The 288,358-nt window shown below is 35.0% G+C and overlaps 9 protein-coding genes, 2 long non-coding RNA genes and 1 pseudogene across 14 annotated transcripts; 6 read left to right on the top strand and 6 right to left on the bottom strand.

The window, feature by feature from the left end:
- Positions 1-6,999: 6,999 nt before the first annotated feature.
- LOC138331156 (cytospin-A-like) lies at positions 7,000-34,235 on the bottom strand. 2 transcript variants are annotated; one of them, XM_069278626.1, is made up of 7 exons: positions 34,139-34,235; positions 28,879-28,998; positions 9,671-12,552; positions 9,042-9,171; positions 8,159-8,275; positions 7,460-7,522; positions 7,000-7,290 (listed from the first exon to the last, which is right to left on the bottom strand). In XM_069278626.1, the coding sequence occupies exons 3-7, from the start codon at positions 12,523-12,525 to the stop codon at positions 7,189-7,191; spliced, it is 3,267 nt and encodes a 1,088-aa protein (XP_069134727.1). In that variant the 5' UTR covers positions 12,526-12,552; positions 28,879-28,998; positions 34,139-34,235; the 3' UTR covers positions 7,000-7,188. The 2 variants fall into 2 exon arrangements, with proteins under 2 accessions (XP_069134727.1, XP_069134728.1); XM_069278627.1 differs by lacking the exons at positions 28,879-28,998; positions 34,139-34,235 and adding an exon at positions 24,753-25,549.
- A 20,208-nt stretch (positions 34,236-54,443) lies between these two features.
- Positions 54,444-60,811, bottom strand: LOC138331155 (uncharacterized). The gene is made up of 6 exons (XM_069278625.1): positions 60,564-60,811; positions 58,567-59,449; positions 57,349-57,481; positions 56,025-56,448; positions 55,061-55,280; positions 54,444-54,640 (listed from the first exon to the last, which is right to left on the bottom strand). The coding sequence occupies exons 2-6, from the start codon at positions 59,279-59,281 to the stop codon at positions 54,459-54,461; spliced, it is 1,674 nt and encodes a 557-aa protein (XP_069134726.1). The 5' UTR covers positions 59,282-59,449; positions 60,564-60,811; the 3' UTR covers positions 54,444-54,458.
- A 257-nt stretch (positions 60,812-61,068) lies between these two features.
- On the top strand, positions 61,069-86,524 carry LOC138331153 (nonsense-mediated mRNA decay factor SMG9-like). Its single transcript, XM_069278624.1, has 13 exons — positions 61,069-61,207; positions 61,799-61,870; positions 62,362-62,593; positions 64,420-64,514; positions 64,953-65,065; positions 65,863-65,974; positions 66,453-66,548; positions 68,026-68,111; positions 74,323-74,420; positions 82,870-82,977; positions 83,858-83,974; positions 84,491-84,623; positions 86,128-86,524. The coding sequence occupies exons 1-13, from the start codon at positions 61,118-61,120 to the stop codon at positions 86,204-86,206; spliced, it is 1,431 nt and encodes a 476-aa protein (XP_069134725.1). The 5' UTR covers positions 61,069-61,117; the 3' UTR covers positions 86,207-86,524.
- On the bottom strand, positions 80,071-89,907 carry LOC138331154 (ELAV-like protein 2 pseudogene; annotated as a pseudogene).
- A 65,056-nt stretch (positions 89,908-154,963) lies between these two features.
- On the top strand, positions 154,964-165,550 carry LOC138331148 (matrix metalloproteinase-19-like). The gene is made up of 11 exons (XM_069278618.1): positions 154,964-155,263; positions 156,530-156,624; positions 157,459-157,610; positions 159,447-159,522; positions 159,924-160,066; positions 160,435-160,692; positions 160,882-161,076; positions 162,173-162,346; positions 162,692-162,819; positions 163,236-163,393; positions 163,669-165,550. The coding sequence occupies exons 1-11, from the start codon at positions 155,135-155,137 to the stop codon at positions 163,769-163,771; spliced, it is 1,611 nt and encodes a 536-aa protein (XP_069134719.1). The 5' UTR covers positions 154,964-155,134; the 3' UTR covers positions 163,772-165,550.
- Positions 165,035-169,780, bottom strand: LOC138331150 (histidine N-acetyltransferase-like). The gene is made up of 3 exons (XM_069278621.1): positions 169,246-169,780; positions 166,943-167,164; positions 165,035-166,271 (listed from the first exon to the last, which is right to left on the bottom strand). Exons 1-3 carry the CDS (start codon positions 169,612-169,614, stop codon positions 165,726-165,728), a joined length of 1,137 nt encoding a protein of 378 aa, XP_069134722.1. The 5' UTR covers positions 169,615-169,780; the 3' UTR covers positions 165,035-165,725.
- A 3,425-nt stretch (positions 169,781-173,205) lies between these two features.
- Positions 173,206-228,945, bottom strand: LOC138331146 (helicase domino-like). 2 transcript variants are annotated; one of them, XM_069278615.1, is made up of 50 exons: positions 228,734-228,945; positions 228,019-228,185; positions 226,891-227,106; positions 224,097-224,863; positions 223,601-223,700; positions 219,199-219,376; positions 217,660-217,813; positions 216,998-217,183; positions 215,791-215,931; positions 215,429-215,624; positions 215,136-215,209; positions 214,761-214,913; positions 212,937-213,060; positions 212,343-212,495; positions 211,931-212,043; positions 210,851-210,949; positions 210,093-210,270; positions 209,578-209,714; positions 209,100-209,210; positions 208,476-208,727; positions 208,088-208,224; positions 207,210-207,396; positions 205,363-205,554; positions 204,742-204,898; positions 203,461-203,739; positions 201,052-201,192; positions 200,338-200,520; positions 199,847-199,965; positions 199,011-199,315; positions 198,365-198,567; positions 197,684-198,050; positions 196,517-196,631; positions 196,077-196,256; positions 195,549-195,731; positions 194,757-194,834; positions 194,327-194,461; positions 189,454-189,489; positions 188,590-188,746; positions 187,772-187,992; positions 186,845-187,075; positions 186,346-186,633; positions 185,767-185,979; positions 185,407-185,589; positions 184,805-185,021; positions 184,370-184,491; positions 178,677-178,781; positions 177,979-178,143; positions 177,317-177,452; positions 176,823-176,921; positions 173,206-175,421 (listed from the first exon to the last, which is right to left on the bottom strand). In XM_069278615.1, the coding sequence occupies exons 2-50, from the start codon at positions 228,170-228,172 to the stop codon at positions 174,532-174,534; spliced, it is 9,510 nt and encodes a 3,169-aa protein (XP_069134716.1). In that variant the 5' UTR covers positions 228,173-228,185; positions 228,734-228,945; the 3' UTR covers positions 173,206-174,531. The 2 variants fall into 2 exon arrangements, with proteins under 2 accessions (XP_069134716.1, XP_069134718.1); XM_069278617.1 differs by having other exon boundaries at positions 203,461-203,736.
- Positions 228,946-229,066: 121 nt separating this feature from the next.
- On the top strand, positions 229,067-243,908 carry LOC138331149 (nucleolar complex protein 4 homolog B-like). Its single transcript, XM_069278619.1, has 14 exons — positions 229,067-229,225; positions 230,761-230,878; positions 233,767-233,870; positions 234,298-234,402; positions 236,077-236,217; positions 237,082-237,187; positions 238,311-238,396; positions 238,642-238,753; positions 239,787-239,847; positions 240,240-240,350; positions 241,461-241,624; positions 241,911-241,993; positions 242,280-242,393; positions 243,293-243,908. Exons 1-14 carry the CDS (start codon positions 229,100-229,102, stop codon positions 243,407-243,409), a joined length of 1,548 nt encoding a protein of 515 aa, XP_069134720.1. The 5' UTR covers positions 229,067-229,099; the 3' UTR covers positions 243,410-243,908.
- Positions 243,909-244,743: 835 nt separating this feature from the next.
- Positions 244,744-249,841, bottom strand: LOC138331144 (proton channel OtopLc-like). Its single transcript, XM_069278613.1, has 2 exons — positions 249,561-249,841; positions 244,744-248,778 (listed from the first exon to the last, which is right to left on the bottom strand). The coding sequence occupies exon 2, from the start codon at positions 248,763-248,765 to the stop codon at positions 247,212-247,214; it is 1,554 nt and encodes a 517-aa protein (XP_069134714.1). The 5' UTR covers positions 248,766-248,778; positions 249,561-249,841; the 3' UTR covers positions 244,744-247,211.
- A 2,709-nt stretch (positions 249,842-252,550) lies between these two features.
- Positions 252,551-263,620, top strand: LOC138331143 (uncharacterized). Its single transcript, XR_011209671.1, has 5 exons — positions 252,551-252,654; positions 254,184-254,260; positions 260,989-261,215; positions 262,589-262,682; positions 262,884-263,620. It is a non-coding gene; the product is annotated as an uncharacterized lncRNA (long non-coding RNA).
- Positions 263,621-264,074: 454 nt separating this feature from the next.
- LOC138331273 (uncharacterized) lies at positions 264,075-273,904 on the top strand. The gene is made up of 7 exons (XM_069278788.1): positions 264,075-264,299; positions 267,884-267,977; positions 268,199-268,425; positions 268,789-268,897; positions 269,389-269,615; positions 273,191-273,284; positions 273,506-273,904. Exons 1-7 carry the CDS (start codon positions 264,168-264,170, stop codon positions 273,736-273,738), a joined length of 1,116 nt encoding a protein of 371 aa, XP_069134889.1. The 5' UTR covers positions 264,075-264,167; the 3' UTR covers positions 273,739-273,904.
- An 818-nt stretch (positions 273,905-274,722) lies between these two features.
- LOC138331142 (uncharacterized) lies at positions 274,723-279,850 on the top strand. Of its 2 annotated transcripts, XR_011209669.1 has the most exons (5): positions 274,723-274,947; positions 275,253-275,361; positions 277,009-278,343; positions 278,575-278,662; positions 279,209-279,850. It is a non-coding gene; the product is annotated as an uncharacterized lncRNA (long non-coding RNA). The 2 variants fall into 2 exon arrangements; XR_011209668.1 differs by lacking the exons at positions 274,723-274,947; positions 275,253-275,361 and having other exon boundaries at positions 276,564-278,343; positions 279,209-279,834.
- The last annotated feature ends 8,508 nt before the right edge of the window (positions 279,851-288,358 follow it).

Genomic DNA, 288,358 nt, shown 5'->3' with positions numbered 1-288,358 from the left:
CTTCTCCTTTTAATATTAAGTCTCAATCTCACTGATCTTCACTTATGATAATCGATTAATCGTGAGTTTCTTTTATATGATTTCTTTTTGTCAATTGATTTATAGCTTATTTTCTGCAATGATTTTATAATAGGCTAGTCCAAATTTGATTCTATTAAGCGTCCTCTTATTTTTTCAATTTTTCAACGTCAGGGCGCTTATTGGGTCGAATATGATACCTCAATTTATTTAGGTGGTTAAGATTATATGTTACCTCTGGTGTCATCATCAAAAAGGGTTTATATCAATGGAAATTGGTAGTTATCAAGTCAATTAGGGTATATATATGTTATGTTTATGTTATGTGGACAGGGATTGGGAAAATTAAATGTGTGTATAATTCTGGAGTCAAAAAACTTATTCTCATATGAAAGTGAAATCTGCACACTTTCCAATCTGAAGTTTCAATGTTTAGACTTGTTCAGGTGTCATATAACTTCTTTAGACGTTTTGTCCTTGTTAGTATTCCTGTACCGATTTTTAGTCCTAAAGCCCTGTTTATATTGTTAATAAAAAGCTTATCAGGGAGTCACATAAACTTGAGGTTTGATGTGACAAATTAATACCATCTTTTTCTGTTTCTGTATTTGTCTGATAGGATATACGTCATAAACATTTTATATCAACCAATTTGTATGTGTTTGATCAGGGTTAAAATATTCTCTAAAATGAGCGAATACACTTGATTCATGAGTTTTGGATTTTGCTCATCAAAAATCCAATGTTTCATAATAACATATAGCCAGTTACTTTCGCAAGTCAAAATTTTCGCTATTTGAATCCAAAATTAGAAAATTAAACTTTAGCCAATCAAGATTAGGCTATTTGGCTTGAAATGGTATACATAACTCAACCAATTCTTAATATTCCACGAATCAAAGTGATGTCCTGCAAAATTGCGAAAATATACGGTATGATAAAGGCAAGTGCCGTGCACTCTTTATCATTTAATAATTTATCGTCAGAAAGCAACAAGTCAACGCTACCATATAGACCACTTTTTTGGATTCCCAAATGGACATGATCATTACAATTTGAACTGTGAGTAGTTTGTTCACTTTTTTTTTTTTTTTTTTTTTTTGGCACTTTGGTGGTCTTTAAAGTCAAGAATGTTATTGAATTTACCTAAATAAAACATGTTGTAACTCTGAAAAAGTGAATTAGTTTTTTATAAAATAATTTTGTTTTCTAGTTTGTCTTTGGGTCCATTAACTCATGATCACCCTAAAGTTATTAGTGTTTATTATAGTACCTTTTTCCATTTTCCTGACTCCAATTTCAAAGGGGCTGCGGTGGCCGAGTGGTTAAGATGTCCCGACATATTACCACAAGCCCTCCACCTCTGGGATGTAGGTTCGAAACCCATGTGGGGTAGATGTCAGGTACTGACCGCTGGTCGGTGGTTTTTCTCCAGGTACTCCGGCTTTCCTCCACCAACAAACCTGGCACGTCCTTACATGACCCTGGCTGTTAATAGCATGTTAAACTAATAAAACCAAAACCAATTTCAAAGGAAAGTTATTTTTAAAAGGAATCTCATTTGCTGTTCAAATTTAATTCCGTCTCAAATGGATTATACACAAGTTTTTCTATTGAACTCAACTGGTTAAACCATTTCTACTAAAATTAAGTCTGTATTATTGCATACCAACACTGCCAAAAATATACTGTACATGTACTTATTTTAGCACAGTCAATTTAGCGCAAGTTCAAAAATTTGTAAATTATGATTTATTAGTATTGGACATGAATTAGCGTCATTCGGTGATTTAATACAAAAAATAGCCATTTTATGATTTACAAAATTTAGTATTGGACATGAATTACCGCATTAGGACAGCACAAAAAGCGCTAAAACGAAATACCTCTAAAACAAATACATTTTAGGTTTGAAGGTCTCTGATCTCACAACTTAAATGACATGGGCAGAGAATCATGAAAATAACAAACCATGCAATATGAAGACAGATTCCTTTGAAGGTCTCTGATCTTTCAACTTAAATGACATGGACAGCGGAACATGAAAACAAATTAATCTAATCATGCAAAATGATAAAAGATTCATTTGAAGGTCTCTGATCTCACACCTTATTAGTAAACATACATCTTCACATACATTAAACAATGTATGATACTTCATAACATCAGTGATTTTTTTCTTATATTTCTCTGGTGTTTCCTGATTTCGTTTAAAACACAAAAATAACAAATAAAACCTCCGTGATATTTAGCCACAATAGTGTAAATTAAGTAACTTTTGTAACTGAATAAAAATATTAAATCGTCTGCTCCTGTTTTTGATAGTGAAAAAATACCATTTGTCAGGTGTGGAGCATCTTTAAACGTGAGAAGTCCAATATATTAATAACAAAGACATACTTTTCTTAATGTATTAATACTTTTATTATTGATTTTGTTAAGTGATTACAAGTTATACATTGACTAGAGTTTGTGATAACACTGCTGATTATCATTGTTACCTGTGCTAACAATACACTGGTTAATTACGATACACATTTTCAGTTTTACGTTACACAATAGGCTTTTGTTAAATTTCCGATATTAAAACATTTCAAAGAACCCCTTGGCACACTATTTATCATTGCACTAAAATGATGACGTGTAAAACCCACATTAAAACAAATTGCACTAGCAAATAACTCATAACCACTGCTGGGGATATTGTCTCAATAAACATCATTACAATAAACCATTGCTACGTGAAATCGTTTTCAGGATTGATCTTCATTTTGACTGTAAATATGGTAGTATGAATGCATTTGGCAATGAACATATGGTGCTCATTACTATTGTGTGGACTTTTGAATGAGAAAATATTGTTGAAAATGTTTTTGAAAATCTAATTGAAAGCCAAATCATTTAAGGTCAGGAATAACTTGTTATCCAATCTGAGAAATGCTTGATGCATAAAATTTCTCAATTTCAACAAAGCCATATCCAATGCTGACATTTTTCAGAAATCTTTTTCACTTGATTTATCTTCTCCAAGTAATCATAACAAGAGCTACCAACTCTGTCATACAAGTATTCACGTTTTACAACACAGCAGATTAATTTTGGAATTAACTGCATAGGATACGAGACATTTTATTTGATATTTGTATTAAGTTATACATTTCCTTAAATTCCTCAGCTTTATCATATATCTGATAATGAAACTAAACCGTGTAATATAGTAAATAATCTTTCCCAGTTCTTATTGGACTCTTAATATTTTGAATTCACACAAATCTGTACAGATAACTTAGTTTAACAGGACTATGATATCCAATATTTAGTTTAGTTTTTTTTCAAATTATAAGTAAATATTGTAAGCAACATAATCAAGAAAATATGAATCCACAAAATCAAAGAAATGTACAGCAGCATTCTCTCGCTCAGTCGTTCCATAACTCATCTCTCTCAAACTCTCTTTTCTTTATTAACTATTATAACAGTTAAGGGTAAATGTTGAGCAAACTGGACATTCTTCTCTCCGTCAATGAGCACAATAAAAACGGAAAGAAACAACACAAAGGATACAAAGTATGATATATATATCTTACAGATATTTGAAACTTTTGGGAAATTCAATCAAGATATATTGAGAAGAGCAACAGCACTCTCAACAGTGGTGCTTTGACAATGAAATTGTGTCAAAATGTATTTAAATAGTCAAAACAGAAACAAAGGCAGAATGAAAAATTGAAACATACAAAATTTGATGTAAGATTTGTTTAAGAAATAGTTAATAATTATTAGAAGTTTAAATATTATTACAGAATATTGTAGATTTTTATAAACATTGGTTCATGTTCGGATAATATATTTTCAATGAGTATGTATTATGCAAGATTCAATGTTAATAGCAGCATCCTTGTTATATTTTGTAAGAAAACTAAGAGCCAAATTGTTATATAGCAAACAGAAAAATCTTAATACAATCATGTAATTATGATTTTCAAAGTGAATCAATAAAATAAGTATTCTTGACTCTGTTACAATAGAATCTGTTACATAAAATACATTTAAGATCACATCTAATCTGAAGTATTTTTGGCTATGGCCAAATTCATACTTTGCATTCCAACTCTACTAAATATGAAAATTCAGACTGCTAGTTTTTTTTCCCAATGTTCCAAGTCTCAGACTATTTTTTACAACCCATCAGTAAGTAACAAAAGCTACAAATGACACACTTTTCAAATCAATGATTTTATGAATAGCAATGCAATGAAGTATGATTTTGATTTAGCATAGCGTTTGTCTTCACATCGATCACAAGCACATTCAATTAATACTGACGAGAATTTGTTTGTAAATGTTTGTGTTTTACCCTTTGTTTTCAAAATCAACAGAAAGAAACAAAACTTTCAAAGTCTTCTGCAAAAAGTTGTATAAGTCAATTTGTATATATTTTTCCGTGTTGTCTAATACCTGCATTAGATATGATGAAAATTGTTTTTGATAACACTTAAACTCTATTAATACCAATTTTTGAAATAGGAGTGTTCATGATTTAATCTCAAAGATTATCAATTCATCCCTATAATAAACTAATGAACTACCCCACCCTTAAAATTAGAACAGTCCATATTTGTATTTAGGGGGGATAGGGTAAAATATAGGTGTTTGTCAATTTCTATTGGAAAATTATGGTGAAGGAGGATGTAGAATGCTATCCAACTATAAATGTTCAGAAGCTTCTATAGTTGCAACTTCACAATCAACTGCTGGAATTAGAACGAAATAAACAAAGAAGCTTGATATTCTGTATTTATACATTACTGAGTTATCCATCTCTGTTTGTAGGTATCACATGTGACATCAACATAAGCGAATATTATGTTGATTTCTTTGAAAAATAAGATGCCTTGACAAAACATTTGATATCGACCAGTAAGGGCAGATAACTCCGTAATATGCAAATGCAGAATAATATGAATATGGTACACAGATAAAAGAAGTATATAATATGAAGGTTATTTATAAAGAAATAAGACATTTTCTGTACAGAGAAACCACACAAGATAATACTGTAACACATGTATACTAAAAAGTTTACACAATACAAAAAAAAAACAAAGATAAAAAATCTTTTGGCAAATGTGAAATATTGAAAGAGGGACTTTTTTCTATGGAAATAAATAATAATATTTAACGAGATGGAAATGAAAAAAATCGATAAAACACTTTTAAACTATAATATTATGATGTACGGTAAATAGGTTAAAGACAACTCACAAAGATTTTTAGTGAATTTTAGACCTTATTGGTCATCTAAGACTCTCCTTTCTCATTCATGAGATTAAAACACCTACATTTCTGACTTAATAGTTGAAATTTTTTATCAAAGAGCTAGATTCCAACAGCTCTGAAGCATCTTTTAAAAGACTTGGTGATTTTTGTGTAAAATGTGTTAATTAATAAAGTACATGATATTTTGAGTGAACTAAAAGTGATATAAGAGAAATAAGTATATGAACTGGACAACCATATTTTTAACAAGAGGTGCCAAAGGCCTGTATCGCTCCCTTGGTTAATTCAGTAAATATCACAAAAACTCTTACCGGTATTTCAATTGTGTATTTTTGGAATCTGCCACATTAGTATCATACAATGCACTACATATGTGTAAGAACAACCATCTGTACACTTACGAATCCTTCCATCCATAAGGACCGTCTGTTTTGTTGTAGAACTATCTACTCAAGCATGCAAGCAATTCATAGTTATGTAATGATACTAACCAAGTTATTTTTATGAGTAATATTTTGTTTGAGGAAAAGGATGTAATTTCTCACGTAACAAATGGCGCGATATAGAATATCAGTATCCAAAGGCAGATAACTGCCACAAAGACAGAATTCTATGTTAGATAAATCTGCATAATCTCAAAACTGATCCGAGAACTACAAGCAGAGAGGATTTGCTATCAAATTTAGGAATGTCGTTTGAGCAAGACGTGTTTTATAGCAAAGTAAATATCAAAATGAGACAGAGATCCTGCATCACAGAGAAGGAGAGATAACTCTCTTGTTAGGGAGCATTAGTAGTTGAGTGAATAATAGATTGTATTATGCATTTTAAACTATCTACAGGTCAAAACACAGCATAGGTAGTGCATGTTTTATCAAGAACCAAGATCTAGTCTGAAATAAAAAAAAAAAAAAAACAGAAACCTATTAAAAAATAGATTAAAGAGGTTATAAGAATAATAAAAAAAAATTGAAATGTAACCAACTTAAGTAAAATTAAACATTTTGTTTTGTTATTTATTTTTCACAATGTTTCAATACTTTTATCTACCAGAAATAACAAAGTGATAACTAAATATCTAGTTCATGCACTATAGGGGAAAATAATCTCACAAGACAAAAAAAATAAAAATACAAAATATTTGCCATTTGAAACAGATAAAGTATAAATTTGCAATTAGTTTGGCTCCTTTATATAAACATTGGTCCACTTTCTGTTGGTCCTCATTAATAATGATCCTCTTAGAGAGAGGTTATAAAACTTTGATAAAAACCAAAATCACAAAATCAAAGTCACATAGACAAAAACAAGCTGTTGTAGCATACAAACACACTTTGTGTCATTCTGTGATAAAATCCGTCAAAGAAACTACATCCAAATTGATATCTGAATGTAAGAACCACTAAACGATACAATGGGAGCAATTCATGTTCCATGTGATACATGTTAACGTTTGTGCGGGACAAGTATCTCCAGTGGTGATGGCACATAACTCTTTGTAATCTTCCCTCTGAAATGACTTTAGTGTGGGGTATCATCTTTTACCATCATTCCATCACCAATAGAAACAACAGACCTGCACAAAAGTTATCAGGTATCATGTGGTATGTGAATTAGTCCCATCACTAAATGTACAGGATAAAGATGTGGCTAATCTCCATTAATCACCAGCGACTTGCAAGTTTCTTACTTCTTTTGTCCGTTTAAGAGGCACGGTGTGTGTCACAATAACAACATAAAGAAAGCACCAAAGCAGGTCGAACAAAGTAACGAGACGACATTTTAATGAATCTTCTCCCCACAGTGCCGTCAGTTTCATCTCTCTCCGCACCTTCTCTTCCACACATTCACTCCTGGGGCTGGCCTCTGTTGCAGCCTGGTAAGCAACCCTCAGGATTTTGCGTCTACCTCAAAGTGTTTATAGATGGAAGTCACATACGCCATAACAGCTTGCCAGTCTGGTCTCTCCATCACAACCATATCATTGATATTCTGAAAGTACAGAAGTCCCAATCACATAAACAAACCACTGCACTGTATTAAATTCACATCGATAAGTTTGGGGTTACAGACTAAGAAGAAAACGGCACTATTGGCTTACAAGTAACCAGTAACAATGCAACTTTCACCCAGCAAAAAGACTAATGTTTAATATTCTTACCAGTATTGAAGAAGATATCCCGACACTTTCAGCGGCTTCAAATGCGTAATTAAAGTTTTTCCTCTGAAATTAGAGAATTGGATCCATAAAAGCATGTACAACTGACCAAACTACAGAGTCTTCCCTTACTCTGTTAGAGTGAAAACTCAATATCACTCTAGACTTTAGTTTTACATACATGTATTAAGCTATTATCATTATAATGTATTATTGGATATATAATTTGAAGACAATGACGATTTTTCAGTATTATTGGACTCTCTTATTTGAATACTGAAACTTTTCTGAACAGAATATAGATTGTTCAGTAGTTCAAGGTGCTAATACTGTAGAAATGTAGTGTCACTAAAAATGAAAACTGTAAACCAACTTTCTAAATTTCACAATTTCATTTTCAAAGCATTTTCACAGAGCTTAAATTTCACAATTTGAAGTTGAATACTTTTGAATTTAATTGTGCACGAAGATATTAATTCGGGGAGATAAAACTTTTGCGAATTTACCTTAAAGTTGGTTAACTGTATTCTAAAGTGATTTTGATAATCTTTCAATATTTTCCTCCACTTTTCCTCTTTTTATTGTTGAGTTGGTTTGAGTTGGAAGAATACATACCGGTATAGTCCATCTCGATAGATGAACATATACATGTAGTGGTGCTTTTATTACTTAAACAGGTTGACTTTGTTTAGATGATCTCACCTTGTCCTCCGACGAGAGTTCTGCGTAGGGCACCTTGTTTGGTAGATAACTGTGTAACAGGGCACAGAATGCCAGTCCATCATTCCAACTACTGCTGAAGTTAGTGATGTCCACCTTCTGTGTAACAAGTAGAGTATAACACACAGATGTATTATGGAGGTTATAGTTAAGTCAGAGGTTTAACTCATTGGGCATTTCATGATATCAGACAAATTTTTGAAAATGTCAGTATGAAATACATGTACATAAAACTTCACACTAATCTTAAATACCCGGATAATTCGTACCACAGTACTGCAAAATTAACATACTGTAGGTTTGACTGTGTCTAAATTTCATGACTTCTATGAAGACTTTGAGAGACATTTAACAGCTAAATACTTTTTGTGAGGACAAGATATTGCTTGCACAAGACCTACCCTATATTTGCATATTACAGAGTTATCTGCCCTTGTGGGTAGATATTGATTGTGACTTAATGTGTTTGCTAGCGCAACGTCATACTTTTTGGAAAAAACGACGTGAGATGCGCTCACAAAATAATGACATAACAATCGATACCTAGGAACAAGGGAGCTAACTCTGTAATATGCAAAGACAGAATACAATGTATAATAACACTTATGTCATATTACTGATGCCAATAATGGTTAATTCAGCCATAGAAAAGCGAGGCATTCAGTTCCTCAGGAACTAAACCAGGTGGACCAGATCCCTTGTAATGAGATCTCTTGTATTACTGTCAAGCAGATGTGAAATTTCAGAATATTTCACTCTTGGTTGAGCTTGATTACATATAGCCTTTACAGATACATGTAACTTTTTTTTACTATGCTACTAGTCTCAAGGTGTGTGTTCTGACTATCAGTCCTTTATAACTTACAGGGTAGTTAATGGTTTTCTGCTGACACCATTTGAGGAGTGCATTCCTCTTGGAGCCTCCCATCTGTTTGGATAACATGCTCAGTGGATCCTTGGTGCTAACCTCCTTACGATCTCCACTCTCTACCAGTCTATAGACAAAACAAAGATCACAGAACTGGATAACTTCCGTAAAAACTTGTACTTTTCTGGGCTGAAAATGTTCGGTCAAGGTCACCATCGTATCTTTAACCATGAAACACTGACTACCTCATAAGACTAACATGCTGATTAATAAATATCTCAGAAAAATACATCTTCATTTAAGTAAATTATAAGAACCCAACCACAAATAAATCAGATTTCAAATTTCATGAAAATCACATATTTTCTAGAATTCATCACAGTAAAATCTAATGATATACAAACTACATGTATTCAAATTATTTATGCACGGTATAACTTAAGATTAATCTATAGACCTCCTAAGACATACCAATGTGAATTTAAAAACAAAATTATATCAAAATTAGTGGACAATGAAGATATTTAGTGTAAAAAAAATGACATGAAAAACATATGAATGCCTCTTAGTTCTTCAGTACATATTTTTATATATATTTTGGGTTGGTTCACTAATCACTTACTTACCCAACTGTACTGCTGCGACGCTTGCTGGCTGAAGGCCTATTGGACAGTATTGATGTAATCGTCGGTGACGTTTCACTTTTGCTACTACTTGGGGGAGCTGACTTTGGTCCAGTCTCTAGCGGGGATCGTGGACTATCAAACGACAACATGCCTACTGAAAGACGTATGGGCGACGGTTTTTCTGTCTTTTTCAGAGCAGAACGAAGGGTGACATCGGGAGTGCTTGTGTTGTATAACGGTGAACCCTCAACATTTGGAGAAGATGGTGACTTGACAAGGTCCTGGAATTCACGGATTCCTGATAAAGATGTTCCGTCTGTTGTGTCGGAATTTCTCCGCGAACTACATGTACTAGAATGGAGAGATGAGCAGCCGCTCTTGACCTGCTCCTCAATGGAGCGAATCAAACTTTTAACTGACTGTGTAGCATTCTTATCCTGTCTTTTGTCACGTAGGTGTAGCAATTCGCGATCAACAGTGCACATGACCTTGCCCTTCAGTTCTGCATTTGACATTATTGACTTTGGCGTACTACTCTTTTCATCGAGACTTTTCTGTGATTTCAGTCTCTCATTTTCCTCGCGTAGCTTGTCAACATCACCTTGCAGACTTGCCACTTTCTCGGCAAGAGTGGCATTGTCTTGTTGAATTTTATCCCGATCCTCTTGCGTCTCTGCGCGGAAGTCATTAGCTACTAGTACAGCGACCTGAAGGTCTTTTTGGAACTGCTGCCACTCCTCTGCTTTCAGATCCATTTTCTCCTGGAGTTCATGTGCCTCTGCCTCTGCCTTTGCCTTGTCCTGTAGGGCAGTATCAAGTTGTTTGTGAAGCCCTTGAACTTCCATTGAAAGGCACTTCTTTTCCTCGCGCAGCTGGTCGGTGTCCTGTTCCTCTTCCGTCAAACGCTGCCGTAGGGATTCGATTTCTAACTTGTTTTCTTCACGTTCCTTGTCAAGGCGGTCTACCTTATACTCGAGTTCATGCATCTGAGTTCGGCCATTTTTCTTTGTGACCATGATCTCCTCGTCTCGAGATCGCAACATCTCTCGCAAATTGTCTACCTCATTTTGACTGTGGAGCAGCTTCTCAGTTGTGTTGGCCAATTTATCTTCAAGTTTGTCTTTCTCTTGCAGAGCATTGTGCAGAAGTTCCTCTAAGTCAGATCGCTTTGATGCGGCACAATACTGGTCGAGTTCCTGCACACGCGTCTTTTCATTCTCAAGTAGTGTCTTGTAATGGGAAATCTCAATTCTATTATTTGCAATCTGTTCTTTGAGTTCCGAGTTGTGGCGTGCATATGTGTCACGTTCCGACTTTAAGCTGGATGCAGTGTCTTCCAATAACAAGGATTTATCTCGTGTGGCATCCGCAACATCCTGCGAATCGCGCAGGTCTTGTTCACAGTTGTGAAGGGCATTTGCATACTCGTTCTGTTTACGGATCATCTCCTCTCTCTCGACCTGACCTGCCTTGAGAAGTTCCAGTAACTGAACTTCGCGGTTGGTCGCATCAGGTAACGTCCCACTGATCAGAAGACTTTTCAGTTGTTCAATCTGTATACGACAGTGCTCAAGTTTCTCTGTTTGTGTACACAGCGACTCAAGTAAAATGTTCCTCTCGTTGAACAGACGTTCATTTTCATCAGTGAGTTCATTAACACTATGCTGAAGGTCTCCAAGCTCCTGCAGAGTGGCTTGTAGTTCTTCGTTTGTACTGTAGTGACTCTCTTCCATTTGCAGTATACGCTCCGTCAGTCCTGCCACGCTCACCTCACTCAGAGCATCGCTGCTCTTGTTACTGCCTTTCTCCCAATTTGCGCTGATTTCCAAAGAACAGAGTGATGGATGTTCAGGCACTTGGCTACAAATGTCGTTCAGTGACATGCCGGGTTCAGAGGTCACTGACCGGTCAAGCGCGTCAAGTTTACCTGTATTACACCTTCCATCCGTTGACAAACTATCACAACTCATACTCTTCGGAACATTTACCTCTGAAGACTTGCTTGCTTTGGCCGCTTGACTTTTTAACCGAGACAGTTTCTCTGTATCTGTAATCTGTTCCACTGGATGTCCTAAATCCTTCAACTGGTCCATGTACAATTTATTTTCTGTTCTTAAAAATTGAATCTCATCCTTTAAATCGTGTGACGGAATTTGCTCCTTCAAATTTTTCGTTTCATATTTGAACTTTTCAATTTCAGCTTTTCTATTTTCTGCAACTTGCACTAATTCTGAGATTCTAGCCTCAAGCAATTTCTTGTCCTTTTCAAAGTTGGCAAGAAGCTCTGCATTATAAGCCATGACGTCGGCGGGAGCGGAAGTGCGTTTACGCGCCAGTTTGTCCTTGCTGACGTTCTGTTGACTATGAGCGCGTTTCATGGCCTGCATCCTACTGGTATAGGACTTATGAGGGGTGTCCCTACCCCCTCCACCATTGCCTCCATTCCCACCGCTCTTGTCAATGTTTTGGGTGCTTGACGCTTTTCGTATGGGGGCCACAATGAAAGCCTTGACAGGTTTTGGTTTAACGAAACCTTCTTTGTCTTTCTGTTGTAGGTTTTCCTTATTGCTCTGTTTACCTGCACTGTCAGCCTTCGGCAGACCCAGGCTGGACTTAGGTCTGTGATCAATGTAGGCCGAAAGCTTCTTCTTCTGGTGTAAGGACAAATTCTCATAGCTCTTGCTGAGATAGGGCTTTCCCATAGGAGAGCCAACAGTCTTGCTCTGCAGCGGAGCTTTCTGTTTCGACGACAGACTCATGTGGTCAGATTTGGATTCCTTAAAGCCACGATTAGTTTTAACAGGAGTCGTCCTGATGGGCGTTGACGTCTTCTTTACTTTCACGTCGGCCTGCATGGTGGCAGTGTGGACTGGTTAGGAAACCTGCCAAAATAGGAAACCATTCGCTATTATTAGAAACAAGAAGCAAAATATAAATCAAGTTGTTTACTTCTATACACAACTTTATACCTAATACCTAATGTTTCATATATCATAAATCATAAAACTTTTTGGGTCAGGATGATTTTTTATTCTGAGCTTTAAGAGATCCTGATATCTAAAACTTAACACTTTACACCACCATATACCTTAAGTCATTCAATTCAACAAGGAAGTTTTACTCATAGCTTAGCACTTTTATGTACAATGAGGTAACATAGAAACATGATGCAACATACTTTTTTTTTTTAAACGTAAAGCTGTATACAAATGTATTTGATCCTATTACATTTATTAACAAATTACACAAGGCAGTAACAATACAGAAAATTCTTCAACAAAAACCTGATATCTTCACAAAATGTGTTTTTCCACTTAAGATTTAAAAGGGAAACTGCAGGTAGTTTACATTACATATAAACTCCTTAAAAGAAGGTTAACATCTCTTAAAACTTGTTACCAGAATGAGATACATAATTCCTTTTATGTTTTTGTATTGACTTCTATATTATACTTATATATGTGTAGCTTTTTCTCTTTACAATCACTGGATTGATCAGAATATTTCGGTATTTCTGGAGATCTTTTCTCCTTAAACAATTACTTTTAAGGGTTTAGACGTTTTGTTTAAAGTCAGATAAACAGCCAGTTTCATTTCAAGAAAGCTGGAGTTCCTGAATAACACCACCAACCTACAGTCAGTAAAACCCACTGGCAACCTGAAAGTGAGGGGCTAGTCATTATGAATAGACAACTTAACCACTAGGCTGCGCGCTGCCATCGGAATAAATGTTTTCAAATCTATATTATAAAATCCTACACGAGCATTTTAATGATTCCAAAAAGATTACTGGCAAAATCTTTATAAAGTACTGATTTGTTCAATACCCAGTAGCTTTGAAAATCTACAGAAACATTTCTAAGTTAAAATTACCTTTAAGATGCCAAGTATATCACATTCTATAATGACATCTGGTATTTCCATTACTAAACATCCATGTGTGTTTTAAGTAATTTCAATTTAATTCCCAGGCGAGTAGTCCAGAAGTCCGAACACTCAACACTACAATATCAGTAAGCTAGTACAAATGGCAAATCCAACAGAAAAACTCCAATTATCCAAGTCCAAAAAACCCACGGTGATAATTATCCATGTCACATACAGGCCACATTTCTCTGTTTATTCCACACAATGTCCAGCTTGACCACAAGGGTTTGACCAATGTATGACCAGCTGTTGACCACTAGTCCTCACAGGAAGTATTCATCCTTTAACTCCAGCCCCCAGGGTTCTCCAGTTTTGTATTAATGTTGTCTATAAAGCCCTTCGCTTTAAATTGCTAATAAAATCCTGCTTCAAGGCACTTGTACTTGTCAGTATTACAAGGTAAGAGATCGACTGCCAGTGTGATTATACATATTATACATGTCTGCAACACCTCCGACGAATACCATACTTCAACAATCCTTATAGTACAATGTCCTTGACACCTCGGACATTCCACAAATCCAATGTACTAGGTATGTGTTATTCAATAGTGATCATGATCACTTCAATGTATGTAATGTATATATAACTCAAAACAAATTAGGGGACTTCAGTTTAGGAAGGAAACGTGTGTCAAGTCAAACTGACAAATATCATTTAAAATGACCAATTATTGCATGTGAAGTTTACATGTTGTGCACAACAGTTATACTCACATTGAAGTTTACACCTAAAGTGTATTCCAGTTACTCTACTTTCCAACTACTCTCTACTTTAATTTGTATCGTATTTGACCGCAAATAAGACCCCCCTCCCAGAGAAATGTATCGACTAAACAATTGCAAGACAATATATTTACAAGTATGCAAATATACTAGCTTGGTAACATTATATTTCAACTGTGAAACTGAATATCAAATTCAAAAATATTTTAAACCAATCTCTATAGAGCTAACAAATAAAATTTCCCTATAAGGAAAGCTCTTTATGCACTACATCCATTACATCCAATTTACAGCTATGGCCATTTATAAGGGTATCCCCTGGGTAGTGGAAATATGGTAGCTTTATTCATTTATAACAGTTTGAATAAGCTAGCAACCTGCTCCATTTATAGCTTTAGAACTGATTGGATAGCCAGGCTGTCACAGCCCTAATCTAACAACGCAGTAGAAATTTCTTTTTTACCCAATTTACCAAGATATATTACCCTTCACTCTAAGGAAATTACTTTGTTTATAACAAGTATGGCATTGCTCTTCAACAAATCGATTACAAACAAACCCCTACCAGCTAACAGGAGCAGATAACTGTGTAAAGACAAGGTGACATACCTCCTTAAGAGATTGCACTGGAGTTAAGTACAGATCAAACATTGACAGGCCCCTAACGACTTTAGATGGAGACCAGGAAAACACACACAAAAACACCAAAACACAATTACATTCGAGATAAGTGCAAACATAATTGTACGTTAGAGGCATAGGTATTATAGATAGTTGACTTTCCCTGTTACGACCTACGAAAAAAACGCAGCCGACGAGAATTACACCTGCCAGGTAACCAGGTACACACAGGTATAATGAAATAAAACACAGGTAAAACAAAAGTAAATATTGGTGTTTGGAGACTGACAGACAGGCAGCCACCTTGAGGTCGACTGAACTTTAGATCTGACTGACAGATCTTCTCAACACCTTTCAACAGACATTTCCGATAGATAAGATACATGCAGGGCTTGCTGATAAAGCAATATCACCCTGCATGAAAGCTCGACCTAGTGTAGGTATGCAGCTGCAGAGATATATCGACCAAAAGATTGAATCCGGTACAGTTAGATTAGCTGGACTTTTATTTCCATCCCAGCAACGACAACTTATCATTAACATGGCATTTCTCAAGATTTACATTTTTTTATGTCTTTTAATTGACTATTTCATGATTCACAACTCAGGAGAGTAAGGTCTTCCTTGTTCATGTCTGCAAAACAGGGATGTCTATCAGACGGTCAGGTTTTATTCTTCAGCATTTGGTTCAAACATAGAGACCACTACACTTTAGATATCTGTCAGAACGTTTCTGAATCATTCTTTTTTATCAATTTGTGTTTTACCTTCCATACACAAGTAATTTAGTACCGGTCGTTTAAGAGTTACAAGTTTTAGATAAAAAGAGGAGTATCAGCAGAAAAACCATCACCCTGCATTGGAATATATATACAGTGTACCGTATATTACCTTGATAAGTTCAAGGTCCATGCACTTGTATAAAACATCTCAAAGATGAAGACAACCTCATGCAATGCATTGTCTATGGGACAAAATAAGAGTTGAAGAAATCTCAGTCCTCAAGTACTTTTATACAAGCAGACGTATGCAAAGAGACCTTATTCTGTATTTGAATATTACAGAGTTATCTGCACTTGCAGGTAGGTATGGATTGTGACGTCATGTGTTTGCAAGCATAACGTCATTCTTTTTCTGACGTGAATTGCGCTCACAAAACAATGACGTAACAATCGATGCCTACTCACAATTGCAAGGGTACAAGAACTCTGTAATATGCAAAGACGGAATATTATAATAGCTACTTTGTCACTATGGTCGCTGTTAGCAAATTAAATTATTACAAATAAAGGTGATCATGCAGAAGTAAACAAAATTTCTTCAAACTTAAAGCACAGAATCTTTGATCTAAATGTAGGAGTCACAGTTGCCAAGTGGTTTTATTAAGTTGATGTACCAATGAAACATATAACATGCCATCTACCTCGTGGTCACAAGTTTGAATCCCATGTGGAGCAGCTGCCAGGTACTCACCGTACATATCTTTTCTACGAGTACTCTGGCTTTCCTCCACCTCAAAAACCTGGCACGTCCTTAAATGACCATGGCTATTAGTGAACATTGAACCAATCAAACCGAACGATCTTTAACTTAATACAATAGTTATTATCATAATAGAAAATAGTACATAAATTAAAATCACCATACCTGTGTTCTGTTGTATATACGGATAAAATCCACTCCAACTAAACGAGCAAAATACACCAAAATGATTCATCCAATCGATATTATGAGACTTTGTTGCTTGAGAAGTCTATGATACAACTTACTTTTTTAAGATCTGCTGCCAGATCTAGATCTAAAGCCACATATATGGGCGGTTCAAAGTATTTCAGCTACATCTATATGATAAGACTGGTGCCACTGTACATCATGGAGCATCCATGTCCAACGAAACCTTTGACCAGAAAAGCTATAATCTGAGCCAAATGTTAATTCTCAAAGCCAAAAAGTACAAAGACTATCATTCCACATAATAAATTTGAATCATAATCCAATTGAGCAGCCAATTTATATGTACCAAAAATAAACTGATTTCCATTTGTATTCTATCTAATTCTTTCCCTATGAGTAAGAGGTTAAATTTGACATAAAAACTGGCAAATAAACATGTTGGATACATAATTTAATGCATTAAACATCATGTCTCGTAATAAGATTTATCCTCTAAACAAAATAGCTTTTTTTTGTTCTTTGATGTTTGTTAAAGGCCAGAATCATGCGAATGCAGGTCACGATAAGTCACGGCAAAGAGAAAATTCATGTTAGTTCTATATAAGAAATATGAAAGCGAGACAAAAATTGTGTGAGAATAAAAGCATCAATCAGAATGGCCACCAGTTATATATGATAAAGATTTTCTCAGTCAAATTATAATACAAGATTATCTCCCCCTAGTTTTAAAACTTAAAATAAGACATGTCGCAGAGACAAAAATATTTAGCAAGAAAGTTTTTAATGATTACTTAAAATCATACTACCGTATTCGACCCAATAAATGCACCCATCCCTATAAGTGCCCCCCCCCTTTTTAAGCTTCAATTTCACTTAATTCCAATTAAATGCAGACTGAAAATACGAAAACTGTGTTGTTTTCCTTACTGATATCTTTTGCAAATTGATTTATGGCTTACTTTATAGACTGATTTTATGAAAGACTAGTCCAAATTTGTGTCTCAGCTCCCCCTTATATGCTTCAATTTTTAAACACCTTGGGCGCTTATTGGGTCAAACACGGTAATTTACATAGAGACTGATGACAATAAAAAGACATAAAGCAATGATTTAATGATTTGTAACAAAGTCATATAATTACATAACTCAAATCTTAGACACCTCATTAGAAAATTATAAGTCTATCACGAACCATTACACCAGAGCAATTTTAAACAGGGCCTGAAAATGTGCAAATATTTGTAGAATTTAACCTCATTTCACTGACGTGCATATCAGCTTTTGTATCCTGTCGATCAATCAGACATAGATAGCTATAGGGGTCCATGTAAAGACACATGTTGGTGATTTTGTGTATACATGATCTGTTATACGGAAAATAAAAAGATCCATGATAAAATCATTCATATTACAGTATTGCTATCGGATATAATTGAGTTTTATGGTCTTTTAGAGAACATTTTATTTTCTTTGCTGTAAATTATTAATTTAATCTCATCCAAGTCGCCAGAAAGTGATAAATTTCAAAAGGGAAGTCAAGTTCTGTATTATTTTTTCCCAAAATATTCTCTGAAATACCCAAGTCACTGGATCTAGAATAGAATATCAATCTGCATACAAAGAGCATACCGTGTAATCACACAATCAAGTGGGAAATAAATAGAGACTTCATTGTTTTGTCATTTCATTGGTCAATTTATTTTCTCCTTTATCATACTTTGCCATAAAATTTCCAGACTTTTTCTTAAATTTCATTTTAATTGATTTCAAGACTTTCTGCCAATGAAGGAGCTAGGCTGCTGTGTCCCAAGTGGTCAAGCTTAAGGTGTCCCGACACTTACACCCTTCACCTCTGGGTCACAAGTTTGAATTCCATGTGGGCCAGTTGTCTGGTACTGACCGTTGGTCAGTGGTTTTCCTCCACCATCTAAACCAGACAAGTCCGTAAATGAAACAGCTAGCTGTTATAATAGGGTATTAAATTTGTCAAACCAAACCAAATATCTGTCACTGAAATTCAAGGAATTTGAAGACACCATGGTATATCCAAAACTATCCATCATTGTAATTCCATGCAGACTATAAATTCTATATACTCTATCCCGAGGTAGGATCCAGAATGGTTTTATGCAAGTACAGTGTATATATACACTGTCTTTTCATATTACCTCTATGTAAAATCCAGGCAATGTATATATGTGATCAAATATTCATATGCATGTAGGACATAATGCTGTGACTGCCAATATTTAATGAATGTATAATCCTACAAAACACTGATTCTAATACATTAGCTCTCAAATTGCACATATGGTGATCACTTCAAATTGAAACTTCACAAAAATAGTAAAAGTACCTATATAGCTATAACATTATATACAGTAACCACCAAAATAAGTCACTTCCATTTATAATATATTTAGAATTCTTTTACACAATCACTTTTTACTGTGGAGGTATTCAAATATAAATATTTCCAGCAGTTACTCATCGTAGAATATAACTAATTTATTCTATATTAAGATATTTACATTTAAAGCAGAGATTTTAATTTAGGAATTATGACAGCTGGCTGCATTTAATGAAATGAATATACGTAAAGAATTTGTTTTAATTCTGCTACAAATTATTTAGTTTTGTTATTTTAGTCCCAGGTCAGTGTTGTAGAAGATACTGATTATAAGCTAATTAATATTTGCACATATTAATTGGATCTTATCACAATTAATCATATTCATCGACTTTTAAAATTATCTTAAATGATATTTTTTACCTATAATGTACTGGTAATTAGTTTTACTTGATAAAGGTGAAAATTTTCACTAATTATGCGAAGGATGTTTTAGCCCAGAACATTTTCCCTGTTTTAAGCCCAGAACAAACTTACAATTCCTTTTTCTGCTTTTCAAACTTTAAACTATCAAAATCCAAGATGGTGGTCGCAAAATGCAATAGGCAGAACTAGGGTCCTAGAGGAACCTACATATGATATTTGAGAACAATCCCTTCAATACTTTCTGATATTTAACTATCAAAATCCAAGCAAGGCATGGGGTAAGACAATGGAAAGAGGGATCTTTTCCCTGCTTTTCAAACTTTTTCAAACACACTACATATAAAATTTGAGACAGATCGCTTTAGTACTTTCTAAGAAATAGTGGTTACAAACTTCAACTATGAAATCTAAGATGGCGGCCGGTTGGCCATCTTGTTTACCGATCAGTCCCGAAAGGCATTATGCATCAGTCCTAAAAGGTACTATGCACAACTAGGGTACAAGAGGAACCTATCAATGGAATTTGAGAAAGATCCCTTACGTACTTTCTGAGAAATAGCTATAAACAAACTTAAACTATCAAAATCCAAAATGGCCGTCGGTCGGCAATCTTGTTCATTGATCGGTCCCAAAATGCAATATGCACAACTAGGGTCCTAGGGGAACCTATATATGAAATTTGAGAAAGATCCCTTCAGTACTTTTTGAGAAATAGCGGGTAACAAACTTTAACTATCAAAATCCAAGATGGCCGCCTGTCAGCCATCTTGTTCACCGATCGGTCCCAAAATGCACTATGCACAACTAGGGTTCTAGGGAAAACCTGTATATGAAATTTGAGAAAGATCCCTTCAGTACTTTTTGAGAAATAGTGGTAACAAACTTTAACTATCAAAATCCAAGATGGCCGCCTGTCGGCCATCTTGTTCACCGATCGGTCCCAAAATGCAATATGCACAACTAGGGTTCTAGGGGAACCTGTATATGAAATTTGAGAAAGATCCCTTCAGCACTTTTTTGAGAAATAGCGTGGTAACAAACTTTAACTATCAAAATCCAAGATGGCCGCTTGTCGGCCATCTTGTTCATGATCGGTCCCAAAATGCAATATTGCACAACTAGGGTCCTAGGGGAACCTATATATGAAAATTTGAGAAAGATCCCTTCAGTACTTTTTGAGAAATAGCGGTAACAAACTTTAACTATCAAAATCCAAGATGGCCGCCTGTTGGCCATCTTGTTCACCGATCGGTCCCAAAATGCAATATGCACAACTAGGGTCCTAGGGAAACCTGTATATGAAATTTGAGAAAGATCCCTTCAGTACTTTTTGAGAAATAGCGGTAACAAACTTTAACTATCAAATTCCAAGATGGCCGCCTGTCGGCCATCTTGTTCACCGATCGGTCCCAAAATGCAATATGCACAACTAGGGTCCTAGGGGAACCTGTATATGAAATTTGACAAAGATCCCCTCAGCACTTTTTGAGAAATAGCGGTAACAAACCTTAACTATCAAAATCCAAGATGGCCGCCTGTCGGCCATCTTGTTCATCGATCGGTCACAAAATGCAATATGCACAACTAGGGTCCTAGGGGAACCTATATATGAAATTTGAGAAAGATCCCTTCAGTACTTTTTGAGAAATAGCGGTAACAAACTTTAACTATCAAAATCCAAGATGGCCGCCTGTCGGCCATCTTGTTCACCGATCGATTCCAAAATGCAATATGCACAACTAGGGTCCTAGGGGAACCTATATATGAAATTTGAGAAAGATCCCTTCAGTACTTTTTGAGAAATAGCCGGTAACAAACTTTAAAACTATCAAAATCCAAGATGGCCGCCTGTCGGCCATCTTGTTCACCGATCGGGTCCCAAAATGCAATATGCACAACTAGGGTCCTAGGGGAACCTAACATATGAAATTTGAAAAAGATCCCTTTAGCACTTTCTGAGAAATAGCGGTAACAAGAATTGTTAACGGACGGACGGACGGACGGACGGAAGGACGGGAAGGACGGACGGACGACGACGGACCACGGACGAAAGGCGATTTGAATAGCCCACCATCTGATGATGGTGGGCTAAAAATGTAATGGTAATTAATTGTAATGCATTACAATTTTTCAAGTATTTGAATGTAATGTGTAATTGAAGCAAATTTCAATTACATGTAATGGTAATTTAATTAATTACATTACAAAAATGCATGTAATGCTCAATTACTTTTCAATTACATTTCAATTACATGTGATGTTTTTTAAAGGACATGAATATAAATAGATTTTTCAGATTATATATTTTCCATATTTCTGTTCTCACTAAAGTTTTTGTCTTTTCATTTTAGCTTTAATATCTTTATGATTAGTTACTATGCATGTCTACCATATAGTTTAATAACAGTTCTTTATTTAGCATTCATTATCAATAGTGAGAACAATGTCTTTCCCACCTATGCCCTTAATTGTATTAAATTAGGTAGGAAAATAAAGTTTGATTTGAAGAACAAGGAGCCTAGACCAGATATCTGGTAATTATAGATAATCACAACCTTGGGGGCAATCAGCATAAGTGAGAACAATTGATCGTTACCTTCACTACCGTTAACTAGGTATATGTTAGAATCACACCTAATGTGAAATTCTAAGTTACACTAGGTATATGGCTTAATAAAAGATTTAGTTTCCAGCACAAATTAGTAAAATTATATACATTTATATATATATAGATAAAACTATGGGGTAAACTGCATTACAATGACTTTATCACATCTATAGAATTTCAAAGGTGGCAAAGTTAAAAGATATCATGTGTAAACACAATTATTACCTAATATTTCTTTTTATTTCTATTACATCTACCAATGTAGACTATCTTAGTATCTGTACTATGTAATATTTCTGATCACACACACCAATTTTGAAAGTCTGATAATTATCAGTGTAACCTCAAAAATTAAAGGTACTTTATATTAACATTATTGTATTAACCGATGAAATGTGAAATAGAACTACATACTAATATGATTGTTCATATAAATGTAATATTTGGAAATTTAAAGTACCTTACTAATGAATGCATATCTTAAATTAGTATACAAATGTACATGGATATGTATTGTATAAAGATAGTTATTTTTTATTAATATAATGCCCAGTCCTTGGGATACAGGTTTTTTCTTTTATTAAAAACCTGAAAGTAATGTGTAATTTAATTAATTACATTGGTAAAGTAATGGTAATTTAATTAATTACATTGCAAAATACATGTAATGGTAATGGTAATGGTAATGCCATTTTAAAATGTAATGTGTAATTTAATTAATTACATTGCTATGTAATTGAACCCATCCCTGATGGCCACCGGTCGGCCATCTTGTTGACCGATCAGTCCCAAAATGCAATATGCACAAACTGGGGTCCTAGGGGAACCTACATATGAAATTTGAGAAAGATCCCTTCAGTGCTTTCTGAGAAATAGCGGTAACAAAACTTTAACTATCAAAATCCAAGATGGCTACCTGGCGGCCATCTTGTTGACCGATCAGTCCCAAAATGCAATATGCACAACTGGGGTCCTTAGGGGAACCTACATATGAAATTTGAGAAAGATCCCCTTTAGTGCTTTTTGTGAGAAATAGCGTAACAAACTTTAACTATCAAAATCCAAGATGGCTACCTGGCAGCCATCTTGTTGACTGATCAGTCCCAAAATGCAATATGCACTACTAGGGTCCAAGGGGAACCTACATATGAAATTTGAGACCAATCCCTTCAATACTTTTCTGAGAAATAGAATAGGCCGTAACAAACTTTAACTATCAAAATCCAAGATGGCTGCTTGTCGGGCCATCTTGTTGAACCGATCAGTCCCCAAAATGTAATATGCAGAACTAGGGTCCAAGAGGAACCTACATATGAAATTTGAGAACAATCCCTTCAACACTTTCTGAGAAATAGCGGTAACAAAACTTTAACTATCAAAATCCAAGATGGCCACCGGTCGGCCATCTTGTTGACCGATCAGTCCCAAAAAATGCAATATAGCACAACTGGGGTCCTAGGGGAACCTACATAATGATGAAATTTTCTGAGAAAGCGATAACCAACTTTAACTGATCAAAATCCAAGATGGCGGCTGTCGGGGGGGGGGTGGCCATCTTGTTGAACCGATCAGTCCCAAAATGCAATATGCACAACAAGGGTCCTACGGGAACCTACATATGAAATTTGAGAAAGATCCCTTCAAATACTTTAATGAGAAATAGCTTGATAGGGGTAGGGTAACAAACTTTAACTATTCAAAATCCAAGATGGCTGCCTGGTGGCCATCTTGTTGACCCGATCTAGTATCCCAAAATAATATATGCACAACAAGGGTCCTAGGGGAACCTACATAAGTGATATTTTGATGAAGATCCCTTCAATGCTTTCTGAGAAATAGCGGTAACAACACATCTTTAAACTATCAAATCCAAGATGGCGGCTGGTCGGGACCATCTTGTTGACCGATCAGTCCCAAAAATAATATGCCACAACTAGGGTCCTAGGGGAACCTACATATGAAATTTGAGAAAGATCCCTTCAGTGTTACTTTCTGTAGGAAATAGCGGTAAACAAAACTTTAACTATCTAAAATCCAAGATGGCTGGGCTGGGTCGGCCATCTTGTTGATGGTGCCGATCAGTCCCAAAATACAATATGCACAACTTAGGGTCCTAGGGGAACCTACATATGAAAATTTGAGAAAGATCCCTTCAGTAACTTTTAGAGAAATAGGCGGTAACAAGAATTGTTAACGGGACGGGTACGGACGGACGGAAACGGACGGACGGACGGACGGAACGGACGTGAAGGGAAGGACACGGTTACGACGGACCACGGACGAAAGGCGATTTGGAATAGCCCCCACCATCTGATGATGGTGGGCTAAAAAAGTTAACAGCTGTACATAATTATCGATAAAAAAAAGCTATCAATATGGCGACGTGTTGATATTTACACATGCAAATTGTGAATATATATCCATGCTTACATTACACGGGTAATAGTAGACTGGCCACCAGACCCTAAGTTGCTGATAAGACTTTCTCAGCAGAGTTCTTTACTAGATTATCTCCCCCTTGTTTAAAAACATTAGAATCAGGCATGTAGTAGAGACAAAAATAATCAATGCCAATTTTTAGTGATTTGTTTAATATTCTAGAGACTGGTAGCCAGTCTAGGGTAATAGCTGCCTGTTATTTTCAAACTAGGTTTAGACACCTGTTGAGAGAAATATCTGAATTGACATAAAAATATAAATATTTTTTAATCAGCATAAAATATTAAATAGATATATTATCATCAATCTTACTTTTGTTGACTTCCATGTCTGGCTTCAGTACTAGTACAATCCTCTTGATAAAATCCTCAAGATAAGAAATGTAGGAAGGAAAAGGGGATTGTTTATACCCACAAATAAAAGTCCAATAACATGTAACACAGATCGATGATAAGCTAGTGTCCTCGGTTGTAGGAAGTTACTCAATGTTATAGAACCTCTGGACAACAGCTCCCACAGTCGTTAAATGTGTACACGATATATAGCAATGACAGGTACACACTCCAAACAGGTCTACTAGCTAAGGAATTTGTAACTCCAATGACCAGGTAAAACACTAGAATAAAACATCCTCAATGCATTGACATTTCATTCAGTGTTGTCTGAGTACATTATTAGAAATTGTTTCTTGTTTGGCAGTTATGTAATGAGCCTATAGCTACGAGTACCAAATACACTACTGGTATATCGGTGGTTTAAAAATATTAGCTCCTGGGCTGACTGATATCAATACGAAATACACTATATATCGTAGGTAAAAATATTAGCTCCTAAATCCACAGTGAAATGGTGTTTCCAAGTCAGAAGCAGCTTATAATTATTATCAATGAACAGTGTCCAAACAGCCTTAAAAAACTAACAAATGGTCACAATACAATTGTAATCCCAATCCACTTATAGTGTTTTTGTAGACAGTTCCACTGACACAATGTTCTATATACTCCACAGACAGCATTATAACTAAATGTAGAAATATGATTTTCCATCAGAGTAGATATTGACAATAACTGATCTTCCTGGTCTTGCGTGTTATGAGCCTGACCCAAATACCTTCTACCCACCGACTATGAAAACCGGTTATGAAATTAAAACAAATGTTGTGGTCGGATGAATGTGCTGTCTGTTAACAAATGGCTCGCCACTTGAACGCTGTTGAATGGAAACACTTTAGAAGCCAGCATGCCCACAGATGGCAGTCACCAAAACTTCAATACACTTTCTTTTTTATTATCTAACTAGTGCGTGACATTTTAAAATCCATGGTGATCATGATGATAAAAAAGATTCTGATTGTGCCTCTAAGCTTCAGAATACAGAGCAGGGCCTTATTCCGAGAGCATAGAGCTAGAGGTGTACTTCTAGAATAAATCTAAATGTCAATTTAATGGCATAATTACATCATGACTTTTGGAGACTCACTGTGTAAATGTTTTCGGTGGTAGAGGGGGTCAAATAACTTGTTTGTTTTTACAGATTTGTGGAAGCATGAAGGAGTTATAAAACTGTTTGTTGAGTTTCTAAACAGTATTAGTCATGTGAATCAACAACAAAGATAGATAGAGGCATGTCACTGTCAAAGACCTACGAAAACGATTGTTCATCTATAAAATCAGTACCGCAGTGAATTCAGGGCAAGAAATATCCCAGGCCCGATGGGCTGGAGACCAGTGAAATATGCTCCCGGGCAAGTGAAAATTGGTGTAAACTTGTCGGTTTGAATTTTAGTTACCTTGTTTTGGGTTAAATTATACTGAAATCTTAAATTCTGGCAAGTGGTTTTCAAAATAAGTTTCATGCCTTAGTCAATCCAGTCTCTATTTTGTGTACCTCACATTATAAATTACAACACACATGGGAGGATGTAGTGACCAGGGGCAGCAAAATGCCACCATTAAATACTAGGGGGCACTGATTCATGATCATGAGTTGCCCGTGAGGTGCATCAACATATTACCATGGCCACGTGCACTAGTTCTCTACGTCAGGGTTTTCAAATTGCATCCCATGTGGAGCGGCAGGGTTCAATATTAAAATATCAACATTTAAAAATTAATAAAAGTTTTTCTTCAATTGTCAAACTTAATGAGTTGACCAGTACAATGTCTACTTGTTTCAGTTGGCAAACTGTTAATGTAAAACCTTGGCAGTTGCTAGGAGTGAACAAATATATAGGTCGGTGGTTTTTTGCACCAGGTACTCCAGCTTTTCATAACCTCCTAAACCTGGGGCATCCTAATAATTAAATTATACTAAGCTGACTTAATAGTAAGTAAAACAAACACAAACAAACAAGAGGCCCAGAGGGCCTGTATCTCTCACCTGGTTTGTAATGCCTAGTAAGGTTCATTGTTTCTTTTCTGAAGGAATTTGAATATTTAACCTCTAATTCCCCTATTTGGGCCCCACTCTTTCTGCTCAGTTGAAAGCCAAAAATTATAGGAATTCTTTAACCCCAAGGATGTTTCTGGGCCAAATTTGGTTAAAATCCAAGCAGAACTCTAAGACTAGTAGCGATTTATAGGATTTACCTAAATTTCCCTATTGGGCCCCCCGCCCCTTCCTGCCCCCAGGGGGTCAGATCCAAAAGTTATACAAGTTCTATTCCCCTTCCCCCAAGGATGTTTTCTGGCCAAATTTGGTTTCAATCCATGCAGAACTCTAGGACAAGTAGCGATTTAAGGATTTACCTCTATTTCCCCTATTGGGCCCGCCCCTCTTGTCCTGGGGTCAGAGCCAAAATTTTATATAAGTTCTGTTTCCTATTCCCCTAAGAAATGTTTCTGGCTAAATTTGGTTACAATCCATGCAGAATTATCTAGGACAAGTAGCGATTTATAGGATTTTACCTCTATTTCCCCTATTGGGCCCCACCCCTCCTCCCCAGGGGGTCATCTGAGAGCAAAAATTTATACAAGTTCTGTTCCCCTTCCCCCTAGGATGTTTCCCCTGGCCAAATTGGTTACAATTCCATGCAGAACACTAGGACAAGTAGTGATTTATAAGGATTTACCTCAATTTCCCTTATTGGGCCCCGCCCCTCCTGTCCCCAGGGGTCAGGGCCAAAAAAAATTTATACAAGTTCTGTTCCCCTTTCCCCCAAGGATGTTTTCTGCCAAATTTGGTTACAATCCATGCAGAACACTAGGACAAGTAAGATTTTATAGGATTTACCTCAATTTCCCCTATTGGGCCCCGCCCCTCCTGTCCCCTGGGGGGTCAGAGCCCAAAATTTATACAAGTCTCTATTCCCTTCCCCCCAAGGATGTTTTTCTGGCCAAATTTGGTTTCAATCCATGCAGAAAACTCTAGGACAAGTAGCGATTTATAGATTTACCTCAAGTTTCCCCTATTGGGCCCATTTGCCCCCCTCTTGTCCCTGGGGGGTCAAGCCAAAATTATACAAGTTCTGTTCCCCTCCCCCAAGGATGTTTCTGGCCAAATTTTTTGGTTAAAATCCATGCAGAACTCTATGACTAGTAGCGATTTAAAGGAAATGTTGACGGACAGACGGACGACGGACGGACGACGGACGACGGACGCCGCGCCATGACATAAGCTCACCGGCCCTTCGGTCCAGGTGAGCTAAAAAAGTAATAACACATGACAATCATAAATGGTGCGAAAGATCTTGAGACTTCATTCTGTTAAAATAGCATCAGGCAGCAAACTGCAGCCCACTAGGTATAATACAAGCAACTTATCTAACTTTAAATATCATTATCTACACAAACAAGTAGTATGTGGTAGGGAATTTTTAAGGAAGTGTCACTTGAAGCCTGATATTTCTATCTGAGGCCACAAAGCTAACAATATAAATGAAGTACAATTAAATGCAATTGAAACCTGGTTTACAACTCTCAACTGAGACAAACAGACAACTGTAAAATCAACTGAGATCTCAGAATCAGTATCACTATTGTAAATTAGAATAAGACCTGACTGTATCAAAGCAAAACTTTGAGCTATTAGAGCAATTGCAAAAAACCTTGTAATCAGAATAATTATCGTGAATTGACTGAATTCAAGGTAATAGATTTAGCTATTGGACCATTTGAGCTTTGCAAGTTGAATGGCTTTATGCACATATGTGAATTCAGAATAACTCAACAAATTTGAATTAAATGCGTTAGTTCCACTGTAAGTATGTAATGTTAACCACACTGTTGGAATTTCTTCTTTGCCCTATATATAACTGCAATAATATAGATATCCAAATTAATGTTGTCTGATGTTTGTTAGGTTCATAGGACTGACAATGACTTAACAAACATGTATATATATGACATGTGTCAAATGTGAGAAAAAACACTGGATGACAAAAGTGAACAGCAAAATTTATACCAATTACACACATGTATCAGAATAGATCACAACTTACAGTACAGAAATGGTTTATGCTGCAGTCATGGACCAAACAATCTTGGTCCCAGCATGGTCCCAGAGTCAGCAAGTAACTTCACAGTCTGATAACAACACCATCAAATTGGTCAGCCCATGTCTGAAATGAATAGGTTTATTATCTCATTATGTAATCAATACTTTGTTCTTCAAAGTGAAAATCTATAATCCTACACACCTGGTACCAATGACGCTGCTGATTGTTCGGCAATTCAGTCAGCTAATTTTGTGCACTAAACCAGAAATCCTGTATATATGCCATTGTCAAAAAACCATGGAACATTTGTTCATTGCCAATTGAACAAAATAATTAGTGTAATTTAAATGTCCTTAAACTAGGTAATGGGCTATATATCAATGATTGCCTTAATCATCATACAGATGTAACTGACTGACAAGAAGACACCCAAACAAGGGTTATAAACAACGACCCAGTTATATATATTTGACAGTGGCTATAAATTATTGGTGAAATCTTTCGCAACGTTTTATCAACACATTTTGTACCTTTGTCATCAAGGCAAGTAGGCCTAAGCCTGGTATGACTAACAGACTAACTTTTAAATGTAAACTTACACAATTTAGATGTAATAATATGGTAATCATATATATATTAGATAATATTTTTCGCTAGAAATCTTACCGTAGAATACATGTATCATTGAACTAATTACTTTTCTTCATGCCTTTTTGATTAGAGCAAAAATTTTTGTGAATGTGCTAATTCAACAATGTACAAACTTTTTGCACTTTTAACTGAAACCGTGAATATAGCAAAAATAATCCATATGCGAATATTCACCACTAAAGATCTCTCATAACACTGGGGGTTTGACTAGTACTATCGTGAAAGGATGTGCTTATGCTGGTGTTCAATCAAAATCAGGTAGTCATATTCTAGAACATAACTTATAAATATTAATACTTATAAAATTTAATAAGCACCCAAACTTCTGTTATTTTTCTGTTTGTAAGTTTATCACATATACACCTGAGGTCAAATTATTCAAACCTGACCACTCGCATAAAATGAGAGGTCATTGTTCAGCTGATTTATAATAGACTATCATAGGACCTTACTTTGTTGATTTGTGTTGTTGTTTTGAGACAAAATGTTTAAAAACAAGAGCTGTATTTGAGAACTGCAAAGCTTGCCTGTGGATAAAAACCTTTATTTGGTCATAATCATTTCAGCCCATTGGACCTCAGGCTCTTGAACTTCTCAAAATCCCTCATTTTCTAACTTTAACTAATTGTCCATATATATCCATAACAACAGTTTTAAACCAAAATCATTGTAGAAATCAATGTTATTTGTTACAGATAACAGTATACACATTTCAACACTTGAAATTAAATCTATTAAGCTTTACATTGTTGGTTTTTTTTGACTCGAAAAGACAAGTATTTGTTGAGAAAAATGTTTTTTTCTTATTGACGATTCATAGGGGTCTCGCGTGGTGTTTAAGAGACAGTGACAAATCCTTCTCACTTATATATCCTTGACTGCAGCACAGAGCAAGTTAATAATAAATATGACTCAATCTGTTTGACACCATCTACAACATCTACGTGAAAAATAAATAAACCACTTCAATCTTGCCATCAATCCTCTTTACTCTAAATACACTGTTTCAGGTACAGTTTATTTTTTCCATCTATCAATTAATAAACCAACTTCGAATTCTCTACCAGCCTTTTGCTGAGACCATTGGCTTGGCATATATCCTTCAAGCAGGGGTTATCTATTTTGTCCTTTCATCACACTTAACACTTTTCAATCTAAACAGGTACAGTAATATATAACTAGTAGTATAAGTCTGTCAATCTGAGCTCTGAGCCATAAGTCAGCTGGTAGAGTATAGCAGCTATAGCTACTGTTGTAGTGAATAAGATATCACCTTCTGAAAGTCAGTCAGAAGGTAATAACTTTTCCTTCAGTAGCTAGTAGTAGAGATATTATGTGATGTTTATAATCTCCAGACTTGTCTAGTTAGAAAAAGGATAGTTAAATATAATTAGCAGACACACTGATACACGCAGAACTGATACATGCGCAAAATTATTTTGTTTTCTTTAAGTCCTAAATTCGTAATTTGGGGTCACACTTAATAACGACAACAAACGACAAGAAACGACAAGAAACGACAAGAAACGACAACACGTTAAATACAAGGAAAAGTTAGTGACAACACAGGATATGTTATTCAGTACATTAAAATGAATATTTCTAACAAGTTTTTATAAAGATTGGAGCAAAATTGAAGGAATTAGAGCGATTTGAATATTCTGAAATCGGCCGCTGGTCAACGATAGATCGAGTGACAAGAGGTTTGCCGTGACGGTATACCGACAACAAATTGTAACATCGAAAATGTTTTGAAAACCTAACGACAACAGAAGATATGTTGTTTTTTGTCATACTATAATGCATCTTTGTACAAAATTTCATTAAGATTGGAATAAAAATGAAGACTTTATACCTGTTTTAATGTTACGAGATCGGCGACTGGTCCGGTTTACTACCGACAACAGATCGACGACTCACACACACACACCTGTACACGCGTGTGTACGAGTGCATAGAGTCTCGATACTATTTGTCTAAGCCATTGTTGTGTAAACATCATTATAGTCGGTGTAGAACTCAATACACGAATATGTTTCCAGACCCTATGAACGGACGTGGTTCTACTCAGGGTCCTTTATATGTTGGTGTAGCTAATCTATTTAGTTTTTTTGTGTGTGTATTTTTAGCTGCGTAAATATTTTTTTATATTAATTCACTATTTTATTTACGCGGTAACTTTTACTTTATTTAATACGTTTTATTTGAAAGATTAAGTTTTAATATCTTGAATCCTGTCCTGCGGGCACACAAGATTTCGCTTGCGTATCGTAAGTTTTAATTTCGGGAAGCTTACAAATGTTACGTTTATTTAACACTTTTTATTACTGAACTTACATATTTCATTTATTGATTGATTTTTACTGACATACATACGTGTAATTCATTTGAAAAGTATTAGAAGGTAAACGAATTTTAACTGTTACAACATCTTGAATCCCGTCCTGCGGGCACACAAGATTTCGGAAACATATCGTAAAATGTCCAACTGATTATTTCGCAAACGTATCGTTTAAAGTCTAACTGTTTAAGAGAAACACAATCCTTAAATATCTTGAATCCCGTCCTGTGGGCACACAAGATTTCGCTAAGACATTTTTTCTGTATAGACGGACCGGTCCGTGCGATTCTGTTCGATTTCCACGCACACGTTGGCTGCAGTTTTTGGAATAGTTAGAATTCCATTAGTGGAAGATATAAGTTCCTTTTACTGCTTCACAAGTTTCAAAAACTTGTGCACTTTCCGTTATCTTTTCTACAACGGGCAGTTCTCTCCAAAATACTGAACTTATTTTTAAATGTTGCGCATGCGGAGTTATTTCATACTCTCCTATTCCTGGAAGCGATCTGCGCACGTGGTTGTACTGCGTGTTTTGTATGTGCTCTAATCGTTTTATCAAATCTGGAACTTTCTAATTTTTCCTGTCACCAACAAGCTTTATGATGTCATTCATTTGATTCGCAATTGTTGTTTTTCCAGCCTTTGGGTATATGGGGGCATCGTACTCGGGCCTCAACCACCCTGCGCCGGATAGGTGGTAAAGTTTTTTCAAACCAATATGTACCAATACGTTCACCATACATATTGTTGTTTTTGCTTGATACTGAATCAAATTCTTTGATAGTATCCGAATTGATCAGTCCATCCTCGCCAAAGATAGACGACATTATCGGCGCTTTTTCTTTGTTGTTCATTCATGCTCTCGAAAATATACGCAAATATTTTATACAAAAATGTACAATAAAAAATAAAAATATAATAGTGTATTTCTTAAGATAACATATGGGAAGTATATATAAACACCATATGTTTACATAACAATAAATACAATTGCGAACTGAAATCACACTGATAATATACACACGTGTGTGCGGTGTGTGCTTCTTCTATGTATACTGTATGCAAGCCGTCGGTCTACTGAGAATTTCAATGATCATTACTCATTCAAATCTTCATCAATATACATTACACTTGGCATGAATTACTTTCTTTAGATATAGGTTACATATATTATTATTTGCAGTAACATAACTGCGTAATTTCGTAAAATATTTTGTGTTGTCGGTCGGATCTAGATCTGTACATGTAAGCTTGGCTTACACACATGTATACACTCTGCGTCTCTTCATATTTGAAATCGTCATTACTCCGGTATTTTTACTCCAATCTTAATGAAATTTTGTACAGATATGCATTATGGTATGACAAACAACATATCTTATGTTGTCGTTAGGTTTTTGTAATATTTTTAATGCTATGATGTGTTGTCGGTAATACTGAACATACACACTCACGATATAAACCTGACCAGTCGCCGATCTCGTAACATTAAAACAGGTATAAAGTCTTCATTTTTTATTCCAATCTTAATGAAATTTTGTACATAGATGCATTATAGTATGACGAAAAACATATCTTCTGTTGTCGTTAGGTTTTCAAAACATTTTCGATGTTACAATGTGTTGTCGGTATACCGTCACGGCAAACCTCTTGTCACTCGATCTATCGTTGACCAGCGGCCGATTTCAGAATATTCAAATCGCTCTAATTCCTTCATTTTTGCTCCAATCTTCATAAAACTTGGTAGAAATATTCATTTTAATGTACTGAATAACATATCCTGTGTTGTCACTAACTTTTCCTTGTATTTAACGTGTTGTCGTTTGTTGTCGTTTCTTGTCGTTTGTTGTCGTTATTAAGTGTGACCGGTAATTTGCTAGTCTACATCTTGTCACAGTGCTGTTGTCACCAAGTTGAAACAGCAGGTTCAACATGAAACAAGTGGAACTAATGAGTCTGCAGATTTTGTAAATTCAAATGTTCTATGACAGAACTGTGGCGTGTATGAGAAAATTCAAAGAAATCCGTCGCAAAAGTGAAGGTTATCGTGCAATGTTTGCAAGCTTAATGTTACTAGGATTTTGACAACAAGGAATCGAGACATCGGTCAGTGGAGTCCGAGACGGTCAGGGGAGATAATTGTCAAAACAAAATACATTGCATTCACAACAGTCTAACGTCTTAATTTGCATATTTGTTAAGATGCAGGTGTGTTCTGAAGATGCTTAGTATATCGATAGGATGCAACAGTCGTTAAAACGGGTTACTCACCAATAAACAGCATTCAAAACAGAAGATCCGTGTCTACTCATATGAAACACATTTAAATTACATTAGTTACTTCCGCAATTTATGCGCATGCTCAGAATTGGTTTATCGAAATTACCAAATCCGATTGCATGACAAACATACGGAACGATGCAGTCAGTACCCGATTGGAACAGAAGATGTGTGCAATGCATGCGCAAAATACAACTATGCAATCATCGAATTATTATTTTCGATATTAACCTTGCAAATCCCATAACTTTATATAACTTTCTGTGTTTTTTTGTTTTGTTATGTTTTTGTGTGTGTTTGTTTTTTGTTTTTTTTTTTTTTTTTTTTTTTTTGAGAGGGGGGAGGGGGGTTAAGTAGTGATATTAGTTAGCTATTTAACATAACTGTTAACTAAAAGTATTTCTTTTGCATTACACCTTATTTCGAAACGAAATGACAAGAGACTTACATACATCCTCGATACCCAAGTGGTTACTATCAAAGGAGTTATATCTACCGCTGAGTTATCGCATGGTAAAACTTAGTCCGCTAAACCTGCCTATATTATTAGCCTTTTTTCATTTTTTTTACTAATATATATTAGGCAAAAAAAAAATAGAAAAGCCTAATAAACCTGCCTATATTATTAGGCTTTTTTATTTTTTTTGACTAATATATATTAGGCAAAAAAAAAATAGAAAAGCCTAATAAACCTGCCTATATTATTAGGCTTTTTAAATTTTTTTTGGCTAATATATATTAGGCAAAAAAAAAAAAAAGCCTAATAATATAGGCAGGTTTTTAGCGGACTAGGTAAAACTAGGCCTAGAAGCAGCAAAACAGGGGCATTTGGTGTAGGCCTTTGGTGTACAATTGCATAACGATGTACACTGTGGCCTTACTGTGTTACTTTTTAAGTTGAGCGACCCGCTCTCTATAATCTTCAAAGGAAGTCTCTGTGATTGGTCAGTATTTTTCCGATGAACTGGACCAGTTTTACTAGTATAGATAGTCCAGGGGTGTATATAACGTCAGTGGTTGTAATGGCCTACATGTAAATAAATACAAATAAACGTGTTATCTATCTTTAAATTTCAAAGTCGCCTTATCTTTTAAATTGCTTATGTTCCTGTATTGGCACAAAAGATATCGATTCAAAGTCAGGCGTATGGTCCGCTAAACCAAAATTACGTGTATAATAAAATGGTGTGACATGTAGTTTTGTTTCACGGATAGCTGCAATCTCCGCACTTATATCATTTGTAGTACGGCAAAATCCATATATACAGTGTATAGATGTAAACGTTCCGAGAAGAGAGACTTTTTATAGCCGGCCAATGAGATTGCAGCGGAGGCCTCGTATAATATGCATATCGGCAACACAGACACTGGTATGAATTTTAATTAAATGATTTTCAAGAATCTAAAGTAATGTTTGTCATAATGGGCTTAAATCGTCTTAATGATGGCACTTTGTATAGATGTGTAGGTAGGAGAGTCAGAAATTTGGAGTCTAAGAGCTTGCCACCCTTCTCGTAAAAAGTACCATGTCGAGTATGATTTTTATCGTTTTTTGCTCTATACCTCTAATTACACTACTGTAAATCGTCTAAAATGGTCTTAGTGCACTCTGTTGGGTCCATGATTATATAAATTAATCTGTAACTAATTCTCAGATCCCTGTGGTGTTGGCCAGTCCCAGAACACCTGGCGGGAAAACTTCTTGTCCAGGTTCAAATTCGTCTTCCGCGATTGAGCCCTGTCAAGGATAGTAACACAAAGGTACATTTCAATGAAAATAGTCATATTTTTTTTTTGTATTTCGTGGATGGACTGATGAATATACCTAACAGTCACGTGTTAATGTTTTTTCCTCAGAAAATACGAGGTTTGAAAAGTTATTGAAAAATCGGGATATTTACTTCTCTGTTTTATTAGTAAATAATATGGAAGAGTCGCAACAACTGTCTTTTCCTTACTTCGCAATGCTTCACAAGCTGAATTGCAGACTGGTAAAGAACGCACTGTCTTCTTCCTCCGTCTTTCCGCTACAGGATGTCAGTCAACACCCCAAGTGCATTGCTATGCCCCTCTTTCTATCTCCCTTAACATATTGCTTTATTGTATTCTTACGCGATAAAAAAAAACCCATTACGTTATGGCCCTTTAGTCGCATAGTATACGGGTTGAGTTCTACGCTTTTCTGCACCGGTATATATATTTCATGACGATGACAAAGTGTCTTGTACTAGTCTTGTAATGAACCAGATGCGACAGGGTTCCATCTTGGACCACAATTCTACCCGACCTTCTACCACTGTTTGAAGTGTGAACATCTCACTCCGTGAACTCCGGCATACTAGTATGCGTTCCCAATGCTATCTTTCAGATCTATTACAACATCAAATACAGACCATTTACCCCACCTCTTGTCTCTTTCCCAGCTTCGTCGATATTCCGATTTTTAACATACAGTAGTGCCATAACTAACATGCATTTTGATACTTCGAACTCTTCAACATCTCCATGGCAGATAGCGAAGTTTGCGAAGACCTGCATGACACTGAACCACTTCCTTGAAATATTGATCTTAGATTCCGCGGTCGCCATGAGGATCATTCGGAACCATATGTGAATGTTTTGCGGATATATCCAAGCCTTGTAATGTCCTAGACGTTCTGGTTTGTTGACTCGCTCTATTCATTTCGACTGGGACCTGAATATTCTGTCTAGTGTTCATCTAAATCTTCTGAGTGATCATCTAAATCTTCTGATTGATGTATCAACGTAGAGTTGTTATACTCTCTAGGATGTCATCCGCTTTGCGAGAACAGAAAATCTTTCCCCATATGTCAAGCTGTGATCAGGTGGTCCAAAACGGGTTAGCTGTCTTTGGATTAGGACTTTTCTCCTTTGAAGTAAAGACCTCCTCCCCTCCTGCTGCTTCCTCAAGCAAGTCGTTATACTGTCCATAATTCCTCAATGTAAGACGAGTATCCGAAGTGTCCTTATAGTAGCCTGGACATTACGTGTATACCCTTGAAACTGATCCTAATCACAGCCCTGGAGGTAGGGTTTTAGAATTGCACCTGCTGTCCCTATTGCATGATCAAAAACGATGACCTAGCTTGGGATCTTTTCTTTCCTCTTCTTCCTAACTGACTTTCCACCTTTCATTTTCTGTCTTATCGACTTTCTCCTTCCTAATGTCTTCTTTGATATCACCTCACTATTGTCATAAAACAATTAGCTCATTTCTGGAAGGCTTTGGGTTTTATTCCCTGGTCGAAACACACCTGGCAACTTCTGCTTCTGCTTAGCGCTCAGAATAAAGAGAGGTGGACGACTGGTTTGTTCGTTGTCAGTATTTAAAGGGTCACTGCTTTTCATGACAGCCTTCCAGACTTTAGCTAGTCCTGTAACTAACATGCGTATATTAAGAGCAACAATCTTCAATTTTAGATTCCTTATTACCAAATATACTGCTATTGTCACACCTTAGCTTGGCAATATACGAGACTCGTACACCGCCAATTCTCAAAAAAAAAAAAAAAAAAATCCCCAGCTTGGATATACATGATAATCATCACGAGAAAGTAGTGTAAGACACGTAGCCTACACTGGGCTGTGGTCTATACACGGAGCGTAGTGGAGTTTAGACATTGTGGTTTCCGAGGGTGGCTGACCAGGGCCCAGTGTGGATTACCGGGATTAGCAATGTAAAGGCTGTGTAAGTCCAAAGATAGTGATGACAGGTGTATTGTAGATAGGGAGTTCGATATGAGGAGGGATAAACACTCTGTGGACGGATTTGAATTTAAATACCATGTGTAAGAGAATTTAATCCCCGAGATGGTGAACATCAGGTTCATATTATTGACGCTTTTCAACAGGCATGATGTCAAAAGAAAGTTAGTGCAAAACCGGAGACAAAACTGTCAAAGAGAAGGCAAGAGTACTTTACTCGTCCCTATGTGAAAATCGGCTCCGTTTTTGCCAAGCATTTGCAAAATGGGGAGTTTTTACCAGTTGTAAGCGATAAATTGGGTACGAATCTTGTACAGATTGGAGGCTTCCTATCCAATGGTGTAAAGTTAAGGCATCCGCCCCGTGTTGATTCTAGGGCAATCTTCTAGAAGTTCTGCTCCCTTGTTTGATAACTCTTTCTACGTTCTCCTTGGAATTTTCAAGACCGCCTGATCTTACAGCTTTCAGTGTTGAATGGAATGAAACAGGTCTTTCATTTAACCCATTCCTTTCTTTGTTTTGCATTTGTTGCCTTTTCTACGTCTTTCTGCATTACATATAACCGTAGTAGGGTTCCTTGGGATACCGTAGCTCAAACATCTCCTCATCAGACAGTTGCTTGATTTCAAAAATTCCTTTATAAATCTATAGCTCTCTTCATATTTCCGTAATAAGGCACCCTCTCTTGTGTTGGATGTTGAGGCTCCTGATTGGATGAAATGTTTAGTCTTTTCCATTCAAGGTAATACTCTTAATATAATACAATGAATGTACACAATGGGCCTCTACCTCTTCTCCGATGTACTATGCAGTGTCCTTCAATAGGTTACCTAAAACTGATTTGTACCTCATTTTAGCCTCTGAAGGTTCTCTAACATTCTACCCCCATTTCATGCCCTAATGTGACACGGAAGTGTGGAGGCTCTTAGTACTATGGGTCGACTCCTGATTTCCTTCATCACTGAAGACCACTGTTTTTGTTTACCTCTGCATAGATCTTATTTGATGGAATTCAGTCCTCTAATGTTCTTGCAGACAGTCTGCTCTTGCATCTGGTTTGTTCCTTCACTAAGAATGTGAACATTACTTGTAACTTGCACACAGACAAGACTAGAAGAAAGATGGACATTGATTTTGAGTTGTAGCATATTTTTAGCCAACATATTAAATGCTTGAAGAACTAACTGTAATGGTGATGAGTTGTTTTGTGGATAGACCCATTTTTCATGTTTCAATGTTTATGGGAATGTGAATTGAAATATGTAGTGGACAGACTAGTATTCAAACCTGGGACTTCCTCTTGCACTATGGATTAGGTTACCTGTTTGGTAATGTTCCACCCACTCCAGTCTTGCTACATTAAGCCTGATCGCTCACCTGGTTTTATTTCCTCAAAAAAATTCAAAAAGATCCCTGTTGTGCCCCAATCCTTCTACCCTAGGGGTGTCAGAACCGAGATTTACACAAATCTGTTCCTCTTCTCCCAATGATGTTTCTGGACAAAATTGGTTACAATCCATGTAATACTCAATGACTGGTAGCTATTTAAAGGATTAACCACTATTTACACCTACTGGGCCCTGTATCTCCTGTTCCGGCGGGTCAAAGCCAAGATTTGTACAATCTCTGTTCCTCTTTGATAAAGTACCACAAAAACAATTTTAACAATACCTGATATTTATTTATTCGTGATATCAAATGACCAAATACATGATAAAATACACATCCAGTCAACAATTACAGACTTTTACAAACCCGCACTAATTCAAAATACATGTTGTGTTATTCATAGTTATATCTCAATTATTACACCAAAATAAGCCTGAATGCTGAAGTTAAATAATGGATAAAAATAAGGTCATGCACCATCAGGGACGCACTCAGTGAAGCGTAGCGTAGTGCAATCAACCATGGGTCTCCGACGATTATCGCCATCAGGCATATGGTTAACTGACATACTGTTAGTATAAATGCTCAAGCAAAGGGGAAATTAATTTCTGATAAAATGTGAATACCATTCTGTTATATGAAACTGCTTCGGCATTAATGTTTTTGGACAAAATGTAGTATTTTTGGAACAAATGCTCGGCAAGTGTCTTACTAATAATTGATATATCGTAAATCAACTATCTTTCATGTGCGATTCATTTTCGTGATAAAGTTAAATTCGATAAAGTTAATCTCTCAAATTGATATCTTCATTAAATCTTCAACAATTTTCATTCAATTTTTCATTCACGACACTTAATCTCTGCGAAAATTCTTTCAAAACTAATATCGCAAAATTAAGTCGCCACAAAAGAAAGTTGTTTTACAATAGGTTTTGTACCAAAATATGCATAAAATAAACATTAAGTTAGAAACAAATTTAAAATATCACTACTTCATCATCACAAATTAGTCACAATAAACAATAAATAACATGTAAAAATAGTATATATAAATCAATGCAATTTCTCCAGACTAGATATAATTATTTATAACTAAAATATTTGAAATATCTAAGAACAATATGGAATGTCAAGATTACCTCCCTTATCTTTAGTACAAAAACATTCAATCTAATGAACAGGCCAATCTAACCTAGCACAGGGGCTTGGTAAATATTCATAACCACAGTATGTACATCCATACAAGTACATGTATAATCACACAAATAGATCATACAAGCTGTTCATCCCAAGCCCTTGTGCTAAATTGACCTTCACAAAAACTTTTGTTCTCTCTGTAATTGAACTTTTTGCTGATTACAAGTTTGTGACATAACTTTATTGATGGGTAGTGAAATCATATATAATTGAGCAAAAGAAAATGTAAAATTCACATCCTTTAAATTTATAAGATATTTTCATCTTTTTTAAATCTATTTATCACAATGTAAGTAAAGCTACCAGAAAGTAGAAACCTTTAACTTAATCAATGAGACAAAAAAGTTGGATTTTAATTTAATGTCATGGATTTCACAAGCAAGACAATTTGGTATGGTGCTATATATCAAAAGTTTCTTTGGACAAGGGTTGCAAGATTTAAATGAAGCAAGAAGCATAGGTTAAAAGTCAACTGAGTATACACTACATATTAGTCAACTTGAACTCTTCCCCAGGGAAATCAGGGGTCATGAGATTTATAATTTTTGCAAAGGGCCTTAAGACCTTTAGTGTTTGATTCTATCATAATAGATGAGAAGAAGATATTTGGAATTTAAGTCATTTCCACCTTGTTTTGGACAAAAAACTCAGGCCCCTGAGTCAGTCAGGGCAAATTTGGCTATATCATTTAAACTGCATTAATAATTGCTTCGATGTTTCAGACATTTAGTAAGTCTAACATATCAAATATCTGCACATTAAAACAACATAAAATGGAACAAAATATGAATAATCTATATTTTAACGAAGAAGATCAATAAACAACCATTATAACACTGATAAAAACTCGAGATCATTATGATAGTAATGTATTCACCCATGAAAACATAGGATGAACAAGTTAAGGGTGTATGCTACATTTTCAGGGATAAATCAATAGAAGTTTTGAGCTCATTAATATCTGAAAAAATGTGTTTCATAACTCTATCTTAGGTGCATTTGCATATCTAAGAGTTAGCTGCCCTTGAGGGTGTCAGTATATCTTTAATTTTTTTCATAATAGGAAACAACGTTTTATTCTCAAAATTGCAACGTCACAATCAACACCCCTCAGCAAGGGAGATAACTCTGTAATATGCAAAGATGGAATAGAGACAACCCCACCAGTGATTAATCTACCACTAGGTAATTTACTGCAAAAGCAATGTCCTGTCCTACAATGTTACTTGTTCCTCCCTGAAATTTCATAATGGACTGGTCTAGTCATTAATTTAGAAGAGCCTAAATGTGTCTTCAGGGGGTGAAAGAGCTAAAGTCCTTCTAAAATTCTACAGGACTCGCTTAGAATTATAACTGCTTTATATGTAGTAAAATGTTTTCCCATCTCACATATCTCATAAGAAATGTTTAATTATGAGACATTGTAACTATAACATCAATACGAAAATGAAATCTGTCAAGGGGAGATAAATATTTATATTTCAAGGGGAGATAAATATTCTTTCAAGGGGAAATGAATATCTATGTTTCAAGCGGAGGTAATATATATCAATATTTCAAAGGGAGGTAAATATTATAAGATCAACTCATAAAATCACAGTATTACAAACAATTATTTTCACAATAAAACAACATGTTGTCTTGGAAGTTGCTCAGACAACTTTAGATTAAAAGTCATTAAGTTTTTCATATATTCAGTTTCAATTGCAATCTTATATTGCTTTTAATAATATTTTATAAATTATGATAAAAATATCAACTTCACTTTTTCATGTACGATTAAATCATAATTCTGCAGAATTTTATTTCTACAGCAGTTGGCTAAAAGATCGCTTCTTAAAGCAGTTGGCTAAAAGATTGCTTCTTAAATTCAAGTCTATTATATAATCTTGGTACATCTCTTGGGTAAACATTTTCCTATACATGACTTTTTGATAGTATAATACATATAATTAATGTATTTGTGTATTACAGAGTTATCTCCCTTGGTATCTATTGTGACATAATTATTTTGTGAGATCACTCCTAAAATGTATACGGTGCATGCAAATACATAACATCACAATAATAACCTACCTGCAAGGGCAGATAACTCTGTACAAATACAGAATACCGGTAATAAAGATCTTTATAAGGTTTAGACATTGCTGCATGTAGAAAATTTGGTTTAGTTTTTATTTGTATTTAATATACTCTGAGCAAATGCAGTATAATGTACCAGATGTCATTCATAACTGCATGTGTGATCAATATCAGAGTAATAAATAAATCTCAACACAAGCTATAAAGAAATACAGTAAAATTGCATTTTTCAAACTTACATTTAGCAAACAACTGAACTACATATTAAAGATGCTCCACCGCTGACAAATGGTATTTTTTCACCATCAAAAACAGGAGTAGACGATTAAGTATTTTTCTTCAGTTACAAAAGTTACTTACTTTACACCATTTACACCATTGAAAAGTATGAGCTTCTTATTTTACTTTAAGTTAAAAATATAAAAAAAAATAATTAATTGCATCCCGAAAAAATTCTGTTACACTATATCCTATATGGATGGATGTAATGATTGCGCATGCACCAAAGGTGAAATAAATTATCTTATGTTATTTTTTGTGTTAATTAGGCATATATATACATGATTAAACGCCTATATTTTTCAAATGATGAATATCATTTATGGTCTGTCGGCGGTGGAGCATCTTTAAATATTATATTATAACTAACAAGCAAATAACAAGTTTCTCAAAGCTTTCAACCCATACACCAAACAATGTCCACAAATGTACTAAAATCTTGTATCTATATATGGCACATGTACAAACAATTACAACTTTAATACAATTTTATAGTATGTATATGAAAACAGAAACATTGATTATTACCTAATTAGAAATCATATACTGGGTAATAATTAATTTGAAGCGTTTGATAGGTCCAAGCCAACCTTTTTATGATCCCTAACTCAAATACTCAGGAAAGTTTATGTTCTGCACGCTAACTTTGAGTAAATGATGTTTGACTGCACACTGTATTTTTAGGCAATATATTTTGCTTCTTACATTAAATCCAATCATCCATATACAAATAATGCATCTATAGTAGGATACATAACCAGATGCAGGACTAGATTTGAAACTCTTGATTCTCCAATTTCAAGAAAAATCCTTTCCCAATCAATGCATGAAAATCTTCAGCCACCTTTGGAAACCCATGTTTGATCTCATTTTACTTACTCTACATACTCGCCAACCCTCCCTATTTTGGAGTGAGACTCCCAATTTTTAACCCGCATTTTAGGCCATTTTAACAAGTCCCAATTCTTATTTAGATTCAAAATGTCAAAAATATGACTACACCAGCAGAATGAACAGGTCAAAATATGCAAAAATCAACCTTTAATTTCTTCAGAGGGGGTTTATATTAAAGTAGACTTTCATGAGGTTAAAAGTTTAAATATGTGAATGGGAATTTCAAAAAGTATGACACTTTATCACAGGCATACATCATGCATGATAATGTGAGTAAGCAAATCAAGACAAACAGTAGGCTTTGGTCACCGGTCTTCTATTAGGGGTTAGGGGAGATAATTCAAAGAAATTTTTTTTTATCTGTCACTGGTCTTCTACTAGGGGAGATGATTCAAAGATTATTTTTTTATATGAGTTATTTGTAAAGATGTGAAGATTGTGTTGTTACACCAGGGACAATTTTATAATTATTTCTACATAAAGTATAAATTATCTAGTAGAAAATGTTAGAAACGACTCCTTGATCTGCAGTTAACTGTAAATAGTAAACAAATTATAATCTAACACCACTGTTTCATTAAACATTAAATAAAAATATATACCCGGTAAAATATCCACATCAATGTAACTGAAGCTTTTATATGACAATGATGTTCTTGTCACATCAATGTCACAAAGGCTTTTGTATGCTCTTCAAGGTTTCTCTGTCACAGAAAGAATTGATAAGACCTAGATTAACTAGTCTAATTCAGCCAGGAGCATGTTCTTAATGGACAGAAAGATCAGGTTGTAAGATTCACAATGAAATACATAAGGTATAAATTAATCACATCAAACTCCTGAGAGTTGTACAAGGTCATAACTGATTTGAATATACAGAGTTATCTGCCCTTGATGGCAGGTATCAATGGTGATCGTAACTTGCATCAATTTTTCTGATGTTGTGTTCGTAACTATACGCCCGTAATCATTACCTACCCAGATAATAACAGATAAATCGCTATTTAAAACAACTCTTGTCTATTCTGTCCAACCTGTTGTTTCACAATATTGAATAAATAAATATCGTCAAAGATTATGCTGACTATACAAATGCATAGAATTCAAGCATCTGGATGAACAAGACTACTTAAAAACATCAATGTCAGCAAGACTCTTGTACAACAATATACAGACAAATCTATATCATGCTGAGAAATGCTACAAAACACAAATATCATTTCTGTATAAAATCTGAAAAATAATATCAGAGTTTTAGGACTATAGATATACACAAATATAATGTACGAATAAAATATCTAAGATATAAAATGCTGCCACGTAATTGATACTTAAAAACTACTGGATGTTTTTCTTGTGTAGAAGCACCATACAAGCTTATTTTACCTCTGATGTCATACCGTCTCATGTGTTTATTAAGTGTGTCTATTCTATAATGCGATTTACTTCGACAACCTTTGATTTTTCGTATTGAAGCAAACAAAGTTAAAAGAAAAATTATTCTGCATTAGACATAAAATATAATAATTAGATCTCATGTTGTTAAGAAATTGGCGGGGAGCTTATTAAGAGTATCATTTGCGTATTTTTTCCTAAATAATGACAGAAAAGATAAAAAAATATTCCATCTTTGCATATTATAGAGTTATCTCCCTTTTGGGAAAGTATCGATTGTGACATCATAGTTTATTTAATTTTTATATGCATAATTCACATAGTTTTTCACTGAAAAATATGAAGTTACGCTTGCAAACAAATGACGACACAATGAAGACTAACCCGTAAGGGCAGATAACTCTAAATATGAAAAGACATAATAATAAATTGTTCCTGTTTCTGAGAAAGAACCACTTCAGAACAGCCAGACATTCACTGTCTCGACTGACTTAATTAAATGGACCTTAATTATTTTTCTCTTTACACTATCAATTTTTAGCTTTTAAGACCTTATTTTATCGACATTAACATTAAATGTGAAAACTACTGATTAACAATTGCTGAAATTCGTAAATTATTGACAAAAATTTTGCATAAATCTTATTTTTGGTGACAAAATGCCCTATTTCTGATTCTTTGTCAAAAATATTTAATATGAGAACATAACAACATATCAATACGTAGAGAGTAGATTGTAAGATCAGACCATAATACGCCATTTAGGACTTATACATATATCATATGTATATAATATACGTATAAGTATATGTAAATTATATACGTATATAATATACAAATAAGCCTTATATAAATAGTACAGACAACATAAACAAACAATTAGGAATTGATTAGATATCAAATGATATGGCCAAGATTATTCATCACAAATAAGATAATCAAAATAAATTTGCAAAAACAACGAAGATATCAATTTCATCCATGGTATGCATATTACAGATTACAGATTACATTATCTGCCTTTGTATAGAGGTATCGATAGTGACGTTATTATTCCGTAAAGAAAACTCACATTGTTTTCTCTGAATTTTTTTTAAGTTGTGATTGTAAACATATGATATCACAATCAATACCTACCCATATGGGCAGATATCTCTGTAATACGCAAACATGGAGTTCTGATATGTGTAACAAAAATGAAATCAATTAATTTTTTTTGTTCAGTTAAGAACTGTTATCTCCACAACAACACAATAAAGCCAACAAAAAGCATGGTATGTCAGATATACATGTACAGAGTTGAAAAAAAAAGCAATTTTTTTTTACAAGGCAATAAAAATAACTGAACAAAAAACCCTATCCAAACCATAACAATATTAATGGGCCTCGAACAATTCATTATCTAGACGATTCCACAGTTTGAGTGTTTCTCCTATACGGTACATATCCATATCAAAGATTATGGTAAGGGAATTTTACATGTTTAATTTATCTTTAAGTTATATTTTATAAATCTAATTCACTATGTGATAATTTTAAAGTTTATATCTCAAGTTTGCAGGCTAGGTGATATTAATAAATTGATATCCAAAAGGTTATATTGTAAGTATGACTTTCACTTTTAAAATTATTATTGTGTAATTCATATTTTTATATTTACCATGTAATGTTATTTTGTTTATGATGCAGACACATTCTTTAGCTTGGATTTGAGTTTGACATCATAGTATCCCATTTGCTCACGAAATGTATTCTGTATGTGCACATTACAAAAGTTATCTGCCCTTGCAGGAAGGTATCAATTATAACGTGTGTGTTTGTTGAAGAAAAATAACAAATTTTTTTACAAGCTGTTATATTTAGAAAAAAAATAAAGATTACTTTGCAAGACTCACACATTAACATGGAAATTAAAAAAAATATATACATTTGATAATCTTTTGACTTAGTTTACATCTGAACTTTACAAATTTAAACACTTAAAGCGCAAATTCGTGACCTTTGAACTTTAGTAGAAGGAGGTAGTTTTATGACACTGAGTATTGGTCTCAAAGGTAACTAACCCTGAAAAGCATGTTATCATTTAAATAGCCTTTCATTTTTCTAGACAAAAAATTTCTCAAAGTAAATTTAATATCTATTGTAGGAGAAAAATGGAATTTAGCATATCCAGTAGATAGGATCTCATCTCGACACAATTATGATGTATGTACTGACAATGTTACACAAAATTTGTCTAACCCATGCAAGCTGGTTAATGGGGTGAAAGATAGAATTGAGATTTCTACGGTTTATGTTTTTGAGATTTCTCTGTCAACCTCTATGGAATATCAGAAAATATATGTAAATATATCCTATTAACACAATTGGTCATTTCATGATGTGTCAACTTTGATGATGGTAAGTACTGGGCTGAATGGATTTCAAACTCAGGGCCCAAATGTGGAAGCCTAGTGGTGAAATAGGAGATACCTACATGATCTCTCTGTACTCAGTCAAGTTAGCTCAAAATGAAGCTATTTTCGGTAACACATTGATCATTCAGTCATAGTGGCAGACATTCTACTAATAATGAACACATTCTACTAATAATGAACATCTGATACATATTTACATTACAAAGTGAATGTATCTGTATGGTTTATTTTGCATAAATACTGAGGCTTCATATTTGATAGATGGAACATTTTGATACAAAGTAATGGCCAAAAGTTTTAGAGATGACACTGCCTAATTATCATCAGATATTAGCTATATGGACCAGGCCTCAGTTTCATGAATGTTCTTTAAAAACTCATTCATCCCTGAAGGCGCATTTGAACACTTCCATTTCAAAGGTTGGAACAGCTCATTATGATTTATCAGGGGTGAATGAGTTGTAAGGGATTCCTAACTTACAATTTTCCATAGAAGTACTGGACTAGCTTTACTGAAGTTTAGGAAAAACAAATAAGTTAAAGATTCTCAAGTGCCGACAGAAGCATTAAGAATAACATCATTTGGACAATAATTAATGTTTAATCATGATATATGTGTACCCGGACTAATTAACACAAATACAATGTCATGTTCATATAAAATAATTTGGTTTGCTTTTGTTGTCTGCGTAAGCAGTACCTCATTCCATAAATCTGTGGGTTTTTTCCAGGATGCAATTAATTATTTTAAATACTTTTATTCTGAATTAAAATATGAAGCCCAAACTTTTGAAAGACAGTAAAAGTGTAAAGTAAGTAACTTTTTTTACTGAAGGAAAATACTAATTTGTCTGTTCCTGTTTTTAATGGATGGAAATTACCATTTGTCGGCAGTGGAGCATCTATATGGAATTTTCCTTAAAATATGTAATGCTTTTCTATCCTAATGGAGAATTTCACGAATTCCTTAAACTATGAAATTACTTAAAGTTACAGAATTCCTTAAATTTAGGAAAGTTCATGAAATTGGAGCCTGATTAAAGTATTTTCATAAAAATCTAGATTGAGGACAGAATTATAATGAGGAACAGAGAGGATGTACCTAAGGCAAAGTTTTCAACATTGATCTGCACAGTACCAAAAATAGTCACTAGACTAGAATATATCATTATATACAATACCATGACAAATCAGTTCATGACTAATTAAAATAATCACTTTCATAATATTAAAAATAAATGTTTTCTAAACTTTCAGTAATAGAATACACAATATTATTATTAAAATTCATGTTAGTTATCCAGATAATGTTACACCTAAATCAAAACATTGCAACTGAATTCACTACCTAGTTACCTTCAGTACTGGCCATTAACTTTTGACCTTTGACACAATTTTAAACTTTGGATGATTTAAAAATTGTTATTACCAACTTTTGTTGTTTTTCTTAAAAAACCAAACCGAATCTTTTGACACATAGATTAGTTTGTTTTTGTTCGATTCTTATACTTATAAACCATTAGATCATGCATTGACATACAAGCCAGTTTTGGCGAGGGGAAAAACCCGGGTACCAGATGAAAAATACCCACCCTACAACAGTACCTGAAAACTGCCAAACACAGACCTTAGACTTGTAAATCAGCTATTTGCTATGGGCACAAAATCAGACAACTTTTCAATATTTGGCTGACATATCATTGTACCCAAACTTTAATGTTGAGGAAAATTTCAGAACAGTAGCTTCCACCAAAGAGTACCGTATTCACCTATCACCATAGCAACATATGACTCAGTCCCTTCCCATCATGGATGTTCAATAAAGTAAGTATAAGTTATTTTTGATAGAAAAGAAGACTAAACAGTGAAATCAGTTGCAACGTTAGACAATATATACAATATTTATATAAAAACCAATCAAATGATATTTAATCACAATATACCATTACCCTACTGGGTGGTCATAAATCTGCCTGCCATCAAAAGACTGGGCGGAGCTACTAAGGTCTGCTGTCAATCAATCTCCCATCGATGGATTAGGTGGAGCTACTTCTGGAGGTCAACCAATAACATTACAAGGTCAGCTGTCAATCAATCTCCCATCGATGGATTAGGTGGAGCTACTTCTGGAGGACAACCAATAACATTACAAGGTCAGCTGTCAATCAATCTCCCATCGATGGATTAGGCGGAGCTACTTCTGGAGGTCAACCAATAACACTACAAGGTCAGCTGTCAATCAATCTCCCATCGATGAATTATGCGGAGGTCAACCAATAACACTACAAGGTCAGCTGTCAATCAATCTCCCATCGATGAATTAGGCGGAGCTACTTCTGGAGGTCAACCAATAACACTACAAGGTCAGCTGTCAATCAATCTCCCATCTATGGATTATGAGGTCAACCAATAACACTGCAGGGTCTGCTGTCAATCAATCTCCCATTGATGGATTAGGCTGAGCTACTTTTGGAAGTCAACCAATCGTACCTTACGTCTTGTAATGTTACCATAGCTGTCTTCGGCGAGCACCGTAACAATCTCAGCCCCTGTGGGAAGGTTTCGTACTGCGGAGAGCTTGAGGACAAAGTTTGTTGGTGGAGTCTCTCGTAGGAACTCCCAATGGAAAAATACAATGCCCTCTGGGTCACTCCGTAATTCAACAAGGCGGAGACCTCCAACAGCCATGACCTTTGACCTGTAAAACAAATATCAAACTAAACAGAAACTGCAAAAGTATTACCTGTAGTCTCACAAGAATGAAATTCTACATCCAGCCTCTAATAAGTGTTATCATGGTAACCAGTGAATCAGAAAACTGCTACATTGTATAAAAACCAATTTTCATTGAAATCAGACAATTTTGAAATTTTGACCGCCTTTTCTTGAAGTGTGAGTATGATCAGTCCAAAGGAATTGACTTATTACATATAAACACAATTTCTATTTTTAGTAACATTGACCTTGACCTTTGAACCTGGATTTCAATACTGTAAACAAACTACTAAATTTTGCGTTGTCAATTTCAAAATAAGTTTGCAGAGATTAACTGATGCGAATTTTAAAAATAAATGCAAATATATATTAATATAAGCGAGGTTCACGTGCATTGGCGAAGATAAACATTTGCGAATTTACTGTGATCGCGAAATTTACGAATGTAAATCACAAGCGAAAAAAAAAGTTGGTTTACAGTAGATGTCTGTGAAATTTGAGTGAGATATCAGAAGAGATCTGGAGTCATTGCATGGAAACTTATTTTCTGGATGACACAGATGCCAAAATAGTGATACCTATATATTTCGCCTTTGCTTTAATAATATTGGAGGCAACACAAAAATCGGGATTGCAGAAGAAATTCTTTTCTCCCATACTTGTCAGGGTTATCCTGCAGTTACTAGGGAAAAGAAAACGGTGTTTTACCGGGGTAGGGAAAACACAGCTCACATGCGAATTTTGATGCATTGCGATGCTCCTATGATGGCGGCGCTTTGCAAATGTTTCTATATAACTGCATTATGTTTCTTTAAAGAATGTGAGAAAAAGAATCAAACATTGGTCTGTCAGGTGGACAGGGATACATGTATTCCAACCCTCGGGAAAGATTTTGGCCGTCAACCCTCGGCAAGCCCCGGGTTGACCAGCCAAAATCTTTCACTTGTAAACAGATATCCAAGCCTGCTTAAGGATTACCATTTGGGGTCTTTATAACACTTACCCAGATATAGTTGGCTGCCTTTTAGGGTCCATGTTGGCTTTGTTGATCTGAATAAAAGCATTATTCACTTTACTAAGTAAGTGTCTAAATAAATTTAACTATGAAATAAAGTTAAATTAATTATAAACTCGTAAAGTATAAAAAGTAGCTTATAAAGGAAAGTCATTCCGTCAAGGTCACTTTGAAACTTAAAATGTAAATACATTATTTTACTAAGGTATATATATAGTAAAATGGCCAAAGTATTGTAACTCGTTCTATAAAGTCATTTTGTCCTTGTGTTTTTAGTATTGTCCATTTTGAAGTCGGTCAGTATAGAGTGGTCAGTCCCTGTCCCTGGCTAGTGGTGTGTGACCCCCGCACTATCCTGTGGGGTGAGTGTACAAAATGCGTTTAATTGGAGCTTAATTGGGATATTTACTGTGCTAATTTAATTTCATGGAAGTTTATAGCATGTAGCGTATATGTATACTGAAAGAGATATAATATTCGTAGTATGTTAATTCTTCATCATTATCATACGGAGAAAGTAAAAGTATTGTATGTAAAGCAAATATGTATGTTAACTCATAAGAGTATATTGTAAATTCTCAAAATATAATTTACGTCAATATCTACCGTATTTCAATGTATTATAGGTAAAGATACTTATAACTAGGAATAAGGAGTTGTCGTTCTTACCGATGTGCGAGTGGTTGTGAGAGAGTACTTGAATTTATATATTTCTATTTGTGTTGCAGGGTATTTTACACCCGATGTAATAAACATCTTCAAAAGAACCCTTTAGCCTTGTCGTATTTGACACCACCCGGCTACATTTGGCGCCCATGTAGGGACTACACGTGGACTACAGTGACCATCGGATACGATATGGACTTTGCCAATATCATCGCGCTTCCTGCTCAACGCTAGGGGGAGCTACGGTCTTCGGCGAACCGTGAGATCAACGTACTTGGAGGAAAGATTCTTGATTCCAATGGGACTACTCCTAAGACTACGGCGGTAAGCTAGTGCTGTCGGTTTATTGACGTTCAGAGAACGTATATTGATGATGCCAAAGTTTTGATAAGTGCTGCAAACTTTTTCGCTGTTAATATATTTCTACAAGCTGATATGTGAGAGACGACGTCATTTCCGCTGGAGTGACCTTCACCTCAAGCCAACCCACTACAACTTCCGGAGAAATCTGTGTTGTTCAAACGTTATCTAAGACTGTAATATTTATCCTTTTGGAATGGACATATTTCGCGTTTTGTGTTCATTAAAATAAAATATATTTATTTGTGTGTAAGTGAGAGTGAAGTCCGAGGATCCACTTGTTTTTCGGTGTATTTAAATCGTTCTTGGAGTTTATCGCTATCGGATTACAGAAAGTTTTGTTCTGGTGAGTACACTCAGCCCCAACCGTCCACTATTATTTTTTCTTAGACATCGATAAACTACAATCTTGAAATAAACCCTAAAGTCTATTATTTAAAATAGTTTATTATTTAAAATTCCATTTAGGTGATAGCTGATAGACACTTAGTGTTTCCAATAAACATTATACTTAGTTACTGGGCCGTAATTATTTAACAATGTGATTAGAGGTCAGTCTCTGTAAATTAGACATAAACAGATTGGACCAAAATAATCTCTTGTCTATTTCAAATTATATTCCCGTGCTGTTTCTTTGCACTTTACTAACCCAACCAGACTTATAGACATACACAATTGACACTGACATATTTGTTTGTGTGTGTTTTTACGGTTATGTTTCTTAGTTTCAGCTGGTGTTCTTGTTTAATTATTTACTGGTATTTATAGATATGGTTCGCATAATTCTCCTCAATACCCTGTCAAATTTTGGGTTTAGATTTATCCGTAGTAATCAGGTTTCGGTTTGATTGCTTTCTTATATACAGGTAAGTATACTGTTTGATTACAGGTTTTCTTAGAATTGTAGTAGGGAGATGTTTTCTGTTTTGAAATTATTGATTATTTTCAGGTCCGCTTTATTTACAGTTTCGCTGTGTTATTTAGCCATTTAGATATACTACTTTGGTGAGTTGGTGTTTGAAAAATTTAGGATTGTTGTATTTTGGACTTATTAATTAATTACGTAGTCAACATGCCACTGTCAGAGGAGGAAGTTGCTCGTATGAAGGAATATTTTGAGGCCATGGAGGTAAAGCCCAGGCTAGAAAATAAGGAAAGTTTTGACCGATGGCTTTCTGACTTGGGGAGTAGAGGGGCCAAATCCAAATTAAAGGTTGAAGCTGTAGGATTTGATTCACAGGATGAAGCTACTAATCAACCTATCTATACCAAACATTGGCCACGCATATCTGTGTTTTATGGAGGAGGTAGTGACAAAAAGGAACAGGTTAATTTCGAGCAGTGGAAATATGAGGTCTTATGTTTACGTAAGGACAAATCCTACACTGAAGAGAGTAAAACTCAGGCCATTCGACAATCCTTGAAAGGTGACGCAGCTGGTATTGCCAGACGCCTTGGACATGATGCAGGTTTGCATGCCCTTTTTATTTTTAGATATGAATTTTAGAAAAGTTGTAAGGTTTTGAATACCAGACAAACATGAATAGCATCATTGTCGTTGACCCATGGTTGATTGCAGCTGCACTTCTCTACACCCGTGGTCAGCTTAATCTTAGAGCATCGTTTTGGTCAAGTGCGATCCGATTGACCCAGACAGATTTTCCTGCCAATTTTTTTGCCAATGAGATTGGAGGTTACATACGCTTCACAGAAGTTGTACATAAACAACATTGATAACAACATAAATATTCTCCCTCCAAACCTGAAGAGTTCTCATTTCAAAGAGTTATGTTGATTGGTTTCTATTTATAGAGTGACGCATTGAAGCGGTGTTCTGTGAATGAGCTGTCCCGCGGGTGATAATTGTAGCGTAGTGTAGTGCAATCAACCATGGATCACAGACAATGGAATACCGTGCAAATCTTACTTTAGTTTTTTGTAAGAATTTGTTGATATAAATATAGTCAAATTAACTCCAAGCCCCCAAGAAGGGAGAGGGAGCCCAACCATTTGTACATTTAAAGGTAACTTCCAGTCAAATTTGGTTAATTTCTTTTAAGGGTTATAGAGAATTAAATTGCTGACGGATGCCGGAAGCAACAGTACACATAGTAGGTGAGCTAAAAATAAAACATGAAGCGAGGGACATAAAAATGAGTAAAAGATGTTGACACTTACTTGTGGAAAAAGAGAAGCACGGCAGAGGACCTGTACCAGTGGGCGCCGCCATCTTTGAATGTGACTTCTGGGAAGACAAGAGGCTCTTCAGGTGAGTTTGGGAGGTTGGAAGGAGTCATCGAGAATGGTGATTGTAGAGAAGAGGTAGAGCTGACAGAGGAACAGGAGGATGTCCTCTCTACAATAACAAACAAGAGGCCCATGGGGCTAAACAGGCATCTGACGTATGAAGCAAATTTGTAAAAAGTTTCATGGAGTTTAATGAACATTTACTGAAATTATTGTGTCCGTTAGTCTGATACAACAAAAGAGCAATAACTCAGTAAGTTACTCTCAGATGATATCCATGTTAAAACGCCAAGAATAGCGTTAATGCCATAAATAAGACAAATAATTCCAATTTTCAAGGTCATCCAAGATCTTGCTGATGCAAACAAAAACTAATACAATACACTATGTAACGTTAATCTGAGGTTTAGATTTGAATTTCCTGTCGAAATTATACTTGGTTGACCTGTATATAATAATTTTTAACAAAATCAAAATCTAATGAAACCTAGTCCCACTCATTTGTATATAAATGTAAAGAGTTACCTACCCCTAGTTGTGGACTTTGCCAGCAGACGGCCATCTGTACCAAGTAGCATGTCTGTCACCGTCTCTATTCCATCGTCATGGGCGACGATCTTGTGCTGCTGTGTCCCGTCGTAGTTTTTCACACTAACAGTCAGTGTAGATGGAGATTTGACCGGTGTGAAGCCCTTCTCCATTTTGACCACTACAGGTGGAGGTGCTATATAACTAGTACTGTGGTTTGTCTGTGAACAAAATTTTAATCTATGCGGGTCAAAATTTTTGAAATTTTGATTGAAAAGAAGAAAATAAAATCTGAATGGTTTTATCAATTCGCAATTTGGTAATAGAAAATTTTTGGTTTAAAAATCGTTCAACTACCAATTTTTTGTGTTTGAAATTTCTGCAGCCATAGCAATATCCTGCGAAATCTCAAAAAATATAAACCCCCGTGACAATAACTGCTCATACCGTAATATAAGATAAATCATTAATGTAATACTCTTTATCCCTTTACCAATGTGATACAGTACTTCAAGATTTTATTCCATTTCTGTTTTATGGGTTAAAGGGCTTTAGTGAAAATGTACTAAATGTCATCTGTCATCTCTTTGAAACCATAAGCCTGGTTAGCATTTAAACTGTATTAATTATATAAGCAAAGGGCCATGGTTAAGTGGTCAAGTTGTCAAGAATTACCAAAATCCTCCACCTCTGAGTTTCAAGTTCACATTGGAACATGCAGTTACCAGATATTGAACGCAGAACTAAGGCCAATGTTTTTATTTGAAGCGCCGCTTTTTTCCCCACTTGAACTTCCTAAACCTGGCAAGCCTTAAATGACCTTGCCTGCCGATAGGACATTAATCAAATACATAAATAATAAATCTTAAAGGGCATATATATACAGTTGGACTTGAAATTCTCAACACATTTGATTCTGTTCAGGAGAGATAACTCCAATTTGTACAAAGTAAAGACTCACAAACCTTTCGTAAAGGACTACCAAAACACACATCCTTGTTTTTGTTTAGCTGAGTTGGTCGTTGATGAATTTGGCTTTTATGGTGAGTTTGACCCTGAGTTTTAGGCTGTTCTTTGTCTGACCTCTGACCTGACCCTTGACCTTGGTCTGAACTTTCCTCCGCAGACTGGTTACTACTTCCTGTTATGCTCTCTACACTACTCGTGGACGACGTTCGGGAGATGTTACTGTCACGACTTCCACTGCGGTAGTGATGCCGTGTCTTGCTGCGGTCACGGTTCCGCGACTTTCTAATTGTGAAAACTTTATAAATATCATCAAACCCTCTTGCCATAATACCCGTTGGCGTGTGTGCAAGGTCAAAGGTGTGACCTAGTTCATGAAGAGAGGCACCAAGACCTGTTGCATAGTTGGCCCAATAATACTCCCTGTAATTAAATTTAAAAAAAAAATCAAAATTAAAAACAGATGCCCAATTCCTGTATTTCAATTTTATAAACTGTCTTATAAGTCAACAAAATGATCAAAATGCTTTATAAGGCAAAGAAATAATCAATAATTCCACAATTTTGAATTTAAATTTTCTTGTTATTGTATTTGACACAATAAGCACCCATAGGGCAGTTAAAACAAGTTGAAAAATGAAGGGGGACTTACATATGAATAAGGCAAAAAAAAAAAATGTCTGTTTATACATTGGCAAAAAATATAGGGTCGGTAGTTTAGGATTTTTTTTTTTTTTTTTGCGTGTCTTTCACTCTAAAGTAATAGCTGGAAACAGACGCTGAGATTGAAATCCCAACTTTTGATTATTTTTTGGGGGGTCAGGAGTTAAAAAAATAAGGGTCGGACGGGTAACCCTAAACAGACATTTATTTTTTTTGGCCTAAGACCAAATTCAGGCAATTCGAAAATCTGATAAAAGTATTGTACTGTGTAAGTCTTTAATAAATTCATGAAAAGAAATCAAATAGAGAATCCTTGACAGTTATCAGTTTTGGTCTTTATATTTTAAATGAAGCCTTAAAAAGGAAGAGCAGCACTTATAGGAAGGGGTGCTCATTGGGTCGAATATGGTATGTTTTTGTTTTCTTCATTCTATTATCATAGCTTATTTGTTATTGGACTCGACTTAAATGTAAGTATAACCCCAAAAATTGCAATAGGAGAAAAGAAATACCTGTTATCGGTTAATGTTAGCATTTAACTTTCATTTCTGGCAAACCTTTCACTTCAGTTGATCAGGTGTAAAATCAAACACATTCATCTGCCTCAGAGCTAGGTGAAAGTAACAACTTAAATGATAAAAAAATCTCCAGAGTATTTACCTGTAAGCACTGTCATCCATGAGTTCCTTCCGATCAATCTTCTTGTTATTAGTAAAGTAGCTGTACACCTTTTCTAACGAGGGTGCCCAGGTGTGCAAATTACCTGTTCCAAACAGCGCTAGACCACCACCTCCTGAAATGCAGAGATGAAGTATTCATATACCTTTTAACTGCACAAAATGCATTGTGCTCAGCAAATTAAGCTATAATAAGTCAAAAATCTTTCTAACAAAGCATGCAATATAAATTTAAAGTTAATGACTTAATTACTTTAACAGTTGAATATAAATACCGGTATATACAAATGAAGCAGAAACTATATATCTAATAGTCTAACATACTGCATAGTTGTTAAATTATGGGGTTGTAAAATTTTGCGATTTACTGATTTGCGAGTGTTTATTTTCGTGAATTATCTTTCTAGACTTTTATTATTATGACAGGCTATAATACATGAAATCATTATTTTGATAAATTATGTGAGGTATTAAATTTTGCAATTCTGGATGGACCCACGAATTTAAGGAAATTAAAACCTCTGCTAATATAAGCAACTGTACAGTACAAGCTATTATTATTGTAAAAGATATTAAAGATATTGTTTTTCTTCATAAAAAGTTATTAAAAAGTTTAATTCTCAACATATTGTACATGTTTAATTTAACCGGTAATATCTAAACAATTTATGGGGAATTAAAAATGATATATACTTTATATATATTCATACTTGCTATTAAGGACACCTGTCTATAAAGGATATCTGTATATAAAGGACACCTGTCTAAAAAGGACAGACACATCAACCCCATTTAGATTAATTTACTATAATTGACCTCTGTGTAAAGGACACCTGTCTATAAAGGAGAGTTTAACTATGTTTCTTTGTTGTCCTTGTACATTTTCAAATCTATAATTTTGAGTATGTTTACTTCAAAACAATGATAAATTAGTGCAAATTTTTTTAATTATTAAGTGATGTATTTTCAAGCAATTTTTGAAAAGTATAGCTGGTTATTTCCGTGCTGATGATATATTTGCGATTTCATTGCACATATTGCTATGATCGTGAAAATTGAACCCGAAAATTGTTGAGAAAGGATTGAATCATTTGTACAATTATAGCCGGATCCCAAAATATTAAAACCGCAAAAATTTCATTTTCCCAATTTTTATTCAAAATAAAATAATAGCTATATTACGGCAGCCAATAAATCTTACCTAGTGCTGTATGTCCACGTGTGTTACTCAAAACCTCTCCGTGAGTTTTGGGCAATTTGCCTTCAGGTGGAAAATACCTTGTGAAAGACATAAAACAAAACCACTTGCATGTTTCTTTCTTTTGAAAGTTAGAGCTCATCAGTTCTTTTGCAAAGTAAGTCCATAGTTCATTTCCAGTTTTACTATGAGATTCCTCCAAGGTAAGCTTACTCTGAAATATATGGCAAAGCGGTTCTCCACACTCATCGACCTCAAGTTGAAAATTCTGCCTCCCAAATCCATGTTCTCTCATTTTCTCGGCAGTGAATGTCTGAATCAACATGGCTGCTAGTTTGATTCTTTCCTGAGCACTGCTGGGAGAACTGTCCTCGTCTGCTGGGGCCTGAAAATAGCCATCGTTGTCTGAACATACAATGTAAACTGGACGGACGAAATGGACAAATTTTGGAATCTCGCGGATGAGATGTATCGTTGATAATTCATTTTCAAATTTTAGATGTATTATATTTTCTCCAATTCCCAGTCTTACAAGAGCTTTGAATGTTCTGTCTATTACTGGCCATTGTATTTTTGCATACTGCGGCCAAGATGCATTCCAAACCTCCAAGTGACTCTGACTAGGTGGCGGGGTTGCAGACTCAATCTCACCAATGATGAGAGGCAGGTGTAGTGACACAACCTCCTTGTGACACACATTCTGTACGATGATTTTCATTGTAGTCTCATCTCACATCCACAGATGCATGCATTCTTATCCATTCCTTTATAGAAAATTCTCAACTTCTTTATCTTTTTTAAAATTCTATTTATTTTTTTGATCTTCTTTATCCCGTTTGCTTCTCATTGGACTTCTTTGAACACCACTTCCTAGTGAATATGTTACCTGAAAAGAATATAGAAAATGTTATACGTTTTGTATGTTTATGTATAGGTTGTTCTATATACAGTGAAAGCCACTTAATGTCACATTGGTTAATGTCATATTCTGCTTAATAACATATTTATTTGATGTACCAATTTTATCTTGATACAATAATCCTTTATTTTTAACTTGTTATAACTGAAATATAACTTCCTCTCCTGTCCTTTTAACACATTACATCACTTTATCTGACCCACTTTCATTTCATATTAAAATGCATATAAATCCCCAAATAAATAAATACATATGTAGATCTCAATGCATCAGTTGATATTTGCCTGGTCGCCTGGCTATTGTAACAAAATATCACCCATACTTTCTGGTTGACTGTGCGATTTTTTTTCAAACAATAGGCCAAAGCTAAAATAACTACTCAGCAATTACATAGCATTTTAGCCTAGAATACTAAATTTCAAATTTTGATGAGACCCATGCAATACAAAGAGATATATAATTTTTTTGAATCCCAAAGGAAAATCTGTTATATAAGTCCTGTAAATAACTGCTACTGGACTGAAAACATTATGTTATCAATTAAAAATAAATTGATTATGTATGGCATGAAACAGTTACATCTTTTGTTAACATGAATATTATCTTCTGTTAACTAATTTAATGGGGAAAATGTGTTTACAGCAAATTATTTCCAAGTTTTTCTTGCATTTAATATGTAACGGATTATCATGGTGACATCAAATGTTTTGATGCATGGACATAACTACTGTTAATGTCATATTCCTTTTAATATCACACACATGTATGATAAAGGAACATGATATTAAGAGAAATACACTGTGTATGTATCAGTATAATTTAGTTTCACAATTCTTTTTTTGTGTAATTTACCTGATGCACAAAAACTTAATAAAAAATTTGTGTTGAACTCCCTTCAAAATTCTACTGCCACAGTACATGTAGATCTAGTTCAATCATAGTTTATAACCTTCATGCATTTTATAAATTTATCATTAATAGGGAAAAGTATGAGCAAAGGCTAACACGAAAATTATAAAAATTCTAAGAAGATTACATCAATCGTAATAATAATGCAGAGATTTAACAACAAAGTACCCACATGTGAAAACAGTGGTGTGATGGTGATCATGACATCATCATCTTGTCGTGTCTCCGGAGCGTCTGTGCCCGGCTCGAACCAACCACCTGTCACATGCATGTGAGAGAAACTATTCACTTTCTCATTATGATCTCCTTCGTCACTGTATATGCATTTTTTCCGCTGAAGGTGCAAAGTGACGTTCTTTATGGCAAAACACCAATCATATTGATAAAAATGTTAATAAGTGGTGTGTTTACTGTCGAATGAGTTCATTGCCTCCACAACAAAAGAGTTCCAATATACAGGGGCGATCTCAAAAAATGTATATTTACTTTTATCTAATATGCGTTAAATTATTGTGTTTCATTGATGTTCGAGTTATAAATACAATTCATCACAATATGAATGTTATAATTTATAAGTCTTTATTCATGAAAGAAACCATCAATGAATGTTTTGTTGTAAACTTAATTATCACTTCGAAACGTTTAAAACTTTGGCGCTCTTCAATTTGAAGGTAAAAAAGTGTAAAATGATTACACACTCGGTGCCCGACAAGTAGGCCTTAAAAAATGTCTTCACAGAGCGACAGAGATGGTCGGGGAATGAGGCGACGGCCAAGAAGGGGAGGAAGAGGAGGTGGTCCTGAAAGGCAGCGCAAGGTTTATATCCACAGACCTTACACATATTGTATTTCATCTGCTGAACCCAGTTTTGATTTAAATTCGCTAGTTTCAAACACCGGTACCGTTGCTCTGTTGCTTTCTGAAGTTCTTACTCAAATCACAGGAGTCTGCTTCAGGTTTTGGAAAACTACAATAGTCTACCCCTACTATAATAGTAGGGATTTGCTATTATGTTGTTGTTGGGTTTTTTTAAACCAGAAGCAGATGCTTGTGTTCAAATACTTCAGTTATCATATGTATAAACATTCTTTATTTCACAATAAGAACTTTTCAAAAGGCACACATGGTTTCATTTATTTACACTATGATTAATTAATGGCGATATGTCATGATTTTTAAGTTGTCACCTATTATTCCTACAATTCTTACAGTCAAAATTTGCTCTAGTGATGGAAGATGATGAATTTAAGAATTAAAGTTACAGAAAAACACATTCTGTTGTGACTCGCCTCAATATTAGTTAAAACCTTCAAATTGTTCGGATTTTAATTTGTGATTTATCTTTTTTATGCATTATTCAAATTTACATTTTCTGTTGAGTGAACTTCTCATATTTGTTACATGAAGGAGGATTATGGAGGTGAAACATCAGAGAAGCCACGTCCAATTATATTAGCCAAACCAGCTACACAAGAACAGGTATAATTTAGTGTAAAGCCTATCAATTATTGTGATATAGTTCTTATCAATATTTTCTAGAAAAGATAAGTTTAGTCATAAGCTACTAATAATTTCACAAACACGACAGGTGTCAGAGTATCAGAAGTGCAGACATATTACAACTAGCTACTGTTGTAGCGGAAAAGATAAGTCAGTCAGAAGGTGATATCTTTTCCGCTACAACAGTAGCTATATTACAACAAGTCTCCTTCCCCACCCCATCAATATCTACAGTCATGTAGTTACAATCCCAAGTGGGAAATACGGTATTTAGTTTACTTGTTAGCTTCACTTATTAAATTCTCCAATTCAAATTTTTCCCATGGTGTCTAGTCACATGTTGTGAGCTATGATATATTGAATAAATGATGTCACAGGACTTCGCTAGATCCAATATGGAGTTGTTATCATCAAGGATGTTAAACTAATCAAACCAACCCATAAACTTAAGAATTTTGTATGTATTGTAGGGAAGTTCTTCCACGACAGCTGGAGCCACTCCTGGTGGCGGTGGATCGACCACACCTTCAGCACTCGGAAGTAAAACTCCAGAAAAAATGGTGATGCTGAGAAACCGTGATGATGCTCCTTCTACACCATCTGGAAACTTGACAAGTATTCCAGCATCGTTAACCTCTGGTGAAACACCACCTCCTCAGCCAACACTTACAGTGCAGCGCTCTCAACACTTTCCGACTGAGAGTAATTGTCATTTCAACTTAAATTATTTTAGATTATTTTGATTCTTGGAATTTTAATTTAGATTCTGTTTTTCATTTTGGAGAATCTAAAAGAAAAATGGAAAGAAATATTGGTACATTAAAACAATTATTTTAAGATTTCATATATAATGTACAAATAAACATATGTAACAGTTATTCAAAATTATTTTAAAGTTTTACAAATAGCTGATATATGACTTAATAACCATTTCATAGCTGCTGTACTCTTTGTCAGTTTTTTTTTATTTTCAGCATGATATTACAGGAATATAAAGTACATGTAATGTTATTTAACTGCCGATATAAATTTAGGAAAGAGTTATCTCCCTTGACTGATCTTGGCTGACAATTTTTCAAATGATTGATTTGGATTTTATTTTTACTGCCAATTGTTAATTCTTTCATCTGTTTTTCTTTTATGAAAGTCTATTTATGAGCCGTGCGCCGTCCGCCGTGCGCCGTGCGCCGTCCGAAACTTTTCACATTTCAATCTTCTTCTCAAGTTTGACCAGTGGGATTGAGCTGAAACTTACATGAAATGATCCTGACATGGTCCCGACAAAGTGTTGTTATTTTTCGGGTCGATCCGAAATCCAAGATGGCCGCCACAGCCGCCATCTTGAAAACACATTTTGAACTTCTTCTCAAGTTCTACCAGTGCGATTTGGCTGAGACTTGCATGAAATGATCCTGACATGGTCCCGACAAAGTGTTGTTATTTTTTGGGTCGATCCGAATTTCAAGATGGCCGCCACAGCCGCCATCTTGAAAACACATTTTGAACTTCTTCTCAAGTTCTACAAGTGCGATTTGGCTGAAACTTGCATAAAAATGATCCTGACATGGTCCCGACAAAGTGTTGTTATTTTGCGGGTCGATCCGAAATCCAAGATGGCCGCCACAGCCACATCTTGAAAACACATTTTGAACTTCTTCTCAAGTTCTACCGGTGCGATTTGGCTGAAACTTGCATGAAATGATCCTGACATAGTCCCGACAAAGTGTTGTTATTTTTCGGGTTGATCCGAAATCCAAGATGGCCGCCACAGCCGCCATCTTGAAAACACATTTTGAACTTCTTCTCAAGTTCTACAAGTGCGATTTGGCTGAAACTTGCATGAAATGATCCTGACATGGTTCCGACAAAGTGTTGTTATTTTCGGGTCGATCCGAAATCCAAGATGGCCGCCACAGCCGCCATCTTGAAAACACATTTTGAACTTCTTCTCAAGTTATACCAGTGCGATTTTGCTGAGACTTGCATGAAATGATCCTGACATGGTCCCGACAAAGTGTTCTTATTTTTCGGGTCGATCCAAAATCCAAGATGGCCGCCACAGCCACCATCTTGAAAACACATTTTGAACTTCTTCTCAAGTTCTACAAGTGCGATTTGGCTGAAACTTGCATGAAATGATCCTGACATGGTCCCGACAAAGTGTTCTTATTTTCGGGTTGATCCGAAATCCAAGATGGCCGCCACAGCTGCCATCTTGAAAACACATTTTGAACTTCTTCTCAAGTTCTACCGGTTCGATTTGGCTGAAACTTGCATGAAAGGAGCCTGACATGGTCCCAACAAAGTGTTGTTACATCTCTGGTTGATCCCCAATCGAAGATGGCAACCATGACACTATATCTAATTAATTTCCTATATGATTATTGCCAAGGTACTCAGATGACAGTTAAGGCCCATGGGCCTCTTGTTCTTTTATAAAAGTCTATTTATGATTTAGTTTGCAAAATTTCAAAGGATTTTTTACTGGTGAATATATTTTTTTACTGTAAACTATCTCCCTTTGACAGGTTCAAGTCAAAATAGACTGGCACCGCCTCCAGAAATGACTAGGTGTGCAAAGTTGGTAGATGATTCTCAGATGTGGCAAGAATCTGCAATGGAGGTGAGAATGGAAACTTTTTTTTTTATTATAAAACAAAAGTGTCATTGTTTCCAGCTGTGGTCAAGTCGCACCTGTGTTGTAAGTTGCAAAGCCCATTTTTACGATTTTTTTTCTTCAGTTTTTGTACACGTAATTCACACCCAAAAGTTAGGCCCATGTATTTCTTCGTATAACTAGGTACCTTCTTATTACGATCAATATCTACTGAAGTATGGTGTAATGATTACCGATTGATAGAATTATATTGTAAATAAATAACTATTTATTTTTGGTATTTATTTACAATTGAATAATTCCTTTACTTTGGAATGAATCTTAAGGAATCAAACAAAATTCTTTATTCATTAATAAGAATATTTTCAGATCTGATGACTTTGAAATGAATCTGAAGGTATTCCTATGTTTGGGGTTTCACCCCTTGGTATTTTGTATTTTTAGATGTTGGTAGACCAGACTGATTTCCTTGTGGTTGGAGTGATCGGATTACAGGGTAGCGGAAAGTCTACGGTCATGTCTCTGTTGGCGGGTAATTCTCCAGACGACAGTCACAGGTACAATACGTCAAAATGTACAGAGAAATAACAACAAGTTTGTGCATATAAGAGACTTAATTGTTTGGAGCAATATTTAATGTTAAGGGAACTGTCAGAGATAAGTTTTAGTGGTTTAACATCCAGTTATAAAATTATCAGCCAGGGTAATTTAGGAAGTGTTAGGTTTATTGGTGGAGGAAAACCAGAATATGAGTATGAGCATGAGAACGGTTTCATGAAGAAAAACCATCGACAACAGACAACAGCAGGCAGTACCTTTCAACTGCTTCAAATAAGACTCAAACTCATAGGTGAAGTCCCATCAGCGATAAGTTATATGTTATCGCCCCTGCCAGTTGGTATTCATTGTGATGTCATTACTTTGTGAATGTTTGCGTGTTTTTTTCATCCGAAAAGTATGACACAACTTCGTATAATGCCCGTAAACTGATGATCTCACTATCAATACCTACATGCAAGAGCAGATAATGCTGATATGCAAATAAAGAATACTAATACTATAACAATTCATTTGTGGCAAAACTTATATTGAAAAAACATTATTTCAGATCCTCTTAACAGATCTTACCATTTGAAAGTCTACTGCAAATGCTTTAAAGACTAAAGAAAAGCATTATTTTACAATCATTGCCAACGATTACTAATTAAAAAATAAATCCCAATTTGTTACAATTATTGCCGTGACTGGCAAAGTACTTTGTATTAAGCCGGGTTGTCGAATTGTCCGAGTTTGTATCAACCAAGTTCCACTGTATTACTAATTCAAAAATTAATACCAATTTTTGGCTCTGTAGACAGTTCCTGTTTCCACCTCAGACCCAGGAGACTATTGAGCTTTGTGAACACCAAACAAATGGTATAGACATGTTTGTATCTGGAGAGCGAATCATCTTTCTTGACACACAGGTTAGTTTATCATCTTGTTCTGTTGACAGGACGATGACCATTTGTGAGAAATCTTTTGTCTGTCTTCCAGAGCTACGTCATCATAGATATCCTACCTATTGCTTCATTTTTGATTGTTTGATAATTGATTTGTTATAGTTTTATATATGATTGTTATCGTAAGACATGTGTAATAATTGAGACATCTCAGGTAGTTATGATGTTTAAGATAAGTGATGTCTTATGATGGTCTTGTTGGACGAAAACATTTCATCCAGCAGATTTCAAGTATTTTGTCATACACGAAATTTTCAAAGTTTTACTGATATTTCTATTCATAAAAGTTTGTGATAAATACATGTAACACAAATTTTATCAAACTCTATAATTAATGAAGATTTGTGGCATATGAAATTATTGAATTGTTTATTAATTTCACATCACATAGCCACTGATGTAATACCCCATATTCATGTAAATAATGCCCTTTGTTTTACAGCCAGTGATGAGTGCATCAGTCTTGGATAAAATGATCCGTCATGACAAGAAAATTGGTTCCGAGTACAGTACAGCAGAAAATTGCATCGAAATACAAGTATGCCATACACCAAGAACATTGTTTAATTGTACATGTGCATGTTTAAGAACTTTTAAAGGTTCATTACGAAATGACAGGCAGATTAACTTTGCTCTCTTTACAGTTAAAGTCATCTGTCTTGCAGGAAGGTATTGATTGTGACGTCATTATTTTGTGAACAAAATTCTAGACTTGATTATATAATTTGTACAAATTCTCTCCACTAAGCTGCACTCATAAATATTTATATTTTTGGAGTGAAGCTTACTACTATGAAGTCATTTATTTTCGTTGGGCTCAATTTTCGTGTTTTATAAGATTTTACGATTTCGTTGACACTTAAATTCGTGGAGAAGGCCTTACATATTACATTACTGTCAACAATACACAGTCGACACTGCTAACTGTACTGTGTGATTGCTCGAGGGCAACTAAGCTCTACCACTACACAACACGTACAGTTACACTCACAAGCTAGAGTGGGTTCTCAACTAATGTTTTTACAGGTGTAGCCATTAAACAATTATCGTGTCACATTGATATAGACTCAATCAATTAATCGTTGGTATAGCCTATCAAATTTTAAAACTGTCCTTGTTTGAACAATATATATACTTTCCAAATTTGATCTTGTTATGCTATTCCCTGAAATAGACTTCCTGCAGTGAGGTACTAATAAAATCATCAAATGAATGGATAAATTTGCATGGCATTCTTATACATTCATTAAAAGAGATCAATTTTCGTGGGGACGTAAATTCATTGATTTTGGTCAAACAACAAAATCCATGAAAATTAAACTCCCACGAAAATTAGTGATTCCACAGTAAGTAGAAAGTTGGAAAACTAAACAGACAATCCAATCCAGCAAAACTCTACCATGTTTTCTCTTTAAAATATTATGTTACACTCGCTAACAAAGGACATCACAATCAATGCCTACCAGATAACTCTCATAATGTGCAAAGACGGAAGAAAGATTTATGTTAAACTTAAAGTGAACAGTCGGGCAAGGATGGCTAAAGTCGATAAAAATGGTGTGAATGTATCCAGTATAATTTCTTATGAAATGGAAAAATAAAAATCGAAATTAATTTACGAAGAAATTAATTTAAAGTAAGGGAATTCTAAAACGTCCTCCCGGCTCACTATGTCCGTGGTTACATTTCCACAAAGCCTCGCTTTCAATGCTTTCAACTTTTCTTTACTTTAATGGTCAGAACTGGGAAACTAAGCAGAACTTGACCGTCGTATTAATATGTGAGAACTTTTGGAAGGCCAATGAATGCATTTAGACTGGTTTTCTTTGCCCGACTATTCACTTTAACAGAACTTAAACACAAAAATTTAATGCCTGTTTTATGTAGAGAAACAACAGGAAATGGAATATATGTGGTTTTATACTTACTTAAACATAGATATTATTCAGGTTTCAGGCGTGTACTTTTCGATTACATTATTATAAACTAAAATTGTTTAACATTATCTGCTGTAGTCTCTCCAACAAGCAGCCTTCTTGATGAATGTGTGTCACGTCGTTCTGGTTGTTCAGGATTGGTTCACAGATACAAGCTTTCTCAGGTAACACAATAGAAGCAGAACAATAGATGAATTATCTCAACACACAGTTAAGTATTAATCTGGTGCTATTGTTTTAATCCCCCACTAGACAGATTATACATTATCAATGCTCTAAGCCCACACCAATTTGAAAAATAGTTTGTCGGGAATTCCCGCTCCTAAAATTGAAATTTCAGAAAAATATAAAACAAAAATAATCGCGCTCCTGTTTTCCGAGTTCTGGATTTTGACGAACGAATTCCAGTTATTTATATTATTTTCTCACATTTTAGGTCTCACAAAAAAGATCGGAAAAACGAAACAAAAACAAAAATGGCGCTGGATGTAAACATACTATTGAGATGCTATATTAAAACTGGTAATATTGACAATGTAAATGTTTTATGATGTGATCATACAAAATACAAGAAGTTTACCAACTAGCTTTAGTATTCATTTCTACTGCTTCTAAAAGCTGGCAAAACATTTCAAGACCATAAACCAAACAAATATCTCTTAAATATAATGAATTGGGACATGTTAAAGACTGCATATATTAAAATATAGTATTTTACTTCCAAAATGAGAAATAATAATTTCAATTTCCTGAAGAACTATTTTTCAAATTGATGTGGCCTAAAGATAACCCTTGCTATCCTTAAAGTGGTGGAAGACGTCCCTATATATTATCACCAGGCCTCCACCTTATGCGATGGGACAGTTGCCTATTACTGACCACTGGTTGGTGTTTTTTCTCCAGGTGCTCTGGCTTTTTTCCATCAACCTGACACATCCTTAAATACTACTATTAATAGGACGTTGATTTAATCAAACCAAACAAAACCAATCCTTAAAGTAAATGGGGATGAAAATCCTTTCGTGTGCCTTAAAGCATTTTAAATACCAGTAAGTTTTACTGTTGGGGCTAAATTCAAACTGAAAACATGATGATTAAGGTTCAGTGTTTTACCAAACATCATTGAGATAACTGTCTTGTTCTGAATATGTCATGCTCTAATTTTTGCCCTGTTATCGGGTTATGATCATTTAAGAATGTGGCAATGTTAATGCAGTTGTCTCCCCTTAGTACCTGCGTTAACTACTGATCAGAGTTCAACTTGACTTCGGCTCTTCTAAGAAGAGAAGTCTTCTCAGATGATCTTCCATCTCATAGGTGCATGAGTTTCCAGAAATGGAAGAGCTACAGATCGAGTGAACGGAAGTTATATTCTAGAAGTAGAAGAGGACAAACTACGTCAGTGTGAAGGGAGAAATGCAGCCGTTTCCTCTTCGAATCATAGACGTCTCGGCACTTGGAGACCTCGGCACTTGGCCACCTCGGCACTTTGATATTCGGCACTTGGTAATCTCGGCACTTTTATTTTCGGCATTTGGAATGTTCGGCACTTTTTGAAGAGAATTCGGCACTTAGTTTTTTTGAAATATTATAAAGTCTATCGCTGTACGAGAAATATTTACTTTCCTTCCTATAATTTTCTCCGAATTTATGAAACTGTTTGTGTCAGATGCACAGCAGTGACGACCGATATTGTTAAAAAGTTGTTATATTTATATTTCAGTCATGATACAATAATTGTGGAACAAACATATTTCTAATTTATCAGCATTTAAACGTTTTAATATATTATTGATATTTTACTTATATATAATATTTAGTGCATTTTGACTATTTTTCGATCGAATTTCACGGTCCGTTTTTCAAGAATTTTCCATAAATTCCGCGGTAATATAAGTGCCCTTTCATATGTGAATAGACGATCAAAATACAGTGTAACAGAACTTTGACGTCAATATCAAGTTCCGCTGGCGATAAAAATACATGTAACATAAATATCTCTTGAATAAGGCCACGGAAAATTATACATTCAATTATTACGGAATCTGCTAATATTACTTCTACGATCACAAGTAATTTGGTTAAAAAACGAACGGGTGACAATCAACTAAAATATGTTAAAATGCATGAAATATAGTAAAATGTTGGGAAATTCGATTTTACAATTAAAAGCAAATGTAAAGAATTGATTTCAACCGTGTTAAAGGCCCAATTTACGTAACTTTTCAGGTTTTGTTTTTGTGTTTTTGGTTTTTTTGTTATCACAAACATTTACAAGAAAATTTGTATACATAAAAGTTGTAGCGAAGACTTAATAATGAATGAAATATTCATTCATGGAAAAGATATATTATTACCATATTTGGAAAGATTGTTCAATTCTATTTTTAGATCTGGGTTTTTCCCCGAGTCCTGGTCACAATCTTGCATAGTTCCGATTTTCAAGAAAGGATGTGTTAACGAGACAAACAATTATCGTGGTATATCTATTGTAAGTTGTTTCGGTAAATTATTTACTACTATTTTGAATAATAGAATTATGAAATGGGAGAAAGAAAATAGTATTTTAACAGATGCACAATTTGGATTCAGAAGGGGGTCTTCAACTTTAGACGCCATATTCGTATTACAAACTTTAATTAATAAGAAACTAAGAAATAAGGAAAGACTTTATTGTTGTTTTATAGATTTTCGAAAAGCATTCGATTTTATTGATAGAGGAAAGTTATGGAGTAAACTGATTAATTATGGAATTAGGGGAAAGTTTTTAAAAATCATATTTTCATTATACGAAAATGTTAAAGCCTGTGTAAAACTCGATGGCCATTTGAGTCAATGCTTCCCGAACAGAACCGGACTCTTACAAGGGGAAATATTGTCACCTGTACTTTACTCAATGTATGTTAATGATTTTGAAATGAGTTTTATTAATGATAATTGTCCTAATATTGAACTACAAATGCTTAATTTGTTCCTATTAACGTATGCTGACGACACGGTCCTATTTGCCAATAGCCCAGAAGGTTTGCAATGCATGTTAAATTCATTATTAGATTATTCTAGACGCTGGAACCTGGAGGTTAATGTCGAAAAAAACGAAAATTATTGTTTTTAGAAACGGTGGTCACTGACGAAGTAATGAATCATGGAAATATGACAACATGAATGTAGAAATTGTTGACACATTCAAATACTTAGGTATGCTTTTTAATTACAACGGCAAATTTACAAAAACACAGAAACATCTTGCAGAACAAGGTAAAAAGGCATTATTTGCATTAGCATCTTCCTTTAAAAATCATTGTTTGAATGTTGAAACATATTGTTCAGTTTTTGATTCACATGTAAGTAGTATTCTATGTTATGCAGCCGAAATTTGGGGACTACACAAAGCACCAGATATAGAAAGGGTACACTTGAATTTTTGTAAGAGAATTCTAAAAGTTAGAAAATCTACAAGTAATGATTTAGTATATTGTGAACTAGGTCGCTTACCAATGTATGTAGTTAGAAAACTAAGAGTGTTTAGATATTGGTTAAAGCTCAGAAATACGGATAACTTGATTGTGAAAACTTGTTTCGATGATCGCGTGAACGAAAATGACGAGTGGATAAGTAATATTAAGAATGAATTAGCATTATTAGGACTCGGTTATATGGTTGACACTTACATTCCTGACAACGTTGCTTTTCAAATAATAAAACAGAGACTAGTTGATAGCACTAAGCAAAACATCTTAGCAAAAATATCTGCCTCACCAAAAGGTTCATTATACCAACACTTGATAAACAATCATTGTGTCCAATTTTATCTACGTAAATCTATTGAGGTCAAATACAAACATGTAATAACCAAATTTAGATTATCATGTCACAACTTAAATATTGAGGTTGGTAGACACCATAACATTTTACGTAGAAATAGAATATGTATTAAGTGTAACCTAAGAGATGTAGAAGACGAATTTCATTTTATTCTGATGTGTCCTTTTTATAATGATTTAAGGTTGAAATACATCAAAAAATACTATTATAAAAGACCATCTGTTTTCAAATTAATACAGCTCCTAAGTATTAATAATGTAAGAGAATTATCCAATCTAGGTAAATATCTATATTTAGCATGCAAAAGGAGGAATTGAAAGCCTTATTAATATATATTTAGATAACAAATGTAATATAAAAGTGTCCTTGTTAATTATCTTTCATTTATTAGATTTGAGTTTGAAATCTGTCAACTGTCTCGCATTGAATTCATAATATATTATTTTACTACATGAATATTATTATTATTATTATGAACCTATGTAATATTCCAATATTTGTTGATCACTCTCCTTATATGGATTGGTACGTTGCAATTGATAAATACATGTTGTTATTTTCACCTATAGGTCGAAAGGCCTACGGAATAAAATGAATGAATGAATGAACAAGAAAATTACCACGCTCTCTCTGTATAAAATGTTGACTAAAGCCAGGTAAGTTGTTACTGAGACCAACTGTGAAGTTTTGAAAAAACAACAACAATTAAACGTCGACGATTGATTGATTTTACAACATCTTTTGACTAAGTTGTATCAAGACACGGTCTGGACAAGAAAACAGTGCAATGAATAAAGTACGTGTCAGATTTTTTCGTACTGAATCTTGCTCTGTTTTCATTCTCGGCTATTTTGTGCTGATAGGTTTGTCTTGGATTAAACTTGAATTTTACCTACAACTTTATAATTTATCGTTTGCTTACTCTTCTGATAATCATGCTTATTACTAGAGTCAGAGATTAAATTTCTGCTAGAGTATAATTTTCCAGTGCCATATGCCGCATTTAATCGCTGTTCCAACGAGTGTTACATGTATTTTTAGTAATTTGGTCAATTCAATATCGTAATATATTACGGGTAATTCACATGTACAGTAACCTAATAATTTATTTATAACTGAAAATACTGGATACAACATATTGAAGATATAGACGGTTGTACAACCTTATTTAAATATGATTTTCTTTCCCTGTAACAAATTTTATTGTGAACTAATAATTGGAAATTTTGTAACGAAAAAATATACATCAAATTTAAGTAGATGGTATTTATTTCTGGTTACCGGTATGCCAAAATACAAGGACAGTCCAACGTAAATGGACATGATTGCAAAACATAACTAAAGATTTATTTATAGCAACATATTGCATATCATATGCTTCCTTTTGGTTACAGAAATAGATCTGAGCGTATTTCGTCTGGAGCACAGATTCAGTAACCAATATAAGGAACACGCCTCGTCAATCAGTTGGTAATTATAATTGACTGACACGTGAACATCGAGGCTAGTAGCCAATGATATGGTAGGGGCGGGGCCTCTGTAGTCGCGTGCTTGTCAATTATACCCGGTCACGGCGACCGTCTCGCAAAAGCCATACTTCAGTGAAAGATTTATTACATAAAATTGCACGTGTCCGTGTCAAATACACTGCGCTTTAATCTTGTTGTTGGTATAAGCATGGTAATCTTATAGCGATACGATGATCAATATGCTGCAAATATTCCAGTTATGAATAGTCTACTCTATTTATTTTAAAAACGCTGAAATTAAGAAATTGAAGCATTTTGCATTCTCTTACGGGATCGCGATTTAGACAATATTTTTTTAGTTCCTACACGCTTCAAAAGTCTGTCGACAGCATAATACATTTCATGCATCTTTTACCATTAAACACTGGCAGCTAGTTTATAAAGATTTTATTGCCGTAATTATTGTATGATATGAGAGACAACTGACGATCTCTATATAAACATAAAACGCAGTGAATTATGAACAGAGAACCCTTAACTACATTATTATTGTACCAGTCTACGGTACGTATGTGTTTATGAAACAACGTTGCTTAGAATAAAAAATTAAGAATTATTCAGTATTCTTGTACATGTATTTACATATATTTGTGTAACTCAAAATAAAAAAAAAAAAACAATCTTATTTTTTTCAATTTATGTTCGTATTCTGTCAACATGTATAACTACAGAAGCATATACATAAGAAGGGATATTTTATATATCAAGGACTTATAAGCGAAACTTTATTTTATGTGTTGACAAAATGTCAAACCGACAAGTGCCGAAATATCTGACAAAAGTGCCGAGGTGACCTCGGAAAAGTGCCGAAGTGACTCCAAGCCCAAGTGCCGAGGTCTCCAAGTGCCGAGATGTCCTGATACCCAGAAATCTATCAGATAATCAGTACAACATAGGAATTTTAGCCTGTTTTACAATCCATCTACATCTTCTTGAAATCGGAATCAATCAATTAGATTTCTTCTGATTTTCAACATTCTGTACTCTACACTTTGAAAAGTCTTAATATTTATTTTACCAGGTTTCTGTTGACTGCCGAGATGCTGAAACCATCATCACCGTCCAGTAACCATGACAACCCTAGTGGGGAAGACTCGTCAGATTATTTTCCTAATCTAGGTATGAATCTTGAATGGGTTTCATGGCAACCCAAAATGAAAATCTACTAACCGTAATAATAACATTATTGTGCATTGATAGCCAGAAAGATTTCAACGTTAAAACTAAGTAAACATTGAAGGGTTATTTCACTATTTTGAAGTGTTGTATAGTCAAATACTTGCAGTAATATAAATATGTAGCCAGAAATGAGAATATGATTGGATTTAAAATGATTATCAATTTAATCATCCTCGACACTCCAGGGGTACAATCTCAACACCCCTGGACAATCTTAATTGATGGCAGCTCTGAGCGGAAAAGTTCTGAACCAATCACAGACGAGCAAAAATTTCTTTAGAACCACAGTACACTGTTATATGGCTCTTTTGATATGCATCAAAGGACTAAATTACCTGTTGTGTTGCCTTCAATTTTATTATCGGATAGTCCAGGGGTGTAGAGATTGTAAGCGATCAGAACCCCTGAACTATCCAGGATTCAATTTAATATAAGGTTTAAATTGAATATGAAGTGGTGACTAAGTTTAGGTTGTATTACAGTAAGCTTTCAGGACACGGTAAAATGACCAAACTCAAATTACATTAACACTTCCGAAATTGAAGACACCATCTAACCATTCAGGTTAAAATACATGTATCAATATTTCTCCAGAAATAGTGGTTTATGTGTTGGACTAGGCACATGATGTTTTAGCAAATTCATCTTTGGTATCACAGTGAAACCTGCCTGTCTATAGCGACTGGTTTTTAGACTTCATGTGCATTCTTATAATAATAATGTGCTGGGATTGACTTCTCAAATTGTGGGAGTTGAGACAAGCTCTCTTTTCCATACAGGTCACTGTGACCTAATTTTGGCATAACCACATAATTTAGAAATTAGTGTCAGTAATAAGAAGATGTAGATCAAAATGTAAGCCAAAGTAACCTATTTAAGAAATAAACAAATGTTAACCGAGCTCACACTAACTTTCTATTTTCATTAAAGTTACATGTGCCGTATTTTTCATACTCACGAATCAAGATGAGCTTTTGGTATTTTATTTATTACCAAAAGTTACCAACATTTTGAGATTTACAGTATTTTCAATGCTAACGTTTTAATTTTACGAGTACATATAAGAACTGAAAATGATTTTTGGCAGTACTGCCAAAAATAATTATATGTACATCTATAGTGAAGTGAAATGAGTACATACAGTCAGACCATGAAGCTAAATCGTGGTCTACAATTTCGTTTAGCATTTTTATAATGTTATTAGTCATTGTAAAGTGATTTCTGCAGGTATGTTTCCATATCAACATACATAAGGCATAAAAACCAACAATTTTACAGTACTTAAATTCTGTGTTGCAACTAACGTTTGTCAGACATCTGGAGCCATTTGAATGATTTTCACGGCTTAATTCATCAAAACCTTACGGTTTTTAATAGATTAATGAAGAAAAAAATAACATGTCAAAATTTTCGTCCAGTTACGGCACATATAACTTTAAGTCGTGCATTAAATGTCACTGATGTTGGAGCAGGTGCCAGCATGATTGATTATCGGGCGAGTGCAGAAAAACTTTCGCACTTTTGCGAATTGGGATGAATTTGTTTTCACAATCAGCTAAAGAGATTGGTTAATAATGAAAATGCAAATGGTTGATACGAGGACGAATACGATATATAATAAGCAGAGACCTTGGATGAACATTTCTGTCAAAGATGGTACAAACATGTTATGTTGATCTAAGCATTTCCTTCACACAAAAAAAAGAGGAAAAAAATTCAATTTTCTGTTTCATTTTTATTAACATTCTTCAACTTCTACAAGAAATACAAAGTCAACAACAAACAGTTTTCTTGAAACCAGTTTTGGTGGTGGGATGCACCCTGCATACTACCACCATCCCATACATATATATCATTATCAATAAATATTACACTTTATAATGTAAATACGAGCTGGCTGGATCCAATACCTAGCCCGTTTTTTTGATGAATTGGTGTAATTGATGATGTGCTTTTTTATATGATGTGACCCGAAGGGTCAGGATGACCTATAGTCATCATGTTTCGTCCGTCGTCGTGCGCCGTCCGCCGTGCGCCGTGCGCCGTCCGCCGTGCGCCGTCCGCCGTGCGCCGTCCGCCGTGCGTTAACTTTTCACATTTTGAACTTCTTCTCAAGTTTGACCAGTGGGATTGAGCTGAAACTTACCTGAAAATGATCCTGAGATGGTCCCGACAAAGTGTTGTTATTTTTCGGGTCGATCCGAAATCCAAGATGGCCGCCACAGCCGCCATCTTGAAAACACATTTTGAACTTCTTCTCAAGTTCTACCGGTGCGATTTGGCTGAAACTTGCATGAAATGATCCTGACATGATCCCGACAAAGTGTTGTTATTTTTCGGGTCGATCCGAAATCCAAGATGGCCGCCACAGGCGCCATCTTGAAAACACATTTTGAACTTCTTCTCAAGTTCTACCGGTGCGATTTGGCTGAAACTTGCATGAAATGATCCTGACATGGTCCCGACAAAGTGTTGTTATTTTTCGGGTCGATCCGAAATCCAAGATGGCCGCCACAGCCGCCATCTTGAAAACACATTTTAAACTTCTTCTCAAGTTCTACCGGTGCGATTTGGCTGAAACTTGCATGAAATGATCCTGACATGGTCCCGACAAAGTGTTGTTATTTTTCGGGTCGATCCGAAATCCAAGATGGCCGCCACAGCCGCCATCTTGAAAACACATTTTGAACTTCTTCTCAAGTTCTACCGGTGCGATTTGGCTGAAACTTGCATGAAATGATCCTGACATGGTCCCGACAAAGTGTTTTTATTTTTCGGGTCGATCCGAAATCCAAGATGGCCGCCACAGCCGCCATCTTGAAAACACATTTTGAACTTCTTCTCAAGTTCTACCAGGTGCGATTTGGCTGAAACTTGCATGAAATGATCCTGACATGATCCCGACAAAGTGTTGTTATTTTTCGGGTCGATCCGAAATCCAAGATGGCCGCCACAGGCGCCATCTTGAAAACACACTTTGAACTTCTTCTCAAGTTCTACCGGTGCGATTTGGCTGAAACTTGCATGAAATGATCCTGACATGGTCCCGACAAAGTGTTGTTATTTTTCGGGTCGATCCGAAATCCAAGATGGCCGCCACAGCCGCCATCTTGAAAACACATTTTGAACTTCTTCTCAAGTTCTACCGGTGCGATTTGGCTGAAACTTGCATGAAATGATCCTGACATGGTCCCGACAAAGTGTTGTTATTTTTCGGGTCGATCCGAAATCCAAGATGGCCGCCACAGGCGCCATCTTGAAAACACATTTTGAACTTCTTCTCAAGTTCTACCGGTGCGATTTGGCTGAAACTTGCATGAAATGATCCTGACATGGTCCCGACAAAGTGTTGTTATTTTTCGGGTCGATCCGAAATCCAAGATGGCCGCCACAGCCGCCATCTTGAAAACACATTTTGAACTTCTTTTCAAGTTCTACCGGTGCGATTTGGCTGAAACTTGCATGAAATGATCCTGACATGGTCCCGACAAAGTGTTGTTATTTTTCGGGTCGATCCGAAATCCAAGATGGCCGCCACAGCCGCCATCTTGAAAACACATTTTGAACTTCTCTCAAGTTCTAACTGGTGCGATTTTGGCTGAAACTTGCATGAAATGATCCTGACATGGTCCCGACAAAAGTGTTGTTATTTTTCGGGTCGATCCGAAATCCAAGATGGCCGCCACAGCCGCCATCTTGAAAACACATTTTGAACTTCTTCTCAAGTTCTACCGGTGCGATTTGGCTGAAACTTGCATGAAATGATCCTGACATGGTCCCGACAAAGTGTTGTTATTTTTCGGGTCGATCCGAAATCCAAGATGGCCGCCACAGCCGCCATCTTGAAAACACATTTTGAAATTATTCTCAAGTTCAACTCGTGCGATTTGGCTGAAACTTGCATGAAATGATCCTGACATGGTCCCGACAAAGTGTTGTTATTTTTCGGGTCAATCCGAAATCCAAGATGACCGGCACATCTGCCATATTGAAAACACATTTTGAACTTCTTCTCAAGTTTTACTGGTTCGATTTGGCTGAAACTTGCATGAAATGATCCTGACATGGTCCCGACAAAGTGTTGTTATTTTTCGGGTCGATCCGAAATCCAAGATGGCCGCCACAGCCGCCATCTTGAAAACACATTTTGAACTTCTTCTCAAGTTCTGCCTATGTGATTTGGCTGAAACTTGCCTGAGATGATCCTGACATGGATCGACAAAGTATTGTTACATCTCTGGTTGATCCCAAATTGAAGAAGGCTACTATGACACTATATCTAATTAATTTCCTACATGTTAAGGCCCTTGGGCCTCTTGTTTGAAATAAAATTTGTTGAAGGAAATGGAAAATGATCCTGACATGGTCCTGACAAAGTGACACCATATGAAATTAATTTTACTATTGCCAAGGTAGTCAGATGACCGTTAAGGCCCTTTGGGCCTCTTGTTATATGATGTGTTAAAAAATCAAGATGATGATTGAAAACTTAACAGATACAACTCATGTTTGTGTACAATGACCAAAAGATTTATTGCTCTAAATAATCTTATATAATTACAAAAAAAATCATGAATGGAACATTAAAAACTTTGATTTCCGTATTAATTTATTTTGTAGAAAAAATGCATCTTTAAAGGAAGTAGTGTTGTAATTGGGGCGAAAATCTAGTACTACAGTACATTTTAACTAAGTACTACAAAATTTTATGTAGTATTATTTTATAAAATGCTTTCGCTTTCAGTTTTGTTCGGGATTTGTTTCAACAAACTTATGACAACACTTTGCATCATATTATAAAATTCACAAAAAGAATGGTCTTATACATGTTATTTTAATAATTCCATTAGGAAACTTCGAGATTTCAAATGCATGTAGAATCTGAATTAGTAAATCAAAATGAAATGCTTTGAAGTTCAATAGTGACATTCTTTTTAATTTGCAATTTCACTTATCAAACATGGCAAACTTTTGTTTGTTTTAAAAAACAAGATGATGACTGACTATTGATCACCTATTGATCACCTATGACAAATGTTCATAACAACACAATGAAAAAATACCAGAAAAATGACATCACATGTACTTTGTACTATATATAGCTATATGACGTAGGCCTGTCTGACCTCAATTTTACAGATAAATAATAATACAGGTATCAAACAATCCCCCATTAGTCATAAAACATTTTTTTCCTATGTTAACTCAGTAACTATAAAATATCAATATTATCTTTTCAAAAAGATTTCATTTAGAGCACAGAAATTTTCAAAGTTGATTTGGCAATCTTGCATTTCAAGGATTTGGCAATTTTGCATTGATGCATGAACTACATACTACTTTTAAATATTACATTGAATGGTAGTATGTTTGCTTCATATAAAGAAAGTTTTGAATAACAATAGATGCTAAGAAATGATCAATGCAGATACCTATATATACTGATGGACAATGACAACTAAAAAAGACAGAAAAATGTAAGAGCGAAAAAATCCACAAAGATGCAAGACCAAATGCATTTTGATGTGAGATATACATGTGAATTGCTGGATTGAAGATGGAACATGTGATACATGTGATGGAATATTGAAAATCTTTTATTTAAAATGTAAAAAAAAAAAAAAAAACCAATTTTGAAAGTTCAAGAAAAAGTGTAGATTTAATTTTTGAAAGACACTGAGAGTGGCTTCCCCTTGTAATACTTGTAACCATTTAAACAGTTGACGGCCATCTGTGCTGCATTGTAATTGGCCATGGTAACAAAACCATAGTTCTTTGTCAGACCCTTCTGGTGGTCATAGATAACGTTCACTTTTTGTACAACCCCATAGCGCGAGAACAGAGTCCATAGATTCTTTTCATTAGTTTCCGGGCCAATGTTATAAGCAAACAGAACATATCCCTCCACATTGGCATCCATTCCGTTACCAGGATTTCCATAGCCACCTCCCGTCATAGGGTTATAACGCGAGCGATTTTGCATATTACGCATAGGTCCACCAGGGAAACCTCTTGGACCCATAGGATACATGGGTTGGATTGGTGGGCGTACCTTCTGTGCATTGTCCTCTGCATATTTGATCAGTAGCGGTAAATCACCTTCACGTAAGGGCACTCCATTTTTTTCTGCTAGTGCTGTATCTGCAGAAGACTTTTGGCTGAAGAGTATGAAACCAACTCCTTTAGAGTTGCCGGTATCTTGATCAGTGAGAACACGACACTGGATAATCTCACCATAAGGTTTGAACACACTTTCTAGATCCCCAGCAGAGAAATCACGTGGAATGTTCCGGATATACAAGTTTGCTCCCTTGATGCTGTCGCCTCCGGGTCGAGCTAATGCCACCTTGATGTATTTATTTTGGAGTTGAAGGCCATTTAAGGACTGAATGGCACGCTGTGCATCATCAGGATTCTGGTAATCAACAAAGCCGAAACCATAGCTGTAGTTAGAAGCCTTGTCACGCACGATCTTGCACGTTTTTATATTGCCGATGGAGGCAAACATTGAATGGAAGTCGGCATCAGTCAGGGTCTGGGGCAGGTAGTTGACAATCAGATTGGTCTTGTTGTTGTCCGACATTGTGGTCGTAGCTGGACATCATAATGAGCAGCGAGGAGAAAAAAAAAACAAGAAAAAAAAATTAAAACCAATCCTTTCGTTCAGGCTGAGGAAAATGAAAAGAGACAACATATGAATTACAACAAAGAAAACATTACCATTTTACACTAAAAATAGTATGCAGGTAAAATTAATGTGCATTTATAAGGATATGTTACATTCGCCTCGTAAAGGAGACCTAGTGAAAAAATTTGGAAGTTCATAGTTTGTCAATTTTGGAAAAGCAGTGTTACACTGTTATCATTCCAACAAAAACGAGTTGACCAAACAACCACCCCCTCCCGGCCTCCCCTCAATCTATCCGTGTTACCAAGACAGCGCTTTCCACAGTTCTTAATTTAACGAAAATTCGCCAAATTCCTTTCAGTTCAAATACAATATTCGTATCTGATAACTGAATGAAGCGAACTTCACTTAATGTATGCGACCAGTCCACATAATTTTTCGCAGTGTAAATTTATTCTCAAAAAGCCGGAATCCAAATATACAGCTTTCTACATATTGGCACTCTGCGAAACCAGTCTAAATGAAGTAATATCATTATATTAGCATGTGTAGTATGATCTAGCTTTCAGACAGCATTCGCTTTTTGCGAGAAAAATGGCAAAACACGTGGTATTTTTACCTCGGGGAACGGACCAGCACAGGGAATATGGCGACCGGAGTCTATGACGTCAGATTATAATTAGTCAGGGGCGATAACTCAGATTTACACGTTTTGTGGTAGCACACTATAAAATAATACAGAAATGTAAAAAATTAGTTGCAACAACACATGATTTCATGACTCGAACAGACGACCACAAAGTGTCAGTATTGACGGACTGTTCTTATATAAAAGAAGAAAGAACTTTTTTTTTTAATTCTTACATTTTAAAGGGCCACTACATTTCCGGAGCAAAATTTTAGGTTTCTTAAAAACATTAATAACAAAAGAAAATATATATCGACGGCTTAAGATGAGGTTACAACACCAAACATATGCAAGATTTCCTGTCTAATGTACGATAACAGTGGAAATTCATTTCGCTGTTTTGCCGTCTGGCGCAGTGATAGTCAACTACCGGACGACGGCGGGAAACATAAAACGACCCGCGTTATGAAAATTAACATTTTATTTATTCTAATTAAACAGTTCTGAAGGTGTAGATAAGTGTGCTAGTAAACGTATAGTTAATAACTTCTGCGACTCTACAAAATTATTGATCTTGTTTCACATTCCTATTTTAAAAATTAAAAGCCGTTTCGGAAAGGTAGTGGCCCTTAAATAGCTTTCAAATAAGTAATTAAAATGACTTTTGTGGACTGGGAAACATGTAGTCTAGCTACTGTATAAAAATATATATCTTTCTGATAACGAAATTAAACATATCCTGAAGTGAACGTTGTCTTTTTTTTTAAATCGGACATTTTTTCGTGTTTTCATAAATATAACATTGGTTTATTGTTAAATACTGTTTACTTAGTTATAACTAAAATCTAGTATTCTTTTAGTCATTTTGGTTGATGCTTTTCTATTTCTGCTAATTTCATCTAAAACTAAGGGTTCCATCGAAGGTTACTATCACTGACGTTAAAGATATTTCATGGGTGGATATACTGATAGTAACCCCTGGAGTATCAAGGATGTTAGAGGTAGAAAATGTCTTCTGGATTGTGTTGGTAAAACATTAAATTTTAAAATTGAAAATTTGTTGTTAATATATATAATGTTTTATATATTAATAATATTGATTTATTAATTTTTGAAAATTCAATTTCTTTCAGTTTTCATACAGAACAAAGCTGCATGGGATCATTTCAATGTGGAAACTTTTAACTCCATGCAACAAACATTGACAAAGGTTTTCGAAACGTCCAAGTTGAAATACAGAGGTAAATTACAACATTAGTAATAAGTTTCTGAATCAAAATAAGGTTGAACCACAGTCACAGGGTTTTGGCTCTATAGATACACATATACACTTCCATATATGTGTGTAGTACTGTGACACGATATTACACATATATAAAGGTGAACCTGTATCTATACAGCCAAAAGCCTGTGGTTGAACCTTCCTAGATATCCTAAACTCTTAAGACTCCCTTTTACATGTACACACATTTAATTTTGAGTTTCATTGATCTAGAGCATACCTTTATTTTATATCGTCAGGTAGCAACATACAGTAAAAATGACTAGCCATGGGTGATATTTTTATTTTGCTGAATTTTACAAATCTACTGTTCACTGCTACCTGAATGTTCAGTCTCTGATTCCAAGGTTTAATTTTACATGCATGCATATGTACCATAAATGGCTGAGAAATAAGTTAAAGCAGAAATTCAGATAACTATAGTGTATTTCAATCTCTAGTTAAAGGCTCATTGCCTATCGGAAACAAACAAATTAAGTTTCTTAAGAACAATAATAGCACATGGAAATATATAAAGATGATTCACACCAAACAAATGTAAGATTTCCTGTACAATCTATGTTAACAGTGAATATTTATTTTGCAGTGCAGTGAAAGTCAACTAACACACGTTAATTAGGATGATGACAGAAAGCATAGGACAACTCCCATTATACATGTAGTATTAATGTAAGCTAATAACTTTTGCCACACTGCAAAATTATCGATCATATTTTACATTCCCATTTTAAAAATAAGCTGTTTTAGATTGATAGTGGGCCTTTGAAAAAGGAAGATCACAGTTCAATAGGATGTTCCTTTCAGTGTGCCCTCCAAATATAACGTTTTCTATTGTTTAGGTTCAGTAACAATGGCTGATGGGAAAATGTTGCCAGGTTTGAATCGGAGATCGGTAAAAACAGATATCAACCTTTATCCTCTTCCTCATAAAGACTCTGATGGTAAAATGGACCAAGGTGAGTGTCAAGGTGATAAGGTCAAACGGTCAACATCTGGCCCTTACATTTTCCTGATTCTAACACTAAATGATTAGACCGAAGAAAGTAAGAGAGGTCATAAAGTTAAAAGGTCAACATCTACTCTCTACCTCTTATTGATTCTGAAAATAAATCATATCAATGTAAATGTCAAGGTCATAAGGTCAAAATATACACTAAATCAGACTAAAGTAATCAAGGTTCTAAGGTCAAAAAGTCAATCTCTACCCTTTACATCATACTTATTCTGATACTTCATTAGACCAAAAGTGTATAATTATAAGGTCAAAAGGTCAACTTCTACACTTTAAGTTTCAGGGTCGTTAGATCATATGGTTGACATTTACCTTCTAATTTATTATGCTGGTTCTGATGTTAATTGGGATCAAAGTGAGTTTCAAAGTAACAAGAATAAAGTGTTAAAAATTTGGATAACATTGAAATCCTCATTATTTCCCATACAAACTATGATATTTGTTGAACTTTCTTTCTCAGATGCTATTTTGACTCTGCTGCCCGAGTACAGAGGGTACCCAAGCTTTACTACGCTGATCAATGGCCTTCGTCAGCAGATATACACTCTCCCACGGGAACAGCTTACCCACACAACACTGTCGGAGAAGAACTGGTACGTAACCTCAATATCAGTCAGTTTCATCGGGCAACATCCCATTAAAGATGGAGTTCTGTTGACCTTTTGGATTGGGCAATCTAATTATTACAGGTCACTTTCTGGTGATGTTTTGAATTGACCAATCAAATAACTGCTTATTACAGGTCACTTTCTGGTGATGTTTTGAATTGACCAATCAAATAACTGCTTATTACAGGTCACTTTCTGGTGATGTTTTGAATTGACCAATCAAATAACTGCTTATTACAGGTCACTTTCTGGTGATGTTTTGAATTGACCAATCAAATAACTGCTTATTACAGGTCACTTTCAGGTGATGTTTTGAATTGACCAATCAAATAACTGCTTATTACAGGTTACTTTCTGATGATGTTTTGAATTGACCAATCAAAAAAATGCAAATTACAGGTCACTTTCAGGTGATGTTTTGAATTGACCAATCAAAAAAATGCAAATTACAGGTCACTTTCAGGTGATGTTTTGAATTGACCAATCAAATAACTGCTTATTACAGGTCACTTTCTGGTGATGTTTTGAATTGACCAATCAAATAACTGCTTATTACAGGTCACTTTCTGGTGATGTTTTGAATTGACCAATCAAATAAATGCAAATTACAGGTCACTTTCAGGTGATGTTTTGAATTGACCAATTAAATAACTGCTTTTTACAGGTCACTTTCTGGTGATGTTTTGAATTGACCAATCAAATAACTGCTTATTACAGGTCACTTTCTGGTGATGTTTTGAATTGACCAATCAAATAACTGCTTATTACAGGTCACTTTCTGGTCATGTTTTGAATTGACCAATCAAATAAATGCAAATTACAGGTCACATCCTGATGATGTTTTGAATTGACCAATTAAATAATTGCTTATTACAAGTCACATTCTGGTGACCTGTTGGATTGACCGATCAAATAATAAAATCATTACTTTCAAATTTTTCGAAAGGTAGATGAAATAGTTTGCAAGAGCTGTCAGAATGAATTTTGTTTGTGGAGTTATCTCGACCAAATATCACAACATAGTTATATGCTTAGTTTCCATATAAATCTTCTTGTTCATTATTTAAGGGTCTTTTGGAACTATCTCTATGTGAAAAAGTTTAAAACCTAAAAAATCAAACCAACATACATTCCACATAATGTTAAATACACTTCAATTTGCTATAAACATTTACTGTGCAATACATGCACTTGTGAGTCCTAGTATATGCAAAGTGAACCCTCTATAATCCGGAAACCCTCATTCCAAGCCATCTACACGCCTTTCGAATTTTCCTGATTGCTGAATTCAAAATGTGTTCTTATTCCATATGTCGTGTTACAGTTATCCTGTCCCTTAACATTTCCATCTGGACTATCAGCATCTGTACTATTGGCGTTCAGATTATCAGGAAAAATTAAATATGTTTAGCCAGAAAAGAAGTTAATCTTGCCGAGTGTTGCAGTCTTAACTTGCGTCTGTTGACACTTGTCTCCTTGTCATCACCAGGTTTCATTACGCTGCAAGGACATGGGATGCTGTTAAGAAATCACAGTTGATGGCAGAGTACAATCGCCTTCTGCACTGAACAAATATTTTCCAGCTGCGTCCAGAGATCTCCAGGAGAGGATACAGGGTCAATCACCCGTCTGAAAGCTTGACCACCCATTGTAAGCTTGACCACTTGTGAAAGCTTGAATTGACCACTCGTGAAAGCTTGAATTGACCAGTCGTGAAAGCTTGAATTGACCAGTCGTGAAAGCTTGAATTGACCACTTGTGAAAGCTTGAATTGATCAATCGTTAAAGTTTGACCAATCACGATAAGCTTGAAAAGTCGTGAAAGCTTGACCACTCAGGATAAGCTTGACAACTCATGAAAGCTTAAGCACTCACGATAAGCTTGATAACTCACTCATGATAAGCTTGATAACTCGTGAACTTTTGACCACTCATGATAAGCTTGATAACTCGTGAAAGTTTGACTACTCATGATAAGTTTGACCACATATGAAAGCTTGACCATTCATGATGATTAAAGTTGACCGCACATAATAAGGTAACCTTTGATGATAGGTTTGGCATTATATGATCAGACTGACCACTCATGATAAACTTGACCATTCATGATAAGTTTGACTAATGATAAGGTTGATCACTAAAACTAAACTTGACCACTCACATTAGGATTGACCATTTATGATAAGCTTGGTCACTCATGAAAACTTGACCATTCAGGACAGGTTTGAACGACCGCTTGTGAAAACTTGCCTATTCAGGATAGGGTTGAGCCCTCAAGTTGTGTATTATTTAAAGACGCTCCACTGATGACAGAACATAAAATACTGATCATTTGAACAGTAATTGGTGTTTACTCTGTACTCTTGTATAATATAAAATAATTTATTGCTTTTAGTGGATGCGTAATCAGTAATATATTCAATATAGAGCATATTGTGCGATGGGCTTTTTAGGGACATTATTAATCATTTTCAAACTTCTTATGGTGGTTATGGTGTAAACTAAGTAATTTATGTTAGTGACGAAAAATACTGATACGTCTGCTCCTGTTTTGTTAAAAAAAAAAATCCGTCAGAGGTGTATCATCTTTTGACAGAACATAAACAATACTTATCATTTGAACAGTAATTGGTGTTTAATTGTGTTTATATATATGTCTTTATTAGAAGCAATTAATTATTTTTAATAGTTTTATCCTGAAGTAAAATTATAAACTCAAACTTTTCTTGGTAATGATGTAAAGTAAGTGACTTTTATTACTGAAGAAAAATACTAATTCGTCTTCTACTACTGTTTTTGATAGAGAAAAAATACGATTTGTCAGCAGTAGAGCATCTTTAAGCTAAACGCGTTATCTGTCAACATTGTTATTTTAAGTCTGCTTATAGAGGTGGATGCATGAAAGTCATTCTTCATTTTATTTCGGCCATTGTGTAAGGGTATTTATCGTAACACCATTGGATTTTGCCTACGTCATAAATTTGTGAGAAGACTTAAGCATTGAAGTCACTATTTTTTAATTTCATCGGGGTATGAAAGAAATTTTGTTTGCAAACTGTGTGAATCCGCGTATTCTCACAAAAGTTTGCAAACGAAATTTATTTCATAACCCGATGAAATTAAAAAATAGTGACTTCAATGCTTATAATTAATTTTCCAGGCTAGTTATAAAATGAAATACGTTTACACGTACGATTCCATTTATTTTTTCCAGGGGATTATTTTTTCCAAAACAATACGCAATGTTTCTATTGTGACGTCACGATAACGTCGGGATTTCCACGCCATTCTCGGATTTTTGTTTCATCGTGGAATGAAAAAAATGAAAAGGCCAATCAGAAAGCCAGTAACAAAGAGAAAATTAATTATTATATGATAAAGTTATAAAAGTTATATGTGGCGTAATTGGGTGAAAATGATTAAAGCTGTGAAAATTATTTAAATGGACAAATATACATGTATATGACAGAAGTTAAACACGGTAAAATTCTTGTTTTTTTTGATGTCTTATTTATATTTAGATGCAAACATACATGTACCTGCAGATTTCACTAGAAAGAAAAATTTACAAATAATAATAACACTAAATATGTGAAATGAAATCGTAGACCATAATTTGGCTTCATGGTCTGATCGTGTGAATTCATTTCACCGCACTGTAGAACTGCCAAAAATCATTTTCAGGTTTTATTTGTATATATAAAATTAAAATCTATAAATTATAAATACATGTATTATAATTCTCAAAACATTGGTTACTAACCTTTGGTTGGCGAATGATATACTAAAAGGTCTTTTATGATTCGTGAGTATAAAAAAATACGACAACTTTAATGTTCGCTCAAACGAGAACACTGAATGGAGAACAGAAGTTGTGAATGTAGGTGGTTTGTGACGACATACTAGGTCGACGAATTTGAAAATGAATAAATGATTGTTGACTACATTATTATATGAGTGTTCAGATTATATTTTCACTGAAACTGTAGATCAATTATGATGTGTCAACGATGTGTTTTACACTCTTTTCCACAGGGATCTGAGAATTAGTTACAGTTTATATAATTATGGACCCACCAGAGTGTCATTACTGGAACCAGCAGAGTGCCATAAGACCATTTTTGAACGTTTGAGATGTATAGATTATAAAAAGGTAAAAATGATACTCTACATATAATCTAGTACTATTCTGTATTTGCATATTACAGACTTATGTGCCCTTGTGGGTAGGTATTGATTGTGACGTCATGTGTTTACGAGCGCAACATGATACTTTTTTGAGAAAAATGTCAGGCATTTGTTCACGCCATCTCCCGTCTGCTAAAAGTGACGTCACATGCGCAATCACAATCTCTGCATGGGCGCCTAATATCAAAACTAGCCTAATATACCGGTGGCCTCTAACTGGAGTGACAGACACTGAAATCGGATTATCAAGTTATTTTCCTTTGATCTTCTACTGTTCTATGTCTACTGTCCATTTTTATGAGTAGTGCGTGTTGTGTCCACCTGAATGACATACGATACGTCGATATAAAATATCGAGAGAAGTATATAGATAAGTAAGAGATAAAAACTTTGCCTTTATTTGCTTCCAACCTACATAAACATGCAGACCTTTGTTTTCTGTATTGAACTAGAGGATAAGAGAAACAATTCGTAGGACAAAACCTATTATCATGATCCAATCATTTAGATTGAAGAAAAAAGAATAGATGAAAAACCAAACACAAAAATGAAATGGTTTGCATATTTCCGGATTTTGCTGACTTTGATGACAGTTTGTGTGTGTGAAGTCATGGAGGATTTAGCTAAAGTTGAGTTATGCCGTAAAGAATACCACTCATGTGAGTATGCACCAAATAACGTATTTTGTAGTTGTGATAGTATGTGTGTTTATTATGATAACTGTTGCTATGACGCTACAGTTATTACAGAGGGAAGGCATGAAATATCTTGCACTCAGAGACAATACCTTCAAATGACAACATGCGTTGTTACTTCATTTAAGGAAATTGATATCCTGACTCGGGGTGCTTTCATGATATCATCCTGTCCTGTGGCATGGAATGGTGACTTAGATACCAGGAAAGGATGTGAGATGTCTTCAGAAACTGACATCCGTGACATGTTGCCTGTTGTTGATACTATCACTAACCTAACGTTCAAAAACCGCCACTGTGCAAATTGTCATAATATACAAACATATACACCATGGTTATTGAAGACAACATGTTCGGCAGAGAGAAACACTCCATCCTTTTCTATTATCCAGGATGTGATGAGAAAAGTCAACAGTGACCAGTGTAGCTACAGATTCATACCACCTAAAGATGTAACAGTACATTACTGTTATCTGGAATTCAACTACACGATCATATCTGATGTTTCTGGACTTGATGACAACTCGACCTGTGATAATCGTGTGTTCAGTCCGGTTTATGTTGATCTTGATAATTCCAACAGCATATCTTACTTCAGAAACTTACAATGTCTTATGAATGCTGAAGATCCGGGGCATCAGAGAAGTTTGAAATTTGTATACTGTGTCAGTACAATCAAATATCCCCACAGTACATTTGACACGGTACTCAGCAGTCTGATAGATATCACGGTAGTCTTTCAAAGACGAACAACTAAGTGTGAGGATGATGAAATCCATTTATCTGACGAGGTGAGTCATTTTCTTTATATCAATATGTGCATATTTGTAGGTTTAAAAAATAGACAATACGAATGAATATGATTTCAGTCCGAAAATGACAAATACTTATTAGAGTGTGGAAATGTATTACATTCTTCTCTAAAATTAACTTTCAATGACAACAAGTAAAACCATGAATTTGTGTTACCTGTTTATTTCAAAGGTATGTTGAGTATTGTGCCAATGGTAAACATAACGACCAAAAAATATCTAATTATTCAGTACAGAAATTACGGTGGCTGATTTATGCCATTTCGTCTTTTCGTCTTTTCGCCCCGAAAAGACGAAAACGAAAAGACGAAAATTAAATATCCTAATTCTTCTTTTCGCCCCGAAAAGACGAAAATCAACAAATTTAAATTTCGTCTTTTCGCGGCGAAAAGACGAAAAGTCAAACACGAAAAGACGAAAGTGAAGCACGCTAATTAGCGCCTTTAATTTTCGTTTTTTTGCCTTCAAAAATCTCGTCTTTTCGTCCTTTCGCCCCGAAAAGACGAAAATTACAAACCTTAAATTTCGTCTTTTCGTTTTTTCGCCCCGAAAAGACGAAAACGAAAAGACGAAAATTAAATATCCTAATTCTTCTTTTCGCCCGAAAAGACGAAAATTAACAAATTTAAATTTCGTCTTTTCGCGGCGAAAAGACGAAAAGGAAAGCAGCAATAATTAGCGCCTTTAATTTTCGTTTTTTTTGCCTTCAAAAATCTCGTCTTTTCGTCCTTTCGCCCCGAAAAGACGAAAATTACAAACCATAAATTTCGTCTTTTTCGCCCGAAAGACGAAATTAACAAATTAATCTTTTCGGGCAAACGAAAATTAACAAACCTTAATTTTCGTCTTTTCGCCTTTTAGCCCCGAAAAAATACAAATTACAGATATACTTTGTCATCTATCATATACGACGGAGATTATAATGTAATTTCTAATGTACAATTATGATGAAGACCATGTAGTGTATGTAGTCAAAATGTCTTTTCAAATAATACACAGTACATTGTACCTACTGATTGACTGTTATAATTAACTGTATTTGAGCAATTTCTTGGTACAAGTCCTTCCTTTAAACTCAAAGTCTTCACGAGTTGTCTTTCATGAATTATTTTGTTAACAAGTTTATCCGTGGTTCAAACGCTTTCAAATAATACCCGCCGACAACTTTTTTTTTCAAGTTGTGTAGGGGAGGCAACTCCTGTGAGTGCTATGTTTAGCATCTTAAGTTCATTATGGTCCTTACATATACACGGAAATGTTTTGATAAGCGTAATTGCTAAAGAGGGCGATTAGAACAAAAAAAAGATATTAATGAATTAAAAAATGTATCAATCACGCTAAAGGATTTGCGGAATGCTGAATCTGTTGGTGGCACGTGGTATATGCCACGTGTGAGAAATCTACGTAACTGCTGTAAACAAACATGTTGACTTCTGTTTTAAAACTTCTAATCTTAGTTATTGATGAAGATACTTGTAATACTATCAATTTAATAAATCGATTGTTATCATAAACTACTTTGATGCTTCCATATTGAACAATTAAGTCAATATTCAGATAAAAAGATTTCAAAATTACTTCCACACCGGACCGGAAGGCGAAAAGACGAAAAGACGAAAATTAAGGTTTGTTAATTTTCGTCTTTTCGGGGCGAAAAGACGAAAAGACGAAAATCAAGGTTTGTTAAATTTCGTCTATTCGTGGCGAAAAGACGAAAAAAAAAAATTAAGTTTTGTTAATTTTCGTCTTTTCGGGGCGAAAAGACGAAATCAGAAATCGAAAATCAAAAGAAAAATAGGTTTTGTTAATTTTCGTCTTTTCGCAATTTTGAAGGCGTAAAGACGAGAATCAAAGTCGGTAATTAGCGTGTATCACTTTCGTCTTTTCGTGTTTGACTTTTCGTCTTTTCGTCTTTTCGCCGCGAAAAGACGAAATTTAAATTTGTTAAATTTCGTCTTTTCGGGGCGAAAAGACGAAAAGACGAAAATTAAGGTTTCTTAATTCTCGTCTTTTCGGGGCGAAAAGACGAAAAGACGAAAAGACGAAATGGCACAAATCAGCCACCGTAGAAAATACTATATTAAAAGCGTTTTGTAAGAATCGCTTAATAAAAAAAAAATGCTTCAAACGTTATCAAATATATTCACCGACAAATAACACTATTTCAGCCGATCTAAGTCATTATTCCAATGTTTGTATAGTTTTATGAATGTCTGCTTGTTTTGGGAGGCTGCGGTATATTCGTGTACCTTGTAATAGTAGTGATTTCTCACTGAAGCAAGCTGGCACATAGAACAAGCCCATCCCATCAGGCGACATCATACTAACAACTATCGATAACCAGGAGCAGATTTTTATACTATTTTATAGACTGTATTTGTCTCGTCCAGGGAACAAAACCTAATATATATCAATAATAATATATTTCAGACTGGCTGTCAGCGTTTGTACTGTCCCGTCCGTTCTGAACCATCTGCTGGAGAATGTGTCGACGTTAAGTATACGAGTGATGGTGTTATACTAGATCTATTGTTTCAAGTTCATCCATACATATCTCATAAAATGAAACTGATCTTCACGCTCAGCCAGAAGATAAACATTTTCTTAACTGAGTTAAGAAGACAGACAGGTTTATCTTTGGGTGTAAAATATTATTATCTCACAGGTAATATTATCCCGCAGGGAATATTAATCAATTCTACGGAAACATGTTATGTTATTGATATATACACCGCCTTAGAAGCAGCCACTGATCACGCTCTTGAATCCGAAAGGTTGTGGGCTGCAAATTACTTCAGCAACTTTACCTTCAACACAGATGGAAGCATTGTTACACATATATCGAACACTAAAGACATGTCGTGTCAGACAAATGTTTCACTTCATAACCCATTATTTCTTAAGGAGATGATTTCAATCGACAGTGATTTACCCTGTCCGGCAGTTAAACTACAATACAGTGGAAACGAGTCTGAGACTGAAGGCAACATCGCTAATACGTCACGCTTGCCCTTTACTATAAATGGCATAAATATCTCACAATCTGATGCTGTATTTGCAAACGGAGATCACTTTTTGTGTGTAGATACGTTTTTATCGAAATATCAAGCTGATATCCAAACAAAAAATGTCTTTGATATTTACAGAAGTTACATCAACACAGCATGTGCCTCAATATCAATAATATGTATGGTGTGTTGCATGATTCAGTATTGTGTTATTCCAATTTTCCGAGATGGCAAATCCGATCTGTTAATTGTCCTACTATTGTTTCTTCTTCTTGCCCAAACCTGTTTCTTGCTTTTGTCTATTTTCGCTGTTCGAGACCAAGTTTGTGAGTGGGTAGGAACATTTCATCATTTTATGTGGTTATGCGCATTTTCTTTCATGTTCCTCGGTCCATATCGCCTAAACAGTGAGATCAGAGATCTTCGAACCTACAGTAAGACAGAGAGATTGTTTATCACAATCAAGTACATATTAGTTGGCGTTTCTTTTCCTTTATTCGTTGTCATCTGTATTAAAATTGTAAAACTAATTCTAGCTCCAACAACGAAATGGTACGGCGGTAATCTCTGTTTTATATCACAACCATACATCGTGCTGTTTGGCTTCGTTGTCCCAATATTTTTGATATTGTGCGGTAATGTTGTCTTATTTATTTGCATAATTCGTTATATAACTTCTACATCCAATTCTGCCAATTCAAACAAGTCCAACCTTTTGGTTTTCGTTAAAATATCTACGATAATGGGATTTAGTTGGATAATCGGAATTATTGGAATACTATCACAATCAGATGAGGTACTTCTAGTCTTTGAAGTCTTGTCAAATTTGCAGGGAGCTTTCATTACCATTTCCTTTTTGTGTAACAATCGTGTCTGGACATTTTACAGGGAGTGCTTTAATTCTAGGACAGAAAATATACCCATGTGATTCACTACAATAAGCGATTACATTCATTCTTCTTGAAACAGTCGTCATGGAATGTAGCCCATGTTGGTCAGAAACATTCTCTGGAGAAAGGGAGCAGATTTTGTATAAATTTTGGCTCCGAACCTCGGGGGCAACAGGGGTGGGGCCAAATAGTGAAAATAGAGATAAAACCCTTTAAATCGCTACTAGGCATATATTTCTGCATAGATTGTAACAAAATTTGGCCAGAAACAATCTTTAGGGAAGGCTAACAGAGTTTGTATAATTTTGGGCTCTGCCCCCCCGGAGGCAGGAGGGCGGGACTCAAAAGGGAAAATGAAGTTAAATCCTTGAAATCGCTACTAGGCATAGAGTTCTGCATAGATTGTAACCAAATTCGGTCAGAAACATTATTGGGGGAAGGCGACCAGAGTTTGTATAATTTTTGGCTCTGTCCCCGGAGGCAGGAGGGGCGGGACTCATAGGGAAAATAAAGTTAAATCCTTGAAATCTCTACTAGGCATATAGTTCTGCATAGATTGTAACCAAATTCGGCCAGAAACATTATTGGGGGAAGAAATACAGTTTGTGTAATTTTGGGTCGGGAGGGGCGGGGTCCAATAGTGGAAATAGAAGTAAATCCTTTAAATTGGTATTGGTCATAGAGTTATGTGTAAAATGAAACCAAAATTAGCCAGACAATCCTTGTTGGAAGGGGACTAGAAGCATGGCTCTGACTCCTGGGAGCAGAAAGGGTATGGACCAATAGGGAATAAGCATTTTAGTGGAATTTGGTCGGAAATCCGACATTTTGTTTCAAAATGATTTTTCAACCCCTTGCGTAAACAATTTTGGAAAAAGTGTCGCTGGGAGACCGTCCTTACATGATCCTGGCTGATATTAGGATTTTAAGCCTTTTAAATCAAACCAAATTAAACCAATTATCACGGATAAGTGATTTCACAAATATCATACTAGATGTTTGTAAAACTATTCACAACACATCGTGTCTCCTTCTAGATCTCGTTATTAATGTCTAGAAGCTCAGTAAAGCAAGCATTTGACAAGAAAGTCGACATCACCTCCAATAGTCAAATTTAGAAATATTAATGAGTCCTGAAGGTCAAAACATGTTGTCAAGTGACAAACGAGTTTTTCAAGGATATGTAGGATATGTCAGATTTCAAAGAATCCCGACATATCGGGGGAGAACCACCGACCTACTTTCCATATCGATAACTACCCTTTATGCATATTTTGCTAGAAACGTTTTTGAATTATATGTAAACGTATTTTGAGTCATTTAAAAAAGAAAGAAAAAGAGAAATATATTAAAAAGAGGAAAAATAGAACTAACTTGTGATTGCAACATACGTCACACGTGAATACATTGTATATATATGTTGTATGGACTTGTACATAATTAAATATTGTCAAAACCAAAAATTGAACGTTTAAGAAATTTTGTTGTTAACGGCCGAATCCGTTTATAAACTGTTTTGCAAAAAAAAAATGTTTTTAATGTATTATTTTCTTAATCACAATGATCACAGCCATGTTATAGAGTTTTTGTGTTAAAATGTGAGTGGAAATATTAGGGTTATGTACTTTGGTTCTGGTTCATTTAATAATGGACATATAGAAAGATAGTGTCCAGCTGGTTCATCACCAAGGCCACAAGAACACGTTGGAGAATCTCTCAAATGATCGCGAAATAGGACAGAATTTAGAGTGCTAGAGGAATTGGTCACTGACAATGATATGAAAAAGAGCATGAAAACATTATGTTGCTTTTGTATTTTAGAGAAGGTGTAGAAATATAACAAAGAAGCAAAATGAAATCAAGCTAAATTAGTATTTACTTGTCATTGCAACTTACAGGTATATAATACATTTTCGTACGTGAATTTATATGTTGTATGCAAATAATAAGATATTGCCAAAACCTTAATTGACTAATCCTTTTATAAACATATTTGCAGTTAACTTGTTTTAATCCATGAAAGAAATGAATAAGAAAATAGTAAAAACATTTTTTTAGAAAAACAATAGCAAAAAATGAAAAATAAAACAAGCTAAAATATCACTGAATCGAGACTTGTATCATACAGGTATATGTGTATTTTGCCGAACATGTATGATATGTGTTGCATGTAAATACCATGAATGTTGTAAAAATAATGAATTAGCAATTGATTGCGGTGTGTATTAGAATTGTCCATGACAATGAGATCAAAGACTTCACAAGAGAGTAGGAATGTATTTTGTTGTTTTGCATATGTACATATATAATAAAATGAATATTTCCAACTGACTTCTTGTGAACTATGTTCATTTAAACAGAAATAAAATGTTAAGCTTACTCATGGTAAAAGTGAATTTATTTATCAATTATTTAACTCTGTTATCGACGTGTTTTTAAAATTGGAGCTAATGCAATAGCAGACAATGAAACACATTTTGCTAGTTTTTAATTTCTGTAATAAATTAACGGAATGGACTTCCTACTACTCCAGAGATAAGCAAATGTTATAATGACAACAAACCAAAAAGGAATTTATTACACTTTGTAGAGAGGTGAAATTTCATACTGTTTACTTCAATATTTTTACTTAACTCGCAAGTGTTTAGCTATATAAACTTAATTTTTGCTCTAAATCTTTTCTGGGTTCACTGAAATGAAAATGACAAGCATTAAAGGTTGTAATAATAAGATATTAGAATTGTTTACATTTTAGTGATGATAAAGTGATTTGATTTTATAGCAAAATAACGCTGAAAAATCAAGCACACTGAACCCCTATTGTTATGATAGCTTTAGAAACAGCAACTTTTGTCCTTTTGAACTGCAAAAGTCTAGAAAAAAGTTAGTCATCAGAACTTTTACTTTAGAGCGTTGAATCTGCCAAAAATTGAAAACACAAGGTATTTTCATCATCCAAATTTAATAGGTAAGGGTTACATATACAGCTTTGCTGAGCAAAAATTATGGGTTGACTGTGTAATTTTATTATTTTCTTAAAACAAAAACTCTATTATGTTAATTTTGCGAATATTCATGCTTATCAGACAACTCAGCAAAATATTGTTTTAGTTTGCAGTGGGTATGTTCAAAACAGCGAAATTCCGGTAAAATTACATTTAAGTCAAACAGCCATCTTTGATTAATAATGAAAAAAAAAGTTAGTCATTAGAAAATGTTTACTTTTCACTAGAGCAGATTCTAAACATACTATTATAAAATAGTAAAATGTAATTGTAAACTTTTCAGGAAAAGTATGAGGAAAGTTATTAGGTGAATGCCGTATTGCATGCTACTCAATACAATTTTTTAAACTCTAATGTGTAAATATAAGTAATTATTCCAAATACATTTTACAGGTAATTGGCAACAGACAAAAATTATAGATAGTTGGGGTGATAATCAAAAAGAGATTTCTCTCCAGATCATTGCTTATACAGGCACTGAATATAAATAATGCATAAATAAAAACAAAAAGCTAGGTATACCATCCATCGCATATGGTAAACAAGAGAAAGAATCAGAAAATTTATTACGATTTGATGCCGTATAGCATGCTACTCAAAACCTTTCATTTTCAACTCTAATGTGCAAAAATAAGTAATCAATCCAAATACATTTGCAAGATAATTGATGAAAAAAGAGACATACCTCTCCAGAGCATTCCTTATTGTTATATACATGATATATATATTTATTTATAGAACCATCCACGCGTGTAAACGTTTTTGTATCGTGATGTGTTTGTCTCCCTTTGTCTGCTGTTCATAGTTTTAGTTCATATGTGTTATCTCCCCTTATGTGGAGCTCTCTATTAAATGAGTGAATTAAGTTGACATGAAAAGAAGATGGTCTGTTTTCTACCTCGCAGCCAAGCGACGACATACATTTATCAATTCCCCTAGTCAACAATGAAATAAGACCATAACATTATAAAGGCACTGAATATAAGAAAATGCATAAATAGAGGTACACAAATATCTCATATGATATACGAGGGACCTTAAAAACAAAACATAAAAAATATATGATCAACAGGGACATCTGGAAACGATACACTCAATCCGTATGATAAAATTTAATTTATAACAATTATAGTGAGAAATGACAAATACACGTTCAGTTGGGAGCAAGCTAAACTTGGTAGTGAAGTGCACTGGAGTGCACAAGTAAAGTTAACTCCGGTTCACTAGCTAGTGCACTAGAGTTAACATTGTAGTGCACTAGAGTTAACATCGTAGTGCACTAGAGTTCACATTGTAGTGCACTAGAGTTAACAACGTAGTGCACTAGAGTTAACACTGTAGTGCACTAGAGTTCACATCGTAGTGCACAAGATAAATGAGCCTGATACTCCTACTTGTTGCATAAATTGTACATGTACAATCTGTTCATGTATATATTTCATTGAATGGTTTTTAATATCTTTCAATTATTTCAGATGAATTACCAAATGTACTCTGTATTTAAAAATTAGCATAAATAAGTTAGAAATAATAAATTAATTTTTTAAATAATTAATTTATTAAAGATGCTCCACCGCCGACAGAGCATAAATGATATTCATCATTTGAACAATACTTGGTGTTTAATCGTGTATATATAATTTATTTCGCTTTTGGTGCATGCGCAATTAGTACTTCATTCCATATAGGATTTAGTGACACGGAATTTTTCCGGATGCAATTAATTATTTTTCATATTTTTAACTTAAATTTAAATTAGAAGCTCAAATTTTTCAATGGTGGTAATGGTGTAAAGTAAGTGACTTTTGCAACTGAAGAAAAATACTAAATCGTCTGCTCCTGTTTTTGGTAGCGAAAAAATACCATTTGTCAGCGGTGGAGCATCTTTAAATAAAATGGTTACTTTTATTGGTGTACATTATTATATATGGGTTTCATCTGAATAATTTAGCCTAATATGAGCTTTAATAGTAAAATAAAGACTATACCGTAAGCTGCAATATGGCTTGACCACATGCATCTTTTCTTTAGATAATTTTTTTTCAGAAAATCAATTTATTTATTAATTAGGATAAAATATTTTATACTTGTTATAATACATTTACTAATAGCTACATTTATTACTCAGATTTTTTGGGGGATTTTATTATTTATTTATTTGAATCATATATCTTTGTTTTTGCCATTCTAGAAATTAACAGCTCTATATAATTGTATTTCACATTTAGAATGTCAGATTTTGTACATTTAGCAGTTTTGGCTATTACACTTTTATTTATACCCTCATAAGTCGCTTGGTGAATTTTACCTGTACTGGCCTAGGGCAATAACCAAGCTAGGGGTCCCCTCCCCTAATCGTGTAATTATACCTATGAAGCCAGTTCAATTAACACAAAAATTGTGATTCCTGAAAATACAGGTGAACAGGTGCCCTACGAGTTTTGATTTTTGAAAAGTTACAGAACTTTGTATTTTGTCAAGAGTCAACAATTTAACTGAAATAAATTAAGTTGAAATTTATTAAAAAGTTCTTATAATTAGCTACCTTTGTACCCAAATAACTCAGTCAGAGACATACAAATATAGATTTTATATGTCTCTGACTCTGTTAATCAATTCTAGCAAGAAATTTATATGGATTTTTAACAGCTGTGCGATTGGGACGATCAGTCAATCAAATTTGCGAAATCATTTCATATGATAAACGGACCACGTTGATGAGTTTAATTATTTAAATCAAATCCTTATTTCTGTTTAAACATATATATCAACACATGTGATATTACATCATAATATTTGAAATACATTTTGATGATTGATATATCAAATTTTGATTTATTTCTATATACCGTATATATATGTATAAGCATATGAAATCTATATCAAAATTAAGCAGCAAAAGTTGTGTACATTTATTAAAAGATTATTAACAAAAAGTGATGATCATCGACTTGCATGTACATTAAAATAATGTGGAGTGTCGCATATAATTCATGTTGTGTTTTAGTGTTTACACATACACATAAAATACAATATTCTTATCATATACATATCAAGGATTTCTAACTACATACGTGTACATATTAATTATTTAATTGTTATCATATTTAATTGATGTGTAATTGGTCCAAAAGTCTGTCACATACACTGATATACATGTACTGTACATGGGGATACAGGTATACACTGTACCCGCATACATAAATGACTTGTATACTGTAAACTCTTGGCACACAGGTCTGTCGTTAAGGTCACTTAGGCCATGGGCTAGGAGGGTCCCACATGCACCCCCCCCCCAAACCTCCGAACCAATATTTTTCTGAACCCTTATGACCCACTGATCACAAATCCAAATGTTAACATTGCATAAGTTGGGATGAACTTCCGGTTATGACGTCATCAAGATGGCCGCCATCTCGAATTTCACTAAAAATTGAAAAATAGTCATAACATTAACATTTTTCAACCGAAGTAGACAAATGAGGTACCAAAATGACCACAATAGAACAACAAATACATATCAGGACCAAAAAATCCAATATATGTAGTGATTTCTACGCAGGAAATGAAAAAATAGGATTTAAAGCTCAAAAATGGTGATTTTTCAGCAAATTTTTCATATTTTGTTTGACGCAGCAAAAATGTTTCCCAACAGCAATCTATTATTTATAATAAGTTTTTTGACCACTTGTCAATCAGTTTAAGCAACAAAAACAACCAAAACCAATGTTAACATCGTATAAGTTCCGGTTATGACGTCATTAAGATGGCCACCATCTCGAAATTCACTGAAAAATGAAAAATAGTCATAACATTAGCATTTTTCAACTGAAGTAGACAAATGAGGTATCAAAATGATCACAATAGAACAACAAATACATGTCGTGACCAAATTAGCCAATATATGTAGTGATTTGAACGCAGGAAATGAAAAAAAAATATTTTAAGCTCAAAAATGGTAATTTTTCAGCATTTTTTTCATATTTGGCTTGACGCAGCAAAATTGTTTCCCAACAACAAATTGTTATTCACAATCAGTTATTTGACCTCTTATCAATCTGTTAAAACAACAACATCAAAAATATATAGAAATGCAAAAAAAGAATTATTGTTATACCCTCAATTTTATAGATTAGCAGCGTCTCAAAAATAACACGACACCTACTGATAGCGTAACAAATGTAACCTAAGCTAAGCCTGTGTTTCCGTTAATATCATTAACAGTTCCCAAAGCGTTTGTGTCTTTGAAAATGAACACATTCATTGTTTATTTCCTATGCATAGCATAAGCAAAATGTCATATGGTTACTACAATGTCACTAATATGTCTTTCACTGGTTCTCAATGATAACCATTATCATTGTGCGTGCTTTCTCGCCTCACTGACCTATCCACTGAAGAGACTCGGCATATCTGGTAGCTGGTACATGCAGTCCGAATCAGAGTACTCGAGATATCAGTACCCAATTCGTCGAAAGCCAAATCGACGTCTTCGATGTCGATGAGCTCATGTGACACTGCATTACCAGTGTTGTTCTAGCCTTTTATGACCCATCCATGACCAGAGTTCATATCAGGAACAACAGGTTCAGGGATGTGGGATCTCTTTCAGATTCTAACATATCGTACGTATATGCTGTTTCAGACTTCTCCGGCATAATGGAAATTACACCAGATGCACATTCTTCCAATGGTGGAATTGGTTCTCTTAAGCACATAACTCCATAATTCGTATGAAGTACTATTCATCAATCTTGTGGACCCTCGTGCAACCATAAATGGCACTGGTGATATCATCGAGGTCATTAATGAGGGCATAAATGTTAAATGTTTTTCATTGGTCTGACTTTTCCCACTCCATTGAAGGTGCTGGTTGTGTCACATCTGGTGTATGCGCAAAGAGACCATTGAAGACTCTCCAGTAAAAAGTTCTCTAAAGTGCTTTCCAGACTTGGCAAAGAGTGAAACTTCACTGCAGACCTCATTTATGACCTCAAAGAATCCACCTGTGCCACCTATGGTCACTGAGGTTCACAAGAATTAGGAATTGTGCTTCATACGAATTAAGGAGAACCAACTCAACCCTCCGCAGAATGTTGATCTGGTGTCTTTTCCATCATGCCGGGGAAGTCTGGAACATCATATACGATATGTGAATCTAGGTGAAACTAGGTTGGAAACAGGAAGAGCTCCCACATCCCTGAAGCCGATGTTTCTGATCTTAACTCTGACCATGGACAGTTGACAAGCTAGAACCACGATGGTAACCCGGTAATGTAATGTCACATCAGGTCACCGAGGTCGAAGACGACACTCTGGCGAGAAAGCACGCACAACGAAAATGATTAGCATTAAGAACTAGTGAAAGAAATATGTGACACTGTAGTAACCATCTTATATCTTGCGTTATACACGGGAAATAAACAATGGATGTGCTCTTTCTAAAAGACACAATATGTTTCGAAAAGTGTCATGGTATTTACGGAACTTTAATTTGATACCCTATAGCTATTAGTTAGCATTTTGCTGTAATAATTCAGTTTGAGAGGCTCCTAGTCTACAAAATTTCGAGCATGAAAATGGATTATTTTGAAGTCCCACTTAGATATTCAGCCAACTTTAAATTCAAATTTGTTAAGATATAAATCGTCAATAGCCAATGTCATATTCAGTCATATGCCGCATCCGGTGATGTTTTGTAAACCAAATGATGGTATAACCAATCTCTGTTGCATTTCTATATATTTTTGTTGTTGTTGTTTTAACAGATTGATAAGAGGTCAAATAACTGATTGTGAATAACAATTTGTTGTTGGGAAACAATTTTGCTGCGTCAAGCCAAATATGAAAAAATGCTGAAAAAATTTTTGAGCTTAAAATATTATTTTTTTCATTTCCTGCGTTCAAATCACTACATATATTGGCTTATTTGGTCATGACATGTATTTGTTGTTCTATTGTGGTCATTTTGATACCTCATTTGTCTACTTCAGTTGAAAAATGCTAATGTTATGACTATTTTTCATTTTTCAGTGAAATTCGAGATGGTGGCCATCTTAATGACGTCATAACCGGAACTTATACGATGTTAACATTGGTTTTGGTTGTTTTTGTTGCTTAAACTGATTGACAAGTGGTCAAAAACTTATTAGAAATAATAGATTGCTGTTGGGTAACATTTTTGCTGCGTCAAACAAAATATGAAAAATTTGCTGAAAAATCACCATTTTTGAGCTTTAAATCCTATTTTTTCATTTCCTGCGTAGAAATCACTACATATATTGGATTTTTTGGTCCTGATATGTATTTGTTGTTCTATTGTGGTCATTTTGATACCTCATTTGTCTACTTCGGTTGAAAAATGTTAATGTTATGACTATTTTTCAATTTTTAGTGAAATTCGAGATGGCAGCCATCTTGATGACGTCATAACCGGAAGTTCATCCCAACTTATGCAATGTTAACATTTGGATTTGTGATCAGTGGGTCATAAGGGTTCAGAAAAATATTGGTTCGGAGGTTTGGGGGGGGGGTGCATGTGGGACCCTCCTAGCCCATGGCCTAGTCTGTCGTTAAGGTCACTTAGGCCATGGGCTAGGTGTGTCCCACATGCAACCCCCCCTCAAACCTCCGAACCAATATTTTTCTGAACCCTTATGACTCACTGATCACAAATCCAAATGTTAACATTGCATAAGTTGGGATGAACTTCCGGTTATGACGTCATCAAGATGGCCGCCATCTCGAATTTTACTAAAAAATGAAAAATAGTCATAACATTGACATTTTTCAACTGAAGTAGACAAATAAGGTATCAAAATGACCACAATAGAATAACAAATACATATCAGGACCAAATAATCCAATATATGTAGTGATTTTTACGCAAGAAATGAAAAAATAGGATTATAAGCTCAAAAATAGTGATTTTTCAGCAAATTTTTCATATTTTGCTTGACGCAGCAAAAATGTTTTCCAACGGCAAACTATTATTGCTAAACAGTTTTTTGTCTACTTATAAATCAGTTTAAACAACAACAGCAAAAAAAAACAATAAAGTTAACATTGTATAAGTGTCGGTTATGACGTCATCAAGATGGCCGCCATCTCGAATTTCACTAAAAAATGAAAAATAGTCATAACATTGCCATTTTTCAACTGAAGTAGACAAATGAGGTATCAAAATGACCATTATAGAACAACAAATACACATCAGGACCAAATAATCCAATACATGTAGCGATTTGTACGTAGGAAATGAAAAAAAAAAGATTTTAAGCTCAAAAATGATAACTTTTCAACAATTTTTTTATATTTGTCTTCACGCAGCAAAAGTGTTTCCCAACAATTTTCATTGATCGTAATCAGTTATTTGAACTCTTTTCAATCAGTAAAAACAACAACAAGAATATATAGAAATGCAAAAGACAATTATTGTTATACCCTCATTAGGTTTACAAAACATCACCAGGTGCGTATAATGGACATATCAATGTTATTTTTTCCAAACCGCCGACACTACACAGTTTCCTGGTGTCTTAGAATTTCCTGAATATAACATCGGCTATTGAAAATTTATATCTTAACAAATTTGAATTTAAAGTTGGCTGAACATTTAAGTGGGACTTCAAAATAATTCATTTTTATGTTTTAAATATTGTAGACTAATAGCGTCTCAAACTGAATTATTACAGCAAAACGCCAACTAATAGCTATATGGTATCAAATTAAAACTGAGGTAATTCTGTCATTCCGTAAATACCATGACACTTTCCGAAACGTTTTGTGCCTTTTAGAATGAGCACATCCCGTGTTATTTCCTGTGTATAACGTAAGGAAATGTCAGATGGCTACTTAACAGTGTCAAATATTTCTTTCACTGGTTCTTTGTCTTCGATGGCGATGAGCTGATGAGCTGATGTGATATTACATTACCGGGTTGCCATCGTGGTTGTAACATGTCAACCGTCCATGGCCAGAGTTAACATAAGAAACATCGGTTTCAGGATGTGGGAGCTCTTCCTGTTTCCAACCTTGTGATTCACATATCGTATATGATGTTCCAGACTTCCCCTGCAGATCACCAGATCCACATTCTGCAAAGGGTTGAGCTGGCTCTCCTGGATTCGCATGAAGCACAATTCCTCATTCTTAAGAACCTTCAGTGACCATAGATGACACAGGTGGATTCTTTGAGGTCATAAATGAGGTCTGCAGTGAAGTTCCACTATTTGCCAAGTCTGGAAAGCACTGTAGAGAACTTTTTTTCTGGAGAGACTTCAAAGGTCTCTTTACGCATACACCATATGTGACACAACCAGCACCTTCAAAAGAGTGGGAAAAGTCAAATCAATGAAAAACATTTACATTTATGGCCTCATTAATGACCTCGATGGTATCACCTGTGCCATTTATGGTCGCACAGGGTCAACAAGATTGATGAATGGTTCTAAGGAGAACCAATTCCACCATTCGAATAATGTGGATCTGGTGCAGTTTCCATTATGCCGGAGAAGTCTGAAACAGCATATACGATATGTTAGAATCTGAGGGAGATCCCACATCTCCTGTTGTTCCTGATATGAACTCTGACCATGGATGGGTCATGAAAGATGACAGGCTAGAACAGCACTGGTAATGTAGTGTCACATCAGCTCATCGACATTGAAGACGACACTCTGGCTTTCGACGAATTTGATACTGATATCTACCAGCTACCAAACATGCTGAGTCTCTTCAGTGGATGGAGCAGCGAGGCGAGAAAGCACGCACAATGATAATGGTTATCTGACACTGTAGTAACCATTTTTTATTTTGCTTATGCTATGCATAGCAAATAAACAATGAAGGTTCTCATTTTCAAAGACACAAACGTTCTGGAAACTGTTAATGATATAAACGGAATCACAGGCTTAGGTTACATTTGTTACTCTATCAGTAGGTGTTGTGCTGTAAAAATTATTTTTGAGACGCTGGTTTGGAGTTCGAAAAATAGCATATGCCCATTATACGCACCTGGTGATGTTTTGTAAACCTAATGAGGGTATAACAATAATTGTCTTTTGCATTTCTATATATTCTTGTTGTTGTTTTTACTGATTGAAAAGAGATTACGATCAATGAAAATTGTTGGGAAACATTTTTGCTGCGTGAAGACAAATATGAAATATTTGCTGAAAAATTATCATTTTTGGGATTAAAATCTTATTTTTTTTCATTTCCTACGTACAAATCGCTAAATGTATTTGGATTATTGGGTCCTGATATGTATTTTTGTTCTATTGTGATCATTTTGATACCTCATTTGTCTTTTTCAGTTGAAAAATGGCAATGTTATGGCTAATTTTCATTTTTTAGTGAAATTCGATATGGCGGCCATCTTGATGACGTCATAACCGGAAGTTCATCCCAACTTATGCAATGTTAACATTTGGATTTGTGATCAGTGGGTCATAAGGGTTCAGAAAAATATTTATTTATTAACTAGCTATAGGCCTAATATTTATTTATTAACTAGCTATAGGCCTAGGGCCCTTTTCTCCCTATTTCCCCATCCCACCACCTGAGGTAACACCTTACCTGAGCTGATCAGTCAGGCGTCACAGGTAAGGTATACCGATTTTCTTTAACCCCAGTGGGTCCATTATAGCATTCAATTCAATAGATATATTGTATGCTGTGACAGCCTCTGTACCTGATTAGTTTAGTAAAGTCTAACTGTCTACTTGACCCCATGTGGTTTTGTTTCATATAATAATAAACTTACAGCTACTTTTTATTAAAATACGCCTATTCTTTCAATTGAGAATAATTGTTTTAATTAATATTGTTTTTTTCCCTCAAAATGAAGTCAATGTATTCACATTGTTTTGTATCTTATTTTTATTTTATTTGTATTTTTGAGGAGATGGAGAGGGGTTTATTAATTATGTACTATATAGTTAAATTTATACTACATGTGTACATGGACATGTACATGTACATGTATATATGTGTATTACAAACATGCTACGAGATAATAACCTTTGGGATCTTTTATACCCCAGCCCCACCCCAAACCTACCTAGCTTTATATTGTATGTGTATTTCGCCACTCTGACACTTATTCTGCCCTCTGGACATGAATTGTTTTACCTGAATTTTAACTAACATACACATGTATGCTGGCTCAGGAATACATACTAGTCCAAGAAAAGGATGTGATTACGTGAATGAATGTGGAAAATCAGATATTTAGATAATATACTGTATAAATTTCTGGTAAAACCTATAATCTAGCTAGAATAAATGTAGCTTCATGAACACTGTATCTAAAAATACAAGTTATCTAATTGACAATTTTAATTGTCCATACACACTATTGGGATTACTTTCATCGCCCATATTACGTCAATTCGGAAAATTCATTCATTTAGTTATATCAAAATGAATATAAGTTATACCACAAATTTGAATATACTTGTATTTGTAAGGTTATACTGGAACATGTGTGTATCACGTACAGGCACTGTAAAACTGAAGTGCACTACGTAGTGCACTAGAGTTAACATTGTAGTGCACTAGAGTTAACATTGTAGTGCACTAGAGTTAAAACTGTAGTGAACTGGAGTTCACATCGTAGTGCACTCTAGTGCACTACAATGTTTAGTCTAGTGCACTACATTGTTCACTACGTGTGCACTACAAAGTGCACTAGATACCAAGTTTAGTTTGCTCCCAACTGTAGTTGAAAAATATGACACATTTTAATCAACGAACAACTATATGGTAAGTAATCTTTGGTCATTGACAGGTTCAACAAAAGTTTACCCATCAATTTGTTTTGATATCAAATCTCTGTTATATTTGCTGAAACTGATACTTATTAGGTCCTCAAATGTTATTTTAATGTAGGGATATGTGGAGACTTTATTCCTAAGTCGTGTCGGATAAAGGGATATTGCAATGTTAATACCGGGTAACGCTTCTCATACACATCTATAAATATCATTTTATACGCTTTGAAAACTACCTTAATACCATATGAATCCTCCTTTATAGAGTTTGAATGATACATCAAAGATGACCACTGTGGTTCATAGAAGAAACCAATCTTCTGTCCAGTGAATGATTGGACTATTTCCTTACCAAAGATCAATAGATATCATATAATTAAAACTTTCTTGTAACGAGCATTTTCATTGAATTAAGAATTTACTTTATCAGCCAATCAATGAAAGAATGACGTTACCGTTAGTTACATCGCACATGAATGGCTGACATAGCGGCGTATTGATTTCATAGAAAAAGAAATCCTCAAATGATTTTAAATTTTGAGGACATTGTATAGTAGTATGAATTATACTGATTGACCTTGATAGTTTTTGCTGTTTATTTAGAATATACTCAGATTTTTGTTATAGATTTCTCCTTAACATAAACACCGATTGAAGATTATCCTTTAATATTTCCCTATATTCTGACTAACAAAGCAAACTGTACTTGATTTGGAGACTTTGTAATATTTTTGTCAAGGTACACATTGCTGTTCTTTCATATTTTAACTAAATTTAAAACTAGGTCTTATTTAGCATATGGTAATAGGATGTTCAACCTAATTAATCAAACCAAATGTAACCGGTAGTCACGGGTAAATGATTTTACAGATATCATCCAGAACACATTGTGTATGTCTAGACGCTTAACAAAATTAACGCATTAAACAAGACATCAAATCCATAGTAAATATTGAATGGTTCAACGGTCCCTGTAAGTGAAAACACGTGGATAAGTAAAAAGAATTTTTAGGGAACAACCATATTGATAAAAAAAGACCTTCGAAATGGCCTCGGTGTATACAAGATTGAGCCTAGGGTAGAATTGTGACCCGGCCGCTGATTGGGTGGTTAGTTTTGAATTTTGAATTTTTGGAGTAAAAATGTTTTTTCTACCTCGCAGCCAAGCGACGACATACATTTATCAATCCCCCTAGTCAACAATGAAATAAGACCATAACATTAAATTTAATTTATAACAATAATAGTGAGAAATGACAAATACACGTAGTTGAAAAATATGACACATTTTAATCAACGAACAACTATATGGTAAGTAATCTTTGGTCATTGACAGGTTCAACAAAAGTTTACCCATCAATTTGTTTTGATATCAAATCTCTGTTATATTTGCTGAAACTGATACTTATTGGGTCCTCAAATGTTATTTTAATGTAGGGATATGTGGAGACTTTATTCCAAAGTCGTGTCGGATAAAGGGATATTGAAATGTTAATACCATATGAATTCTCTTTTATAGAGTTTGAATGATCAAAGATGACCACTGTGGTTCATAGAAGAAACCAATCTTCTGTCCAGTGAATGATTGGACTATTTCCTTACCAACGATCAATAGATATCATATAATTAAATCTTGCTTGTAACGAGCATTTTCATTGAGTTGAGAATTTACTTTAGCAGCCAATCAATGAAAAAAAAGACGTTGCCGTTAGTTTCATCGCGACTGACATAGCGGCGTATTGAATTATACTGAATGACCTTGATAGTTTTTGCTGTTTTTTTTAGAATATACTCAGATTTTTGTTATAGATCTCTCCTTAACATAAACACCGATTGAAGATTATCATTTAATATTTCCCTATATTCTGACTAACAAAGCAAACGGTACTTGATTTGGTGACTCTGTAATATTTCTGTCAAGATACACATTGCTGTTCTTTCATATTTTAACTAAATTTAAAACTAAGTCTTATTTATGGTAATATGATGTTCAACCTAATTAATCAAACCAAATGTAACCGATAGTCATGGGTAAATAATTTTACAGATATCATCCAGAACACATTGTGTATGTCTAGACGCTTAACAAATCAAGCATGAAACATCAAATCCATAGTAATTTGAAAGGTTCAACGGCCCCTGTTAGTGATATCATGTGGATAAGTTAAAAAGAATTTTTAAGGAAAAACCATATTAATAATCAAAGTACTGAAAGTACTAAATGGCTCGGTCTCGATGATAGGAGGAATATATTTCTAAGGTCAATACTACTGTAGTTTTGTACAATAAGAAATAAATTTGGCTGGTGTTTCTTCCAGTTTGGACTTTTGAGGATTCCTTGGACACCAAGGTGTAAAATAAGAGACACATACTAAAATCTTGGAAGCCCATTCTAATATTTCCTATGATGTTGTATGTCAAATGATTTTATAGCACCTGTAGCATTTTTCTTGTTAATTTGAAGTTAATGAAAATATCCATTCTTAATGACTATTGTCATCAAGTTCCTGGGACCACAGTATCAGTGAACAAGTATTGTTTTGCAGCAGTGAAAGTCAAGAGGCATACTTTTCTATGCCAAAATGTCTTGAATACAGAATATGTCTGTCCTCTAGAAGACTTATCAACATCACCATGTGATTTTTTAATAAATTGGTCAATTGGTCTACTTTTAACAAGTTTTGTAACTATTCTTTTGTAAAACAGCAAGTTGATTGATATACATTGTATCCGAACTTCAATTCAAACCGGATAACTTGTTAGCTCACCATAGACCATGAAACTGTTTGTACACTTTCTTAACTTCAGGATTGTTTTACAAAATTACAAATCAAGTTCCTGGGACCACAGTATCAGTGAACAAGTATTGTTTTGCAGCAGTGAAAGTCAAGAGGCATACTTTTCTATGCCAAAATGTCTTGAATACAGAATATGTCTGTCCTCTAGAAGACTTATCAATATCACCATGTGATTTTTTAATAAATTTGTCAATTGGTCTACTTTTAACAAGTTTTGTAACTATTCGTTTGTAAAACAGCAAGTTGATTGATATACATTGTATCCGAACTTCAATTCAAACCGGATAACTTGTTAGCTCACCATAGACCATGAAACTGTTTGTACACTTTCTTAACTTCAGGATTGTTTTACAAAATTACAAATGAATTTTTCTACAACATTTTTTTTTATTTTCAAATCCCCATACCTCTGATGAGTATAACAAAACTGTCATTGCAAGTGAATCAAATATTTTCAGTTTAAGATGAACAGGAAGAGATGCATTCCTTTATTTCTTATAAATAGCAAACACCGATTTAATTGTTTGTTCAGCAGGTTTTTTCCCTTTCTTTAAAAACGCTACCATTAACATTATTTTCTGTACCTAGATATGTAAACAATTCTTATAAATCTAATTCTATATTCAATAACATCAACTGGTGTTGTTGTACCGATTTACGTCTTGAGAATATCACAATTTTATCTTTCTGATTAAATTCTAATTTCCATGTTATGCAATATTGTTAAAATTCATGTAACGTTTGTTGTAGACCATCAGATATTTCTGATATCATAACAGTGTTATTGGCAAATAATATGATAAAAAGTTTGGGATACATTCCAATATCATAAACCGTAAAAACTGGTATAATTTGCGCAGGTACTTTTTAGGGCTGAAAATGCTTAAAAAATCTACTATCAGTATATTTTGCGCATCAAAAAAAATGGGGGAAAACAATGTCCAGGGAGTCCCAAAACCGATGTATGAAGGTGACAATTTCAAAGCAAAATATTCCCCATAAATGCCTTACAACTTGCACAAAAAGTGTTGTATTTAGAAGAAATAACATATAACAGATATAACAAAACCGCATTGTGTTTGTTTTCTTTTATTGGCCACCGTAACCTGAAACTGAAATATCTAGCAGATGTCCAAAACATCGGCGGTCTTGTCCGCCGTACTCCGTGAACATGTCAATGTTTCGAGATATTACACATGAATAGTAATCAGGAATATATGAAAAGAGTAGAATATATTTACTTAAATTGGCACAATAAGTAATTAGTGTGTTTGAGATCATTAACATAGTTTATTTTGCAAGAATCACAGTGTGCATAATTTGTCAAGATTTGAAAGACAAAATATTCTCTTTCACCAGGTAAGATTCTAAGTCATAAAGGTAGATTGAAAATAGGAAGGGAGATAAAATAACCAGATAAATATGTGTAGCGGGATCAGACTGGGTTGATTATCGGTGATCAGGTAGCTCAGTCGGAAGAGCTACATTTTCTTCTCTCCTGTTACAGAATTGGCACCCTACTAAATAACCAACGGTTGTGGTGTTTGAAAGGGTCTCGTATGTATTCAAAAAAGGAGGGAGGAGTGTAGCGGGACTGGACTGGGTCGATTACCGATGACCAGGTAGTTCAGTCGGTAGAGCACTCAGCTAGTGTTCGGAGAGTCCCGGGATCGAATCCCGGTCTTGCCGCTACATTTTCTCCTCTCCTGTTACATATGGTACCATACTGTGCATGTAGATATTCAAGGTAAATCAACAATGTTCGCTGATCTTGCAGAATTGCCTTACAGTGTTATAATGAATGCAGTAAATGTATGTCTCATTGTCTTCAGATCTTCTGTTCTTACATGTAAGAGTTTTGTCCTTCATAAATTGATTGTAATATAGCAGTTGTTTTATAATGTGCACAAAGAAGTATAAAATATGCACACGTATGCATGGGTACAGTGGTAAATTAATAAGTTATACAGAAAATGATGAAGCTGATCATGAAAAGCGTAAAGTCTATTTTGTTGAGTAAAAAGTTAAAAAAAACTAACATTGTTCACACCCTAAGATGTAATCGCACTTAAAACAGTGATCATATGGACTTTTGTGCGATTGCATTTGTAAGATTGTGCCAGGTGGTAGAGATTAGTTCCGCTCGAGTGATCACACAATGCAAGTGAGAGTCGGGAATATGTTTATGTAAGTTTTAATTGCTAATCTCTGATGCTTGTTGGTAAAATATAACTCAGGATAATTGCTAAACAATTAACAGTTTTCTCTACATTTGTTACAGATTGAAACAGCTTTTTAAGTGCCGTTTTACGGAAGAATTATGAAAAAGAAATCGGCATTTTCGTCGATCTAGTAGTTCAAAAAATATATGAACATTCCATATATGATTTATGTCGTTCGGCCAAACATTTACTTCGTATTACCTAGTTTAATGAATATGCTGTATGTATATGATCAGAACGTCAAGCTCCTGTGGTGAAAATAACTAAAATGTTTTAAAAGTATGGTTTAGTGGTAATCTCTGAACGTGCTTTGCATATATCTATCTATTTATTAATTTAAATTAATATTTTACATCTATGCACGACGTAAAATACCCACCCAAATATATGATACATTACTTTCGGCCCTAACGTACATTTATAGAACACTACGTTGTTTAGAACTATGGGCCATTCTACTATTACGGTACATTTTGGGTCCGCCAGAAATGTTAACTTTTGTGTTTAGAATTCGCCAAAGTTTGGTGTAATTCGATTATATCATCTTTATTTTATAATGTACTGGTTTCTAGCAGTGTCCATTCCCTCTTATTTTTTCACTTTATGTGCAGCCAAAATGACTCCGTTCCAAAGCAATATGTCAGTTCCATAACTATGATTAAAAATCATTTTTATAGTAAAATGAAAGAAAAATGAATTCATATCGTGTTTATTCTTGCATCATCACAAAGTTGTATAGCTACTTTACAATGATTATGAAAAGAACTATCGTTTACGACCAAGTGTAACATAACCTTCAGTTAAGAAACAACTAAATGCAAAAGTTAGTTCGATATTTCACAAGGTTGAATGTAGAGAGTTTGCATCAAAGTATACAGTAATTTCCATTCCTTGAGAGTATTGAAAGCGCTGTATAGAAAACATAGCACAAATTTGAGAATCATTAAAGTATTATTTGGTGTAAAATTTATGTCGAAATTTGCCGTAACGATAATGAATTTCGTTTCGGTAATGAAAAATGACGTTGCGGTGAAGACTAACAAAAGATTTACACAAAAAAAAAATTCATTTTACATTAAAATTACTCTATTCTTGATTAATTGGCAATATTTTGAAATAAGATTTAAAGTGGTATTTCAGATCTATGCCCGGCGTAAAATACGTAAAGATGTGAAATATTAGTTCAAACCTAATTTCGGAGAGTCATCTAGCTGTTTTGCCGTCTGACGCAATGATACTCAACCACCGCGCGATACGGCGGAAAACATAAGTCGACCCTGCATTAGGAAATTAACATTTTATTTATTTTAATCGAATTTTTCATAAGGTGATGATACGTATAGTATTAACGGTAAGTTAATAACTTTTGTGACTCTACAAAATTATCGATCTCGTTTTACTATATTCCATTTTAAAAAATAAAAGCCGTTTCGGGAAGATATTGCGCCTTTACAATGTATTTATTTTATCGCATTATTAAATGGAAATATGTTAAAATTGAATATATTTATCAATAATATAATTAAAATAAATTTACACCACGGGTAAATAATGTTGGTAATGAGTAACTCAGTATATGAGTTATATATGTCACAACAACAATGAGGGGTTCTGAACTGGGCCAAGTACCGTGTTTTGATAGAGGTAATTAGAGTTATAAAGCTGTAATACCGTTATCTGAAAGTGTGGGTAATTCTAAAATTTAAGTACATTAAACTGAAATCGAAGTAGTATTAATATTGAGACTGAATAATTCCTGCACGGGGCATAACATTGAATGTTACCGTGTTGTTAATATTAACAAACAACACTGAGACATATAATTGATTTTTGTACTCTTTAATTTATATTCAAAAATATGTATTTATTAGTAGAAATATTGCTTATGTTAGTCAATACTCAAAACAACACACATACATATGGTGATACATACATGTCGGCCGATTTTACTCTGGGCCGATTTAACTTACTAAAAATCGGCCCCGGCCGATTTCACTCTGGGCCGATTTGACTCTAAATCAACAGTAGACCAAGTTTGTCCAAAATTTTGTTAGAGTTGTCTTTCTCCCATTGTAGTTTTACGTCCATGTCATCCTGAACTCATCGGGTATTATCTGGAGAATCTATTCCCCGAGGAGTTCCGGATGAAGGCCATGTGCCATAACACAGCCGTAATAAATGCATCTCCATTTCGCCATGAAATGTATTTGCTCCGAGACAAATTTGATTCAAATTATAAAATTCATTATGGTATCAATGTTGATGTTCGAGGTGAAATATTGATTTCATTTTTTTCCGTTGCGGGATAACTGTCACTAATAGGGAGTAAACGTCTGGGGGGAACCAGCTTCGGAGCGAAGCATTTTTGGGACGTTTCGTCTTCAATCATTGTAAACACCATTTTGGGGACGAAAAGTCTAGATACTTTGTAAACAATTCAGGTGAAAATTTTCAAACAGAAGATCTTTTGGATAGTGTATATAGTAAGGATATGAAAGCCGCAATATACTATTCCTATTTCAACGTTACAGATACGCTTATTTCAGTAACTTTCATATTCAAAATTTGCTTTTTAAAATTCCCGGTAAAATCAAAGTTGTTGAATACACTGCCGCTAGGAGCGCTAGTATCTGCGAGCAATTTCTCAGCCAATCATATTGAGGAAATTGACTGTAAGAGAATTTTGCAACCACGATCACAATGGCGAGGTGACCCTCGCCAACAAGAAATAGGTTACTCAATGATATCAGTTTATCGTTGATAAGAGCATATTTATTATTCATATACGGAGAGAAGATTTGTTACTTCTATGAAATACGTGGTCATCTTTGATATGTCATTCAAATTATGGATTAATAACGTTCATTTAGTAATGTTTATAGATAATGTGTAAGAGAAGCGTCATGCGATATTAACATTTCGCTGTTTGTTTGTTCTGGTTACGAATAATGCCTACAATAAAAGTATATGTGAGGACCCAGAATGTTTCATAATGAAACACAAAATATTGATGGGGACTTTATTACTGGTTTGGAGTATTTCACGGGTAAAAAATCCTCAAAGTTGTATTGGAACAGCGATTCTATAAATGCACAGACATAATTTCGTTGCAGTTTCAGTCGTGAAGCAAAAATTGTGAAAAAAAAATCGAAAGACAAAACGGAAAAAAGATGATTCAGTATAGCTGTATATACCCAATGTTTCTTGTGGCCTCTAACTGGACAATGACACTCAGATGAACTATGGCATTGCTTTTCTTTGATATTTTACTGTTCTATGTCTAGTGTTCATTTTATGAGTGGCGTGTGATGTCTCCACCGGAATGATATCTGATATGTCGAAATAAAATCTCGAGAAAGACATATATATAAGTAAGAGACAGAAGCTCTGTTTTATTTGCTTCCAACATACAGAAACACACACCTTTGTTTTCTGTATCGAACTGGAGAATTAGAGAAATACCATTCGGACGAGAAAACCTACAATCATCGATTCATTTAGATTGAAGAGAAAAGAATTGACGAAAAACCAAACACAACAATGAAATGGTTGGCATGTTTCCGGATTTTGTTGACTTTGTATGTGTGATTCCATAGACTATTTAAGTGAACTTGACTTATGCCGTAAAGAATACCACTCATGTGAGTATGCACCAAATAACGTCCTCTGTAGTTGTGATAGTATGTGTGTTTATTATGATAACTGTTGCTATGACGCTACAGTTATTACAGAGGGAAGGCATCAAATAACGTACACTCAGAGACAAAACCTTCAAATGACAACCTGTATTAGCACTTCATTTAAGGAAGATGATACCCTGACTCAGGGTGCGTTCATGATATCTTCCTGTCCTGGGACATGGAATGGTGACTTAGATACCAGGAAAAGATGTGAGATGTCTTCAGAAACTGACATTCGTGATATGTTGCCTGTTGTTGATACTATCACAAACCTTACGTTCAAAAACCGCCATTGTGCATATTGTCATAATGTACAAACCTATATAGCATGGTTATTGAAAATACAATGCTCGGAGGAGAGAAACACTCCACCATCCCTTTCTATTGTCAAGGATGTGATGACAAAAGTCAAAAGTGACCGGTGTAGCTACAGATTCATACCACCTAAAGATGTAACAGTACATTACTGTTATCTTGACTTTAACTACACAATCATATCTGATCTGTCTGGACTTGACAACAACTCAACCTGTGGTAACCGCGTGTCCAGTCCTGTTTTGGTCGCATACAATCAACGGAACAACTCCAAGTTCAGGAACTTACAATGTCTTACTGCTGCTGAAGGTCCGAGGTATCAGGAATATTTGAAATTTTCAAGCTGTATTATTACGCCCATAAATCTCCACAGTACACTTGGAACAGTACTTAGCAGTCTTATAGATTTCTCATCAGTGATTCGAAGACAAACAACTAAGTGCAAAGATGAAGAAATACATTTATCTGACGAGGTGAGTCATTTGTATTACATTAATATTTGCAAAGAGCCAGTTTCCAAAATGACCCATTCTTTGATTCAAATTTCCTGTTGGTATTAATATTTGCAAAAGACCTGTTACAGCTACCATTGCATTCATTCCACGAACCAATTTAACAGAGCCCATGTACATTTTGTAAAACTATGACAGAGAACATGTAAGATACTTTTAAAAATCCAAAAGGCCCCAGTGGCTTGTGCTAGGTATGATTTAATGATGCCCTCCTGAGGTGTATACCAGGGTCCTTTTTAGTCCAGACTTATATCAAATTAATGTTCAATTTCGTAAAACGATATCATATTCTCAAAAGGATATATTTCTACAAATTTTGACCGAATAAATGTGGCTTAAAACATTTCAATAATTTTTTAGATAGTCTTGAAACCAAAAAAATGGCCAAGTTTCACCAAAGTGGTACATCGTTCGGTTCCTATTAGGACCATGATGTCAACAATAATGAAACTGGTAAAGTTGTCATCTAAAGATATAATTGTTTGAAGGTATGTTTTTTAGAAACCTCAAGCAAACACTACATCTTTGCTCGTAATTTGTAATTAATCAGAAAAACAAAATTATTTATTATCATACATGTATGCATGCCAGCATGACACAGTATATTTACATGCATGCATGCATGCATACATACATACACATAGATATCACCATAACATACATACATTTAAACATATAGATACATACATACAAAATAACGCATACACGTGCATCCTGCCTCTCTCTCTCCTTTTCTTTCTCTCATACACACTGTCTCATATATACACCGCCTCATACAGACAGACAGACAGACAGACAGAAAAACTGAAGAAGACATATAAGAAGGAAGAGGAAAGAAGAGGGGGAGGAGGTACCATTTTGAATTAATTTTGAATTACACATATACAAGTATATTATAGCTTACAAATAATTATTATAAATAAAAGACTGCTCAGATGTGAAATCACTGAGCTGGTCTGCCATACAAACCACAACAAAAGATAAGAGAAAATTAAGAGTAAATTAGCAGCATCAAGTGCTAAACATTACTCTAAAGCTTTAAAACGGTTGAAAAAAATAAAGTAGTTTCAGTAACCCAGAAAATAAGATTCCAAATTTGGTCGCCTTTTATGACTATGCAATGAGGCAGCAGACACAATTCTAACATCCTATCTTCAGTGAAGGGGTTGCTTGAAATAAGCTCATAAAACAAGTCTAAATAATTTAAAAACCTGCTTTAAACAGAGGAAAACCGCGGATACTTATTGAAAAGATGATACTATTTATTGAATATGACCTAATCAAGCTATCAAATCGTTGAAAAATCTTAGTTTTTCAGCAAAAATATTAGTTTTTAATGCTAAAATATAACAACTGAACTGAGCTGAACTTCACAAACCCAATATTTATATCCAAAACTGCAAACAATATTATCTTTGTTCTAATACAATGTATTTAATTAATTAGGACTTAACTTTATCATTTTTGTTTGTTTTATACCTATATGGAGGAAACCGCGGAAAAAAATCGTGATAATCTTTAATCCTAAGGTGATCGAACGGTGCAATTTCGTTGAGCTCGTTAAAACTGTTATTATTACTATTGCTAAGTATAAATCAGTGTCAAATTTATCGTTTAACCGGTTACTTGATCAAAAGATTTTGGTGTACCCGGTCAGTGAATTCTGACTGGTTTGACAACAATACATTTTTAGTTATGTATGAAGGTCATATAATACATGATTTATTCATACGAAACATACACACTATGTAAGTATCAAGCATGGATTTGTCTGAAAGAGTCGATCAATTAAAAAATAAAAAGTGAATAATTAAAGTCGCAAACAAATATTGCTTTGTCCGGGTATTGTATTGATAACTCATATGGTGTGGTATGAATTTTATATAACAATGAAGTCTCTAAAATAAAACATTAAAATATATCAATTCAACAAAGTAACGTAGTAGGTGCAGGGCCGTAGGAGCGTCTAGTCGAACGCATTATTGAATTCTTAAGCAGTCAGAGGAAGCGATTGTTTCCCGAGTCTTCATTATTAAGTTGTGCAAAGCACTTTCCCTTGTATCATCGAGAAGTCCTTCTATCGGACAATACTTAAACACCAATTTCATCACATATAAAAAAAATATCATATAGGAACTTGTCATATAAAGCCAACTTATTTCTGTCCGGCGGACACACGTTCATATCCTCATCCGGTGTTTTGATAACCCGCAAAATAGATGATAAAATTTAAAATGCCAGTCATATTAAATTTTCATCTGCATCTATTTCAGACTGGTTGTCAGCGTTTGTACTGCCTCGTCCGCTTTGAGCCATCCGCTGGAGAATGTGTCGACGTGAAGTATACTAGTGGCGGTGTTATACTAGACCTATTGTTCCAGGTTCGTTCAAACACATTATCTGAAAGGATGCTGTTCTCTGTGTTATACCAGATTTTATCTACTTTCTTAAGTGATTTAAAAATTGAGACAGGGTTATCTTTGCAAACTAATTGGGCTTTTCTTAGAAAAGGGCATCCTATCACACAAGGTATACTAGCAAATTCTACTGAAAAATGTTATGTTATTGATATCCATACCATATTAGAAGCAACCACTGGTCACGCTCTTGAATCCGAAATATTGTGGACTGCAAATTACTTCAGCAACATTACCTTCCTTAACACAGATGGGACTATTGTGAAGCACATATCGTACATTGAAGACATGTCGTGTCAGACAAACGTTTCATTTTACAACCCATTATTTCTTAAGGAGATGCTTTCAGTCGACAATGATTTACCTTGTCCGGCAGTTAAACTGCAACACATCGGAAACGAGTCTGAGAGTGGAGACAATATCGCTAATATGTCACGCTTGTCCTTCACTATAGATGGAATAAACATCTCACCATCTGATGCTGTATTTGCAAACGGAGATCACTTTTTGTGTGTAGATACGTTTTTATCGAAATATCAAGCTGATATCCAAACAAATAATGTTTTTGATAGTTACAGAAGTTACATCAACACAGCATGTGCCTCTATATCCATAATATGTATGGTGTATTGTCTGGTTCAGTATTGTGTTATTCCAGTTTTCCGAGATGGCAAATCCGATCTGTTAATTGTCCTACTGTTGTTTCTACTTCTTGCCCAAACCTGTTTCTTGCTTTTGTCTATTTTTGCTGTTCGAGACCAAGTTTGTGAGTGGGTAGGAACATTTCATCATTTTATGTGGTTATGCGCATTTTCTTTCATGTTTCTCTGTCCATATCGTTTAAACAGTGAGATCAGAGACCTTCGCACCTACAGTAAGACAGAGAGATTGGTTATCACAATCAAGTACATGTTAGTTGGCATTTCTTTTCCTTTATTCGTAGTCATCTGTATTAAAATTATAAATCTAATTCTAGCTCCAACAACGAAATGGTACGGTGGTAATCTCTGTTTTATTTCACAACCATACATCGTGCTGTTTGGCTTCGTTTTCCCAATACTTTTGACATTGTGTGGTAATGTTGTCTTATTTATTTGTATAATTCGTTATATAACCTCTACATCCAATTCTGCTAGTTCAAAAAAATCCAACCTTTTGGTTTTCATCAAAATGTCGTCGATAATGGGATTTAATTGGATAATCGGAATTATTGGAATACTATCGCAATCGGATGAGGTACTTCTAGTCTTTGAAGTCTTGTCAAATTTGCAGGGAGCTTTCATTGCCATTTCCATTTCTTGTAACAGTCGTGTCTGGACATTTTACAGGGATTGCTTTCAAAAACAATTCTAGGACAGAAGGTACGCCCATGTGATTCACTCAAATCACAAATTCGTACTGTTGATCACAGTTTTAATACGAATGGGGATTACTTTAAATCTTCTGGAAACATGTTTTGTGTTTTTGGATTATGTTTTGACCCATCTAATAATGTGTTAAAGTCTAAGCTTGCGTGTTTGATTGGAATATATTTAACAATTGTTTATACAGCCATGATATCACCCTACATCTCAAGAGAGCCCTGCACGTAGGGTAGTAAGAGTTGTAACTGTTGCCCCTATTGCATTATTATAAAACGTGTCTAAAGATATTATATTTTCTCGTCTTTTTAATTAACTTTCTTCTACTAAAATCCTCCGTTGACGCCGCCACACTTACGTACAGCTATTCACATACATGGGAGACCGTCCTTAACCCTTTAAATAATAGTTTTAGTGGAGTTCACAGAAATTCGACATTTTGTTTCATAATGATTTTTAAACCCCATTGCGTCAACAATTTTGGTAAAGTGTCGTTTGGAGACCATTCTTAGATGATCCTGACTGACAATTGTTTATTAAATCTTAATTAAATCAAACTAAATGAAACCAATTGTCACGGATAATTTATTTTACAAATCGAGATTTTTGTCAAACAATTTACAACACATCGTTTATCCTTCTAGATATCGTAATTAATTGTCTAGAAGCTAAACAAATCAAGCATTAGACAAGAAAGTCGACATCTCATCCAATAATAAAGGTAGAAATACCAATGGTCCCTGTGGCTCAAAACACATTATAAAGTGTAAAATCGAGTTTTTAAGGAATTTCAGGTTTCAAGGAATCCCAACGTATTGGGAGTTATCCACCGACCTACTCTCCATGCCCGATAACTGTCATTTGTGCCTATTAGAAAAGTTTTTGAACCATGTAAAAGGTATTTTGAGTCATTTAAAAAAAAGAAGGAAAAAGAAATATATTAACAAAGAGGCAAAAGAAAAAAAAGCTAAAATAGTACTGACTTCTGATTGTAGCATACAGGAATATGGTATTTGGTCATACGTCAATATGTATGCTGTATGTATACAATTCATATTGGCAAAACCAAAAATTGAACGAAATGTTTTTTAAAAAAAATGTGTTGTTAACGACCGAATCCGTTTATAAACTGTTTTTCAAGAAAAAGGCTTTTAAAAACACGTAATAACAAAATCCAAGGGATAATAAGCAAAAATCAGACTGTAATATTTAGGTAAATTGGTATTTTGTCGTACATGTATTATATGTGTTGTTTGTTTAAACTGAATATTGTCCATTAAATGTTGTCAACTGATTGTGGTGTGTGCAGTCAAATTTTCCCTGAAAATGAGATAAAATACTTAGAAACAAGAGAGCAGAAAAGCATTATGTTGTTTTTGTATGATAGAAAAGGTGTAAAATAATAATAAGGAAGCAAAAACAAATCAAGCTAAAATATGTTTATTAAAGTATTTACTTGTGATTGCACCAAACAGGCATATGGTAAATTTTATTACGAGAATATATATATGCTGTATGTAAATAATTAAATATTGTCCCAAACCTGAATTGTATAATCCTTTTTGAACGATGTAAAAAGATCAAGAAAATAGGAAAAAGAAAGAGAATAACAATAGCAAGGAATTAAAAATAAAACAAGCTAAAATAGTACTGTATTGCGACTTGTATTATACAGGTATGTGGATATTTTGCCGTACAGGTATTATATATGTTGCATGTAAATAACTGAATGCTATAAAAACAATCAATTAATAATTGATTGTGGTGTGTATTGGAATTATCTATGACAATGATATCAAAGACTATGGTATTACATAAGAGAGTATAAATGTATTTTGTTGTTTTCCATGTGTGCATATAGAATAAAATGAATATTTCAAACTGACTTCTTGTGAACTACATTTATCTAAAGAGAAATATAAAAAAATAAGCTTACCCATTGTAAAACCGAATTTATTTATCAATTATTTAACCAAAAACCAAAAAAGAATTTATAACACTTAGTGGAGAGGTGAAATTTTGACACTTTTTTTAACATATTGGAATTTGTTACATTTTAGTAAAGATTAATTGCTTGAATTTTTAGCAAAAAAATGCTGAAAAAGCAAGCACACTGACCCCCTATTTTTATGATATCATCAGAAACGGCAATTTGTTCCCTTTTGAAGTAAAAGTCTAGAAAAAGTAAGTCATCAGTACTTTTTCTTTGAAGTGTTTGAATCGGCCAAAAATTGTAAAAAAAAAACACAAGGTATTTTCATTTTCCAATTTTTAATGGTTAGGGGTAACAAATACAGCAGTGCCGAGCAAAAAAAATGGGTTGACTGTGTAATATCATTATTTTCTTCAAAGCATTAATTTTGATAATTTTGCTTATATCCATGCTTATCAGACAACTCCTTTGCAAAATATTGTTTAAGTTTGTAGTGGGTATGCACAAAACAGTGAAATTCCGGTAAAATCACAATTAACGTCAAATAGCCATCTTTGATTAATAATAGCTCCAAAAAAAGTTAGTCATCAGAAAATGTCTACATTTCACCAGATCAGGTCCTAAACATACTATCATATAATAGTAAAATGTAATCGTAAACTTTTCATGAAAAGTATCAGGAAAGAACTGTAATGTGAAAAAATAAGTAATTATTCCAAAAACATCTGCAACATAATAGGCAACAGACAAAGATTATTGATATGTGGGAATATGATGATAAGGACATTTCTCTCCGAAGCATTCCTTACAAAGGCACTAAATATAAATAATGCATCAATAGAAACAACAAGTCATGTATACAATCACTCATATATGGTTTACGGGGGACCTTAAAGGAACAATTCACTCTATTTGGCTATTTCTGTTATATAACCATGAAGCAAAATGTGACATAAATGTATTGTTCTACATTTCTTATGAAACACATAACCTAAAATATTGACAAATTCCACGTCATTGTTAAGTATTTTAATTGATACCGTTGTAATTACAACTCGTTGATCAATACTATTAAGCAGATACAATATGTATGCTGTACCCATACCCGAACCAAAGTCACATACGTTAAACAAATGAATTACATAACCACTGAGGAGCTGATAAAATGATTTTTAAAGCAAGACAATTTACCAAATAAGGTAAACACACTACTTTCAGAGCGATTTCAACAGTTCTAGACAAAAGTTGCATTACTCTACGAGCAAGGGACAGGGTTTAGCAAACAAAATGCTCAACCACAATGTGTAATGGCGGACAGCGAGCAAGTTTGAACATATCACATACATTTCACCATCATGCGCTTTTCTTGCATATTACAGTAAAACCGACTGATCTAATTTCCATTAGAACTGGGTTTTTTTAAATATTTGTACAAATTTTAATGTTCTCTTAGACTGAATTGTCCCTTTAAAAACACAACATAAAAGCATATCAACAGGGACATCTGGAAATGATCCGGTCAATCCCGTATTATAAAATTTAAAACGGCCTAGTGAGATATGACACATTTTAATCAACGATCAACTCTATGGTAAGTAATCTTTGGTCATTGACGGGTTCAACAAAAGTTTACCCATCAGTTTGTTTTGATATCAAATTTATGTTATATTCACTGAAACTGGTAATTATTGGGTCCTCAAATGTAATTTTATTGTAGGGATATGTGGAGACTTTATTCGTGTCGGACATAGGGACATTGAAATGTAAAGCTGGGTAACGCTTCTCATACACATCTATAAACATCACTTTATAGTCTATAAAAACTACCTTCATACTACATGCATCCTCTTTTATAGAATGTGGATGATACATCAAAGATCATAGAAGAAACCAATCTTCTCTCCTGAAAAATATGAAGCTATTTGAAATGTGTTCGATTAGTTCGATTGTGACATGTTTTCATCATAAAGCATTTGATATGTTTTATTGTAGTTTTACTGAACTTAAAGATAGACTTACAATGCTGTAACATTGCACAAGAAAAACATTCTTCATTGACCAGTTATGTAACAACAATTCTAAAGTTGGTCCTAGACAATTGGAAAAGATGGCATGCTTCACTGAGATTGAATAATGGAGGGGGGTGTAATTTCCTAATTTTGTAATTTTCGAGGATTGAATAATTATTGGAAAAAAGTGTGCTTGTTATAGTCACATTGCGAAATGCGTGTCGTCATGTTACTAAATGTTTTGTCCTGCAGTCCCGCTGTTAGCGCGTTAGCGCTACATGTAGAATATGTCTGTATCCCTTTGCGTTCATACCACCTTTAACGCAAGCAAAACACTGTATATCTATATATTTACATAAATAAATCTACTTTTACGTCAAAGGAGAAGGTACGTTAAGACTCGAATATGGCCTCAAAATTAATTCTCCAGTAAAGAACAACAGATTTTGCCATATAACAGCTAATTACATTTGCTAACACAAAATATCCCGCATGTGCCAATTATGTTCACTATGACGTCATCAACATGCAGTTTCCCGCCATTTTTCACAAAAATCCTTGAAAAATCATACTTTTTGAGTGGTTTTCTCTAAAAATGAATGTGGCCGCCTTCGTGGAGCAGAAAGAGATTTTCACATGTTGTGTATCGTGTATTTACGCATATCCATGCAAAATGTAAAGTTGCTCAAAGGTGGCGGCCAAATCCATTTCAAGCCTTTTCTAACCTAAAGATGATGAATTTCTAGCAAAATTTGGCGAGAAGAGGAAAATCATCAATTTGATGACGTCATAGGTGGGACACATCGTGTACATGGTTATAAAAAGTTATGTTTTGATGAATTGCAAGTATGAGAGTATTTATTGATATGAAATTGATGGGATAAGAGTTTTTTTCGGCCTGAAAAATTAAGGCCAAATACTGGTCCTATCATATCTACTCCTTTAAAACGGTGATGGTTGCTAAGTTAAAATGATACTTTTCAAGTATTTTCAAAATATATTTCTTTTAATTTGTTAATATATCAATAATGTTCATTTCGAATAAAAATTGAGATAACCAAGGCGGAACGACTACCGGTATGTACCGTTGTCAGGGTAGTGATGAGGTCCGAAGTGCAGCGATCCGCCATATTTGATTTTCAACCGAGGAAACTTACTGTGATATAGCCTATTGATGGTATGGCCGTTGAGCTGCTGAATGTTTGTCATGAATATATCGGTCTAAGAACGCGATTTAGACTAAATTCTTCATAGTCATGACTTTTATTTTATTGTTCGGAGGATAGTGTTTGCGTGTGTGTAGGCCTATTTTGAATACAAAGACGGGGCTATTTAAAGTTGATGAGACTGTCTCGGATAGGCTACCTGTTTTTTTTTCTGAAAACCTGTATATGATCTGTTTACCTATTGATCGCTTAGACGCTCCAAGAATTTTTCACCGACAATCAAAAGTTCTGTATATTTAGATGACATGAGTGACCGTACACACATGTACATCTGACGTAACTATGGGATTCTCGAACATTCCTGAGGAAAACCCCCCGGTTGTAGTCCCGACCAGCGATTAATTTTGTAGTTTATTACCGTTACAATGCTTGAACACATCTTTTGTTTTGATGTCAAATAAATATTTAATTGGATCTAATAAAAATTCTTTATTGTTATTTTGAAATCCGTCTACTTATGACGCAAAATCTTATCGAAGCGTGAGCTAGAAGTAGTCCGAACCTATACTGCGTTAGTATTCATACGTCATTGCGATTACGCTAATTTGAACGCAACTCCCATCCCGTTGACTATATAGGGGCATATGTAAATATATCCAGTTTTTTTTTCCATAGATAAATAGGTATAAAAAACAGACGAGCAGCATGACGCTGGGTGATATTTTTATTCCGTGGGAAGTCCCTCTTTTGAACTATGCATCAAATAAACAAAAATCATGCATTCAAACATTGGTACATCCAATCGGTACATTTTTAAAATACAAATGAGTACATTGTGTAATAGATCAGAGCTTACAATTTTAGGCTCCTGCAGAAGTATGACTTGACCGGAAAATACTAGCTTTACTTGAAACAAAATCCATGGAACAAGTTCAGGTAAAGGTATTGAAAAATATTGGCCGGATATCTACATTTAAATGACTTTATTTAGGTTTCTTAGTCATGTGCCTTATTTTTATAAATTGTCCAAATTCACTTTGTTTTGCCACCTTATATTGGATGAAAAAACAGTTTTAGTAAGGATGTGGGATGAGTAAGGGGAGGTAATTGACTTATTTGCTCAATGTCATGGTGTGTGTGAGCGTAGTAAATAATTCAGCTGAAATTCATTTTTTTAAATCGAAAAACTAACCAATAATAAGTTATTGGGTGTTATACAATCTACATTGCATGGATTCTGGTTATTTTAACTTACTTAATTAATCAATTGCCTGGTAATCATGAAAACTTATAGCAATAGTTATTTTGTGATTTTTTTCTGTAAAACACTATTTAACTTTTCTTGTTCTCTAAAAAGTAAGTGTTTATAAGAGATTTAGTGCTCGGTCAGGCCGATATTATCTATTATTATCAATTATCTTTATACAACAGATTTTTTGGACGAAATGTGGGTAGCGGATACTTTTAAATGATTATTTATGGAAACGCATATTTCCAGGGTAAGAATTCAAAACTTGTGATGTCATATGCATGATATATCCACTTCTTTGATATCATGTCATTATTAATATATCATAATCAGTTTCTATTTGACAATTTGACAGAACAACAGTGTAAGTAGGATTTGTGCTGATATTAGTATTTATTGCATCATAGATACTGTCCATATATACTGATAATGCCCTCTGATATATATGTCTATATGTATATGATATGCTAGGATAAAGGGCTACTAAGTTTGTTCAAATGAATGACTTTGACCTTTATTCAAGGCCACACGATTCAAATAGGCTAAAATCTTTAAACAATTTTTATCAAGAACCTAGAGGCCTAGACACCTGATATTAACTGGGTCATACATAGAAATTCTTATCGATTCTCTTACATGTATGTATCATAAGTATACACTATGTAAGGTATAGCAGGTCTTTTTCTTTAATCAGATCTACTTCAACTTACTTCAAACTGTGATATGATTTCCTCAAAAATGAAATAGCTGCAAGAGTTATCTTTATCTCCCTTTCGCAAGTCTATTCATTTAGTCTGCGACACTCCTTCAGGTGTTGCCCCACTAGAATTTGATTGAATGTAATTCTTAATTAAATAAAAATGCTCGCTACAAAAAAAAAAAAAAAAAAAAAAAAAAAAAAATATGATATTTATTCATTGTTGGTTAGCAAATATTCCAATCATTCACAGGAGAGAAGATTGATGTGTTCCATGTACCACAGTGGCCATCTTTGATACGTCATTCATGTTATTATAGCGTATAAAATGATGTTTATAGATGTACAAGAGAAGTGTTACCAGATCTAAACATTTCAATGTCCCTAAGCCCGACACTAGGTGGGAATAAAGTCTTCGAATATTCCTACAATAAAATTATATTTGAGGACCCATAAAGTAGTATTGTCATAAGATATAACAGTAATGTGATATTAAATCACATGGTCATCGGTAACCTTTTGTTGAACCCGTCAAAGACAGAAGAGTACTCACATGATTTTGTTGGAGTATACAATTATTTGACATTTCTTGTTATGATTATTTTTAATTTAATATCAAAATTTTAATCGGGAGTAATGTTACCAGACATTTTAGATTCTGATGTATGTTTTCATTTTCGGTTTTAAGATAATATTTATATCGTATGCGCTGGATTGTATACATGTTTTTTTTATTTCATTTACATTATGTAACTTATGTATTATGAGAGTATATGACCCTAATTATTTTATTGTATCCTGCCACTGCCTCACATACTGACGGATAACTACTGCCGAAAAAAATTTATACTCCAATACGATTACGTGAATTTATTCCACTTCCGATGATTTTTTTTCTAGCTTGACACCAAACTTTTACCTTCCGGTGAATGAAACCTCTTTCAGTTCCATCAAAACATCATTTTTAAGATACAAAATTGATTGCGGCGTCGTCTTTTTCTTGGCTCATAGCAAAAGTATGTATTGAAATTAATTCGTAGTTGAGTAGTTGCTGGTTTTTTTTCCATATTATTATATTTACGCTTGCTAGGCTTGTTCACTATACGCGATTTTGTTTACCATAACTGCATGGTAACATTGAATTTTGAACTTGATCTATGCAACGTAAAGGGGCTATTTTTTGTTAGAAAGAAACACATAGCTTTGTTTACATTTTGACGCAACATTACGTGTATATTGTTGTTTTTCATTGAATTTTGGAAGAATGTAAACAATACATATCTGTTTTATATTTATATATGATACAATCATTTTTTAAATTAACAATTGTATGAAGAAACGGGGAAAAATATCCCGACCGGGGCGACATGCAATGCTTTCATTTTTGTTAAAAATGATAAATGTCAAATGTAAACATTACCTCTGTGTCTGTGTTCGTCCTACGATCGAGTCTTTGGGGTGAACGGGCATGAGACCCTCTGACAGAGGCCAGTTATAAACATATCCTCTTGTCTTTGTTCTTTGAGAATTTAATCGTGAGCATTATAAAACATGCACCGCTAGTAATCCACTTGTTGACAGTTACGCGTCACCACAAATACATTGTATCCATCGAACACAAGTGAAGTTGTTCAATCTCTCGATGGCGATTTATCTACGCGTAGATTATATAATCACATGGCTCCCAAGGATGTAAAATCGTCAAGTCAGATGACAATCTCAAACACATTGAGCTACTTAAACACCGGTGTTTTGACAACTTCGGCAAACTCCTGTGTGTAAGCGTGCGTCAGTTTCGCCTCGCTGCACAATAACGGTCACCCAGTTCACACATGTGGCCGAGTACAAAATACTTTATGTTATTACGCTATATATATTAACTTTCAGCAAAATTTGATATATATTCAAATATCTGATCTGATTAAATAAAATATCTCTGAAATTTACTTTTTTAGTCATGTTAATTTTACACTAAAATATTGAACTTTTTTGTCGTCACGGATGAATGGTTCTATCTTACGTGAAGAGTCATCATTCGCTGATCAATTGAGTAAGCTCCTCCCACTTTAGACCGACTTTTATTGAATAATTACATCACATTCAAATGACGATTTTATTGCATAAAATATAAATAAAAAGTCGTGTGAGTGTAAATAAAGGGATTTGATTTCGCTTAAAATTATGTTAACCATGCTTGTATGGAGCAATTCCTTTAAGAATATATTCTATGGGGCTCGTAAGCGCCCCATCTCGAAATCCAATCCCAATGTTAATATCTCCATATTGGTTTAGTCATATTACACATTAACAGAATTATTGGAACTGTTTGTGATAGCGCATATATATTTCACACGGTAGTGAAAAGGAGTACACTTTCAATCTCTTAGTGAATGAATCTTTTTCTGCACAACAAAAAAACGTCTCTCTTCAAGCAAAACTAAATAAATAACTGACAATTTGTTTCGTTTTCTATGTCATCTATAAAAAAATGGTTGCAAGCTTCGTCATCTTGTTTTTTAAGTCTCGCAGCGAAATAAATTTGATATTGATACTTATCATGTAATTTCCATATCTCTTCGATCTGTGATCTCTTTTCGTTGTCAATTATCCTGAAGATTTAGCTACCGGTGGAATTATTACACATAGGAGTTGAATATACAGAAGTATGATATGTTTGATAAGCATGTAATATGGCATTCAATCATAATAAATGTTTACTATTATATGTGTATCAAGAAAAGATAACAGATTGGATCAATTCTCACATCAATCCTGTAAACTGCGTCGCCTTGCGTTCCCAAATAAAATGTGTACAACTTTTGATCAAGGGAGGAATACCAACAGAAGTTGAATAATTTTAGTAAATTGTTAAGATTTGTTCTATCGGTAAACACATAATATTAATTCATTACAAAAATTAAAAATAAATACCAAAGTAATATCAACCCATTTTCAGACGACATCGAAAACAAGGTCAATTAGTTCATAAGTCAATCTTTACAGGGTGTGAGCTAAAATTGTTTATTTCCGTTGAAATCAATATAATACACAGTATCAATAGGAATTAATAGCTTTATTATACAAGTACATTATACGAAACAACACAATGAATTCCTACCCCCTTGAGTTACACAAAATTTTCTTGTTCTCGTTGCCATTGGCAATTCCAAAACACACCAAAATCAATTGACAATTTATTGATTTTATAATATTCTTACAATAATTTACAATATATACAAATAAACTCAAGAACGACACAATACATATATACCTGTATGATACTGTTGTTTTTCTCTTTCTTTTTCCTATTTTCTAGTTCCTCTTTACATGGATTAAAAACACGTTTTCCCGAGAAAACAGTTTATAAGAGAATAAGGCAATTCAGATTTTGATCAATATTTTGTTATTTACATACAACATATAAATCCACGTACAAAAAATACCATTATGAGGGACAATTTGAATGCACACCACAATCTACGCGTAGATTATATAATCACATGGCTCCCAAGGATGTAAAATCGTCAAGTCAGATGACAATCTCAAACACATTGAGCTACTTAAACACCGGTGTTTTGACAACTTCGGCAAACTCCTGTGTGTAAGCGTGCGTCAGTTTCGCCTCGCTGCACAATAACGGTCACCCAGTTCACACATGTGGCCGAGTACAAAATACTTTATGTTATTACGCTATATATATTAACTTTCAGCAAAATTTAATATATATTCAAATATCTGATCTGATTAAATAAAATATCTCTGAAATTTACTTTGTTTGTCATGTTAATTTTACACTAAAATGTTGAACTTTTTTGTCGTCACGGATGAATGGTTCTATCTTACGTGAAGAGTCATCATTCGCTGATCAATTGAGTAAGCTCCTCCCACTTTAGACCGACTTTTATTGAATAATTACATCACATTCAAATGACGATTTTATTGCATAAAATATAAATAAAAAGTCGTGTGAGTGTAAATAAAAGGATTTGATTTCGCTTTTATGTTAACCATGCTTGTATGGAGCAATTCCTTTAAGAATATATTCTATGGGGCTCGTAAGCGCCCCATCTCGAAATCCAATCCCAATGTTAATATCTCCATATTGGTTTAGTCATATTACACATTAAACAGAATTATTGGAACTGTGTGTGATAGCGCATATATATTTCACATGGTAGTGAAAAGGAGTACACTTTCAATCTCTTAGGGAATGAATCTTTTTCTGCACAACAAAGAAGCGTCTCTCTTCAAGCAAAACTAAATAAATAACTGACAATTTGTTTCGTTTTCTATGTCATCTATAAAAAAATGGTTGCAAGCTTCGTCATCTTGTTTTTTAAGTCTCGCAGCGAAATAAATTTGATATTGATACTTATCATGTAATTTCTATATCTCTTCGATCTGTGATCTCTTTTCATTGTCAATTATCCTGAAGATTTAGCTACCGGTGGAATTATTACACATTGGAATTGAATATACAGAAGTATGATATGTTTGATAAGCATGTAATATGGCATTCAATCATAATAAATGTTTACTATTATATGTGTATCAAGAAAAGATAACAGATTGGATCAATTCTCACATCAATCCTGTAAACTGCGTCGCCTTGCGTTCCCAAATAAAATGTGTACAACTTTTGATCAAGGGAGGAATACCAACAGAAGTTGAATAATTTTAGTAAATTGTTAAGATTTGTTCTATCGGTAAACACATAATATTAATTCATTACAAAAATTAAAAATAAATACCAAAGTAATATCAACCCATTTTCAGACGACATCGAAAACAAGGTCAATTAGTTCATAAGTCAATCTTTACAGGGTGTGAGCTAAAATTGTTTATTTCCGTTGAAATCAATATAATACACAGTATCAATAGGAATTAATAGCTTTATTGTACAAGTACATTATACGAAACAACACAATGAATTCCTACCCCCTTGAGTTACACAAAATTTTCTTGTTCTCGTTGCCATTGGCAATTCCAAAACACACCAAAATCAATTGACAATTTATTGATTTTGTAATATTCTTACAATAATTTACAATATATACAAATAAACTTAAGAACGACACAATACATATATACCTGTATGATACTGTTGTTTTTCTCTTTCTTTTTCCTATTTTCTAGTTCCTCTTTACATGGATTAAAAACACGTTTTCCCGAGAAAACAGTTTATAAGAGAATAAGGCAATTCAGATTTTGATCAATATTTTGTTATTTACATACAACATATAAATCCACGTACAAAAACTACCATTATGAGGGACAATTTGAATGCACACCACAATCTACGCGTAGATTATATAATCACATGGCTCCCAAGGATGTAAAATCGTCAAGTCAGATGACAATCTCAAACACATTGAGCTACTTAAACACCGGTGTTTTGACAACTTCGGCAAACTCCTATGTGTAAGCGTGCGTCAGTTTCGCCTCGCTGCACAATAACGGTCACCCAGTTCACACATGTGGCCGAGTACAAAATACTTTATGTTATTACGCTATATATATTAACTTTCAGCAAAATTTAATACATATTCAAATATCTGATCTGATTAAATAAAATATCTCTGAAATTTACTTTGTTTGTCATGTTAATTTTACACTAAAATATTGAACTTTTTTGTCGTCACGGATGAATGGTTCTATCTTACGTGAAGAGTCATCATTCGCTGATCAATTGAGTAAGCTCCTCCCACTGTAGACCGACTTTTATTGAATAATTACATCACATTCAAATGACGATTTTATTGCATAAAATATAAATAAAAAGTCGTGTGAGTGTAAATAAAGGGATTTGATTTCGCTTAAAATTATGTTAACCATGCTTGTATGGAGCAATTCCTTTAAGAATATATTCTATGGGGCTCGTAAGCGCCCCATCTCGAAATCCAATCCCAATGTTAATATCTCCATATTGGTTTAGTCATATTACACATTAAACAGAATTATTGGAACTGTTTGTGATAGCGCATATATATTTCACACGGTAGTGAAAAGGAGTACACTTTCAATCTCTTAGTGAATGAATCTTTTTCTGCACAACAAAGAAGCGTCTCTCTTCAAGCAAAACTAAATAAATAACTGACAATTTGTTTCGTTTTCTATGTCATCTATAAAAAAATGGTTGCAAGCTTCGTCATCTTGTTTTTTTAAGTCTCGCAGCGAAATAAATTTGATATTGATACTTATCATGTTATTTCTATATCTCTTCGATCTATGATCTCTTTTCGTTGTCAATTATCCTGAAGATTTAGCTACCGGTGGAATTATTACACATTGGAGTTGAATATACAGAAGTATGATATGTTTGATAAGCATGTAATATGGCATTCAATCATAATAAATGTTTACTATTATATGTGTATCAAGAAAAGATAACAGATTGGATCAATTCTCACATCAATCCTGTAAACTGCGTCGCCTTGCGTTCCCAAATAAAATGTGTACAACTTTTGATCAAGGGAGGAATACCACCAGAAGTTGAATAATTTTAGTAAATTGTTAAGATTTGTTCTATCGGTAAACATATAATATTAATTCATTACAAAAATTAAAAATAAATACCAAAGTAATATCAACCCATTTTCAGACGACATCGAAAACAAGGTCAATTAGTTCATAAGTCAATCTTTACAGGGTGTGAGCTAAAATTGTTTATTTCCGTTGAAATCAATATAATACACAGTATCAATAGGAATTAATAGCTTTATTGTACAAGTACATTATACGAAACAACACAATGAATTCCTACCCTCTTGAGTTACACAAAATTTTCTTGTTCTCGTTGCCTTTGGCAATTCCAAAACACACCAAAATCAATTGACAATTTATTGATTTTATAATATTCTTACAATAATTTACAATATATACAAATAAACTCAAGAACGACACAATACATATATACCTGTATGATACTGTTGTTTTTCTCTTTCTTTTTCCTATTTTCTAGTTCCTCTTTACATGGATTAAAAACACGTTTTCCCGAGAAAACAGTTTATAAGAGAATAAGGCAATTCAGATTTTGATCAATATTTTGTTATTTACATACAACATATAAATCCACGTACAAAAAATACCATTATGAGGGACAATTTGAATGCACACCACAATCAATTGACAATTCATTTATTTTACAATATTCAGTTTAAACATACAACATAAAATACATGTACGCCAAATACCAATATACCTGTATAATACAGTTTCATTTTTGCTTGTCTTTTCCTTTCTTTTTTCTTTTCTGGGTCTTTTTTCCCCTTTTTATGTGACTATTAATACAACATAAGGTACAACTGAAATTGTTGCATATTTGATTTCTGTGACCTTGAATGAAGGTCACGGCCATTCAATTGAACAAACTTTGTAGCCCTTCATGCCGGCATGTTGCAGTCCCAAGTTGAGTACACTTGGCCATTCGGTTATTCAGAAAAAAATCGCTTGAATGAAAAGTTTACGCACGGTGCAGGTCGACGGACGAAGCATGATAAATATAGGTCATCCTGACCCTTCGGGTAATAATTTCAAAACATCAAAAATATTATCAGAAGATTGGTAGCAATCTCCATCCACATTAAAACTGCAGTCAACGTGAGGAACTAGTTACTTGAGTTGCTTTCAGCGACTCAACAACAATTATAGGTCAGAAAATATACCCATGTGATTCACATGGGTATATTTTCTGACCTATGATTGTTGAGTCGCTGAAAGCAGTCCCTGTAAAATGTCCAGGCAGGGTTGTTGCATGAAAAGGAAATGGCAATGAAAGCTCCCTGCAAATTTGACAAGACTTCGAAGACTAGAAGTACCTCATCCGATTGCGATAGTATTCCAATAATTCCTAGTATCCAACTTAATCCCAATATCGTAGATATTTTAATGAAAACCAATAGATTGGACTTGTTTGAATTGGCAGAATTGGATGTAGAGGTTACATAACGAATTATACAAATAAATAAGACAACATTACCACACAATATCAAAAATATTGGGACAACAAAACCAAACAGTACGATGTATGGTTGTGATATAAAACAGAGATTACCGCCGTACCATATCTCTGTAGGAGCTAGAATTAGGTTTACAATTTTAATACAGATGACTTCAAATAAAGGAAAAGAAACGCCAACTAATATGTACTTGATTGTGATAACCAATCTCTCTGTCTTACTGTAGGTGCGAAGGTCTCTGATCTCACTGTTTAGGCGATATGGACCGAGAAACATGAAGGAAAATGCGCATAACCACGTAAAATGATGAAAGGTTCCTACCCACTCACAAATTTGGTCTCGAACAGCAAAAATAGACAAAAGCAAGAAAACGGTTTGGGCAATAAGTAGAAGCAATAGTAGGACAATTAACAGATCGGATTTACCATCTCGGAAAATTGGAATAACACAATACTGAACCAGGCAATACACCATACATACTATTGATATAGAGGCACATGCTGTGTTGGTGTAACTTCTGTAACTATCAAAAGCATTATTTGTTTGGATATCAGCTTGATATTTCGATAAAAACGTATCTACACACAAAAAGTGATCTCCGTTCGCAAATACAGCATCAGATGGCGATATGTTTATTCCATCTATAGTGAAGGACAAGCGTGACGTATTAGCGATATTGCCTTCAGGTTCAGATTCGTTTTCACTGTGTTGCAGTTTAATTGCCGGACAGGGTAAATCATTGTCGACTGAAATCATCTCCTTAAGAAATAATGGATTGTGAAACGAAACATTTGTCTGGCACGTGATGTCTTCAGTGTTCGATATATGTGTAACAATTCCTCCATCTGTGTTGAGGAAGGTAAAGTTGCTGAAGTAATTTGCAGCCCACAACCTTTCGGATTCAAGATCGTGACCAGTGGTTCCTTCTAATATGGTGTGGATATCAATAACATGACATTTTTCCGTAGAATTAATTAGTATTCCTTCTGAGAAAGCACTATTTGTGATATAAAACATTTTTTGCCCTAAAGGTAAACCTGACTGTATTCTTAACTCGGTCAAGAAAATGCTTATCACCTGGTTGAGCATGAGAACCAGTCTCAATCTGTATAATGATTGTGAATGAACTTGAAACAATAGATCTAGCAGAACACCATCATTTGTGTACTTCACGTCGACACATTCTCCAGCAGATGGCTCAGAACGATCGGGGCAGTACAAACGCTGACAACCGGCCTGCAATAGATGTAAATGATGTTTCATCGTTCAATTATTTTGGGAAAGATTGCGATGGGAGAAGCATTGTGGATGTATTATATAATGTAATATATAAATTTAGTGATAGATAAAAAAAAACCCATAGAGAAATCAAAGTGCCAAGGCCACTCATAGATGCTGTGAATGAAGAACTCAAACAAAGGAATAAAGAAATTGGTTTTGCATTTAAATATTGAATTTAGTATACTAAGTGTACAGTATTAAATTAGGGAGTTAAACAAAATATATTTACGGTATATCGTATTTATTTTATGATATTTAAAGTTGATTCAAGAACAATAAGTTGAATAACTCATTTTCCTGAAGTAAATTTTATATAAAAAATTTTAAATTATTTCTGAAATAACGATTTCAACACCAATAAAACCGGTCAGAATCTGAGTATCATTTTTTTATGATTCTTTATTAATTACTAAAATTATCAATTTCATCAATATCTCTTCAAACATTTAAGAATATTTTCGGAAAAAATGTAACATTAGAAATACATGTATTACCCTTTCCGGGTATGTTTTGGTTCCCTTTCTAAAAAATTAACATGGGTTACTTTGACGACTTTTGACTAATAAATCACGGCCAGATACTTTTGCCAAATAAAAGGTACATTATTTCGTTATGTATAACACTCAGATTTATTTCAAATTCACAAGAACGCTAGTCGGTAACATCAAAAAAACTTCATGTAATGCATCGAACTTAAGTCTTCGAAAGACGCAGTAACTGGTTGGCGACACATTATCGCGAAGAACATATTATCGTGATTTTGGTTTTGCCGACTTTTGAATAATAATAAATCATGGCCAGATATTTAAGCCAAATAAAAGGTACATTATTTGGTTACCTATAACACTCAAATTTCTTTTTACTAGATACAATGCATCGGACTTTAGCAAATCTTCGTAAGGCAACCGTACATTACACGACAATATAAGTTCACTTTTAGTTGCTCGTACATATATAGATCTATATTATCATTATATTTTGTAAGTTTATGTTGATAAATTTTGTACCTTTTCTCTTTCAATATAACGCAGTTGTTGATAAACAAAAGACACAACTCTTTACTTTTACTGCGCAATGATATCACCAAATATACATGTAGTTCGTCAATGCATCCAACTCTATAACCGTTATAAGAATTTTCTTTTACAATTATCTTCCTAACATTTCATTACATTAATCGATCAGTAGCATGAATAACGTAAAATTGAAATAGACATACACAGTCCAAAAACGACCGAAAGTCTGCCGCGGAGGAAGACATCGAAGAAGGCGTTATTCGTGATTTTTTTGGACCATACATGACGCGTAGGGATACAAAAATCATAGAGTCCCAACTGAACACTTAATTCATACCGTCTATAGTGCATATGTATGTACAAATTTAATGTTTGTGGTTTTGAATACTAAGGTTCGATTTATTCATACTATCAAGTAATATGTAAAATGAACAAAACAACATTTAATTTTCATCGCGGAGTGGTTTTATTGTTTAGATGTGCACAGTCTCGCCGTGCGTACCTGAGAATGCTGTTTCACAGCATCAAAAACATGTGATATAATGAAAACACTGTTTTAGTTATTATTAAATATATAAAAAATCTAGCTACTGGATAGGAAAATAACCATTGTTCGCGATAAAATGGGAAGTGGAGAAAAATGTTTGTAAGAGATAAATGAGTATTGAATAAAATTATGACTGGTATGAATATTTCATAATTTCATTATTTTGTGAATTGTCAGTACATATAATTACAATATGATTGTGTCTGTTGGATAGCAATGAAAAACTTCATACTAAAACGATAATATATTTTAATATTCTAATATTTTTATATAATGTAAGTTTCTATATTTGTTAAAATTTGGTGTTATTCGAAAGAAGGACTTATTGACAATACAAGAAAGAAATCTTTGCACAATCTAATATTATAGACTTTCCTGGGAACATTCGCATCCTGTGGCTGCTTACAATTCTAATTGGGATATGACTGAACGCTTCTAACATTGGATTCACATTTTTTTCTGAAAGATTTCATTGTTATATCAAATTCATATCATGCCACATGAAGTAGTAATGCCAAACCCCTCTTGGTTGACTGACAAATTGATATATGCTTGTGACTATAATTATTCATTTTTATTATTGCATATTTTGATTTATCAACTCTTTCAAACAAACTGTTTTTTGTGTATGTTTCGTTTACAATTTTTTAATAAAGCATTTTAACGCATGACCTTTATAGATAACTAAATGTAAAAAGTATATGAAGTTGGATTGTCAAACCGGTCAGAATTCTCTAACCGGTTACTCAGACAATCTTACGAACGCGCAACCAGTTTATCGATAAAATTGACATGGAAATATACATAACCATGCTACTAATGTAAAGTAAATTTGCACTATAGTTTTAACGAGTTCACCTTAAAATTAAAGATCATCACGATTATTTCCGTAGTTTCCATATATATTGAGAACAAAAAGAAAGGTGTCAGTGTATATAGGCATCAAAAATTTATTTGGATTACATTAAAATATCATCAAAGCAGGGCTATTACTTTGGGCCGTTTTACTGCCACTCAATTACATGCAAAATATTTTGCATGAAGTTACTGTAAGATCAACTGTATATTGCGTGCTATTCAGAATATCCGATTTTTTTCTGGGCTCATGGTAATTTCAAAGGTCAAAGGTCAAATAGTGAAAATTCACATTTTCTTTCTTTGATATATTTTGCAGTTTTTTGCCTGCAAATCTTGGTTTTGTGAAGTTCAGTTCAGAAACTGGTGAAAAATTAAAGAAGTGTGTCACAGTGACCTAGTTACGCGGAAGACTAGACCTGGTAATCAGTCAACGGCTTACAGCCCTGAAGGACTCATTCGTGGCCATTGAACATTATTTCAAAACGCAAAGTTAAATGTTATTTTGAAAATACCGTTTACTAAGACGAGTCTTGCAATAACAAGTTCACGACTTTTACATGTATTCAAAAAATCATTTTCAATTTTAAATCATTTTACAACTGTTTACGTGATTTTAAATCAAATCAATCAAAAACTTTGTATAGAAGTTACATTTGCAAATATTGATGTGCAACAAAATAACTCACCTCGATAGATAAATGGATTTCTTCATCTTTACACTTAGATGTTCGTCCTTGAATGACAAATGAGAAATCTATGAGACTGCTTAGTGCTATTTTGGATGTACTGTGGGAATCTGGTACCGGACTAAAACAATGTGAATATTTCAAAACTTCCAGATACCTCGGACCTACGGCAGCAATAAGACATTGCAAGTGTCTGAACTTCGAGATGTTCCTTGAACTGTATTCGGTAAAAACCGGACTAAACACACGGTTATCACAGGTTAAGTTATCGTCAAGTCCAGACAGATCAGATATGATTGTGTAGTTAAAGTCAAGATAACAGTAATGTACTGTGGCATCTTTAGGTGGCATGAATCTGTAGCTACACTGGTCACTGTTGACTTTTCTCATCACATCCTGGATAATAGAAAAGGATGGAGTGTTTCTCTCTGCCGAACATGTTGTCTTCAATAACCATGGTGTATATGTTTGTATATAGTGACATTTTGCACATTGGCGATTTTTGAACGTTAGGTTAGTATTGGTATCAAAAACAGGCAACATGTCGCGGATGTCAGTTTCTGAAGACATCTCACATCCTTTCCTGGTGTCAATGTCACCATTCCATGCCACAGGACAGGATGATATCATGAACGCACCCTGAGTCAGTATAGTATCTCCCTTAAATGAAGTGCTAACACAGGTTGTCATCTGAAGGTTTTGTCTCTGAATGTAAGTTATTTCATGCCTTCCCTCTGTAATAGCATCATAGCAACAGTTATCATAATAAACACACATGCTATCACAACTACAGAAGACGTTATTTGGAGCATACTCACATGAATGATATTGCTTACGACATCCGTAGAGTAAATTTAAATAGTCTATGGCTTCACATTTATAAACTGTCATAAAAGTTAAGAGAATCAGGAGACATGCCACCCTTTTCATTTTTGTGTTTGTTTCTTTTCGTCTTTTTGCCCCACTTCAGTCTAATTGATTTGATGGTTATAGGCTTTCACTTACGAATAGTAATTTGTCTTATCCTCCAGCTCGATACAGACAACGGGTTTGTATGCTTCTATAATATACAAGCAAATAAAGACGAAGCTTTCATTTCTTACTTATATATACTTCCCTCTTGTGATTTTATTTCGACATATCAGATATCGTCCGGGTGGAGACATCACGCGTAACTCATAAATTGAACAGTAGCCATAGAACAGTAAAATATCAAAGGAAAGTAACGCGATAGTTCAACACCAGTGTCATTGTCCAGTTATATTAGAGGCCACAAGAAACATAGTTTATACATTATACTGCATATTTTAAAATATTTCGTGGCTGCTAATGATCAGTGACTATAAGAAAATAATGACTGCTCCAATACGACATGGAATATTACCGCCAACGAAATACGAAAGAAAGAAAGTACCCACTAACACTGTGTGTTACAGCATGTCGTTTTGGTACAAATATAATATTTGGACACGTTCTATTTTTTACAAAATATTTCATGCATATTCTTAACCAGATTTTCTAGAACATTCCAGAATTATGTTGCTCTTTCTTTGGATATGTGTGTAATATATTCTTATTTGAATTTTATGAAAAAAGACTAGTAACAATACTTTGATCTCTTCTTTTTTAACAATTCATTATTTATTGATTTTCATAACATGTACATCAAAATTACGTTGGACAAAACTAAACCTTACACTACAATGCAGACACTATACATTACAATGATTGCATGTGCATCACTCTTGACTATATCGATATGTATAGAAATACCTTTGAATAAAGATAACTGGCTCAACTACAAATGTATAATGAATTAAACACAAATGTATAGATGAGATAAAAAGCAGTATACATGCAATATGTGCAACACAAGATCAATATCATGTATATTTCAAGTGATTTAAGATTGTTTTCCCTTTTCAAATAAGGAATGCTATCCATCCCATCGTGTAAGAAACTTGGACATTCGTAAAATAAGTGTTTGTTTTTTTGTTTGATTAATTAACGTCCTACTACCAGCCAGGGTCATGTAAGGACGGCCTCCCATGTATGCAGTGTGTAGCGTGTGTGAAGTGCGAGGAACGTGTTTTGGGAGACTGTGGTATGTTCGTGTTGTGTCTTTTTTATAGTGGAACTGTTGCCCTTTTTATAGTGCTATATCACTGAAGAATGCCGCCGAAGACACCAAGCAACACATCCCACTCGGTCACATTATACTGACAACGGGCGAACCAGTCGTCCTACACCCTTTATGCTGAGTGCTAAGCAGGAGCAGAATCTACCACTTTTATAGACTTTGATGAGTCTCGGCAAGGGGAGAGAACCCAAAGCCTACCTCACAGGGGCGAGCACTCAACAAAAGGCCAAATATTCCTGTGGGTTTTCTTCCACTCATAATGATCTTTGTCCAACCCAAATCACGTGACCATTTTGTTTTGTAGGAATTGTTAATTGATGAATCGTAAAATTTGAATTGAAGTTTTGTATATGATTTTTCCAGGTCCATCTGGAAATGATGCTTTCTAAGAAGTATGAGAAAAAGGGGGTTACAGTGTTGGTACATTGGAATACATTAATTTTCTTTTAAAGATGGAAAATTGATTATTGTCTTCTTTAATCCTTCAAAAAAGTAAAAGGAGGCTGGAATTGATAAAACTGACAAAAACTGAAAAAGCGAGTTGAACCATAATGGTTCCTTCACAATATTCATGTCATTGGGAGGAACATTTTCTTTATCTCTGAAAGTATACGGAAAACTTCCTTCCGTAGTAATTTACAAATCTTTTTGACATCAGTTTAAAAACTTCATCACCCGTGTTAGACAAATGGAGTTCAATTACATGATCATGATCTTCTAGTAGAAGACATGCCCAATTACAGTCTTGTCTTTTCATGGATCTTTTACACAGGTTAATTTTAAAGACAAAGAAAATATTCTAAATGCAGCATTTCCAAACCACCATTTTCTCTGTTCTGAATAATTTGTTTTCTAGAAATTCAATCTGTTAATTTGTTCTTACTTCATAATTTCACTGGCATAATATTTTTAAAAAATGTAACATATAACGTATTTTAAAATTAGCTTACGAAATTTATACTTATTTTATCTATCTATTCCGCAAGAATTTTTTAACATTCACACAACATTGTAGGAAAATTCATTGAAAAACGAACCTGTGAAAATAGATTAAGAATTTGTCAAAGAGCATGAAATACAGTATGTCTCATATGTTCTGATTAACTTTCAAAATATAATAGTTTGTTTAACATAATGCGATAGGACGACAGCTGCAAAATGCTTGCACATGATAATGTCTTGCTTGCAATAAAACCGCTAAACAATTAAATTTAGGTAACGTTAACAAAAATTTATAAAAGCAGGGTTGGTGAAAATATGCTCTAAGCGACGTTAATGATGATGTTTGAGCAATAAAAGAGATACAGAACGGAAAAATTATTCTTATTTTCTAATTTATTTGAATTGAAGAGTTGCTCTATATTCTCTAATTCTGATTATTAATGTACAGACAAGCTTCACTTGGCTGAGAACTACAGCACTAGCACCCATAGAGTATGAAATATCCAACGTCTTTTTTAACAAGTCAGGAATGTGGTGTAAACAGCAGAGGCACAATTTATTATCATTAGTTTGAATTATTATCATTAGTTTGAATTAAATTGTTTAATAACAAAAATCGCAAATAATTAACAGTTAATTTGATATGTCAATTACATGAACGGACAAAAAGGTACCACTATATATGAGAAAAATTAAGCCCCTCTAAAAAGTCCTTTTTACTAGTCTTTCACTACAACATCTTTAATCGATTGCCAACATCGATAAAGTTATTACCAAAATAAAAACTCTGTTCGATTAAAAGAGGTCAAACTGTTATAGCAGAGACTCTGATATACTGCACCTCGTTCAAACGAACTCGTTTAACTCGCAGATAATACTGAATTTGAGAAACATTTTTCAAAAACCGTTGGTCAAACAATAAATTGGTTATACAAGCGTAAATTGAACAAATAAAGCAAACAATAAGCAAGCGAACAACTGATAATCCTTATACATGACTTTAGGAATATTAATATAGGCTAAATCAGACATAGTTTGAGTTAAGTTTTTGACACGAAAGAACAAAAATGTGTACCTTGCAAGAAAAATACTAGAGTTTTACTAATCACGTGCGATTCGCTTTGGTAAAAAAGGAAATATCTAAGGATTTACTTGAAAACGTTTTTATTTTTATTTCATATAGATTTAACATCAAACTGAACCACATTAGTTAATCCTTATAATACAATTAACTAAAGATAGTCTCTTCAGTGTTCCAATTATGATATTTTATTGATGGTTGGTTAGGAAAAAATCTTCAGTGGTCATCTTTGATTTGTCATTCAAATTCTATTAAACAGGATACATGTGGTATAAAGGTATCTTTCATAACATATAGAATGATATTTATAGATGTGTAAGAGAAAAATTTCCCGGCATTAACATTTCAATGCTCTTTTGCTCGACACGAGTTAGGAATAAAGTCTCTACACATTCCTACAATAAAATTACATTTGAGGACCCAGAAGGTATCAGTTTTATTACATATAAAAGTAATATTATATCAAAACAAATTGATGGGTAACTTCTTGTTGAACTAGTCAAAGACCAAAGAGCACCTACCCTACTGATAATCGTTCATTAAAATGTGTCACATTTTTCAATTATTTGCCATCTCTTGCTATGATTATTATCAATCAGATATTAAAATAAAGATTAGGTGTATAATTTACGGACATTTCTGTTGATGGTGTTTGTTTTCATGTTTTGTTTTTAAAGATCCCTCGTGTATCATATGCGAAGGATTGTGTACATGAATTTTTTTTTATCCATTTTTTTTTTATTTGCAAATGATGCATCATTTAAATTCAGTGTCTTTGTATCAAATAATCATCAAAAGATTTTTTTTATATAATTATGTCACTGATCTATGATATCGTTTCCTTCTCGATTATCCTACAGATTTCTCTATCTTTGGAATGATTACACATTGGTGTTGGAAATGATTTTTTTTTGAGTAACATGCAATACGGTACTCAGTCGTAACCTTTTTTGTTTCATCACCTTTAAATGGAACTCTATAAACAGTAAGATAAGAAAAGAAAAACGGTTTCAGTGATATATATATATTTTTCTAAAACGAGAAATGCCACCATATGAAGGATGAATATGTTACCTCTAAGAAATGTCCTCAGAAAAAGACGAATTTATATTTAGTGAAAGGTGTTATTTCTCTACCACATATCTAATCGATTTTTCATCATTCAATAATTATCAGCATTACACTCATACTCTCTTTTTCGATTTAAAGACTCGAGATCAAACGATTACTGCACATTCCGATATACATCTTTAATAGGAACTCTTATAACTCGAAGTGCATCCTGAATTCGAGATAAAAAGTTTTCTAAACATTTTAGAAAAAAACGTCGGTCAAACAATAAAGTAGTTATGCAAATGCAAAATAAGCACAATATAAGAAACAATAGCAGGTAAACGCACGATTTATATATTTCATATATGACTTCACACATACTGATATATGCTAAGTCAAAGCTAGTTTTAAATCTAGTTATAAACATAAAAGAACAACATTGTATATCTTCAAAAATATACATAGTATATACCCTTTGATTTGTTAGGCAAGTAATTGAGAAAATATTTAAAGATGCTCCACCGCCGACAGAGCATAAATGCTGTTAATCATTTGAACAATAATTGGTGTTTAATCGTGTATAAATATGCCTAATTAACACAAAAAATAATATATAATAATTTATTTCGCTTTTGGTGCATGCGCAATCAGTACTTCATTCCATATAGGATATCGTATCACGGAATTTTTTCGGGATGCAATTAATTATTTTTCATATTTTTAACTTGAAGTAAAATTAGAAGCTCAAACTTTTCAATGGTGGTTATGGTGTAAAGTAAGTAACTTTCGTAACTGGAGAAAAATACTAAATCGTCTGCTCCTGTTTTTTAATAGTGTAAAAATACCAGTTGTCAGCGGTGGAGCATCTTTAAGGATTATCTTGATTAGATTTATTATATATGGAAATATAACAAAAATCTTATAATTAAATTTTCTAAAGTTCAAAATCTATTAAGGAATTGTTTTTCCTATGCAATCAGTACACCGCTATATCTCAGCCAATCAGAAGCGACGTAACAAAAGGCAACGCCATTCCTTTCTTGATTGGCTGATACAGGAAATTATTAAGTCAATGGAAACGGGCGTCACAAGCAAGATTTAATCATATGACATCTATTGATCGTTGACAAGATAATATTGGAATTATTCACAGAAGAGAAGGTTGGTTTCTTCTATGAACCACAGTGGTTATCTTTGATGTATCATTTAAATTCTATAAAAGGGGATTCATGTAGTATAAAGGCAGCACAGCATATAAAATGGTGTTTACAGATGTGTAAGAGAAGCATTATCTGACATTAACATTTCAATGTCCCTTTGTCCGACAAGCGCTAGGAATAAAGTCTCCACATATCCCTACCATAAAATTACATTTGAGTACACAACAGTATCAGTTTCATCAAATATAACAGATATTTGATAGCAAGACTAATTTATGGGTAAACTTTTGCTGAACCCGTCAATGACCAAAGATTACTCACCATAGTGATGTTCGTTGATTAAAATGTGTCATATTTTTCAGTTACATGTAATTGTCATTTCTTGCTATGATCGTTTTAAATTAAATCTTATAATACGGATTTAGTGTATCGTTCCCAGGGGTTCTTGTTGATCCTGTATGTTTTTTTTAGGTTATGTTTTCAACATCCCTCGTATACCATATGTTATGGATTGTTTACATGACTTTTTGATTCTATTTATAATTATCGATATTCAGTGCCTTTATCAGGAATGTTCTTTTTTCATAATTTATTGTTTGTTCAAATGAATAACCTTGACCTTCATTCGAAATCACATGGTCAAAATGGCTAAAAAATTAAACGTACAACTTACTGTGTATTTCGTAATTGCTTTATATACTGTATTATCGATTGCCATTAAGTTCCATGGGCCCCTTCTTTATTTTGTCTCTTTCTTAATGTGTTTCTCTTTCTTTTTCGATCTTTTTAACTTATTGAAAATACTTTTAAATGGTTCTAGCACTGTTCTAGCACAAAAGGCAGAAAGGGCAGTTATCGGTATGGAGAGTAAGTCGGTGGTTCTTCGCCAATATATACTTCTCTGTCGAGATTATTTTATTTCGATATATCATATATCATTCGGGTGGAGAAATCACACGTCACTCATAAAATGGAAATGCAGCAGACATAGAACAGTAAAATGTCAGAGAAATTTAACATTAGTGTCAATATCCAGTTAGAGGTCACACGAAACTCGGACGGTTGATATGTTGTTAAAACACAGTTGTGATGTCATCCATTGTCTTTCTTGTACAATATCCAACAGAAACCACAGACCTCACCTGTCGTTGTCCAATTTTGTAACCTTTTGTTGTCCATTATTTACCTGTAGCTGTCCAAGGTTCGAACTTAATGGACAGCTACATGTAAATAATTGACCATAATGGTTGCTCAACTGTTATGCAGTAGCCATGGCGACGACAGGGAAGATGAGACAACCCGTAGATTTCTAATTTCAAATGTTGAGAAAATGATGAGAAGTGTAGGAATTACAGTAGGAAACTAATATTTCGAATTCTATAAAATTATCAAACTCTTCAAGGATTTTAAAGAAACATTTTTAGCTTTTGTAATGTACTTGTAGCAGGTTTTGATGGTACAAAGTGATACGGTCGCCTTCTAGCTTCGCGCTAGGGGGAATTCCCTTTAGCACTGTCAGTAGAGCGGCGGACCAGTAATCCAGTGCCGCTAGTTCGAGCCCGGCTGGCGGCACACTATTCTTGCCCTGTTACATTTGGTGCCGCTCCTTTTACATACCATTAATCTAATTGAGAATTTGACTCTATATTAATCTGACTTCAATGGATATATCCAGTACGCTTGTACGCTTTCAAAATCGATATCTTCAATTTATATATATGCTTTGAAATCAATATATTTAATGCGTTTACACTGTAAAGTTAATATTTTCAATACGCTTATGCCTTAAACATTTATCTTCAACTTTCTATATATCTTTTATTCGCTTATGCTATAAGCATATTTAACATTTAGCATATTGTTATGCAATTCTTTTATAGCGATAATCAAACGCGACCGTTCAAATATCTAAGTGGTTGCGTTTTCTGCTCTCCTGATAACTGTTGTGATTTGCATGCATTGTGTGGCGGGTGACGGAAATGAACATTTACTCTAATGAAACATAACACACACACCCCATGTATGTTTTAATACTCTACAAGTACATAGCGATTACCTTCGTAAAGGTTTTCTGTCAATTTCGAGTTTTAGTTCTTCGTTATATGTTTGTGTAGTTATCCGAAAAGAATGAATAGGACATTATTCTGCACATCAGACATGTATAATGAAACATGTATTATATCGAACACGCTTATGACGAATTCATTGTTATAACGAAGTAATTTTCATTTTTCAATACGATATCTAAATATATGTATAACGAACTATGCTTACAGCGAAGTAATCATGTTGGCCCCGAGAGGTTCGTTATAACCATGTTTTATTGTAGATAGTTAAAGGCATTCGTCATTAGGTTACCAGAAAATCCATCCTTATGACTGCCCAGCAGACATATACGTAAGCAAGGACATGTGTTAGAAGTTTGACCCTGGGTGTGGAAGATTCGAATGAGACGTTCATCATTGCTAACCACAAAGCCGACACGTACTAACCCGAGCAAGCCAGTGTGGTTAAAAGTACTTATAGGCTAGAGTGTTATCAATGTACACTTCCTGCAATAAGTTTTTGCACTAAGTCAGAACCTCATTTTATTATCCTTACATAGTTTTTATTGGCTTCTTCGTTTTCATATTAAAACCGATTTTACACACCTCTGTGAAAACTAATTCAGAATGGCGCGAAAACCCTTCGTTATTGTGAGAAGAAAAAAGAAACACTGGCCCTGCGTACTACTTTCAAAGAAAATCTTTTTTTATATAAATAACGAAACAGTACATTAAAATTATTTCATTTTATCAATTATTTTGAAAAAAAATATGGCCATTGATGCCACTATTTACAATAAAAATCATCGGGTTATGCCATGAAGTATTCTCAAACCTTTCTGAGAATCGCGGATTTACACAGTTTGTTAAATGATCATATCCCTTATGAAATTAAAAATAGTGACATGAATATTTAATTTTAAAAAGTTATTTTAAAAAGTGACGCAGCAGAAAAAATAAATGAATTGTTATATTATATGAATTAAATTATTATCTTCTCTTTTGCCGTTTTTAGCCTCATCAAAGTCTCGTTTCAATGGAATTTGTTTTTTTGTTATTTTCATAAAAAATGTTTCTATTGATAGTGATTGCCACATAAAAAGAAATGGACAGTTGCTTCATTTCGCGGTCATTTTCGAAATGTGCTTCATGCGCCTTTTTAAGAGACAAAAAAATCAGCATGTTTAAGTATTTGGGCCAATATTTCATCAATATCTCCTTCACAACGATAACTAACTACAATAATAAATTACGTTTTGCGCATTTCCGAGTGTTATCAGGGACTTATTCATGTTTTATTTCAAAATTTTAACAAATGCAACAACATGTCTACCTATGTAAAGTTATTTTTCCTGTAAATCTGTTAAAGATGCATCGTGTTGAAACATAAGCATTTTAGTGTGAAATTAAATAATTTTGGCATTTTATTTGTACACTTTAGCAAAGTTTATTAATTAATGCTTTGGTTAGAACCGCTGAAAAACAACAAATCTTGTAATCGGAAAATCGGAAAAAAATCAAGCACACTGACCTCCAATTATTATATCGATTTAAGTAAAGCGCCCTTTTATTAGAGGCATATATCTATGGATCATATATGTAACTGTTTCTGTTATTGACTAACGGTCATGCTTACCAAACAAATATTTGTCTAAAGATGTTGCTTCACTCTGTCGTGTTAGTATAGTCTAAGCATTGAAATTCCGGTAGAATCACACATAGTGTTAATGAAATTGAAAAAGGTTACAAAAAGCTAATCCAAGAAAAATTTCATTTCTCTGCGCGGAGAAGATCCTTAACATAAGTTGATTTTCACGATCTAATAATACAAACCATCCCCTTGAAAAAAAACCCCAGCTGTATGACTTTTCTTTTATATTGTTTTTGTACAAATCTAATAAAAACGTTTCCTAATCCTCACCATGTTCATGCCTCTGAATTCACAAAACTTCATCCACTCATTATGACGTTTTACATGAAACATATTTTATTGTTAGATGACAAAATAATTGGATACGGGACATATCAACTCATTTGGTTCTTTAATATTGATATAAAATGGCATACATGTAAGAATCAAGCATAATGTGATGGCAAAATACGACAAAAATATGCGTAATACAATCTTTTTAAAGATATAAGAGAGAGGAAAAAGAGGGACAGATAGAGAGTTGTAGTGAAAAGAGAGAGCAAGAGAGTGGGTGTGTTATTTATTTATGTAAGAGTTTACATCAATACGAGTAAGTATTTTAAAACATCAAAATATATTACTACACTTTATAAATAATGCACATGGTTGAAAATAATTGTAAGCTAAGGCCCCGATTTCTCGAAACTTAAGTGCAGACTTAAGTCAAAACTTAAGTTTTTCTCCTTATGTAACTTAACGTTATATGAAAATTTATGACTTAAGTTAGTTTTTGACTTAAGTTTGTTTCGAGAAATCGGGGCCAGGACTTTCAAATAAAAGCATTTTTTGTGTTGAGACTCAGCTCATCTAAATTATGAAATAAAGCAAATAATTGACTTTGTTTAAACTAAAAAAAAATAGTGACTGACATTCTCACATGCATATCCGCAGATACGGAATGGATCGTTTACAAGGTTCGCGTTGAAAAGATCCTAGTTAAAGGAGAGCTACGTTCCTGATTATATACATATTTATATAATAACGAGCAAGGGATGGTTAATGTGTGTGTTTGTATATGAATACTAACATATAGGAATAACTTCCTATCGTACAAGGTCGAGGTCACCATTAACGTAAACACAATGTATTTGGCCAATGAAATATCCCACTCAAATTACTCGCATCCTGTTACACCAGATTGCACAAATATACAATTAATAGGACGTTTACTAGATTACTAAACTGGAGGCGAATTCTTAGAACTCGTTTTTTTTCACTTTCTTTTATGTATTTTCATTTTGTTTGATACCCTTTAACACTTGTTATTTAGGAACATGCAAGATATTACTGAGCGATGAAATTCAGATTATCCGCAAAAAATATATCCTAACAACTAGCATATGTATGTGCGTTGGAATAACTGTGAAATCATTATATTACTTGATGGTTAAATTTTCATAGTGTTTAGTGTTTTGACCTGAAGCAACAAAAATATGTCCCCCACACAATTCGATCTTTTTACGGGACTTATATGAGCGTTAACTAAGAAATTATGGCTACAGTGCTAGGTCAGTTAAAAAAATGTTGAAATTGAAATATAATGGCCGCTTAACCAAGGTTATACATGAAGCTTAAATTATAATGATAACACATAGACCTGTAGTGTACATGTCTCCTAACAAATTTAAATACCAGCATATCGATGGAAGGTGCCGTCGAGCTTATTTACCCACACAGTACCGTATATCCGGTTATAACGCGTCCGATCGATTTTTCTCAATTTAAAAATGAAAGTGAGAAAATTAACTTTAGTTGTTTTAAATTCTCGAGATCTAGCATTCAGGGTATACATATATGAGTTAACTATTTCTGACTACTGTAAACCAACTTTCATTCGCGTACGATTTATTTTCACGAATTTCGCGATCCAAGTTTTATCTCCATGAATCAATATCTTCGTCATCTTTATTAATAGGATATACCATTCAATTGTAAAATCTGTGAATATTAATCTTCGCGAACTTGTTTTGAAATGGAAATCGCGAAATTTAAACGCCGCAAAAGAAAGTTGGGTTTCAGTGTATGGAGTATCAAATTTTCGTGATCATAGCAATCCACTGCGAAATCGCGAAAATAACAGTTTATGCATTAAATAGCCTTATTTCGTCGCATAAGCAACATTTTGTTTTAGGTACATTACGTACGTTAGGTGGTGAAAATTGATGATATGCAAAACAGAAATGCAAAGTCAGTTTCCTCTGACGAAATATCCTACAGGAAACTTCAAGTAGTACGGTTGAATTCACTAATGCTTCTCAGAAATTATCAAAACAAAGCATTTCATTCATTATTTATCATTGTCTTGTTTATCGATTCCAAACATACAGGATATTTTAAATATCCCAACTTCGCTCGGCAAGGCCATTCAGTACGATATCCTCACTAAAACCTTTGGCGGATCTCGCGTCAAAACTGAAGTTCTCGCAAAATACATTAAATACAGTGGATCCTCCTTCCTTAGATGATGCACTTCCAATGACGGCCTTCAGAGGTGCGCTGGCTTTTAAATATCCAGAATACGTTAAGTTTTAAGATTAATAAGTCATAAAGCAGACATATATGAATATATATTAAGATATTTGATTGATTTTTTAACAATGCATTCCTTTGTTGTGAGAATATCGTAAGAAACACATTAACGAGTATGATTTTTGAAACAATTTATTATGTCGCATTGATACGTGACCGACTTTTGGTTTAACCATATACTCACCAAAATTTGATTAATAACTATGTTAGCTTCGCCGCCAAGTCCAGTACAAAGTTAGAAATACGTCAGCTATACTTTATCATTTCCCCGAGATTTCTATAGATTTTTTTATTTTCATTTTTATTTGCATTCGTCGAAATGGTCAAAATATAACAATACATTAAATAACAACACATTTTTAACTTCTAAACATTACTTAATTGATAGGTATATAATTACCAATGAAAAACAAAACGCACAAAAAAAAAAAAAAAAAAAAAAAACAACACAACAACAACAAGCAAACAAACAAAAAGCAAGATGCTGCAAACATTCAATATTTTTCAATGATTCATAATTATGTATTAGTAAATGCCCACATATATTCGTTATCAATATCCGAAGTAGTGTTCTCGAGTCAGTTTTAGGCTGGGCTTCCAGACAGTTATAGGGATTGTTTATGTTTATATTGTATGGATACCAAAGCACGTAGACGAGTCTTATTCATTATAATCTTATCTATGATTGTCTGCACACGGATTAACATTTAAACCCACTCGTGGACTTTACAATGGAACGATAAGAAAAAGTTCAGTTCCGTAATTACATTAACATGATATGGTGCAATTAGAAAAGATAACGACAATACCGCAACTATTCACTGTACAGTTTATGTAATGGTGCACTATATTGGCAACTTAACGGTGTCTATATTTAAAAGATATGAAGAATAAATATATAATAACAATCATAATAATTTAAGTTTTGCATAGTGTATTTAATACAGGTAGCAGTTTTATTGTTTTGATTATTAATATAATTGCTAATGCTTTTTGATGGTTATCTTGTTTTACAACTAATCACCTTCGAGTCGCGGGCTCGAATCCTATGTGGGACAATTGTCAAGTACTGACCGCGTGGCGGTAATTTTTCTCCGGTTACTCCAGCTTTCTACCATTTTCTTAACATGACGCGACCTTAAATGATCTTCGCTGTTAATGGGACGTTGAAACAACAAAAACCAAACCAAACAGCTAATCACGATAATGCTAATATCATTCTTCATCTAAAGTTTTCTGCAATATATTTGTTTAGCATTCAATAACAATTGAACTAGCATTTTGTAAGTTAACCATACTTAAAATTGTCTCGATGACTGTACGGTAAATCGGTGCATAAACACTTCAGAAGAAATCCCCATACCAGTGTCTCGGTCTTTTGAAGTTCATTCAAGCAATGGCTTAGCTGACGTCAGACGGAAGTGTTTACACTAACCTTAAGGTCACGCGCGCTAACCAACAACACAGAACTCGGCGCGGTCAACGCTCGTGCGGAAATCTTGTTTCCTTATTTGGATAAGTAGTTTAATAAAGCCGGGTGCAGTCTTCTTCAGGATATATCCGATAGGTGTAGTATAAATAAAGAGATCCTAACAGCTTTGTCATTAACAGATAGCGGCTTGATGCAGCTATACATAAGAAGAAATAATTTACTGTGTTAATTAACTTTCACTGGAAAAAATTACATATTAATACTTTTTAACACTAAATATCTTTAGTGAAGTGCTGAACTTAAGAATTTTTTTTAATAATATTTGCTTTATTTGTTTTGATAAAAAATGAAGACCACTTGTTCCGCTGTGGTATTTTCTATCGTTATGGTGAGTACTGCGCTGTCTTTACCAACGGCTGCCAAAACTTTAGGGGACATAACTCGAAGAGAGAAACGCCAAACAGTGGACATTGATGTAAGTATGTTTTACTTATGTGGATTATTTGCTCAAACAGGGGGTAGTGATGGTCGAATGGTTAAAATATCCTGACATTCTACCGCTAGCCATTGGCTACGTTTTGGTTGTTAGCCGGAAACTCACGAGTATTGACCGTAGGTCTTTCATTCTGGTACTCCTAGTTTTATTTTCTTTTAAAGTATTTCAATGTAACCACGCTATTAGTAGGATTTTAACTCATATATTGTTAATATAGCGTCAATGTAATATGTAAAAAAAATCCAATATTTATAATTTTAAAGAGTCTCAGATGTATTAGCTTGCGGTGAGACACAACTTACTAAACAATTTTTTAAACATCATTCCAGTGCTAACTCCCATATGGCTGGTCGTGTTACGTTTCCCGTCGTCGACACGATAACTGCACAGCAGTTGACATTCACTAAACATTTCTTTATCGTTTACTTAGTTTAAGTTTAAACATATTATATTGCAATATTAGCAATAGGATCGGGCACAGGTTAATTCTAGCTTGAAAACGCACTCTCCATTACAATATACAACACATATAATATATACATCACAAGATGGCTTTACATTATTAAAAAATATATCATAATTATTTTCTTAAATGGGAACAGATAAAAGATAAGAAAGAGATAGATTGATAAAGAGAGAGTAAGAATAGTGGATATAACATAAATTGATCCCATGTTATTTACAATCATTGGGACATGTTTCATATACAATATACTAAAGTAATTAAAATTTTGTTTGTACCATCCAGTCATTCCAGTGCAGTACTTAGTTTTACACAAGGAACATTGCATTTGTGTGGCGCAGTAATATCTACTAAGTAGGTTATCTATCTACGCTATCATGAAATATTACCTGTGTGGAAACCGGTTGTTTTGATAGTTGTTGTGAAACCTTGAATAAAAAAAAACCAACAACAACGCAATAGATCTGATATATTATGGCATTCACTGCCTCATAGAGCAACAACAAATATTGTTTACCCACGAAATACTTCACACTTTTCAAACCACAAAAACAATGGTTCTCCAACATTTCATGTTACACAGTAAACTGAATCGTATAGGCCGCACCTTTACTCAAAAGCATGGCAATTACTATATTTTCCTATGCTACATCGCCAACGAATGGTAATATATATCTATTAAAACCGAAGCAGACGGATTAGTATTTTTCAACGGAAACAAAAGTTACATATGTTGCATAGATTATATGAAATAATTCCATTTCTTTCATGTATTCTATCAGGACTACTTGGAAAAATTTGGATACCTGGAAGAAATTACTGACCCCGCTCGTGGTTCAGGCAACCATGACGGAGCAAGCAGGAGTGAAGCCATAAGGTAAGGTCATACAACCATGAAATTTCACGCCTCATATAAAGTATATTGATTTCTCTCATATCTGCACGTGTTATACTGGCTGGTCCAGGGAAATACACTCATGTCGCTACCCATGGCAACCCATGCAATAAAGCCTAGTGACACAGCGACAACAAAATTACCACATTCTCTATAATTTTAACATATTTTTCAGAAACTATGCTGTATTTACTTTAAAAGATATAAACAATAGAATCTGCGTTGAAAATATCATGCATATTATCATGCATGAAGAAATGATTTGCATTCACTGATTTTTTTTCGAATTCATTTCAAAATGGCGGAATGTCGTAGTAGTAAAATTGCAATCAAAAACGTCGAAGTATGAGAGAAAAATACTCTGCCACACGTGGATATGTAGGATAGTGATATTCTACCCTCGGGATCACAAAAAGTTGAAAAACCATCGGCAAGCATCGGGGTTTACAACATTTTGTGACCCTCGTGTAGAATATCCCTATTCTTCATACTAAACTTTAGTTAGTAAAGGCCAGGCAGCCATTGGATTTTAAATAAACCCGAATCGTCCACAAAGAACGTTATATCTGGTTATCCATAGATACAATCTAAACATTTTCATTATCCTCCTTGGGTTGTCCCGAGTTGTAATATTTGGTGATATCTCTAAGGTATTAGTGTCTATTTATTGTACAACTTTAGAATCTTCTTTTTAGCGAAATATGTTTAAGGCTTGCCGACAATTGGCGGCCAAAATTTTTCACGAGGGTTGAGATAACCCTGTCCACTGTATAACAGATTCTGGTGGTCAATTGGAATTTATTTATTATATTTCAGAGACTTCCAAACGTTCAATGGTCTTCAGGTTACTGGTGAGATCAACGAGGAAACATTACTGAAAATGAGGCAGCCTCGATGTGGAGTGGCTGATAACATTGTACCAAGTAAACCCGAGAATTTGATGGGGCCTCAGGAATATAATGCTCCAGGTGAGGATCAATCTAACATAAACCATGCTACCTTTCATTACTAATAAACAATCACTATATTATATTCAGTGATAGGTTTCGCCCAATGAAATGTAAAGACTACGAAATTGATATTTATCCTATACATAGATATAATCTTCAGATCATTTTACAGCACATGATTACATTTCAAGTTGTTTATCATGTCAAGTCAGAAGAGTATTTTTAGCTGAAGAACACACTATCCTCAGATCTTTAACCTGAGACTCATGGCTATCTCCTAGCCAATCAAATGACCACTGCTCCGCAATTAATCTTTATAGTACAGCAATCTTCTCTTAGTTCATCACTGCAAGAAAAACAATACAAGGTTAACAAGATGCCTCAAAGCAGTATTCCCTGTGGCTGCAATAGTACATATTATATATAGCTCTCCCATCCTACAGTAGTACAGTCAAACCTGTGTAATGAGACACCCCAAGGGACAGACAGGTGTCTTAATATACAGGTTACCGAAGGATCGCGATACCATAGTATGCATAACATGTACAGCATTAATAAGGGCTTAATTAAATTAGCTTTAAAGGTAGGTTTCGCCCAATGAAATATATAGACTACGAAATTGAAATTTATCCTGTACATAGATATAATCTTCAGATCATTTTCAATGCATACAGCGAACAATATGGGTGGTCAGTTGTCTAGCTTGACCAGGAAAATACTCCCCTAAAAATAGAGTGAAGTCAAGCTTTACATAGAACATGACGTACTTTTTTCCAAAATGAGGCCGCATCAACAAACGGAAGCGTGCAACAAAATGTCAGATAGAAGTGACAGTCTTGCCACGGCATGTTTAGTTAAAAAAAACAACAACAAAAAATCGAAGTGCGAGGGACTATTTATACATATCATATAATCTAAAACACTTCATGTTACTTACATACGCTCGCTAACTTTGTACACCAAATATACATGTAGTTAGTCTGCGGCTGTTTGTGCGCTGGCATATGTGTTGAAATTTAACTCTCCACGTGCAATGCCGTTACACGAGTCCCAACAGATCCCGGCAAGTTCCGCTTGAGATGTGGCTTCTGTTTCTTCTATTGCTACATGCCATCTCTGAATTTAATTCCCTATAGATATCCTAGGGTGCTACCGAATCCATTATAATTTCCTCCACTTTGATGCCGATTCAGATATATTTTTTTCATCTCACGCACTTTCGTTCAGCCATTTTGTTTACTTTTAGTGCGTGACAATGCGCATGCGCCAAACTTCGACAACGTAATCCATCGCAGCTTCATTTGCATATTATTTTGTCTGACGGACACCGTAATAAATCAAGGATTTCCTTCAATTTTGTATTCAAGACACATTTGTTCAATCTCAAACACATAAAGAAATTAAATTGAGATATTTTAATATGTTTTTTCATCTTTTCTTAAGCTTATCGCATTTCACAAAAAAAATATTTATTTGGTTGGGCGAAACCTACCTTTAAATGGGACAAAATGGTTTTTTAATTATTTTTTTTGCTTTGAAATTATGTATTGATTAGCAATTTAACACATTAGCACTTCTTTTTTCGGTCCCTTATTCAGTAGTTATATCACTAGTGTAAGTATATATCTATATGTATAATCAAAGGACTTTTAAATGGAGTACTTACAAATACGTTAGGTACCTCAATGTGTAAGTTATATCACTCACAAAAACACTTTCGTTAGATTTCCGTGAAATCATCATTCATTTGATTTCGTACTCGAAAGAAGGCCAATATGTTTGTGTTCATAGATAAGGTCCATACGTATTAAATATTATTAATAAAGAATTTACTTTTATTCTTGATGTTATCAGGGGTACGATGGGGTAAAAAATCTGTCACATGGAACGTGATCAACCCCAGCAGTCAGCTTCCTGAAGGCATCCAAAAGTAAGTCATTTAAACTACAGGTATCATCAGCACTTGCTAGTCAGGCGGTTTATCACTTTCTTATTCAATTCAAATTCCGTTATTTTTAAATAACCTTTATCATACTTAAGAGTTATCCAAGATTTCGAATAAGGTATCTAATATTTGTTACTATGCGAATTGTAGTCGAGACAAACGAAATTTTTCTAATGTAACAGGTTCTTCGAGTGACATGACAAGAATCACCTGCATATAATAAACAAATGATCAAGCAATTTATATGGAGGCGAAAGCATTTCTGTCGGTCTTACAGCGAACAAAGAATTATTTCGCATTAAATTCATTCATACGTCATTGAAGTTTCAATATTATTTACGTTTTCCATTAATCTAATCTCGTTTTTTTCTGATGCTTCTTTCCAGAAATGCCCTTAGAAATGCCTTTAAATATTGGTCCGATGTTACACCACTACAATTTCGTGAATCAAATGGAAAATCGGACATAGAAATCAAATTTACCAGCGGTAACCATGGTGACGGCCGCGCTAACGCTTTTGACGGAAGAGGTGAGGTTTTTGTCTATTTTCCTTCACGCAAAATATTACACAAAAGATTTGGTTAAAATAAATCCTTATATTTGATGATATTGAATGAAATTTTATGAAATTTATTTTTTAAATAATATTTTTTTTCAAACATAACAATATACATACACATATAAATACATAAGCTAGGATGGGGAAAAAAAGCTAAATGCTTGTATCAATTCCTGTAAATTTGATCTAGAATGTAATGAAATTAATATAAATTTCCATTATCAAAATGGTATTATTTGATAATCGAAAAAAGATTTTAACGTCGAAAGGTTTGACCAAGGATATTTTTGTATTTACAAATATAGAAAATATATTTATATATTTTTTTTCGAATGTAGGTGGCGTTTTGGCGCATGCGTTTTTTCCTGGTACCGACGACATAAACGGAGATACCCATTTTGACGAGGGGGAGCGATGGGTGTATCATTCTAACAGTGGAACGGAACTGGAAACCGTGGCCGCTCACGAATTCGGTCACGCCCTTGGACTAGGTCACTCTAGTAACCCCTCGGCACTTATGGCTCCATACTACAGAGGCTACCTACCCGGGCTTCGTCTCCATAATGATGACATCCGAGGAGTTCAGTCACTTTATGGTAGTTATATTATAGGAGATTGATTTGCTGCTTGAAATAAATTTGAATACTTCTCAACATTTTTATGTTTAAATAGTAGTATTTCAATGAAGATAAGTTTTAAATGATGCGCACAGATTAGGGCGTAAGCAAATCGCACAGGAAATAATTTTATCGTGTTTAAAGTATTACGTGTGTTTTGTCTTTTAGGTAGCCCTTCCCGCGAACAGACAACAACAACAACAACATCAACTACAACAGAACCAACAACAACAACAACAACTACTACTACACCAAAGCCTTCTACAACAACGACAACAACAACACAAGCCCCCAACACCCCTAAATACACGCCACACGGAGACGAAACTTTATGTAACCTGACATTCGATGCTATTTCAGCTGGTAAGTAAATTTGAACATTTTTATCGTAAATATTGAATTGTTCATTATACAAATTCGAATTTACAAAATACAAATAAATAAATATTAAAATACATTGTAGATGAATAAATATAAATAAATAATAATAAATAAAAAAAATAAATAAATATTTTTTTTTTTTTAATTTTTTTTTTTTTTTTGCATAATTACATTACAAAAATGTACACAGTACATAAAACATTCAGGTACACATATATGTATACAATACATATCACTGCGAGCACAACAAAAACACACATAACCACCCACACTCCTCACAACACATCCCACCCACACATCACCCTTACACACTACATTTGTGCAAGAATGTACACACAAATATTCTTTTAAGGAAAATTTTAGAATTGATTTTATAATTGTTTAAAATACACAATATTATATCAAGTGTTGTATACTAGTTTAAAATAGTATTTGAAAGGGATGTATTCAATCACAACTTACAAAATCAGTTATCCAGTAATAAAAAGATTATAATGATTTATCTTGAAATATCTTATATATTTTACTCAAATGGCTTGGTAAATATCTAATGATATAAAATAAATTAATACTGAAAGATGCTCCATCGCCGACAGAGCATAAATGATATTCATCATTTGAACAATAATTGGTGTTTAATCGTATATATATATATATGTATATATGCCTAATTAACACAAAAAATAAAATGAAACAATTTATTTTGCCTTTGGTGCATGCGCAATCAGTACTTCATTCCATATAAGATATAGTGCCAAGAAATTTTCCGGGATGCAATTTATTATTTTTCATATTTTTCACTTGAAGTAAAATTAGTAGCTCAAACTTTTCAATGGTGGTAATGTTGTAAAGTAAGTAACTTTTGTAACTGAAGAAAACTACTAAATTGTCTGCTCCTGTGTTTGATAGTGAAAAAATTCCATTTGTCAGTGGTGAAGCATCTTTAATTGATAAGATAACAAAGATATAATGGATTAATTTCAATAATGAAATTTTGATAAAATTAAACTTATTAGGAATATAACTCTTTGAATCAAACATCAATAACAGTTTAATATTTCTATCTTGCTTTGCATAGGCCCAGATGGCGCCACCTACATTTTCAGGAACCAATTAGTTTACAAAGTGACCACCAGGGGACTTGCTGCAGGGTTTCCTCGATTTATCCGAGAGGTGTTCCCCGACGCACCCAGATTTGTAAAAGCAGCGGTTCATCTGAGGAGCACAGGCGAAACTTTCCTCTTCAACAATCGTAAGTAGCTGATTCCCGATTCTGACGTCAAAATATATTAATAATGAAAATAAAAAATCATATCTGTAACATCAAAGCAAAAGTGCTGACCTATCATTTTTACAAACGATATTTTGTTATACAATACAAAGGTCATTGTCTGTCCAATTTTTTTTTTTAATTTTGTCATTTTTCAAAGATATTAAAAACCTGCATGATATTTAGACAAAACGAACAATCAAACACACTAAATAATAATAAAAAACAAAAACAAAAACAAACAAAGAAACAAACAAACAACAAAAAACACAAGAATACAAATCCTAGAATTATTTTTCAAACGTCTTTCCTCTTGTTTCTTTTCAGACGGTGATGTGTGGCGCTATGTGGGATTCGCGCTACAGGGAGTAACAACTATGGAACAAATCAATTTCCGGTCAGCAATTGCCGTTACCAACCCCCGTTCTGGAAACCAGCAAATATTTCTTTTTGGGGTACGTATTAATCACAAACCATAAATAAGATTTATCAAAAATAAAGTTTTACACATTTCTTTTTCATTTGTACATAAATACATACAAAATCAGCTAAGAATAAATTTGTAAGTGTGCGTATTAATATCATTTATCTTAAATAAACTTCTCAAGAGTTTTTCAGACAATAATTTTTCGAAAAAAATGAAGAAAAATATTCTGCGAAAATATTAAAGTCGAATCCTTTCCATCAGAATTTGTATGTATTGCCTTCTTGATGGATGAAAACTTAACCACCTTCCACACTCATTTTCACATAATTAAATGCAAAATAAGAAACGAAAATGTGTTATTTATACAAAATTTTCCAAGCGATTTTTTGTGTGTTAGATAATAGTAACGTTATTAATTAATACCGAATGTTGATTTATTTTCAGACGCGAGTTTTTTGGGGTTTTAATCGCCGTAGTGCTAACGTGCCGAGAGGATCAGGTTATCCACTTCCTCTTTCAATGTACTGGGGTCAGTTCCCTAGGTACTCCACCGCAGGTTTAGAGTGGACGGATGGACACATCTATTTCTTCAAGAAGGGGAGGTAAGTTATCATAGTCTGACATAGATAAAACAAATAAACGTAGCTGGTCTGACTTTCATCTCGGTTCGAGTTTTTTATAGATTACTAGCCTTGCTAGGTTTGAAAGTTGTATGTGTGGATATTTCTGGAATCGTTTTTATAATAATTCGGCAATATTTTGTCCACACTGTTAAGATCCAGTGATATATAGAATAAAACCGTTGGCATCACTTCTTTGACCTATATCTTAGTGTATATTACATACCTGTTACTAATCTCTTTCCTTCGTCTTTCAGCTATATCCGTGTTAGTCCCAGGACCCGTAACGCTGTGCACGGGTATCCCGGAGATGAGGCCGCTACGTGGCTGAGATCGATGTGTATTGAGCCCAAGCAATGAATGGAAATGCTCAAAAGGAAGAAACATTCTTAAGTCAGATTTATCTGGGCAGCTATCAATGATTAACCCACGTATACCCATATACGTTTGAATTGACAGTCTGTTGGTATCAGGAAATGTGTAGAAACTCTCAATGTTCTTGTGGTTGTTGTGGAACCACAAATATAAAAAACAACGAAATTTATTCTATATATTATGGATTTCAATGTCCCATAGACCGACCGCGAATATCTCTACCCACGAAATACTTTACAAGTTCCGCGAAACCGCGTAGTACACAGGAAGATTCCATATTTATACAGTAAGTGGTCAAAAAAGTATTTTGTGGTGTTCGTCTAGGACATCTTAGACAACATCCTCGATACTCCAGGGGTTCCGATCACATACGATCTCTAGTGTAGTGATCGTAAGTGATAGGAACCTCTGGAGTATCGAGGATGTGGAATATCTCGGTATAGATTGAGACTTTCTGAAATCTCCACTAGATGTATGTAGTTTGTTCAAAGCATTATCAAGTGTTAAGAAGAATCGGTATGGTGTGCCATGGTGTAAATCTCAGGGGTATAAAATATTGTACTTTACACGAAGTTAAACCAGTAGCTGATGGTTCAAAATAAAAGAAACTTTAAAACAAAGTAAATATCAGCTACATTCTGTATATAATGTTAATGCAAGCTTTAATTTTTGGATTAAATCTTTGCAGAAAAAAGTTGTTTTTTTCTCCAAACGATTACAATGCATTTGTACATGTTTTTGATATATATTATTATTGAACCTGTGACTATTTACGAGTGTTCTTTTGACTCTATAAATACAAAATATAAATGTTATCGATGATATTGATTTTATACCATATCCTATTTGTTAGATGTTTCTTTTTGATATTCATATATTTGAAAATGTGTTGTCTGTTTAATGACTTGCTCTAGCAAAAAATACCGGTTTTTAAAAGCATACTGAAGATAACGACACATGTATAATAATAAATGTATATGATGCTTCTATTTCTATCAAAACATTATGACCAAAAATAAAAAATCCTGATAAAATGACATTATATTCATTTTCTCTTGGATTTGATACAAACGGTATATACTGATCAATGGAATACAAAATACAAAAAACTTATAACTGCGTTCATAGAAAAACGAAATTATATCATTTTATCAAGGCTTTAAGATCGCTCGAAATTCATATCCAATCGGTTCCTATCAAGAATGACACATTACAAAAAAAAATTTGTTCATGTTGATCATGACTTAAGTAATGACAACGAATTTGCTGAGAGGTCGGGGAAAACAGAGTAGATACTACACGATCTCTGCTTGTGATAAAGAAGGAGTGTAGTTTCTCTCGATGTAAAGCTTTTATTTCAAGATAAGCATTACAATCATGATTTTACCTCAATTTTGATACCTTGTTTTAATAGACAATTACGACAAAAGGCACATTTGCCTTTGCATTGAGCTTTGATGTAAATGTGTGGGCATGTGTGAGGGCATGTGTGTGAGAGGGTGTGAGTGTGTGACACGATGCTTTAGTACTATATTGCATTAGTTTATTTCAAATTTTTTATCCATATAGTACATTTTACCTGTATTTAAATGTTTTACCTGAATGTTTGTGTTCTTAGTAATATATGGCAGTGCATGTTGGATTTATATTTATTAATTTTGATTCACATAATAAAATGAAGTGAATTTAGATGTTTTACTTGACTATGCAAATTGTACACGTTGTAAATTTATTTAAATAAAATTCATTTATAAAGTTTTAAAACTACTTATTTGTTTTCTTTTTCGCATCATCTTAAACCCTTCACATTTTTCTCTCTCTAAAAACGGGTCAAATTTGAAACGCACAATTGCTTAAAGCAAATGTAACATTACTAAAGTACTGATGAAATGAAACCGCTGATAGGATTAGAACGATGTTTTTGTTACAGCTGTGAATATTAACTTGTTCTATTAAATGTTTCTTCAATGGCGTATAGATTGTGAGCAGTCAAAAACTCCCACGAATGTTTTTCCATGACATTTCTGACAGTCTGTTTATGATACTGTTTCGTACAAACAACATATACGACAACTTTTTCTCTACAAGAACTCGCCATCGATGCTGTGTGTCTTAGGATATGACCACAGATGTCTTTTTCATCCACCATATCACCATATAAATTAATAAATACAACACTAGTAGGGTAACAATGCCATATAGATGCAAAGGAAATCAAAGTGGCCGATGAAGTGTCAGAATCCCTGCTTACTAAAACTTGATCACTTAAACCTAATATTTGGTCGATATTAGAATCCATTAGTTCATATACAGTGCCTCGTATTACAAGCCTGTTTTCCGGGAAAATATTTGGGGTAGTTTCTTGCGAGATGAAAATGTCATTGAGGAGAGAAGCGTCAGCCACGACCGGAAAAGACATGTCGACGTTTGCTGAACGATATGTACTCACCAATGCTTCTCTTGATGTTGAAAAGACTAGTCTATCCTGTAAAAAAGAAAAGAAAATGTGAAGAGACGTTGCATTAACGTGACCAGAAATAGTATATTTAATTTTAAGATTCTACATAAAAGTCAATTAAACATTAAATTGTTACTGAGTAAAATCCCTTCATTATTGCATCAGAACGGAATTGCCATTAATACATACTGGTTTCTGGTCAAAGTTTGATGACATTCACTATGTATACAATCAACATACTTGGTGGTTCGTTGCACCAATGGATTTTTTTAAAATGTGCTACGCCTCTAACGAATTACATTTTTCCTTTATCAAAACAGGAGCAGACGAATCAGGTTTTTTTCTCTTTAGTTACAAAAGATACTTACTTTACACCATTACCACCATTCAAATGTTTAAGCTTCTAATTTTAATCCAAGATAAAAAATATAAAAAATAATTAATTGCTTCCGGGAAAACATCCATTGTATTACGCCTTATATGAAATGAAGTACTGAAAGCGCAATCACCAAATACAAAACAAGTTATTTTTCATGATTTTTTTTTGTGTTGATTAGAAATACATTTACATGAGTAAACATCAATTATTGTTGTAAGATGAGTATCATTTATGCTTTGTCGGCGGAAGAGCATCTTTAACAGCTTCTTGTCATATGATCAAATAATAACGTTATTTATAATCAAAAGCGTTTGTATACCATCGTACACAATAGATGAGCGTTCCTCTTGAGTAGTTTATCCCGGGCAGATGGCGACCTTGTAACCGACACGACCCTGTTAGCAGATTGGGATACATCATTAAAGCCATATTTGATCATTGCCGAAACGAGTCCTAGACCTTCGTATTTTTCCTTTATTCTCCCGGATTGTATCATGACGCTGCGTCCATTGTCGATTTCAGCAGCGAACTGAAAACACACCTGAAATACATATCATAATATGTCAACCTCAGCAGTCTATAAAGGGCAGTCTCGATAACCCAGGGGTTACTACAACTGAGGTTATATCTACCCATGGACTATCTGATAGTAAAACTGAAGGCAGCTCAGGAGAAAAAATCTGAACTAATCACGAGCCTGCAAAGATTTTCATTGAAGACTACAGAGACAGAGCGATGCCCAACTTCAAAGAAACAGGTAACCAGAGTACGTTAAACGATTCTTTTGATGTACATCAAAGGACTAAAATACATTGTCTATTCTGTTGCCTGCAGTTTTACTATGAAATAATTCAGGGGTGGATATAACGTCAGTGATAGTAACCTCTGGAGTGTCGAAGATAATTAATGACTATCTTACCACAAAACATCTTTCCGATTTCAGAGAAAAACAGCAATCTAGCCTAGTTTACAGTGTCAAACGAAAATTGCAATAATTATACATATTCCCTCCCCGATTGGTCATACGCTTGGTATTCAAACTGGTCAAATCAGTTATTGACTTTGACATCAAAAATCGCTCAGTGGTACATTTTCTACTTCATCGGACAGAGATTTCTACCCCATCGGACAGAGATATCTGCACCTCTGGTGAGGGAAAGATCTCTTACCGAGGGCAAGACAGCCTGCACGCGTAGAACATATTCGCGTGATAAATCGGAAGGTGTCAAACGTCAGATGCAAATGAAAATTAACCTGTTCAGTCCACTTTTTTGGCACTATTATCAGAATAAATATGTGCTCACAAGCACTCCCCATCGTGAACACACCTTCACATATTTCGTTAGTTTTACCAGTGAAAAGAATGTATTTAAAAAAATGGTTTTGATACAATTAATGTTGTATTTATCTGACTTTACTGCAAATATTTCAAAATGATTTACATTCTTTTTCGTCATAGTGTTTAATAAAGTTTTTGAAAATAAAAAACCAACAACTGCAATTTGATACATTGTAGGTAGGGGAAGAGTCAGTGGAATATTATTATCTTATCTTATCTTATCATTGAGCCCTGCAGTCTTATCAGAGAAATCTCAACACACACACACACAAGAATGTTCTGCCACCTCAGAATCATTGATAACGGAGGTTATCAAAACTAAGATCGTGGCGATAGAATAACGAAAAACATACTTAAAGTGAACAGTCGGGCAAGGATGGCTAAAGTCGGTAAAAATGGTGTGAATGTATCCAGTATAATTTCTTATGAAATAGAAAAATAAAATCTCTCGCCAAAATCTGTCTGCGTACGAAGAAATTAATTTAAAGTATAGGAATCCTAAAACGTCCTCCCGGCTGACTATGTCCGTGGTTACATTTACACGCAGCCTCGCTTTCAATGCTTTCAACATTCCTTTACTTTAATGGTCAGAACTGGGAAACGTAAGCAGAACTTGGCCGTCGTATTAATATGTGAGAACTTTTGGAAGGCCAATGAACACATTTAGACTGGTTTTCTTTGCCCGACTATTCACATTAAGCATACTTTGGATGCATTCAAAGTAAAATTTGAACAAATACTGTTAAAAGCGGGCTTTTCGCGAGGTTGTTACATTAGCTATGAATTATTTTGAGTGACATTTTTTACTTTGATACGTGAAAATAAAACAAAAAAATGACAATAAAATACCAAAATATGTAAGATATATGTTAAAGGCCCACTACCTTTCTAGAGCAAAATATGAAGGTTTCTTAAAAACATTAATAACATCAGAAAATATATACCGATGGCCTAAGATGAGGTTACAACACCAAACATGTGCAAGATTTCCTGCGTAATATATGATGCCGTCTGACGCAATGATACTCAACTATCGCGCGGTATTTAGGACGACGGCGGGGAACATAAGACGACCCGCGTTATGAAAATTAACATTTAAATTTATTTTAAACAAATTGTTCAGAAGGTGGTGATACATATAGTATTGACGGTAAGTTAATAACTTTTGCGACTCTACAAAATTAACGATCTAGTTTTACATTCCCAATTTGAAAATTAAAAGCCGTTTCGGAAAGGTAGTGGGCCTTTAATGAATAAAATAAAATTTCAGTGAAAATACTTGCCATTTCTTTCTCGATAAATCCGACGTAGCCGGTGTTGTATTTCAGTAATTGGTGATAAGTATCGGGGATATAGTCATACCCGTTGTAGACATTAGGTCGTATTGACACGACGTTCTCGTAGTCGTCGGGTGTAGCACGTCGGAACTGTACATGTTCAGTGTATTTCCGGTATACACATGTCGTACTAAAGCATTTGAACTTCCTGTATAACGGGGCTCTCTCGTATAACCGGCGAATCATCCTAGTTTCGTTTTCACCTATTCTGGACTTTGTACCAAACGAGCGCCCTATTCTGGAGTCACCGCCATTTTTTGGCGCGAATATCAGAGTTTCTCCGTCCCCGGGCTCGTGTGGCAATGACGAGGACATGTAAGTGTCTCAGTTGAATTGTACATAAAGTCACATATGTTAGGAACATTAAAATAAAGTGTTAACTTGTACTCGTAAATATACAAGCTGTTATCACATAAAATCTGTTCTAGTACAGCAATTTTCACCACATACTGCAGGGCCCTCCATACGGATTCAGGTTACTGTGTCGATCTAAATATAACAACAGGTAAATGTTTAATAGTATATAAACGAACAGGGTGAGTTCTGCCAGTCTATTCTATCGGGGTATTTTGACGGAGTTAATAGAATCAACCGACCGCAACTAACTATACAAAGAATTAAAGTTTACAAACTATATAATAACAAGAGATCCCGGAGGGATCTTGGCGCCCACCAAAGAATGATCTATGTTTGATAACGGAAAGAGGGATCTTTTCCCTGCTTTTTAAACTTTTTCAAACATACTACATATGAAATTTAAGACAGATCGCTTCATTTACTTTCTAAGAAACAGTGGTGAAATCCTAGATGGTGGCCGCTTGGCCATCTTGTTGACAGACTAGTCCCAAAGGTACTATGCACAAGTAGGGCCCAAGGGGAACCTATGCATGGAATTTGAGAGATATCCCTTCAGTGATTTCTGACAAATAGCGGTAACTATCAAAATCAAGATGGCGGCCAGGTGGCCATCTTGTTGACCGATAAATGCAATATGCACAACTAGGGCCCTAGGGGAACCTACTTGTGATATTTGAGAATGATCCCTTAAGGTACTTTCTGAGAAATAGCGGTAACAAACTTTAGTTATCTAAATCCAAGAAGCGGGCTGTCGGCCATCTTGTTGACCTATCAGTCCCAAAATCTTTATGCCCAACTAGGGGCTAAGGGAAACCTACTTATTGAATTTGAGAGAGATCTCTTCAATACTTTCTGAGAAATAGCGGTAACAAACTTTTAACTATCAAAATCCAAGATGGCGGCCGGTCGGCCATCTTGTTGACCCATCAGTCTCAAATTGCTATATGCACAACTAAGGCCCTAGGAGAACCTACATATGAAATTTGAGAAAGATCCCTTCAGTACTTTCTGAGAATTAGCGGTATAACAAACTTTAACTATCAAAATCCAAGATGGCCGCCGGTCGGCCATCTTGTTGACCGATCAGTCTCAAATTGCATTATGCACAACTAGGGCCCTAGGGGAACCTACATATGAAATTTGAGAAAGATCCCTTCAGTACTTTCTGAGAAATAGCGGTAACAAACTTTAACTATCAAAATCCAAGATGGCCACCGGTCGGCCATCTTGTTGACCGATCAGTCTCAAATTGCAATATGCACAACTAGGGCCCTAGGGGAACCTACATATGAAATTTGAAAAAGGTCCCTTCAGTACTTTCTGAGAAATAGCGGTAACAAACTTTAAATCAAAATCCAAGATGGCCGCCGGTCGGCCATCTTGTTGACCGATCAGTCTCAAATTGCAATATGCACAACTAGGGCCCTAGGGGAACCTACATATAAAATTTGAGATAGATCCCTTCAGTACTTTCTGAGAAATAGCGGTAACAAACTTTAACAATCAAAATCCAAGATGGCCGCCGGTCGGCCATCTTGTTGACCGATCAGTCTCAAATTGCAATATGCACAACTAGGGCCCTAGGGGAACCTACATATAAAATTTGAGAAAGATCCCTTCAGTACTTTCTGAGAAATAGCGGTAACAAACTTTAACAATCAAAATCCAAGATGGCCGCCGGTCGGCCATCTTGTTGACCGATCAGTCTCAAATTGCAATATGCACAACTAGGGCCCTAGGGGAACCTACATATGAAATTTGAAAAAGATCCCTTTTGTACTTTCTGAGAAATAGCGGTAACAAAAATTGTTAACGGACGGACGGACGGACGGACGGACGGACGGACGGAAGGACGGACGGACCACGGACGAAAGGCGATTTGAATAGCCCACCATCTGATGATGGTTGGCTAAAAATACATGTAAACTCGTTGTATGAAATAGATGCGATATACATATCTGAATATAGATACACTAAACAGGTTAAACCGCCTCGTCGAATGCTTATGTTAGTTCTACGTTAACGCTCTGTACATTTCCGAAAAGGCTTATAATTTTTGAAACGGGAATGTGAAACGAGATCGATAATTTTGACCGCGTGGTAGTTGACTATTACTGCGTCAGAAAGGTATTTGACCGAGAATGTGTTCGTTCTTGGAAAAAATAGTGATTGACATCTAGATGTGGTGTGGTATTGCTGGAGATCCCTAAAAGTTATAAACTTACTGTATACAAAACGAATGTAGATATTTGTTACCAATGTTATTCAATATTTCTAAAACACGAATCGTTTTTATATCTTTACCTGTGTCTATCATCGCGCAACGCCTAAATAACATACTATACTGTTCACATGTTTTTATGTACATGTACTTTATCATCAGTTATAAGTGTTCTGCCGTTTTCATGAAATTTATCATTCATAAACGTTATAAAGAAATAGTGGATAGTAATAGTATTGCCGTCGAAAAAAAAATGTTCAATTTCTCTTTCTTATCTTGATATTTCACTTCGAAGGCACCACATATTTACGCGCTTAAGAAATTGCGGATGCTTACGTCTAGCACAAATCGTAGTCCATTGCAAACTCACGACAGTTCGTAGGCTGCTTGATGAAACCAAACTTAGCGCCGACCAACTTTTAGACTGAAAGCAATAGGCACAAATATGGCCCCAGAGGAAAACCTCTATATGGATTTTCAGGAAAAGACTTTCAGTACAACGAGAAATACAATGTAGCAATAACAATCTTAAAATGTCAAAATCGGAGATGTTCAGCTGGCGACCATCTTGTATTTGGACGAGACTGAAAATGCACCAAGGCAGAAATAGGGACCACAAGATCCTTTCAAGACGCTTGGGTAAAACACACGTCTTCTTGTATAGTGGACCCCTTGTCCTTTTTATAGTGCTACATCATTTAAGAATGCTGCCGAAGACAGTACTGTACTTTATCATCGGTTATAAGTGTTCTGCCGTTTTCATAAAATTTATCATTCATAAACGTTATAAAGAAATACAGTGGATAGTAATAGTATTGCCGTCGAAAAAAAAATGTTCAATTTCTCTTTCTTATCTTGATATTTCACTTCGAAGGCACCACATATTTACGCGCTTAAGAAATTGCGGATGCTTACGTCTAGCACAAATCGTAGTCCATTGCAAACTCACGACAGTTCGTAGGCTGCTTGATGAAACCAAACTTAGCGCAATACAATGTAGCAATAACAAACTTAAAATGTCAAAATCGGAGATGTTCAGCTGGCGACCATCTTGTATTTGGACGAGACTGAAAATGCACCAAGGCAGAAATAGGGACCACAAGGTCCTTTCAAGACGCTTGGGTAAAACACACGAAGACACCAGTCAACATACCCCCGCCGTCACATTATACTGACAACAGGCAAGTCACTGAGAATCACGATCAACTACATTTTGACAATATTTCGAACTGACGTTTTCATTATTTTAGCACATCTGACACCTACAACCAAATATAAAGATCAGTAGAGCAAACTTCTAGCCACACAAATAGAAAAGAAATCCCCGATTTGCTTTTGATAGTTTTAATCACGTATTTACATATATATACATCTGATATAACTGGGTTAATCTACATTTGATCGAGTGAGAGAAGAGCTGCCTTATAATTTACAACACACGTGTGTGTTCCAAGAGTCATAAACATGATATCACTAATACACATACACAGAACATCTACAATTTCTCTACATACAATAGATCAACAAGTCACTGTAATGTATCAAGCAAAGGAACTTGATACAAAGACATCAAATTCACAGAACCATTGGCTTTCCATTCATGCAATTTGATTATACACATATGGATATAATGAATATTAACAATTTCAATGCATTTTTATTATTGTTTTTTTTTCATTGCAAAAACATTTCTATTGCCACACTACAAAAAGTGTATACATTTCACATACATATAAAACTAATAATGAATAATATATATAAATTAAAAGCATTTCTTTGCATCTACATAATATTTTCTTCCATCAAAAAAAGAATTTCTCATATGAATAGTAACATGAGCAGTTTACTATTTTTGCCTGTTTCTGTTTTGTCTATGCACTGCAAATCTGATTCTTAATTTGTAAATTCCAATATCCTTTTCTTCAGCTGAAAAGTTAATTATAAACAATTATTACTTTAACTGCTCTCAAAACAACCTCAGATATGTATTTTCTTTTCTTTATCCACTTCAAGACTGCAGTAGAATTTCAATTGACATAAGAATAGATAGTGAAGATTTATGATGAATAGTACCCCACTATGATATCATTGTTTGAACATGTCGTACATGATTTCACACCGACCAGTACTTAGTATGACAAACGTTAAAACGAAGTTAATAGCCACAACAACCACATTTCATTAAAGGATCAATTGTATATAAACACAATAACATGAAATGTCATAACATTATTGTGAGTAGCACGATCTAAACAGTTTGAAATAGAGCGAGACCTTAAATACAATGTTTTTTTATGACATTCATAGTGCTATGAACTAGTTTCGTGACATTCATTATGCTATGAACAATCTAATCGTCCAACATTATCAAACCTAGTGCTTTAGAAGTTAACGCCTCTCAATAATTTTAAGGATGAAGTTGTTTTATTCCAATACATCCTTTAATCAACTGAATCTTTGTAGCAAGAAATCAAGTTTCAAGTCTAGCAACCACTTTAATAGTAATTTTGAACTTCCAGTCGAGTTTCCAACCGCAAGAGCTTGCAAGTGTTTTTCAATAGTATCAGATATCAACAGTCTCATTCAAAGTGTAAGGTAAGGTATTTTTGAGCATTCCAGTTCTCCTTAGCTTTTGAGAGAATAACAAGATGAATTTAGTGTTTAGGAGGGTTTCTAGTTCTCATTGCATATGGCCCTTTAGACCCTGCCGCTGCTGCAGCTGCGGCAGCTTGTTGCTGTGGCGACTGTGTAACACTGACAATGCCCTGGGCCGTCCCCTGTGGCAACGCCTGGACAGCTGCTGCTGCCGCTTGTGCCGTTACTGCCCCGACTGGGAGCAGCGTTTGCTGTGATACCACGTTAGCTGAAGACTGTGGAATAGTCGTCACCTGGATTTGTGTGGTAGCCTGGGGAACTGGCGGCGACTCCTGTTGTACAGGGGCCGGTATTGTCTGTAAGATGGTGGCTGTTAGTGCAGGTGACTGACTAGAGGGCGCTACAGTCACAGTGAGAGGCTGTGGAACGTTAGGTGCCGATACCGTCGTGTGCACCTGTTGTAGCGTGGCCGGAGTAACCTGGATCTGCTGTATGGTCTGGGAGGTGGCCGTCGACTGGGAGATAGTGGCTATCTTAGCCTGTTGTGGGGCGACAGAATGTACTGTCTGGCGAGGATCAGTGGACAATGTTGAAACTACAGTTGGTTTGGTAGCTTGTGAGGAAGCTGTGGCCAGACTAAGTGTAGCCACAGACATATGTGGAGTGCCAGTCACTAATGTTGCGTGTGTGACCGGGTTAGACGCGGCTGTTATCGTCTGTAGGTGACTAGACTGTGTGGCAGACGTACTGAGAACCTTGTGGACTAGTTGACCCTGCTGACCCTGTGTCACCGTGGCGATGATGGTGGGCTGTGATGTGATGATCATGCCGCTGCCAGGGTTACGCTTGACGAGTTGCTGTAGTTGATAAGTAACATTCTGACCAGTGGAAGGTTGCTGGATTATCTGTACTGCATTGAGAGGCACAGGCTTACCCACTTGTCCTAGAGCTACAAAACAAAACATCAGTGGTACAGAACAAAACACAAGTTGTATAGAATAAAATATCAAGTCAACAAAACACAAACTGAAACTAGACCTCATCATATTCTTAGTCTTTTCAATATAATGCTAGGTTTACACTATGTTCCCGGCGGCCACGGCAGCCCCGTTTCGGGCCACCGTGGACAAAACGTGGTGACCGCGAGACAACTTGAGACAACGCAGAAGGACGTGATAGACAAACGTGAGCGGTCGTGATTACCGTGGATGCCGTGCCAGATTTTTAAACTGTCAAAAAATTTGCCACGGCAGTCACGGTACAGATGGTAAACGCCACAGGACGTCATAAAACGGGATTGACGTAACAAAACGTAACAATGCGTGCGAGGCCGTAACAAAACTTTCAGACGGTCCGTGGTGGAACGGGCAGCAAGCACGTTTCACGGAATCTAACGGTGATTTCAAGTTTTGTGACGTTCTGTTGCGTTTTTTCCACGTTTTATCACGGTTGATGCAGATTGGCTGCACGTTTTGTGCCGTTTTGTCAAGGTTTTGACGGCAAGCCAAGGTGGATGATAACCGTTTCGATACGTTCTGTCAAGGCACATCACGGCTTGTAGCGATTGAAAGCCCGACGTGATACGGCGTGTTACGTCTTATTACGGTCTTACGTTGCAACCAATATCTGATGAAGTATCATTGCCTGGCCTGGTACATATTTGCTACTTCATGGATTATTTGTATTATTAAATAGAAATAGTCATTATCAAACACATTAAAACCATCAAATTATACAAAAGCTATTATTGCAAAAGACAGATTAAGTGATTAACCATTACAGAAAAAATGGCGTAAAAATACTTAGCTATAATAATTATATATATTCATACCAAATATAATTTGTAATTAAAATGTGTTTGAAATGACATTTTCGGCAATAAATATTGTTTCATTTGCTTCAAAAAATCCCGGTATCAGACTTTCATCCCTAGTAAGCCTTGGCGGACCGTGAAAAACGTATCGGAGCTTGATCAAAACGTGTAAAACGTAGCAGACCTCATCAGATCGTAACAGGCCTAGTGAGAACGTAGTGGTATCCTTGATAGACCGTGCTAAAGCCGTAGTGTACCTTTAACCTTCCGGAACAGCACTTTCCCGTATATCCACGGTCCATGACGTAATCCGTAAAAGACCGTGGCAAAACTTCACAAGACCTAGCTCAACTTGAATACAGAGACAAAAATAGCCAAAATTCCACGGCGCACCACGTTTCGGGCAAACGGGGCTACCGTGATCGCCGGGAACATAGTGTAAACCTAGCATAAGAAATTACACTTTTCATCCAATTCATCATAACCTTTACATAACATAAGAAAACTTTTACTTAACTGAACCCAACAAATACGTACATGTTATCTTTGACGGCTGTTGGAGAGGACGTTTTTGCTGGCCTATCAGCTGCATCTGCTTTAGTGCCGGCTGTAGTTGGTTAATGGTAGTGGCTTTAGCTGAAAAAATATAATTATATTGTGATGTATATTTGTCTTCTTTCTTCAACAAAAGATTGTTAATTTCGGTTTTATTTTTAATAACTATAAACACATTCAAACTTTCAAAAGTCAACAGGATTATAGTAGCAAATTGAATGATCAGAGCATATGAATATACTTGAATAATATAAATATACATTGAAAACGTAGTTTAACAGGGTGAATACGTTTACAAAATTTGACTGTATGTAATGGCTCTGGTATCATTTATATGTACTACAAACTAAATTTAGATGAAAGAAAAAGACAAAAGATAATAAATTAACAAAGTACAGCAAAACCTATGACAGACAGGAAACCAGTACTGATACCCTAGAATAGATGAAATGTTACCACTCTGTAGTAAGACTTACCAACTCCAGCTTTCTGTTGGGGAAGTTGTGTTATTTGAATAGGTGTTCCAGCAGCGGAAGTCTTGACCGCTGTGGTCAGTGTGGCCGGCTGACCCACCTGATGGACCTGGGCCTGAATAATCTGTGTTGTAGGAATCTGTAGCAACAGATAAAATTACATTTTTAGGAAGTGAATATGATATCAGTAAGTGTAGTATCACAATTAAATATCAAAGAAACAAAATTTAACAGAGCATGACAATTTATTGACTCGTGCCCTATCCGGGCTTCGAACTCACCATCTAAGGCTAGTTGTGAGATCAATGATATTTCATATTTGCATATTTACAGAGTTAGTTCTCATGCGGGTTGGTATCAATTGTGACATCATTATTTTGTGGGCGCAGTTCATGAAGTTTTCTCAGAAAAGTATGATGTTCTGCTCACACACACACAACGTCACAATCAATATCTATATGCAAGGGGAGATAAATCTGTAATATGCAATTACAGAATAGATAAATTTCAATATTGATCTGACAGATTTTTTTTGTTTTTTTATTTCTTGTGAAAAAAATCGCATTTACCTAATGGACATGTTAGTCCCTTTTTAACAGATTGCGGAAGTAAATCAACATTTGGATCAGTATGTACGTAGCCTTTGCTGACTAACTGGTACCTACCCCTGCTCCTCCCTGAGTGGTAGCCATGTGGATCTGCTGGAGCTGAGTACCGGCTTGGCCCTGCGCCACCACCTGCACCTGTGTCTTCTGGGGCAACTTCTGCTGTAATAATAGTTCCTGTGGAATAGGACGAGCCAGGGAGGTCCCCATCTTCTGCTTAGGAACCTAAAATACAATCAGGTATAAGTACAAATGATATCCAAGTTGGTCCTCTTTCGCCGAAATTTATATTTGCTCCACAATAGGAAGTAATCTAATCTAGGTTTTGAAATTTAATCCAGTTTTTTTGTATACTTAGGTCTTTTTTTTATAACTTTGCAAGAAATGGCCTGGTTTGTATGAAAACATCTCATTACTTGATAAGATAATAAAGTCAAACTCACTTCATTTAAAATGCTGCTTTATTTCCAATATAAAGAATTATGCCCGTCTAACTCTATTTCTATATTTATTCCACCATCATATCGAAACAAAGATGAATTTAAATAAGTTTCCAATTCACAAGAACTTTGACTTTAACCAGGTCAAAGACTATACCCTGAGAGCAATTGGGTTGATACAACCCTGACTGAGCGCAATACCCATTTGATACTATGAAAACACTTTCTTTCCTCTCATGGAATTCTTTTGTATTTACCTGTTTCAATGTATATCAGAGGTACTCTGTATCTTACTTTTGTTAATTTTGATACACGTACCTGTGCTAAGCTAGTAACCAGCTGCTGAGCTATGACCTTCGGGGCTCCAACACTGCGACCTTGCTGTTGAAGCTGCTTCAACCTTTGCTGATTAATCTGATCAGGCTGTAACGGTAACAAACCACATTAGCTTCAATCCATAGTGATATAAGCCATCAAACACTTCATTCTAATATACACATACAGTATTCTATGCACAATCCATAGTGATCTATCCCATCAAACACTTCATTCTAATATACACATACCACATTCTATGTACAATCCACAGTGATCTAAGCCATCAAACACTTCATTCTAATATACACATACCATATTCTCTGTACAATCCATAGTGATCTATTCCATCAAACACTTCATTCTAATATACACATACCGTATTCTATGTACAATCCACAGTGATCTAAGCCATCAAACACTTCATTCTAATATACACATACCATATTCTCTGTACAATCCATAGTGATCTATTCCATCAAACACTTCATTCTAATATACACATACCGTATTCTATGTACAATCCACAGTGATCTAAGCCATCAAACACTTCATTCTAATATACACATACCATATTCTCTGTACAATCCATAGTGATCTATTCCATCAAACACTTCATTCTAATATACACATACCGTATTCTATGTACAATCCATAGTGATCTACGCCATCAAACACTTCATTCTAATATACACATACCGTATTCTCTGTACAATCCATAGTGATCTACGCCATCAAACACTTCATTCTAATATACACTTACCGTATTCTCTGTACAATCCATAGTGATCTACGCCATCAAACACTTCATTCTAATATACACATACCGTATTCTATGTACAATCCATAGTGATCTAAGCCATCAAACACTTCATTCTAATATACATATACCGTATTCTCTGTACAATCCATAGTGATCTATTCCATCAAACACTTCATTCTAATATACACATACTGTATTCTCTGTACAATCCATAGTGATCTATTCCATCAAACACTTCATTCTAATATACACATACCGTATTCTCTGTACAATCCATAGTGATCTATTCCATCAAACACTTCATTCTAATATACACATACTGTATTCTATGTACAATCCATAGTGATCTACGCCATCAAACACTTCATTCTAATATACACATACCGTATTCTATGTACAATCCATAGTGATCTATTCCATCAAACACTTCATTCTAATATACACATACTGTATTCTATGTACAAGCCATAGTGATCTACGCCATCAAACACTTCATTCTAATATACACATACCGTATTCTATGTACAATCCATAGTGATCTACGCCATCAAACACTTCATTCTAATATACACATACCGTATTCTCTGTACAATCCATAGTGATCTACGCCATCAAACACTTCATTCTAATATACACATACCGTATTCTATGTACAATCCATAGTGATCTACGCCATCAAACACTTCATTCTAATATACACATAACCGTATTCTATGTACAATCCACAGTGATCTACGCCATCAAACACTTCATTCTAATATACACATACCGTATTCTCTGTACAATCCATAGTGATCTACGCCATCAAACACTTCATTCTAATATACACTTACCGTATTCTCTGTACAATCCATAGTGATCTACTACGCCATCAAACACTTCATTCTAATATACACATACCGTATTCTATGTACAAGCCATAGTGATATATCCCATCAAACACTTCATTCTAATATACACATACCGTATTCTATGTACAATCCATAGTGATCTACGCCATCAAACACTTCATTCTAATATACACATACCGTATATTCTATGTACAATCCATAGTGATCTATCCATCAAACACTTCATTCTAATATACACATACCGTATTCTATGTACAATCCATAGTGATCTACCCATCAAACACTTCATTCTAATATACACATACCGTATTCTATGTACAATCCATAGTGATCTAATCAAACACTTCACTAATATCACATACCGTATTCTCTGTACAATCCATAGTGATCAATCCATCAAACACTTCATTCTAATATACACATACCGATTCTATGTACAATCCATAGTGATCTACGCCATCAAACACTTCATTCTAATATACACATACCGTATTCTTGTACAATCCATAGTGATCTACCCATCAAACACTTCATTCTAATATACACATCCGTATTCCATACCAAGTGATCTACTCCATCAAACACTTCATTCTAATATACACATACCGTATTCTATGTACAATCCATAGTGATCTACGCCATCAAACACTTCATTCTAATATACACATACCGTATTCTATGTACAATCCATAGTGATCTATCCATCAAACACTTCATTCTAATATACACATACCGTATTCTATGTACAATCCATAGTGATCTATATCCCATCAAACACTTCATTCTAATATACACATACCGTATTCTATGTACAATCCATCAGTGTCTAATATACATGAACTTGAGAGTCTTTACATGTGATGCCTTGTATCCCGTATTACATGAACTTGAGAGTCTTTACATGTGATGCCTTGTATCCCGTATTACATGAACTTGAGAGTCTTTACATGTGATGCCTTGTATCCCGTATTACATGAACTTGAGAGTCTTTACATGTGATGCCTTGTATCCCGTATTACATGAACTTGAGAGTCTTTACATGTGATGCCTTGTATCCCGTATTACATGAACTTGAGAGTCTTTACATGTGATGCCTTGTATCCCGTATTACATGAACTTGAGAGTCTTTACATGTGATGCCTTGTATCCCGTATTACATGAACTTGAGAGTCTTTACATGTGATGCCTTGTATCCCGTATTACATGAACTTGAGAGTCTTTACATGTGATGCCTTGTATCCCGTATTACATGAACTTGAGAGTCTTTACATGTGATGCCTTGTATCCCGTATTACATGAACTTGAGAGTCTTTACATGTGATGCCTTGTATCCCGTATTACATGAACTTGAGAGTCTTTACATGTGATGCCTTGTATCCCGTATTACATGAACTTGAGAGTCTTTACATGTGATGCCTTGTATCCCGTATTACATGAACTTGAGAGTCTTTACATGTGATGCCTTGTATCCCGTATTACATGAACTTGAGAGTCTTTACATGTGATGCCTTGTATCCCGTATTACATGAACTTGAGAGTCTTTACATGTGATGCCTTGTATCCCGTATTACATGAACTTGAGAGTCTTTACATGTGATGCCTTGTATCCCGTATTACATGAACTTGAGAGTCTTTACATGTGATGCCTTGTATCCCGTATTACATGAACTTGAGAGTCTTTACATGTGATGCCTTGTATCCCGTATTACATGAACTTGAGAGTCTTTACATGTGATGCCTTGTATCCCGTATTACATGAACTTGAGAGTCTTTACATGTGATGCCTTGTATCCCGTATTACATGAACTTGAGAGTCTTTACATGTGATGCCTGTATCCCGTTGAACTTGATCTTTACATGTGATTTGTATCCCGTATGAACTTGAGAGTCTTTACATGTGATGCCTTGTATCCCGTATTACATGAACTTGAGAGTCTTTACATGTGATGCCTTGTATCCCGTATTACATGAACTTGAGAGTCTTTACATGTGATGCCTTGTATCCCGTATTACATGAACTTGAGAGTCTTTACATGTGATGCCTTGTATCCCGTATTACATGAACTTGAGAGTCTTTACATGTGATGCCTTGTATCCCGTATTACATGAACTTGAGAGTCTTTACATGTGATGCCTTGTATCCCGTATTACATGAACTCTTTACATGTGATGCCTTGTATCCCGTATTACATGAACTTGAGAGTCTTTACATGTGATGCCTTGTATCCCGTATTACATGAACTTGAGAGTCTTTACATGTGATGCCTTGTATCCCGTATTACATGAACTTGAGAGTCTTTACATGTGATGCCTTGTATCCCGTATTACATGAACTTGAGAGTCTTTACATGTGATGCCTTGTATCCCGTATTACATGAACTTGAGAGTCTTTACATGTGATGCCTTGTATCCCGTATTACATGAACTTGAGAGTCTTTACATGAACTTGATGCCTTGTGTGCCTTGTATCCCGTATTACATGAACTTGAGAGTCTTTACATGTGATGCCTTGTATCCCGTATTACATGAACTTGAGAGTCTTTACATGTGATGCCTTGTATCCCGTATTACATGTAGAGTCTTTACATGTGATGCCTTGTATCTTGAACTTGAGAGTCTTTACATGTGATGCCTTGTATCCCGTATTACATGAACTTGAGAGTCTTTACGTCTTTATTACATGTGATGCCTTGTATCCCGTATTACATGAACTTGAGAGTCTTTACATGTGATGCCTTGTATCCCGTATTACATGAACTTGAGAGTCTTTACATGTGATGCCTTGTATCCCGTATTACATGAACTTGAGAGTCTTTACATGTGATGCCTTGTATCCCGTATTACATGAACTTGAGAGTCTTTACATGTGATGCCTTGTATCCCGTATTACATGAACTTGAGAGTCTTGATGCCTTGTATCCCGTATTACATGAACTTACTTTACATGTGATGCCTTGTATCCCGTATTACATGAACTTGAGAGTCTTTACATGTGATGCCTTGTATCCCGTATTACATGAACTTGAGAGTCTTTACATGTGATGCCTTGTATCCCGTATTACATGAACTTGAGAGTCTTTACATGTGATGCCTTGTATCCCGTATTACATGAACTTGAGAGTCTTTACATGTGATGCCTTGTATCCCGTATTACATGAACTTGAGAGTCTTTACATGTGATGCCTTGTATCCCGTATTACATGAACTTGAGAGTCTTTACATGTGATGCCTTGTATCCCGTATTACATGAACTTGAGAGTCTTTACATGTGATGCCTGTATCCCGATTACATGAACTTGAGAGTCTTTATGTGATGCCTTGTATCCCGTATTACATGAACTTGAGAGTCTTTACATGTGATGCCTTGTATCCCATATTACATGAACTTGAGAGTCTTTACATGTGATGCCTTGTATTCCGTATTACATGAACTTGAGAGAGAGTCTTTACATGTGATGCCTTGTATACCATATTACATGAACTTGAGAGTCTTTACATGTGATGCCTTGTATTCCGTATTACATGAACTTGAGAGTCTTTACATGTGATGCCTTGTATCCCGTATTACATGAACTTGAGAGTCTTTACATGTGATGCCTTGTATCCCGTATTACATGAACTTGAGAGTCTTTATATGTGAATCATGACATGATAATGCGTCTCTAAGGATAAGAGGCACATGCATCTTTATTGTAACAGATTATTGTACCAGGAGTACAGAAAGATTTGAAATATGATTGACTTTTTTCCCCGCCCACAACAAATGTTTTGGTTCATTAATAAGTGCCCCCTTTGTTACTATTATTTAAAAGCCTTGGGCGGTTAATATGGTTATTGCAAAATACATCTCTCTCTCTCTTTTTTTTTCAAAGACAATCAAATTTAAACCAAGTATTTCCATAAAACAAATCCTACACATGAAATTTGTCAGGAAAAGAGGAGACTGAAACAGAGGAAAACTTTGTGCTCCAGATTTCATGGTAGGGAGATATAAATAAGTTATCTAAAACTTAATATACAAATAGTAAAGGGGCTTTGATATAAACTTAGTGATTACAGTACGCCCATGTTAGTGTTCTCACCGTAAGGTTTAGTTTGCGCGGCTGCTGTTGTTGGAAGGCTGCCTGTCGCTGTTGCTGCCGTTGTGTCAAAGCGATCAGCTGTTGCTGTGTCAGGGCTTTTGTCATTGTAGCTTGAACAGTACCTGATTTATCAAACCAATATTCTAAATTTCTAGCCAGCAAGTGAGTTCAATTTACTTTCACGGAAATGGTACAGATTTTAGACTTGACAGTAGACCTACCTATCATAAAAGTGATCTTATTTTAGCATTTTTAGCAATAAAGAAATGTGGTAAAATAAAGTTACACTATTTAAATTGCTTCTGCAGTATACATGTCTATAACACATTTGAATAGGGCTGCAACTGCATCTACACTCGTATATATTTATGAAGTTCAAATTCATTTCTAGATATAAAGGTATCGGCAGCCAGCTAATCTCAGCATTCTGCTTACCTGAAGGCAGTGTTGTGCCCTGTGTGGAGGCGATACGAGCCAGCTGAGTGGAGGTAAGTGTTGGTACTGTAGTTTGGATCTGAGTTCGGGCCACCTGACCAGTCGTGGCTACGTGGGTCACCTGTCCTGTCTGACTGGTGATAGCCGTGATCTCTTGTATTGGTATTGTCAATGGCCGCTGGGCACGGATGGCTGGGTTCAACGTTCCAGTTACAGTCTATAAATAGACACAAATCTTAGGTTCAGAATAATAACTGATATTTATATCTGTCAAAGCATTGGATTATAATTACAACAATATTAATATCATGTTCATATCAAATAAATGATCATCTATACAGAAATGGATATTGTAAATGTACTAATATTGGCGAGACCAAACATTAGAGGAGAATTCCTTTCGAACCAGTTAGCGGAGTGATGAATTTGTGTATTCGCAATAGCTGCAATACAGCAAATGCTATTCATCCAATCATATTTTTGTGCAAAAAGCAATAAACGTGGTTATTGCTTATATGTATATTGCATTATTTCTCATTGATTTTCCTGATATATACTATTCATCGTAAACTTTTGTTCTATATTGGTGTTGAGTTGCTTACCACAGTAGAGGCCTGTCCGAGGCTGGTTGCTTGACTCATGCGACGGTTGATAGCGGCGAAGTTTCCACCCACACCACTAGGAGTATTTACTACAATGTTGCCTGTTGCTCCTACTGCACTACGAGCCAGGGAGACTGAGGTGGCACCCTGTTGAACTACCGACTTAGGAACAGCTGTAGCTGCCTGGAAACAAGTACATTTGGTTCAATTACAAGGAAAGAATTGTTACAATTTCTTTTGTCTACATGGCAAAAAAACAAACACCCTCTACCTAAAATTTCTTTTGTCTACATGGCCAAAAAAAATACCACCCTCTACCTAAATATGAAATTTCTTTGATTGGCTAGCTAGCTAACTCACCATGACAGCAGATGCAACAGTAGTCTGGATTGGCTGTAACTGCTGGGCGACCGCCCCCTGTGGGACGGCCCCCTGAGGGATTGCAATGGCAGCTGTCACAGTGACTGGCTGGGGTTGTGCAGTGGCAGGTGCAGCAGGACTTGCCTGGGTAGCAGCAGCCTGTTGCTGGGCAAGTGTCCGTGCGGCCAGGTGTTGCTGCTCGGCTGTCGCAGCCTGTCAAGACAAGCAGGATGTAAGGACTGAATGGTAAACAGTGTGAATTGGATAGGAAAAGTTATCTGTGCTTGGGGGATTGGAAAAATGGATTACAGGGTTTAGTCCCAGGTAGCAAGCAAGATGTTGGTTTAGGAAAGACTAAGAAATTCTAAATGCTGAATTTACATGTATACAAAACATATTTGAAATAAAGTAAATCTTTAATTCAAAATTTTGATTTCGGCATTACTTATAAAAGGGCATTTCCAATAGTTGTGATACCAACTTTCACTTTCAAAAACATTTACTATGGTTTAGAAGGACATTTTTGAGCCAATGTAAGCAGTGAAATATGCAGAACAATTTAATTTGAAAGACACTTACTGCAGCGGCTTGATTCTGTTTTTTCTCCCTCTGGATCCTTTGAGCTCGGATCTCTGCCACATTCATTGGGTCTAATGGCTGGTCGTACGTGATGCCACTCTCAGACAGCACGGCTGCATGTTTGGGATTTTTGGGTGTGGGGCTGACCAGTGTCTGTTTGAGTGTGGGAGGTCGTTTGGCAGCAAGTGTCTTGGCAGAGTCAAACCTCAGGGAGTGTAACATTGTGATAGCCTGGTTTCCATCTTGTACATACAACTGACTGGTGCGCATTGGACGGTTGTTCTTTGTCTGCAATAATAAATAGCGAGATAAAGGATCTACAACGTCATAAGCTAATTCTACGATCCGTGAATTGAGGTCAAACATGAAATTATGTTTCCAAAATATGTTAGGCTACTTAATGTTTTGAAGCCCCTTTCATAAAACTTTAATATAGGTATACAGTAATTGTTTTAATAAGTATCTTTTCCTCATAACTGTCTATACTACAAAGACATACCTTATATATGCCTTTGGTTTTCTTGCTCTGTTTTCGAGGGTTGATGTCATAGAGGATGCGTCCCTCTTCCCGTGGAATGATGACATTCTCGTATCTGTTCCTGCACTGTTTGGCCGAGCGGTACACCCGACTTACACTGCTGACTATGTCAGCTACCAGGTCCCAGTTCAGTTGATGGGCTGGGGACACGACCATCAGGTTCAGTGGAACGTCAAATAGACTTTGTACGGCCTGCAAACAGTTAAATACATCAATACTAGTTAAATACAGCAATACTATCACCAATGTCAGTCACCAAAACTCCTTAAGGTCCAGCAAGTTATCAAATGAGTTAAAGGCGAAAAGACACCTTGGACTGAAAATTCAAATTTTATCTATCTTTATTATCATTTTTATTTATTTTTTAATTTTTTGTTGAAGGGATGCAAAGCGAGTGGAGAAGTTGATTAATAACCTTGACCTTGATAATTATTTTAATTAACCCTGAAACTCAATCTGGTCAAAGATGTTTGAATTATCTGTACACGTGAAGTTTAATAATAAGTCACAAAGAAATACAGTCATGCGAGTGCTGACAATTTTTTCTCTAAAAATAGGAACAGTGACCTTGACCTAAAAAACCAAACAACCCTGAAAGTTAAAAGATATTTTTGATTCTCTATACGAAATTTGATAACAATCCATAAAGAAACAGAATTGTTGTGCAGTAAGCCAATTTGTAACAAAGATGTATAACACTAAAATGGTGGATACCACATATCTATACTGTCAAAGAATTATTGCCATCGAGTTTCATAGATATCCCTCTTGTACTTCTTCAGGTAGAGAAATAGGGAAAACTACAGTCCACCAGGCAGAAAACTTGTATCCTGTGTTAGCAGCCACAGCACTATGGTTACATTCAATCGTGACCTTCACTTGACTAACCTGAAGCAGTGCCCAGTCCTCGTGGATGAGCCACTCGGGGTGGTCAGCCGACTGGTCAGTCGGTTTGTTGATGACCGGAGGTACAGGGCGGAAAGGTTTCAGCAGGCCTCCCTGTTTGAGTTTAGCCTCGCGTCTCATCCTTAACAAGGCTGCTGTCGGACGATCAAATAATGATCTTGGCACCCGAGGCTGTTCTTCCTTTCTCTGTTTCTGTTTACGGGCTGTAATAAATGGTTAACATGTAATTCATGGTAATTATTCTCACTTTTAACTCAAAATATAGAGATGAACTTGGAGAAATATGGGAAACACTACAACTATGCACCCCAATATTTCATAAGATTTTCTCTAAAGCAAACAACAAACTGAAATACAAGACCTCCTAAAGAGCAGTTAGGATTATTGAATAATCTAAAGCAATACTATGAAATAGTGGATTTCACTCCACTTTTTCTTTTCTTTTCAATTTATTCACATGATCACAGTCCAGCTACTATTAAGGATATGAAAATCCATGAAGGTCACTAGTCAGTCTTTTGTTTTTTGTATCACTCATAATTTAATGTGTACTAAAGCAGTGACCAGGAAAAACTAGTTATGAAATCTTAAGTGATTTATCTACATTATAAACTTTGAACAATAATTGCTTTTTCTTCAAATTTTCCTTTGAACAATAATTGCTATTTCTTCAAATATTCAAGTGGTATTTCATCAATTATGCATATAAAATCAATTTAATATGTATTTTGAATTACATCACAATTTTTTTTATCATTTTTCGTTGAAACCTCAGTACCTAAACTTTTTTGCATACATACTTGTGATGGACTCGACCTTGGGTTTCTTATGCTCTTTCTTGATGTATATTGGAGGAAGTTGTGATTCTGGCATGACTGCTGGTTCATAAAGAAAACACATGGTCTGGTCCAGGTAGAGATCATTGTCATCGTGTGGAGGTGTTGGGGGCGCCCACATCTACAAGTCAGCAAACATCCCATTTGTTAACTTTGGTGTCTTTCAATTTTCAATGAGCATAAAATATGTCCTCATTAAAGAATCTTTGTTTAAAAGGAATTAAAATTTCAGCATGGACTCATTTGTTGAAACACATGTAAAAACACATATTGTACAGATGGTAAAATTCATGGGTAAATGAATATGTGAATATCGTAGACAGTACAAATAAAATTTCCTGATATGGTTGAAATTTTCACCATATCGTCAATCAATGTCTAATTTTCACCATCACATCAATCAATGTCTTACAAAATAACATCCCAGATAAAAATCAAAGTATTTAGTGATCTATTGAAGCCATTTATAGAAAAATTATCTATATAAAACTACATCCTGAACACTCCAGGGGTTAACATCACCTAAGTTATATATCCACCCCTGGAATATGTCATATCAAAACTGAAGGCTTTGGTGTACATCAAATGTCAAATAACAGTATAATGGTTGACTGTGTGGCTTTGATGTAGGTGTCACTCTCACTGTAATCTTAAAGGGAAGTCTCTGCTACGGTCAGTTTTTCTCTCCTGAAATGCCTCCAGTTTTACCGAGAGTCTATGGGTGGATATAATGTCTGTGGTAGTATCCCCTGGAGTATCAAGGATGAAGAAAATATAGACCAAAATACAAAACCCTAAATATTGAGACATTGAAGCCTGAATACAAACCGGCATGTGTTCTTGATCTGTATCCGAGATAAAGACCTACAATGTAAACAAAATTATGTAGAAAACTTCTGGTATCATTAGATCAAACAAGTCACGATCATCATATTGCTTTACATTACCAGAATATCAACTCAAGATAGTTATTCCTCCAATGTATACTTGTGCATAATAATCTATTATGTAAAACTTTTTGCCTTAAATTGTTTTTAATGTAGAATTACTCATGTAAAGAGCAATGTGTATGTATATATTCAACATACTCACAACTTAGCAAAAGGTTTTGTTGCAATCGTCTGTTCATCTCAAGCCATTCTATTTCCCGTTATTTATTTTCTCCCTCATTCTTCGCTTACTTCAGTCATTCTCTGTATTGTTCAAGATATTCAATATGGTTGTCTATGTTATCTGTTTAGTTATATATGTTATCTTTGTGTTGTATTCTATGACTTTGATTATGGATTTGACATAGCTACATCAGCGTGTTGGCACCATTATCAACTTTGTAATTACCAAGCATACTGGCCATAAGTTTTTCCTTAAACAACAACACTCTAAACCTAAACCCTAACACGACTTCCATCTGAATACTTTTATCGATAAATCTTGAAATGCAAATTTGATTTGATTTTAGCCGACAGTATTAGGTCTTTTTTTTTTTTTTTTTATGAGAGATCGATGTCACAGGTGGAACAAGGCGAAATCCTCATGGACATTAGCAGAAGTAGGACAATTTTTAGGTATAAATCTATCTCTATGTCTATATCATGTATTCTATACTTCTGAATTCAACTTTGATACCTATATGACCATCTTTAACCGTGAACTTCGGTTACAGAGACCTTGCTGCTGATATTTATGTAAGTGTAAATGTTCTGTTCATAGTTACTGTGTTGAATATTATGTCTTCATAACATACAAACCGTAACGATTTTTAGCAAAGGAAAGAGAATCGCATGTATGGGAGTATTCTTATACACCCCTGATAGCGTTGTCAGAATATCTAGTTTTGTAATGTTTCACATCTAATTCTTCTATTCAGTTGAAGCAATTTTAGGATAGGCTCCATTAAGGGCATGTGAAGTGTTTTGAGATTTTTGTTTGTATCTGGTCTCCAGTGATATTGGACTCGCCATACTATACTAAAATTTATCAATGTTTTTCATACGCCAGTTTTAGTGGGTTTTCCCCTGTTCATTGCTTCTTGTTCTACTTTCTTAGTTGATCAAACAATACACATCTTGGATCATATGCTTCCTTACATTTTACAATCAAACTTGCAATTAAAAAAAAAAAAAAAATCTGCTAATTTTCCTTCTTCAATAAGTTTTCCAGTTAGAAAGCATATAGTCCTAGTTGTGTATGGAATGGCTGGGATGAACAGACAGACACGCATCTCATTTCTGTGTACGATGTGTCCAACAATGACAGGCCGCCAACATTTATCACTCGACACAAGGTTGTGGTGCCTACACAAGAATCTTACTATCATAATTTTCATATTTTCTGCATATAATTCGACTCAGAAAATTATATCATGAAACTGAATAATGATTTTTTTTTCATGTGACATCAAAGTTCACCTGAAACGAATTCTTTATATTTTAGTAAATTACTTTACAAAGACATTTGTATGAAGTGGTGAAACATCGTACGCAAGAAATGAGACGCAGATTGAAGAAGCCTGTCAAAGACCTCCACAGCCTACACCGTCTATATATAGACACCAATAACCTTGAATCGGGTGACCTTAGTGATAGCCGTTATCATGGCAACCTGTCAAAACCCGATCAACATCGTCAACACATAGAAATGAGATGCAGAGTCGGATATAATGCAACATTTGAACTCTTTATTCATATCGAGCGACACATAGTGTCCCAACCAACAAGCTCTTAGTTTCATCTCTTTCATTCATTTTTCAATCACACAGATATCTTTCAAAGACACAGCTGAACATTCATGTAGATCGGCACAACCCTAGCATCTCTCTTGCATGTGTTTAAACACCCAATGTGTCTGACTTTCACTCTTTATCAAGCTACATAACATTGATCCTCCATCTATACACCTAACAGTCTAACAGTTGTAAGGCATGCTTGCATTCTTCAACCACACACACACACACATCATTCTTTCATATTTACAAAGAATTTTCCATTCACATCTAGGCTAAACAATAGCTTTAAATCATCTATACAAAACAAATGGATTTGTACGGTAACAACAATTCTACATCACTCTTAAAGACAGTCTTTACTAAGATTCTCTAGCTGTTACTTTTTTTTCACTTACAATGCAGTGAGTTACACCCCCTCATATTTAAAATGTTGTTGACACAATTACATTGATTGTACACGATAGCATAAACTTAATAACTAAAGTTTGAATTTTGCAAATAAAAATGTCTTAAAATACAATCAGCCTTGATGTCATTCTTCAACCACAAAATAACATACATGCATAATAGTCTGGCTATTTGACATATACACAACCAATTCAATGGTTACATGTTGTTGTATAGACCCGATTCACATGATTATAATTCAGGTCTTGCTTGACAATGGGTGAAGGATTTACTGGTATGGCTAATAGACAAATCAACCATCTACAGTCAATTTTGGAAGAAAAACGTTTCCAATTGATAACCAGCTTCCTGTGCAGTTTATTTGTGAGCCATTAATTTTGATTATAGGCTATAGGCACAAAGTGCCACACATAATCACACCTAGCACTTTTTTTGGAGAGTTTAACGAGACATCCTTCAGCCATTGTCATTGTATAGTAAAGTGTCATTACTCGTGCCATCCACCACAGTGGGAATGCCTTGTATATTAAAAGGCTGAAATACGGTCTCCACTGTAGATGGAATAGCATCATTCTTAATGGTAACATTGGCACCTACAGGGATCACCGGATTGCTACCTGCTTTGATCAGACTGATAAACTGTGGGTTCTGTGGGTTAGTACCAACGGTGAAAGTCTGTTGCGTTGGCACTGGGACAGTACCAGCAGTTGCAGGGACTCCATTATTTGGCATGCTAACCTCAGCATCAGGTTTGCTTTCAGCAGGAGAGTTGTCCTGCATGACTGCCCGCCTTGTACGGATAACAAGGTTTGGGTTGGACCAGGGTTGAGGAACGGATAAGCTGGAAGTTGTGTTGGTGTTAGGTAAGCGTTTAGCCCCCACAAGGGCCACCGGTGGTGCTCTGTTCAAGACCTGTTCTGTTGGTCCCAATGTAGCCATAGGTACACTTGGTACCTTGGGGATAGTTTTAGTGGCTCTGACAACATGATTGGGAGTTTGGAACCGAGACAATGGCATGGACAGACGAGGGGTTGTTACTGAAGTGGTTACTGGGTTTTGATTTTGAATGACTTGGATTGGTTGGGCTTGGGCAGCAGTAGTAACAACTTGTCTCTGAGTGGGGATGGTGTTGCCCTGAATTATTTTGTTGCCAATCATCCTTGCCATTGGCATTGTTACAGGCGATCCACCCACTGACATTGGAATAGCCTTCCCTCCAGCAATCTGTAGGAAAACAACACCCTGCTGTTGCTGCTGAGGATTAGCTCCCTGAATCTGAGGGTTGGCTGCCTGTAGTCGCACGCCTTGGCCACCTATTTGGTTCACACAATACTGTAGAACAGGCTGCTGTGTTACTGTGGAGTTGCCACTGACCTTGATGAAGGAGATCGTGGGCTGGCCTCCCGCTCCTTGGGCACCAATTACCTGCTGCACCCCTGGAGTCTGCGTGAGAATCTGCTGGGTTTGAGTCACAACTGGCAGACCTGGAGTTCCCTGTGTGACTAGCTGTACTCCTTGACCTGCCAGCTGCGGATTCTGAGCCACAAGTTGTATGGCTTGAGTGCCTGGTATTCCAGAGGTCTGAGAAACAAACTGGAGTTGGGGTTGGCCTTGGGACAGAAGTTGGCCCCGGGGAACCGCATGCATCTGCTTAACCACATGCTGTATGGGTTGTGCATTGATGCCCTGAGGGAGAACATGACGTATGGTCTGAGGGACCTGACCCTGGGGAGCTACTATCTGATAGGGTCGGGGTTGGGTCACTTGTAACATAGCCTGTTGGGGGAGGGAGGTGAATGTTGCTTGGTCGGCGGAACCCTGCACACCCTGAGAGACTGAACCCTTCCCAGAGACAGGCGTCTGCTTGATGTTGTGGTGTGCCTTTGAAATAATTTGCTTAAGGTGCTGTAACTGGGATGGGGTAAGCAGCTGAGGTTGCGTGCTCAATCCAGGCAGCTTTGCGGGAGAGGAGGTGAACTCTGAATTTCCCTGCGATACTGCATTAGACAAGTGTTGTTGTAATGCCTGTTTGGCAACCAGCCGCTGCACAGTGAGACCTGCTGTCTTTTTATCAAGCTTTGGAGGTGTGCCTGAAGTGGAGACAGTAGGGATGGTGACCTTGGGAGGGGTCAGAGTAGGAACCTTCAGAGGAACCTTGGTTCCTTTAAGTTGTTTCTGTAATGCAGCCTTAGCTTGGCGAGCCGTCACCTTTTTGGTGGCAGCAACTGGTTTAGGTGATGGTTTTTCTACATCCTCTGCCGTGGTTATATTCTTAACAGGCATTTTCTTCTTGGGTGAAGTAGTGAGTTTGGCTGCCAGGTTTTTCATGGCACTCCTTGCCGCTTTTAATCTATCTAACAATGGCTCACTACCAGTCTCATCATCCACAACAATATCGCCCTCGACTGGATCCCCCTCTTCCCCTATAACTACATTCTCGGCCACATTCTGGCCACGTACACCTTTACCACGCCCCCTGCCGCCTGACCTTCGACTAGCTGCCTGGCGTGCAGGACTAGTGAGGTTGCCACGGGCCTTTTTAGACTGTTTGTTGGAACGTTTCTTAACCTGGTTGAAGGAGTCATCACGAAGATAGGTATACAGCATTTCATCCTCCTCTAGTTCAAGGCGTCGTTCTTCGTCCTCCTTCAGTGCCTTTAATCGAGCCAGCTCCCAGTCCTTCTTAGAGTTGGCGATCTCCTCCTGTTGATACAGGTACAGACATTCAGTACAAATGTAAAATATTTATTTTCTATAAGAAATTCAAATATTTCATTAAGATTTAACAAATATATAAAGTACCACTGGTAGTTCAGGATGTTAAATACAGTTTAATCAGTTTTTAGTCTATGACTATTGTAATGTAAGTATTCCTTTTATACTTTCATTACTTATAAAGACATGCTACATGTACTGCTCTATAAAATGGTTTCTCAAGAGGAGATTAACTGGTTTCTCAAAAGTAGAACAATAACTTTAATCACACAGATCATCTTACCACAGAAATCTCCAAATCATCATCAGGTTTCATCTCATTTTCCATAAAAGCCACCGCAAAACGTTCAATTGGAGACAGCTGAAATATACAACAGAATACATTAAGTTCAAACGGAAATATCTTCTAGACCTTGGGACTCCCAAACAAATCATTCACTATTTACTACTTTTGTTCTGTAGAAACTTGTTTTCATAGTCGCAATAGAACCATGAAAAGGACAATTTTTGTTGTACATATTATCCCTTTTGTCCAATGATTCATCGGGTAACCACTTAATGCGATTTATAAAGAGAACTTCTATGGGAAGTACTTCTAAATAAAAGTTTGGGGTCCTGGCGCCCATGCAAACTGTTTAAAGTCGCAGTTTATGGATGTTAACAGACTTATAATTAGCCTAAGATCAATTCAATTATCATCGTTTGTTTCCTACGACAGGAGTTTTAATTGCACCAGTAGCAATTAAAGTGTTTTAAGTAGGAATTTATATGCCCTGGATTTGTATTCTCTCGGTGAACACATCAGATTTCACCAAGAGTTGTGAGCTCAGGGTTAGTGTCAAATCAATTTGTTAAGATATAGTATCAATTTTAAACATTTGGTTGTGGGAATCATTTTAATGTAAAATATCTATTATGGGGTTTTCAACAAAACCTGACCTAACATGAAAACAGATCGGAGGTCAATAAATCTTGCTTGCCAAGAAGCAGAAAATATTAGTATTTCTGCTATGGTTGTTGGCCAATGACTGATCTAAACAAAGAATCTTAGGTTGACCAAACGTTCGTACACTACCTCTTTGTCCAACATAGCTAGCTCTTGTTCTGCCTTGGACATTTCCTCTTCTTCCTTTCGTTTCTCGGCCTCTCGCTCGTCCCATGGAATGTTTTCATCAAACTCGGCAAGCTCTGCTTTCTGTTCTGCCTTCACTAGATTGGCGGCCACTACGTCCGTCTCATCTTCAGCTTTTCCAAGAGCCTAAAAGATAACATTGGCTTAAATGTCTATACTTTCCATCATCCAACATCAAAAGTTTCACTACATATTTTTCTTTTTCTTTTAATGATTACACTGATGATTGACAAATTTTGGGCAGTTTGGCGATCTAATTCCATCTCACAAGACATCAGATCTATCCAGTGACTGCTAGAATCAAGTACTAGGGATCATATTTCACTAGTACAATTACTATTACATGTAAATTAAGAGTAAAATGATATGAAAGAAAAATTGATTTGGAAGAATTTGAGTCGACAATTGCAATATCTGGCATTAAAACACGAAATTTTATTTGTAACAGGAGTTGATAAATGTTCTTCATACCTGCTCAAATTGAGCTACAATGCTTTTCTCTGACTGTGTTGGCTTCTCGTCCCCACCTCCGAGGGCTTTGCTGTCCTTGACATCCACCACCTGTGGCTTTGTCTTGACCTCTATCACTTTGGGTTGTTCCACCAGGGAATCCAGCCCTGATGGCTCCGAAAACAGCTCCTGGATGGTGTTCTATCAAACAATAATGATTAGAAACATTTCAGGATTTGTAGAAGTACTGGTGTATTGATGACAAAGAATGATGACAAATGCAAATTTATCATCTTATTCACAGCATCAAACCATTTGGTATCTCTTCTTGATGGAAAAAAAGAATAGGCAAAATTCAGCCTATTACTGATCAGCTAAGATGGCCACCCACACTGACTGCTTTAGAAAGTGAATTAACATTAAAGGACATTATTTTCAACACTAAAGCAATAATTCCATACCTCCTTGAAAAAGGCTGTGGTGAAGTTGCCTCCTTCAATGGCCATATCGCCCAGCATACGCTTCTGGTTGGCCTTCTTCAGGATGTTTTCTTCTACAGTCTTTTTACTGATCAGTCTACAAAAGAGAGAATGTGACAGTAAGTAAATGGCTAAAAGCATCATTAGGAAATTACCGGGGTCAATAAATAGCTACCTCACCCCTTGATATAATATATCATATTAATTTAAATTCTAAAGCTGGGAAAGTTTATTGTGAAATTAAAGGGGTTTATGCAGTATGTATTACCTGTGCACCGAGACCATACAGACACTGGGTACTGTTAAGTCATATACACAGTTGTTAATTTATGGCTGAATGTAGAACTGAACAACATACAGTGGTGCAGTGGATCAACAGCCAAGAATCTTGATCTAAGTTCCAAGTTTTTAGAAATGATGCTTTAAATATACCTATAGTATCTTCACGATCAACATATCCATTCTATATAAAAGAAACATGTTTTAAAAGTAAAACATGTTTACAACGAACACGCTTGCAACATAGTGCTTTTAATTCCCTGTCAAGGCTCCTGTTAGATATATGCATTATTTGAATAATGAACTATGCTTATAACATATCCATTTTGCTAGTCCCCAGATGTTCATTATAACCATGTTTTACTGTACATTAGATCTTCACTAAGTTCAAAATTGTTAATCAAAGGTGACAACAAAGTAGTGTATAGATAATATTCTAAAAAGCTCTATCTGTCTTAAGTAACTCGAAGTTATTTTTAAGCTGTAGAGAGATATTTGGATACTTCATTTTTTACAATATTTGTAACCAATTTTTGGGGCCATACAATGATGGAAACAATTGCATGGTTCGTACGTTGGTATTGCTCTTGGCTGATGTTTAATTCCATATTGCACACAGAAGTATGGATGATATCTACAGCCATAATGTCAAACTCTGCTTCAGCAGCTGACAGAGCTAACTATGCATGTATGCAACCATTAATGAATTTAAAACGTCAATGCTTCCATGCATTCAGAAAGGAAGACTTGACAGGATGCGTCCAACAGACATGGTTAACACTATATATATGCTCCCCCATTTCATGGCATATCTAATTTAGTAATCACAGAATTCAGGAAGAACAAATTATTTTTGCTATGTGTACTAACCTGTAGATGTGGACATCACGAGTTTGTCCGATACGATGACATCGGTCCTGAGCCTGTGCATCCATTGTTGGATTCCAGTCGCTGTCATAAAATATCACAGTGTCAGCGCCTGTCAGATTCACACCGATACCACCTGAACGTGTGGATAAAATGAAACAGAAAATACGCTTATCAGCGTTAAACCTGTCCATGAGGAATTGTCTCTGTTCTACACGGGTCGTTCCATCCAAACGGAGGTAGCGATGCCCATGATAACTAAGGAAAGATTCAAGAATGTTCAACATCTTTGTCATTTGTGTAAATATTAGAACACGGTGATCCCCGGATTTCAATCTCCTCAAAAGCAGATCCAAAGTCTGAAGTTTACCTGTAATGAAAAATATAATTGTAAGTGTCTGATTTAAATAGCAAAGACGTGCCTTGAGTACTAAGATACAACAAGCATAAGTTATAATATTAATCAGTCAGATGTCCAGTTTTTCACAAAAATGAAAATAAACAAGAAACTTAAAATCACAACAATGGTCATTTATAGATATTATTCTAAATAGAGATTTATTCTAAATAGAGATTTATTCTAAATAGAGATTTACTATTTGTTTAAGTTGAATTAAGAATGAGATGTTTTGATGGTGAAATCTTCAAGCGTCACATCTCTCCTCTAACCCACTGAACACCTACCACAGTCGTACTGTATTAGTCGAAGCTCTGGGAACTGCACCATCCTATTGGTGGATATTTTGTGTAGACAGCTCGCCTTGGGCGACACGTCTTTGTGGAGGATGAAGTCCCGCCATTGCTCATTCATCACATTAGAGGGTCGAGGATGAGACACATGCATTTTGATGCACGGTGAGACAACAGGTGGTGTAGCAAACACATACCTGATATACAGAGGAGGAACACAACCATTATCATCAATTGTCTACAAACACCAGTACTTCTTAATCAAACAGATTTGTTACATTGGCAAGGTGCTTTTATGATCAGTTTTTTTTTAATACCATTGAATGAAAACTAAAAGAAAAATTGTTTGATTTGTTCAGATATAATATTAATGGTTCCAATTAAACCTCTTGTGACAATATTAAATGTATAAGAAAAGATTCACCTTTTGCAAAAGGCATTTATTAAACTAATCCTTTTGGCATCTTTTCTAGTTTCACACTTAAAATATTCAATTCAAAAGATTTCAACTTTTTTTTTATGAACTACACCAGTGGGAAAACACCAAACTGATATCATAAATGGATCATTAATGGATCAATACACTATTATCTGCGAGTCGATATTCACAGCAGTAAGCCCAATTTTCATTGAGACATACCTAGATAAAATGTCTTCTAGTTCCTGCAGGTATTGTAAAGGGGTATGGACCAGATTTGAAAGCACTTTGGTTTGATTCCAGAAGATCTCTGGACGGTGTGGATTACTCCATGAGTTTATGTTTGTACAATGTATATGGCCGAGCGAGGGCCAAGTATTATCACGAACGCAGGTCTTCATCACATTCACAGTACAACGCAGGTCCTGCCCATACACAGGCTTTCGCTCACAATGTAGTTTGTTTATACGAGCAATGTACTCCAACTTTTCTTGGCGTCGGCAATCTCTCCTATCACACAAAGAATCCTGGAACAATAATAATTGTGATTTATCAGAAATGCTCAAAACAACCTGTAGCCACAATGCTATGACCACACATTATAATCTGATTTTTAAGAAATTCATTTTCTTTAATGATTCTGGCTGTTAATCGAACAGAGAATTATAAACGAACCAAATTCTTCATTTTTCAATTAAACAACTTTTCAACGAACCAAATTCTTCATTTTTCAATTAAACAACTTTTCAAAGAAATAAAATAAGACTAAAATGTTGGTAAAACAGAACTGAACAGGAAAAACATGGTTATCAAATATTTTATTTGCCTAGCAACTACTGTTTTACTATGTTAGCAAATGACCAAGAGTCCTGTATGTGTTATGATTACATCGAGCTGTATTATTTTCCAAGTCTGCTACTATCAATAACAAGCAATATCATCAATTTTCGGTCATAAAACCATACTTTAATAAACATGAAGATTTGCAGTCACTCAGAAGTATTGAACATCAAATGGTTTTGTGACTAGGTGAGCTAATAAATTAAACACAAACTTACAAGTATGAGCTCCGACTTGTTTCGCTGTTTGACTTTCCTCACAGCAGAGCGAGTGGAATGACCAGTCGTTGTCTTGATATCCGTACTAGATGCTGTGGTGGACACACCAGTTTTCACCACTACAAACAATTTTATAGATTCATCAACAAAATTGGTTTGAATAGCGGTGTTATTTGAACAAACTTTAATTGTATTCAAACATCAAGCAAGTAGTTATACAGGAGTCATCTCGGAGAAACACTTTGTATATTTTTGTAACATATGGTTACCTAAGGGTTATCTCTTGAACAGTATGAAGGATCCATTTAATAAACTTTTATCAACAAATTTATGAAAAGTTCATTCAAATCTACCACAGATTCTGTTTTGGTAACTGTACTATCAAATGAGAACAGCATAAGTTTTGGTGTCTATGAGATAGCATACAAATAAAGTTTACATTTAGGGTAATTCTAGAGATTACAAAATACATTCTGATTAGGACTCCTTACCGTTTGTGGTGGACGTTGAGGCTGTTACCATTGGCGAGACCTTCATGACAGGTTTGAGTGTAGCCTGAGTAGAAGCCAGCGGGAGCTGTACAGACATTGCCGGCTTGACTTGGGATGTTACAGTTGTCAGTGTAGTACTGGCGGCAGACCCAGCGATGGTGGTAATGGCTGGCAAACCATTCACTGGGGAAAGAGATTTTCATGTCCTTTTTCAATTAGTTTCAAGGTATTAACACATTTTATCCCGTTTTTTTTTTAATCCTGACAAAAACCTTACACTAAATTATGATGTTATATAAAGCTATTTAATAGTTTACATAGATTCCAATGAAAACATTTTCAATCTATAAACTTTGGTAAAACTTCACAATTTGAGCATGTCAAAATTTTTTTTTATTACAGAAAATTACAGCTAAATGTAACTGCATATCTAAAGAATGAAATTTTAATTTGGCTATCAAAATAACATCATTTTTGTATTTTGTCACCAAAAATCAAATAAAACTTTACAGACCAATAAGACAGTCTGTAAATTTAATTTACATTGTTTGGTAGTAATCTAGGCTGGTTGCAAAGACCAAACTGCACTTGTGAGCAGGATGGTTGATTTTCCAGCCAACATACCTCCATACTAAGAATATAATCTTCGTTCATTAAGTTCAGAATGACAAAGTTGTGTTATCACAAAGCCCTACAGAATTGATATGTACCAACCTATTGCACTACTGGTGGTAGTTGCCCGACTGTTGGTGGTTGTAATTGAAGGAGAGCCCACTCGCTGCTGAGCAGTTGTTGCCACTGAAGAAGCAATAATCTGTTGCCCCATGGACGTCTGAACAATCTGGATAAAGCCAGCTGTAAACATAAAACATACGAATTGAAAAAAGAAAAAAGTTGTCCGAAATTTACCTGTAATTTGTTTAAGAATTTGCATGTAGCCAGCAATTTGGTGACCAGCCATTCTACATAAGAGCACCGGCGCATAGAGCTGCAGTTTATCTCCGAGTTACATTAGCACCAACGACACTACAGACAAGTGGCCTGGTGACTCATGTCTCAGTAACTTTAACATCAATTACCGAAATGTTGAAATTGGCAATGTGTTGTGAATGTGTTCTATGTTTCATGAGACTGGAGTAAATTTGTGTTGAGTTGCTTTGTAATAGTGGAACTCTACAATGTACAAATAAAAAGTACAAATGTACAACACATATCTACACGGAAGTGGTTCAAGTATTTTCTGGTCAAATGTCAAAAGTGACAATAGATACAGTAAATTTCAAAATTAGATCAAAAGTTTATCTCTGTGAATATTGACACCATATATATTGATAGGATTTTCAATTCAACTTTTGAATCTAATGTTTATCTCGCAAACTTGATAGGATTTTCTATTCAACTTTTGAATCTAATGTTTATCTCGCAAACTTATCTTGAAATGGGAGTCACAAAATTTAGTAGTCCCAAAGAAAGTTGATTAGTATTTCAGTCCAAGAACTATACTTTTGTCCAGGGCTTGATTCATTTCTATGAAATTGAAATTCTGATAAACTCTAAAGATAAGCTCATGTCTGAATTATTTAGTTCTAATTGGGATTTTATAGAATGTAGCCAGCAATTTGGTGACCGGCCACTCTACATAAGAGCACCGGCGCATAGAGCTGCAGTTTATCTCCGAGTTACATTAGCACCAACGACGCTACAGACAAGTGGCCTGGTGACTCATGTCTCGGTAACTTAAAATCAAAAGAATTCCTTAAGATATATTTATGTTGGGATTTGCAATTGTGTTGTGAATGTCTTCTATCATCTATATTTTGCGAGGCCGGAGTAAATTTGTGCTGAGTCTCTTTGTAATAGTCTTGTAAAGTAATTCAGAAGCACAAATATACAGCACATGACTACAGCTCTGTATCCACTCGGAAGTGGTGAAGACCTTGAATCTATTTAGTTCAGTTTTAATCTGATCAAATGTCTCAAAAGTGCCAAAAGATTATCAGATACTGTAAAACTACTTTCATGAGTAGAGTATATTGAAAAGAATTTCTCTGTGTAGCATCCAAAGAAACTCTGTTTACAGTGCTGCCATGACATATCTAATATCTTACTGATCCACTTTTTTTCAGGGTTGGACCCATTTCTATCATTCTTATGTGTGGAATTCTTCAACAAAACCATAAAATCAAGGTTCAGGTGAAACTTTTAATGGATCATCTCTAAAGAAGAGGCAATGTTTAAATTACTGATTTTTTATTAGGATGATATAGAATGTTGCCAGCAATTTGGTGACCAGCCACTCTACATAAGAGCACCGGCGCATAGAGCTGCAGTTTATCTCCGAGTTACATTAGCACCAACAACACTACAGACAAGTGGCCTGGTGACTCATGTCTCGGTATTGTACTGCTGACTTTGTCATTTAAAGGGAATAGTTAGAAAATGAAACCAGTCTAAATGTTCCTTCCAATATCCCTTATATATCAAAACGACAGTCAAGTTTTGCTAACATTGTCAAGTGTTGACCATTGAAATTATGGAAAAGCCCTGTGTACATTTAGCACTGTTTTAAAAATAAATTTTGAAAGCGAGGCTGCATGGGAATGTCAACACGGACATAGCCAGCCGGGAGGACGTTTTAGGATTCCTGCAATATAAATCAATTTCTTCGCATACAGAGTGATTTTGATGAAAGTTTTATTTTCCTATTTCATAAGAAATTATACTGGATATATCAACACCATTTTACCAACTTTTAGCCTTCCTTTGCCCGACTATTCACTTTAAATATAAAGAGAAAATCAATGTTTTCATGACATCATTGTCAATTTCTATGTTTTTATTCATCAAAGGAGCAATCTAGGTTATACCCTTGCCAACTATGGTTCTATTATTTGGCCAGCCAAACCAGATTGATACGTTATTTTACCATCTTTTTTTTAATAACAACTACAAGATAACAGCAAAGTTTAGCAACCTGAATTCATTCATTATCTCATTTACATTCGAAATTTATTGATGAATTTTTTAGTCTTTCAACTAGATCCCAAGGGGATTCAGACCATTGTTGACAAGCTGTATCAAGAGACTCTCATATAAAAGTCCCGGACAAAAACTGTAACTCACCAGGTAATTGGGACAGCTGGCCCGCTGGTATCATAAGACGTGCTCCCTGATCCGTCTGCTGTATCTGTACTGTGATTGGCTGAGAGGTGGCCACCTGACCGGATGAGGAGGGAAGGCTGACCGTTGCTGTGGTGATTGGTCCAACCTTAGCCTGTGGGGTGGTCACACCAGTACTGGTCAGTGTGCTGGCCACACTAACACTGGACACAGAGGTGACCGATAGTGGCTGTGTTACACTGCTAGTTGTCATGGTCACTGTAGATTGTGTCCTTGGCACTACTGGAAGAAAAGGATTTTGTTAAGATTTCTTGGAAAGTTTTAAAACCTTTATTCCAAGAGAGGCTCATCAACTCATAACTGAGTCTTAAGACGATAGCCATAGAAAAGTATAGACGAGTGAAGTTGAGGTGTGAAATATATTTATAAGAACACAATTAATTGGTTAATTACATATAATATTTTGTTTCTGATTCTAGTCTAAACACAGTGTACTGCATCTGATACTATCGTCAGAATTTTATGTAAGAGACTTACTCAATCCACAGTATCACAGCAGACAACGTGGGCTATCATGTCTCATTAAAGGCCCACTACCTTTCCGAAGCAAAATTTAAAGGTTTCTTAAAATATTAATAACAAAAGAAAATGCCTATCCATGGCCTAAAATGAGCTAACAAGACCAAACATATGGAAGATTTTCTCCGAAATATATGATAACAGTGGAGAGTCATTTTGCTGTTTTGTCGTCTGGCGCAGTAGTATTCAACTACTGTGCGGTATTTAGGACGACGGCGGGAAACATAAGACGACCTGCGTTATGAAGATTAACATTTTATTATTTTAATCAAATTTTTCTGAAGATGATGATGAGTGTAGTAGTAAAGATGAGTTAATAACTTTTGCGACTCTACAAAATTATCGATCTCGTTTTACATTCCCATTTTAAAAATTAAAAGCCATTTTGGAAAGGTAATGGGCCTTTAAATGTTGCAATGTTTCCAAAATGTCAGATAGACTATTAAAATGTATATATTGAATGCAGCTTATCTCTTTACCATTAACCCCTGAGTAAATATAACGGACCATTCCATCCCTTGAATTAGAAGAGCCCAAAGGGGTCTACAAAGGTGAAGAAGTCGATTGGTTGTTTATCTTAGTGATATATTGAAATGCTGTTAAATCTGTGACAGCTTCAGAATCAATTCTGCACTTTAATATTACTCAGAGTTGATAATTCCTCCTTCACATCTGAAGACCCAGCGTAAGAAAGGGTATGCTTACCTGCAGCTGTAAGTGTTGTTGGTGTAGTTGAGGTAATGGTGGTGCCCACAGCAGCTGTAGTGGTAGCCGAGGATGTGGTGACAGAAGTCGCTGGTTTGACTTTTTCTGTACCACTGGTAGCAGAGGTCTGGTTTGTCAGTGGTGAAACACTCCTCGACTATAAATTGAAAATTCACTTACAATCAAAGAAAATTAAGTATACATAACATTCATCAGAAATTCTTTTAATGAATGTAGCCAGCCAATAGGAAACTGATCATTCCATAAGAAGAATGATCAGGGCAAAATGCTGCTTTTATATCCGAGTTACATTAGCACCTAAGATACTACAGACAAGTAACTTGGTGACTCTATGTCTCGAAACTTTTACATTTTGTTTTCATTTTAACATAACATTTTCAAAGAAAAGCACCAACAATGGCATACTAGTAAATTGGTGATGTCAAATTTGCACAATGAAGTGCTAATTAAAAATAATTAAGAAAATTGTGAAAAAACAATCTTCTAACAACTTACTTAAATAGATAAAAATTGACAGTATGAATGAATAACTAACTAACCACTTTGAATAATAATTCGTTGTAAACAAGAACTTATTGACTGCGAAACAGGGATACTTACCAGAGGAGAGATGCTCCTGAAGTTGACAGGTTTCAGTTTTCCAGGTTTAAGGCGAGGTGGAGGATCAGGTTGGTCGTCTATTTCCTCTATGAGTTGGCGTGATGTTTGAAGACGCTTCACACGATGTGCCACAAATGCGGGGAGATCTTGTTCCATGTCTGCTAATCCTGGATACCTCAATAGGTCAATATCCTAAACCAAGAAAATTAATTTGTTAGTCCAAATCAAACTTTACACTTTAATTAAGAAATTATACCTTACTTGGGTACTCGGACAACTAGTATTTTCACGGCAGTCCATATCACTTTGAGTGTAATAACAGTTTGTCTGTACAAACTCCAAGAGTTTTCAGTTTTAGACATTGACTGCAAATATATGATTGTGATGATCATACCATTTGAAGATGTAGCCAGCCAATAGGAAACTGATCATTCTATAAGAAGAGTGATCAGGGCAAACTGCTGCTTTTATATCCGAGTTACATTAGCACCTAAGATACTACAGGTAAGTAACTTGGTGACTCTATGTCTCGAAACTTTTATGTTTTGTTGTGTACTTAGAAACTTTGTCAGCATTCTTGTTCAGAGAGAATCCTGAAGACCATAGATTTATTCATGACAAACTAGAAATGTCTGGGGACATAAATGCCATGCATTCATATGAAAGCGAGATGGAAGGACAGGAAAGGATGGACTTAGAATAACACAATATCCCTCCCCATTCATGGCCGAAGTTAAAATTCCACTATGTCCACAGTTAATGTGATTTCTGAACAAATTGAATCTAGATAGAAACTGAGAATCTTATTACAATTGGCAATGCAAGAGTAATGAGTATCCAAGAGAGAATTGTAAAATTTTCTCAACGCAAAATCATACTCTTTTTGAACATGAAATGTAGCCAGCCAATAGGAAACTGATCATTCCATAAGAATGATCAGGGCAAAATGCTGCTTTTATATCCGAGTTACATTAGCACCTAAGATACTACAGGCAAGTGACTTGGTGACTCTATGTCTCGATACTTTCAGGTTTGTTGTGTACTTAGAAACTTTGTCAGTATTCTTGTTCAGAAAGAACCATGAAGAGCATAGATTAGTTTATGACAACTAGAAATGTCTACAAGACATAAATGCCATGCTGTCATACATCAAAGAAGGATTGAAGGGCAGGACAGGATGGACTTGAGCAACACAATATCCCTCCCATGGCCAGGCGTAACAATGAAATTTAGATTATTAAGATTAAATTTCACTATATTCACAGTTAATGTGATTTCTGCAAACTTAAAACCTATATTGATTATCACTAATAGAAATTGGCAGCGCAGGAACAATTCCCCCTGCAAAGTCTCAAAGAGAGCATTGTGAAATCTTTTCCTTGTGTGAGATTAACATGTTGTTAGTAGTATTCAAAGACTTTATTTCCAATCTTTTCTATCGTGAAATGTAGCCAGACAATAGGAAACTGATCATTCCATGAGAAGAATGATCAGGGCAAAATGCTGCTTTTATTTCCGAGTTACATTAGCACCTAAGATACTACAGCCAAGTGACTTGGTGACTCTATGTCTCGATACTTCAGGTTCGGTGTGTACGTTAGAAATTTTTTCAGTATTCAGTGACTCTTATATATCGACACTTTCATATTTGTTGTAAAATATAAGGGACTCAGATTGTATTAATGTTGAGCTCAGAGACTAGTGAAATACCTGTATATCATACTCCTATCTATCAACTCAAAAGACACTACTGCTACCTTTATAAGAATATTACCGAAAAACATAACATAACTATCCAAAATCTAAAATTTACAGTGGATAGTTTTGTTTTAATTACTTGCTCTTACTTTGAAAGGATCATAGTCCAACATATGTACAACAGCAGAAGAGGTATGGAATGTGATTCCTTCTGTCTGGAATGGAGACACAATTGGACGCTCATCAAACAGGCTGGGGTGGTTACAGACTTTACGAAGCTGCATGAGAATGTTGATGACACTCATGAAGTGTCCACTGGCTAGCGTCTCCTTTGTCCTGTGATCAGAATAAGAGAAATTATGTATGAAATGGTCGGTAGACCCAACCTATCAACAGCTAGTCAAAAGAGGATGGCTTTTTCTGTTAGTAAAACATGGAATTTCAAACAAAAGATTTGCTGAAAATCTTAGAAGGCTTAAAATACTGAACAGATTGCTTTTGCAACAAGAGCTGTTGAAACAAAGCAACAAAGCTCGTCTATTCAGAAGTTGATGTTCAAGTATTTACTATTTAAACATGGAAATATGACAAATTAACAGACTCAAAACCCCCCTAAAGGACCCCAAATTGGTTGTATTATCACGTTAAGCATCCATACACATTAGGAAAATAAAATCATAAACATTTATGATGACTTAAGCTTAAACAATTGACGAAACAGAAACTTGCTCAAAAACTTTAACGTGAAATGGGATGCCAACGCTGACGCCGACGTGACAACATTAGCTCCCCCTATTCTTCGAATAGACGAGCTAAAAATTCAAATAAATATTTCAAAATCCTGAATTCAGCTTTATACTGCATTTCTTATTTTATTTTTATTTTTTATCCACGAGTAAGGTTATACAAATGAAAATCCATACAATGATTTGGAAAGATAAAGTTATCAAAACACGTCTGCATGATCAAATGGTCAACAGAGATTTGAACAAGTTTATGATATAATGAAGAGCGTAAAAACACCTACTTTCCCTGTGACATGAAATCATCATACAGGAAGCGTTGACGCTTTGATAGTTGACACATCACAACATGCTCATATTTCTTTGGCATCTGTTTTTCCACATCTGCTTTTAACCTTCGCAGTAAAAATGGTCGTAGCACCTGAAACAAATAATCCATGTTTATCAAAAAGTTGCTTGCCTGTCAATATTGAGACAAAGTATTACAACATATCAAGTAGAATGCTTGTTTCTGATTCTAGCCTAAATACAGGATACTGCATCCAATGCTATCTTCAGAACTTTATGTATGAGACTTACTCAATCCACAGTATCACAGCAGACAACGTGGGCTATCATTTGTCTCATTAAAAGTAGCAATGTTTCAAACTGAATATGTCCGATATTTAATACCTTATGCAGACGTTTGATGAGGCTTTCGTTGTATTCATGGCTCCCTTCAATCATACCCGTAAGAGGGTTGGCAAACCATTCCTTGAATTCGCGATGTGACTGGAACACATTTGGCATGAGGAAGTGCATTAGGGACCAGAGTTCCATCAGATTATTCTGAAGAGGCGTCCCTGTCAGCAACAGGCGGCGTTGGCTGGAGAAATTCAGCAATGTTTGCCAACGTTGGGACTTAAAATTCTTGATATTTTGGGCCTGCAAAACAACATTAGATTATTTAAACTGCTGTGTTAAACATCACTAAAAAACTTTTATTTTTACTTTTATAATGTCCAATCAACAGACATTGATGTTTCTGTATTCTAGAATCAACACAGCTTACTGAAAACAGTTAATTGGTAGATTCCATATAATTATTCTATATCAACATTTTGTTTCTGATTCTAGCCTAAATACAGTATACTGCATCCAATGCTATCGTCAGAACTTTATATACGAGACTTACTCAATCCACAGTATCACATCAGACAACGTGGGCTATCATTTGTCTCATAAGTGTATTTATTTATGTTGACAATATGAAATTAAATGTTAAAACTGAAATATGTGTATGTCAAGGAGTCGTACCTCGTCAAGAATAAAATACTTCCACTTCTTCCTCCTGAAAGACTGGTGGTCTTGGATTACAAGTTTGTATGAGGTAATGCACACATGAAAGGCATTGGTTTTAGTCCAACCCTACAATGCAATAGAAAATAAAGTCATCACAAATAAAAATATTCTTAAATTTAAAACTTTCTTTGTACAATGGAACTAATTCCTGTACCACGTGATATCAGAAAATGTTTGTATTGGACTAGTATCTCCAGTGGTGTTGGAATGTGACTCTTTGTAATCTTCCCACTGAAATGATGTTAGCGCAGGATATCATCTTTAAGTGTCGTTCCACTACCAATAGAAATAATAGCTCTGCACAAACATTATCTGGTATCATGTACATAATTATTCCTATCCAAAAACCTTTCTGACTTAAGTAATGTACATTCAGATAGTCATTGCTCATGAAATGCCTAGCGAGACTGAAGGTAACATTGATAAGACGTACCTGTCTCTTTAATTTTCTCTCCTTCTGATTTCCATAGTAGGTGAGAATCTTGAAGGCCGGGCACCACTTTTTGATTTCCATCTCCCAGTTAAGCATCACACTGGTTGGCACAACAATCAAGTGTGGTCCCCAAATACCTATAACAAATTAGTTAGTTACAGTCAGGAAGACGTCCCAAGTTAATGTCAACATGAGCTCTGCCTATTGCTAGCGTTATGTCACACCCATGTTTTATTTCAAATGCATATTTCTCATAGTAAGAAGAATTTTGATATGAAGTGATTGCTTGACAAATTGGCCGATAGGTTTCACAATTGATCAAAACGATTGACTTACTAAACCTAGGTCAATATTTACAAACAGATAGACTGACAAATGAACAGAATATCTTATTTTGTCCAATGACATTTGTTTGCTTATCACAAGTGTATCATTAATGTTTCTCATGTTATATCCTATGTATAATGCTACATCTACAGACTACCAGCTATTCACAGTGTACAGGTCTCCCTTACCTTTATCACAGGCTAAGTGGGCTAGAAGAGCTATGGTTTGGATGGTTTTCCCCAGACCCATTTCATCAGCAAGGATTCCATTGAGACGTTTCTCATACATGGTGGCCAGCCAGTCCAAGCCAACATGCTGGTACTCTCGGAGAGTGTGTTTGATGAGGAATGGCACCTTTGTCTTAACCTGGGGAAAAAGACACAAGAATTTACCTGGTGTAGACAAGGACTGGGCTAACAGTATCTTGCCACATTGAAACTCATTATGCTGATATTCAGAAGAGGGCTTAGTAATGATGCATCTTGTAAGCTCAAACAAGAGACCCAAAGGCCTTAACAGTCATCCAGCTCAAAAGACCAGAAATTTTGAAATTCCTGCATACCCATTGTTGTAATCTAAATCAACAATTTAGTTATCAACTAATAATTGTTCTTCACTGAAAGTGTGTAAGAAATATATTTCCCCAGTTTCACTCTGTATATCTGGCCCTAAGGTCATGAAACAAAATCTTATGAAATTAGACTTTTAAAGTTCTAATATTAGACTTTGCCGGTCAGAGACAACACCACACTACAAATATACAGAGTTTCACTCTGTATATCTGGCCCTAAGGTCATGAAACAATATCTTATGAAGTTCGACTTTTAATGTTCTAATGTTGGATTTTGCCAGTCAGAGACAACACAACATGAAAGTCATTCCGAGTGGCGTAGCAAAAATTTAATTCAGTCAAATATTGTTTCAGGATGCCAGATTCCAATCTTACCTCTGTGGTCTGAAGTGTGTATCCTTTTGGTTGTAAACTCTGGGCTTCTGCTGCGATGTCAACAAGCTCTTTACCAGGACCTTTCTCCTCTGCATCACCCTAAATAGACAATATTCACCAGTTCAGCTTGAGCTTCATCCTCAATCTCTCACAGATTTTAAATACCATATAAAATGGATGTCAAATAACTTCTGATCTTCATTGAAATGACTGTTTTGAAATTTGAGAAAGATAATTCCAATATCTACAATGGTAATAACCATGCAAAAAACTACTGATCTTCAGTGAAATGATAATTCTTAACAGGAAAATGTCCATATCTACACTATTAATTATCTACTTGTATTCTGCTGACGAGTCTTCCTATACATTTACATGGAACCAGTATGTACAAGATTCTGCTGATGAGTCTTCCTATACATTTACATGGAACCAGTATGTACAAGATTCTGCTGATGAGTCTTCCTATACATTTACATGGAACCAGTATGTACAAGATTCTGCTGATGAGTCTTCCTATACATTTACATGGAACCAGTATGTACAAGATTCTGCTGATGAGTCTTCCTATACATTTACATGGAACCAGTATGTACAAGATTCTGCTGATGAGTCTTCCTATACATTTACATGGAACCAGTATGTACAAGATTCTGCTGATGAGTCTTCCTATACATTTACATGGAACCAGTATGTACAAGATTCTGCTGATGAGTCTTCCTATACATTTACATGGAACCAGTATGTACAAGATTCTGCTGATGAGTCTTCCTATACATTTACATGGAACCAGTATGTACAAGATTCTGCTGATGAGTCTTCCTATACATTTACATTGAACCAGTATGTACAAGATTCTGCTGATGAGTCTTCCTATACATTTACATGGAACCAGTATGTACAAGATTCTGCTGACGAGTCTTCCTATACATTTACATGGAACCAGTATGTACAAGATTCTGCTGATGAGTCTTCCTATACATTTATATGGAACCAGTATGTACAAGATTCTGCTGATGAGTCTTCCTATACATTTACATGGAACCAATATGTACGAGATTAATGAGAATGAGTATATACCTGTGCTTGTGTATCCTGACTAGTATTAGTAGAATCAGATGTCATCAGAAAGTCCAGTCCAACTTCTTCCTCCTTATTGTCAACATTCTCCTCTGTTTCTTCTTCTTCCTCACCTAAAAGTTAGTATATACCATTAGAATTGGCCATGTAAATTTGTACTAGGCTAAATGCTTTTATTTCACACCATCAGCATCCAGTTCATAATTTTATCATTAATGTTTAAGCTGTTCACTTAACCATGTATTTTAAATATTTAGAGTATTATATGACAAATCATCATTGTCTTATTCCAATTATCCTCCATTTCCACACAATGAATATCTTTTGAGTATTAGCCATTAGACAATGCAACCCAGACAAAGAAATCTGCACTATTCCTAACATTTCTTAATTATAACAGCACAACACCTACCTTCAGACTCCTCTTCCTCTTCGCTGTCTTCCTCGTCATCATCTTCATCATCATCGCTGTCATCATCTGTACCCGACTCGCTCTCTGGCATTTCAAAGTCACTGTCGTATGCACCTGCATACTTTTTGTACAGTTCCTCCATGTCCATATCGCCTGAACATGAAACAATTGTCAATCAAACACCTGGTTCATTCTTTTTTATTGTTGTATGTATTTTGTCTACAAGTCAAGCGAATTACTGAATTGAGTGGGGACTGATTCATGCTAAGTTCTTTTTTTTAATCATGACTAATGATTACTGTCTCATTCATGATAATGTTATATTTTTCATTATCTAAACTTGCCCCCCTTTTCTGTCTGCCACGCCACAAAATATCAAGCAGAAGAAAATAAAATAGGCACACTAAATTTGCCTACAGTATAGACGGAACGCCAGCTGTCAATCAAACTGCACATGACTTTGCATTCTGTATTGTATATGCTACAATGTTTGCTCCAACACTGAATGGAAACAACTGTGTATGCGAGCATGAGGCGTAGCTTCAGATTGCCTGACGATCTGTCAATTTTCAGTTGGCTAAACATCACACTGACCTTCATTCTGTAGATCTTCTAGCTCTTTGCTGTAGTCGACTTTCTTGTCAAGTTTTTCTTGTTCCTCAATAGTTTCCTCTACATCCACTTCCTCCTCCTCGCTCGCTGCAAACTCGTCATCCTCCTAAACAACATCGTACAATAGAAGATGTAGAGTTCAAATTTCCTATATACACAGTGTAAAGGTTATTACTTCTATTCAAAAGACAATTGAAATAAATAAATAAGTTGTCTCCTACGACAGGAGTTTTAATTGCACAAATAACAATTAAAGTGTTTTAGGTAGGAATTGATATCCCCTGGATTTATATTCTCTCAGTGAAAATAAGATTTCACCAACAGTTGTGAGCTCAGGGTTAAATTTCTAAGTAAATAATTATGATTCTACTACATGCATGAATATTAGAAATTTGATTTGAATATTAATTTCACACAATATAATACTGCAACGAGTAAAATTTTGTAATTAGGACTTAAACCAATTAAGGAAGCTGTCTCCTACGACAGGAGTTTTAATTGCACCAGTAGCAATTAAAGTGTTTTAAGTAGGAATTTATTTTATATTCCCTGGATTTATATTCTCTCAGTGAAAATAGATTTCACCAACAGTTGTGAGCCCAGGGGTAAATTAAAAGTACTTATTTGATTCTAAACACATGATTACTGAATATTTGATTTAAATGTTAACTTCACAGAAAACTTGTAGTTACCTTTTAAATATTATTGAATGTGATGATGGAGTTCAAAAGTAAAGAAAGCCAACTTGCACCATAACAATTTATTTTAGATAGATACATACTCCTATAAGCCTCAACATTTTTGTATATTCTTATAGTACACCATGATCAAAGTTATTTTATTTTGTCTCCTACGACAGGAGTTTTAATTGCACCAGTAGCAATTAAAGTGTTTTAAGTAGGAATTTATATGCCCTGGATTTGTATTCTCTCGGTGAACACATCAGATTTCACCAAGAGTTGTGAGCTCAGGGTTAGTGTTTTTATATTTGAAAATATATTTCTGAAATTCACACACACGATTCTCAAATGAATATTGAATTTGAATATATACTTTAAGAGATCAAAAGGAGGCCCCCAGTAAAATTTTACTGTTTCTGTTGAAAAGGATTGCTTTAAAGTTCAAGACAATTATCAGCATTTTTATACACTTAGAACAAGAGCAAAATTTTTTACACAAGAATCAACAACAAAAAGCGTGAACTTCTTATTTGTTTTCAGAAATCAGAATACACAAGATCTAAGTTAATCATCAATTGTATCCTGAAGAAATATCTCAATAATTTGCCCCTAGTTGAATAGAATACTGCATGATTGCCATGTGCTAAAAGTAAATACCTTAATTATTGTTCAAATTGATTTTGCTCTGATGGCAGTGTAGTATTACATTATAACATTATATTATTGCATGTGCTGCACGAGTCGAAAGTTGGTAAAAGGCAACTTAACAGGATACGCTACAGATGTAGGATCATATAAATCTTCTTTATCTTATAACCTTTACATATATGTATATATATTACACATTGCCCAAAGATCTTTTGTTTTGTTTCCTACGACAGGAGTTTTAATTGCACCAGCAGCAATTAAAGTGTTTTAAGTAGGAATTTACTTTATATTCCCTGGATTTATATTCTCTCAGTGAAAATAAGATCTCACCAACAGTTGTGAGCTCAGGGTTTGTTTCTATTATTTGTTATTCATTCTTGAGTACTTTTCTTGCATAATTAACATACCAATATTTACCCTTTTCTGGGTAGCCTTCTATATCGTGTATTTTTTGGAGTGATAGTTGTGAGTATCTTACCTTATTCTGCTTATGATCATCTACTTCCTCTTTGACCTCCTCAGTAAGACTGGCTGTTCCAGATAAGACCTCCTGGGGGAGTGACTTCAGCAATTCCTCTAATGGAACTTCTCCCTCCTTTTGTAGTGCATCTAACTCTGCCTTGGTTGATGTCTTTAATAAGTATCATTAACACATTAGTATAGAATACTATAGATATCGGACATCACCATTTACAATTATATTGTCTTTTTAAAACATATTTTCACCTATGAAGAACAAGAGTATGATCCATCAATCAAAGTTATCCGACTTGATTTAAAAGGACTCCAAGTTTTGGTTCACTGCATCTTGATATTCATGCATACTGTGTTATTCGACAGTTTTGTACCTTACCTCATCCATATCGGCTTCTGCTTTTTCTATGGTTTCTTCATCGTCAGATTCATCTGCTTCTGGCTCAAACTCGCCTATACAGACAGAGATATGGAAATATTCTTGACTTAATAACATGTGAAGAAAATGAAGCATTTGTCTAATTTTTATCCAGACACTTGTCATTTTAAACAGTTTATCGATTTCAATAAAGTTTGGGTTACATCATTTTGAGGAAAATATTGATTCAGAAAGGAATCTTTTATTTGAAAATATTTGAGAACAGCATTAGTTTGAACTGATAAGACACTTACGATCCCCGCCATCAATCGAGTGGTCTGGAGTGGTGCCCCCAGACGCTATAGATGATCCTGTTCTGCTGTCCTTCTTCAACCCCTCAGTTAACCAGGTGGAATACTTCTCTGTTTGATCAACAATGAAGTTCAGATGGAGATCTAAAGCCTTCTTTCGTTTTTCCTCATTTCTTGTTTGTTGTTTATATTGCACAACCTGCAATGATCAAAATGTTTTTTAATAGCAAACACACACCTTCAGGAATTTTTGTTGCTGTTCTGTTTACTAAGGAAACTTGAAACTGATTACACATTCCATTAATTTCAAAAGCATAAAGAAACTGAGGAATATTAACTCAACATTCAGTCTTTATGTAGCTCACCTTTTCTACATTTGTCCAGAATTCGCGGACCTGTTTTGCTATTTGTCCTGCTATCCTTTTCAGTTTCTGGGCTTCTTCTTTCTCGGCTCTAATCTCCTTCTGCTCAAGTTCCTGGAAATACTTGGACACCATCTTTGCCACCTGGTCGACAATTCAAAAGTTTTAGCCTTTGTGCATGTATTTAGAAACATTCAATGACTTTATTTCATCTATTTTTCTATCATGAAATGTAGCCAGCCAATAGGAAACTGATCATTCCATAAGAAGAGTGATCAGGGCAAACTGCTGCTTTTATTTCCGAGTTACATTAGCACCTAAGATACTACAGGCAAGTAACTTGGTGACTCTATGTCTCGAAACTTTTACATTTTGTTTTCATTTGAACATAACATTTTTAAAGAGAAGTGCAAACAATGGTATAAAAGTAAACTTGTTTTGTTGTGTACTTGGCAAACCTAATCAGTATTCTTGTTTAGGGAGAATTTTGAAAAAGAATACTAGAAATGTCTGCAAGATATCAATGCCCCCACTTCCGTATAACAAAATGGGATGCAGACAGGATGGATGTGGGAACCACTATATCCCTGTCCATTCATAGCAGGGCATAAAAACAAAGCAATTTCATTATATTCACGATCAAAGTACTTTCTGCATACTTAAACCTAGTCAACAAAATGAAAAAGATTAGCAAGAAAGATAACTGATAATAAGTATCAAGAGAGAATTGTGAAATTTCAGTTGGTTACTTCTTGATTTTATCTTATTTCAGTTTTTTTTTTAATTTCTTGATTTTATCTTATTTCAGTTTTTTTCTATCATGAAATGTACCCAGCCAATAGGAAACTGATCATTCTATAAGAAGAGTGATCAGGGCAAAATGCTGCTTTTATATCCGAGTTACATTAGCACCTAAGATACTACAGGTAAGTAACTTGGTGACTCTATGTCTCGATACATTCATGTTTTGTTGTATACTTGGAAAACCTAGCCAGAGGACCTTGAAAAGCATAGAAATGATGACTGGAAAAAGACATGAATGCTCCATCAAGTGGGTGCAGGAACAGAACAGAATGGATGTAGGTAACATTATAGGCCTCACGATTTCATGATGTCTATATCAAGTTCCCATTTCACAATGGTAAATGTTAAGAATCTAAGTGGAACCAATTATTTTGAAAGATTATGAAATTAATAAAACACTAGATACCTTTCGCGCAGCGGCCTTCTTCCACTTGCGCTCCTGCTGGAAATCAGCTGCAAGCCATTGCATCTCCTCTAACAGGTAATCCCAGTGACTCTTGTTTCGTGGCGGCTCCTGCACCTTCGGCAGTCTGCGGGATGACCAAAGGCCCTCCTTACGAAGTTCTGCCACTCGCTGCATTACCTGAGCCTCCTGTGTAAAATCAAGCATATTGCAATTAATAGAGGAGAATATCACTCAGCAATGACAGCAAATTCATTTTAAAGTTAAATCCGCACTGGCACGGAGTAAAACACAAATCTGATGATAATATAAATGAATTGAAAGTGACAGGTAGCTGGGCTTATCGTTATTCTCGAGTCCATATCAAATTAATAAAACTAACATCAAGAGCATGATGGGCAAATAAATGGTGTTTATACAACTTTGTTTCATTCTTTATAATAATATAATAACTGTTCCAATTTCCATTGCCACAGATGGTATTGGTGACCATATATGGAAGCAGAATTGAGCTTTATCTTCCACATTCACACAAAGTGTACAGCAAGTGACCGGACAATCCAGACCCTACTGCTGTCAAGTGGATTGACAATGTCCATTACTAAACACCAGGCAGAATACCTGGAACCCCCTACTGCCCAGACAGTAATGGAATATACACAGACCTGCTTTGCTCTTTCCACAATAGCTTCCTGTGAACCAATAGAACCATCGTAGATATTGGATATGGTGTGTTGTCGCGTGTGAAGACGAGGTGTTCCACCAGGGGATGTTGGGGGAGACTTGGTGGTACGAACTGTTGACTGTGGTTGGCTTGATCTGTCAAAATATAAACCACATTATTTATCAAAAGGTAGTGATCTATGATAAGAATTGTTTCTTGTTGGATCATTTACTTTGAACCACAATTCCAATTGAGAATTCAATTTTCAGCTTACTTTTATTGAATCACAATGAAACTTATACCCCCACCAAAAATTTACTCAAGTCTCATGTTTTCATGTCTAAACTTTAAATAAAGAGGCAACTTTTTGTTTACATTTGGGTTTGGATTATCATTTGACCATTTATGGGTTTAAGGGACATATTGAGATACTCCCTAATTTTTATAGAATGTAGCCAGCAATTTGGTGACCAGCCACTCTACATAAGAGCACCGGCGCATAGAGCTGCAGTTTATCTCCGAGTTACATTAGCACCAACGACACTACAGACAAGTGACCTGGTGACTCATGTCTCGGTAACTTAAAATCAAAGGATATTTATGTTGGAATGTGCAATTTGTTGTGAATATCTTTTATCATTTATGTTTTGCAAGACTTAAGTAAATTCCTGTTGAGTCTCTTTGTAATTGTCGTACTCTTGTCCAAAATAGTGTTGTCATTCAGAAATACAAAAAGACACAACAAAACTATAGCTCTTTATCCACTTTAAAAGTGAAGGCTTGACCTAAAATCTGACTTCTTCATTTTCATTTTTATCAGACAAATGTCTTAAAAATGCTATGAAATTTTCAAATACTAACTGATCCAAGGACTACAAATAAATAACTTTTAGCAAGTGTTGGATTCGTTATTATCACACCTATGAAATTGACATTCCATGAGTGGAATTCCTAAACAAAATCTTTAAATCAATGTTAAGGAAATCTTTTACTAGATCAGCTCTAACAAAAAACTCATGTTTAAATTACTGACTTTTGATTAGGATGATATAGAATGTAGCCAGCAATTTGGTGACCAGCCACTCTATCTAAGAGCACCGGCGCATAGAGCTGCAGTTTATCTCCGAGTTACATTAGCACCAGCGACACTACAGACAAGTGACCTGGTGACTCATGTCTCGGTAACATACAGCCGACTTATATAAAGTAAAATTCATTTTTCTATTAATTCATTGCAATACTAAATGTCAATATTTATTCAAAGACATTATTTATCCTTAAATGGGCATAAGTTTTATTCTTTCATCAATTACATCTTAATAAGCAAATAACAAATCAGAATTTTGTGGTAAATGCAGGATAAGAAACATTGTCTTATGATAGAACGTTCAACAATAAGCAATTTCTGATATGAAAATGAAATTATGACCTTTGGTAGAGCAGCAAAAAAAATGCCGATTATCTTACATGTGATAGCTATGTTGTGACTTTCATATGAACTTTGTTGTAAGTATGGCGGGGAACTTTTGCTGGTACTTACGTTGACATAGTGTGTGTGACTTTTGTTGTGTGTGTCGTGTGTACGGCGGGGGGCTTTGAATCTGCAGCTTTGGACATCTGACTCTGTAACAGTGACATAGACACAGCAGCCTCCGTGGACGTTGTCAGGGTAGTCGTACTGTTGGTGGTCGTACTGGCTGCTGTCCTCTGGTTAGGAGCTATAAATCACACCAAATCAATGTAACACTACTGCAAGTGTCATTATTATCAAAAGAAATCTCATGACTTCTGCTGATTTCAGATAAAACCGAGTCATTGTTTAAATAGCCCGACTTATTTTTGAAAATGACAATTTTATAGAACAAATTTGTGTATTTTCAGTAAATCAGATTTCCTGGAGCACAAATGTATGCCTTTGACACAAATATAATTATTCGTTAATTAAAGTTTTGCTTTATCAAATATAAGCTAAATCTATTCTTATCAATTTAGCACTATCTTGAAAAATTGAGAGAAAAAAAACCCAGAGAAAAAAAAAAAAAAAAAAAAAAAAAAAAAAATTGTTCATCAATCTGTTATTTGTCCAATGACAATTTTTTTTTTTACAAATGCTGTCTATTGATTACCAGAACAATGAAGAATGGATAACATAAGACTGTACAGCATGATATGACAGGCTCATATTATTGCACAAGGCGAGCTCAATGTGAACTAACAAATGATACAAAAATATATACACAAAGTGCCTTCTGGTGGAATTCAAAAATCTAAATATTTTGTATCATTACCATCAATCATTAAAAATTCACAATATGGGCCAGGTTGTAGCATGGGACAGTCACTTACTACTGTATTACAGCAAGACTTTCTGCTGGTATCTTGGACACTTAACATACAGTATGGCTTCTTCAACCCTTTGTCAACAATGAGAAACATACTTTTTGACATCCCCACCTAAAACCTGGTTCTAAGTTTGATAAATATGACAATTTTACTATCATTTTCTCTCAAACAGTTTTTATTTTTAATCTATCATCTAACTCTGACTTAACACTGCTGATCTGAGCTTGGGAAGAAGAAAGACATTGTACTCTGTACAGGATTGAAGCTTGGGCTCTGTATGGTAGCATGCCACAGACCTCAAATCAGTAAGTGCTATATCCCATGCTAGCCTGTGTCCCAATTCATTCCATCATGCTCTACAGCCATCAAGTAGATCCCAAAATGGATCTAGACCACAAGAGATGATTTGTCTTTCAATGGACATGTATGTAGACGGTAAATATTTAGAATTGTATCAAAATTATGTGCTATCAAGAAATGGATCTAGAACACAAGAATAAACGATACAAGAGGCTGAATTGGCATGATGGAATGAACAGTAATTTGATGAACCATCTGCATAGTAACCATATCATTCGATTCTTGATCAAACCAGCCATGATATAATCCTTATTTTACCTTTTCATAATAAAATAAAAATATTGCAGCATTACACGACACTAGATGACTTGGATGAAAAAGACTACAATTCAATAACAAAGAACCTTAGCATAGCCAATTCAAGCCGATGAAAGTCTATAGCTACTATGGAGATGGCAGGACTGGCGGAAATCCCGAGTTAAATATATATGAACTGGTAAGCACCTGTTTGAGTTGGGCCCATATGTGCCGGCACCACTGTGGACTGTAGGGACGAGGAGGAGGAGGAAGAGGAGGAGATGGGAGTGTTGTGTGGCATGGAAGTCACACTGGAGCACAAGGAGGAGCTGGCCAAAGCCGGCTGTACATGGCCAAACACCATACCATGTCGACCTCCCGGCCGCCGAGTTTCAAAACCTGCAGGACCAAAACACCTTATTCACTTACAATCTTACAGTAACAAGGGTCTAGGTTCCTAATTTCTACAGATGGCTGCCAAAGTAGCTGGATATAAAGAAGTCAGAAACCTATGTTTGTCAAAGAGTGTTAAGGAAATTCATGATTATCCCAATTCTATTCCAGAAGCTCTGTTAACAGCCCTACTAAATACGAGGGTTTTAAAACACAAGAACGACCTGAGTGAATACATTATACATTAGTTCTACCTTCCAGTAATTACAATATGATTTTTGTGGCATCATAATCACCAGAAGGTTGTGTTGGTATCTCAAAACTGATGTATACATCAGCTTTATTCCCATAGGCCACGATTCCTACTCCATATATAATTTAAACAGGTAAAGATGTGACAATGACCATGAATCAGTCTTGGCTTTGCCGTAAGTTTTTAAAAAAGGTCAGATCATTCCCCTCCCCCTGCCCCTGATGCTTCAGACTTCAATCCTCCTTTTCTGATTTCCATTGTGTACTTTAATCTTATTTTGTGAAAACATATGCGGTTTTGGGGACATTTTTGCTTGCACAACTGAGACAGGAGAATAAAACAGTAACCTAGACCCTTGATACAGTCATTCTCCCAACTGATTAATCATCATTAATAGACTACTGTATTACATATTACAGATTTTGATGATATGTTTCACGATATTAATGTTTATTCCTTTTTTTGCCATTAACAAAGAAAATTTAAAGCAGATTATCATTATTTCATCAATTGCATATATTATAATATATCAATGTAATATATTTTATAAACAAAAGCAGAGACTTTTTGAAAGTAGTTTTATCACAAGTATAGCAAATTTAGCACATTGTTAAAACAGCATTCTTTTAACTACCGCAAATACAGCTATACTTAATTGATGCAAAGCCACAACACCCATTCAGGTTACACGCTAAAATATATAAGGCCCCTTACTAGTCCCGCATAATTTTTGTTACTGGTCAATAATGGAATGCTTAATGAAAAAGAGTCATGTAATAAACTAAATAAGTCCACAGGCAGGGTAATAAAGAAAGGTTTGGGAATACAGTCTACTCGCTACAATCCACGGTGAGCCGAGCACAGGCAAAATAAAAAGATTGAAAATTAACAGAAGGCACAGTGTGTATATACAAACATCATTTGAAGCACACAACATCAAAATCAGAAGGCCTGTACAATAAATTAAAATAATGTAAACTGAAGAATAAATTCAAAGTGAATGCAAACAAGTACTGACTGCAATAAAAACAATTCAAGTGATTATAAAAATAGTATAACAAAAATCATCAATGTGTTATCCCTCATAAATTTTATGGTCCAATTTTCATCTTTAACATTTAATTACCACTTATCAAAGCTGCCCTTTTGTCAGGGCAACAGATGTTTTCCATAATATTATTCAAACTCGCTAAGTACTAAAATTCCTGAAGAGAAATAATAATGAGAAGTAAAAGGTCAGAATGTGGTAAAATTTAAAAAAAAATTCTGACCTCATCAAGAGATGCAAATATTTCTCGATCTAAAAATCTTTAACAAATTGAATAATGGATTATTTCACTAACTCATGTGTTGGAAAAGTTCAAGCTCATAATGAAATATTAAGATATTTTCACTGATTTATACATCAAATCAGTCACAATTAGTCGACAGCTCTACAGGAAAATGAACTTAACAATATTAGTTAAAACACAAAGTCAACATACAGTAAAATATTCAACAGAAATTACTGATATTAAACATTCAACAGAAATTACTGATATTAAACAGAGTACAATAATCAATAAAATACTAACATGCTTGTTTTCCATTTTTTGTGTACCATATTAAGTATTTATAAATCTGTTCAATTCATATGAACTGTATATCTTTAAAACAGACACAATCATTCATCTTTCATTGGCAGACAAGCCTCTTGTTTGAAAGCATAAGCAGAACTTCACTGTTTTTCAGTTTTTGAAAGCCATGACATTTGTAAATGATTCAACAAATATATCTTAATGGGTCTGGACCACAGTAAATTGAATATGTGGTGAAATTCACAGGTAAATGGAATACATAGCAAACATATGCAATGATATGTTTTTTATTCAAAATTTGAAATGAATTGGTCAATATTCAATGATTCATACAGTAAGTCCATTACTGAATATTTTTTTGTAGTTGCATTATAAAATGATGTGTGAAAAATGAAAAGTAGAAATGTGCAACACAGTTGATCTTAGAACATGCAACATTGAACTTGATGAGCAGTCACATATTCAGGCACACAAGACAGAAAATGAAAGAATTTTGAAAGCGTGATAATGTTTCAATAATTATACAAAATCTCAGCAATATATATAAATCTATTTTGTATGCTGGTTTAACAAAACATGCTTACGAGTGAATCTCTTTTTTTATTTCAAGATTAATAATTATTACAATTCATAAGATGGAAACAAAATGATCAATCATCTGGTTATGGTTACTATATGGAAATTGATAGATGGCGTTGAATATTTATGCAAGCTTTACTATTTTCTTACAATGTGAACATGAAGCTATACACACCATGCCACCAAAGCAAATATCTTACCTTGTTGATTCAGGGCTGCTACAGACGGTGGTAGGGTCGTAGAAATGGCCACTGGTGTTGCCAAAGGAACATTGCTACCACTGCAGGTAAATACCTTTACCTGAAGTAAAACATCTCTCTGTTAACTATCTCGCTTCATTTTCACAACTTGAGGACAATTTTAAAACCTGAATAAATTATTTGTTATATCTATTTGCTACTTTGCTTTCATAATCTTTAGCTAATCAGTATTTTTAATTCTGAATTATATCTCAATCTGTCTAATTTCACTTCATAGAATCAGAAGTGGAATCACTTACAGATGAATCAAAGATATGATCAGTGTAAGTCTGTCTTATATTGCATCAGCATTATTTTATTATCTTTCAGATATTTTTTTAATGTATTAAATGCTTCAAAATGTAATTTTCTAGGGAACAACATGCTCCCCCCCCACAAGAGAAAATGTTTTCTTCTATCAATAAGGACAGGTAGATATTTTAACAAGAAAACATACTTCATTGTTGATCTTTCTTTCTTGTCCATGATCATCTTCCTCATCACTATCAAGATTCCCAGATTTCAGGAAGTGAACTAGCTGAGGTGTCGGTCGCTTCTTCCAGGTGTGATAGTCCATCATGTTTCCACTGTTCTGGAGGAAGAACAGCTCCGTCAGGAACTCAATGTAGTTCTCTTTTATCTCTTTCATTTCTTTGTGCTTTTGGTCTAAAATCAGTTTTCTACTGTTGGCGATTTCTGCAGTAGCGGGCGCTTTCTCCTCCACCTTTACTTTCTTCTTTGGAGACGGCCCCATAGCGGATTGGTTGGCTAGTGCTGTTAGGTTGGGAAAGGTATGTGTGAGGCCAAGAGGTGTTATGCTGGGTTTCGTTTCTTGTAAAACTTTCCCAACCACTGCTAGGTTTGTTGCAGAAGCTGGCGCTGTAGCACCTGCTCCAACATTAGTCTTTGGAGTTTGTTGTTGTCCAGTAGGTTGAACACTCATATTTAGAGATGGTTGCTGAAGGTTGGCTCGAGGGGTTGGTGGGGTCCCCCGTGAAGGGCTCAGACCATGATGGTGCACTGTGGCTCCGCTGGCGCTCAAAGTCCCCACTCCTGGGGCCCCACTGGGTGTGGTCGCAGTCACCAGGGTCAGTGTTGGTGGAATTTGCATCTCGGGTCCGGAAGGAGTGGCACTTGTCTGTCTGATCAGGGTTGTAGTGGCGCCACCTGGGAACGATCCAGTTATTGGTCTGGATACAGCAGGGCTGATCACACCAACTATACCTACCAAAGCAGAGAGAAAGAGTGACTTGCGTTCTCAGTTATTTATCAATGGGAAAATCAAAATTTAACTAAAGATTTATTGTAACTGGCCTTGATTTCCATTTTTTTTACAAGAGTTACATAGATAATTCAAGCTTTAACTGGGAGTACTGTTAATGAAAATTAAGTGCTTGTTCACTTGAATTATCATATTTTGAAATCTGACATAGTATAGCTATTTTTTTTCGTCAAACAAGTACACTCATTGTAAAAACATCAACAAATGCTTAATTGGTGAAATTTTTAAAACACTCGACCACGTCCACAAAAACATTTTTTAATTAAGCTAAGATTTTGTCTCCAGCGATAACAGCATTAGTGTTATCACTGGAAGTTTATGTTGGGTTGAAGTCACGGCTCAAAGGTCTTTAAATCTCCTTTAGCTTTGGTAATCAACCCTTAATCAATGTGAAATATTATGATTTTGGTGCTTGTAATCAACTTTGGAAACATAAACAAGGAGTAATGACCAGCAAGTAGCCAACTATAAAATGGGCAATCCTGAATATTATCATTATGTGAAATGTATTTCATACAGGGAATATTATCATATGTGAAATGTATTTCATACAGGAAATTGATTATGGATTCAAAGCTAGGTATTTTAAACTATTTTTTATCCGCATTATGAAAACTTGCTTTCCTTTAATACCCACATCATGCTTTTTATTGACAATTTAAAAAAAAAAATCAATGTTGAAATGGTATCAAATCTGATGCAAGATTCATTAAAACCTTTCATTTGTTCATTTCCATGTTAATAATTTAAATGTGAGCTTTTAAGCTAGCCATTAATTAAGATGAGTTCTTATAGTCTTATCAGGAAGATAATTTCAAATCCTGCTCCAGTAATGAAGTAAACTTGTGAAATTGTCTCCAGCAATAACAGCATTAGTGTTATCACTGGAAGTTTATGTTGGGTTGAAGTCACGGCTCAAAGGTCTTTAAATCTCCTTTAGCTTTGGTAATCAACCCTTTCATTGTCTATTCAATGCTCTACAAGAATCAATTTATTCATGGATCAATCAAAATAAAATTAGACTTTTAATTCCACTCCACTTCAATATGCTTCAATACAAGATCTAACAACTCCCTGTATAGTCCGCTAAAACTGGCCATAATCGCAGGCTCAAAATTCTGACTGATCGCCTGTTTATGGTCAGCTACCTACTGCTCTTAAAAAGTCGGGGATTGTAGTACAAATCTGGCGACAGCGATTATGAGAATTCTGCATGTTGGTTTGGGGTCAAATATGCCTTTAAAGTTAAAGGAAAACGTGTTTCACTCTCTTTAATACATGTCACATCCCAATTCATCACATTAACGATGCTATGTCCCTAGTTATGTTCGAGACGTCCAAGAATCAGTGTTTCGGTAGCCATCTTTGAAGACCAAAAGTTAATTTTAACAGCCAATTAGAATCGTCAATTTCACCGGAAATCGATCCCAGCTGTCTGATTGGGTGTTAAAATTAACTTTCAGTCTTCAAAGATGGCTACCCAAACATTGATTCTAGGACGTCTCGACCATAACTAGGGACATAACATCATTTATGTGATGAGTTGGAATGTGACATGTATTAAAGTGAGTGCCAAATGTTTTCTTTTAACTGTCAATACCTTTCTGACCCCAATTAAACCTACAGAAGTCCCATAATCGCTGTCGCCAGATTTGTACTACAATCCCCGACTTTTTAAGAGCAGTAGGTAGCTGACCATAAACAGGCGATCAGTCAGAATTTTGAGCCTGCGATTATGGTCAGTTTTAGCGGACTACTCCCTGTATGGCTATTTGTATGTCCCGAGATAACTCCAAACAGAGTGTTGTTTTACATTGAAGTGTATTGTAGGGCATTGTAGTTGAGAGGAATTACAAGTCTAATTTTAATTACATTGGATTAAATATGTAATCAATATCTTTAATGGACTCTCAGTACCCAAGCCTCTAAGGCACAATTAGTATAAATTTTGAATAGCATAAATAATCACCTTGACTACTTAGTTGTCTCTGCAGAGCTTGAGCAGACAGAGCAGGTGTGGTTGCTACCGTGGTAGGCCCAGGGGTACCTCCTCCAGTGAAAATGCGTTCCAAGTCTTGCGAGGACACAACGACAGTTTGGTGCTGGAGAGGTGTACTGGAACCAACTGGGGTTGCCACATTGGAGCCTCCCAAGGATGAACCCGGGGACGCTGATGGAAGCAAACCTATCAAGCAAACAAGTTGTACCTGTCAAAATCATCCACATTTAATGACAAAACTGAAAGGATTGCGGTATTAGTGTTGTTTTTTATCATTTTGTTGAGTTAAACTAACCAAGTGATTAGCGAGTAACAAAATCTACCGTTGTTCAATTATAGCCAAGGTTTAAAAGCGATATTGAGAAATTATCATAGTAGAACCTTATTGCCTCCATCACTTCTGAAGACACATTTGAACTATCTAATTCAAAGGCTGGAATACTTCATTATTAATTTTCAAAGGTGAATTAATTAATTTGACCTCAAAATATGAAGAAAAGTTAAATTTCTGAAGTACCAGTATTTGTTTAAGTCTCAACTATGATTACTTCTTTCAAATGCTTGTATTAAGTGTTACGGACTGTATACCCGGTACATGGATGACCAATTCAGTGTCAATGACCAGTAAATATTATGATCTGTGGGTAAAGTATTTAAGATTTGAAGTTCTCTGTTGTATACTTTTGCAAAGGTGCAAATTTTAATTATCAATGTTCAATTCTCAATACAGGTTACCTGGTCAAGGCCCTGGAGTAAGACCAGATTTCTGACCAACTATGGTTGTGCTTGATTATGTATAGTGATGTCGATAAAATTTTAATTAAAATGGTAAACTTCACAAGATGAAACAAACCTCATGTTTTTAAGTGATAAAATGGAACAACTATAGCAGGCTTGATTCAGACATACAGTAAAACACATCTATAAAGAACACGCCTATAACAAATTAATAATTATAACGTAGCAATATGTATTCCCCCTGATGTTCTTATAATATTAGGAACTATACTTTAATTGTTTATAATGAAGTGATTTTATTGGTTCCTGAAGGTGCGTTAAAAGTTATAACTGTGTTTCAGTCCTGGCCCCATTCAGTACCTAGTGTGGTCTGCCTTCCTGTACCCGTAATAGCCTGTAACTGGCCGGTCAACACATAGTGCTGGACGGACTCTTGTTGTGGTGACTGCCCACTCTGGTCCCTTGGACCACTGCCACGACGCTGCTTCACATCGTTTGCATCATTTCGTTGCATACTTTTGCAACACCTTAAAAACATACAATATTACAGCTTTATGACAATCTTGTTGTGATTCATGTAAAAGAAAATGATACAACTTTTTATACTCAATGAAGGATTTTAATACAGTATTCATACATTAGTTTCAGTTACTAGTGGAAATGACTATGACTCGAAGTTATCACTGTATGCATGCTAAACTTGCCATTTCCACAGATATGCGAATACATTATGAATGTGATTCTTTATACCATGTATTTGTATAATGGTGAAAGCTTTTTATAGTCTCTTTTGTGAATGCATGAAGTCGATTCCGACACCCATGCAACTCGATCTAGTTTAGCAAAAAGATTTATTTTTTATTGGCATTGTTAAAAGACAACGTTACGTATAAAAGCACAACATTTATCAAATTCTGATATAAAAGTATATTAATAGATCCGACGTCAACGGCTATTAATGCAACAATTTACGCGCTCGGTACCGGTAGCCTTCGGGCGCGCATGCGGTCCGCCATTCTTGCCTTCCCATGAGTCGCGTTTCCGCCATATTGGTATGAATACATTATTTGCTTACCTGAATTTTGAGTTACAGATTTAACGATGAAAAACCACCCATCTTTGGTCAAAAACCCTCAATCCAACCTTATCAGCAATTTATCTGAACATTTTGATACAGTGAACCTACAACCTCAAAAATAAAACACATAAATTTCGATGCAACTATTTCTTGTCGCAAGTCACGGGATCTAAGCCATGACGCATCTCTGGCTGCAAGGACTAGTAAGTTAGGATACGCATGCGCAGATATGGACACGGTGAAACTTTCGGAATTTTGTCTGCTTGATTTTATTATCTAGTACTATGTAAACGTCCGAGAAACCCAAATGACTTTATCTTTTGTTAAAGCTTTTCTGATTGGTTGTCTCTTTAGATCACCACAATGGCGGAAAAGAAAGCACATGGACTGAAGTCGGATATTGTAAATGAGATTAAAGTTAGCACGAAAAAATGTACAGAAAGCAGAAAGGAATCAAACACGCTCATTGACATAATTTCATATGCTGAGGTATACGTTTCTAAGTGTTATGCTCCTCAGAAGGAATAAAATGACAAAAGCAAGTTGTGAAAACCAGCCTGTTATTTGGTTTATTTACATTTTCAGTTATGAGCAAATATGTGCTACTTTGAGTAAGAAAATGTGAAATTATCAATCCAAAATATTAGTATGCTTATTTATTTCGTATGTATAGTTATATCTGCACAGAGGAACGAAAAAAAATCGCCTATGATTCCTGTCGAGTGCCCCGACCAAGAATCGAACCTGGGTCTCCTGTATGAAAACCTACACCCTCGATACTCCAGGGTTTCGATCATTTACGATTTCTACACCCCTGGACTATCTGATAGTAATCAAAGACAACAGAACAACAGGTTATTTGGTCGTTTGATGTACATCGAAAGAGACGTATAACGATACACAGTGGTTGACTATATGTGTGGCGTTGATGTTGGGCGTCGCTCTGTAGTCTTCAAAGGAAATGTTTCAAGGCCTGTGATTGGTTCAGATGTTTTACGCTGAGCTGCCTCCAATTTTACTATGAGATAGTCCAGTGGTGTAGAGAGTGTAAGTGATCAGAACCCCTGGAGTTTCAAGGATGGAAAAACTACGGCTTTCCTTCAGCTGAGTGACTGAGACCATATATCTAATACATCTACAAACCACATTGACCCGCTCTTTTTACAGATAATTAATACTTTTATTGTATCAGACCTGGCTAGTCCTTATCATTATTCAGTAATCAATTCAATTTGTTTTCAGTAATGCTTTATTTCAATTGAAAATGCCTACCTACAAAACAATAATGACTGTAGTTCTCTTAGACAAGTTTCATTTAGCAAATTAAGGTTGATATGACATTAAATTTTACTTTATTTAGTTATCAAAGACTTTTCAGATACACAATTTATTAAATTTAAAAGTCCCATTATAAATTAGGCTCCTGTTAAAGATAATTGTTTTATTTACCATGATAAGATATCATTGTTATAATTAAGAAAATAAGGTCGATACATTTGTCTTTTAGGTGTGTTGATTTAATGAAAACATTAATACTAATGAAAACATTAATACAATGTACTTGTGTAAATAGTTTTAAAAATCATGTGGATGAAGCATGCTTCATAGCATAGTCGGTAGAGCTGTAATTTTTTCACATCAGAGACCTGAGTTCGATTACTGGTTGACAGGGCACTCAACAGGAATCGTATGTTTGTTTTTTTGTGTACTAGTTCTCATGGAATGTTGCTGCTCATGATAACGTCTATAACTTACCTTTGAATGAGGATCTGTCTACAGATATTTATTCTTCATAGACTAGCATATATTGCTTTAACAAATGGTTCAGTGATCAGACTACATAAGGAAAAAACAATTGTAAATTGACTATCCTAAAATGCTAAAATTCAAACAGATTGTAATTTCAAAGTTTGAAGTAATTTCAACATGCAATTATCAATTTTGATGAATTTTCCATATATGAACATATCTAACTCTTGTGTCAATTAGTTATGCGTTCAATTTGTTTTTCCATTTTATTTCAGTCCACCGATAAGGATGTTATACTAGCATGTGTTCGAGCATTTCATAAAATTTTCGTCAAATTTTTGACTACAGGAGAGATGTATCTAGAAACAATACCTTCTGATAAAAAGGACAAAGGTAAGTCTAAATATACACTGCCCTCCAAAACTTGTGTCACACATGCATTTATACAAACATACATTAAGTATAGATCTTGTTAATACAGGCATATATTAATTATCAGCTTATTCATCTTCTCTCACTCATTTACATTTTCTAGAGTTTTCTTGGAGATAAATTGTCAGGAAATTTTAACATAGGTAACAGAATTTTTGGAGGGAAGTGTATAACTGAATACCTAGTATAACTCATATTCATCCCAAAAATGGGATTAGGATGCTTAGAAATTGAGGGGACATTGAATACGAACTTAAACAGGACCTTTCACGATTCACGTTTGATTGTTAGCTTTATGGGCTACCGCAGCGTCGGCGTCCAGCGTCCGTGTCGTCAACAATCGATTCTTCTCCATAATCCGCTGGACGGATTTTTCACTTAAAAACAGGACCTTTCACGATTCATGTTTGATTAGATCGTTATAGGGTGGGGATTCAAAATTGTACAAATGATGGGGCTGACCCCCGGGGGCCTGAGGGGCGGGGTCAAAAGGGGTCAATTTGGCTATTTCCATATAAACGACTTCTTCTCTGAAACCAAGCGTGAGATAGCACCCATAATGCAATTGGTAGTATCCTTTATAGGGTGGGGATTCAAAATTGTACAAATAATGGGGCTGACCCCCGGGGGCCTGAGGGGCGGGGTCAAAAGGGGCCAATTTGGCTATTTCCATATAAATGACTTCTTCTCTGCAACTTAAGCATGGTATAGCACCCATTATGCAATGGTAGCATCCTTATAGGGTAGGGGATTCAAAATTGTACAAATAATGGGGCTGACCCCCCGGGGGCCTGAGGGGCGGGGTCAAAAGTAGTCAATTTGGCTATTTCCATATAAACGTGACTTCTTCTCTGAAACTAAGCATGGTATAGCACCCATAATGCAATGGTAGCATCCTTATAGTGTTGGGATTCCAAATTGTACAAATGATGGGGCTGACCCCCGGGGGCCTGAGGGGCGGGGTCAAAAGGGGTCAATTTGGCTATTTCCATATAAAACGACTTCTTCTCTGAAACCAAGCATGGGATAGCACCCATAATGCAATGGTAGCATCCTTATAGGGTGGGGATTCAAAATTTTACAAATAATGGGGCTGACCCCCCGGGGGCCTGAGGGTGGGGGGTCAAAAGGAGCCAATTTGGCTATTTCCATATAAATGACTTCTTCTCTGAACTAAGCATGGTATAGCACCCATAATGCAATGGTAGCATCCTTATAGGGTGAGAATTCAAAATTGCGCAAATGATAGGGCTGACCCCCCGGGGGTCTGAGGGGGGGGTCAAAAGCGGTCAATTTGGCTATTTCCATATAAATGACTTCTTCTCTGCAACTAAGCATGGTATAGCACCCATTATGCAATGGTAGCATCCTAGCACCCATTATGCAATGGTAGCATCCTTATAGGGTGGGGATTCCAAATTGTGCAAATGATGGGGCTGACCCCCCCGGATCCTGAGGAGCGGGGTCAAAAGGGGTCAATTTGGCTATTTCCATATAAATGACTTCTTCTATGCAACTAAGCATGGTATAGCACCCATAATGCAATGGTAGCATCCTTGTAGGCTGGGGATTCCAAATTGAGCAAATGATAGGGCTGACCCCGGGGGACCTGAGGGGCGGGGTCAAAAGTGTTCAATTTCCATATAAATGACTTTTTCTCTGCAACTTAACATGGGATTGCGCTCATAATGCAATGGTTACATCCTTATAGGGTTTGGATTCAAAATTTTTCAAAATGATGGGGCTGACCCCCCGGGGGCCTGAAGGGTGGGGTCAAAAGGGGTCAATTTGGCTATTTCCATATAAACGACTTCTTCTCTGCAACTAAGAATGGAAGAGCACTTATAATGCAATGGTAGCATCCTTATAGGGTTGGGATTTGAAATAGTACAAATGATAGGGCTTACCCCCTGGCCTTAAACGGCAATATATGCGAGGTCAAAAAGGGTCAATTAGGCTACTATTTTCATATAAATTACTTTGTCTCTGAACCTATGTATTGGATAGCATATTTGTTTGGTATCAATAGCATCATTGTATGGTTGTGATTCAAAATTAAACTTTGGGAGTCAATTTTGCTTATTTTTCTAATTGTCAGAGTCTTGTGATAATTACTAACAAAAAACCAGGTGAGCGATACAGGCCCTCTGGGCCTCTTGTTTCAAAAGTAAACCACTTTGCATAAGAATTGAAATACCAAGAAACTAAGTGGTATTGGATTCTATTTTCAGTTTGCATTTAACATAGATTAAGACAAAGTACACTCGTGACTGCTAAAATGTCAGAAGATTTATTAATATTTTTATAATGACTTGTTTCTGTTAAATGTTAAATATTAACTTTTAATAGAAGTTAAAAGTGATGTAGTGACAGTTGGACTGTCACAAAACTTTGGAGTTATAGATTAAATATAGGTTCTTACATGAGTGTTCATTTCATATGAGATTTTATGAAACGAGTCTAAGAAGTTTTTATTTTGGCGAGCTTTGGGGAGCAAAAATTAAAACTTCAAGAGGAGTTTCATAAAATCTCGTATGAAATGAACACAAATTTAAGATACTTTTTATCACATAACTACAAATACCTACATAACAAAGAATTTCACATCAAAATGTGTTTCAAAAATCTAGCAGAGGCTGCCATTTTTTCCCGTCGACCTCTTAATCCTGACGTCACGTCATTTTTCCTGACATCATTTTATTGTTTCTGTCTGACGTCACGAATTTCCAGCCAATGAGAATCGCTCCAGGTCATATTACTATTGACATACGCAAAAGTATTACACGGGCGAAATAACTGGATATCAGGTGGATCGTGTGATAATTATAAATATCGCTATTGTATTTCAGGCCTTAACAAAGAAGTTCAGTATAAGATTTGGTTGATGGATCGTTATCAGGACTCAATTGACCGCCTTGTCCAGCTTCTACACTCTGACCACTCGTCCATACAGGTAAGTACCTGTACAGTGAGGGAGTTTTCCATGTCAAAAACATTATTGCTATTTGCTGATTAAGTAAATTTTCATTTCTCAAATACAGCCATGATATATTAAATCACTCTTAACTTAGAATGGAGAGGTATGGAGCTACTAATAGAATGGTAGGTCACCTTATAAGGCTTAACCACAGACAGCTTTCAAAAATTTTGGCGATTTTTTTTAAAGTTGTTTAAGTGGAAAAATTGGTGATATATTAGGTGTTTTGACATGTAAGATAAGAGTTTTATGAAGTACTGTACATTAGACAACAATTTTGATACAAAAAAACCACCCATATTTGTTCATTTTTAAATTGCTTTCATATTAATGCACACTTAAAAATGTCATCAAAACAGTTATTAGGACTAATAAACTCATTATATAATCTTTTAATTTGCAGGAGCTGGCTCTTTGCACATTGATGAAGTTTGTGGAGACTGAAGGGAAAAATCCAGTAACTAAAATATCATGGAAGAAATCACACTTTCCAGTAGCTTTGTTTATGGTAGGTTGAAACATTGCCGCTGGCTGATTGTAAGGGATCGTATGTTCCTAAAGATCTTAGATGGTGTTTCCTTGAAAATTATTGTAGCAGCCAATTATGCAACAACATGAAGTTGTGATAAAAAAGTTTACATTGAATGTAAGTTCATATTGGTATCACTCATTTAGACATTAAAGGGACAATTCAGTCTAAGAGTACATGAAAATTTGAATATACATGTATATCGAAAAAAAAACCATTTCTAATGGAAATTAGATTAGTTGGTTTTACTGTGATATGCCAGAAAAGCCCACTGTAGTGAAATGTTCCAACTTGCTTGCTGTCCACCATTACACATTGTTGTCGGACGTCTTGTATGCTGAACCCTGACCCTTTCCAGTGTAGTGAAGAAATTTTGTCCAGAAATACTCAAATCACTCTTACAGTAGTGTAAACGTTATTAGGTGCATGTTCTTGTTTAAATGTAATTTTACCAACACCTCAGTGGTTATGTATTGCATTTGATTAACTTACATGACTTTGGCTCGGGTATGGGTACAGCATACGTGTTATACCTGCTTAATCGTATTGATCAAGTTCAACGATTTGGAAATTCAATGGTATCAATCAAAATACTTAACAATGTTGTGATATTTGTCAATATTTGTTGTTATATGTTTCATAAGGAATATAGAACAATACATTAATGTCATATTTTGTTTCATGGTTATGTAACAAAACTAGCCTCACTGAATTGTCCCTTTGAATACAAAAATGAATTGACTTTTTATCCATGCAACAACAAAATTTGAATTATAGGTTTGAATGATTTTTAGAGCGAGCATACTCTCACCCTATTGTTTTCCTTGTGGGGGGTGGAGTCTGTGTACATCTGCTATGCGCAGGTTCCAACTGTGCACGTGATACCGGAAGTCACTGTCTTATACTGTTTAATAGATTTCGCGGTGATTTAGTGACACCAACCTTTCAAAAATAAGATATATCTATCAGCGATGTTCTTCTGTAAATTAACAACAGTGACATTAAACAGTGCTAAAAACATTTGTTTTATGTAAACTTCAAGCGACATACCATACAAACTCTTGCATCGGTCATGATGTTCTAAGCATCTGATCGACTTTGGAAACCTCTGGAACAATACAATGCGAATCAGGTTTATGTAGTCAATAAAAGTTTTAGTACCGACCAAAGACATTTACAGTGTTACTCAGCAGATTATATTTAATTTATTTCACATCATCCTAGATCCTAGGTATACATATACATTGTACTATCGCTTACTAACCCCAGTTACCATAGACCGTATTTGCTACGGTTCAAATATATATTTATAAAAATACCCAGCCTTGGGTTAGAGAAACAGAATAAAAAAAAACATTATACAATATATCAGTCCGGGTGCCTGAGCTCTAGATCTAATGTACCCAGAAAGGCATTAGGCTATATGAGAATGATTTTACATAGGCTTGTGAGTATATATGTATATCTGCGGGTTATTTATAAATCAGGTTTTACAGTTTTCAGCGTGCAAAATATCTCACCGCAGAAGCCTTATACATGTAGATGCATATCGTTCTGGAAATCAAGGTTTTCGGAAGTAGTTAGCGAGCACTTAATGTCTAACAGACATACTTCTAGTTTTATTTCGATATACATTAAATGGATTATTTACAGAAAGTTATGAAGCAGCTCATGGATACAGGAAAGAATCTACAGGACCTTATAGGGAAATTTGAAGAGTACCTCACCTACGATGATGTGCGATTCCATGTGTTAAAATCCACAATGATGGACCTTAAAGAAAGAAAAAACACTGTAAGTTGTTTAATTATAATTCTAGTTGTCAACTTTTCCTTTTCTCTGTAGCCATGAAAACCAGAGACCTGGGTATTTTTCGATTATACTGTTTGACTGGTTGGACCTAGTTGTTCGTTTATTAATTAAAAACGGACCTTTTGATTTTATGTTGTTTTCAGACAAGCCTTGCCAAAGCTATCGCAGGCCTGTATCAAAAACTGCAGGTCCGACAGGATTTATACTTGAAATAATTACTTAAACCAACGGTCGAACCATGTTGTTCCGAATAAACAAAAACGGCCCTGATGTTGAGTCTGGCATGCTGAATGAAAATTTCCACTCCATTTTACAGAAAAAATCATTATACTTTTTATTATTCTAATCCTTCGGTAATCATTACCGTACTTTATTAGAGATCGATCGTTACACAGAGGGTGTACATGGGTACATTGGCCTAACTTTTAGGTGCGACTTAATTACCAGTGTGATTTATATGTGTACGGAAATTGAAACAATCATAAAAAAAGGCCTTTGCGACTTATACACAGATGTAACTTATCCAGAAAATGTGGTATGTTGTCAACTTATTCATTTGACTAGTTTAGCATAACTCGTCTAAATCTGATATCACTGTAAACAGCATATTTGTCCTGTTTAACCAGGTTTTCTGATTATAAAGGATTTAATTGCTACAAATTAAGAAGGAAAATGCCATACAATTATGCTGTAATACACATGGATTCTGATAAGATAGGGACCAGATTTGACAAGTTATACTGTAGCATGCTGGGAAGAAAAGAATAAATGACTGCAACACAACATGTTGAGCCTATAGCATGCTTGATGTAGATTTTGTAAAGGTAAATCATGCCTATGTTGCAGGTCCCAGGAGACATATATCTAAACAATATATTTGCTGTTCTGGAACGTGTATCATTTCCAGATACGGCTGAAGAAAAGCTGACAAAATTTTTAACCAAAGTGCCAGGTAAATATATGTTCTACTTGTTATCTCCCGCTTTCTCCGAATCGGGGGATATTAATTTGGGTTTGCCCGCCTGTCTGTCTGTCCGTCTGTCTGTAACACTTCGTTTCCGTGCAATAACTGTAACAAATGTTAACCGATTTTCTTCAAACTTGGTGACAAGGTTAAATGCCTTTTAAAAGGGCTCAGCCAAGTTCGATCGGGACTGTTGATGGACCTTATTTAGCGGAGTTATGGCCCTTTGAATTACTAAACAGTTATTTTCTGCCATTTCCATGCAAGAAGTGTAACAAATGTAAACCAATTTTTTTTTCAAACTTAGTAACAAGGTTAAATGCCTGAAGGACTCAACCAAGTTTGATCACGACTTTCAACGGACCTTATTTAGCGGAGTTATGGCCCTGTGCTTAAATAAGAAAAAGTCAGTTTCTGCCACTTTCGTACAATAACTGTAATAAATATTAACCGATTTTCTTCAAACTTGGTAGCAAGGTTGAATGCTTTAAGTGCCTGGCCAGGTTTGATTGCCACTTTTGGCCCACATTATGTAGTGGAGTTATGGCCCTTTGATGTACGAAAAACATCATTTTTGGCCATTCCGTGTGCAATAATTGTAACAAATGTAAACCGATTTGCTTAAAAGTTAGTATCAAAGTTAAATGCCTTTAGGGATCAGCCAAGTTTAACAGTCACTTTCAGCGGACATTATTTTACACATCTTATTTCCGAATAAGACATCAGTTTATTTTTTCATGTTTCAACCAAGGTTAAACCTAACCTCAGTAACGTTTACCTACAATATGTCCTGAAAGCGGGGGATGGAAATTCCATGAATTTGCTTGTTAATTTTCTCTGTCCACTTAAAAGAAAAGAGTCTCGCAAAAGTTTTCTGTCCCATCTTGGCAGTGATTGTAGTCATTCATAATATGTTCTAGACATAATATGCTAAAATAAAGATATTTGTAAGGAATAATAATCTATTTGATATCAGATACATCATACTGTATGTGCACGTACCTTTTAGTTTTTAATCATTCATGATAGAGAGTTTACTGGTAGTAAAAAATCAATGATGCAAAAGATTATATGCTTCTTATCAATATCTCTACTTATATTTACTTTTCAGATGAAGATGTCCAGTTAAAAATGTCATCTTTGAAAGAACAGAAACGTTTATTTACAACCTCCTGGGTAACGTTCTTGGCCTTCCAGGTAAGCGATGGTAAAGTGACCTTTCACCTCCATTTTAACTGAAGACCACTTGAGATTTAAGTCGTCAAACTTTTACCATTATCTTCCGACAGGAAAAGCTAAAAGAAAGTTTGAAATTCAAATTTTGACTCCTTTTTAATTTTCCCACCATGGAATTTCAATGGGATGTGGGTTATAATGTTACTTGTTTGTCCATCCCAATTCAACTCTTTGAGAAATGAAAATTAGGTATTTTGATATTTCAGCTACCAACCAACCTGTATCGACGCACTCTAATTATTCTTCATAAGAATGTGATGCCGTTTATGACAAGCCCTCTAGTGCTATCTGATTTCCTCACAGAGTCTTACAATATAGGTAAGTCACAGATTCATGAAAAAATGACATCACCTCTGATACTTTTGGCCTTCGGTTGAGCACTCGTCCCTACAAGGTAGGCTCTGGGTTCTGTCCCCTTGCCAAGACACCATAGTCTATAAAAATGTTTATACTTCTGCTAAATTGAACATCCAGTTGTTTACTGTAAGCCAATTTTCTTGTGGAGATAAATATTTCACAGTTAAAAAAAATTACACTTTCAATACAAGTCAGGTAATAAAGACTTTTTGAAATAAACTTCAGTGAATTTACTTTGATTACGGAATTCGTGAAAGTAAAATGCGCAGGAAAGAAAGTTAATTCACAATAAAAGGAGTATGACTTATGATTAATAGTATAAATAACCAACCACTCAACCACGAAAACGTCTCTTCTTCACACATGTTAATGTTTATGATGTCAAGGTGATGGCATGTGTCCCACACTTTTATAATACCGTATTTGACCCAATAAGCGCCCATGTCCCTATAGGCGCCCATACCCCTTTTTGAGGCCTCAATTTCAATTGTCCAGACATAAATAAAGACCAAAACTACACTCAACTGTATAGATTTGCAATAATTTCGTCTTATTAGCACCTTTTCATTTTTTTTTCAATTTTTTTTAAGCGCCCTGGGCGCTTATTGGGTCGAATATGGTATCAACTTTAAAGAGACAAATACTTGTTGTTTTAATACCTGAAAGATATTGGAAATTTTTACTAATGTTATTAAATTGCAGCAACAACATAATATTTCTTCGATTTTTCTGAAATTGAACAAAATCTTAACAAGAGTTTAAGGCCTACTATAAAACAGTTGTAATTACCTCCCCTGAGTTTTGTTGTAAAATTTTCATTTCAAAATCTATAAAAAAAAACCAATATGGATATTTAGACCTATTCAATTCTATTTAAGACACTCAACATACGGAAATATTTGTATAGGGTTTCCCATTATTAAATCCTTTTGACTATTATTCAATAAAATCATCCATCAATAGCTGAAAAAATGCAGATAATTGACTTTTGTAGGTGGTGCCATCAGTCTGCTGGCTCTCAATGGAATCTTTGTGCTCGTCCAAAAATACAATCTGTGAGTATTTAGTTGTTAGTCGTTTTTCTTCCATTTATTAGAAAAAAATTACCAAGAATTATATCTTTCGGCTTTGGAATATTGGACATGATGAAAGTTTTTTATGGAGCCATAATTGTGTTACTGACTGATATTCTGCTACGTTCACTCAATCATTCAACAGTCACCAGGTACTGACAATACATGTTGGTTGCAGAATTTTCTCTTAGAACTCTAGCTTCCTCCATAACATTATTATTTATTAACATTACCAAGTAAAGAGTGTAAAGCACCAAAACCAAGTAAAATCAAATATTTTAATGTTTTAGCAAATGAGAATAGAATGAACTAAGTAATTTTATAACCATAAAATTATACATCTTTACAACTTAAGATTATTATTTTATTTTTAGGGATTATCCTGACTTTTATGGGAAACTGTATGCTTTATTTGAGCCGTCAATTTTCCATGCTAAGTACAGAGCACGCTTCTTTTACCTCGCTGACCTGTTTTTGACCTCCACGTAAGTTTGTATAAAATTGTCCAATTATTAGAGGTCAGTGCTTTTTCGATTGTTTAATACACAACCAAAGGCATTTCCTTCTTATTTTATTTCCTTAAGTAATTTCACATCCATAGCCAACAAATAACACTTATCACTATGTAATATGCAATCAAAACAATGCCCAAAAGAATTTCTGTGAAGTCGTTTATTTCCGTTAAACTCAATTTTCATGGGGATGTAAATTAGTTGATTTTGGTGAAAGTGAATAGTAGAGCAAATAAAACCAGTCTAAATGCGTTCATTGGCCTTCCTAAGTCCTTACATTTCAAGACGACAGTCCAGTTCTGCTTACATTCTCCAGTTTTGACCTTTGAAAATATGGAAAAGCCCTGTGAAAATTTAGCACATTTCAAATATAACTTATTGAAAGCGAGGCTGCGTGGAAGTGTCAATACGAACATAGCCAGTCGGGAGGATATGTTAGGATTTCTATAATAAAAATCAACTTCTCATGTAGAGCGATTTTGACAGGAAATTTTATTTTTCTAGTTTTATAAGAAATTATCCTGGATATATCAACACCATTTTTACCGACTTTAGCCTTCCCTTGCTCAACTATTCACTTTAAAAAAAAGAAAATATGAATTAACCCCCATAAAAATGATTTCACACTTCACAGTATCAGGGTGCCGCATCTAACTCTACCTGACTGAATCCGTGATGCTGTTACTAATCAGAATTTGATACTAATATGTTTATCTTAATGGTATAAAGAACAAATTTGATGCCTTCTTTAAATCATTAACTCTCTCTATTAACCTCTATTGTTGTACTGTACTTCTTATACACCCTGTAAACATGTGCCCTGATGACGGCCTGCCTTTAAGGCTGAAACAAGTCAGCAACCAGTTGCACCAGATGAACTTAGAATATACCATTCAGTACCTGGCAGAAGAGATGCATCACTTATTTTTTGATGTTCTTTATATTAGTTAGTTTATATCCCATGTACATTTTGTGTGTCAGATTTTAAGAAGTTTTACTGTCGGAAGTATTTTCTTTTACTAAACATTTGGAATTTTTAAAGAAAAATACAGCTATGGTCACAAAGGATTTTTTTTTCTGCAGTCACTTGCCAGCCTACTTGGTAGGAGCGTTTGCCAAACGACTTGCCAGAATTTCCCTGACGGCGCCTCCATCTGGTCTCACTGTGTCCATACCTTTTGTCTATAACCTTATTCACAGACATCCAAACTGTCGGATATTACTCCACCGTACAGACGGACCTTCAGGTAAGCTTGCTGTGGTTTCACAAAACAAAACAAAATAAAGTACAATTTAGTTCATGAGTCATAACCATTCTCTGGATAATTTTGCTGATTTCAGAGGAAGTTGACTAATTATCTGAATGATTTTGCTGATTTTAGAGGTCGAGAACTGTTATCTGAATGATTTTACTGATTTTAGAGGTAATTATTTTGTTCATATCATATTATAGGTAAAAATATGGTACTGTAATTGACAGTTATTTTGCTAGTTTTAAATGTCTAATCCTCTGAATAATTTTGCTGATTTCAGAGGTTGTTGAGGACCCCTATGACCCTGAAGAGCCTGATCCAACAAAGTGTCGAGCTATGGAGAGTAGCCTGTGGGAACTCAAGGTAATGCAATTTTCAACAATGTTTCTGATGTTAACTACAAATCCACCTGTAAGGAAATCCATTCCTCCGGTGGGGGGTATTTGTGTAATACTTAAGTTTATTAGCACAATTGTTTGGAAGTATTAACTTATTTTATATATATTATCTTAGGTACGTCAACAAATTTATATGAATATTTCCCTGGTGTATAGAATTCACAGATTACAGCGAAAATAAATCACACACAAAATTTAACCACTATACAGTATATGGACTGTTTTAACTGATTATTTATTTTTCGTTGCAGACTCTACAGACCCATTACCATCCTGATGTGGCTAGAAGTGCACAGAGAATTGAAGGTGAAATACAGACGACGGAAACGGATCTCTCCGACCTTTACGAAACATCTTATGATGATGTAAGATATTATTATGATACTTTAGTGTACCTGAATTATCCAAAGGAAATATGCTGTGTAATTGAGCCAAAGTTTTGAAATTATTCATTTAAAGATGCTCCACCGCCGACAAAGCATAAATGATATTCATCATTTGAACAACAATTGGTGTTTAATCGTGTGTATGTATGTCTAATTAACACAAAAAATGAAATAGAATAATTTATTTTGCTTTTGGTGCATGTGCAATCAAAACTTCATTCCATATAGGATATACTGCCACAGAATTTTTTCGGGATGCAAATAATTATTTCTACTATTTTTATCTTGAAGTAAAATTAGAAGCTCAAACTTCCCAATATTGGTAATGGTGTAAAGTAAGTAAATTTTGTAAATGAAGAAAAATACCAAATCGTCTGATCCTGTTTTTGATAGTGAAAAATTTCCATTTGTCAGTGGTGGAGCATCTTTAAGTATACCTGAATTATCCAAAGGAAATATGCTGTGTAATTTAGCCAAAGTTTTGGAATTATTCATTCAATCATTCAAAGGTGAACATTTGCAAAAGGTTAAAAAAAATAAGCTTCTGTTATTATACTTGGTTTAACAAATCTTAATAGTTTTGAACTATATTAGAAACATATAATATGAACTTTGGTAGGAATTGAAAAGTTCTGTTAAACATGAATTTGTTGTAAGTATATTTGTTACAAACATGTTTTACTTAACATTTGTAATAACTCAGTATTTGAACTCCCCCCCCCCCCCATAAAAAACTAGCAAACCTAAGCAGGTTTTTCACAAATGTATTATTTTGACTTGTAATCATTTATTTTCTGACTGAAGTGATGGATACTTAATTAGTTAAGAGATGGATTTGGTATAGCTAATTTTGAAAGTGTCCTTTCTTTTGATTTCAGCTTTTTGACAAAGAAACTCGTAAGAAAGTAAAATTTGTGCCTGTGAACTTTGAAAACCCAAAAGGACTTCTTGGATCAAAATCTGATCGAATGAAATTATGTTGGAGACTAGAATGATCTCTTTGTGTAAAAAAAACCCAAAAAAACTGAAGATATTTAAAAATTGTATAGACGAAAGAGTTTGTGGAGTGGAAAGAAAGGTGAGAGATGGAGTTGCAATAAATTACAGGAAAAGTGGAAAGGTCAATGGAAATTACCACTGGTGTGCATTGTTATCTCAAAGTTGGCTGGACCAATCTTATTTGAATGATCAGAGTCAGAGTTCAAATGTAATTTTCGAATATAGAGCTTGGCTGGAACCAAGGAATACATCAAGATAAATGGAATGCTTGTGAGTTACTGTTAATTTTCGCTTTATTACAAGACTTTCATTTAATGATTTCCGACACTGATATCCACATGAAAATATTAACAAGTCCAAAGTTTCACTAGTGATTTTTCTTTTTTCTGATCCAGGAAATGCCCCTTTGTATTACCTTTACTTGTACAATTTGTCCGGCAATAGAAAAATCTGAACTATATATACATGTATGTGAAATTAAAAATCCTAAAACAATATGCATAGTTTTTTTGTGATTTTGATTCTTTTCATACGTTATTTTGTATAATTTTGTACAGGAAGTTAAGGAAATCATTTCGACCTTTGAGGGACCCATATGTGTGTTATATTCGATTGAAGGAATTTTATCCCTTAAACATATTTCAACATCCTGATGAAGACAAATTGATGATGGAATTCATTAAGGTATGGACCGTGTTTAGGAACCTTCCTGAACTTTGAGGAATTCCTTATTAAACTTTAAATTCTCCATAGAAAAGCATTACAGAAGTTAGGGTTGTGCAACTCTCGGAAATCAAAATTTTCCTGTATTAATATTTTTTTAGTTCATAATATAGAGGATAATGGAACAAAAACGTGTGTGTTTGTTTTTGAGCTATTGCCACTCTAATATACCTATTTGACAAAGTATATTTTTAGTAAAAGTACTAAAATCACAATATTCAAATCACCTTTCGTCCATGGTCCGTCTGTTAACAATTTTTGTTATCGCTATTTCTGAGAAACTGCTGAAGGGATCTCTCTCAAATTTCATATGTAGGTTCCCCTAGGGCCGTAGTTATGAATATTGCATTTTGGGACTAATCGCTCAACAGATGGCAGCCATCTTGGATTTTGATAGTTAAAGTTTGTTATCGCTATTTCTCAAAAAGTACGACCCTAGTTATGCATATTGCATTTTGGGACCAATCGGCCAACAGATGGCCACCTAGGCAGCCATTTTGGATTTTGATAGTTAAAGTTTGTATCGCTATTTGAAGGGATTATTCTCAAATGCATATGTAGGTTCCCCTAGGACCTACCAATCGGCCAACAGATGGCCACCAGGCAGCCATTTTGGATTTTGATAGTTAAAGTTTGTTATCGCTATTTCTCAAAAAGCACTGAAGGGATTATTCTCAAATAGCATATGTAGGTTCCCCTAGGACCCTAGTTATGCATATTGCATTTTGGGACCAATCGGCCAACAGATGGCCACCAGGCAGCCATTTTGTATTCTGATAGTTAAAGTTTGTTATCGCTATTTATCAGAAAGTACTGAAGGGATCATTCTCAAATTTCATATGTATGTTCCCCTAGGGCTTTTGTTGTGCATATAGCATTTTCGGACCAATTGGTCAACAAGATGGCCTTCAGGCAGTCATCTTGGATTTTGGTATTAAAATATTACCACTATTTGTCAGAAAGTATTGAAGGGATCGTTATCAAATTACATATATAGGTTCCCCTTGGGCCCTAGTTGTGCATACTGACTTTTGGGACCGATCAGTCAACAAGTTGGCTGAACGGTCGCCATCTTGAATTTTGATAGTTGAAGTTTTTTACCACTATTTCTCAGGAAGTACTGCAAGGATCTGTCTGAAAATCCATATATAGGTTCTTCTTGGGCCCTAGTTGTGCATAGTGCATTTTGGGACCGATCAGTCACCAAGATGGCCAATAGGCCGCCATCTTGGATTTTGATAGTTGAAGTTTGAAAAGCAATAAAGGATCCATCAGACATAGATCAATCTTTGGTTGGCGCCAAGATCCGTCTGGGATCTGTTTTTAATTAAAATGAACCTTGTAAAGATAGAGCAAAAGTTGGCTTGATTCAGCTCAAAAATGTTGTCGCAATGATGTCTTAAGTAAACGTTATTGAAATCATTGATTAAAATCCCTGTACATGTATATACAAATCGATAATAGAAAAATGGAAGTCTAAATTTTAGATTACTTTTGCATATGACAACTTGTTACAAATATTGAAAAAATCATTTAAAAAATCTCAAAAACCTTTATCTAGTTTGGAACGAAGACCTAGAGGAAACATCATGAAAGAAATCAATCTTAAGGAACTTTTCGGTAACTACTATAATACTTTCTATGAGACATTTTAAGTAAAGGAACGCTCTTGAATTTTGGTGATGTGTTCTGTTCTAACCAGATTTATTCTTAAGCAGTTGTGTGATTCTTTGGGGGAAAACGAAAGTTTATACCTTATTCGCTTATCAGCCATTAAAATTGAGGTCTTAACGTATACTAACTTTTGATAATTTAGTTCTGTTCAACTGCGCCAAAGAAACGATTACTGTATAAAGCAATTCTCTTTCGCTTGAGATTTATTTTCGCGATCCATATTAATTCGGGAATTAAAACCTTCCACAATTCTTTCACCATTAAATTTAAATGTATTCCCATTCAATTTTAAATCCGCGAAATGTTTTGAAATGGAAACTGCTAAATTTGATAGCCGCGAAAGAAAGTTGGTTTATAGTAACTAGCACTCAAAATACCACTTCAACCACTAGTCGGATGACCACCACTAGTAATTTTACGGCCAAACTAGTGCCAATTGTCATGAATTAGTCCGATTGGACTAGTGGCTCCCCACCCGATAGATACTGTGTTTTTCAACAAATTTGGAGTGCATTCTGTATAGGATTATTTCAGTTCAAATGCATCATTTTGTGAGAATTTGCATTCACGAATGCATTCAGACTTATTTGGGTCAAGAATCGTAAACTGATCATGATTGAAGTATAATATATACTCCAATATAAATACTGTAAAGCAACTGATTTTCGCGCGCGCTTATATTTCGCGCAATTTGTGGGCCGTACAAATTCGTGAAAATAATTAACCGCGAAAATGTTTCAAAATAAACGTGAAATCGAAACAAAGACGTCTTATTCGCAAAACAAAACAAAGCAAAAGCGTACAAAAATATGAAATCATTATCAATAATTAGTTCGTGCAGTTATCTGATACTGCAAAATATTCAGTTTTGTTATAATATCATTTTACCGGGGTTTTCACGTCTAAACCATGAGCGACATACAGTGTACTTTTGTATATCGTTATGGAGGTCCTCTTGGTATGTGCTATCTCTTGATAATCTTTTTTGCACAAAAGAAGTGATTACGACAAAATAAACAATTTCAAAGTTTTGTGACGTATCAATGCCTCCATAACTAGTCCTGTTCATGGTCTGTTAAACCAAAATTTGGTTTGTTTCTTAATCATAAGCCATATATCCTTCACAACCAAATAATTGAAATATTCTAGACTGCGTTTTTGAACTTCAACAACTACGGTTACACCGCCTATGTATAAATACCATTTGTTTACTAAGAACACATTCAAAGGACTCCAAATAGTTATTCATAACACAAAATTAGATGACTCTTCTCTCTTGTCCACTGGGTGGTCTTTTAGAGAAGTTTGACGTACATTTAAGCATTAATAAGATTCAAATATCGACGATAAGGATCTAAGAAGTATATTTGCCGAAGGTTGTATAGTATTCCATAAAAGGATCTAAGAAGTATATTTGCCGAAGGTTGTATAGTATTCCATAAAAGACGTGAAACGAAAGAAAACAGCCACCGGCAGCAAATCCTCGTACATGGTATATGTGGTATTGTCGGTCTGGTAATGCAGCGACCGTGTATTAGGGAACTTTGATAAAAGCACACTGTCGTTAAACCAGAGAACAAAATTACTGATCATGATGAATATCAGCGCTGACTCCAGTGGATGGATATTAGATCGGGGGTCGACTTTCTTACACCTGTTAGCTAACAACAGGAACACGACTTGAAGATAATCTTGGAAGACAGAGAATATGCTTCTGTACATGAAGAGTCTGGCTTCCGGTTGAGTAGAAACGTCATTTCCTATTCCTTCTGCGATGTTCGTCATAAACAGACCAAACGCGGAGAGTAGATATACATATTCCCGGGAACCAAGACCTTTCGGTACACTGTCCGGAGTACAACACTTCACCAAACAATAAAATCCAGCAAAGATTGCAAGCGACATCATCCCATTAAGAGTGAACTCATATATGCCAGCGACGTACCTCACGTATTCGTTTTCTCCAATACCAGTGGCTAGAATAACATTACAGAGAATGAGGCCGATTCCTGCTGATAAACTACCTGCCAATGTCGCCATCTGGCACACAGTTTTCCCGCTTCTATTTTCGGAATTCATGTCTTCAATTGAGGTGTCGTCTGCAACTAAAGGTACGCTTTCCAATTCCTGTGGACTAGTTATCTGTTCATTTACAACATGGCGTAGTTTTGTTGGTGACCAAATCTCCAAAAGGATTGTAATTGAAAGAAGGGAATATTCCACAGATGCTGGATACAAAAACGGTTGTGATTTCGTCATGAGATGACTGATCGTGCTATTGTTCAATAGGCACGAAGACAGTTGGCCATCATTATCATTTTTAGTGAAATACGAGAATGTATCATGCAAGAAGTGGATATACACAATGACAGAGACATTCGCAGTTAATAGCATAAGCATGACATAATTCACAAAAAGAGTCTTTTTAAGCTTGAATGTTGAGCAGTAAGTGATGAAAATCATTTCTGAAAACAGATATACGATTACTAAGGTATAAAAACAAAACATTGATGTCCAATATGCACTATGTGATGCTTTCGCTGTACATTCAATATGTTTACCCGCAGATAAAATACATCGTATACCAGATGCCAGGCCGAAACCCCACAAGAAGATGACTTGAAGTTTGGAGGTATGAGTGTTACGCGTTGAGGCTACAATATACTGCTGGCCATGATATTTCACGAAACAACCCAAAATGTAGATTCCAATAACGCCGGCACACATGGATAAGGACAGAAGAATAACAACAATTGCAAGTCTTACATCTGCATGTTTGTGGATGTCTTTGCTGGCTGTTAACACTATTATGGTTGCCAAAACGATTAGGAACAAAACCCGGGAAGCAATGGTGCAGTCAAAACACCAGGAGCCATTCGGCCGTCTCCGGTAATTTCCGGCCGTAAACGGTAGAATAAACATAGATGTCAATATCTTGCCACAGAATGAGTCCATTTTTAAAACGAGTCTGTAATAAATAAACAAGGAAATAATAATCCACTGCTTATAAGAATAAATAGGATATTCAATGAGTGCTCATTTCATAACATATTTTATTAAAAGAGTGTTAAGAAGTCTTTCTTTTACGAGTCTTGGAGAGCAAAAATTAAAAATTCGAAACGACTTTCCTAAGATCTGGTAAGAAATAACACAAATTATGATTCTATTTATCACATTACTACGACAACCTACAATTTGAAGAATCTCACATCAAAACGAATTGCGAAAATCCAGTCATAGCCGCCATTTTGTCCCGCCGTCATGAAAATCCTTACTTCACGTCATTTTTCCTGACGTCATTATATTGTTTCTGTCATGACGTTAGAAGATTTATTTAGCCAATGAACTTCGCTCCATGTCGTATTACACTAGTGAGATATGCACACAAAATATTACACGGGCGAAGTCACTGGATCTCAGGCGGATTATGTGATAAATAGAAATAATTATTTGCATATGAAAATAAGGTATGTTTCAGTAAGGTTATGCTATGTCTAAAATTATCATGAATAACAACTTTATTCGACTTTATTCTTGTTTAATCAATACAAACCCACTTAAAATGCGAAATACTTTCAAAAATCTCAGTAGTTTTGATATCTATATATGAAGTTCTTACCAGAACATACGATTTAATGGAATATCAATTATTTCAGCAATATTGATGACACATTATGTAAGCCTATAACTACGTTTAGTTTTAGATAATATTTTAAAAGACAATATATTAGTATTTCAAAACAATCTTACCTGCTTTAGGCTTAATTGGTAACTGCAATATTAGAAGTTCGATCTGGTTATGAGTGCAAATACAGTGTGTTACGAGGCTACTCTTTGTTACCAAGAAGGAAGTTCGTAATAGGAAAAAACCTTGCACAAGGAAACAAAAACAAAATATGCAAAGAAATCAGGGTAAAAGAAAAACTTTGTAAAATTAAAATTATCATTAAGCGTGCTAAATGATGTATACAAATTACGGGAAGTAATTGGTCACAAATCTTTTCATATATCTGAAGTAAGTTACCTTTATATCTAAGATACCTCCAGGGGTTATGATGTACAGCATGAGAATGAAGTATTGGGGCATATTTATTTTGCGTACCCCATTGGCGTACCAAATTTCCCCCATATTTTCAAATGAAATAAAGAAATTTTTCAACAAAACGCTTTTTTAAATAAAAATGGTTTAAATCACTTAAAGTATCTTGTTTCTCAACACATTAACCCATCAATGTTACCGGTGTTAGCGGTAAACATACAATTCAATCAAACAACCCTCCTAGCCCGAGATACTCTGACTCACACACCAGACATGGACATATGACATATATATGTCTGGTGACTGTCATAATGTCTAAGTCTGGTGTCAGTGCAAGAGTATCTCGGATTACCCCTCCCCCTATTGGTCGATGTAGTTGGATATAGATATAGCTGAAGAATTGGAATAAAATTATATCCCATCAAACAAATTTTAAAACTAGAAAATTAAGCAATATTATCATCAATTTACTACCAGGTTGTAGTTTTAAGACACCACGCACACCCATATGTTTATGATGTACTTACTGTAAACATAGGGATTTACGCGAGGGGGAAATTCTCACGAAGACCATTTTACCGCGAGAATTTCCTCATCGGGTATTATTTTTGTTTATGTACGAGCTGTGTTGCTAAAAGTCTGAAAATTTATATCTATAAGAACAATAACACCACCACAAAGGGTTTACACCTGTGTAATAGGGTCGATATATAATATATGTACATCATTACCTTTTGAATTATATAGATATGCTGCTTATTTTGAATGATGTAAATATTGCTACACATAAAGATTTGCGTGAAAATACCTATTATTGTTGATTTTAATATTTTAAATATTCCCGCCGTTTTTATACTTATAATATACCTGTATAGGGATATGTGATGGTCTACTGGTTTACCCAGGGGTTGGTGGTCAGTTCGGCTTTGGTTTGGGTTTTTCCGCCATTCATACTGGTCAGACGTTGTATCGTCTGGTGAAATTAAGACAACCTGGACTTGGACGTATGTGATTATAACATCCCCAGCCAGGTATTACCGGTGACTATGGTCATGGTGGTCTAGCCATGTTTGGGCTCTGAACTACATGGAAAGTCCTCTTGCAAAGTGAAGATTTACTAATTCCATTCATAAATTGGCGAAATTACTGAAATCCGGATTGGCGTTATATTTCTACCCCAACAACATCCCCCGGTTACATCTGGAAATCGCGAAATTAAGCACTCGCGAAATTAACCACATTTGGAGTATGTGGTAGTTTATTTCGTGTTACATATTGTAGAGTTTCCTCCCCTTGTGACTTCATTTTTTGTGAGCAAATCTCACGTCGTTTTATCTTAATCATATGGCGTATAGCTCGCAAACAAATGACGTCACAATCAATACCTAACAACAAGGGCAGCTAACTCTGAAATAAACCAATACAAAATATAAACACATATGGTGGATACTAATTAAGAATATAACTCATTTAAAGTCATTAAAACTACTAAAACAAAGCAGACGAAATAAAGCCTTATTCAGTACCCTGTCAGATTTACAATGTCATTCGCGTTTTTAAAGATGCTCCACCGCTGACAAATGGTGTTTTTTCTCTATCAAAAACATGAGCAGACGATTTAGTATTTTTCTTCAGTTACAAAAGTTACTTACTTTACACTAATGCCACCATTGAAAAGTTTGAGATTAAAATTTTACTTCAAGAAAAAAAAAATTAAAAGTAATAAATTGCATCCCGAAAAAAATCCATTGCACTATATCCTATATGGAATGAAGTACTGATAGTGCATGCGCCAAAAGTAAAATGAATTATTTCATATTATTTTTGTGTTAGACACACACATATATATACACTATAAAACACCGGTTATTGTTCAAATAATGGGATCATTTATGCTCTGTCGGTGGTGGAGCATCTTTAAATAACATAACTAATACCAGGAAGGGTGTTACAAGACAAGTGAGAAGTTGTTTCATTTATCTTCATCTAAAACAAGCAGAGTTAAGGACGAATTTCAGTGTCTCTGATTGAAAACTTGTTTTACGCAATTTCTGATAAAAATATGGTGATTTCATATTTGCAACCTAACTCTCTCATAGAGATACATTATAACACTCATTTAAGTTTCATAATTTTCATATTCTCGATTCAAGATAAGCTTTTGATTTTTTGTTAGTACCAAAAATTACCATCATTTTGAGATTTACAGTACTTTATATTCACAACTAAATACCTATTATAGTTGAAATGAGTATCGTTTATGCTTTGTCGGCAGTGGAGCATCTGTATGGGATACTGTGACTGAGATGTTGAGGTATGCCGATACGTCATCATTAGCCATTCACTTCCAACGCGAGATTTAAAACTATGTGGGACAGTTACAAGTTTCCCTCTTGATCTTTACTTCCAGATATCTGCGATATGAGATCAGCATAAGTCAACCTCATTTTCGTGTAGGCTAAATGTGAGATTATGATCGATTACGCGACTGTCTACACGTCTATATATGATCTCAATTTATAAAAAAAATCCTTTGTTATGATAAACACGCCTGATATTTTGTCATATGCAAATTGAAATCTGTCACTTTGAGAAACATTTGTGAGATTCCAGAATGTTCCCAAAAATTAACAGAGCGAAACGGAAGTGGCAAACAGGTATATAAAGCCTCCATCCCGGATATCTGTAAAAGTCGGTGATGCGTATCGATAGGGTAAAATGTAAGTAAATATCCCTGAATGTTTACGAATATAACTGTATTCGTATAAAGACCTTAAACGAATCTTGACCAAGACTCAGAGCAAGGTAAGTAGTTTTACAAGAAAGTATTTTATAATGTGATGGATTTGAGATAATAAATTTTATCGATAAAGAATCTAACCTAATTTCTATGCAGGGGTGACTCATGAAAGCAATTCAAGGTAAGGATACGAAACATAAAACCCCAAACATTTATAATAGAGACGGACATGTACCCTATCTGTGTCTAGGGGTTGCCAGTATACCAAATAGCTAAAAAAGATGATAACTTTGCCATTTTTACGATCGGCATATATACCACCTGTATGTGTCAACGGGATTTCAGTATACTCCTGAATGGTTACACAGAATGAAAACGTTGATAATATGTAAAAGTGCACTAATATTCAGATGCTGTAGGCATAATTAGAAGAACAAATCATGTTTGGAGTGATATGCTGATGAAAGAAATACACGTCTGGTTTTGAATGCACATATGAATGTATGATTTTTTAAAACAACAGGCAAAATTGCTTCTTTTCATGTTAATACTATGTTACGATGTTAAATGGTCTCAGAATATCTAACATTCCACTAAAAACCAAACCGTATACAATTTATGTTTTAAGATACTTCATGACATCACTTCAAGACATCGGAAGACATTAGTACAACTATTTCTGTATTACCCAGATAAGGTGTGATACCAATGCAGGAACAAGATCATTTATATAGAACCGCGAGCCTTACACTTTTCCCACGTAGTGTAGCAATTCATGCATAGGTATAGATATTTCAGCTGTAAAATCCAATAGCTAGATTTTCTGGATGGGCAAATAAGTGTTGTGTCTGTGCGTCGTACTTAACGCACATTGATTATGACCTGGTTGTGAATGAACGAACTCGTCATAGTACGGTCTCAATTCAGAAATTTAATTTGTTTGCTCTTAAGTTTGCCTTTTTCAATTTTATCTCTTTTAGCCTTTTGATTCAATCGAATATCAAATGTCGGTCAGAAACTCAAAATTATTGACATACTATCCGTTTGCTGATCACTTGAAATCTTTTCCATCATGGTTCTTATAAGCATGCCGATACAAGTGCAGAACACTATCTATTCACTTTTTCTTACTTTAATGAATCAGTAAAAAAATCTGCCTTTGAAAACTACTATAACCTTTAATTGCTCATGTCAACTTAACTGGTAAAGGCACTCACACCTTAACCGAAACCGTTTTGAAGTTTTGAAATGTAATTGTAAAACGAATTCGATAATTTTATACTTTGGAAAGGTAGTGGTTAGTGGGACTTTGAGGCCATGCATACAAAATTGTTTTGTAAAAACTTTTAATTTTTACTTCGGAAACGTTATAAGGGCCTTTTAAACCTTAAAACATGGTTATCAAGATTGTAGTGAACGCACATTTGTCTTTTACAATGTGAAACAAAATACATAAGTTTGTATAATTTTTACACCAAGTTGTATTTAAATAGATACATGATTATGTTAAATGTGTATAAATTGTTGTAAATTAATTATCAATTGTTCCATAAAGAGTTATGAATGTTATAAATGTTATTATGATCTTATTCAGATTCCTACCTAAAATGGAAAATATTGCAGTTATGAAGGTCTTCCTATTAGTTATTTATGGATTACCCTGTGTAAATGGTAAGTGGCATTTCATTTTTACTGCCAACCTCATTTTTCATAATGAGCAACGAATGCAAAATTAGCATTATCAAGAAAACAAATGTCGTTTTTTACTTGATTAACTATTTGAGGCCGCCGTGGGCTTATGATTAAGATAATATCCGGACAAATTACCACAAACTGTCCAGCCTGGGTCGCTAGTTTGAATCCTATCGTTTTTTTCTCGGGCTACTTCAGCTTCGGCATTGAACGCTCGCCCCTGTGAAGAATGCTTTGGACTATATCCCCTGGCAAAGACAAACCATAATCTATAAATGTTGTAGTTTCTTATCCTGCTCAACGCTCAGCATATTGTGAATGGGACGGCTGCTTTGCCCGTTGTCAATACAATGTGACCCGGGTGGATGTGATGTCTGGTGTCTCTGGTAAATATGGGACAAGGAAGTAATTCCAACCGTGTGGACAAAGAAAATTGTCAAATTTTGTATGTCTTGATAAAGAGGCAGATCACCTCGAAACTCGAAAATTTGACAATTTCCTTTGTCCACACGGTTGAAATTACGTCCCTGTCCCATATTTACCATTTGAAGTAATGCGTATCCAACATACTTACGTTTGATTGGTTCCCGTGTCATCTGGAAAATCCTGTTGATATCACTTCTTTGACCCTTATTATTTCTAAGTAATATCTGCATCACAAACTAGTTCCCACTTTTTTGTGATCTAGATTTTTCCATTGCTTGTCCTATTGTTGTCCTTACTTTGTACCCTTATTGTCCCGTATTACTGTTCGTATCCTATAATGTAATCTTGTTCGTTTTGTATGTCTTGATAAAGGGGCAGATCGCCTCGAAAATTTTACAATTGTCTTTGTCCTCGCGGTTGGGATTACTTCCTTGTCCCATACTTGTATAAATATATACATTGTATATATAAGATCAAGAATCGTCCAAATTTTATGTCATACAAGTAATTGTTTTTATCTTAAATATCAAAAATCTTCACTCATTATGACATAACCATCAATTAAATGTACATACATGTATATTTAATCATGCATATATGCATATACATGTAACAGAATCATCCATTATATTATATCCATTATATTATCTCTTCCTCCGACATCCCTTCAGTTTTCATTTGGTTTAAAATGTACATTATTGTGTAAAATAGTGTAAATGAAAGATTTGACTTGTAATCTTATATGACTTATACGTTTATGGAATTATGAACCGCAAGACTATATATAATCTATATAACTACATTTTTTCAAATCCAATAACATTAATTTTGCAATAATATTACCATATGTGTAATATCTAATTTATATGGACTATTTAGAGTTTAGTTTAAACTTTATTTTTTATTTGAAAAAAAGTTAATGAGGTACACATTAAACATAAAAAGGATTCAGAAAAAATAGTGTTTACACAGTTTTATTAGTGTAAATATGTCCCCTTTTGAATGTAACTAGCGGGCAGCATACTTATCTAAAGGAAGAAAAGAAAGAAATGGAAGGGTATTGGGGAAGAGAGAGGATTCAAGGAAAGGTGCAAGAAAGGATCGGCAATGGGGAAAAAGGGGAGGAGGATATCACATGATGTGTTCGATAAGGAACTGTTAATTATCCAGCTAACAGAGGACTTCCATCGTACAACAACACTAATGAAATGAAAATTATAGGTACTATAGGTACTGCAAATGGGTAATTTACAATAATAATTAAAATAGTTAAATTTTGACAATGGGAGTAAGAAGACCTGAAGAATGATTGAGAGGCACCAATGACATATAGTATAAGATAACGGAAACTTATGGGTCAAATCGTTTAGTTGTTAATATAAATGTTTGGACACTGTCAAATATAGCTTCGTTCTCCACTTGTGGTAACGAAGGATCTCCGAAAAAGAATATGCCACAGATGCGAGAGGAAGTAAATGAGCAAGATAAAGATATCTACAAATAGTAAAATTTGGACAAGCAATTAGAAAATGGAAAGTGGTTTCAATATCTTCATCACAGTCACATACAGGACTTGCGATGAGATTTCTGATGAAGAGATGGTCTTTGAGTGCACTACAATTCATACGCAAACGGGAGTGATGATTTTAACCTAACCTTTGACCGTAGAAGAAATATGAAGGAATTTGAGGTGCTAGACAGATGATGTTTCAGCATGTAAAGAGATGGGGAAGACTTTATACTCAAAGGCAAGGAATTCCAAAGATCAACGACAGAGGTCTAGAAAGAGTCTTTGTAAAACCGAGTTCTACATGTGATAGAGCGGAAGTTATTAGCATCTCTAGTGTTGTGGTGATGCATATCTGATTGACGAGGCGGAAGAAGTTCAGTGAGATAGGAGGGTGACAACCTATGAACCATTTTATGAAATTGGATAATTTTATTATATTTTCGTCTAGTGGAGAGAGTTTGTCAACCAGTTTCACGATACAATCTATTAATCCCTGTAAGTTTGGTTGCACCTGTTACTATTCCAGCCGCTTCTAAATGAACGTTTTCTAACAAATTGGATTGGTATAGAGTAAGGTTATCCCGGACAATATTAGCATATTCAAGAACCGGTCTATTAAAGGAAAAGTACATAGCTTGTAATGATTTTCTGTCCACTTTGAATTTAACTTCCTCATAAGGCATAATTTCCTATTTGCTTTGTCAATTATGCTTTATGCTTTTCAATATGGTTAGCCCATCTTCCATTTTCTGATAATTACCAAGGTGTCTGAAGAAAAACTTGCCGAAGAGGAATGTTGTTCATAATTAAGGGTTGATGAAAGGGTTTGCTTCCTTTCTTGGATACAGTTAGAGATACAGTTTTATTAGGGTTGAAGTTAACAAGCCATAACTCAGACCAGTGCTGGAGTTTTAGAATGTTTTCATTTAGAATAGCTTCAGAGGTAATAGGTGTATCAACTATTAAATATAATGACGTATCATTAGCAAAAAGTTTAATTAACACAGTAATATTATCGACTATGTCGTTTACAAAAATTAAAAAAAGTAGTGGGCCAAGGATTGAACCCTGGGGTACACCTGCAGTGACGTTAGTCCATGCAGATAATTTCCCATTAATAACAATCCTTTGCTTACGATTTTTGAGATAATCTTTTACTGTCGACGCGGGATTACTTCGAAAGGCACGGCTGCATTACTTCCTCGATATGTGGATGAACTAGTTACCTGTGTATCTATACACTCGAGTGTGGTGAATTTATTCTGGGAATGCAGCGCTTGTTTTCATTGGTCGACGCATTTCTATAAACACGCCCATTTCCTAAAAAAATAAGCTTCAGAAAAACGTGCGTTCGAACTATCCAAATTGAAATCGGTATTTAAAAATCAGTTTCAGTACCGATACATATCTGACATACGCGACGTAAAGCAGAAAATTTGTAGGAAAAGCACACATTTTGCTGATTTACCTGAAAGATGAATCCTCTATTATCGTGAGCATTTATTTGTAACATGCAGAAGCAATGCGTCTAGTCAAAGCCCCAACACAGCACCGTTGATCGAGGCCTAGAATCTACAACGACGTCCGTAATTATTTACTGGCAGTAAACCACAGACAATCTAGTTAAGTATTAGTCCTTTGTTATTAACTAAACATGTTTTTTTAATTATAAATAGAGTCGGTTGCTTTTACGAAACTGCTGCTGAAAATATTTACATTCTGTAGGTCACAATCGAACTGTCAGATTGTCTACCCCCGATCGCAGATTATCTACGTCTACAGATACAGATTTAGAATGATGAAAAGTATGTATCGTTTACGGTTACATTGTTAAAATATTACCAACAAGTGGATTGTTTTGGCTGGAGCTGAATATCCAGCGTTCTCGCTGACATGACACCGCGTAACTGGCTTGCCCAAACCAGCGTACGGCACATGTTTACATGTAATAACAACTTGATCGGCTGACAAAAGAAAGACCAAATGTTGAATTTTTATGGCCATTTTAAGTGATATCTTTATCTAGATTGGGCCTCAGGAACATTGGCGATTTCTTCTACGTACATCAAGAACAAATATGTACGTTGTTGGGATGCTGTTTTGTGCACAATATTTCAGCGCAAATAATTTTATTTATTACTTAAAATGTTCATTTTAATTCATTTTCTGTTGTAAAAGTCATTATAATGATCATTTATTCAGTCTTTAATTCAAAAATCTTTGTGGCAATAATCAAAATACCGTCATTTATGGGGATCCCATTGTGCCGATTTGCCGACAAAAATCTTAATTTTACTTCGATCATTTGACGTGTTTGAACTGTCATTAACTAAAGATTTTTTTTCCTAAAAAAATGTGTGTTTGAACTCTCCGTCGGTTCAAATTAACCAGGTCATTACAATACAGTATATATGTAAAGTTAATTAAAATATCGAGTTGTTTGTTCTACACCGAAACTGAGAGGCCATGTACTGCGCCGTCACATCTCGGTGATCACTGAATTAAAGAGTTGTTTATGGGGCGGGGCTTATGAAGTCAGTCTCGACCAATCGCCACGCGCATGTTATCCCATTCAATATACGCCTCTAGTGATCAAAGTAACAGTAACCATGTAAAGAGTTTACCACTATTTCAAAAGTTTAATAATCTTTGTGGAAGGCCACGGTGCCAAACTCTATCAAAGGCCTTGCTTATATCGCAAAACACCATTCGAATTTCTTTACGCTTATCAAGAGCCGAAAAGATATCGTTAGTTATTGTAAGTAGATAATTGACGGTGGAATCTCCAGACCTAAAACCAGACTGATTAGAAGTTAATAGGGAGTGGTCAATAATGAAGTTGTGAGTATATTTAAAGACACATCTTTCCATAACTTTACCCACTATAGAAAGAAGAGAAATTGGTCGATAATTACTAAGAATGGAGCGATTCCCTTTTTTATGAATGGGTGTAACATTAGCCTGTTTCCATAACAGTGGGAACTGACCGAGAGTAAGAAACAAGTTAAAAATTGTTTGGAGAGGAATACTGAGAATATTGACCGCTTCTTTAAGTAGGCGTAAGCTAATAAGATCAGGATCTATAGCTTTAAAGCAATAAAGACTAAGTATAGCATCTATAACATCTTGAACAGAAATGACTATATTTGAAATTTCAAAGTTATGATGTTTTGCCATGCGATGAAGTTTTTTCCATTTTCCTAATGTCGTTATTCTTCCACGGAGGGTCATTTGGTCTGACAGTAATAACTTTATAGGTATACATTATTAAGCGGTACTAATAATGATATTATTTAGGTTTTCTATAGATTTGTTTATATCGTTAATGTCGATGATATCGTGCCAATTTACATCCTGAAGCTTTTGACAATAGGAGTCGTAGTTCCCCAAGTCAAACAGCCAAACGTTCCTTCTGTAACTAGTCTGTTTAAGTTTATTTAGATTGAGCGATGCATATGTCGGACAGTGGTACCTGGTTTCTGCTGATCGAGAAAATTTTCGCCAACGAAACAATGGCCGGTTAATTCAGGGTTATTTACACAAACGAGGTCAAGCAATTATGAAGAAGATTCTGTGTAAAAAGTAGGTTCATTTATAAGCTGGGAAAGATTGAAGTTTGATAATAAACTTCGTAAATGAGCTGACGTGACAGATTGGCATAAAAATCGCCAGTAATTATGATATCGTCTATTTCAGTATTAAATGTCTGGTCAATAGAGTGACTTATATAATCCAATGTAGATACAGGCGAGCTCGGAGGTCTGTAAAAAGTACCGTGGAGTATTATGCTATTACCTACAAGTAATTGTAACCACACACATTCTATTGCAATATTTTCAAGGTTAGTCCGGCGTGTCGCTGCAACACACTATTAACGTAGCCTGCAACACCCCTATGCGCCCAGTTCTACAGTATGTGAAAGGTTCAGAGAAACCGGCTAGTTTTAATTTGTTAAAATCATCACTAGGGGTAAGCCATGATTCAGTAAAGGATAATATATCTATGTTGGAAAATTCACTTAAAAAGACATCAACTTTGTGTTTTGAACTTTGGACGTTCAGATGAACGAAAGAGAATTTCGTATGGTCAAGCTCCTCACTGACATATGAACACGAAGATTCAGAGGACAATTCGGGGTTCGTACTTGGCCCCAGGTTAGTTTCAATATCCCCAGAAAGTAATAACGATATCTTCGACATCGCAATTACACATAACAACACCAGTGTGTTTAAGGCAACATCCAGAACTTCAACTGAGACACGGTTAGTGACTCGAGTAATATTATTTAGGAGATAAAATACGTGAAAGTACATAACATGTGTCAGGATTAAAAACAATAAATCTATGTAAATAGTATCGTTTAAACAGAAGTAACTTTTGACACGGGAAGGAATGCAGTAATAAAACAGACCAACCACAGGGGGCCATGAAAATGGATGTTGTCATACAATTTTTTGTATTTGATGATGGACTGATGGGTATATATAACAGTCATGTGATTTTTTTCAGAAAATACGAGATTTGAAAAATGATTTAAAAATCGGGATATTTACTATAAAATAGTAAATATACCGATTTTTTAAAATATTTTTTTCAAATGAGCAGGTAATAGGTAGAGTATACACGTGCACGTAATTGATTTCGTGATATGCTAGTATAATGTTCGATTAATTGAAGCGAATCTTAGAGCATCGTACTTACTAGAGCGGAACCAAACCAAACAATATTCATTATAAACCTGATACTACAATGTAACATGTTTTAACTACAGGTGTTACTTGGAACATCACCTTGTTCATTGGGAATGAGGTAAATGCTAAAACTCCTGCTGACTTTTACCTTGATATCAACGGTACTCGGAATGACCAAAATGGTATTCATCTCGGAAACGATTTTCGGATTGCAGAACAACGTACTATTGATGTAACTGACGATTTTTGAGATATTAATAGTGTCCGAATTTACCAGTTTGGAGATGATGCACTGCTCCTTTTGAAGGTTAACAATATATATTAATTTCTTGTCTGTCTTTTGCATTTGATGAAGATTATAAGACTCTTTCATATGTGGATATGAAGGATAGGGATATTCTACCCGAGGGTCACAAAATGTCGTAAAACCCTAGGCTTGCCGATGGTTTTACGACATTTTGTGATCCCGAGGGTAGAATATCCCTATCCTTCACATTCACGTATGAAAGAGTATTTTTCTCTCATACCTCGACGTTTTATTGCAATTTTACTACTATGATTTTCCGCAGTTTTGAAATCAATTCGTAAGAAAACGGGACTGCAAGTCTATTCTTCATATATGCAAATTGCGTTATATTTCCAACTCAATTCCCGTTCTTTGTATCTTATAAAGTAAATTTAGTCTAGTTTCTGAGAAAAAATTGTTAAAATTGTACTTAGAAATAGTAATTTTGTTAACGCTGTGATTTCACGAGGCTTTATTGCATGGGTAACCATGCAATACAGCCTCAGGCGACATGAAACTATTGCCGTAGACCAGCCAGTATTACACATGTAGGTATGAGAGAAAAAATCTTATGACCAGTCTGCACTAAAGTTGATCAAATGTTCTGAGAAATCGAGAAGAGTTTGCAATATCACCACCAAAAGTTTTGACAGTAACAACCACATGTTTTGATTTTACGTAGACAGTTAAGAACCTTGTGATTTGGCAGTATATAATTAACATTATTATTTAATTCTGCTTAAATAGTAGTTAAAATTCGAAAAAGTAAGTAACTTTCTTATATACAATTGCAATATACATTATGTATCATATGTCATTTATCAATCTAGTTTGAAATTTTGATTCGCCTGAATTAAACACTAAATGGTTACTATATAATTTTTAAACATCATTGTGTCGAACAATATATTACAATTATTAAAAATGAAACAAATGAGGCGCACCATTATCCCTATAGGGTCACAACCTTTCCGAAACAAGAAAAAAATCTTAAAACAAGAACAGCAAAAATAATTTATATTCATGGCCTGAGATGAGTTACAACACCTAACAAATACAGTATTCCCTACGTATTACGTAGATTAAAGATGTGTCGTCTTGTGATAATCAACTAATTAGTAGGCCGTGGGAAATATAATACGACCTGCGTTATGAAAATCAACATAGAATTTATTGCAATTGTTTATTAGGTAATGGTAAGTGTAGTATTAACGTAGTATTGCGTCTATACAAAATTGTAAATCTCATTTATATTCCTATTTAAGAAAAATAAAAGCCATTGGGCATTTAGTTCAACTGTAAGTTACTAAATAACTAATTGTTTAAGGCGGTTTTGAATGTTGATTTCACCGTGTTCATTATGATGTATATAAGGGTCGTTGTTTCCAATTTAGATTATGATGTCTGATGGAGAACGACAATTCACATTTACATGTGACTGTTGGATACAAACTGATGGTCAGCCATCTTGGATTCTGACCTTGACAGGTAACACAATTAAAGAAACATTCATTTTCAGCCATATACATGTAGTCGCTCTAGTTGTTTGATTGCTTGTGATGAGAAAATTTGTTATTCTAAATGATTCTTTATTTAAGAACTTACTTATCATTCTTTCCATTTGATTATATATTTTAATGGTATGTAAACTGTGCCGTTGTTTGTTGCTCTTTATTTCACATATAACAGGTGTACATTGGGAAGTCAAAGTTTACGTTGGTGATCGTGTAAATGCTGGGTCGAAAGATACGTTTTACCTCGATGTTAACGGTACTACCAACGACAAAAGCGCTATTGAACTAGGATATGATTTTATGCTAAATGAAATACGAATGATTGGAATCGACTGGAATTTCGGCGATATCAACAGTATCCGGATATACCAACACAATGACGATGGACTTTTTCTACGGAAGGTATAGGCGCTAACTGATTAAAATATATTTCATATTACATGTCAAATCACAATGTCCAACACCCCCCCTCCAACCCCCCCTCCCCCAAATACCAGTGATATGTTCAGGAAATTTCACGCGTGGTCGACAATTTCACAGTGAGTGGCCTTCGCGTAATTAGCAAAAAAACAAAAACAAAAACAAAAAAAACCCCTCTCTTTACGTAAATTTCCACGTTTCCACCATGTCTCGAAAAGTTCCGGACGAATGTCCGAGAAAATATCATCCCGCGAAAGCTACCAACTAAACGGTATTTGTTTTGTTACATCAGCAGTGACAGGGTTCCTTGCCTAGACACCATTTATTTTATGCAGGTCGAGATGTCTTCAGGAAACCGTCTTTACACCTTTCAATGCGGATGCTGGGTACAAAATAACACGTCAGTAATCGACAGCCAATCATCCTGGACACTAACTGAAACAGGCGAGTACAGAATACAACAAATCCATAGTTATAACATAGAAATGTTAATTCTCCATCAAGATGTATGAGGTTTATATACCGAACTATTCTCATAACGTGGATCGTTATAACCGTCTTTTACTGTATACATACCTTTGATGTTAATGAAATTGGCTCAAACCCACAAAGTTTAACACATCAGAATTTTCTACACTTTATTTTCACAAAACTATTGAACATTCTATTAAATTTACAATCCACATTACTGTAAACCAACTTTCTTTCGCGTGCGGTTTTTATCGCGGAATTTGCGATCAAGGTAAATTCGCGAAAATTTATCTGTGTCTAATAATATCTTGGACCATTCTTGCTCAATTAAATCAAAATATATCTCAATTCAATTTTGAATCCGCGAAACTTAATTTCCGCGAAAATATTATGACATGGAAGTCGTGAAATTTAGTAGCCGAGAAAGAAAGATGGTTTAATTAAATGCTTGTCCTTATTCTTACATGTTACAGTTTTTCACTGGATCATCACAATCTACGTAGGAGGGATCTACTGGAGTGAATCAGTAGATACATTTTACCTCGACATTAACGGAACGCGAAATGATATGATCGGAATCAATTTAGGAAGAGATTATCGCGTCAACGAGACGAGGCAATTCGATATATATTGGGATTTCGGAGAAATAATTAGTGTTCGGATGTTTCAGCATAATGATGATGGACTGTTTCTTGAAAAGGTAAAAATTTGATTATTAGTTTTTTTCTTAATTCAATCATGTGTTTATAAAATTTCCATTTTGTATTTACTTTTGTATTTTCAATATCATTACTGTCGTTGAACCCTCTCTGTGAACGACGAAATTACTATACTACTGTAGCGAGCGTTCATTGTATTGAATGAAGTGTTGCAACAAGATAATCGCGTCCCACTCACACTAAGTGCGCGATGATTGGCTTTATTTGAAGTAGGCGGAGTTAAAAATGATTGAAGTGTTAATTGCTAAAGATCAAACGTCAGTTGAACGTTGTGGCTACGCTACAAATGCATATCAGACCAAGGATTTATAAGTCTCATATACGTTCTTGGTCAGACGAATAAATAAAAAAAACTTTGCAATAAATCTGGGTACGTTCTTGTTTGTTTTGTATTTAGGCATATCCACATTGCTAAAAAAAAGCGGCAAAAATAGGAAGTGGGAATATCAAGTGCATTGACAACAGTTAGTAAGCTAAGATAGCTGCCGCTGTCGTACTATTTATAGACTCGAGTACTGGTAGATATGTAATCGCGGATCGGCACTGGCTACACTCAGCTGCAGAACTACTGAACATTTCTATAAACACAATCGTAATTGTTACAAATACCGTAAAATCTTGTGACCATTTTACTTTATGCAGTACTTTTTGCGACTGAAGATGATGGAAAAAACTCTACAATGGGTATACTTTGCGTATCAAAAGATTTTGAGAAAAACAACGTCCAGGGAACCACAAAATCGATGTTATAAAGGTAGTATTTTCACTGCGAAACATCCCCAATAAATGGTTGACAACTTTCACAAAGAAGTGTTGTATTTAGAAGAAATAACATATCAAAATAGACTTGTATTTGTTTATGAAATATCTTGTAGATGTCCAAATCATCGGCGGTCCGACGTACTACGTGCTCTTGTCAATGTTTTGAGATATTACACATGAATAGTTATCAGAAATATTCGAAAAGATTAGAATGAAAATTAAAATGAACACAATAAGTAATTAGTGTGTTTGAGACCATTAACAAACTTTAAAGAGCAATCGGATAGCTGACACGTTAGCTTGCAATAGATTTGTGAGTGGACTCGCTACGGTAATAGATCCAAGCTGATGACTAATACTTTGTAACAGTACGGTTAAAAATGTCACTAACCTTGTAGCTTGTTAGTTTTGCAGTAATAATATTGCAAACAACTTATTGAAAATCTTAAATATAATTCAGCTTAGGCATCCTATAAATTTGTTTTTTTTTTGCCTACGGCCTTCAGCCGGGACATCCCGGTTCCCTACGTAATGAGTAGTGCTAGATACGAGTTTCGTGTACAATTTTACTAGAAATATGAAGATTTGTTAAAATATCTGAAATAAAAAGAATAGTACTTTACTCAAGTGAATATTGATGCAGTTTGTAGAATAAAATCTGTGTATTTAAGTAGATATAGACTCATTGTTGATGATATATAGATTGATTAAGCTAACTAGCAATTCATTCACAGCTCAGCTAACTAACATGACGCTACTCTACCCAAAATGGAAAACCTTTAAAATATGGGATACAGAATTTTCAATTTACAATCTTAAGTAACGAAAACTGCCACGAACAAAAATTAAGGCGCTGACTAATTACTGTGACAATTTTAATATGTCATTTTTCCCAAGTTGCTAATTATCTGTATATGAAAATGAAATAATGAAATTTTGAAAAAACTTCGGGAAACGACGTCGTGCGACAACTCTAAAACGCCATATATTTTAAAATAAGAAAAGCGATTGCTGAATGGAATATTTTTGAAAGACATGTGACTTTAATAACCTAAAAAAATGTTTGAACTTTCTTTAAATGATTTCAAACATTTTTTTAATCATGCCTGGGCACTTGTTAATCAAATAATATTTAGGAGGTGTTCCATCTTAGATTATCAAACCTCCTGAAACACAGGGCTGGACCGGGCATACTTACATGCTCTGTATTTATAAATATATATGCACTACTGACAAGTAAACATATCATGAAATTAAAGATAAAAGCATCTATTTATGGAATATTAAGAAAAAAATCTGGATTCAAACACAAGTGAATTTTTTTTTACAATTATCTTCAAAAATTGTTCCAATTGGGGTAGCGTCACGTTAGTCACTGATGATTACATGTACAGGTGGCTGTGGATTTGGCGACAGTACTCGAGTCATATTTGGCCCCGCCCATCTTGTAAACGAACCATCCAAAGAGAAAACATTTTGATTCTCGACGTCGAGGATTATTTGTCTTTGATTATGTACTATTGATACTTGTCGTAATTGTTTTACACTTTCGGCGTTCACAGATAGGGTTCAACGGCAGTAAGTTGGTATTGTGGTTTAATTTACTATATTAACTTGACTTGAAAGATATCTGCTGGATACTGTCAATCATTTTATTTTCTCTTCAACATAAGGCTTGACAAATGATCCCATTCGACACAATATGACAGAAAAACGCTTAATTCACTGATAATACGCGAAACAAACAATATATATGTAACTTTGATAAAATACTGTATCCTTACATTTCCTTATCAGATCGTAATGTCGGATGGATATCGTTCATATAACTTTACATGTGACTGTTGGATACAGACTGACCGTTTGTCAAATAAAAGCCAACCTGCACGGACACATGCTCTTAATCGCTCTAGTTTCAAATTTTGATTCGCCTGAATGAAACACGATATTGGTTACTATAAAATTTTTAAACGTCATTATGTCGAACAATACTTTACAATTATTAAAGATGCTCCACCGCCTACAGAGCATAAATGACATTCATCATTAGAAAAATAATTGGTGTTTAATAATGTATATATATGTCTAATTAACACAAATATAGTATAAAATAATTTATTTTGAATTTGGTGCATGCGCAATCAGTATTTCATTCCATATAGGATATAGTACCACAGATTTTTTTTTCGGGATGCAAATAAATATTTTTTATATTTCTAACTTGAAGTAAAATTAGAAGCTCAAACTTTTCAATGGCGGTAATGGTGTAAATTAAGTAACTTTTGTAACTGAATAAAAATCGTCTGATCCTATTTTTGATAGTGAAATAATACCAATTGTTAGCGGTGGAGCACCTTTAAAAATGTAACAAAATACATCCTTTCCGAAACAAGAAAATATTAAAAACAATAACAGGAAAAAATGATTTATATTCATGGCCTAAGATGAGGTTACAACACCTAACAAATACAGTATACCCTACGTATTACATAAATCAAAGATGTGTCGTCTTGTGATAATCAACTAATTAGGAGGCCGTGGGAAACATAATACCACCGTTATGAAAATCAACATTTGATTTATTCCCATTGTTTAAAAGGTAATGGTAAGTGTAGTATTAACGTAGTATTGCGTCTATACAAAATTGTAAATCTCATTTTATATTCCTATTTAAAAAAAAAAAAAACATTGGGCATTTAGTTCAACTGTAATTTACTTAATAACTAATTGTTTAAGGCGGTTTTGATTGTTGATGTCACTGTGTTCATTTTGATGTGTATAAGGGTTGTTATTTCCAATTTAGATTATGATGTCTGAAGGAGAACGACAATTCACATTTACATGTGACTGTTGGATTGAAACTGATGGTCAGCCATCTTGGATTCTGACCTTGACAGGTAACACGATTAGAGAAACATTCATTTTCATCGTGTTTACATTGAGCCATATACACAGTAGTCTTTCTAGTTGTTTAATTGCGTGAGATGAGAGAATTTGTTATCTTAAATGATTCTTTGCTTTAAGTTAATCTTACTTATCATTCTTTCCATTTGATTATATATTTTAATGGTATGTAAACTGTGCCGTTGTTTGTTGCTCTCTATTTCACATATAACAGGTGTACATTGGGAAGTCAAAGTTTACGTTGGTGATCGTGTAAATGCTGGGTCGAAAGATACGTTTTACCTCGATGTTAACGGTACTACCAACGACAAAAGCGCTATTGAATTAGGATATAATTTTATGCTAAATGAAATACGAATGATTGGAATCGACTGGAATTTCGGCGATATCAACAGTATCCGGATATACCAAAACGATGACGATGGACTTTTTCTACGGAAGGTATAGGCGCTAACTGATTAAAATATATTTCATATTACATGTCAAATCACAATGTCCAAAAAAACCCCCAAAAATCCAGTGATATATTCAGGAAATTGAACGCGTGGTGGAAAATTTCACAGTGAGTGGCCTTCGCGTAATTAGCAAAAATGAAAAAAAAATAATAATAATAATAAACTCTCTTTACGTAAATTTCCACGTTTCCACCATGTCTCAAAAAGTTTCGGACGAATGTCCGAGAAAATATCATCCCGCGAAAGCTACCGACTAAACGGTATTTGTTTTGTTACATCAGCAGTGACAGGGTTCCTTGCCGGTTTACTTTGGTACTACTGTAGTATAGACACCATTTATTTTATGCAGGTCGAGATGTCTTCAGGAAACCGTCTTTACACCTTTCAATGCGGATGCTGGGTACAAAATAACACGTCATTAATCGACAGCCAATCATCCTGGACACTAACTGAAACAGGCGAGTACAGAATACAACAAATCCATAGTTATAACATAGAAATGTTCATTCTCCATCAAGACTTATATACCGAACTTTACTTATAACGAGGCTCGTTATAACCGTCTTTTACTGTATACATACCTTTGATGTAAATGAAATTGGCTCAAACCCACAAAGTTTAACACATCAGAATTTTCTACACTTTATTTTCACAAAACTATTTAACATTCTATTACATTTACAATCTACATTACTGTAAACCAACTTTCTTTCGCGTGCGGTGTATATCGCGGAATTTGCGATCAAGGTAAATTCGCGAAAATTTAACTGTGTCAAATAATATCTTGGACCATTCTTGCTCAATTAAATCAAAATATATCTCAATTCAATTTTGAATCCGCGAAACTTCATTTCCGCGAAAATATTATGACATGGAAGTCGTGAAATTTAGTAGCCGAGAAAGAAAGATGGTTTAATTAAATGCTTGTCCTTATTCTTACATGTTACAGTTTTTCACTGGATCATCACAATCTACGTAGGAGGGATCTACAGGAGTGAATCAGTAGATACATTTTACCTCGACATTAACGGAACGCGAAATGATATGATCGGAATCAATTTAGGAAGAGATTATCGCGCCAACGAGACGAGGCAATTCGATATATATTGGGATTTCGGAGAAATAATCAGTGTTCGGATGTTTCAGCATAATGATGATGGACTGTTTCTTGAAAAGGTAAAAATTTGATTATTAGTTTTTTTCTTAATTCAATCATGTGTTTATAAAATTTCCATTTTGTATTTACTTTTGTATTTCCAATATCATTACTGCCGTTGAACCCTCTCTGTGAACGACGAAATTACTATACTACTGTAGCGAGTGTTCATTGTATTGAATGAAGTGTTGCAACAAGATAATCGCGTCCCACTCACACTAAGTGCGCGATGATTGGCTTAATTTGAAGTAGGCGGAGTTAAAAATGATTGAAGTGTTAATTGCTAAAGATCAAACGTCAGTTGAACGTTGTGGCTACGCTACAAATGCATATCAGACCAAGGATTTATAAGTCTCATATACGTTCTTGGTCAGACGAATAAATAAACAAATCTTTGCAATAAATCTGGGTACGTTCTTGTTTGTTTTGTATTTAGGCATATCCACATTGCTAAAAAAACGGCAAAAATAGGAAGTGGGAATATCAAGTGCATTGACAACAGTTAGTAAGCTAAGATAGCTGTCGCTGTCGTACTATTTATAGACTCGAGTACTGGTAGATATGTAATCGCGGATCGGCACTGGCTACACTCAGCTGCACAACCACTGAACATTTCTATAAACACAATCGTAATTGTTACAAATACCGTAAAATCTTGTGACCATCTTACTTTATGCAGTACTTTTTGCGACTGAAAATGATGGAAAAAACTCTACAATGGGTATACTTTGCGTATCAAAAGATTTTGAGAAAAACAACGTCCAGGGAACCACAAAATCGATGTTATAAAGGTAGTATTTTCACTGCGAAACATCCCCAATAAATGGTTGACAACTTTCACAAAGAAGTGTTGTATTTAGAAGAAATAACATATCAAAATAGACTTGCATTTGTTTATGAAATATCTTGTAGATTTCCAAATCATCGGCGGTCCGACGTACTACGTGCTCTTGTCAATGTTTTGAGATATTACACATGAATAGTTATCAGAAATATTCGAAAAGATTAGAATGAAAATTAAAATGAACACAATAAGTAATTAGTGTGTTTGAGACCATTAACAAACTTTAAAGAGCAATCGGATAGCTGACACGTTAGCTTGCAATAGATTTGTGAGTGGACTCGCTACGGTAATAGATCCAAGCTGATGACTAATAATTTGTAACAGTACGGTTAAAAATATCACTAACCTTTTAGCTTGTTAGTTTTGCAGTAATAATATTGCAAACAACTTATTGAAAATCTTAAATATGATTCAGCTTAGGCATCCTATAAATTTGTTTTTTTTGCCTACGGCCTGCAGCCGGGACATCCCGGTTCCCTACGTAATGAGTAGTGCTAGATACGAGTTTCGTGTACAATTTTACTAGAAATATGAAGATTTGTTAAAATATCTGAAATAAAAAGAATAGTACTTTACTCAAGTGAATATTGATGCAGTTTGTAGAATAAAATATGTGTATCTAAGTAGATATAGACTCATTGTTGATGATATATAGATTGATTAAGCTAACTAGCTATTCATTCACAGCTCAGCTAACTAACATGACGCTACTCTACCCAAAATGGAAAACCTTTAAAATATGGGATACAGAATTTTCAATTTACAATCGTAAGTAACGAAAACTGCCATGAACAAAAATTAAGGCGCTGACTAATTACTGTGACAATTTTTATATGTCATTTTTCCCAAGTTGCTAATTATCTGTATATGAAAATGAAATAATGAAATTTTGAAAAAACTTCGGGAAGCGACGTCGTGCGACAACTCTAAAACGCCATATATTTTAAAATAAGAAAAGCGATTGCTGAATGGAATATTTTTGAAAGACATGTGACTTTAATAACCTAAAAAAATGTTTGAACTTTCTTTAAATGATTTCAAACATTTTTTTAATCATGCCTGGGCACTTGTTAATCAAACAATATTTAGGAGGTGTTCCATCTTAGATTATCAAACCTCCTGAAACACAGGGCTGGACCGGGCATACTTACATGCTCTGTATTTATAAATATATATGCACTACTGACAAGTAAACAAATCATGAAATTAAAGATAAAAGCATCTTTTTGTGGAATATTAAGAAAAAAAATCTGGATTCAAACACAAGTGAATTTTTTTTTACAATTATCTTCAAAAATTGTTCCAATTGGGGTAGCGTCACGTTAGTCACTGATGATTACATGTACAGGTGGCTGTGGATTTGGCGACAGTACTCGAGTCATATTTGGCCCCGCCCATCTTGTAAACGAACCATCCAAAGAGAAAACATTTTGATTCTCGACGTCGAGGATTATTTGTCTTTGATTATGTGCTATTGATACTTGTCGTAATTGTTTACACTTTCGGCGTTCACAGACAGGGTTCAACGGCAGTAAGTTGGTATTGTGGTTTAATTTACTATATTAACTTGACTTGAAAGATATCTGCTGGATACTGTCAATCATTTTATTTTCTCTTCAACATAAGGCTTGACAAATGATCCCATTCGACACAATATGACAGAAAAACGCTTAATTCACTGATAATACGCGAAACAAACAATATATATGTAACTTTGATAAAATACTGTATCCTTACATTTCCTTATCAGATCGTAATGTCGGATGGATATCGTTCATATAACTTTACATGTGACTGTTGGATACAGACTGACCGTTTGTCAAATAAAAGCCAACCTGCACGGACACATGCTCTTAATCGCTCTAGTTTCAAATTTTGATTCGCCTGAATGAAACACGATATTGGTTACTATAAAATTTTTAAACATCATTATGTCGAACAATACTTTACAATTATTAAAGATGCTCCACCGCCTACAGAGCATAAATGACATTCATCATTAGAAAAATAATTGGTGTTTAATAATGTATATATATGTCTAATTAACACAAAAATAATATAAAATAATTTATTTTGAATTTGGTGCATGCGCAATCAGTATTTCATTCCATATAGGATATAGTACCACAGATTTTTTTTCGGGATGCAAATAAATATTTTTTATATTTCTAACTTGAAGTAAAATTAGAAGCTCAAACTTTTCAATGGCGGTAATGGTGTAAATTAAGTAACTTTTGTAACTGAATAAAAATCGTCTGATCCTATTTTTGATAGTGAAATAATACCAATTGTTAGCGGTGGAGCACCTTTAAAAATGTAACAAAATACATCCTTTCCGAAACAAGAAAATCTTAAAAACAATAACAGGAAAAAATGATTTATATTCATAGCCTAAGATGAGGTTACAACACCTAACAAATACAGTATTCCCTACGTATTACATAATTCAAAGATGTGTCGTCTTGTGATAATCAACTTATTAGGAGGCCGTGGGAAACATAATACGACCGTTATGAAAATCAACATTTGATTTATTCCCATTGTTCAAAAGGTAATGGTAAGTGTAGTATTAACGTAGTATTGCGTCTATACAAAATTGCAAATCTCATTTTATATTCCTATTTAAAAAAACAACATTGGGCATTTAGTTCAACTGTAAGTTACTAAATAACAAATTGTTAAAGGCGGTTTTGATTGTTGATGTCACTGTGTTCATTTTGATGTGTATAAGGGTTGTTATTTCCAATTTAGATTATGATGTCTGAAGGAGAACGACAGTTCACATTTACATGTGACTGTTGGATTGAAACTGGTGGTCAGCCATCTTGGATTCTGACCTTGACAGGTAACACGATTAGAGAAACATTCATTTTCATCGTGTTTACATTGAGCCATATACACAGTAGTCTTTCTAGTTGTTTAATTGCGTGAGATGAGAGAATTTGTTATCTTAAATGATTCTTTGCTTTAAGTTAATCTTACTTATCATTCTTTCCATTTGATTATATATTTTAATGGTATTTAAACTGTGTCGTTGTGTGTTACTCTTTATTTCACATATAACAGGTGTACATTTGGAAGTCAAAGTTTACGTTGGTGATCGTGTAAATGCTGGGTCGAAAGATACGTTTTACCTCGATGTTAACGGTACTACCAACGACAAAAGCGCTATTGAACTAGGATATGATTTTATGCTAAATGAAATACGAATGATTGGAATCGACTGGAATTTCGGCGATATCAACAGTATCCGGATATACCAAAACAATGACGATGGACTTTTTCTACGGAAGGTATAGGCGCTAACTGATTAAAATATATTTCATATTACATGTCAAATCACAATGTCCAAAAAAACAACCCAAAATACCAGTGATATATTCAGGAAATTTAACGCGTGGTGGAAAATTTCACAGTGAGTGGCCTTCGCGTAATTAGCAAAAAAACAAAACAAAAAAAAAACAACTAATAATAATAATAATAATACCCTCTTTACGTAAATTTCCACGTTTCCACCATGTCTCAAAAAGTTTCGGACGAATGTCCGAGAAAATATCATCCCGCGAAAGCTACCGACTAAATGGTATTTGTTTTGTTACATCAGCAGTGACAGGGTTCCTTGCCGGTTTAGTTTGGTACTACTGTAGTATAGACACCATTTCTTTTATGCAGGTCGAGATGTCTTCAGGAAACCGTCTTTACACCTTTCAATGCGGATGCTGGGTACAAAATAACACGTCATTAATCGACAGCCAATCATCCTGGACACTAACTGAAACAGGCGAGTACAGAATACAACAAATCCATAGTTATAACATAGAAATGTTCATTCTTCATCAAGATGTATGCGACTTATATACCGTACTATTCTCATAACGTGGTTCGTTATAACCGTCTTTTACTGTATACATACCTTTGATGTTAATGAAATTGGCTCAAACCCACAAAGTTTAACACATCAGAATTTTCTACACTTTATTTTCACAAAACCATTTAACATTCTATTACATGAACAATCCACATTACTGTAAACCAACTTTCTTTCGCGTGCGGTTTTTATCGCGGAATTTGCGATCAAGGTAAATTCGCGAAAATTTATCTGTGTCAAATAATATCTTAGACCATTCTTGCTCAGTTTAATTAAAATATATCTCAATTCAATTTTGAATCCGCGAAACTTAATTTCCGCGAAAATATTTTGACACGGAAGTCGTGAAATTTAGTAGCCAAGAAAGAAAGATGGTTTAATCAAATGCTTGTCCTTATTCTTACATGTTACAGTTTTTCACTGGATCATCACAATCTACGTAGGAGGGATCTACTGGAGTGAATCAGTAGATACATTTTACCTCGATATCAACGGAACGCGAAATGATATGATCGGAATCAATTTAGGAAGAGATTACCGCGTCAACGAGACGAGGCAATTTGATATATATTGGGATTTCGGAGAAATAATTAGTGTTCGGATATTTCAGCATAATTATGATGGACTGTTTCTTGAAAAGGTGAAAATTTGCGTATTATTTTTTCTTAATTCAATCATGGGTTTATAAAATTTCCATTTTATATATATTTTTGTATTTTCAATGTCTTGGTATTGTGAATTGATTTGCTATATTATATTGAGTTAAAAATGATATCTGCTTGATACTGTAAATCATTTTATTTTCTCTGCAACATAAGGCTTGACAAATGACCCCATTCGACACAATATGACAGAACAACGCTTGATTCACTGAAAACGCGCGAAGCAAACAATCTATATGTAAATTTATAAAATACTGTATCAGTTTATATATTTCCTTATCAGATCGTAATATCGGATGGATATCGTTCATATAACTTTACATGTGACTGTTGGATACAGACTGACAGTTTGTCAAATAAAAGCCAACCTATATGGACACTGACCACAGCAGGTGAGTGTATTTTATTTTATGTTCTTAAGGAGGTTTTTGTTCTGAAGTTACATTTACAATCCCAATCGATTTGAATAATTTTAAAAGAGAGGTCACACTGGCCGATTGATGGCCATGTTAGATTTTATAATCCACGTTAAATGTTGATATGCGATAACAAATGAAAATGTGATAAAGATAACAGTTACAAAAGTTACTTAACTCCATTACCAACATTGAAAAGTTTGAGATTCTTATTTAAATACAAGATAAAAGAATAAAAATAATTAATTGCGTCACGAAAAAAATCCATAACACTATGCCCTATATGGAATGAAGTACTTATTGCCAATGCACAGAAAGCAAACGAAATTATCTTATATATATTTTGTGTTAATTCGACTCATATATGTATTTATATATACCATAAAACATCTGTTATTGTTCAAGTAATAGGTATCTGTTATGATATGAAGCATCTTTAAAATTGTTTAAGTCATTAATGGTACATTAAATTTGACATTAAAAATGATTTTTTTATCTCGTTATTGTCAGTTTTCAGGGGATAGTTCAGGGGATAGCTTGAAATCATGACTTACTTGCACATTAATCCTGAAATTTCATGAAATCATCGTTTATTTTGTTTGAGTCATTTTCAAAGATCGTCTGCATCAAAGTAGGTCAAAGTATGCAAAAAAAATGGGTATATGGCAAGTTCCAATCGAGCATGACAGGATCGTAAAACAGAAAGTAGTTTTACCTGGTTCATACGTCTTATGTTTAATTTTTTCAAACAAAATGAATTCATTTGTATTTGTTGCAATTCTGTAAGTTTTAGGTCGTTTACACCTTTGTTTGTCAAAATTTACTCCTGCCCAGAGGTGAATCCTGTTTTTAGTGATTTCCTGATTACCTATCGAACGCACCTTGAGACAGTCCTTTTTTTCCGTAATGCTTTCGGTCCCAAAATAACCATGTATTACGATTAAATTATTCTACTAAAAGATATTAAATAGATGTTGGTCGCTTTAATGAAACACAAAGTAAGTTTGGGTGAAATAAGCATGTTTTTAAAAGCGCATTTCCTTTCTATTTTGAAATCACGGTAACTGGTCCTATATGTATCGTCAACTGTACCAATTAGCGGTGAAAATAAATGGCGGCTGGTCAAAAAACATATCATTAAAATTAAACAACGACTATTTTTACTGAAGTATCTTGGACTAAAGATAATTCATGTCGATTTTCAAACGCCTTCTGTGCGTTAGTTTTGACAAAATCCTTATAAAATCTCGAAAAAATCACGGTAACTGGTCGCGACCAGTTTAGTATACAGCTGTTAAAATTAGATTTCCCCCTTGATTTTAATGATACTTGCATTGTACATGCGAAGAAAAATTGTAAGAATTCAAACTGTACTGTAACAATAGTTAATAATTCTTCCCCTTTTTTCTCAGGGATTCAATTAAAAATACAAAACAAATCAAAATACAAAAAATATAAAGATTAAATAATAACAAAAAATAATTAAAAAAAATAATTATAAAAATTATATAAAAAAATAAATAAGAAAATAAGAAAAAAACAAAAATAATAAAACGCAAAAAAGAAAAAAACCTAGTATATAGTAAGCCTAGTGGTTTCCTCGACGTTTCCATCCTCTTTCAGACTGCCACTGGAATGATACGTCGACTAATTGTACTGACGTTAGAGGGCGTTACTGTGAGGAGAGGGAGTGTGACAGGTGTGACAGACATTTACGTCTCGATGGCACGTCCTGCTACACAGGTAAAATAATATAGATAGTGACAAACATGTTAAAGACATTTTAAAGATTTCAGTAATTAATGAATTGGAATATATGGAACAGTAATCATAATATCTATTACATATAATGATATTATCTAAAATGTGAAAACATATTCCAGACACTTTCAAGATTTCTGTAATAAATGCATTGAAATATACAATCGTATTCATTATTATATATCATAATATTATCTTAGAATAAAAAGACTGTAATATAATCGATCATATATAAAGTTTTTTTTTAACAATTGTCATTCATATTTTTAATGACCATTTCACAGTTTCAGTTTATATCATTAACTGCAATTCCCAACTTTACATAGTACACATATATTTCACAAAAATACTTTTCATCAGACAATTACAGACAAACCTAAACACTACAAAATAACAATGTAATAATGTATGGTTTAATATCAAAACACAATATTGTAATTATAAGTTTTTGTGTATATTCTGTGGCGTTCCTGTGTGTTGTTTGTGTATCCACCATGTAAAAGTGACGTCATTTGTTTACTGTTTGTTAAGATACTAGTAATTGTCATTTGTTTTGATATTTATTTTCATTTTCTTGTTTGAATTTTTGTTTGTATGGAAATGTTATTAGTCTCATGTATTTTGTGAATGAGAAAAGAGTTACCTGATATTTTCAGAGAGAGTGAGAATCAAATATCACGTTGTTTAGTACTTTAATTTTAATCATGTAACAACCTGGTTGATTGAAGTTTTACCTCGGTATATACATATCTCTTATCGACCAATGAAGTTAATATCTATAGCAGGGATTTATCAGGTATGTGCTTTGTATATTCATTATGATAAGCTTTTGTTGTTTACTATACAAATGTATTTTTATCTATAATGATTAAAGGCTAACGTTGATTGAATATTTCATATAGATATTTTCTTAGATTAACATGAACATGAAAGACATAACTGGATTTCTTTAGGTTTTTACTATGACAACAAGTATTTGTGAAAACAATTAAATGGTTTTGTAAAATAGAGCGCTTATTTCTATCAATATGGATTGAAATCCAAAATTACACCAACAGTTTTCAATTTCTCGACTGGTGTGCTGTGTTATTTTTTTATTTTACGTTATAGCAACGTTAAGGAATACGGAGTAAGACTCGACCTCGGAGGTGGAAATACGTTTAAGGGGAGACTACTCCGTCATTTGGTTTCGAAATAGTAAGGAAGTAGTGGATTCAAATAAACATGAATTTATATTTTAATATCTATATAAATATGGTAACATACCTTAAAATTAGATAGCACATGAGTGAACTCTAAGTTGATGGTAGTAAGTGAATATGAAAATAAAAACCAGTTATACATCTATTATGCCAATTCAAACATATAATACAACTGTTTACGACCATTGTAATTAAATTGTTATTTATTTGTTTAATGTTTCACTAGGCAACCTGGATGCGTTTTTCATCAATGCATTTCAAAATTTTGCACCAACTTTGCATCAGCAGCTTAACTACTAGTACACCGATGTAATGTAAGTATAGATACATTCTAGTTCCATCATTTACATCATTTATATACAATATTTTATAATGAAAATGTCAATACATTATAAGGTCACCATTAAACTCATCAGTACGGTTAGTACGAACGGTTTCAATAGAAACATCATAATATATTTTATTAAAATTTCTAGTTTGTGTTGAAATTAATGTATAGTCTAATATCATTCAGGTAGGAGAGAAAGGGAAACGCGAATAAAAAAAATTCAAGCAGAAAATCCATTGTGACGTCATGATATCTACATTGACGCGACATCAGGTTAATTCATTTGTACAAAACAAAATTGATAAAAATTGCCAAACCTATACAAGGAAGCAATGCATTCGTTAAATGTTGCTGGTAGAAGAAAGCTCGTATATATATGTCCAATGAAATACAAAAAAAAAAAAAAAAAAAAATACAATAGGGATATGTGGTGCAGTTGTCGTTTCTTATATTTTTTATTCAAAGTATTCAAACCTTTGTTAAAAAAACGAATCAAATTTCCACTACAATGATATCCAATTATCTTTTACAGGCTGATTTTGGATCTTCGCCTTCGGCACGTTCGAATTTCCGTGATAAGAGATATGTTGTAAGGAGAGATAACCGAGTTGGACATACAGGACTACTCCATTTGTCAAGTTTCTATTGTAGTCAACTGCTTGTGAAATCTCGCAAGGTCTCCTCCGTAATCTCAAATGAGACGCCTGTCACATGTTTGTTATAGGCCATCAGAATTCACCTTCGTCTACCAAGCGATACCGACATACGTCGAAAGTAGCGCTAAAATTAGCGATCTCCAAGAAAGAAACGAGCCCTCTGATTGGTCAGAATTTACGTCATCGACTAGTAAAGGGACTATAGTGAACATTTTTGCCACCAGATAGCAGCAGTAGTAAAGCACCGTTAAAGCGGCCGTTTCTGTCAAGGCTAGTATGGTGTGTAATGGATTATCCTGCCTTGACATGTGAAGATGTCAGAATTAAGAACATGCCATGTATAAAAGCGTACATGTGTATTATAGGATGCAACATAATATGTAGAGAAGGTCTATTCGTGAGGGAAACTCCTATTATTATCTTATAATCAATGTAATTTAGACCCGTGATAATTTTACTTATAATAAAACTATGTTAGATTTCTCAACAAGTTTCTGGTTTTGTATGGTTAAAAATTAAACATCAGTTTTCTTTACCCAAGCCCTGCATCCCTCTTTTTTTCCTTCCAAAGCACTTCATAATTAGCACAGATAACTCTTAGAAATAATCAGTACTGCCCTATTGCTAATGTGTTTTATATATATGTGACAATGGCGTAAGAAGATGAAACGTAATGGGGCGGGGGCAAAGGTCCCCAATATTTCGCAACCTCCCCGCGCTCTCCGCGGAAATTAATAAATACGCAAATTAGCGTGTGAGCGCCGAAGTCTCGAGATTTTGGATGTTTGGGGTCCGGGGGGTATCTGTGTTACCATTAGTGTTACGATTTAGAATGTCTGAGAAGTGTTTCATACGCATTTTGATAAATTTGTGAGCGCCGAAAGCGGGAGTTTTTGTTGTTGTTTTGGGGGTCAAAGGGTCTCCCCCGGGACATTGTTTACGAGTTAAAATGGCTGAGATGAGTTCTGTGATGTATTTTGATGAATTTGCGAGCACTGAAGGCGCAATTTTTTTTGGGGGGGAGGGGGGGGGGGGGTCCGGGAGTTTCCCCCGGGAAACAATATTACGATTTATAATGAGATGAGTGATACAGTGCATTTTGATAATTTTAAAGCGTCGTTCTTAACACGGTATTTTTTCGATTTAAAGTTACCTGCATTTAGAAATGATATTGCGAATGTCGTCATACCATTATGCAACCCTGCTCGATCTAAACATACCTATTCAATCCATCGTCACATTGTTGTGTAACTCAAAATAATAATGAATTTATTGTCTTGCTAGGATATATAAACAAACTAATCTTTTAAGAGACATTTTTTTGAAATACATTGATGGTTATTTTTAGTCAAATTCGGTTGTTTTTTATTTTCATTATTAAAGTTTTAACATAACGTGCTTGAACGTTTTAGGAAACGCGCCGCGCAGCGGAAAAATTTGAAGAAAAAATGAAGTACGAAAAATACCTTTAAATATGCATTTTTCAAACATTTCACTCCGCGAAAATGGGGGGGGCAAAAAGACATATGTGCCCCCCGTCCTGAGGAACGGGGGGGGGGGGGGGGTGTGTTGCCCTCCCTGCCCCCCTACGCTTCCTAGCCCCTGTATGGAGACGGATGTACATTGTATGTACATTGTATTTGTTTCCGAATCCAAACTTTTATGACATGTATATTGTACCGCATCTTTACAGAATTGAATAAGATATTGCTGAAACCAATTTAAATTATTCATATATGTAGAGTTGGAAAACTTTCTCGGTAAACAGGAAAATACCCATGGGTTCTATTCGTTGTTTCGTACAAGTTGTATCGATACGAATCGTACCAACAGGACCAGTATAGTTTTTTTTGTGATGGAAACTGTGCATTGGATCATATTCAAAAGCAATATAACATCTTACGTCAATTCATCCTTTGTTTCAATATAGACACCTTCTCTTTAATATTTTGTCGATAAATGGACGGCATTTTTCATAAACAACTGTTTTTTATGTGTATCTTCAGTCCTGTCACAAAAAAATATAAGAAGGATTTGAATGAACATTACCACTATATTGAAATGTATGGTGTCATTTTTAATATAATACTGAATCTATAAATTTCAACATACACATTGCATTGCTATAGCATAACAAACCACTTATAACACAGATGGAAATTTATAACACATAAGAAAATCAAAGCATCAAAATAACAATTACACAAAATAAAACCAAAAGCCTGTGTGGGGGTTGCCAAACTTAGTGAAACTTGCAAGGTTTCCACGCACGAGGCAAAAAGTTAGAAGAATCATTGTAATGCTTTGTTGAATGGAATAATGTCAGTGCTTGGACACTTTTCTCGTTAAGTATTTTTTTTTATTAATTTGTGTTATCATGGATGTCAAATTGCTGCATTTCCCCTAATTCAAGTAACTATTCATAAGAAACAAAACAAAAATGCATTGTTTGTTTGAATGTTATTTAAAGTCACATTATATTTTCATAAAACTTTGCTAAGACCAACATTAACATCCCTTATGAAACGTACATCATTTGGTTTCTTTCTAATGGTGATAATTACGTTATTAATCAATTATTAAATAATTCTTAAAATAGAACGGGTTGATTCCTTGATATGTTCGATACCCGAATGGTAAACAAAACAAGCTTGGCCATGAGCGAGGGCAGTTTCGAGAAAACGGTGAGTAAAACAACTGTTCTAACATCCATTTTTTCCACATATATCGACTTTGGCTCCTCAAATGTTTATTATGATTCATTTCCAGCTTAGATTAGTGCAAATATTAGAAGTCTTATTTTCTTTTGCCTAATATTTCTATAGTAGGCAAACAAAATAAATAAAAAGCATAATAATATAGTCAGGGGTAGCGCACTAACATGAGCCAAACCAAGTAAATAACAACCGGTTGTCACAACCTACTTTTTCATTTCACTATGCTTGCATGCAAAGCAAACTGTTATAAATATTCCTTGCAGACTTAATGCATTTCTAAAAACAGTGAGAAATGATTGAGATATATGTAATACCGACATAATTTCCAGAGTGCCCATACCCGCCATGACTGCAGTTATCATCATATATACCATCAGTTTATATTCCGCTGTGTCGGGTGGAGTGGGTAAAGTCGATATATGGGATAAAATACGTCCTAAGGTGATTCTTGTTCCATATAAAGTAAATAATATTGGTACAACAAAAGCAAGGAATAGAACGGACGCGTTTGAAATCAGACATCTTTCCCCGTCATAACAACGTTCTGTTGGTGTTAAGAGTAAGTTAACAAGCTTTGTACACGATACAATCACAACATTAATAGTAAAGCCAACACAGAAATATTTCATTGTAGTCCGAATATTTTCTAATCTGTTATATATCTTCGGATTTGTAGCATTTGCATGGAAGTGAAATGAACAAAGGAACAGGAATACAAATGAGCCAAGCCTTGTAAAATGATAAAGCATGCCAAACCAATCACAGTTATCTACGTCTTTGTAGTGAGTTAGGAATAAGGAACCGAGTTGAGAAAGAAGCAGAAAGAAAGTCAGTAATATCTTAATATCAGAATTTCCATTTCTCGCAAATGGAAGGATGCAATACTGTACCAGGCTGTAGAACAAACCTAGCACTGACAAACAGTTGGAAACAAGAACAAAGCTGATTTCCTTAGTGGGGATTTGGTATTTCGATAAATATGTTTCAAAACAAACATAAAACCAGTCATCAGAATATATAACGTCTGATACATCTATATCAGTTCCATCTAAATCAAAGTACACAATCTCGGGTGAAGTAATATTTAGGAGAGTTGTGTAAATAATTGGAAAGTCAGAGTTGTTTCTTTCGAGAACGTTGACTTTTAAAGATGAACAAGGTAAACGATTTCCACTCCAATACTGCTCCATGATGTACACCGGGTTACTTAGAGAGATGTTTGTCTGACACGATGACCTCGTGACGTCATGAACCAGTGTAACGGTGATTCCATTAGCATACAAATGTCTGTAAGTAAATTTAGAAACTATATGTCTTTTGTGTTCCGTACTACAGTTATTACCGGTTTTCATCTTAAGTGGGTATCTTAATCTAATCATAGAACACGGTTTGTCAGAAACGATTTCTTTGCCTAAAACTATCTTTGTAGCTCCATCCATTGAATTTGCGAACCCACTGGGACCTAAACATTCTCCCAACAACAACAACAAATCACTTAACAGATGGTTAAATTCGAATCGTAGGCTCCAAATGTCTCCTTCTTCAAAGTCACCGTTCACTTCAAATAAAAGGTCCAGGATTTTCCCATCAGTTGAGGATATCACATTCTGACATCTGCCACCAAACGGCTCCATGTTGATTGGACAGTACAACCGTTTACACAAATTCTGAAGAAGAAGCGGCATACTAATCGTAAAAGTTTGGTAAGATTACTAACAAATACGGTTAATATCTAGGTTGATGTCAAACATGCATGTATTGAGAGTCGATTTAACAATGTGACCTGTGCCTTGAGACTGGAAATAACATTCTATACAAGTATACAAAGTTCCATACCCATTCAAACAAAATGACACAAAAATTATCCTCAATCGGGCTATGGAAATCCATGGTGCCCCTTTCTCATGCATTATGCATGTGTTTTACCGGGTGTCTCTGGTGTGTGTGTTATGTCAAAATTAAATGACGAGGTTTCTCATAAAGATCATAACAACTTTCATTTTCGGTCAGCGCATGGAATTGCAGCGAAGGGCTGGCTCATGCATAATGCATGAGAAAGTGGCACCATGGATTTCCACAGCCCGATTGAGAACATTTTTGTGTCATTTTGTTGAAACAGTGCTGCTTTCGTCGTTTTGTCTGTACTTTGTACACTTGTGTAGTATGATTTTGAAAGACACAAAAGGGTTTTACTAATATAGTGGGGGAGGAGAAATAGGTTCCCATGTACCCCTCTGGCAGTTTTTCGAAACATGGTTTTTTAGGACCGGTATGATGTCTAGTTTCATTTTATGCTTGTTGCCATTGACAACTAATGTCCCATGGGGGTCATATGGCGGCCATCTTGGATTTCAGGTATCAAAAATGGCCAAAATGACACATTCGCATATATGCGCATAGATAGAGAACCAGACAACATTCAGAGGCAAATAAACACATTTTTCGATATGATTGAAACATGCTGAATACGATTAAATCATAATAATGACGTTATGTCTTGTCATTTTTATGAAATGACGGGAAAACAATGAAATTTTCAGCTTTTTTTCCCCTAAAAAATCGATAAATGTCATAATTTTTATCACAAGTAAAAAAATGATGGACAAATTTCCTTGTAACAGTCATTTCGAATTGAACCAACCCTTGCGTAAACATATGTGTACTATAAAAAGAAACATCGCATCAATGAGGTCGGAAAAAGAAAGAGACCCCCCCCCCTAAATTAAAAAAAAAATGGCCAAAATGACACATTCGCATATATGCGCATAGATAGAGAACCAGACAACATTCACAGGCAAATAAACACATTTTTTGATATGATTGAAACATGCTGAATACGATTAAACCATAATAATGACGTTACGTCTTCTCATTTTTATGAAATGACGGGAAAACAATGAAATTTTCAGCTTTTTTTCCCTAAAAAATCGATAAATGTCATAATTTTTATCACAAGTAAAAAAAATGATGGACAAATCACCTTGTAACAGTCATTTCGAATTGAACCAACCCTAGTGTAAACACATGTGTACTATAAAAAGATAGATCGCATCAATGAGGTCGGAAAAAGTGAGCCCCCCATAAAAAATTATCAAGAAATGGTCAAAATGACATATTCGTATATACGCGCATAGATAGCGAACCAGACAACACACAGAGGCAAATAAACACATTTTTCAATATGATTGAAACATGCTGATTACGATTAAATCATAGTAATGACGTTACGTCTTCTAATTTTTGTGAAATGACGGGAAAACAATGAAATTTTCAGCTTTTTTCCTAAAATATGTCATAAATTACATCGCAAGTAAAACAATGGATGGACAAAACACCTTGTACCAGTCATTTCGAATTGCACTTACCTTTTAACATACGTGAATTATAAAAGGATTTTACGTTTTTTTGCAGAAGAATCGTGGACATCCCCCTCCCAACACTACTCATAGAGAAAAAAATCTTATAACTATTATTACAGAAATTCCATATTTCCTAATCTATGATTCAGACAGTTCCAAACAACAATTACATTTTTTAACAGCCAGGGTCATGTAAGGATGTGCCAGGTTTATTGGTGGAGGAAAGGCGGAGTTCCCGGAGAAAAAACAGAGGTGGAAGGCTTGTGGTAATATGTCGAGACATCATACCAATCGGCCATCGCGGCCCAATTACAACTAGAATGTGGTTAGAATCGTAATAATCCACTCTATTTTAGTGAACAACTGGAAACATAGAACTATTCATAAATTTTCGGCTCTTGCCAGAACGAAACGTACCACTGTGTTCGAAGTATTATCCTTGATTTTTTGTCCTGAAGACACGATGGTATAGCATAGCTCATTACAACAAAACTAAATCCTTTCGGTGTCACGACTGTTACTTTGGTTTTCATCACACTGCTGCAGGTTGGCGTAGGATTTCATCACTCCAGGAAAATAAATGTACACATCTATTTCGACGATTCCCTCATACTCCACCGAGTCTAGGAATCGTTGGAGCGATGACAGATGACAGGTTTGGGGGATTTCCTCGACGGCCATTGCCAGTCGGGGGAGTGGTCTGGGGATCAAGTTTCCGAGCACATCAACGTGCTGGAGATAAGGCTGTTCGGTTGGCTCTGCAGGCTTTTCGGAAGATTCTACATTCCAAGATGGTTTGTGTGACTACATACAACTCTACAGTTGTCGCGTATCTGGAGAGAAAGGGTGGGGGCAAAGTCCCACGTCCTTTGTGCCCTCGTCATTCGTGTTCTTCTCTTCTGTCAGGAAATTCGGTTGACTCTCTTAGTCAAGCATCTTCCAGACAGGTTGAATGTTCTGGCGGATACTCTTTCCAGGCGCCGCAAGCCGGTTGTGACAGAAAGGCAGCTAAATCTCCCGATCTTTGAGGGCATTTGCTAGGTGTGGAACAGACCTCATATAGACCTTTTCGCCACATCGCCACTAATTGTCCACTTTTGTCTCCCCGGTGCCAGACCAAATTACTTGGGCTGTGGATGCTCTATCTCTAGATTGGGAGGGGATACATGCTTATGTTTTCCCTCCATTCAACCTGGTGGGCAGGGTTCTAATTGAAGTTTCGGGAGCAACATTTTCCCCTCCTTCAGATAGCGCCCTGTGACCGAGACAATCCTGGTTTCAGGAGCTCATGTCGTTTCTGTTGGTGGATATTCCTCACTCAGAACCAATCTCCTGCGCCAGCCTCAGTCCCGGAAGATCCATTCAAGAGCGTGGAAGCTATCTCAGGAAGCCTTGCTCAGTCAGTCTTTTCTTAAGACGTGTCAGCTCGCATCGCCCGATCAATAGGTCTTCCTCACCTGCCGTCTAACAGTCATGGAAGATCGTCCGTGATTGGTGTATCGACAGGAAGATTGATCAGGTCAAGGCCTCTGCCCAGCTGATTGCGGATTCCCATCTCTATTTGTTTCGAGAACGCAAACTTGCCTCTAGTACTATTGCAGGCTATCGCATGGCTATTTCAGTGTACTGTATTCTCATGGTAGACCAGAGTTAGGGTCTTCCAACTCTTTGTCTACCTTGATTAGGTGGTTCAGTCTGGACAGGCCTAGGGTACGGCAGTTAGCTCCACAGTGGAATCTATCACCTGTGTTACTGAAAGGGGCCCCTTAAGAGCCCATGGTGTCGGTCTCCATTAAGGTTTTAACTTTTGACTTCCTGCTTGCTTTTCCTCAGGCGGTAGGAGTAGTGATATCCACCTATTCACTTTTTCGTGCTTCGTTGGGCCAGATATAGCTCTGTTTCCCTACTCAATGATCCTGCCTTTTTGGTAAAGATTCACAATCTCTATTGAGTCGAAGGAGAATGATCGGCTGCTTTGTCCCAGTCGGCGCTTAGGTGTTCCCTTGATAAAACAAGGGGCGATGTACTATTCTTGCCCATTAAACAGGGTCAGCAGGATTTCTCCTCCCAGTACATCTCCAGATGGATATGTCAGGTGATCAGGATTGCTTATGAGCAGTCTAATTATCAATCTGGGGCGAAATGCAAGGAGATGGCCCATGAGGTTAGAGCCCTTGCGGCATCTTTGGCCCTCCATAATGAGTCCTGGTTCCAGGACATCATGTCGGCTGCCTTTTGGCGTGTTCAGACTACTTTCAATGACTTTTACCTACGGTCCCTGTCCTCTCATTCTAATCGACTGTTTTCCTAGGATCCCGTTTTGGCGGCCCAGTCTGTGACTGTTCCTCCTCAGCAGATATTATATGTATTTGTAGTTTTTAACTTATGCGAGCAGGCATCACCCTGGTACATCTTTTTCAAGGGGAGGTATATCCAAAATTGGAGAATAGTTCGAACCCAGTTGTTTTCACTAAAAAGAAATAAATTATTACGGTTATTGGGAACTGCCTGAATTATGGATAAAACATGTGAACTAGCCTTTGCATACAAACTGGATCAGGGAGTATCTTATATATATATTTTTAAATTATTGGGGAGGGGTTTTGAGGTCATCTCGCTTCTTCTGCTAAAACCATAAATATATCCTTTTATAATGCACATATGTTTAGACAAGAGTCAGTTCAATTCAGAATATCTGTTACAATGTGTTGACAGAATATTTGGAGTTTTAATTTATTTTATTTTTTGTTTTTCAATTTTTGTCCTCTGCATTTTCTTTTCGGTGTGGGGGTGGGGGGTTCCCTCTATTTTCCCACCTCACTCATGCGATATATCTTTTTATGAACACATGTGTTAACACAAGGGTTAGTGCAATTCGAAATGACTGTTACAAGGTCATTTGCCCATCAATTGTTTTACTTGTGATGTAAATTATGCCATTTATCGATTT

The sequence above is a fragment of the Argopecten irradians genome, chromosome 9, assembly GCF_041381155.1.
Source record: "Argopecten irradians isolate NY chromosome 9, Ai_NY, whole genome shotgun sequence".
NCBI lineage: Eukaryota > Metazoa > Mollusca > Bivalvia > Pectinida > Pectinidae > Argopecten > Argopecten irradians.
The sequence above is the reverse complement of the archived record's forward strand: the minus strand, read 5'-3'. Positions and strand labels throughout refer to the sequence as shown.

Excerpts from the sequence above, each read along its gene's own strand:
- LOC138331149 (XM_069278619.1), top strand. The coding sequence starts at position 229,100 with ATGGCGGAAAAGAAAGCACATGGACTGAAGTCGGATATTGTAAATGAG. Across the intron at positions 236,218-237,081 it reads TTAAAGAAAGAAAAAACACT|GTCCCAGGAGACATATATCT; the intron begins GTAAGTTGTTTA and ends CCTATGTTGCAG. Across the intron at positions 238,397-238,641 it reads TAACGTTCTTGGCCTTCCAG|CTACCAACCAACCTGTATCG; the intron begins GTAAGCGATGGT and ends TTGATATTTCAG.
- LOC138331156 (XM_069278626.1), bottom strand. The coding sequence starts at position 12,525 with ATGCAGGCCGACGTGAAAGTAAAGAAGACGTCAACGCCCATCAGGACG. Across the intron at positions 8,276-9,041 it reads AGAAAACCATTAACTACCCT|AAGGTGGACATCACTAACTT; the intron begins GTAAGTTATAAA and ends CTTGTTACACAG. Across the intron at positions 7,291-7,459 it reads GGATATCTTCTTCAATACTG|AATATCAATGATATGGTTGT; the intron begins GTAAGAATATTA and ends CTGTACTTTCAG.
- LOC138331150 (XM_069278621.1), bottom strand. The coding sequence starts at position 169,614 with ATGTCCTCGTCATTGCCACACGAGCCCGGGGACGGAGAAACTCTGATA. Across the intron at positions 167,165-169,245 it reads GATTTATCGAGAAAGAAATG|GTGTGTTTTCAGTTCGCTGC; the intron begins GCAAGTATTTTC and ends TATGTATTTCAG. Across the intron at positions 166,272-166,942 it reads CTCATCTATTGTGTACGATG|GATAGACTAGTCTTTTCAAC; the intron begins GTATACAAACGC and ends TCTTTTTTACAG.
- LOC138331273 (XM_069278788.1), top strand. The coding sequence starts at position 264,168 with ATGATCGGAATCAATTTAGGAAGAGATTATCGCGTCAACGAGACGAGG. Across the intron at positions 267,978-268,198 it reads TTGGATTCTGACCTTGACAG|GTGTACATTGGGAAGTCAAA; the intron begins GTAACACGATTA and ends CACATATAACAG. Across the intron at positions 268,898-269,388 it reads CTGGACACTAACTGAAACAG|TTTTTCACTGGATCATCACA; the intron begins GCGAGTACAGAA and ends TACATGTTACAG.
- LOC138331155 (XM_069278625.1), bottom strand. The coding sequence starts at position 59,281 with ATGAAAATCATCGTACAGAATGTGTGTCACAAGGAGGTTGTGTCACTA. Across the intron at positions 56,449-57,348 it reads ATGGATGACAGTGCTTACAG|GGAGTATTATTGGGCCAACT; the intron begins GTAAATACTCTG and ends ATTTAATTACAG. Across the intron at positions 55,281-56,024 it reads TTGGTAGTCCTTTACGAAAG|ACAAACCACAGTACTAGTTA; the intron begins GTTTGTGAGTCT and ends TTTTGTTCACAG.
- LOC138331148 (XM_069278618.1), top strand. The coding sequence starts at position 155,135 with ATGAAGACCACTTGTTCCGCTGTGGTATTTTCTATCGTTATGGTGAGT. Across the intron at positions 155,264-156,529 it reads GCCAAACAGTGGACATTGAT|GACTACTTGGAAAAATTTGG; the intron begins GTAAGTATGTTT and ends GTATTCTATCAG. Across the intron at positions 157,611-159,446 it reads TCAGGAATATAATGCTCCAG|GGGTACGATGGGGTAAAAAA; the intron begins GTGAGGATCAAT and ends TGATGTTATCAG.
- LOC138331146 (XM_069278615.1), bottom strand. The coding sequence starts at position 228,172 with ATGCAACGAAATGATGCAAACGATGTGAAGCAGCGTCGTGGCAGTGGT. Across the intron at positions 214,914-215,135 it reads CAGAAGCCGATATGGATGAG|ACATCAACCAAGGCAGAGTT; the intron begins GTAAGGTACAAA and ends TACTTATTAAAG. Across the intron at positions 201,193-203,460 it reads CCAGCTGTCCCAATTACCTG|CTGGCTTTATCCAGATTGTT; the intron begins GTGAGTTACAGT and ends TTATGTTTACAG.
- LOC138331144 (XM_069278613.1), bottom strand. The coding sequence starts at position 248,765 with ATGGACTCATTCTGTGGCAAGATATTGACATCTATGTTTATTCTACCG.
- LOC138331153 (XM_069278624.1), top strand. The coding sequence starts at position 61,118 with ATGTCTTCACAGAGCGACAGAGATGGTCGGGGAATGAGGCGACGGCCA. Across the intron at positions 61,871-62,361 it reads AACCAGCTACACAAGAACAG|GGAAGTTCTTCCACGACAGC; the intron begins GTATAATTTAGT and ends TATGTATTGTAG. Across the intron at positions 62,594-64,419 it reads TCAACACTTTCCGACTGAGA|GTTCAAGTCAAAATAGACTG; the intron begins GTAATTGTCATT and ends TCCCTTTGACAG.